Consider the following 237652-nt stretch of genomic DNA (forward strand, 5'->3'; position numbering starts at 1 on the left):
CAAATCAGTGTATTACCATTTGGTAAACTGTATATATAGCATAATTGATTTACTATGATACTCACTATAATAGGGTAAGTGGGGTTACTGTTGTGGCCACTAGATGGGGCACTATAGTGTTTGTAGTATAATTAGTAACATAGTGCAGGTAAATGGTTAACTGTAGGAGGTGCTGCTGTGTGGTTTCCCTTAGGTAGTCAGAAGGGCCCAGGCGCCCGAAACGTCCACATGGGCACTAAGCCCAGAACACCACAGCAGTCTCGTAACATTTGAAAGGAGAACCCTTCAAAATGTGGCAGATCATTGCATGAGCAGATGCTCTCAGATCTGGTGCGAAACGGACTGAAGAATCCCCAGAAATAGTGAGTCTGGACAAGGAGAACACTGTGGTACCGCCTAAGACATTATTACCCCATAATGTACTGAAGGACATAGGAAGATGCAGGATGTCTACTGTATGGAGCTTGATGTTTATTCTGATTCTGACAAAAATGTGCTGCAAAGTGTAATGAGTAAAGTTATTCGTTTTGCATTTAAACCGGACTGTGTCTCAATTCTTGTAAAGTTGATTACAGAAAGTCCCCAGCACCGCAGAGGAGTCCCTGACGGTGTAGTGAGAGAAGACACAGGTATACTAACAGAAGAGTGTTATTTTTCTGTGAAGGGAGGCCAGGACACAAAGGCCCTGGTGTCCTCGGCCAGGACTATGGTACTAGCTGAACCGTAAACAGGAACCATGCATGCAAATACAATCTGTATAAATTAATAAAGAGATCTCTTGGACCTGACGAGGCTGGTGTACTTACTTTAAGATCTGTGTCAGAATGACTATATTTGTTTGTGAGTTCAAGTTCAAACCCAATCTCCACCCACCTAGCCTTATTGACAGTTCTTCCGTGTCCCACTTCCTACTGCTGCTGCTGAGATTTCCCACTACTTATTACAAGCTGCAGCTGTCAGTTAGGCAGGGTGAGAGGAGACTGAATACTCATGCAGGCCATGCAGCTGCTATGTGCCCATGAGCTGCTCAGTGCTTCAGAGCACTTGCTGAACAGTCTGGAGCAGCGGGGGAATGAGGAGAGGTGAATATTGTATCTTTTTTAATCTGTGAATGGCTATGGAGGGTGCATTATACTATATGGAGAACGATGGGAAGTGCATTATACTATATGGAGAACTATGGGAAGTGCATTATACTATGTGGAGGACTATGGGAAGTGCATTATATTATATGAAGGACTTTGGGGATGCATTATACTATATGGAGGACTATGGGAAGTGCATTATACTATATGGAGAACTGTTGGAAGTGCATTTATACTATGTGGAGGACTATGGAAAGTGCATTATATTATATGGAGGACTTTGGGGATGCATTATACTATATGGAGGATTATGGGAAGTGCATTATACTACATGGAGAACTGTGGGAACTGCATTATACTATATGGAGTATTGCTGGAAGTGCATTATACTATATGAAGGACTATGGGAAGTGCATTATATTATATGGAGGATTTTGTGGATTCATTATACTATATGAAGGACTATGTGAAGTGCATTATACTATATGGAGAACTGTGGGAAGTCCATTATACTATATGAAGAACTTTAGGAAGTGCATTAAATTATATGAGGATTGTGGGGATGCATTATACTATATGGAGGGCTATGGGAAGTGCATTATGCTATATGAAGGACTATGGGAAGTGCATAATAATATATGGAGGACTATGGGGGTGCATTATATTATATGGAGGACTATGTGGTATTTTATACTATGTGGAGTACTATAGGTGGTACATTATACTATATGGGGGACTATGAGGGATGAATTATTCTATATATAGGACTGTGGGGTGCATTATATTATATGGAGGACTATGGTATATATAGTGCTGATGAATATATATAATCCTGATGAAGGGGAAGGATCGTCCCTGAAATGGGTGTGGAAGAATCAAAGGGAAAACGGGGGCTAATGGATCGAGAAATTGAAGGAACTGTCAAGTTCAGTGCGGTATCTGATGCCATGGGGTTGTTTCACAGCCAAAGGCATTGAATACTTAACCAGGATCGATGGTGATCTCAATGCTGAGTTATATGTGAGTATCCTACAAGACGAGTTACTTTGTACACTTGAGTACTTTGGGTATGAAAAGGACAATATAGTGTTCCAACAGGACAATGACCAGAAGCATGTGTCAATATTGGCGAAGAAATAGTTTGACAGGGAAGTAGAGGTGCTGGATTGGCCCCCACAGTCCCCAGACCTCAACCCAATCAAACACTTGTGGGTATACTTGAAGAAAAAAATGTGCGCATACCCAAGTGTGTAGTAGACCAATATGCACCAACATTTGGAACGTGTAGAAGAGACCTGGGATCAGATTTTGGTTGAGACATTCTTGAATCTGATAGAAAGCATTCCCAAAAGGATTCAGACAATGTTGAAAGCCAAAAGTGGATTTACAAAATGCTGACAGAATAATGAAAATTTAAATTTAGATTTTTAGGAGCAAAACAGTAACAATGCAGTGACATGACAAGAATCTGCATAAATAATCTTATGCTAAATAGTTGCAAGTCAAATTTATGTATGAGATAGCAAGAGGATTATCTATAAAATGATGATATTCTGTTGTTCGAAGCAGTAGTGGATGGTTAAATATGGAGCCTGAAAGCCAAAACTTCAAAACATTATTACCCTTTTGCTTGTCACTGCATATGGAGGACTGTGGGGGGTGCATTATTTTATATGGACAATGGGGGTGAATTATATTATATGGAGGACTATGGGGGATGATTATACTATGTTGAGCAGTATGGGAGTCCGTAATACTATATGGAGGAGTATTGAGAGTGTATTATACTATGTGGAGGACTATGGTGTGCATTATACTATGAGGAAGGCAATGTGAGGCCCATTATACAATATGGAAGGCTATGTGGGTGCTATTATAATATTTGGAGGGCTATGTGGGGCACATTAAAATATTTGGAGAGCTATGTGGGAGCATTAATACTGTATGGAGGGCTATGTGGGAGACACCATGGATTACACCATATGCAAGAAACTATACAGTGTGAAGGTTTGTGTGCAGTCCATCATGCTGTGTAGGGGTCACTATACTGTTTGGAGGGCTAGTGGGGGCCATTATACAATGTGGAGAGCTATTGGGTCATTATAATGTATGTAGGCCCATTATACTGCATAGCTGGACTCCTAAAATGTTCATCTTATTATTATTACAGACACCAGTTTCAACAGGTCTAAGAGATCTATTTTATACGTATGCAGTTTAGATTGTAAGATCTGATGACAGATCTGCTTTAAGAACTGGTAACATTGCAAGACATCATGACATCACAATGGATGATGAGTCTGCCAACCTTACTAATGCATTAAATGGTAAATATCCAAACTGGATGAAAATAAATGTAAAATATTTCAATTTGGACCCGATTCTCTATGAATAAAATGGAGCATAAAGTCAGGACTTGTTGGGATATTCCCATGAAAAACATTCAAGCCATATCCCGGGGATCCTGTGAACAAAGGTTGCATTCAATCCTGGGAGTTACAGACCGAACAAAATTCCTTTTTGTTTCAGGTAACTTCTGCTTTATTTTTAACATGTTTCTTTTCTGCTGAGATATATTTAATATCTCAATACCTCTGTACCGTCAAACAAAAATCTATTTTGAATGGGTAGCCCTGCAGTCATTATATGCTGCTTAGAGAATTCACCGGATACCAGAGTATTTTTCAATATCATTGTTGTAGGCAGATGGCCTTAACCCCTTCACGACATCCACTGTATATGTATGACGCTAATTGGAAGCTGGTGCTTCCGGGGTGCGCCCACCCCATAACTGGCAGATCATGGCTGTGCTTTAGACCCCCTTCACACATCCGTATAAATCTGGTATCGATGTCATCAGTGTTTTCCACGAGTCATCCTTGTGTAATCAGTGTGCCATCCGTGTGCTATCAGTGTGCCTTCCGTGTGCTATCAGTGTGCCATCCGTGTGCTATCAGTGTGCCATCCATGTGCTATCAGTGTGCCATGAGTGTGCCTTTGTGTGCTATCAGTGTGCCATCCGTGTGCTATCAGTGTGCCATCCATCTGCTATCAGTGTGCCTTCCGTGTGCTATCAGTGTGCCATCCATGTGCTATCAGTGTGCCATCAGTGTGCCATCCATGTGCTATCAGTGTGCCATGAGTGTGCCATCCGTGTGCTATCAGTGTGCCATGAGTGTGCCTTCCGTGTGCTATCAGTGTGCTATCAGTGTGCCATCCGTGTGCTATCAGTGTGCCATCCGTGTGCTATGAGTGTGCTATCCGTGTGCTATTAGTGTGCCATCCACGTGCTATCGGTGTGTGATCCGTGTTTTTCCGGTATGGAGAAAAAAAGAATTAAATGATGAAGTTTCCCCTATAGTTCGCAATGTTAAATATGTACGGCACACAGATAGCACATTGATGACATCCGTGCGCTGTACGTGTTTTTTTCATGGACCCATCGACTTATCTTGGCCCTTGTCATCTGTGCTGCTGGAGAAAACAGACATGTGAAGATCATCATAGATTATAATGAGTACTTGTGGCGTCTGTAAAAAAAAATGGATGCCGCATGTACTAGAGACACCTACATGTGAAGGGAGTCTTACAGCCAGAACCTGCCTCTAACAATCGCAGATGAAGCAGTGCCACCATCAAATTCTTATAGTGACATTTAACATGCACCGTTATGGTAACACGTCATTCCATGTGACCATCAGCGTGCCCATGAAGTGATTGCGGGTCGCCCATGAGTTGCTATGAGAGCCAGGGGTCTACTGATGACCTCCATGCTTGCCATTGCTGTGGCATTGCTGTATATATCACAAATGATCAGATGATCGCAGCTTCAAGTCCTCTAAGGGGACTAACAAGTACTGTGAAGAGCAATAAAAAATAAATGTATATAAAAAAAAATAAAAGTTAAAATCATCCCCCTTTTGCGCCATCTACTATATAATTGTGCAGCGCCCCAGAGTCCTGGCCGTTGCAGTAATGTCGTTCTTCCACCAGGGGGAGCGATATTACGTTTGATGGCACCAAAGAAGCTCACCCTGCCAGGTATCACAGCCACACACACACTTCTGTTATGATACGGTGGTCTAGGAGCAACATGGAACGAGCCCTGAAGGAAGTGGTAACTGTACAGACCGCAGTCCCTAAGCTCAACACAACACTAGAAGTAGCCGTGGAATGCTCCTAACTCTCCCTAGGCATCTCGTCACAGCCTAAGAGCTAACTACCCCTAAAGATAGAAGCAGGAAAGCTATCTTGCCTCAGAGAAAATCCCCAAAGGATAGATTAGCCCCCCACAAATAATGACTGTGAGTGGAGAGGGAAAAGACATACACAGAATGAAACCAGGATGAGCACAGGAGGCCAGTCTAACTAAATAGATAGAACAGGATGGAATACTGTGCGGTCAGTATAAAACACTACAAAAATCCACACAGAGTTTACAAAAAATCTCCACACCTGACTAAAGGTGTGGAGGGCAAATCTGCCTCCCAGAGCTTCCAGCAAGACAGAATTAATTCACACTGATAAGCTGGACAAACATAGAAAGCACAGAATGGATAAGTCCACAATCTATGGACAGAAAAGGGCAAGCAAAAGCTTAGCTTAGCTGAACTGGTCAGGATAACAGGGAACTCCAAAGAGATGTGAATCCAACCAGGAACCATTTACAAGTGGCACTGGCTGAAGATAGAGCCAGACTTAAATAGCCGAGCAGAAGAGACGATAAGTGGAGGCAGCTGATGACAGCTAACTCCAAGGAGCAGCCATACCACTAGAAACCACAAGAGGGAGCCCAAGAGCAGAACTCGCAAAAGTGCCACTTACAACCACCGGAGGGAGCCCAATTGCGGAATTCACAACAGTACCCCCCCTTGAGGAGGGGTCACCGAACCCTCACCAGAGCCCCTAGGCCGATCAGGACGAGCCAAGTGAAAAGCACGAACCAAATCGGTGGCATGGACATCGGAGGCAACAACCCAAGAATTATCCTCCTGGCCATAACCCTTCCACTTGACAAGATACTGAAGCCTCCGCCTCGAAAAACGAGAATCCAAAATCTTCTCAACCTCATATTCCAACTCTCCCTCAACCAACACCGGGGCAGAAGGGTCAACCGAGGGAACAACGGGCACCACATATCTCTGCAACAAAGATCTATGGAAAACATTATGAATGGCAAAAGAGGCAGGAAGAGCCAAACGAAAAGACACCGGATTAATAATTTCAGAAATTTTATAAGGACCAATAAACCGAGGCTTAAACTTAGGAGAAGAAACCTTCATAGGAACATGACGAGAAGACAACCAAACCAAATCCCCCACACGAAGCCGGGGACCAACACACCGACGGCGGTTGGCAAAACGTTGAGCCCTTTCCTGAGACAACGTCAAATTGTCCACCACATGAGTCCAAATCTGCTGCAGCCTGTCCACCACAGAATCAACACCAGGACAATCAGAAGGCTCAACCTGCCCAGAAGAAAAACGAGGATGAAAACCAAAATTACAAAAGAAAGGTGAAACCAAAGTAGCCGAACTAGCCCGATTATTAAGGGCAAACTCAGCCAACGGCAAGAAAGACACCCAATCATCCTGATCAGCAGACACAAAGCATCTCAAATAGGTCTCCAAGGTCTGATTAGTTAGCTCAGTTTGGCCATTAGTCTGAGGATGAAACGCCGAAGAAAAATACAAATCAATGCCCATCCTAGCACAAAAGGCCCGCCAAAATCTAGAGACAAACTGAGAACCTCTGTCAGACACAATATTCTCCGGAATGCCATGCAAACGAACCACATGCTGAAAAAATAATGGAACCAGATCTGAGGAGGAAGGCAACTTAGGCAAAGGTACCAGATGGACCATTTTAGAGAACCGGTCACAAACAACCCAGATAACAGACATCTTCTGGGAAACAGGAAGATCCAAAATAAAATCCATGGAAATATGCGTCCAGGGCCTCTCAGGGACCGGCAAAGGCAAAAGCAACCCACTAGCGCGGGAACAGCAAGGCTTGGCCCGGGTACAAGTCCCACAGGACTGCACAAAAGCACGCACATCGCGCGACAAGGAAGGCCACCAAAAGGACCTAGCAACCAAATCTCTGGTACCAAAAATCCCAGGATGCCCAGCCAACACTGAACAATGAACCTCAGAAATTACCTTACTTGTCCATCTATCAGGAACAAACAGCTTCCCCACTGGACAGACTGGACAGCGGTCAGGCCTATCAGCCTGAAATTCCTGAAGCACCCGCCGCAAATCAGGGGAGATAGCAGAAAGAATCACCCCCTCCTTAAGAATGCCAACCGGCTCAAGGACTCCAGGAGAATCAGGCGAAAAACTCCTAGAGAGGGCATCAGCCTTAACATTCTTAGATCCCGGAAGATACGAGACCACAAAATCAAAACGGGAGAAAAACAGGGACCATCAAGCCTGTCTAGGATTCAGCCGCTTGGCCGACTCGAGGTAAATCAGATTCTTATGATCGGTCAGGACCACAACACGGTGTTTACCTCCCTCAAGCCAATGTCGCCACTCCTCAAACACCCACTTCATAGCCAACAACTCCCGATTGCCGACATCATAATTGCGTTCCGCAGGCGAAAACTTTCTGGAAAAAAAAGCACACGGTTTCATCAAAGAACCATCAGACTCCCTCTGAGACAAAACGGCCCCTGCCCCAATCTCAAAAGCGTCGACCTCAACCTGAAAAGGAAGAGAAACATCCGGTTGACGCAACACAGGGGCAGAAGTAAATCGGCGTTTAAGCTCCTGAAAGGCCTCAACAGCCTCAGAGGACCAATTCGTCACATCAGCGCCTTTCTTCGTCAAATCAGTAAGGGGCTTAACCACACTGGAAAAGTTGGCAATGAAACGGCGATAGAAATTAGCAAAACCCAAAAATTTTTGAAGACCCTTCACAGATGTGGGTTGGATCCAGTCATGAATAGCTTGGACCTTAACAGGATCCATTTCTATAGACGAGGGAGAAAAAATAAAACCCAAAAAAGAGACCTTCTGAACTCCGAATAGGCACTTAGACCCCTTCACAAATAAAGCATTATCACGAAGGATCTGGGACACCATCCTGACCTGCTTCACATGAGACTCCCAATCATCCGAAAAAATCAAAATATCATCCAAATATACGACCATGAATTTATCAAGATAATTGCGGAAAATATCATGCATGAAAGACTGGAACACAGATGGAGCATTAGAGAGCCCGAATGGCATCACAAGGTATTCAAAATGGCCTTCGGGCGTATTAAATGCAGTTTTCCATTCGTCACCCTGTTTAATACGAACAAGATTATATGCCCCTCGGAGGTCAATCTTAGTAAACCAACTAGCCCCCTTAATCTGAGCAAACAAATCAGTAAGCAAAGGCAAGGGGTATTGGAATTTGACCGTGATCTTATTAAGAAGACGATAATCAATACAGGGTCTCAAGGAGCCATCCTTCTTAGCAACAAAAAAGAAACCCGCTCCCAATGGTGACGAAGAGGGCTGAATATGCCCTTTCTCCAAAGATTCCTTAACATAGCTCCGCATGGCGGCATGCTCTGGCACAGACAGATTGAAAAGTCGGCCCTTAGGGAACTTACAACCAGGAATCAAGTTAATAGCACAATCACAGTCCCTGTGCGGAGGAAGGGAACTGGACTTGGGCTCATCAAATACATCCTGGATATCCGACAAAAACTCAGGGACCTCAGAAGAGGGGGAAGAGGAAATTGACATCAAAGGAACGTCACTATGTACTCCTCGACAACCCCAACTAGTCACCGACATAGTTTTCCAATCCAGCACCGGATTATGTTCCTGTAACCATTGAAATCTCAGTACAACAACATCATGCAGGTTATGCAACACCAGAAAACGGCAATCTTCCTGATGTGCAGGAGCCATGTACATAGTCATCTGTGTCCAGTACTGAGGTTTATCCTTGGCCAAGGGTGTAGCATCAATGCCCCTCAAAGGAATAGGGCTCTGCAAAGGCTGCAAGGAAAAACCACAGCGCCTGGGGAATTCTAAGTCCATTAAGTTCAGGGCAGCGCCTGAATCCACAAATGCCATGACAGAAAAGGACGACAATGAGCAAATCAGGGTCACAGATAAGAGAAATTTAGGCTGTATAGTACTAATGGTAACAGACCTAGCGACTCTCTTAGTACGCTTAGGGCAATCAGAGATAACATGAGCCGAATCACCACAGTAAAAACACAGCCTATTCTGACATCTGAATTCCTGCCGTTCTATTCTAGTCAAAATCCTATCACATTGCATAGGTTCAGGACTTTGCTCAGAGGATACTGCCATATGGTGCACAGCTTTGCGCTCGCGCAGACGCCGATCAATCTGAATGGCTAGAGACATAGATTCGCTCAAACCGGCAGGCGTAGGAAAGCCCACCATAACATCTTTAAGGATTTCAGAAAGACCTTTTCTGAAAATAGCAGCCAGAGCCTCTTCATTCCATTTAGTGAGCACAGACCATTTTCTAAATTTCTGCCAGTATAACTCTGCCGCTTCCTGACCTTGACACAAGGCCAACAGGGTTTTTTCCGTATGATCCACAGAATTAGGTTCGTCATACAATAATCCGAGTGTTTGAAAAAATGCATCTACATTCAATAATGCCGGATCCCCTGTTTCAAGAGAAAAAGCCCAGTCTTGAGGGTAACCACGCAGCAAGGATATGATGATTTTTACTTGCTGAATGGGATCACCAGAAGAAAGGGGTTTCAAAGCAAAAAACAATTTGCAGTTATTTTTAAAGTTCAAAAACTTGGATCTGTCCCCAAAAAACAAATCAGGAGTAGGAATTCTGGGCTCTAAAGCCGGAGCCTGGACAACATAGTCCTGGATACTCTGTACTCTTGCAGCAAGTTGATCCACACGAGAAATCAAACCCTGAACATCCATGCCAAAGCATATATCCTGAACCACCCAGATATCAAGAGGAAAAGAAAAAAAAAAGACAAACTAGAGCACAGAAAAAAAAATGGTTCAGAACTTTCTTTTCCTTCTTTTGAGATGCATTTAATTCATTTTTGGCCACTTGTACTGTTATGATACGGTGGTCTAGGAGCAACATGGAACGAGCTCTGAAGGAAGTGGTAACTGTACTGACCACAGTCCCTAAGCTCAACACAACACTAGAAGTAGCCGTGGAATGCTCCTAACTCTCCCTAGGCATCTCGTCACAGCCTAAGAGCTAACTACCCCTAAAGATAGAAGCAGGAAAGCTATCTTGCCTCAGAGAAAATCCCCAAAGGATAGATTAGCCCCCCACAAATAATGACTGTGAGTGGAGAGGGAAAAGACATACACAGAATGAAACCAGGATGAGCACAGGAGGCCAGTCTAACTAAATAGATAGGACAGGATGGAATACTGTGCGGTCAGTATAAAACACTACAAAAATCCACGCAGAGTTTACAAAAAATCTCCACACCTGACTAAAGGTGTGAAGGGCAAGTCTGCCTCCCAGAGCTTCCAGCAAGACAGAATTAATTCACACTGATAAGCTGGACAAACATAGAAAGCACAGAATGGATAAGTCCACAATCTATGGACAGAAAAGGGCAAGCAAAAACTTAGCTTAGCTGAACTGGTCAGGATAACAGGGAACTCCAAAGAGATGTGAATCCAACCAGGAACCATTTACAAGTGGCACTGGCTGAAGATAGAGCCAGACTTAAATTGCCGAGCAGAAGAGACGATAAGTGGAGGCAGCTGATGACAGCTAACTCCAAGGAGCAGCCATACCACTAGAAACCACAAGAGGGAGCCCAAGAGCAGAACTCGCAAAAGTGCCACTTACAACCACCGGAGGGAGCCCAAGAGCGGAATTCACAACACACTTCACACGCCGGCCACCAGGGGGAGCTAAGGGTTCTATCTATTAGGCCACTCCTCACACTTGGGTAAAACTGGGGGTTTGGTTAGGAAGAGAGGCAGATCTGACTGGAGGGAGAAGGAGATAGTCAGGAGGAGAGGAGAGGAGCAGACTGGGCTCAGCCCAGGAAGGAAAGAAGGACACGGAGCTGCGCCTGCAACCTATGCGGCAGCCTCCTAAGAAAGGACAAGAAAGGAAGTGTGTAGTAGTGAGTGAGCACAGAAGTCATAGCAACAGGAGTAAAACACCAGTGGGAGACCAGCTAGAAGCAGGCTGCCTCCCACTGAGCGCAGATCCGGTAGCCGGAACACAGAGGGAGTAATAGACTCTACGCTTTACTTCAGAGACCGGCAGGACAGTCGATTCCAAGTTGGCTGCCCGACCTAAGAACCTAAGCAGACAAGGTGGCAACGTGGATTAGGGGCGACGCTAGGGTCCCTATAAAATAGCCTCAGGCCACCACCGTCATACGGGTTGGTCCTATCCATCTGGGGGACCGAGAGAAGAGTAACAAGAGTGAGGACCCTATGGGAGCTAATGCACGTAGGGACCTACTACGTTACTGTGTGCAAGAGGAAGGCTACTGATTTCCACCTGGATAAGGGGACTCTGGAATTGCCATCAGACCGGCCGGACTCTGCCTACCCTGTCATCTGGCCCCTGGACTGTGGATGCTGAAGCCTTCAGTAAAGGTAAAGAGACTGCACCCCTTGTGTCCTCGTTATTCACCACGCCTTGCACCATCCACCATCAACATCTACACTTCTGGGAAGCCCTGGGGATATACTTCACCTGTGGGAAGGTATACCATCTAGCTGCCATTCCATCACCCCAGCGAACCCCTAAGCAGCGTCGGTCACCCTGACCGAATACCACAGGTGGCGTCACGAACACTACCATCATCTACAAACTATTTGAACTCTATTTAATTTGGACGCCCCTCATAGGGCCACGGTCCGGGTCGGGCCACCATGACATCCCAGCTGAGGGAACTGAAGGACCCGGTACCGAGTACCCCATTGCCCTTACATGGGGGCACGCAACAATTGTCTAAGGGTCACTTCCGTCTGTCTGTCTGTCATTCTGTCTGTCTTTCTGTCTGTCATTCTGATATTCATTGGTCGCGGCCTCTGTCTGTCATGGAAATCCAAGTCGCTGATTGGTCATGGCAAAACGCCCACGACCATTGCCACGTCCAATCAGCGACAGCCATAGTCTGGCAGCGAAATAGCCGCTGCTTTACTGCCCTGCAGTCAGCGCTGAGTGCTCGCACAGGGTTAATGCCAGCGTTACCGGAGCGTGGTGTAATGCACTCCGTTAACGCAGCTACTAACCCTGTGTGACCAACTTTTTACTATTGATGCTGCATATGCAGCATCAATAGTAAAACGATCTAATGTTAAAAATAATAATAATTAAAAAAAAGGTTATTCTCACCCTCCGACGTCCACAAAACTGTGAGAAAATAGAAATCATATTAATCTTAGACAATACAAAAAAAAGATAAAAAGCACAAACATTAAAAAGTGGGAAACCACAAGGTGGCGCCACAGTCCGAAAGATCATAATTGCAGGCATTGCAATATATGTAATGGAAAAGACTGCTAACACAGTATTAACTGGGACTAAAAACCCCCATGTGGTCCCATATGGAACAAATACTCAGGAAATAAACAATAAACTAGATGTCTAAAGTCATGTTATAACAAGGAACCATGAAATAGGGGATAAATAGATACCTGCTTAGGGGCATGAGGCACACCTAGGACCCGACGCACGTTTTGGCTGTGTAGCCTTCCGAGGGTCCCATTTGATATTGTGTTAGTGTTCTATTTTATTTTCTCTTCGTTTTTTGTGTATATTTTGGCTCTTATGTACAATTTTTTCTATATACTTAAATATGTGGTATGGCTGTGTTCAGAAAAGTCTGATCTATACATACAATATAGAAATAATTAACCCAATTGGTAAATGTCGTAAACAAAATCAAGAATGACAAAATTATGTTTATTTGGTGGCTGCAATCCCAGAAAAAAAGAGATCAAAACACAATTCATCTCAAAATGGTAACAAAAAAAGTCATCTTGTCCTGCAAAATAATAAGCCATCAAACAGCTCCATCAACTGAAAAATAAAAGCTGTGGGGTTTTTTTACCTCTAAAATATAACAAAAACTGGACATGTTTAGTATCACCGTAATCATAATGATTACCAAAATCATACTGAAAGGTCATTTTTCCACATAATGTGCACCATAAAAACAATTCCCCCAAAATATCGGAATTAGTACAACTCATCCTGCAAAAAATAAGACCTCATATGTCTATGTGGTGCTGCAGAGTTCAAGTCCTCTTCCTCTCTGAAGAGGCAATCTATATATGTGGACAGAACAAAAATGAGTTATGGCTCTAGAGAGAAAGGGAGGAAAAAACGAAAAGGTAAAGATGGAAATTGGACCCATCGTGAAGGAGTTAATCAGCCCCAAAATCTCAGCCTCCTGGATCCATGTGAGCCTGACATTGCATGGTGGGGAACTGTAGACAGCAGGGAGCAGAATAATATCCCATAGCTTTCCTTATGTCTCCGTCCATATACACCAGTAATTGTGAGCTATAAAGTCCATCACGTCAGCCTGTTTAAGAACTGTCACATACAGGAGTAAGCAGCTTTTGAGACAGTTGTGCTCCTCCATACTTTGTCCACCTTTATCTTGACTCCATTTTTTCACTGTACAAAATTTTGAGATGTCCAAGCAACATTCTAGATAGACATCACAACCACAGGAGGCCATAAATAGACACATATAGCAGATGCATATCCCAACAGATTATTGAGAAATTGAGTGTTTTTAAAAAGGAATCAGTCAGCAGTTTTTTGTCACGTAATCTCTTAGCAGCACGATGTAGGAGCAGAGAGCCTGATTCCATCAATGTGTCACATACTGTGCTGCCCGCTGCAGTTTTGATATAATCCCTGTTTTCTCTGCTGTATATGTAGCATTGGTCAGAACGCTGAGCTGTGTATAACCCCGCCCACACTCCTGATTGGCAACTTTCTGTGTACACTGTTTAAGAAAGCTACCAATCAGAAGTGGGGGCGGTGTTACACAGAATAGCTGGACTGCTGTACATGTGTGACCTAGTCAGGGAGTGATAATCCCCTGTTGATAAAACACTGATTGTATTGAAACTACAACACACAACCTAGTTGATACATCCCTGAAATCAGGGTCTCTTGTGTTATATTATGCTGCTCTTAGATTAAATAGCAAAAACCTGGCAACGCATTCCGTTTAAGGCTGTTCATCCTGAAAAACAGATTTTGGGATATGTTGAGCCAAGGGGAAATGTATACTTGACCTCAGGTCTTCACTGGGTACATGGGGCTTCCTGCAGTCACATTGCAGTCTCCGGTTTTGAACAGAATTAGTGTTCTGTCTCCGCCATCCAATTTGCTACCCCCATTATCTGTTTGCATAATTGCAGGTTTCTCAGTATGGATATATTTATACCTTTATTTGTTTGTGATGCTTTGGCTCCCTCTAGCGGTCAGAGTTATGTTGGCAGTTCCATTTTTCTGTTTTTGTATTATCCATGTCTGATTCTCCTCCTCCTTTGCAATGCATTATGGTAGCTCAGCCTCCATTTCCCTCCATTTTTCCTTTCACTTTCTTCAGTTTGCCTTCAAGGAATGACGCTTCACTTCATCCCCCTTGCGATTGCATTGCCGGTATGTCTTTATGCTTTCTGTAGATATTTCTGCTCCATATTAGCCTAGCCTAGCCAGTTGTACTCCCAGTTCAGTTATTAGCTTCTAAATGTTATGCATAATGTATATCATGTGTAGTATGTATCTGTTCTATACCATGCACTGATTCTATGTATATTATTGTTCACAGTTTCACCGCATCAATATATCACTACGTTTAATAAAGCACAGACTCAACCACAGTCTCCTTATTGGACCCCGGTATAGCGGTTTAGCTGACTGTATAGCTACTTATGAGCCTGCCCCAGCTAGTGAGGACAGAACAGTGAAACAGCAGCCATCCAACTAGTGGGATTCAAGTCACCGGCTACTCAGAGTCTAAATACATCTACAGCAATCTCTGCACAGCCAAGCACTTTCCCAAGAAACCATGTCTCACAAATCACATAGGACAAGATCTGTCACTTCCGTCTCCTCAAAGACAACATCTATCAGCAGCGCGGTCGCCATTGCCCACGCAAATGCTGAAGCCGCCAAAATGCGAGCGAGCTTTGCTGACCAAGAGATGCAACTTAAATTAGAGAAGGCGCACGTGGATGCCGCCTTAGAAAGCCTAGCAGCAAAAAGGAAGCTGCCGCAGCCCTCGCCGAAGCAGAATCGCTAGAAGCCGCGCAAAATCCCAAGCTGCATAGCCAAAGCAGTACGTCGAGTCTGGAGTTTCCACTGCAAGACTCACCACAACGCACATCTCAGTATGTTAATGAACTTCCTGATCCAAACTATAACCCTGAACCAGTACCAAAACCAGAATACGACACCTCCAGCGAAGTAACCAGCGTGGATCACCCTGCTGACACACCGTACATCAGGCCGAAGCAATACGACACCGGCTGGTGCCACCCTGAGGACACTAACAGGTACGAACGCACCTCACATCACTATCAGGGCGACCCATCACCAATATACTCTGCTGACAACCGGTTCACGACAGAATTTGCCAAGTTCTTCACACGACGTGAACTGGTTGCCAAGGGACTCATGAAATTCACTGACCGAGCTGAAGGTTACAGAGCTTGGAAAGCTTCCTTCCAAAATGTCATTAGAGACTTGGGACTACAACACAGGGAAGAGATAGACCTGTTAGTCAAATACCTGGGAGAAGAGTCAGTCAAACATGCAGTAAGGATCAGAGACATTAATATAAACCGCCCTGAGACTGGCCTCAAAGAGATCTGGAAGAGGCTGGATGAGTGTTACGGCTCAGCAGAAGTAATAGAAAGAGCCTTGTTCAAAAGAATCGATGACTTTCCTAAAATATCTAACAAAGGTCTCCAGAAACTTAGAGAGCTAAGCGACCTGCTAAAGGAAGTCCAAGTTGCCAAATACGAGGACGACCTACAGGGACTTGCATTCCTCGACACAGCCAGAGGTGTTAACCCTATAGTCCAGAAGTTGCCCTACAATCTACAGGAGAGGTGGGTCACACATGGTTCCACGTACAAATACAAACACACCGTTCCATTCCCTCCCTTCTCCGTTTTTGTAGACTTCATACACCAACAAGCGAGAATTAGAAACGATCCCAGCTTTGACTTTGCAATACCATATGCCACACCATCACCGCCTGCAAATCCACGCAGAACATCTATGGAAGTACACAAGACTTATGTTTCTTCTCCAGGTTCTAATTACAGGTCTGCTGGCTGCTCCCAATCAGAGACAAAGGTGCAGGACCCTGACAAGCAGTGCCCAATTCATCAGAAGCCTCATCCTCTCCTGAAATGCAGAGCCTTCAGAGGAAAATCTATGCCAGATCGCAGAAGCTTCCTGAAAGATAACGGTATCTGCTACAAGTGCTGCTCGTCCACAACTCATCTCGCCAAGGATTGCAAGGTCAGTGTAAAATGCACAGAATGTGGCACCACAGACCATAACACCGCTCTACACCCTGGCCCAGCTCCATGGAGTACACAAAACACGCCAGCTGACAGTGAGCATGGTGGGGAGGAAAGGAACACTGATACAGCTACGCCAGAGATCACTTCACAATGCACCGAGGTCTGCAAAGGGACAATAGACAGTAGGTCCTGTTCAAAAATATGCCTCGTCAAAGTATACCCGAAGGGCCATAGAGACCAAGCTGTAAGACTGTATGCTATCTTGGATGATCAAAGTAATCGATCCTTGGCTAGATCAACGTTCTTTGACCTATTCAACATCAAAGGGCCAAGCACTCCCTACTCCTTAAAGACGTGTGCAGGTACTGTGACAACAGCAGGCAGAAAAGCTACTGACTACCAGATCGAGTCTTTAGACGGACAATTCTGCCTACCGCTACCTACGATCATCGAATGTAACCAGATCCCAGACAACAGATCTGAAATCCCTACACCAGATGTAGCAATCCATCACGCTCGCTTAAAACGAATAGCACACCTTATACCGGAACTCGACCATCAGGCCCAGATAATTCTGATGTTGGGGAGAGATATCCTGCAGGTTCATAAAGTGAGACGTCATATCAATGGACTCCACAATGCTCCCTATGCCCAAAGGCTAGACCTAGGATGGGTCATAATTGGCAACGTATGCTTGGGACGCATGCACGCCCCATCTTCTGTGACAAGCATGCTGACAAATACATTGGAGAAAGGACGTCCATCTCTGTTTCAACCTTGTAACAATGAGTTCCATGTCAGGGAACTGCCACACAGCATCCAACTACCTGATCATTTAATAGACTTTACTCACGACAGCAATATAGTGTCAGGAAGCTATGAGGATCAATTAGGGTGCACAGTCTTCCAGAGAACTAAGCAGGACAACCAAGTGGCAATGTCGGTAGAGGACAAGTTGTTCTTAGAGGTAATGGACAAGGGACTCGTTAAAGATGAGACCAACAGCTGGGTCGCACCTCTTCCCTTCAAAACCCACAGACCACGTCTACCGAACAACAGAAATCAGGCATTACAACGTTTCTCCTCTCTCAAATGTAATCTGCAAAAGAGATAAAAGATCACTTTTTCTCCTTCATGTCAAAGATTTTTGAAAACTGTCACGCAGAACTAGCTCCCACTCTCAAAGACTCTGAAGAATTCTGGTTCCTACCCATGTTCGGAGTATACCACCCTAAAAAACCAGGCCAGATCAGAGTCGTGTTTGATTCCAGTGCTAAATTTAATGATGTCTCCCTGAATGACGTTCTACTGACAGGACCAGACCTCAATAACAAACTACTGGGTGTACTTATGCGCTTTCGTAAGGATTCCATTGCCTTCATCGCTGACATCCAGCAAATGTTCCATTGTTTCCTTGTGAGAGAGAGAGACAGGAACTTCCTAAGATTCTTCTGGTACAGAGACAATGATCCTACTAAAGAAGTCACAGAGTATCGCATGAGAGTGCACATCTTTGGCAACAGTCCTTCCCCTGCAGTCGCCATTTACGGACTCAAAAGGTCGGCTCAGGAAGGAGAAGCAGAATACGGAGCAGATGTCAGACAATTCATAGAAAAGGACTTTTATGTCGACGACTGTCTAAAAGCCATGCCTTCAAATGAGACTGCCATCAGTCTTCTCAGGAGAGCCCAGGACATGCTTGCCTGCTCGAACCTTAGGCTTCATAAAATAGCCTCAAACAGCCAAGAACTCATGGAAGCATTCCCTTCTCAGGACCTATGTAATGGTCTGAGAGACCTGGACCTGGGGTCAGACCCCGCACCAATGCAACGCAGCCTCGGGCTTCTCTGGAATCTACAGTCAGACACTTTCACCTCTCAGGTCAGCCAGGAAGAAAGGCCTTTCACACGTAGAGGCGTCCTGTCTACCATCAACAGTCTGTACGATCCCTTGGGTTTTGCAGCTCCTGTTACTATACAAGGCAAGGCCCTACTAAGAGACTTAACTAGGGAAACATCTGACTGGGATGCACCTCTGCAACCTGATAAGAGGATCCAGTGGGAAGAGTGGAAGAACTCGTTAGCGGCACTCTCCAACCTGAATGTGCCAAGACCATACACCCCTGTGCCATCTACTGAGATACAGAGCCAAAGACTGTACGTATTTGCAGATGCTTCTGTCAAAGCAATTGCCGCTGTTGCCTACCTCAAAACTGTAGACTCCAAATGTCAGTGCCACATTGGTTTCATTATGGGAAAGGCCAAACTCGCACCACAACCAGAGCACACTATACCCAGGTTAGAGCTTTGTGCCGCAGTCTTAGCCGTTGAGTTAGCGGAGTTCATCGCATCCGAAATGGATATCGACCTGACACAGGCCAAGTTCTACTCAGACAGCAAAGTAGTCCTGGGATATATCCACAACGAAACCAGGCGATTCTACGTTTATGTCAATAACAGAGTGCTACGAATCAGGAGATCAGTTCACCCACAGCAGTGGCATTACATACCCACAGACCAGAATCCCGCAGATCATGCAACTAGAGCAGTTGACGCAAGTTGACTAGGAAGCACAACGTGGCTCTCTGGACCAAAACTATTGTACATTGAGGAATGTTTTCCAGACACCTTCGAACTAGTAGGAGAGGATGCAGATGCTGAAATCCGCCCTCAGGTGTCTACACTACATACAATGACCTCTGTTATCCAGCTTGGATCTTGCAGGTTCGACAGATTCTCAAGTTGGAAGTCACTTACTCGAGCCATTACCTGCCTGACTCATATAGCTCGCTCATTCAGGACCACCAGAACTTGTGGCACAGAAAAATGTAAAGGTTGGCATCTTTGTAAAAATACTTACGTTACCTCCGACTAAAGGTACCGTCACACTTAGCGACGCTGCAGCGATACCGACAACGATCCGGATCGCTGCAGCGTCGCTGTTTGGTCGCTGGAGAGCTGTCACACAGACAGCTCTCCAGCGACCAACGATCCCGAGGTCCCCGGTAACCAGGGTAAACATCGGGTAACTAAGCGCAGGGCCGCGCTTAGTAACCCGATGTTTACCCTGGTTACCAGCGTAAAAAAACAAACTGTACATACTTACATTCAGCTGTCTGTCCCTTGCCGTCTGGTTCCTGCACTGACTGCTGGCCGTAAAGTGAAAGCACAGCACAGCGGTGAGTCACACAGCGGTGACTCACCGCTGTGGCTGTGCTCTGCTTTCACTTTACGGCCAGCAGTCAGTGCAGGAACCAGACGGCAAGGGACAGACAGCTGAATGTAAGTATGTACTGTTTGTTTTTTTACGCTGGTAACCAGGGTAAACATCGGGTTACTAAGCGCGGCCCTGCGCTTAGTTACCCGATGTTTACCCTGGTTACCAGTGAAGACATCGCTGAATCGGTGTCACACACGCCGATTCAGCGATGTCTACGGGGAGTCCAGCGACGAAATAAAGTTCTGGACTTTCTTCCCCGACCAGCGATCTCCCAGCAGGGGCCTGATCGCTGCTGCCTGTCACACTGGACGATATCGCTAGCGAGGACGCTGCAACGTCACGGATCGCTAGCGATATCGTCTAGTGTGACAGTACCTTTAGAGTTCTCTAGAAATCACATCATCCTCACTGTTCAAAGAGAAACCTACTTTGCAGAAATCCAATGTCTTATCAACAAAGCGCCAATACCAGCGAGCAGCGTAATGAGAAAACTTGACTCATTCATCGACAACAGCGGCCTACTGAGAGTAGGAGGCCGACTCAAAGAAGCTGAGATGGAGTTTGTGGAGAAATTCCCTCTTATATTTCCCGGAAAATGTCATGTTGCCTACCTAATCGTACAACATTACCACAATCTGGTCAAGCACCAAGGAAGACTATTTACAGAAGGAGCAGCGAGGCTCACCCACGAAAGTCTCATCACCTTCATGGCTGAAGCTGCAGCTATTATTAACGCAAGACCCCTGGTTCCAGTTCCTAACGACCCTGAGGAGCCTTTGTTATTGACTCCAGCTACTCTACTTACCCAGAAAACAGGACTGTCCAGTGCCCCTCCAGGAGGATTTGACGCGAAGGACCTCTACAAGCGCCAATGGAGACAGGTACAAAGTCTTGCAAATACTTTCTGGGACAGGTGGCGCAAACAATATTTGTCTACCCTGCAGCCACGTACAAAGTGGCAATCTACTAAATCTAATCTGAACATAGGTGACCTTGTTCTTGTGAAAGACTGTCAAATTCATCGGAACCAGTGGCCACTTGGTCTAGTTACCGCAACGTTCCCGAGCAAGGACGGCAACGTCCGCAAAGTTGAGCTAAGGATGACCAAAGGGAATGAACCTAAGACATTTTCCAGACCGGTATCTGAACTGGTCCTATTGTTGCCTTCGGAAGAAAGGAGTAGTGACATCCGTTGATGTCAGACGGGGAGTGTTCTGTCTCCGCCATCCAATTTGCTACCCCCATTATCTGTTTGCATAATTGCAGGTTTCTCAGTATGGATATATTTATACCTTTATTTGTTTGTGATGCTTTGGCTCCCTCTAGCGGTCAGAGTTATGTTGGCAGTTCCATTTTTCTGTTTTTGTATTATCCATGTCTGATTCTCCTCCTCCTTTGCAATGCATTATGGTAGCTCAGCCTCCATTTCCCTCCATTTTTCCTTTCACTTTCTTCAGTTTGCCTTCAAGGAATGACGCTTCACTTCATCCCCCTTGCGATTGCATTGCCGGTATGTCTTTATGCTTTCTGTAGATATTTCTGCTCCATATTAGCCTAGCCTAGCCAGTTGTACTCCCAGTTCAGTTATTAGCTTCTAAATGTTATGCATAATGTATATCATGTGTAGTATGTATCTGTTCTATACCATGCACTGATTCTATGTATATTATTGTTCACAGTTTCACCGCATCAATATACCACTACGTTTAATAAAGCACAGACTCAACCACAGTCTCCTCATTGGACCCCGGTATAGCGGTTTAGCTGACTGTATAGCTACGTATGAGCCTGCCTCAGCTAGTGAGGACAGAACAATTAGGCTTTGATTTCCTTTACAACAATTGCCAGTATGAGAGCTTACTCCACTGTGAAGGGCACAGCAGCCATTTATGAAATAAAGGCAGAGCCGATCAATGTGTTTCTATTGTTTATTCCACTAGGAAATATTGTCACACATAGGACGATACCATGGTTAAATGTAAAATAATGGCACATTTGATAGAAGAACACGGTGCACTGGTGACTGGTGAGGTCTATGAAGTCCTCATTATGGCATATATGAGAGAACAGTCACTAGTGAGGTCTATGAAGTCTTATAAGTTCATGACATGTAATGCAAACAGTTCTCTATTTCATTGTGGGATATTTTATCATGTTGTTTAGTTCATTCTTTGGCACTTTCTATGAACACTTAAAGGGACTCTGTCACCTGAATTTGGAGGGAACAATTTTCAGCCATGGAGGCGGGGTTTTCGGGTGTTTGATTCACCCTTTCCTTACCCGCTGGCTGCATACTGACTGCAATATTGGATTGAAGTTCTTTCTCTGTCCTCCGTAGTACATGCCTGCACAAGGCAAGATTGCATCTCGGCTTCAGGAAAATGGCTGCCGCGATCTCCATCTGCGCACGCGCGGCATCCCGCGGCCATTTTCCTGAAGCCCCGTGCAACAGAGCACTCCATCTGCGCACGCGCGGCCTCAGGAAGATGGCCGCCCCCACCGATGACAAGGGTAATAGCGCAGATTGCGCGCTTTTTCTTCACCTGCGCGCAGTGGATTCGGCACTTGGACATGCGCACACCACTACGCCACCAACGGAAAGCTGGGGAAGAAACAGCGATGTCACCACGCCCACCTGACCTGACCAGCCTGATTGACAGGCGAAAACGGCGACTTTGGTAATGTATTTCACAAATAGGTGGGGAATCAGGGTACACTACATACACTATTGTAAAGCACTTCGCAGGCCCTATTTAACAGTATTTTTATCTCAATCTGAAAAAACGGGGTGACAGGTTCCCTTTAAAGAGCCACCTTCAGCAGCACTACGGTTGCATTCTGTGAAGGTGGCTCTTATGTTTCTGATTCCTAGTAACACTGAAATATTGACTTTTGTAAATTGTGCCCCATACCTGTGTTGAGTCCCAGAGGTATGGTGTCTCCCCCTGTTTCAGCCGCCTCACAGCCCTCCATCATCTAGCTCTTGTGTCTGTGCGCCGCCTCCTGTGTTGCTGTTACATGCCCGGCGCCTGCCCCATCTCCCTCCTCTTTCTCTTTCCTCCCTCGGCAGCGTCTGATGAGCTGACCTGCCAGTGAACTGCTTGTGGGGAGCTCAGCTCATCAGCCCTCACTTGCAGGGGTGGCACTGCTCTCTGTAAGCCAAACCATGTATTCATTTTACAATGCGCTCTATTGCTGGCTTGTTACTACTGATCTGAGATGACGAGGAAGTGCGCTGTCATTGTGCACATCACACATTGCACAGCGCGCAGGACATATTCCAGCCCTTGAAACAAAATTCTCCAATGATGCTTTGTTCCAGAGAAGGCGCAGAGGCAACGGCAATGACCACAGCCTCTGTCCCCTCATGACACTTCATTTGACCATACCAGCATGCACTGGGATTCTCAAATTAATCATCATTAAAAAGAAAGTACGAAAAATAACCCAGCTGGAGAGTGTAGTTAGGGAAGGACAGGGAATTTTGAATTCAAGTATATTAGAAAAGAGTTTATATTAAAGTATTATGTAGAGAGACATTTAGGATGAAAATTAATTAGCATTTCAGACCACCTCTTTAAGGAATTTTTCATGTGAGTAATGTACTGAAATGTAGATGATTCCTGAGATGTTCTGGCAGTCTTGAAAATAGAGAAGAATGTTATTAAATGAGTCTCTCCAGTGGTGGTGGCTGAACCATGTTCCACATCTCTACCCGAGACCCTTCTTTCTCCTGTCTGCTTGGGCTGTAGGTTCCTTGACTCGACCTCATTCCAGCAACAGCAATGAAGATACAAAGCCCGGCACACACGGCAAAAAACAATGCCAGGACGGCAGAGGCCACAGCGGTGAATACTCCTGGAGGCAGAAAGTCGGAGAGCTGGAAACATGACAAATAATGTGACATATTAGTATTTATTATTCTATGAAAAAAGAGCAAATACATCAGGCAAATGTGCTAGAAAAAGAAAATAATTTAGGAAATAAAGAATCACAGGTAGTTTTACAACTCGACTTCTCTGTATGTCACCGAAGCGTGAAGCCAGCTTTCCCAATCCGTGTTACTGGTTATTCTGGTTTTATGATCATATTGATACCTGTTGGCAAGAATCTAGTAATACTCTGCCTGGTATATACTTCTTCCACATGCCTCATCCCTTTCCACTATGTTGCTCTTGACATTGCTCATTGAGCTGTATAGCTATATGCAGGGCCGCCATCAGGGCATTACAGCCGTGACTGGCGTATGGGGCCCGGTGAGCAGAGGAGGCCCGCATCGGGCCCCCTCTTACCTGCTCACCGGGCCCCTACCGGCAGCCGCAGGCTGAACCGGGCCCTTAGCGGCGGCCGGCGCTACAGCTGTACGATATTGACGTCAATAGTTAACAGCCGCAGCGTGCAGGTCGCCGGCGTCTGATGTCATTGTCAGTCGCCGGCGAGTGCACGGTGCAGCTGCGTGGAGAGAGGAGCGCGGCAGTAAAGCTGGACACAGGGAGGGGGGGGGGCAGTAAAGCTGGACACGGGGGGGCAGTAAAGCTGGACACAGGGAGGGGGCGCAGTAAAGCTGGACACGGGGGGGCAGTAAAACTGGACACAGGGTGGGGGGGCAGTAAAGCTGGACACGGGGGGGGGAGCAGTAAAGCTGGACACGGGGTCAGAAAGCTGGACACGGGGGGGTCAGAAAGCTGGACAGGGGGGGGGCAGTAAAGCTGGACACAGGGGGGCAGAAAGCTGGACACATGGGGGGCAGAAAGCTGGACACATGGGGGGTCAGAAAGCTGGACAGGGGGGGGGGCAGTAAAGCTGGACACAGGGGGGCAGAAAGCTGGACACATGGGGGGCAGAAAGCTGGACACATGGGGGCAGAGTGCTGGACAGAGATGGGGCAGAGTGCTGGAAAGAGATGGGGCAGAGTGCTGTACAGAGATGGGGCAGAGTGCTGAACAGAGATGGGGCAGAGTGCTGGACAGAGATGGGGCAGAGTGCTGAACAGAGATGGGGCAGAGTGCTGGACAGAGATGGGGCAGAGTGCTGGACAGAGATGGGGCAGAGTGCTGGACAGAGATGGGGCAGAGTGCTGGACAGAGATGGGGCAGAGTGCTGAACAGAGAAGGGGCAGAGTGCTGAACAGAGATGGGGCAGAGTGCTGGACAGAGATGGGGCAGAGAGCTGGACAGAGATGGGGCAGAGTGCTGGACAGAGATGGGGCAGAGTGCTGGACAGAGATGGAGCAGAGTGCTGGACAGAGATGGGGCAGAGTGCTGGACAGAGATGGGGCAGAGTGCTGGACAGAGATGGGGCAGAGTGCTGGACAGAGATGGGGCAGAGTGCTGGACACTGATGGGGCAGAGTGCTGGACAGAGATGGGGCAGCGTGCTGAACAGAGATGGGGCAGAGTGCTGGACAGAGATGGGGCAGAGTGCTGGACAGAGATGGGGCAGAGTGCTGGACAGAGATGGGGCAGAGTGCTGGACAGAGATGGGGCAGAGTGCTGGACAGAGATGGGGCAGCGTGCTGAACAGAGGTGGGGCAGAGTGCTGGACAGAGATGGGGCAGAGTGCTGGACAGAGATGGGGCAGAGTGCTGGACAGAGATGGGGCAGAGTGCTGGACAGATGGGGCAGAGTGCTGGACAGAGATGGGGCAGAGTGCTGGACAGAGATGGGGCAGAGTGCTGGACAGAGATGGGGCAGAGTGCTGGACAGAGATGGGGCAGGATTGGACACAGATGGGGCAGAGTGCTGGACACAGATGGGGTAGGATTGGACAGAGATGGGGCAAAGTGCTGGACAGAGATGGGGCAGAGTGCTGGACTGGACAGAGATGGGGCAGAGTGCTGGACAGAGATGGGGCAGAGTGCTGGACAGAGATGGGGCAGAGTGCTGGACAGAGATGGGGCAGAGTGCTGGACAGAGATGGGGCAGAGAGCTGGACAGAGATGGGGCAGAGTGCTGGACAGAGATGGGGCAGAGTGCTGGACAGAGATGGAGCAGAGTGCTGGACAGAGATGGGGCAGAGTGCTGGACAGAGATGGGGCAGAGTGCTGGACAGAGATGGGGCAGAGTGCTGGACAGAGATGGGGCAGAGTGCTGGACACTGATGGGGCAGAGTGCTGGACAGAGATGGGGCAGCGTGCTGAACAGAGATGGGGCAGAGTGCTGGACAGAGATGGGGCAGAGTGCTGGACAGAGATGGGGCAGAGTGCTGAACAGAGATGGGGCAGAGTGCTGGACAGAGATGGGGCAGAGTGCTGGACAGAGATGGGGCAGAGTGCTGACAGAGATGGGGCAGAGTGCTGGACAGAGATGGGGCAGAGTGCTGGACACTGATGGGGCAGAGTGCTGGACAGAGATGGGGCAGCGTGCTGAACAGAGGTGGGGCAGAGTGCTGGACAGAGATGGGGCAGAGTGCTGGACAGAGATGGGGCAGAGTGCTGGACAGAGATGGGGCAGAGTGCTGGACAGAGATGGGGCAGAGTGCTGGACAGAGATGGGGCAGAGTGCTGGACAGAGATGGGGCAGAGTGCTGGACAGAGATGGGGCAGAGTGCTAGACAGAGATGGGGCAGAGTGCTGGACACTGATGGGGCAGAGTGCTGGACACTGATGGGGCAGAGTGCTGGACAGAGATGGGGCAGAGTGCTGGAAAGAGATGGGGCAGAGTGCTGGACAGAGATGGGGCAGAGTGCTGGACAGAGATGGGGCAGAGTGCTGGACAGAGATGGGGCAGAGTGCTGGACAGAGATGGGGCAGAGTGCTGGACAGAGATGGGGCAGAGTGCTGGACAGAGATGGGGCAGAGTGCTGGACAGAGATGGGGCAGAGTGCTGGACAGAGATGGGGCATGATTGGACACAGATGGGGCAGAGTGCTGGACAGAGATGGGGCAGGATTGGACACAGATGGGGCAGAGTGCTGGACAGAGATGGGGCAGAGTGCTGGACAGAGATGGGGCAGAGTGCTGGATAGAGATGGGGCAGAGTGCTGGACAGAGATGGGGCAGAGTGCTGGACAGAGATGAGGCAGGATTGGAAACAGATGGGGCAGAGTGCTGGACACAGATGGGGCAGGATTGCACACAGACTGGGCAGAGTGCTGGACACATATGGGGCAGGAGTGGACACAGATGGGGCAGAGTGCTGGACACAGATGGGGCAGGATTGGACACAGATGGGGCAGAGTGCTGGACACAGATGGGGCAGGATTGGAAACAGATGGGGCAGAATGAAGACAGATGGGGCAGGATTGGAAACAGATGGGGCAGAATGGAGACAGATGGGGCAAGATTGGAGACAGATGGGGCAGGATGGATACGATGGAGACAGATGGGGCAGGATGGGGAGATCGTATGGGGCAGAATGGATACTCATGAGGGCAGGATGGGAGAACATATGGCTGGAGCCTGGAATGAGACACACGGGGGCTAGGATGGCGAATATTACCATAGGGGCTAATTAAGGGATATTATTATTGCAGTGATGTATTTATTTTATTTTTTGAGTATACTGTTTTAAATGGGGGGGCGGTCCTGTTACTGTGTAGAGTGATACTATGTTGCCTTCTTCATGTGGTGTAATGTAGAAGTTGGGAAAATTAAGTAATGTGTTCTACAAGCGGAACTCGAGATAACTGTTTTATTTCCTGCAGAGACGAGTCCTGGCTGGATGAAGTGATGGCGGTCTGTGCGAGATGAAAGATGAAGGACTTCACCTAGAGACGTCACTGGTGAGTCAGTGTTACCTATACACTGACACTATACGCTGTATACTATATACAGAGGTCCTGTGTACAATGTCACCAGTGATCACTGTATTACCTATACATTATATACAGAGCTCCTGTGTATAATGTCACCGGTGATCACTGTATTACCTGTACACAGACACTGCTTACTAATTACAGATCTCCTGTGCATAATGGCACTGCTGGTGATAGTATTGTGGGTTTTTTTTTATTACTGATCAGTATTGTAGTATTCAGTCATTTGTGGTTATATGCGGTCTGGTCATGGTGTAGTGGTATTTGTTCCTTGTATTTTATATTATTCGATCACTGTGGTGGTAATATGTCATCTGGTCATAGTGCGGTGGTATTTGTTCCTTGTATGTAGTATTATAGGTCATTTTAAAAATTGAAAAATAAATAAAAATATACCTAAATTGTATTGCATATTTTAACAAATATTTAGTAGGTTACAGTAGAGTAGGGCCCGGCCAAAAGTGTCTACCGTGTTATGGTGGCAGCTTAAAAAATCTTTTGGCCAAAACAAAAGCTGCCGGCTATATGTGTGATCTGGTGATGGGAACTGTTAATGTGTGATAGGTGAGAAGTGGAGATTTTCCAAGAGATAGCGGTGGGACTGTGGACAGTTCATGGGGTGGAGCCTGGAGGCGGGGCTCGGGTAGAGCCTGGGCGGAGTTTCAAGGGGGCCCCGAAAATTTTGTCAGTATGGGGCCCCAAAATTTCTAGTGGCAGCCCTGGCTATATGCACATAATATATTTATAATTTATTACTTTGCTATCATAGAAAAACATATTCATTTAAATCACACATGGAAACAGACTGTATTTATCACATACTTTTAAGTAACATCACATCAATCACTGATGCATTATTGTCACTGTCATTGCATATAACTGGACTGGATGAAAAAAGAACCAACTCCAAGTTGCCTAAATAGCGTAAATCATTTCTGTCCAATTCATTTTCATTCTGTTGTGCATCAGTTGTAATCTTCCTTCCTACCACTAGAGGTCAGTGAATGATCTCATAACTATTTTTCTCCATAAATGCTACCATGAAGCAGTGCGGCCTGCAGGTTTCCTCAGGTTTAGTGATATAATAATCTTCCATTACCAGAACACTGCTGCTATAAAGAAGGTGCATCAAAAAAATTCTATTCTGCTCCCCTGTCATTTTCATTGATTGTTATCCCTGCAGTAACTGAGTTTGGAGTGTGCAGGGCAGTCTAAGGATATGTGCACACAGAGGCCCCTATTAATCTCAGCTTTTTGGCCCAAAAAGTGTCGTAAAATGTCACAAAATTTGTGTGCAATTCAAAGTTGCGCCAAAATTTTGTGACTTTTGGCGTTTTTGTGACAGTTCCTCCCACCTCTGTAAAAATGGGTGTAGCAGGGGTGGGACAGGGTGCAATGGGGGTGTAACGTCACAGTTTGTCTAATTACTACCAGTAAGAAGTGCACGTCACTCGTCAGATGCTCCAGATTCATGAAGAGGCGTGCACCCCTTCATGATTCAGGTGCGTCTGACTCCACCATGCCCCTCATCAAGCCTGGTGAAAACACAGCCGGTCTTGATTAATCTGGGCCAAAGTCTTTTAGATACCGGCAAAACCTACATTCTTTCTGAAGCAGAAGTCATCTTCTCTTCTTTGTCGTTTTCTTCAGGCTCTTTAGCAGCGGCTTTGCTGCAGACGTCCTTTTTCACATTTTACATGTAAGATAGTGGAAAATAGGGGCAACTTGCAAACAGAAGCCAACAGAAGAATGGTCAGGTCAATTCTTTTAGCTGCTTTATGACTTTAGAATCCTGAAGCTGAGACAAAACAAAAGACAGAACATATACACAGCAAGTCGAGTTCACATTGCTGTGCGTATGCTCATTATTTTGAATATTTTTAAGTGCTTTTTTAGGTGGGTTCCTGGTGAAATCCACCTGAAAATGATGCTGTGTGAATATGCTCTCAGGTTATGGTCACACAGTTTTATAAAGTGAATTTTTTTTCAGCTAGAAAAATCAATATGTAAATATCACTTCTAAACAGCATGTGGTTTTTCGTGGGATTCTGTAAAGACACACTTTTTTTTACACATTTTTTATATACTATACATTTTCTTATTGCTTCTTTTTATGAGTTTTTACTTTCGATATGTGACACGGCAATGTAGAGCAGTCAGGGCCGCCATCAGGGCGTTACTATCCTTACTGGTATGAGGTCTGGTGAGCAGTAGCAAAGAGGGCCCCTCCTCCTCTTTTGCTTCTGCTCACTGGGACCCAAGGTGAGTGGGTTGCTGCGCACATCTTGTCAGCAAAGGGAGCTTTCCTGGAGCTCCATGGCCATCAACAGATCGGCAGAGTGTGGAACTCCTCCACCTGGTTTGTGACATGCTGGTGGCGGCGCCTTACAAAATGACGTCTTTGCTCCGGCACATAAAAGCATTGGACACCAGAAGTATAAGAGGTAAGTATGAAAACCTTGTACTGGAGGGTGGGGGACAGCAAATGATGAATTGAGACTGGGAAGGTGGGGAACAGCAAAAAATGATGAATAGAGACTGGGGTATAGGGAACAGCAAATGATGAATTGAGACTGGGGGATGGGGAACAGCAAATGATGAACTGAGACTGAGGGGTGGGGGGCAGAAAATGATGAATGGAGATTGGGGTGGGGACAGTAAATAATGATGAACTGAGACTGGGGGTGGGGTACAGCAAATGATTAGAAATTGAGACTTGGCATGTGGGGTACCTCAAAGGAAGATGAAATGAGACTGGGGTGGAAGGTGGAGTACAGCAAAAGATGAATTGAGACTTGCGGTGGGGAGAGCAAATGATTAGGAATTGAGACTGGGAGATGGGGTACAGCAAATGATTATGAATTGAGACTGGGGGTGGGGGACAACAAATGATGAATTGAGACTGGGGGGTGGAGTACAGCAAATGACTATGAATTGAGACTGGGGTGGGTAACAGCAAATGATGATGACTTGAGGGAGAGCAAATGATGAGTTGAGAGGTGGTGCAGTTACTGTATAGGGTGGCACTATGTAACTTTTTCTTCATCTGACAGTGTAGAAGTTGGGGAAAAAGTGGAGAATGTGCTCAGAAAGTGGCGGTCTAGATAACTGTTATTTTCTGCAAAGACAAGTCCTGGCTAGAAGAAGTGATGGTGGTCTATGCTGAATAAAGAAAAGTGAAGATGAAGGACTTCAACTAGAGATGTCACTGGTGAGTCAGTGTGTTACATGTACACTGACACTATGCACTATATACTATGTACAGAGCTCCTGTGTATAATGGCACTGGTGATCACTGTATTGGGCTGGTTTCACATTTGTGTCTGTGTGCGCAGCGTTTCATCTGCATAGATCCACATGCGTCATGCGTACATATATTTAACATGGTGTACACAAGGACATGCTTTTGCATACACATGTCATTTTGGGGTGTGCGGCGGGGCGCGGTGAACACAACGTTGCATTTTTGGAAGCGTCAAATATTGCGCAATCATCCACATGCAGACAATTGCGGATGATTGTGTCAAAAAAGCATTACTGTCTATGGGAACGCATTGGTATGCAAGGACATGCGTACGCATACGTTCGGGAAACAATGCGTACTTCACACTAATCATGTCTAGGAAACTATGTTACCTCCTGCAAAATCACTGATGTATAAAAGGTGGTGTGGGGACAGGTAGTCCATTACTCTCAAGACTCTGGATGGAATCAGAAGACTCAACAGAAGCACAAGACTCTGCACGGAAGCACAAGACTGGTTGTCTCATGGTGCTGCCATCTCTCCTGGTGCTGGTGTAAAACCCCAGGTAACCGGTTGTTACAGTGATGTTGCCTTCCTTTCGGGGAGGGTGATATCATGCGTGGAGGCAAAGGGGATTCTCTTTACCAGGTAAGCACACACATGCAACACATTCTGAACCCAGGCCAGGAGGGGGAGCTCAGGACCCGGATTTAGGGGAGCTTCCCTCAAATATGGATATATGCCCTGGTCTGGAGGGGAGTTAGCCAGTCTGGGAGAGACAGTGGACAGAGACAGTGAGTCTCCAGGAGGGAGAGATAGAGGAAGGACGTCTGGAACAGACAGAGTGGCCTAACAGCCACATGGGAGCTGCAGCCTCTGGAAAGAGTGATTAACCTGAAAGGTTGTTGTATGCAGTGGAGCACTGAGGAAAGGAGCGCAGGAATGGAACAGGGCTCAGAGGGGAACTGTGACCAGACACCCTAGAGCCAGAGCGCAGAAACCGGGTACCAGGAGCCCAAGGCTTTTGTGGGACTCTAAGACATGAAGCAGAACCGGAGGGCACTAGACTACATGTTAACTGCTCGCACCAAGCCTGAGATACAGCAGTACTCTAAGTGCCCGAGTAGTGGTAGAAACCCTATAAAAAGGCTTAAACTACCTACCGTGCAGACAACTGTCCCAGGACAGGAGAGGATTCCTGGCCAGCAAGCTACAAGCAGCAGGGACCTCGACATCTTAGCACAAGTAGGAAAGGCTTACGGACCTCACCTGAAAGAGGGATCACCTTTGCCTCCAAGCCGGCCGGACCACATCACCATCCATGTCTGGTACCCTGGACTGTGGACAACTACCACCAGTAAACCAGGTAAAGACTTTACAACTTGTGTCCTCTACTTATTCTTCCGCATACAACATACTTGCCACACAACTTGGGAGTCCTGGGGACCCCGCTTCACCTGTGGGAAGCATCACCCTCTAGCCGCCATACCATCACCCCAGAGGACCCCTTTAAGCGGCGGCGGTCACCACTGACCGAACACCACAGGTGGCGTCACGACAGACTTTATCACAATTCACTTTAAAGACCGTTCCCCTTTAATTGGGCATCCAGGGCCACGGACTGGGTCGCAGCCACCATGACCTCCCTTTTAAGACCAGACCTGGTACCGAGTACCCCACAGCCCTCGCGGGCGTCACACTGGCATCTCTCCTGGTGCTGCCATCTGTTTCTGGTGCTGGTGTCTCTCCTGGTGCTGCTGTCCTGGTGAGGACAACACTAGCTATGTAAGTATAGAGCCTTTGAAAATGTCTGTCTCTCTTAATTTTTCTTTCTGTTCCTTTAGACTGGTTGTCTCCTGGTGCTGCCGTCTCTCCTGGTGCTGCGTCTCTACTGGTGCTGCCATCTGTCTCTGGTGCTGGGGTCTCTCCTGGTGCTGCTGTCCTGGTAAGGACAAAACTGGCTATGTAAGTATAGAACCTTTGAAAATGTCTGTCTCTCTTAATTTTTCTTTCTGTTCCTTTAGACTGGTTGTCTACTGGTGCTACCATCTCTCTTGGCGCTGCCATCTGTCCCTGGTGCTGGCGCCTCTCCTGGGGCTACTGTCCTGGTGAGGACAACACTGGCTATGTAAGTATAGAACCTTTGAAAATGTCTCTCTCTCTTAATTTTTTTTTTCTGTTCCTTTAGACTGGTTGTCTCCTGGTGCTGCCGTCTCTCCTGGTGCTGCCATCTGTCCTGTTGCTGCTGTCTATCCCTGTCCTGTGCTGACTGCTGTGCTGTTGGACTACTGCCTGTAATGTAAATATTGGTGTCAATTTTTTAATTTTTTGGGGCTACATTTTGTTTGGCTCTTAACATGGTTACATTTTCTTTTTTTTTTTCCTGTAGTGTTTCACTTGACTGCTGCCTGCTCTTCAACCATGTCCTCAGGTGAAGAAGTGACTTATTCCCAGGGTGGACATGACACCGATTATGTAATCACATTTGCTATACTGATTGGTTATGTATTGACTGGCAATACTATACCTGTGTTAAATCATATAATTTTTTTACCGGTACCTTCCACTGATGAAGAGCAGGAGCAGTCGTGTGGAAATGAATCTTCCCTTCGTCAGGCTCATGTGTCTCAGGAGGAAAGATGTGGTGTAAGCATTCTTTTCATCAGAGTTGTAATTGATTTTTGTTTCATTTTTACTTAAAATTATTTAGTTTTATTGGATCTATAGGTTCCACAATGGGAAGAAGCCCAACAGGACATTAAAAATGAGCAACTAATTCACCTTGTGCAATAGCGAGTACCGTTGTGGGACACCCATGATCGTCAGCACTCCGGCGGTGACATTTGACGACTCTGGGAAGAAGTGGCCAGATCGCTGCTGCATGATTGGGACTGTGCCACGCCACATACCAGAAATGATTTTGGTAAGTTTTGCAATGTGATGTGATGCGACAGTGAAACTGTAAATGTAGGTGCATTGTTTTACAATTAGTTTTTCCCCCTTCACAGTGAAGAGAATAAGAGTGCGTTGGCGCTCGATGAAGGATCGCTTCAACAAGGACGAGAGACAGGAGAATCAGGTTAAAAGTTGTGCTGCTCAAAGGATACTCAGAAAATACAAATACCACCGGAACCTTGCTTTTCTGAGGCCTGCGCTTGCTACGCGAATGTGAGAATATTTTGTGTTGTCTTTCCATTATTTAACCTTTTTTTTGTGTTTCACTAATGTTTTTCTTTTATTTTCACCACAGAACCTGGTGCAGCACCACACAACCAGGATCATCCTCTGTTGGAGCAGACCCTCATCTACCAGCCAACGAACAGACGCAGTCCCAATCATCCACAAGCGAAGGAGCAACCTGGCAGGCCTCACAGGCTGAGGAACAGGCAGCCGCCTGTCCATCAGGTTATACCATCTCACAGCCCTCTGCTGCTGCTTTGGGTGGGTCTTCTCGTCAGCAGCAGAGTGCCTGGGAGAGTTTATGCACTTAAGCTCGGTCTTCCAGCAGGGGATTAAGGTGCTTGGTGATAGACTGAAGAGTGGGTTCACCCATGTGAACACACTTCTACATGATGTCAACAATCGCCCTGACAGCCTGGAAGCCGACCTTGAGAGACCGGCGCAATATTTTTTTTTCAATACAGCGGGAAGTGTCGGAAAACCTTACGCCTCAATTCTAGATCAACATCATGCAGGCCTGCAAGGCTGCTTACTGCCACGCATTGCAGCAGCAGCAGTCCCAAAGCTACAATCCACAGGCTGAAGAATATTACCAGCAGCCAAACATCTACTTTCAAACTCCCACAGCACCGAACTCTCCACTACCACCACCGCGTCCAGTTCACAGATCCACCTCGCTGCCGACTTCATCATCCCTGCAGCCAGCAACATCCACGACGCTCTCAAGCTCAGCACCCTTGCAGCCGGCAGCATCCACCACGCTCCCAAGTTCAACACCCTTGCAGCCAATAGCATCCACCAATACTTTCCCAAGCTCAGCAGCCCTGCAGCCAGCAGCATCCACCACTACTTTCCAAAGTTCAGCACCCCTGCAGCCAGCAGCATCCACCATGCTGCCCAGTCCAGCATCACGCCAGAAGACTGCTACAGAGGCCACCACTCCCACTCGCCCAAGAAAGCAAAGGTCCAAAACTAAAAACCTTCCCACCAGGACGAAGTCCTGGAGTCAAAAAACCCTGCTAAAATTGGACCCACCACCTCCACCCTCACCTACCAATGTGTTTCTGTTGTCAAATGTGTCACTACCTTCCCTTGTGTCTGTCCCTTCCAGTTTGTCTATCAATTCCCATGATTCCACTGTGTTGTCTACTCCCAATGTGTCCAGTCCCGTCCATGATCCAATCCTTCAACTTGTTGCCACTTCCCCTGTAACCCCTTCATCAACTACCACTCAATCCTCAGAGCTCCACACCCCCAAGGTCAACCACATCTCACCCTCAGATAGACCCCGATCCTAAACCCTGTTATTTTTTTTTAAAATAAATGTTGATTTTTTTTGCACAATATCTGTGTTTTCTTTGTGTCTTTAAGCGCCGCCACTGCAATCACACACACACGTGTGCATTGTATTGTTGAGGGAACTTGTAACGGGTGTTTTACTACAGGTATTTTACTTTAATTCAGCAAACATTACAGGTACATTTTAACATTACAGGTACATTTTTACATTACAGATACACACTAAGAGGCTTAAACCATTCCATCTTGCCATGCCACACGTCCATGATCAGAAATAAAGTATGCAGCAAACTTATCCCTCATCTGGGCAACTTCTACTGTAGTCCTCAGAGGGAGATCTTGGTAATCGTGCAATGTAACAGGTTCCTCAGGTTCTAAGTTGGGTTGCTCTTTTGCCAGGATATAATTGTGCATAACAACACATGCTTTCATAACCTCATCAATTGTCTCAATTTGTAGATTGATTGGTGTTCCCAAATTGCACCATTTAGATGCCAGCATACCAAAGGCACACTCCACAGTTCTTCGTGCCCTTGTCAGTCGGTAGTTGAAAATCCATTTGGTGTGACTCCAGTCCCTACTTGAGTAAGGTTTTAGGAGGTTGGCACACATTTGAAAGGCCTTATCCCCAGCCACAACAAACGGCATTGGCAGGCCTTCAGTGTTGGGAAGAGGTTGTAGCTGTGGAAAATTGAAATTATTATGATACAAACGTTGGCCCATGTCAGAGTTTTCGTCCAAGTAAGCCAACGTCCATGGCGACATTCAGCATCTGCAATCACCATGAGAACAATAGAAAATAATTTTTTGTAATTAAAAAACTCAGTTCCACTTCCAGCAGGTTTCATAATCCAAATGTGTTTGCCATCCACAGCCCCCACACAGTTAGGAAAATTAAAAATGTCCTGGAATTTTTCTGCATTTTCAAGCCAGAGTTCTGTTGTGGGTAGGGGAGGAATTCTGGTCACAGAACTTCACATAAAGCCCTGCAGGTGTCTCCAACAATCACAGAAAGGATGGACACTCCAATCTGGAACTGGAAATGGACAGATGATAAGGTCTCTCCGGTAGCCAGGAATCTGTCAAACAGAAAATGGAAATAAAAAAATTAATACATGGGTTTTCTAACAATAATACTATGAACATGCGTTTGTTTTTCACAATTACGTACCTCAGGGACACCAACAGACGTTCCTCAGCAGGAATTGCTTTACGTAGTTGTGTATCATGCCTGGTAATGGATCCTTGGACACGTTGCAGCAAGTCATCGAAACTACATTCAGACATCCTCGTGTAGTGAAAAAACTTCTGAGGGTTGCACGCAGCTCAGTGTATAAAGAGTGGTAGGCTCCACGGCTCCCTCGGAGCTCAAGGATGGGGTGTTGCCAGTAGCGACGGCGATGTCTTATCAGTCTTTGTCTTTTTTCTTCTTGACAAGCAAAAGCAAAGGCAACAGCCATTTTCAATTGTAAATCCAGATTAGCATAGAAGCTCTCCATGTAAAAATCCATCTTGCAGCAGGATACAGCTGCAAAAGATGAGGATTTCCTCAGTGCAGTGTATATACAGTATATAGAAATCCCATGAGACACGCCCATTGGGTATCTGAAGTCAAGGAAAAACTACTGCAAAACATTGGAAATATCGAATGCATGAGCATTCACATGCAGCTTTTTTGCTGTCATGTGTAAGATGATGCGGATAAAAAACACTGCATAAGCATGCGTTTGCATGCGTTTGGGCATGCAGAAGATACGCTGCGGACTCAAATGCTAATGTGAACCTAGCCTTACCTGTACACTGACACTTTACACTATATACTATGTACAGTGTTATGATGCGGTGGTTTAGGAGTAACATGGAACGAGCTCTGAAGGAAGTGGTAACTGTACTGACCGCAGTCCCTAAGCTCAACACAACACTAGAAGTAGCCGTGGAATGCTCCTAACTCTCCCTAGGCATCTCGTCACAGCCTAAGAGCTAACTACCCCTAAAGAAAGAAGCAGGAAAGCTATCTTGCCTCAGAGAAAATCCCCAAAGGATAGATTAGCCCCCCACAAATAATGACTGTGAGTGGAGAGGGAAAAGACATACACAGAATGAAACCAGGATGAGCACAGGAGGCCAGTCTAACTAAATAGATAGGACAGGATGGAATACTGTGCGGTCAGTATAAAACACTACAAAAATCCATGCAGAGTTTACTAAAAATCTCCACACCTGACTAAAGGTGTGGAGGGTAAATCTGCTTCCCAGAGCTTCCAGCAAGACAGAATTAATTCATACTGATAACGCTGGACAAACATAGAAGCACAGAACGGATAAGTCCACAAACTGTGAACAGAAAAGAGCAAGCAAAAACTTAGCTTTGCTGAACTGGTCAGGATAACAGGGAACTCCAAAGAGATGTGAATCCAACCAGGAACAATTTACAAGTGGCACTGGCTGAAGGACAGAGCCAGGCATAAATAGCCGATCAGAAAAGATGATCAGTGGAAAAAGCTGAAGACAGCTAACTCCAAGGAGCAGCCATCCCACTAGAAACCACAAGAGGGAGCCCAAGAGCAGAACTCACAAAAGTGCCACTTACAACCACCGGAGGGAGCCCAAGAGCGGAATTCACAACAGTACGCCCCCTTGAGGAGGGGTCACCGAACCCTCACCAGAGCCCCCAGGCCGATCAGGATGAGCCAAGTGAAAAGCACGAACCAAATTGGTGGCATGGACATCAAAGGCAACAACCCAAGAATTATCCTCCTGACCATAACCCTTCTGTTATAACCTGGTGGTTAAGAGGCCACACTGATATGACCTGGTGGCTAAAACGCAACATGGAGCGAGCTCTGAGAAGGTGGTATCTCTACTGACCGCAGTCCCTAATCCTAACAACAACACTAGAAATAGCCGTGGGATGTTCCTGACTCTCCCTAGACACCTCTTCACAGCCTAAGAAATAACTACCCCTAAAGAAGGAAATAGAAAGCTATCTTGCCTCAGAGAAAACCTCCAAAAGGAAAGATAGCCCCCCACAAATATTGACTGTGAATGGAGAGGGAAATGACGTACAAAGAAATGAAATCAGAATTCAGCAAAGGAGGCCAATACTAAACTAGATAGACAGAGAGAAAAGGATACTGTGCGGTCAGTATAAAAACTACAAAATCCACGCAAAGTTTACAAAAAAGAACTCCACACCGACTTACGGTGTGGAGGGGCAAATCTGCTTTCCCAGAGCTTCCAGCTAGCCTGAATAACACATAGTGACAAGCTGGACAAAAAGAGACATATTTGCAAAGCAATAGAGTCCAAACAAATGGACAAACAAAAACTAGCAAAAACTTATCTTTTGCAGACAAGGACTGGCCATATGAGAATTCCAAGGAAAGAACCAAATCCAACCAAGAACATTGACAGCAGGCATGGACTAAAGCCCAGAGCAGGTTTAAATAACAAACCCAGGCAAGGCGATTAGTGAAGGCAGCTGCTACAGCTACCTAAAGGAGCAGCAGTTCCACTCGAAACCACCAGAGGGAGCCCAAGGGCAGAACTCACAAAAATACCATTAGCAACCACAGGAGGGAGCTCCAGAACGGAATTCACAACACCATTCCACTTGACAAGATACTGAAGCCTCCGCCTCGAAAAACGAGAGTCCAAAATCTTCTCAACCTCATACTCCAACTCTCCCTCAACCAACACCGGGGCAGGAGGGTCAACCGAGGGAACAACGGGGACCACATATCTCCGCAACAAAGATCTATGGAAAACATTATGAATGGCAAAAGAGGCTGGAAGAGCCAAACGAAAAGACACCGGATTAATAATTTCAGAAATTTTATAAGGACCAATAAACTGAGGCTTAAACTTAGGGGACGAAACCTTCATAGGAACATGACGAGAAGACAACCAAACCAAATCCCCCACACGAAGTCGGGGACCAACACACCGACAGCGGTTAGCAAAACGTTGAGCCCTTTCCTGAGACAACGTCAAATTGTCCACCACATGAGTCCAAATCTGCTGCAGCCTGTCCACCACAGAATCCACACCAGGACAATCAGAAGGCTCAACCTGCCCAGAAGAAAAGCGAGGATGAAAACCAAAATTACAAAAGAAAGGTGAAACCAAAGTAGCCGAACTAGCCCGATTATTAAGGGCAAACTCAGCCAACGGCAAGAAAGACACCCAATCATCCCGATCAGCAGACACAAAGCATCTCAAATAGGTCTCCAAGGTCTGATTAGTTCGCTCAGTTTGGCCATTAGTCTGAGGATGAAACGCCGAAGAAAAAGACAAATCAATGCCCATCCTAGCACAAAAGGCCCGCTAAAATCTAGAGACAAACTGAGAACCTCTGTCAGACACAATATTCTCCGGAATGCCATGCAAACGAACCACATGCTGAAAAAACAATGGAACCAGATCTGAGGAGGAAGGCAACTTAGGCAAAGGTACCAGATGGACCATTTTAGAGAACCGGTCACAAACAACCCAGATAACAGACATCTTCTGGGAAACAGGAAGATCCAAAATAAAATCCATGGAAATATGCGTCCAGGGCCTCTCAGGGACCGGCAAAGGCAAAAGCAACCCACTAGCGCGGGAACAGCAAGGCTTGGCCCGGGCGCAAGTCCCACAGGACTGCACAAAAGCACGCACATCGCGCGACAAGGAAGGCCACCAAAAGGACCTAGCAACCAAATCTCTGGTACCAAAAATCCCAGGATGACCAGCCAACACTGAACAATGAACCTCAGAAATTACCTTACTTGTCCATCCATTAGGAACAAACAGCTTCCCCACTGGACAGGCCTATCAGCCTGAAATTCCTGAAGCACCCGCCGCAAATCAGGGGAGATGGCAGAAAGAATCACCCCTTCCTTAAGAAAGCCAACCGGCTCAAGGACTCCAGGAGAATCAGGCGAAAAACTCCTAGAGAGGGCATCAGCCTTAACATTCTTAGATCCCGGAAGATATGAGACCACAAAATCAAAACGGGAGAAAAACAGGGACCATCGAGCCTGTCTAGGATTCAGCCGCTTGGCCGACTCGAGGTAAATCAGATTCTTATGATCGGTCAGGACCACAACGCGGTGTTTAGCTCCCTCAAGCCAATGTCGCCACTCCTCAAACGCCCACTTCATAGCCAACAACTCCCGATTGCCGACATAATTGTGTTCCGCAGGCGAAAACTTTCTGGAAAAAAGGCACACGGTTTCATCAAAGAACCATCAGATTCCCTCTGAGACAAAACGGCCCCTGCCCCAATCTCAGAAGCGTCAACCTCAACCTGAAAAGGAAGAGAAACATCCGGCTGACGCAACACAGGGGCAGAAGTAAATCGGCGTTTAAGCTCCTGAAAGGCCTCAACAGCCGCAGAGGACCAATTCGTCACATCAGCGCCTTTCTTCGTCAAACCAGTAAGGGGCTTAACCACACTGGAAAAGTTGGCAATGAAACGGCGATAGAAATTAGCAAAGCCCAAAAATTTTTGAAGGCTCTTCACAGATGTGGGTTGAATCCAGTCATGAATAGCTTGAACCTTAACAGGATCCATTTCTATAGACGAGGGAGAAAAAATAAAACACAAAAACGAGACCTTGTGAACTCCGAATAGGCACTTAGACCCCTTCACAAAAAAAGTATTATCACGAAGGATCTGGAACACCATCCTGACCTGCTTCACATGAGACTCCCAATCATCGGAAAAAATCAAAATATCATCCAAATATACGACCATGAATTTATCAAGATAATTGCGGAAAATATCATGCATGAAAGACTGGAACACAGATGGAGCATTAGAGAGCCCAAATGGCATCACAAGGTATTCAAAATGGCCTTCGGGCGTATTAAATGCAGTTTTCCATTCGTCACCTTGTTTAATACGAACAAGATTATATGTCCCTCGGAGGTCAATCTTAGTAAACCAACTAGCCCCCTTAATCTGAGCAAACAAATCAGTAAGCAAAGGCAAGGGGTATTGGAATTTAACCGTGATCTTATTAAGATGACGATAATCAATACAGGGTCTCAAGGAGCCATCCTTAGCAACAAAAAAGAAACCCGCTCCCAATGGTAACAAAGAGGGCCGAATATGCCCCTTCTCCAAAGACTCCTTAACATAACTCCGCATGGCGGCATGCTCTGGCACAGACAGATTGAAAAGTCGGCCCTTTGGGAACTTGCAACCAGGAATCAAGTTAATAGCACAATCACAGTCCCTGTGCGGAGGAAGGGAACTGGACTTGGGCTCATCAAATACATCCTGGAAATCCGACAAAAACTCAGGGACCTCAGAAGAGGGGGAAGAGGAAATTGACATCAAAGGAACGTCACTATGTACTCCTCGACAACCCCAACTAGTCACCGACATAGTTTTCCAATCCAGCAATCTTCCTGATGTGCTGGGGCCGTGTACAGGGCCGCCATCAGGGCATTACAGCCGTCACTGGCGTATGGGGCCCGGTGAGCAGAGGGGGCAGAGGGGTGGGGCCCAGGGCAGTAAAGCTGGACACAGGGAGGGGGGGGGGCAGTAAAGCTGGACACAGGGAGGGGGGGGCAGTAAAGCTGGACACAGGGAGGGGGGGGGCAGTAAAGCTGGACACAGGGAGGGGGGGCAGTAAAGCTGGACACAGGGGGGGCAGTAAAGCTGGACACAGGGAGGGGGGGCAGTAAAGCTGGACACAGGGAGGGGGGGCAGTAAAGCTGGACACAGGGAGGGGGGGCAGTAAAGCTGGACACAGGGAGGGGGGGCAGTAAAGCTGGACACAGGGAGGGGGGGGCAGTAAAGCTGGACACAGGGAGGGGGGGCAGTAAAACTGGACACAGGGTGGGGGGGCAGTAAAGCTGGACACGGGGGGGAGCAGTAAAGCTGGACACGGGGGGGTCAGAAAGCTGGACACGGGGGGGTCAAAAAGCTGGACAGGGGGGGCAGTAAAGCTGGACACAGGGGGGCAGAAAGCTGGACACATGGGGGGCAGAAAGCTGGACACATGGGGGGCAGAGTGCTGGACAGAGATGGGGCAGAGTGCTGGAAAGAGATGGGGCAGAGTGCTGTACAGAGATGGGGCAGAGTGCTGGACAGAGATGGGGCAGAGTGCTAGACAGAGATGGGGCAGAGTGCTGGACAGAGATGGGGCAGAGTGCTGGACAGAGATGGGGCAGAGTGCTGGACAGAGATGGGGCAGAGTGCTGGACACTGATGGGGCAGAGTGCTGGACACTGATGGGGCAGAGTGCTGGACAGAGATGGGGCAGCGTGCTGAACAGAGATGGGGCAGAGTGCTGAACAGAGATGGGGCAGAGTGCTGGACAGAGATGGGGCAGAGTGCTGGACAGAGATGGGGCAGAGTGCTGGACAGAGATGGGGCAGAGTGGTGGACAGAGATGGGGCAGAGTGCTGGACAGAGATGGGGCAGAGTGCTGGACAGAGATGGGGCAGAGTGCTGGACAGAGATGGGGCAGAGTGCTGGACACTGATGGGGCAGAGTGCTGGACACTGATGGGGCAGAGTGCTGGACACTGATGGGGCAGAGTGCTGGACAGAGATGGGGCCGCGTGCTGAACAGAGGTGGGGCAGAGTGCTGGACAGAGATGGGGCAGAGTGCTGGACAGAGATGGGGCAGAGTGCTGGACAGAGATGGGGCAGAGTGCTGGACAGAGATGGGGCAGAGTGCTGGACAGAGATGGGGCAGAGTGCTGGACAGAGATGGGGCATGATTGGACACAGATGGGGCAGAGTGCTGGACAGAGATGGGGCAGGATTCGACACAGATGGGGCAGAGTGCTAGACAGAGATGGGGCAGGATTGGACACAGATGGGGCAGAGTGCTGGACAGAGATGGGGCAGGATTGGACACAGATGGGGCAGAGTGCTGGACACAGATGGGGCAGGATTGGACACAGATGGGGCAGAGATGGGGTAGGATTAGACACAGATGGGGCAGAGTGCTGGACACAGATGGGGTAGGATTGGACAGAGATGGGGCAAAGTGCTGGACAGAGATGGGGCAGAGTGCTGGACTGGACAGAGATGGGGCAGAGTGCTGGACAGAGATGGGGCAGAGTGCTGGACAGAGATGGGGCAGAGTGCTGGACAGAGATGGGGCATGATTGGACACAGATGGGGCAGAGTGCTGGACAGAGATGGGGCAGGATTGGACACAGATGGGGCAGAGTGCTGGACAGAGATGGGGCAGAGTGCTGGACAGAGATGGGGCAGAGTGCTGGACAGAGATGGGGCAGAGTGCTGGACAGAGATGGGGCAGAGTGCTGGACAGAGATGAGGCAGGATTGGAAACAGATGGGGCAGAGTGCTGGACACAGATGGGGCAGGATTGCACACAGACTGGGCAGAGTGCTGGACACAGATGGGGCAGGATTGGACACAGATGGGGCAGAGTGCTGGACACAGATGGGGCAGGATTGGACACAGATGGGGCAGAGTGCTGGACACAGATGGGGCAGAGTGCTGGACACAGATGGGGCAGGATTGGAAACAGATGGGGCAGAATGGAGACAGATGGGGCAGGATTGGAAACAGATGGGGCAGAATGGAGACAGATGGGGCAAGATTGGAGACAGATGGGGCAGGATGGATAAGATGGAGACAGATGGGGCAGGATGGGGAGATCGTATGGGGCAGAATGGATACTCATGAAGGCAGGATGGGAGAACATATGGCTGGAGCCTGGAATGAGACACACGGGGGCTAGGATGGCGAATATTACCATAGGGGCTAATTAAGGGATATTATTATTGCAGTGATGTATTTATTTTATTTTTTGAGTATACTGTTTTAAATGGGGGGGGCGGTCCTGTTACTGTGTAGAGTGATACTATGTTGCCTTCTTCATGTGGTGTAATGTAGAAGTTGGGAAAATTAAGTAATGTGTTCTACAAGCGGAACTCGAGATAACTGTTTTATTTCCTGCAGAGACGAGTCCTGGCTGGATGAAGTGATGGCGGTCTGTGCTGGATGAAAGATGAAGGACTTCACCTAGAGACGTCACTGGTGAGTCAGTGTTACCTATACACTGACACTATACGCTGTATACTATATACAGAGGTCCTGTGTACAATGTCACCAGTGATCACTGTATTACCTATACATTATATACAGAGCTCCTGTGTATAATGTCACCGGTGATCACTGTATTACCTGTACACAGACACTGCTTACTAATTACAGATCTCCTGTGCATAATGGCACTGCTGGTGATAGTATTGTGGGTTTTTTTTTATTACTGATCAGTATTGTAGTATTCAGTCATTTGTGGTTATATGCGGTCTGGTCATGGTGTAGTGGTATTTGTTCCTTGTATTTTATATTATTCGATCACTGTGGTGGTAATATGTCATCTGGTCATAGTGCGGTGGTATTTGTTCCTTGTATGTAGTATTATAGGTCATTTTAAAAATTGAAAAATAAATAAAAATATACCTAAATTGTATTGCATATTTTAACAAATATTTAGTAGGTTACAGTAGAGTAGGGCCCGGCCAAAAGTGTCTACCGTGTTATGGTGGCAGCTTAAAAAATCTTTTGGCCAAAACAAAAGCTGCCTATGTGTGATAGGTGAGAAGTGGAGATTATCCAAGAGAGAGCGGTGGGACTGTGGACAGTTCGTGGGGTGGAGCCTGGAGGCGGGGCTGGGGTAGAGCCTGGGCGGAGTTTCAAGGGGGCCCAGAAAATTTTGCCAGTATGGGGCCCCAAAATTTCTAGTGGCAGCCCTGGCCGTGTACATAGTCATCTGCGTCAAGTACTGAGGTTTATCCTTGGCCAAGGGTGTAGCATCAATACCCCTCAAAGGAATAGGGCTCTGCAAAGGCTGCAAGGAAAAACCACAGCGCCTGGCAAATTCTAAGTCCATTAAGTTCAGGGCAGCGCCTGAATCCACAAATGCCATGACAGAAAAGGACGACAATGAGAAAATCAGGGTCACAGATAAGAGAAATTTAGGCTGTATAGTACTAATGGTAACAGACCTAGCGACTCTCTTAAGGTACCGTCACACTGGACGATATCGCTAGCGATCCGTGACGTTGCAGCGTCCTGGCTAGCGATATCGTCCAGTGTGACAGGCAGCAGCGATCAGGCCCCTGCTGTGCTGTCGCTGGTCGGGGAAGAAAGTCCAGAACTTTGTTTCGTCGCTGGACTCCCCGCAGACATCGCTGAATCGGCGTGTGTGACACCGATTCAGCGATGTCTTCGCTGGTAACCAGGGTAAACATCGGGTTACTAAGCGCAGGGCCGCGCTTAGTAACCCGATGTTTACCCTGGTTACCATCGTTAAAGTAAAAAAACAAACGCTACATACTTACCTACCGCTGTCTGTCCTCGGCGCTCTGCTTCTCTGCTCTGGCTGTGAGCACAGCGGCCGGAAAGCAGAGCTGTGACGTCACCGCTCTGCTTTCCGGCTGCCCGGCGCTCACAGCCAGAGCGCCGAGGACAGACAGCGGTAGGTAAGTATGTAGCGTTTGTTTTTTTACTTTTAGGATGGTAACCAGGGTAAACATCGGGTTACTAAGCGTGGCCCTGCGCTTAGCAACCCGATGTTTACCCTGGTTACCGGCATTGTTGGTCGCTGGAGAGCGGTCTGTGTGACAGCTCTCCAGCGCCCAAACAGCGACGCTGCAGCGATCCGGATCATTGTCGGTATCGCTGCAGCGTCGCTTAGTGTGACGGTACCTTAAGTACGCTTAGGGCAATCAGAGATAATATGAGTAGAATCACCACAGTAAAAACACAGCCTATTCTGACGTCTGAATTCCTGCCGTTCTGTTCTAGTCAAAATCCTATCACATTGCATAGGTTCAGGACTTTGCTCAGAGGATACTGCCATATGGTGCACAGCTTTGCGCTCGCGCAGACGCCGATCAATCTGAATAGCTAGAGACATAGATTCGCTCAAACCGGCAGGCGTAGGAAAGCCCACCATAACATCTTTAAGGGCTTCAGAAAGACCTTTTCTGAAAATAGCAGCCAGAGCCTCCTCATTCCATTTAGTGAGCACAGACCATTTTCTAAATTTATGGCAGTATATTCTGCCACTTCCTGACCTTGACACAAGGCCAACAGGGTTTTTTCTGCATGATCCACAGAATTAGGTTCGTCATACAATAATCCGAGCGCTTGAAAAAATGCGTCTACATTCAATAATGCCGGATCCCCTGTTTCAAGAGAAAAGGCCCAGTCTTGAGGGTCACCACGCAGCAAGGATATGATGATTTTTACTTGCTGAATGGGATCACCTGAAGAACGGGGTTTCAAAGCAAAAAACAATTTGCAGTTATTTTTAAAGTTCAAAAACTTGGATCTGTCCCCAAAAAACAAATCAGGAGTAGGAATTCTAGGCTCTAAAGCCGGAGTCTGGACAACGTAGTCCTGGATACTCTGTACTCTTGGAGCAAGTTGATCCACACGAGAAAACAAACCCTGAACATCCATGCCAAAGCATATATCCTGAACCACCCAGATATCAAGAGGAAAAAAAGACAAACCAGAGCACAGATTCATTTTTTGCCACTTGTACTGTTATGATGCGGTGGTTTAGGAGTAACATGGAACGAGCTCTGAAGGAAGCGGTAACTGTACTGACCGGAGTCCCTAAGCTCAACACAACACTAGAAGTAGCTGTGGAATGCTCCTAACTCTCCCTAGGCATCTCGTCACAGCCTAAGAGCTAACTACCCCTAAAGAAAGAAGCAGGAAAGCTATCTTGCCTCAGAGAAAATCCCCAAAGGATAGATTAGCCCCCCACAAATAATGACTGTGAGTGGAGAGGGAAAAGACATACACAGAATGAAACCAGGATGAGCACAGGAGGCCAGTCTAACTTGATAGATAGGACAGGATGGAATACTGTGCAGTCAGTATAAAACACTTCAAAAATCCACGCAGAGTTTACTAAAAATCTCCACACCTGACTAAAGATGTGGAGGGTAAATCTGCTTCCCAGAGCTTCCAGCAAGACAGAATTAATTCATACTGATAACGCTGGACAAACATAGAAGCACAGAACGGATAAGTCCACAAACTGTGAACAGAAAAGAGCAAGCAAAAACTTAGCTTTGCTGAACTGGTCAGGATAACAGGGAACTCCAAAGAGATGTGAATCCAACCAGGAACCATTTACAAGTGGCACTGGCTGAAGGACAGAGCCAGGCATAAATAGCCGAGCAGAAAAGACGATCAGTGGAAACAGCTGAAGACAGCTAACTCCAAGGAGCAGCCATCCCACTAGAAACCACAAGAGGGAGCCCAAGAGCAGAACTCACAAAAGTGCCACTTACAACCACCGGAGGGAGCCCAAGAGCCGAATTCACAACAGTACAGTGCTCCTGTGTATAGTTGCACTGGTGATATCTGCATCTCCTGTACACACACTATATACAGAGCTCCTGTGTATAATGGCACTGGTGATCAGTGTATTACCTCTACACTGACACTGTATACAGAGCTCCTGTATACAATGTCACTGGTCATCACTGTATTACCTATACACTGACACTATACACTATATACTATGTGCAGAGCTTAAAGAAAAACAAATAAAAATATACCTAAAAAGAGTATTGGATCTTTTAAGGCATGTTTAATAGGTTAGAGTAAAGTAGGACCCAGCCAAAAGAGTCTACCTTGTTGTGGTGGTGGCGGCTTAAAAATCTTTTGTCCAAAACAAAAGCTGTTGGCTGTTGTGAATTCTGTGGCAGAGCTCCCTCCTGTGGTCACAAGTGGTACTTCGGCTGATTCTCTCTGTGAGCTTCTGTTGGTGGAGGGAAGTGGTACTGCGGCTTCTGAGTTTCCTCCCTCAGGTGATCTGGTGAGGTCGTTAGGTGCTTCTCTACTTAACTCCACCTAATGCTTTGATCCTGGCTTCCTGTCAATGTTCCAGTGTTGGACTTGCTTTTCCCTGGATCATTCCTGTGGCCTGCTGCTCTGCATAGCTAAGTTCTTCTTTGCTATTTGTTTGCTATTTTTTCTGTCCAGCTTGTCTAATTTGTTGCTGGAAGCTCTGGGACGCAAAGGGTGTACCTCCGTGCCGTTAGTTCGGTACGGAGGGTCTTTTTGCCCCCTTTGCGTGGTTTTCTTTAGGGTTTTGTGTAGACCGCAAAGTGACCTTTTCTATCCTCGCTCTGTTAAGAAAGTCGGGCCTCACTTTGCTGAATCTATTTCATCTCTACGTTTGTCTTTTCATCTTAACTCACAGTCATTATATGTGGGGGGCTGCCTTTTCCTTTGGGGTATTTCTCTGAGGCAAGGTAGGCTTATTTTCTATCTTCAGGCCAGTTAGTTTCTCAGGCTGTGCCGAGTTGCATAGGCAGTGTTAGGCGCAATCCACGGCTGCCTCTAGTGTTGTTTGGAGAGGATTAGGGATTGCGGTCTGCAGAGTTCCCACGTCTCAGAGCTCGTTCTATTATTTTGGGTTATTGTCAGATCACTGTATGTGCTCTGACCGCTATGTCCATTGTGGTTCTGAATTGCATTTCATAACAGTACAGGAAGCCCAAAGTACTAATGATTCTCAATAGAGGGAAAAAAGAAGTTCTGAGACCATTTTTTTTTTCTTTGCACTGTGTTTTGCCTTTTTTTTTTCCCCTAGACAATTGGGTGGTTCAGTACACAGGTGTAGCGATGGACATTAGAAGTCTGTCTTCATTTGTGGATCAGCTCTCGGCAAGTGTACAAAAGATTCAAGACACTATTGATCAGAAATCTATGTTAGAACCAAGAATTCCTATTCCTGATTTGTTTTTTGGAGATAGAACTAAGTTTCTGAGTTTCAAAAATAATTGTAAATTATTTCTGGCCTTGAAACCTCGCTCCTCTGGTGATCCAGTTCAACAGGTTTTGATTGTTATTTCTTTTTTGCGCGGCAACCCTCAGGACTGGGCGTTTTCTCTTGCGCCAGGAGATCCTGCATTGAGTAATATCGATGCGTTTTTCCTGGTGCTCGGATTGCTGTACGATGAACCTAATTCAGTGGATCAGGCAGAGAAAAATTTGCTGGCTCTTTGTCAGGGTCAGGATGAGATAGAGGTATATTGTCAGAAATTTAGAAAGTGGTCCGTGCTCACTCAATGGAATGAATCTGCGCTGGCAGCTATGTTCAGAAAGGGTCTCTCTGAAGCCCTTAAGGATGTCATGGTGGGATTTCCTATGCCTGCTGGTTTGAATGAGTCTATGTCTTTGGCCATTCAGATCGGTCGAGGCTTGCGTGAGCGTAAATCTGTGCACCATTTGGCGGTATTACCTGAGCTTAAACCTGAGCCTATGCAGTGCGATAGGACTTTGACCAGAGTTGAATGGCAAGAACACAGACGTCTGAATGGGCTGTGTTTCTACTGTGGTGATTCCACTCATGCCATCTCTGATTGTCCTAAGCGCACTAAGCGGTTCGCTAGGTCTGCCACCATTGGTACAGTACAGTCAAAATTCCTTCTGTCCGTTACCTTGATCTGTTCTTTGTCATCGTTGTCATGATTCCAATGGCAGGGAATCACAAAAGGACAAGCACCAACGAGCTCTAGGGTGATGGAACCTGAGCTGACCGCGACCCTAAACCTGAACACACAAATAACAATAGCTGGGGAACGTGCCTACGTTGATCCTAGACGTCTCGCACCAGCCGAAGATCTAACTTCCCCTATTAGAAGAAACACAGACCTCTCTTGCCTCCAGAGAAATCCCCCACAGAAATAGCAGCCCCCAACATATAATGACGGTGAAATGAGAGGAAGGCACATACACAGTATGAAAACAGATTCAGCAAAATGAGGCCCGCTAAAACTAGATAGCAGAGGATACAAAAGTAAACTGCGCGGTCAGCAAAAAACCCTTCAAAAAACCATCCTGTAATTACTTGAACTCATGTTCCAACTCATGGAACATGAGGAGCAATTACAGCCCACTAAAGCAACCAGCAGCAAAGAGACAATTATATGCAAGCTGGACAAGACAAAAATAAAGCAAAACGTGGAACAAGAAAATCAAAACTTAGCTTGTCCTGAAGGTTACTGAAGCCAGAAGCTGAGGTAACAAAACACTCTGATAACCTTGATAGCCGGCGGGGAAATGACAAGAAAGCCCGGTTAAATAGGAAACTCTCAAATCCTAATAGAACAGGTGGACACCAGAGACAGCAGAACACAAATCACCCAGTACCATCAGTAACCACCAGAGGGAGCCCAAAAATAGAACTCACAACAGTACCCCCCCCTTGAGGAGGGGTCACCGAACCCTCACGAGAACCACCAGGGCGACCAGGATGAGCCCTATGAAAAGCGCGGACCAAATCATCAGCATGAACATCAGAGGCAACCACCCAAGAATTATCCTCCTGACCATAACCCCTCCACTTGACCAAATATTGGAGTTTCCGTCTGGAAACACGAGAATCCAAGATCTTCTCCACAACATACTCCAATTCTCCCTCCACCAGCACCGGAGCAGGAGGCTCAAGCGAAGGAACAACAGGTACCTCATACCTCCGCAACAACGACCGATGGAACACATTATGAATAGCAAACAATGCCGGGAGATCCAAACGAAACGACACAGGATTAAGAATTTCCAAGATCCTATAAGGACCGATGAACCGAGGCGTGAACTTAGGAGAAGAGACCTTCATAGGAACAAAATGAGAAGACAACCACACCAAGTCCCCAACACGAAGTCGAGGACCCACGCGGCGACGGCGATTAGCAAACTGCTGAGCCTTCTCCTGGGACAACTTCAAATTGTCCACCACATGACTCCAAATCCGATGCAACCCATCCACCACCATGTCCACTCCAGGATAATCAGAAGGCTCCACCTGACCAGAGGAAAAACGAGGATGAAACCCCGAATTACAAAAGAAAGGAGAAACCAAGGTAGCAGAACTAGCCAGATTATTAAGGGCAAACTCGGCCAGCGGCAAAAAGGTAACCCAGTCATCCTGATCAGCAGAAACAAAACACCTCAAATAAGTTTCCAAGGTCTGATTAGTTCGCTCCGTCTGGCCATTCGTCTGAGGATGGAATGCAGACGAAAAGGACAAATCAATGCCTATCTTAGCACAGAACGTCCGCCAAAATCTAGACACAAACTGGGATCCCCTGTCAGAAACGATGTTCTCCGGAATCCCATGCAAACGAACCACGTTCTGGAAAAACAGAGGGACCAACTCAGAGGAGGAAGGTAACTTAGGCAAGGGGACCAGATGAACCATTTTAGAAAAGCGGTCACACACAACCCAGATGACAGACATTTTTTGAGAGACAGGGAGATCCGAAATAAAGTCCATGGAAATGTGCGTCCAAGGCCTCTTCGGGATAGGCAAAGGTGACAACAATCCACTGGCTCGAGAACAGCAAGGCTTAGCCCGAGCACAAACCTCACAAGACTGCACAAAAGAACGCACATCCCTCGACAAGGAAGGCCACCAAAAAGACCTGGCCACCAAGTCTCTAGTACCAAATATTCCAGGATGACCTGCCAACGCAGAAGAATGGACCTCGGAGATGACTCTACTGGTCCAACTATCCGGAACAAACAGTCTCTCAGGCGGACAACGATCAGGTTTACCCGCCTGAAACTCCTGCAAAGCACGTCGCAAGTCTGGGAAGACGGCCGACAAAATCACCCCATCCCTAAGGATACCAGTGGGCTCAGAATTTCCAGGGGAGTCAGGCACAAAACTCCTAGAAAGAGCATCCGCCTTCACATTCTTTGAACCTGGCAGGTATGAAACCACAAAATTGAAACGAGAGAAAAACAGTGACCAACGAGCCTGTCTAGGATTCAGACGCCTGGCAGACTCAAGGTAAATCAGATTTTTGTGATCAGTCAAGACCACCACACGATGTCTAGCACCCTCCAGCCAATGACGCCACTCCTCAAATGCCCACTTCATGGCCAAAATTTCCCGATTACCCACATCATAATTCCGCTCAGCGGGCGAAAATTTTCTAGAAAAGAACGCACATGGCTTCATCACCGAGCAATCGGAGCTTCTCTGTGACAAAACCGCCCCCGCTCCAATCTCGGAAGCATCAACCTCAACCTGGAAAGGAAGCGAAACATCAGGCTGACGCAACACAGGAGCAGAAGAAAACCGGCGTTTAAGTTCCCGAAAGGCCTCCACAGCCGCAGGAGACCAATCAGCAACATCAGCACCCTTCTTAGTCAAATCCGTCAAAGGCTTAACAACACTAGAAAAATTAGTTATAAAACGACGATAGAAATTAGCAAAGCCTAAGAACTTCTGCAGGCTCTTAAGAGATGCAGGCTGCGTCCAGTCACAAATAGCCCGAACCTTGACGGGATCCATCTCAATAGTAGAAGGGGAAAAAATATACCCCAAGAAAGAAATCCTCTGGACTCCAAAGAGACACTTTGAGCCCTTTACAAACAAGGAATTAGCCCGCAGGACCTGAAACACCTTCCTGACCTGCTGAACATGAGACTCCCAGTCATCAGAAAAAACCAAAATATCATCCAAATACACAATCATAAATTTATCCAGATATTCACGGAAAATATCGTGCATAAAGGACTGGAAGACTGAAGGAGCATTAGAAAGTCCGAAAGGCATTACCAAATACTCAAAATGGCCCTCAGGCGTATTAAATGTGGTTTTCCACTCATCACCTTGCTTTATTCGTATAAGATTATACGCACCCCGAAGATCAATCTTAGTGAACCATTTAGCCCCCTTAATGCGAGCAAACAAATCAGTCAACAAAGGCAAAGGATACTGATATTTTACGGTAATCTTATTCAAAAGACGATAATCTATACAAGGCCTCAAGGACCCATCTTTTTTGGCCACGAAAAAAAAACCTGCTCCCAAAGGGGACGAAGATGGACGGATATGTCCCTTTTCCAGGGACTCCTTAACATAATCCCGCATAGCAGTATGCTCTGGCACTGACAGATTGAACAAACGACCTTTAGGAAATTTACTACCAGGAATTAAATCTATAGCACAATCGCAATCCCTGTGAGGAGGAAGCGAACTGAGCTTAGGCTCCTCAAAAACATCCCGATAATCAGACAAAAATACAGGAACCTCAGAAGGAGTAGATGAAGCGATAGAAATCGGAGGTGCATCATCATGAACCCCCTGACATCCCCAGCTTAACACAGACATTGTTTTCCAGTCAAGGACTGGATTATGAGTTTGTAACCATGGCAGACCAAGTACTAGAACATCATGTAAATTATACAATACCAGGAAGCGAATCACCTCCTGATGAACGGGAGTCATACGCATGGTCACTTGTGTCCAGTACTGAGGTTTATTCATAGCCAAAGGTGTAGAGTCAATTCCCTTCAAAGGAATAGGGACTTCCAGAGGCTCAAGACTAAACCCACATCGCTTGGCAAATGACCAATCCATAAGACTCAGGGCAGCGCCTGAATCTACATAGGCATCGACGGAAATGGATGATAATGAGCAAATCAGAGTCACAGACAGAATGAACTTAGACTGTAACGTACTAATGGCAACAGACTTATCAACCTTTTTTGTGCGTTTAGAGCATGCTGATATAACATGAGCTGAATTACCACAATAAAAGCACAACCCATTTTTCCGCCTATAGTTTTGCCGTTCACTTCTAGACTGAACTCTATCACATTGCATTGTCTCAAGTGCCTGTTCAGAAGACACCGCCAAATGGTGCACAGGTTTGCGCTCCCGTAAACGCCGATCAATCTGAATAGCCATAGTCATAGACTCATTCAGACCCGTAGGCGCAGGGAACCCCACCATAACATCTTTAATGGCCTCAGAAAGGCCATCTCTGAACTTTGCAGCCAGGGCGCACTCATTCCACTGAGTAAGCACTGACCATTTCCGAAATTTTTGACAATATATTTCTGCTTCATCTTGCCCCAGAGAGAGAGCTAATAAAGCTTTTTCAGCCTGAATCTCCTGGTTAGGTTCCTCATAGAGCAAACCCAATGCCAGAAAAAACGCATCCACATTAAGCAACGCAGGATCCCCTGGTGCCAATGCAAATGCCCAATTTTGAGGGTCACCCCGCAGGAAAGATATAATAATCTTAACCTGCTGAGCAGGGTCTCCAGAAGAGCGAGATTTCAAAGAAAGGAACAGCTTGCAATTGTTCCTAAAATTCAGAAAACTAGATCTATCTCCAGCAAAGAACTTTGGAATAGGAATTCTAGGTTCAGACATAGGAGCATGTACAACAAAATCTTGTATATTTTGAACCTTAGCAGCAAGATAATTCAAGCTGGAAGCTAAACTCTGGACGTCCATGATAAACAGCTAAGGTCAGAGCCATTCAAGGATTAAGAGAAGGAGAAAAAAAAAAAAATCAGCCTGGCTGCAATTAAGGCTAGGCAGCAACCTCAGAGGAGAGGAAAAAAAAAAACTTCCTCAGACTACTTTTCCTCCTACTTCAGCCCAAACATTTTGGCCGGCTATACTGTCATGATTCCAATGGCAGGGAATCACAAAAGGACAAGCACCAACGAGCTCTAGGGTGATGGAACCTGAGCTGACCGCGACCCTAAACCTGAACACACAAATAACAATAGCCGGGGAACGTGCCTAGGTTGATCCTAGACGTCTCGCACCAGCCGAAGATCTAACTTCCCCTATTAGAAGAAACACAGACCTCTCTTGCCTCCAGAGAAATCCCCCACAGAAATAGCAGCCCCCCACATATAATGACGGTGAAATGAGAGGAAGGCACATACACAGTATGAAAACAGATTCAGCAAAATGAGGCCCGCTAAAACTAGATAGCAGAGGATACAAAAGTAAACTGCGCGGTCAGCAAAAAACCCTTCAAAAAACCATCCTGTAATTACTTGAACTCATGTTCCAACTCATGGAACATGAGGAGCAATTACAGCCCACTAAAGCAACCAGCAGCAAAGAGACAATTATATGCAAGCTGGACAAGACAAAAATAAAGCAAAACGTGGAACAAGAAAATCAAAACTTAGCTTGTCCTGAAGATTACTGAAGCCAGAAGCTGAGGTAACAAAACACTCTGATAACCTTGATAGCCGGCGGGGAAATGACAAGAAAGCCCGGTTAAATAGGAAACTCCCAAATCCTAATAGAACAGGTGGACACCAGAGACAGCAGAACACAAATCACCCAGTACCATCAGTAACCACCAGAGGGAGCCCAAAAACAGAACTCACAACACATCGTATTCTGTCATGGCATTTGTGGATTCAGGCGCTGCCCTGAATTTGATGGACTTGGAGTATGCTAAGCATTGTGGGTTTCTCTTAGAGCCCTTGCAGTGTCCTATTCCATTGAGAGGAATTGATGCCACGCCTTTGGCCAAGAATAAGCCTCAATACTGGACCCAGCTGACCATGTGCATGGCTCCTGCACATCAGGAGGTTATTCGCTTTCTGGTGTTGCATAATCTGCATGATGTGGTCGTGTTGGGGTTGCCATGGCTACAAGCCCATAATCCAGTATTAGATTGGAAATCCATGTCGGTGTCCAGCTGGGGTTGTCAGGGGGTACATGGTGATGTTCCATTTCTGTCAATTTTGTCATCCACCCCTTCTGAGGTTCCAGAGTTCTTGTCTGATTAGCGGGATGTATTTGATGAGCCCAAGTCCGATGCCCTACCTCCGCATAGGGATTGTGATTGTGCTATCAATTTGATTCCTGGTAGTAAATTCCCTAAAGGTAGACTGTTTAATTTATCCGTGCCTGAGCACGCCGCTATGCGCAGTTATGTGAAGGAATCCCTGGAGAAGGGGCATATTCGCCCGTCATCGTCACCATTAGGAGCAGGGTTTTTTTTTGTAGCCAAGAAGGATGGTTCGCTGAGACCTTGTATAGATTACCGCCTTCTAAATAAGATCACGGTTAAATTTCAGTACCCCTTGCCATTGTTATCTGACTTGTTTGCTCGGATTAAGGGGGCTAGTTGGTTCACCAAGATAGATCTTCGTGGTGCGTATAATCTGGTGCGTATCAGGCGAGGACAGTGGCGTAGGAAGGGGGGTGCGGGGGGGCGGTCCGCCCCGGGCGGCACAATGCGGGGGGCGGCCGGCGCTGCAAGAGAAGAAAAAAAAAAAAAAAAAAAAGACGCCCCTTTAAATCTTCGGGCGGCGCCGTCCAGCGCCACGACCAGCTCCCCCCACCCCCGCCCCCGCCCCCCGCTCCCGCTCCCGCCCCCCGCTCTCCGCTCTAAAATACTCACCTCTCCTGGTTCCTGCGGTTTCAGCATCCTCTGACTCTGCGACGTCTCAGAGCAGAGGGCGCGATGACGTCACTACTGTGCGCGCCGCTCTGCCTCTCTGTCCTGAGCGTCGCAGAGCCGGAGAGACGCTGACTGCACCGGACCTGCGCTAGGAACGGGAGAGGTGAGGATTTTACTTTTTTTTTTTCTTTATGTCTGACTGTCTGGGGGCAATGCTGGACACACTGGGGCAATACTGGAGAGCATGGGGCAGATTGCTGGACACACTGGGGCAATACTGGAGAGCATGGGGCAGATTGCTGGACACACTGGGGCAATACAGGAGACCATGGGGCAGATTGCTGGACACACTGGGGCAATACAGGAGACTATGGGGCAGATTGCTGGACACACTGGGGCAATACTGGAGACCATGGGGCAGAATGCTGGACACACTGGGGCAATACTGAAGACCATGGGGCAGATTGCTGGACACACAGGGGCAATACTGGAGAGCATGGGGCAGATTGCTGGACACACTGGGGCAATACTGGAGAGCATGGGGCAGATTGCTGGACACACTGGGGCAATACTGGAGACCATGGGGCAGAATGCTGGACACACTGGGGCAATACTGGAGAGCATGGGGCAGATTGCTGGACACACTGGGGCAATACTGGAGACCATGGGGCAGAATGCTGGACACACTGGGGCAATACTGGAGACCCTGGGGCAGAATGCTGGACACACTGGGGCAATACTGGAGACCATGGGGCAGAATGCTGGACACACTGGGGCAATACAGGAGACCATGGGGCAGAATGCTGGACACACTGGGGCAATACTGGAGACCATGGGGCAGAATGCTGGACACACTGGGGCAATACAGGAGACTATGGGGCAGATTGCTGGACACACTGGGGCAATACTGGAGACCATGGGGCAGATTGCTGGACACACTGGGGCAATACTGGAGACCATGGGGCAGAATGCTGGACACACTGGGGCAATACAGGAGACTATGGGGCAGATTGCTGGACACACTGGGGCAATACTGGAGACCATGGGGCAGATTGCTGGACACACTGGGGCAATACTGGAGACCATGGGGCAGAATGCTGGACACACTGGGGCAATACTGGAGACCCTGGGGCAGAATGCTGGACACACTGGGGCAATACTGGAGACCATGGGGCAGATTGCTGGACACACTGGGGCAATACTGGAGACCATGGGGCAGAATGCTGGACACACTGGGGCAATACTGGAGACCATGGGGCAGAATGCTGGACACACTGAATACTGGAGACCATGGGGCAGATTTCTGGACACATTGAGGCAATGCTGGAGACCCTGGGGCAGACTTCTGGACACACTGGGGCAATGCTGGACACTGGGGCAGATTGCTGGACACACTGGGGGTAATATGCTGGACATACAGGGGCAATGCTGGACACTGGGGGTAATATGCTGGACACACTGGGGCAGACTGCTGGACACACTGGGGAAAGGCTGGACACTGGGGCAGATTGCTGGACACACTGGGGGCAGTGCTGGACATACTGGGGCAGATTGCTGGACACACTGGGGGTAATATGCTGGACACACTGGGGCAGACTGCTGGACAACATGGGGTAATATGCTGGACACACTGTGGCAGATTGCTGGACAACATGGGGGTAATATGCTGGACACACTGGGGGCAGGACTTGAGGCATGGGCAGAATGTAGACACGGGGCATGATTGGAGACACGGGGCATGATTGGAGACACGGGGCAGGATTGGATCATGGGGCAGGATGGATACGATGGAGGCTGGTGGGGCAGGATGGGGAGATCATATGGGGTAGAATGGATACTCATGAGGGCAGGATGCGAGAACATATGGCTGGAGCCAGGAATGAGATAAACGGGGCCAGGGTGGGGAATAGTGTTACCATAGGGGATAATTAAGGGATATTATTACTGCAGTGATGTATTTATTTTATTTTTTGAGTATACTGTTTTAAATGGGGGGGGCGGTCCTGTTACTGTGCAGAGTGACACTATATCACCTTTTTTTCTTCATGTGATGTAATGTAGAAGTTGTGAAAAATTAAGTAATGTGTTCTGCAAGCGGAGCTCGAGATAACTGTGTTAGGCTACGTTCACATTAGCGTCGCGTCGCTGTTGCGTCGGCGACGCAGCGGCGACGCAGCGGCGACGCGCCCCTATGTTTAACATAGGGGACGCGTGCGTCTTTTTGCACGCGTTTTCCGACACGTGCGTCGTTTTAGACGCTAGCGTCGGACGCAAGAAAACGCTACAAGTTGCATTTTTCTTGCCTCCGATTTCGGCAAAAAACGACGCACGCGTCGCAAAACGCGCGCGTTTTTGCGCGCGTTTGCGCGCATTTTTCCGTGCGTCGCCGCTGCGTCGCCGACGCAACAGCGACGCGACGCTAATGTGAACGTAGCCTTATTTCCTGCAGAAACGAGTCCTGGCTGGAAGGAATGATGGCGGTCTGTGCTGGATGAAAGATGAAGGACTTCACCTAGAGACGTCACTGGTGAGTCAGTGTTACCTATACACTGACACTATACACTGTATACTATATAGAGGTCCTGTGTATAATGTCACCAGTGATCTCTGTATTACCTCTACACAGACACTGCATACTAAGTACAGATCTCCTGTGAATACTGGCACTTATGGTGATAGTATTGTGGGTTTTTTTTTATTACTGATCAGTATTGTAGTATTCAGTCACTATGTGGTGGTAATATGTGGTCTGGAAATGGTGTTGTGGTATTTGTCCCTTGTATGTAGTATTATTCGGTCACTATGTGGCCTGGTCATGGTGTGGTAGTATTAAGTCACAGGTGTGGCATGTGGGGGTGACACCATTAGGCCCAGTTTAAGTTCTACAAAACAGGAAAACCATTTTTGGTAACCTTTGTGTGTATTGAGCCGGGGGGGGGGGGGGGGCGCCAAACTCGGGAACAGCCCCGGGCGGCAAAAGCTCTAGCTACGCCTCTGGGCGAGGAGATGAATGGAAAACTGCATTTAATACGCCCGAGGGTCATTTTGAGTATCTAGTGATGCCATTCGGACTTGCCAATGCTCTATCAGTGTTTCAGTCCTTTATGCATGACATCTTCCGAGAGTACCTGGATAAATTCCTGATTGTGTACTTGGATGACATTTTGATCTTCTCGGATGATTGGGAGTCTCATGTGAAGCAGGTCAGAACAGTTTTTCAGGTCCTGCGTGCTAATTCTTTGTTTGTGAAGGGATCAAAGTGTCTCTTTGGTGTGCAGAAGGTTTCATTTTTGGGGTTCATCTTTTCCCCTTCTACTATCGAGATGGATCCTGTTAAGGTCCAAGCCATCCATGATTGGACTCAGCCGACATCTCTGAAAAGTCTGCAAAAGTTCCTGGGCTTTGCTAATTTTTATCGTCGCTTCATCTGCAATTTTTCTAGTATTGCCAAACCATTGACCGATTTGACCAAGAAGGGTGCTGATTTGGTCAATTGGTCTTCTGCTGCTGTGGAAGCTTTTCAAGAGTTGAAGCGTCGTTTTTCTTCTGCCCCTGTGTTGTGTCAACCAGATGTTTCTCTTCCGTTCCAGGTCGAGGTTGATGCTTCTGAGATTAGAGCAGGGGCTGTTTTGTCGCAGAGAGCTTCTGATTGCTCAGTGATGAAACCATGCGCTTTTTTTTCCAGGAAGTTTTCGCCTGCTGAGCGAAATTATGATGTGGGCAACCGAGAGTTGCTGGCCATGAAGTGGGCATTCGAGGAGTGGCGTCATTGGCTTGAAGGAGCTAAGCATCGCGTGGTGGCATTGACTGATCATAAGAACTTGACTTATCTTGAGTCTGCTAAGCGGTTGAATCCTAGACAGGCTCGTTGGTCGCTGTTTTTTGCCCGTTTCGTACCTTCCGGGCTCTAAAAATGTGAAGGCGGATGCTCTGTCTAGGAGTTTTGTGGCCGACTCTCCGGGTTTGTCTGAGCCGGCGGGTATCCTCAAGGAAGGAGTAATTGTGTCTGCCATCTCCCCTGATTTGCGGCAGGTGCTGCAAAAATTTCAGGCTAATAAACCTGATCGTTGTCCAGCGGAGAGACTGTTTGTCCCTGATAGGTGGACCAATAAAGTTATCTCTGAGGTTCATTGTTCGGTGTTGGCTGGTCATCCTGGAATCTTTGGTACCAGAGAGTTAGTGGCTAGATCCTTTTGGTGGCCGTCTCTGTCGCGGGATGTGCGTGCTTTTGTGCAGTCCTGTGGGATTTGTGCTCGGGCTAAGCCCTGCTGTTCTCGTGCCAGTGGGTTGCTTTTGCCCTTGCCGGTCCCGAAGAGGCCTTGGACACATATCTCTATGGATTTTATTTCTGATCTTCCCGTTTCTCAAAAGATGTCAGTCATTTGGGTGGTCTGTGATCGCTTTTCTAAGATGGTCCATCTGGTACCCTTGTCTAAATTGCCTTCCTCCTCTGATTTGGTGCCATTGTTCTTCCAGCATGTGGTTCGTTTACATGGCATTCCAGAGAATATCGTTTCTGACAGAGGTTCCCAGTTTGTTTCAAGGTTTTGGCGAGCCTTTTGTGGTAGGATGGGCATTGACTTGTCTTTTTCCTCGGCTTTCCATCCTCAGACTAATGGCCAGACCGAATGAACCAATCAGACCTTGGAAACATATCTGAGATGCTTTGTTTCTGCCGATCAGGATGCCTGGGTGTCCTTTTTGCCTTTGGCTGAGTTCGCCCTTAATAATCGGGCCAGCTCGGCTACCTTGGTTTCGCCATTTTTCTGCAATTCTGGGTTCCATCCTCGTTTCTCTTCAGGACAGGTTGAGTCTTCGGACTGTCCTGGTGTGGATACTGTGGTGGACAGGTTGCAGCAGATTTGGACTCATGTAGTGGACAATTTGACCTTGTCCCAGGAGAAGGCTCAACGTTTCGCTAATCGCAGACGCCGTGTGGGTCCCCGACTTCGTGTTGGGGATCTGGTTTGGTTATCTTCTCGTCATATTCCTATGAAGGTTTCCTCTCCTAAGTTTAAACCTCGTTTCATTGGTCCGTATAGGATTTCTGAGGTTCTTAATCCTGTGTCTTTTCGTCTGACCCTTCCAGATTCTTTTTCCATACATAACGTATTCCATAGGTCATTGTTGCGGAGATACGTGGTACCTATGGTTCCATCTGTTGATCCTCCTGCCCCGGTTTTGGTGGAGGGGGAATTGGAGTATATTGTGGAGAAGATTTTGGATTCTCGTGTTTCTAGACGGAAACTCCAGTATCTGGTTAAATGGAAGGGTTATGCTCAGGAAGATAATTCCTGGGTTTTTGCCTCTGATGTCCATGCTCCCGATCTTGTTCGTGCCTTTCATGTGGCTCATCCTGGTCGGCCTGGGGGCTCTGGTGAGGGTTCGGTGACCCTTCCTCAAGGGGGGGTACTGTTGTGAATTCTGTGGCAGAGCTCCCTCCTGTGGTCACAAGTGGTACTTCGGCTGATTCTCTCTGTGAGCTTCTGTTGGTGGAGGGAAGTGGTACTGCGGCTTCTGAGTTTCCTCCCTCAGGTGATCTGGTGAGGTCGTTAGGTGCTTCTCTACTTAACTCCACCTAATGCTTTGATCCTGGCTTCCTGTCAATGTTCCAGTGTTGGACTTGCTTTTCCCTGGATCATTCCTGTGGCCTGCTGCTCTGCATAGCTAAGTTCTTCTTTGCTATTTGTTTGCTATTTTTTCTGTCCAGCTTGTCTAATTTGTTGCTGGAAGCTCTGGGACGCAAAGGGTGTACCTCCGTGCCGTTAGTTCGGTACGGAGGGTCTTTTTGCCCCCTTTGCGTGGTTTTCTTTAGGGTTTTGTGTAGACCGCAAAGTGATCTTTTCTATCCTCGCTCTGTTAAGAAAGTCGGGCCTCACTTTGCTGAATCTATTTCATCTCTACGTTTGTCTTTTCATCTTAACTCACAGTCATTATATGTGGGGGGCTGCCTTTTCCTTTGGAGTATTTCTCTGAGGCAAGGTAGGCTTATTTTCTATCTTCAGGCTAGTTAGTTTCTCAGGCTGTGCCGAGTTGCATAGGCAGTGTTAGGCGCAATCCATGGCTGCCTCTAGTGTTGTTTGGAGAGGATTAGGGATTGCGGTCTGCAGAGTTCCCACGTCTCAGAGCTCGTTCTATTATTTTGGGTTATTGTCAGATCACTGTATGTGCTCTGACCGCTATGTCCATTGTGGTTCTGAATTGCCTTTCATAACAGTTGGCTATGTATGTGATATGGTGTTCAGTGGTAACTGTTAATGTGTGATTGGTGAGGACAGGGTACGGAAGTGGAATTTTTTCCCAGAGTGGGTGGTAGTACTGTGGAAGGTTTGAGGGGTAAAGGCGGAGCTGGGGTAGGGTCTGTACAGAGCGGAGAACCTCTTTTCTGACTGACCTACTAGCATGAGCACACATACATTGAAAGATGTCAATCTTTAAATCAGGGGTGTAGTTATAGGGGAAGCAAAGGCAGCAGTTACACTTAGCCACCCCTAAGACACCAGTAATATAAATGGCCCAAATAATGGAGGACTCTGATATAGATTTTGCAAAGGAGTCCAGGAGCACAAGTGAAGCGTCTGCATTAAACGGGTTGCCCCAAATTGAGTAAATGAGTAAAATTGCAAAGTGTTTGTGAAAACAAGCATCTTTGCAATTTATCCATTATTAAAAAACCTCTTCATTCTAAAGAATGGAAGTATTTTTAAGCTTATATTGTACAGTGTGTTGCCTAGCATGGTCGGTTATCTAAGGAGAGCACAGTGCTAAGTGCTGAACCCTCTCACAATGTTGTGACACTTGACTGATCTCTGTACCCAACAAGCCTCAGTTGCCCTATGCTTCTCCTATGCTAGCAATCTGGCAGAGTGCACGGTTCAGACTAACGGTGCAACTGTAGAGGATGTGATAGTTTTGTGCCTTGTTCCCCCAACCCCTTGTTCAGATGTCATATGGTACTGTTACACATTTAAAGTGTATTACCATGGTTGCGTACAGGTACTGCTACACCCTTGGTGTATTACCGAGTCTAAATGTATAATATGTTGTCATGCCATTGTTCACATATTTGCATAAGGTTGGTTTGGGAAAGTAAGTGCCTGGGCCAGTTAAGTGTTAGGGGAGTAATATCTCTAGTTAGCCACTGGATGGGGCATTATAGCAAATAGTTAGAATAGGAGGGGCAGGGGGGATAAGTTAGTAAGAGCTTCCTAGTTTAGTCAGTTAGGGCCTGGGCGCCCGCACAGCTCACAGAGGGCTAGATAGCCCAGAACACTTTGTACCCCGCAACGTTCTTCTAAGAAGAGTGGGCCCAGCAGTAGTATCCAGGGGGCCAGAATAAAGAACAGAGAGTACAGGAACAGCAGTGCAGTATAAGTGGGATTGCAGCTGCAGAACAGAAGAAGGCTAAGAAAAGTGGGAGAAAGTGCACCAAGATGTGGCAGGTTTTTGAGTGGGCCGCTATTCTGAGGACCGAGATAAAACGGCAGGGAATACTCCCACGAAAGGCAGAAATACTGGACATTGAGGACACTGAGGGACCATATAGTGCGGACCACCCCAAACGCAGGCTTAGTGACAGGCAGCCAGTAAAGTCCTCATCGTCCCGCAGAGAGATCGCGAGCAGAGCAGTCCTCTTCACGTTCACTGGAGCTGGAACATCTTGCAGAGCTAGCATTGCGGTGCTAGGATAAGGAACCTCTTTGCCCAGAACCAAAGTTGTTAACTCAGCGCGGGACTGGAACTAGCAACAACTCCAGAGGAGCCTGAACCGGAAGCAAGGCCGGAGCCAGAACTACCTCCAGAAAGATCAGTCTGCACTAGGGTTGAGCGAAACGGGTCGAACATTTTCAAAAGTCGCCGACTTTTGGCGAAGTCGAGTTTCATGAAACCCGATCCGACCCCTGTGCGTGGTCGGCCATGCGGTACGCGACTTTCGCGCCAAAGTCGCGTTTCAATGACGTGAAAAGCGCCATTTCTCAGCCAATGAAGGTAAACGCAGAGTGTGGGCAGCGTGATGACATAGGTCCTGGTCCCCACCATCTTAGAGAAGGGCATTGCAGTGATTGGCTTGCTGTCTGCGGCGTCACAGGGGCTATAAAGGGGCGTTCCCGCCGACCGCCATGTTACTGCTGCTGATCTGAGCCTAGGGAGAGGTTGCTGCCGCTTCGTCAGAAGCAGGGATAGCGTTAGGCAGGGTCCATTAACCACAAAACCGCTTGTGCTGTAGCGATTTCCACTGCCCAACACCACCTTCGGTGTGCAGGGACAGTGGAAGCTCCTTTTTTTTTTTTTTTCCTCAGCGCTGTAGCTCATTGGGCTGCCCTAGAAGGCTCCCTGATAGCTGCATTGCTGTGTGTACGCCGCTGTGCAAACCAACTGCTTTTTTCAAAGCACAAATCCTCTTGTTCCTTCCTTTCTGCACAGCTATCTTGTTTGTTTGTCCACACTTTTTATTTAATTTGTGCATCAGTCCACTCCTTATTGCTGCCTGCCATACCTGGCTGAGATTACTGCAGGGAGATAGTAATTGAAGGACAGTTCCTTTTTTTTTTTTTTTTTTTTTTTGTGGGAGATTAAGATTGACATTTCTGCTACAGTGCCATCTCTGTCTGTGCCATCTCTCACTCAGTGGGCCATAGAAAGCCTATTTATTTTTTTGCTTGATTTGGGTTCCAAAATCTACCAGAAAAAATCACAACATCAATCAGTGGGAGAAAAATATTGGCCTCAGGGCTTGTGTGCCACTCCTTACTCCTGTGTGTGCCATCTCTCACTCAGTGGGCCATAGAAAGCCTATTAATTTTTTTGCTTGATTTGGGTTCTAAATTCTACCTGAAAAAATCAATAAATCAATCAGTGGGAGATTAATATTGGCCTTTGGGCTTGTGTGCCAGTCCTAAGCGTGCCATCTCTCTCTCTCTCAGATAGTGGGCCATAGAAAGCCTATTTTTTTATTATTTTATTGGGTTTATAAATTTTCCCTGGAAAAAAAAAAAAGTGGGAGATTAATATTGGCCTCTGGGCTTGTGTGCCAGTCCTGAGCGTGCCATCTCTCTCACAAATAGTGGGCCATAGAAAGCCTATTAATTTTTTTGCTTGATTTGGGTTCCAAAATCTACCAAAAAAAATCACTAAATCAATCAGTGGGAGATTAATATTGGCCTCTGGGCTTGTGTGCCACTCCTGACTCCTGTGAGCGTCATCTGTCACTCAGTGGGCCCTAGAAAGCCTATTTTTTGTTTTATTTGTTTTCTAAATTCTCCCTGAAAAAATCATTTTATTTTCTTTGGTTTCTAAATTATTCCTGAAAAAAATCATTTTTTTTGTATTTTTTTTTCTCTAAAGTCTCCCTGAAAAAAAAAAAAAAAAATCTGTGGGAGATTCATATTGCCCCTTCTGCTTGTGTGCCAGTCTTGACTCCTGGGTGTGCCATCTCTCTCTCTCTCCCCAATTGTGGACCATAGAAAGCCTATAAATTTTTTTGCTTGATTTGGGTTCCAAAATCTACCAAAAATAATCACTAAATCAATCAGTGGGAGATTAATATTGGCCTCTGGGCTTGTCTGCCACTCCTGACTCCTGTGTGCGTCATCTGTCACTCAGTGGGCCCTAGAAAGCCTATTTTTTGTTTTATTTGTTTTCTAAATTCTCCCTGAAAAAATCATTTTATTTTCTTTGGTTTCTAAATTATTCCTGAAAAAAATCATTTTTTTTGTATTTTTTTTTCTCTAAAGTCTCCCTGAAAAAAAAAAAAAAAAAAAAATCTGTGGGAGATTCATATTGCCCCTTCTGCTTGTGTGCCAGTCTTGACTCCTGGGTGTGCCATCTCTCTCTCTCTCTCTCCCCAATTGTGGGCCATAGAAAGCCTATTAATTTTTTTGCTTGATTTGGGTTCCAAAATCTACCAAAAAAAATCACTAAATCAATCAGTGGGAGATTAATATTGGCCTCTGGGCTTGTGTGCCACTCCTGACTCCTGTGTGCGTCATCTGTCACTCAGTGGGCCCTAGAAAGCCTATTTTTTGTTTTATTTGTTTTCTAAATTCTCCCTGAAAAAATAATTTTATTTTCTTTGGTTTCTAAATTATTCCTGAAAAAAATCATTTTTTTTGTATTTTTTTTTTTCTCTAAAGTCTCCCTGAAAAAAAAAAAAAAAAAAAAAAAAATCTGTGGGAGATTCATATTGCCCCTTCTGCTTGTGTGCCAGTCTTGACTCCTGGGTGTGCCATCTCTCTCTCTCTCCCCAATTGTGGGCCATAGAAAGCCTATAAATTTTTTTGCTTGATTTGGGTTCCAAAATCTACCAAAAATAATCACTAAATCAATCAGTGGGAGATTAATATTGGCCTCTGGGCTTGTGTGCCACTCCTGACTCCTGTGTGCGTCATCTGTCACTCAGTGGGCCCTAGAAAGCCTATTTTTTGTTTTATTTGTTTTCTAAATTCTCCCTGAAACAATCATTTTATTTTCTTTGGTTTCTAAATTATTCCTGAAAAAAATCATTTTTTTTGTATTTTTTTTTCTCTCAAGTCTCCCTGAAAAAAAAAAAAAAAAAAAAAAAATCTGTGGGAGATTCATATTGCCCCTTCTGCTTGTGTGCCAGTCTTGACTCCTGGGTGTGCCATCTCTCTCTCTCTCCCCAATTGTGGGCCATAGAAAGCCTATTAATTTTTTTGCTTGATTTGGGTTCCAAAATCTACCAAAAAAAATAACTAAATCAATCGGTGGGAGATTAATATTGGCCTCTGGGCTTGTGTGCCACTCCTGACTCCTGTGTGCGTCCTCTCTCACTCAGTGGGCCCTACAAAGCCTTTTTTTTTTTTTTTTTTCCTAAATTCTCCCTGAAACAATCATTTCATTTTATTTGTTTTATAAATTCTTCTGTAAAAAATAATTTTTTTTAAATTTTTTTTTTTTTCTGAAGTCTCCCTTTTAAAAAAAACAAACACAAATCAGTGGGAGATAAATATTTACATTTGCGCTTCAGTGACAGTCCTGCGTGTGTGCCATCTCATTTGTTGCCAACAACAACAGAGTGTGTAACATTGTGGCTGATTTTCGTTGTGGTCTCACCCACCTGTAAAGGGGTAGCTAAATCATACTGAAGTTATAGCTCACCGTGTAAGTTGTGTGACAGCAACAAATACCGTTCGTTTGGTAACGTTTTTAAAACAATGAGGAAGTCTGGTGGAAGAGGTCGTGGCCGGGGGCGTTCATTGTCAGCTGGTAATGAGGGTAGTGGTAGTGGTGGAGCATCAGGTGGTCGTGGGAAAAAAAATATTGCACCTAAGTCTGGAGCTGTGGAGCCAGGTTCGTCGTCTGGCTACACAAGGCCTCGAACCCTCCCTTTTCTGGGAGTAGGAAAACCGCTTTTAAAGCCGGAGCATCAAGAGCAAGTTTTGGCTTATCTTGCTGACTCAGCCTCTAGCTCTTTTGCCTCCTCTCGTGAAACTGGTAAAAGTAAAAGCAGCGCGTCGTTAGTGGATGTTCACGGTCAGGGACAAGTCGCTTCCTTGTCCTCTTCAGCAAAAACAACAACAGAGAAGAATGCAGCAGGCGACACAACAGGTTACTCCATGGAGCTCTTTACACATACCGTCCCTGGCTTAGAAAGTGAAGCAGTTAACAGTCCATGCCCATTACAAGTTGAATCTGACATGGAGTGCACTGATGCACAGCCACAGCCAGACTACTATGCTGGTCCTTTGACTCAGACCACAACATTGCCCTCGCAGGGTGCTGATCAAGAATCAGACCCTGATGAGACTATGTTGCCCCATCACGAACGCTATACCACCGACCGACACGGTGACACAGACGAAGTTGCACACGAGCTACAAGAAGAGGTAATAGATGACCCAGTTCTTGACCCCGATTGGCAGCCATTGGGGGAACAGGGTGCAGGCGGCAGCAGTTCTGAAGCGGAGGAGGAGGGGCCGCAGCAGGCATCAACATCGCAACAGGTTCCATCTGCCGGGCCCGTATCTTGGCCAAAACGCGTGGCAAAGTCAAAACCTGTTGGAGGACAGCGTGGCCATCCGGTTAAAGCTCAGTCTGCAATGCCTGAAAAGGTATCCGATGCTAGAAAGAGTGCAGTCTGGCATTTTTTTAAACAACATCCAATTGATCAGCACAAAGTAATCTGTCAAAAATGTTCAACTACCTTAAGCAGAGGGCAGAATCTGAAAAGTCTCAATACAAGTTGCATGCATAGACATTTAACCACCATGCATTTGCAAGCTTGGACTAACTACCAAACGTCCCTTAAGGTTGTAGCACCCTCGGCCAATGAAGCTACTCATCAACGCAACATCCCTTCCGGCAGTGTAGGGCCACCATTTTCTGCACCACCTGCAGTATCTGTGCAGGTTTCTTTGCCAGGCCAAAGCAGTCAGGGTCAGGGAATCTCCAGTTTCGTAGTAGGAAACACTGCATCTAGGGCACCGGTGGCAACAATACCATCTCCCACCGTCTCTCAGTCTGCCATGTCCACCGGCACCCCCGCTAGTTCCACGATCTCCAGCTCTCCAGTCCAGCTCACCCTACATGAGACTATGGTTAGAAAAAGGAAGTACTTAGCCTCGCATCCGCGTACACAGGGTTTGAACGCCCACATAGCTAGACTAATCTCGTTAGAGATGATGCCCTACCGGTTAGTTGAAAGCGAAGCTTTCAAAGACCTGATGGACTACGCTGTACCACGCTATGAGCTACCCAGTCGACACTTTTTTTCCAGAAAAGCCATCCCAGCCCTCCACCAGCATGTTAAAGAGCACATCGTCCATGCACTCAGGCAATCTGTGAGCACAAAGGTGCACCTGACAACAGATGCATGGACCAGTAGGCATGGCCAGGGACGTTACGTGTCCATCACGGCACACTGGGTAAATGTGGTGGATTCAGGGTCCACAGGGGACAGCAAGTTTGGGACAGTTCTGCCTAGCCCACGGTCTAGGAAACAGTTGGCTGTAGCCGTTCGCACCCCCTCCTCCTCCTCCTCCTCCTCGTCCTCCTGCAGAAGCGAGAGCTCGTCCACAGACCGCAGTCGCACAACCACTCCATCCGCAGCTGCCACTGTTGCACACCAGGTCTCCCATTATGGGGCAGCTACTGGCAAACGTCAGCAGGCTGTATTGGCTATGAAGTGTTTGGGCGACAACAGACACACCGCGGAAGTTCTGTCCGAGTTCTTGCAGCAAGAAACGCAGTCGTTGCTGGGCACTGTAGATCTTGAGGCAGGCAAGGTAGTGAGTGATAACGGAAGGAATTTCATGGCTGCCATCTCCCTTTCCCAACTGAAACACATTCCTTGCCTGGCTCACACCTTAAACCTGGTGGTGCAGTGCTTCCTGAAAAGTTATCCGGGGTTATCCGACCTGCTCCTCAAAGTGCGTGGACTTTGCGCACATATCCGCCGTTCGCCTGTACACTCCAGCCGTATGCAGACCTATCAGCGTTCTTTGAACCTTCCCCAGCATCGCCTAATCATAGATGTTGCAACAAGGTGGAACTCAACACTGCACATGCTTCAGAGACTGTGCGAACAGAGGCGGGCTGTTATGTTTTTGTGGGAGGATACACATACACGGGCAGGCAGTAGGATGGCAGACATGGAGTTGTCAGGTGTGCAGTGGTCGAAGATTCAAGACATGTGTCAAGTCCTTCAGTGTTTTGAGGAATGCACACGGCTGGTTAGTGCAGACAACGCCATAATAAGCATGAGCATCCCCCTAATGTGTCTGCTGATGCAAAGTTTGACGCACATAAAGGATCAGGCGTCTGCACCAGAGGAAGAGGAAAGCCTTGATGACAGTCAGCCATTGTCTGGTCAGGGCAGTGTACAGGACGAGGTAGCGGGCGAAGAGGAGGTGGAGGATGAGGAGGATGATGGGGATGAGTATATTTTTAATGAGGAAGCTTTCCCGGGGTCATTGGAAATTGGTGGCGTGGCAAGGGCGGGTTCTGGTTTTTTGAGGGACACAAGTGACGTAGATTTGCCTGCAACTGCCCCTCAACCAAGCACAACCGCAGATTTGACAACTGGAACTTTGGCCCACATGGCGGATTATGCCTTGCGTATCCTCAAAAGGGACACACGCATTACAAAAATGATGAACGATGACGATTACTGGTTGGCCTGCCTCCTTGATCCTCGCTATAAAGGCAAATTGCAAAATATTATGCCACATGAGAACTTGGAACTAATATTAGCAACAAAACAATCAACTCTTGTTGACCGTTTGCTTCTGGCATTCCCTGCACACAGCGCCCGTGATCGTTCTCACACGAGCTCCAGGGACCAGCAGACCAGAGGTGTTAGAGGGGCAGAAATCAGAAGTGGCGTTGGCCAGAGGGGTTTTCTGACCAGGTTGTGGAGTGATTTTGCTATTACCGCAGACAGGACAGGTACTGCAGCATCAATTCAAAGTGACAGGAGACAACATTTGTCCAGTATGGTTACAAACTATTTTTCATCCCTTATCGACGTTCTCCCTCAACCATCATTCCCATTTGATTACTGGGCATCCAAATTAGACACCTGGCCAGAATTGGCAGAATATGCATTGCAGGAGCTTGCTTGCCCGGCAGCTAGTGTCCTATCAGAAAGAGTATTCAGTGCTGCAGGTTCAATACTAACTGAAAAAAGGACTCGTCTGGCTACCCAAAATGTAGATGATCTAACCTTCATTAAAATGAACCACAACTGGATTTCGAAATCTTTTGCCCCACCTTGCCCGGCTGACACCTAACTTTCCTATGAAAAGGTCTTGCCTGTGGACTCTTCTGAATGACTTTTCCAATCTCGTAATTTTCTGCACCTGATTGTCCAGCATACGACATGTTTACTCCTAACAAAATGGCCAAACTCCCCACACGGGGCCGTGGTATCGCCACTTTGCGCCAGCACCCGTGAGAGTGCTGTTTGTCTGAAGAGGTGGGTGTGCCCGCTTTTGGTCGACGGCACTGCCACTGGGTCCCTCATAGTACAATAAAGTGTCTCTGGCGGTGGTGGTGCGCACCCAACGTCAGACACACCATTGTAATATGAGGGGCCCTGGGCCTGTACCGCCGGCCACAAGACAGTTCCCCCCCCCAGCTCAAACAGTGCTCTACCACTAGCAAAATTATCTCTCACAGCTTCACCAATGTTTAGTCTATGCGCTGACATCCTTCAATGCCTGGCACTGACAATACCATTGTTTTGACATTTTTGTTATGTTAGGCCTTCGAAGCCTGTCTGCGGTCCGTTCTTTCTACAACTACTACACTGACCAGGCCACTGCTGGCCGTGTTCCCCTGGAACCAATTTAAACTTGCCTACAGCCAGCCCAATTTTGTTATGTTAGGCCTTCTTAGCCTGTCTGCCGTCACTCCTTCCACTAGACTTCCACTGACCAGACCACTGTTGCCCGTGTACCCCTGGAACCAATTTTAAATTGCCAACAGCCAAATGTTATTATGTTAGGCCTTTGATGCCTGTCTGCCGTCACTCCTTCCACTAGACTTCCACTGACCAGACCACTGTTGCCCGTGTACCCCTGGAACCAATTTTAAATTGCCAACAGCCCAATGTTATGATGTTAGGCCTTTGATGCCTGTCTGCTGTCACTCCTTCCACTAGGCCTCCACTGACCTGTCTACTGCTGCCCGTGTTCCCATGGAACCAATTGTAAATTGCCTACAGCCAGCCCATTTTATTACGTTAGGCCTTCGAAGCCTGTCTGCGGTCCCTCCTTCCACTAGGCCTCCACTTACCTGTCTACTGCTGCCCGTGTTCCCCTGGAACCAATTTTAAATTGCCTACAGGCAGCCCAATTTATTATGTTAGGCCTTCGAAGCCTGTCTGCGGTCCCTCCTTCCACTAGGCCTCCACTTACCTGTCTACTGCTGCCCGTGCTCCCCTGGAACCAATTTTAAATTGCCTACAGCCAGCCCATTTTATTATGTTAGGCCTTCGAAGCCTGTCTGCGGTCCCTCCTTCCACTAGGCCTCCACTGACCTGTCTACTGCTGCCCGTGTTCCCCTGGAACCAATTTTAAATTGCCTACAGCCAGCCCATTTTATTATGTTAGGCCTTGGAAGCCTGTCTGCGGTCCCTCCTTCCACTAGGCCTCCACTTACCTGTCTACTGCTGCCCGTGTTCCCCTGGAACCAATTTTAAATTGCCTACAGGCAGCCCAATTTATTATGTTAGGGCTTCGAAGCCTGTCTGCGGTCCCTCCTTCCACTAGGCCTCCACTGACCTGTCTACTGCTGCCCGTGTTCCCCTGGAACCAATTTTAAACTGCCTACAGGCAGCCCAATTTATTATGTTAGGGCTTCGAAGCCTGTCTGCGGTCCCTCCTTCCACTAGGCCTCCACTGACCTGTCTACTGCTGCCCGTGTACCCCTTGAACCAACATCATAAAATTAAAAAAAAAGTATTTTGCTTATAAAAAAGAAAATACTGGTGAGATATCAAATGCAGACATTTTAACATTAAAAACAAACACACAACTAAAATCTGGTACAGTACTAAAAATGGCCACCAGCTACAATTACTTTATCCTGCAAGTATTTAACTGAAAGGTTTTTTAAATTGAAAACACAGATATGGCATCCACCGAGTGTTGTCCTGTCGCGTCTTCTTTATATTATTGCCGAGAAGATGCAAAACAATGAAAATAATAAAATCATTAATTACCAAAATAATAGAGAAAGTCAACACCACATTGCAAATAAACATTCATTCCAAATAAAGAAGCAGGGCGCGTCCGAGGGTGAGTATATACCTAATAAGAATATAATCACCCTCGGACGCGCAATGCTTATTTCCAACAGCCTTCCTTCCTAAGAATCAGCCCTTCCGTGGTGTAGAGAGACGTTGTGTTACACTCCAAGGTGTTCCCCAGGTTGCCTTTCCTGAGCTTCGATCTTCCGGCTCTCGTTTAGTAGTTGTTGGAAACTACGCTGCATTAGGCCTTCAAATTGGGTATGGGGTGTAGAGAGATGGTGTGTTCCACTCCAAGGTGTTCCCCAGGTTGCCTTTCCTGAGCTTCGATCTTCCGGCTCTCGTTTAGTAGTTCTTGGAAACTACACTGCATTAGGCCTTCAAATTGGGTATGGGGTGTAGAGAGAGGGTGTGTTACACTCCAAGGTGTTCCCCAGGTTGCCTTTCCTGAGCTTCGATCTTCATGCTCTCGTTTAGTAGTTGTCGGAAACTACGCTGCATTAGGCCTACAAATTGGGTATGGGGTGTAGAGAGAGGGTTTGTTACACTCCAAGGTGTTCCCCAGGTTGCCTTTCCTGAGCTTCGATCTTCCGGCTCTCGTTTAGTAGTTGTTGGAAACTACGCTGCATTAGGCCTTCAAATTGGGTATGGGGTGTAGAGAGAGGGTGTGTTACACTCCAAGGTGTTCCCCAGGTTGCCTTTCCTGAGCTTCGATCTTCCGGCTCTCGTTTAGTAGTTCTTGGAAACTACACTGCATTAGGCCTTCAAATTGGGTATGGGGTGTAGAGAGAGGGTGTGTTACACTCCAAGGTGTTCCCCAGGTTGCCTTTCCCGAGCTTCGATCTTCCGGCTCTCGTTTAGTAGTTCTTGGAAACTACACTGCATTAGGCCTACAAATTGGGTATGGGGTGGAGAGAGATGGTGTGTTACACTCCAAGGTGTTCCCCAGGTTTCCTTGCCATTGCTTCGGTCTTCCGACTCTCGTTTAGTAGTTGTAGAAAAGTACACTGCATTAGGCCTACAAAATGGGTATGGGGTGGAGAGAGATGGTGTGTTACACTCCAAGGTGTTCCCCAGGTTGCCTTTCCTGAGCTTCTATCTTCAGGCTCTCATTAAATTGTGGTTAAATGGAACAACTGCATTTGGCGTACTAGTTGGTTTGGGGCCTACTATCGGTGTCTGCTACTCCTTGCTGTTCTCCTGGTTTCCTGTCCTGAAATTCCATTTTCAGGCTCTCGTTAAGTAGTTGTTAATGTTAGACTGCATTTGGCCTACTAGTTGGGTTGGGGCCTACTATCGGTGTCTGCCACTCCTTGCTGTTCTCCTCCACTGAACAAAGCTGTGCCGCCTGTTTACTATGGTTGCCAATTTTGAACTGCATTTCGACTACTTACTGATTTGGCCCTACTCTCTGTGTCAGCCTCTCATTCCAGTTGTCCTCCACTGCAATGCCCCCTGGATATTCCTGTGTTACCAATTTTGAACTGCATTTAGCCCACTTTATTCTTTGGGCCTATATCTGTGTTTCCACTTCATCGTGCCCATTGCCCAGCCAGTGATAGATGAGTCTGCTGGTACATTGACCCATAACGCAACATTCCCCGTGCATGCTACACAACAACATTGTGACCCTGCTGAAAGTCAGGTTGCTCTTCCCGCATACCATACCACCTTACACGGGGACAAAGAGGAAGGTGCAGATGAAAGTGCAGGTTCCTTCATCAGGTGGGGGGAGGAATACTAGTTGGCGACGTCACTGGCACAGGGCCTCTCATAGTACGCAAAAGTGTTGCTGCCGGTGGGAGGCGCCCCCGCCGTGCAAACACACCGCTGTACTTTGAGGGGCCCTGTGCCAGTGCCAATGCCAACAAGTGGGCCCCCCCTGCTTGCTCAGGATCACAGCACTTGCAAAGTTGAAATACTTACCTCTCCCTGCTCCACTGCCGTGACGTGGTCCAGATTTCCTGGGCCCACTAATTACTTGAACCAGCCCTACCCCACACAACTTTAGCCAAATGACCCCCAATTTCAAATGCCTTCCAATTATTATAAGGTAAATTACGCTTGACAAGCTTCATTAAGAAGAATGGATGGTTTTGACATTAAAATGGGCACTCTAGGTGTTTTCCTGGCCCCCACTCACTGCCGACTATGCTGCCCCATTGACTTGCATTGGGTTTCGTGTTTCGGTCAATCCCGACTTTTCGCCATAATCGGCCGATTTCACTCGACCCGACTTTTGAGATAGTCGGGTTTCGCGAAACCCGGCTCGACTCTAAAAAGGTCAAGGTCGCTCAACTCTAGTCTGCACCACCTCTGCGGAAGGATGCAGCGGACGCGAAGAGGACATGGACTCGAGGTGGTGAGTGAGCCTTGACCCATGCCCCAAGATAGCAAGACCCTGTCCCCAACGTCCGGTCCCGAAGTCCAACCCAAATCGTTCCCCCCTGCTGCAGGTTACCAACCTATGAGAGAGGAGTCGGAGGTCCTGGGGCGTATGAAAGCTCGCCGGGTGTTAGAGGAGAGGATCGTCACAAACACCCAGGCATCCCAGGGAGCCGCATGTCCTGCCCCTGTTACCAATGGCCTATTTTCTTCTCCAGACCAGCTGGCCTGGATAGCTGATGTGGTGAAACAGTATGCGGGATTGAGCATGGCCTAATCGGACTCCTGCAAAGTTTTTGTTTTTTCTTCAAGCCCCCTACCGCTTCATCGGGGCAATCTGTACTTTCTGCGGCTGCAGAGCCACCCTCATTCCAAAGTTGGGGTTGAAATAATAGAGAAGTAGAGACTGAAGTTATGTTGTGTCGTTGCACTAAAAAGAAAAGAGAGGACTGTTCCCCGTCCTTCTAGGCTTGAGTTCCGTGACCAGAAGCAGTCACAAGGACATTTGTGTTATTGTCTTTTATGTCTGATCCAGAGGACTGAGAACTGGATAACCATATTCGGAGCCTATGGACTCTTTTTGTTTGTTTTTGTTGCACCTGTTGTACCCTTTCTGCTGGAAAGCAGGACTTCTTCTAAAAGAACTGAGTCTTAGGGTACGGGAGTACCGCATTCCAAGAAGGGGGGGACGTATCTTCCTTTGCTGAAGAACATTTGTATGGCCTTGACTCATATTGAGTCCTCTTTATTATGTTTACATTTTATATATATTTTACTGTATATGTATTTCTATAAATGTTTGCAATGGTTGGGGACAACCATATTGAAAGAAAGGGGGAATGTAGAGGATATAATAGTTTTGTGCCTTGTTCCCCCAAACCCTTGTTCAGATGTCATATGGTACGGCTACACATTTAAAGTGTATTACCATGGTTGTGTACAGGTACTGCTACACCCTTGGTGTATTACCTTTAAGAGTTTAAATGTATAATATGTTGTCATGCCATTGTTCACATATTTGCACAAGGTTGGTTAGGGAAAGTAAGTGCCCTGGGCCAGTTAAGTGTTAGGGGAGTAATATCTCTAGTTGGCTACTAGATGGGGGCATTATAGCAAACTTGATGGTGGCCCGATTCTAACGCATTGGGTATTCTAGAATATGTATGTAGTTTATTTATGAAGTTTTCAGAATAATGCAATTTATACACAGGATTCGGCCAGCCAGGCGCGACCAATTAGCAAAGCGTGGTTCAAATCCCGCCCCAATTCGCGGCCGGACTGCACCTGTCGCTGATTGCTCGCGGCCGGCCGGGCGTGACAAATCAGTGAAGCCAGGGCCTGCTCCAGGTTTTTGAGGGGCCCGCGCGAGTCTCAGTGTACCCCCTTGTTAACACATACCATGATTCATGATGCACAGATACAGCAGAGAAATATAGCACAGCCAAGTAGCATATAACACAGCCCACGTAGCATATAGCACAGGCCACGTAGTATATAGCACAGCCATGTAGCATATAACACAGCTACATAGTATATAACAGCCCACGTAGCATATAACATAGCCCACGTAGTATATAGCACAGCCACATAGTATATAGCACAGCCACGTAGTATATCGCACAGCCCATGTAGTATATAGCAGTATTTAGTAGTGGGATTGCAGCTGCTGAACAGAAGAAGGCTGAGCAAAGTGGGAGAAAGTGCCCCAAGGTGTGGCAGGTTTTTGCTTGGACCGCTATTCTGAGGACAGGGACGAAACTGCAGGGAATACCCCCAAGAAAGGCAGAAATATTGGACATTGAGGGACCGTCCCAAACGCAGGCTTAGTGACAGGCAAGGGTCATAGATACCGGTGCCTAATGCTGTAACAGTGTGTGCCCTGGATGACAAGTTGCTGAGTAAACAAGTTGAAGTTAAAGCAAAGCCGGACTGTGACTCTTTATGTGTGAAACCGGCTGTGAGGAATACATCACCGTACTGGGCAAGTCCAGATGGCATTGAGGAACAGCACTGAGGTACTCAGATTGGTACATATCTTTGTATGGAGGGGAAGGCCAGAGAGTGATAAAGGGATTACTATCGGCCATATCTACAGCCCTGGCTCCCCCATACTACACAACCTTGCCACTGGTTTGAAATTTCAATCTTCAGGAGTACACCACCCCCTGCAAAGCAGAAAACCAGGATCCTGGAAGTGGTGCACTCCTAAAGCTACATCATGGGATAAATTTACTTGGTACAATTGTCTGTTCATGCAGTGCTTTTCCCTTTTCTTATTGAAATGAGCACATTGTAGATTCAGACTGAAGGCATAAAAACCACAAAGTAAAGAAAACATGAAAAAAACAAACGGATGTTTGTTAAATTTTACTCTTCCTTAGTAGTATCACAAGCAGCTTGATCAGGTCATCCCCTTGAAAAGCTTTCGGACAGTCTTGAAGGAGTTCCTTGAGGTGTGCAGTACTTGTTAGATGTCTCACCTTCTTAGATGTGGCAATACTTCTCCCAAACCATATTCGCTATGTGCCTGCTATTTGATGTCTGTTCATCATTTCTAAGGGATGTCAACATGTGATTTATGAGGCTGATAATTCTGATGAACTTATCCTCTGCAGTAAAGGTAATTCTTGGTCTTCCTTTCCTGGGGCAATCCTAATGAGAGTCAGTTTAATCATAATAACGTTTTTCATGACTGCTATTAAAAGTACCTTCAATGTTCTAGTAAATGACCTGATTTACTGACCTTCATGTCTTAAAGTAAAAATGTGTCTTTACTTTGGTCGAGTGAATCCTACAATATTCTGGCTTAGCACAGTTGTGGAATAAAGCTCAGGTTTGTATGGATCTGTGCACTGTATTGTACTGTACACTGCCTCTATAATAAACACTTGATGGTCACAAACATTTTCTGAAGACCGATGATTCTATAAATGGACTCTTGACAAGGTACACCTGTTCATTGCAAGCCATTCCAAGTGACTACATGAAGCTGCTTGAGAGAATGCCAAGGGAGTGCAAAGATGTCATTAGAGCAAAAGGTAGTATTTTGAAGAATCTAAGGTTTAACACATATTCTGGTTTGTTTCCCACATTTCTTTAAACCTTTTTTCTATATGTGTTCTTTCGTGGTTTTGCTTCTTTCAGACAGAATCTACAATCCTCACCTTAAAGGGTTTTGCACTAATACAAAAATGTTAATAACTAAAAGAAATGTCATTATTGCCACGTTAAAGAAAGGACTTCTGATTTGACCCTGAGAGAGATATACAGTATATGCTATGTATTGTCCTTCAGACTGATACGGTGGACAGCAGTGTTAGCGGCCACTTCTTACCTCAGCACTCCTGCTATCTCCAGTATTAGATTAGATAGACAGCGAGTGTAAGGGTACCGTCACACAGTGCAATTTTGATCGCTACGACGGCACGATTCGTGACGTTCGAGCGATATAGTTACGATATCGCAGTGTCTGACACGCTCCTGCGATCAGGGACCCCGCTGAGAATCGTACGTCATAGCAGATCGTTTGAAACTTTCTTTCGTCGTCTAGTGTCCCGCTGTGGCGGCATGATTGCATGGTGTAACATATATCGTATACGATGTGCGTATAGTAACCAACGGCTTCTACATCGCACATACGTCATGAAATTATCGCTCCAGCGTCGTAGATTGCAAAGTGTGACAGCAGTCTACGACGCTGGAGCGATATTGTTACGACGCTGGAGCGTCACGGATCGTACCGTCGTAGCGATGAAAATTGCACTGTGTGACGGTACCCTAAGCAGTCTCATCTTACCTCAGCTCCCCTTGCTTGTATCTCCAGTATTATATCAGAAAGACATAGTGGACAGGAATGAGAGCAGCCTTTTCTTACCTCAGCACCCCTGGTATCTCCATTATTACATCAGATAGATATGGTAGACAACACTGTGAGTGGCCTCTCCTTACCTGATAATTCTTGGTTTCTCCAGTATTAGATCAAATAGACAAGGTGAACAGCAATGTGAAAATCCACTTCTTTCCTGAGCACCCCTAGTATCTCCAGTATTAGATCAGAGAAATATGATGGACAGCAGTGTGAGCAGCCTCTTCTTACCTCAAAAATCCTGGTATCTCCAGTATTTGCTAAAAAAAACAAGATGAACAGAAATACGAGCAGCCTCTTCTTACTTTCTCACTCCTAGTATCTCCTGTATTCGATCAGATAGACAGGGTGGACAGCAGTGTGGACAGTATCTTTTTACCTCAGCACTCCAGGTATCCTTAGTTTTAGGTCAGATAGACAGGTTGAACAACAGTGTGAGCAGCCTCTTCTTACCTCAGTACTCCAGGTATCTTCAGTATTAGGTCAGATAGACAGGGTGGACAACAGTGTGAGCAGCCTCTTCTTACCTTCTCACTCCTGGTATCTCCTGTACTCGATCAGATAGACAGGGTGGACAACAGTGTGAGCAGCCACTTCTTATCTCAGCACTCCAGGTATCCTTAGTTTTAGGTCATATAGACAGGGTGGACAACAGTGTGAGCAGCCTCTTCTTATCTCAACACTCCAGGTATCTTCAATATTAGATCAGACTGATCGTGTGGACAGCAGTGTGAGCAGTCTCTTTTTACCTTGACACTACTAGTATCTCCAGTATTAGATCAGAATATCCAACGGAAGCACATATTACTACAAATGTTGGGGTGGAGCTTAATACTGCACATGCTAACACACAAATGTACTATTAATCCACAAAAAGAAAAAAAAAAGAAAAAGATAGAACGGCACTACGTAAGGCGAAAGTCAACAGATGGTGAACAAAATGCTACACAGACAAATGTCTCATGTGACCATAAAGCGGTGGTGGTTTCAACTCGCACTGTGGTGCTCGACCAAAAAGTAATTATCATGAGAAATGCAAAGAAAAAATAAATAGTGGCACCCACCAAGCAAAGTCCTTTTATTCATACAAATGCAGGTGCAAGGAGCAGACAGGACGACGGCCGTTTCGCACCAACTGCGCTTCAACGGGTCCAGGTGTGTGATTAGGAGTCATGTCAGTTTCTTTATAGGGAACTCTAAACCATCTGTGAAGCACAAGTCTTTAGTTAACAAATTGTGCATAAAAATATGCGATCTAAAAGCATAAAACATGCCACCCGTTGAAGCACAGTTGGCGCGAAACGGCCGTCGTCCTGTCTGCTCCTTGCACCTTCATTTATACCCGCCGCCCTGGAGGTGTGTCCTCACCCCGCTAAGTGGGAGAATAGAAGGACTTTTAAATACATTGCTTAGTGAGTGCCACTATTTCTTTTCTCTACGCATTTCTCAAAATGTACTATTAACATTTTAGGTTTCTGTCAATGTAACAAAATGTCAATTTTAATCCTATAGTATTCTCCTCTCTAGACAAATCTATTGTGATTTGCTAATTAAAAGTATTTAGAAATGTTATTTAAAATGACTTTTCATTTTCTGGAAGAACCCCTTTAATCATGATGATCTTTATGTGAACAGTACAACATTCAACATATAGATTATAAGTCCTGTCAGGTTCAAAAGTCAGACCCAGTGACCTATACTCCAAGCTATCTAAAGGTACCTTCACACATAACGATTTCGTTAACGATATCGTTGCTTTTTGTGACGTAGCAACAATATCGTTAACGAAATCGTTAAGCGTGACAGCGACCAACGATCAGGCCCCTGCTGGGAGATCGTTGGTCGCTGGGGAATGATCAGGACCTTTTTTTGGTCGCTGATCACCCGCTGTCATCGCTGAATCGGCATTTGTGACGCCGATCCAGCGATGTGTTCACTGGTAACCAGGGTAAATATCGGGTTACTAAGCGCAGGGCCACGCTTAGTAACCCGATATTTACCCTGGTTACCATTGTAAAAGTAAAAAAAAAACAAACAGTACATACTCACATTCCGATGTCTGTCACGTCCCCCGGCGTCCACGGGGTTAAAACTGTTTTCGGCAGGAGCGCTGCTAATGCATGCGCTGCTGCCGAGAGCTTTCCCTGCACTGTGTCAACGCTGGCCGGCCGTAAAGCAAAGCACAACGGTGACGTCACTGCTGCTTTACGGCCGCCGCTGACACAGTGCAGGGAAAGTGACGTCACCGCTGTGCTTTGCTTTACGGCCGGCCAGCGTTGACACAGTGCAGGGAAAGCTCTCGGCAGCAGCGCGTGCATTAGCAGCGCTCCTGCCGAAAGCAGTTTTAACCCTGTGGACGTCGGGGGACGTGACAGACATCAGAATGTGAGTATGTACTGTTTTTTTTTTTTTTAACTTTTACAATGGTAACCAGGGTAAATATTGGGTTACTAAGCGCGGCCCTGCGCTTAGTAACCCAATGTTTACCCTGGTTACCCGGGGACTTCGGCATCGTTGAAGACAGTTTCAACGATACCGAAGTTGTTCCCCGGATCGTTAGTCGCTGGAGAGAGCTGTCTGTGTCAACCTTAACTCTGGGGACGGTTGACGATGACGTGGAGATACAGCACATATGCTAAAAAGGTAGATATTTAGAGATAATATACGATAGATAGATAGATAGATAGATAACAAAAAATCGGTAGGTGGTTGCAAGATTTGTGGACTTATGTCATGCCAACAGACACTGCAAAGGGATATACACAGCCTCTATGGATAATCCTTTTGTATTTTCCACAATAAGCAATGCCTCTAGGGACGAATTCCTCTACTGTATATTAGAACATGAAATATATCAGGCCACATTTTATTTCTCTAAGATCAGATATAAATATATGTGAAGACACCTCTGCATACATCTATGGTAACTATTTTATCTTTATTTTAAAGTATAACGATTTTCATAAAAATATAATATGCCTCAGTATATATGTGCTACTGATTGGTGGGGATCCAGCAACTGAATCCTCCACCGACTGCTCAAGAAACAGCTGTATGTGTAGTATGTGCTCAACAGAAAGTCTATGGTTCCATACACAGCTCTGCACGAGCTCAAAGACTTGCTATTGTGCCCATAGACCGCTTTGTAATTGTGCAGAACCTGGTCTCCCAACAATGAGCAGAATAACATATTTTTAAAAATGATAGGTATACTATACTTTATTATATGTTTTGGTGACTACAGATGAGTGAATCAAATTTGTTACTAATTTCCCACCAAAACACCTCTCTCCTTACTCCAAAGCTTCTTCTCTGGTCCTCTGCACAGATCTCAGGGTTGGTATAATTGAAGCCCTCACAGAGGACCTGGGAAGCTATGGCATAAGGGATCAGGTGAGAGCCTAAGACAGGTGAGTAGATTGGGTTTTTTTTAGTTAGTAATCTCTTCCCTCTCCTCTATTTTTTATTGTTTGGGTTCTGGAGAGACCTCTGAGCATCTTAAACATCTTTTCACAGTTATGTGGGCACTTTTGATTCAGAGCAAATTAAATCTCCCAAATGATTTAAGTAATCAGAATTAATTAATGTGTGTATATTTTAAAACTTACTGTGGGGTCAGTAGTAGGACATCTCACAGAAACGCCTTTCCATTACTAACTGCTGGTCTTGATGTCAGCTGCCAATACAAAGCTGACATCAACCCCAAACCTCTTACCCACTGGCCACCGCCACAGTGGGAAAATCGAGGCTAAGCACCAGATTTGGTGCATCTTACGGATGTGCCATTTCTGGGGTGGCTAAGGGTTGATGTTGGTGGTCTGGGAGAGGGTACAATATTCCTGGCCCCTTCCCAGGCTAATAATAACTGACAGCTGTCTGTTTAGTCTTTGCTGGTTTGAATTTAAAAGAGAACCCTACGTCATTTTTTTTACTGGTGTCCCCCATAAAATCGTCATTAAAGGCTAAACAAACAGCTGTGAGCTGTTATTAATACTATGGGAACCTTTTGGGATATTGTCTCTTTTCCTCGATTGTTGACATCAGCCCCTAGCCATGAACTTTCCCTCTGCTGGTTATGAAAATTACGTGAGAACCCATGCCATTTTTTCAGATTTAATTCTTAATTTTACACAGGAGGTACACAGCAGGTGCTGAATACAACTCCCATTATTGTCGCCTGGTCGCATGCTAATCTCAGAGGGACCTGACGACAACGATGAGAGCCGTCTTCAGCAGCTGGTGCCTGGGATCAACGCAAACTGTACCGCTTCTTCCCAGGGGCCGGTATATGTCACACTGATGACACATTATCAGTGTGCACGTGTGTGGTACGCATTTTGTCCATGCTGCAGATTAAAAACTGACATGTCTGTGGATTTTTCACATGGACACAAGGTCAGTGTGAAAAAACTGGCATGTGTGTAGCACTATTGAATACAATGGGTGTGCGTGTATCCAAATTTGCAGTGCTTAAAAACTTACGTGTGAAGGAGGCCTAACTCTCTTTGTGTAGGCAAATATCCCACTTGTGCAGCTAAATATATTCTCAATCTTTAAGAGCATGGTCATCAAAAGATGTCTGACGGTGTCTTGTGGCATTAAACAGACTTGTTTTTCTATCTCATCCCACAAATGCTCAATCTGGTTGAGATTTGTGGAATTTGAAGACCAAATCAACACCTTGAAATTCTTTGTCATGTTCCTAAAGCCTTTCCTGAACAATTCTTAAAGTGTGGCAGGATGAAAAGGCCCTGGAGATATCATCGTCATAAAGCATGTGTATTTGGTTTGTACAATGTATAGATAAGTGATATTTGTCAAAGCAATATCTACACGAGTAGCGTGCCCCAAAGTTTCCAAGAAGAACATTACCCACAACATTGCACTGCCTCTGCTCGCTTCCTGTGTTCTCATAGTGCCGATTTGTCTTCTTCCTAGTATTAGTTCATCCTCAGGTAAGTGAAATATATGCAGCCAGCCACATAACATAAAACTAAGCATAATGTATCAGACCATGCCACCTTCTTCTACGGCTCCATTGTCTGGTTCTGCGGGGGTTATCATGGGCCCTGCGAGTTATCTTCTTCTCTTTGTCTCTTTTCTAACACGTCTGTATCATTACCGTTTTGTGCAATGTGTGGGATCGGACTAGATGGGGTAACCTTTGTTCCCCAGGTGTATGATTGTGTTTTCAGTGGTTTCATGTTCTAGCCCTCACCTTATGGAATACTGTGAGTCAAGATTGGACTATTTTTAGTTATTGTGTTGGTAAGAGAGTACTAATACTTCAACTAATAAAAGATATTCAAAACAAGTAGAATGAAACACACAACAAAAATACAGAATGTACATGTCTATACAATTTTCCAATATATGGTACTAATTCTTAAAGGGGTTGTCAGGGTCTTTTATATTGGTGCCATATTAGGATAGGATAGGATAGGTCATCTGTATCTGAACAAAGAGACTGCAAAACTCAGCACCCCCATAATTAATTGTTCCCGATCATTGTCCAACTGGGTTGACAAGGGCCCAACAGTAACATTGACTTTGGGGGGCACTTTCCACCTGCATGCAAATACAGCATTACTCTCATTCACAAAATTACCTAAATCTCTATATAATAATAAACTGGGTAGTTTGGTAAATTAATGATGAGATGCTGCTTTTTTCTGTACCTTGTGAATCAAATGAATTATGTCAAGTACTGCCCATACATGTCTGGACGGGGGCCCACCAGGGAATTCTCCTGTTCCCCTATGGGCCAGTCACATTTTCTGTTTTCTGATGACAGCCTCCCCCACCTCAATGGACTCTATTATAATTAATGGGGTCTGTTCAGTGCCATTTGTGTTTGTCATGTAATAGACCCATCCCTGTCAATATTTTCTATTCTTTTAGAAAAGCCTGAGACATGGCTCTAATAACTGCACTGTTCCAGTATTGAGCAGTAAAACAATGTGATCATCACTTGGCCAGGAAAGTAATTAAAGGTTCCTGTGTAATGACCAGAATCAGTGACCTTCACAATACATTAAAAAACTGTATATAAAATATAAACCTTTTTTTTTTGCTAAAACCAATAATAAAAAAAAAATAAAGATACAGCTTAATCTGGAAGAATGATGATGATGAGACGATGATGTTGAATATATTGGCAACAGAAAATTTTAAAAAAAAGAACAAACACATAATAAAAATAAAGAGTATAGATTTTAATATGCAGAGAGAACAGAAACATCACAAAAACAACACATAGTACAAAAGGTGATGAGAACACAATGAGATGAACACAGAAGATTTTGACAAGAAACATAATCAGTTAAGATATTCTTAAGATCTATCGACACAGGTAGACATCTGACGGGTAACATAGTAGCTAGCCATATCGCGTTGTTGAAGGGATTTTCAGTAAATCACAGCAAAACTATGGTGTTGTACAATGAGTATCTGTAAAACTGTTCAGACGGCACTCTTATATGTCTGGGCAAACAAAAGTGCACGAGCCATGTGCTGAAAAACACCCAAATCTATAGAAAAGTTTTCAGACTAAAAACTTCTTTCTGCAGTGCGCAGGTGCCGGGAAAGGTCAGACAGACCCAGCGCCTGCACACTGCAGAACTTTACTCTGCCCTCAACAGGACAGATAAGTACGCCTGCAGGAGCGCGATGTCGGGGAGCCATGAAGCAAGCAGGAGGGTGGCAATCATAAGAAGATGGGAGGTGCTGGGCCTGGACCTGCAACACCCATCAGACCAGACTGCCGCCCGGTCCGACAGAGTATAGAGAAAAGTATGCCTGTACAGGAGCGCAATGTTGGGAGACACTATGTGGAAAACATAAGATGCGTAATCCACATGAAGCAAGAAGGAGGAGGCGCCAGCCCAAGACAGCGACGTCCCTGAGGTGAATATTCTAAAAGGTCTTTTTCTTGTCTTGCAGGCTGGATTGGGGCAGATATTTAGCATTATAGAACGCTGTATATCAGGCCAGAAAGGTGATGGCCATAACTCATATGGGACAAACCTCGTGACAGGTTCCCATTAAAAAAGAATGTATAAACCAATTTCACTAGTGACATTTAACGTTGCATTATACACACGTGATCAAAATTGTTGGTACCCCTTGTTTAATGACACAAAAACCCACAATGGTCACAGAAATAACTTGAATCTGACAAAAGTAATAATAACTAAAAAAAAATCTATGATAATGAACAAAAGAAAGTCAGACATTGCTTTTCAACCATGCTTCCACAGAATTAAAAAAAAAAAAAATTCATGAAATAGGCCTGGACAGAAATGATGGTACCCCTGAAAATAATATGACAAAAGGTACATGTTATATCAAGGTGTGTCCACTAATTAGCATCACAGGTGTCTACAATCTTGGAATCAGTCAGTGGGCCTGTATATAGGGCTACAGATTCTCACTGTGCTGTTTGGTGACATGGTGTGTATCACACTCAACATGGAAGGGAAGGAAAAAGTCTCAGGAGATTAGAAAGAAAATTATAGACAAACATGTTAAAGGTAAGAGTTATAAGACTATCTCCAAGCAGCTTGATGTTCCTGTGACTACAGCTGCACATATTATTCAGAAATGTAAGATCCATGGGACTATAGCCAACTTCCCTGGACGTGGCCGCAGGAGGAAAATTGATGACAAATCAAAGAGATGGATAATACGAATGATAACATAGGAGCCCAGAAAAAATTCTAAACAGACTAAAGGTGAATTTCAAGCTCAAGGAACATCAGTGTCAGATCGCACCATCCGTCATTGTATGAGCCAAAGTGGACTTCATGGGAGACAACCAAGGAGGACACCATTGTTGAAAAAAATCATAAAAAGCAAGACTGGAATTTGCCAAACTACATGTTGACAAGCCACAAAGCTTCTGGGAGAATGTCCCAAGGACACATGACACAAAAATGAAACTTTTTGTCAAAGGCACATCAGCTCTATGTTCACAGACGGAAAAATTAAGCATATCAAGGAAAGAACACTGTCCCTACTGTGAAACATGGAGGAGGCTCTGTTATGATCTGAGGCTGCTTTGCTGCATCTGGCACAGGGTGTCTAGAATCTGTGCAGGTTACAACGAAATCTCAACATTATCAAGGGATTCTAGAGAGACTTGTGCTGCCCAGTGTCAGAAAGCTTGGTCTCAGTCGCAGGTCAAAGGTCTTGCAACAGGATAATGACCCAAACACACAGCTAAAAACACCCAAGAATGGCTAAGGAGGAAAACGTTGGACTATTCTGAAGTGGCCTTCTATGAGCCCTGACCTAAATATATGAGCATCTTTGGAAAGAGCTGAAACATGCCGTCTGGAAAAAGGCAGCCTTCAAACACGAGACAACTGGAGCAGTTTGCTCTTCAGGAGTGGGCCAAAATACCCGTCGAGAGGTGCAGAAGTCTCATTGACAGTTGCAGGAATAGTTTGATTGCAGTGATTGCCTCAAAAGGTTGTGCAACAAAATATTAAGTTAAGGGTACCATCATTTCTGTCAAGGCCTATTTCATGATTTTCAGGTTCTATTTTTTTTTTATTCCGTGGAAACATGGTTGAAAAGGAATGTCTGACTTTCAATTGTTCATTATCATAGATTATTTAGTTATTTATTTTGTCAGATTCAAGTTATTTCTGTGACCATTGTGTTTTTTTCTGTCATTAAAAAAGGGTACCAAAAATTTTGACCACGTGTGTATGCTTAAAAAGTACCATAACCATCTATTCAATTATATTCATAAATCAATAGTACATGTGAAAATAAGAAACTTTGTAATATATATTATTAAAGAAATCTGCTTCATTCTCCTCCTGGACAAATCTTTCTTTTTTCTTTCTCAAAATTCTTTGTTCACAGGTAAAATTGGTCTTTAGAGAATGCAGATTTTACATATGAATGTAAAAGATCAGTCCATATTACAGTCACTTATTTTCATGTGTAGCAGTGATTTATAAAATACATATTAAAACAGTGATTATTCTTTAAAGCTATGAGAAACATGCCCCTTAAAGCTTAATGCACCATATTAAAATAAGGAAATGGTTTCCATAAAGGATATATCTATTTGCTGTGTTAAAACTAGTTCATTAGTTGAGGTCCAACTGCTAGAACATTTATTGATTCGAAGACGCTGTGGCACCCAATCCCACTCGCTGCAGTGGAAACTGGGTTGTGTGGCCACTCTCCACCACCACCTTCATGTCTAAAGAAGATATGGAAAAGGTATATTTGTGTGCCAGAGACAAAGCATAGGATTGCGTTGTGGCCCTGACGTCCGTTCTTCCATAGGTGCTGCTCCTTGGGGAGTAATGAATAGCATATTCCAGTTTAGGTCCTGACTGTACTGAAGGTCTTGGTAGACATCTAACTGTGCTTGAATAATAAAATCTACTTGCTATTCCTCATAATCCTGCTCTCCCCACTCCACTGCCGGATCATCCTCCATGCGCAGGATCAAGTAGGACAATAATTGGAAAAGATTTTGCCACAACAGCATAGACACATAAAATGACAGGTCGCTTACATCAATCTCGCAGATCTCCCCAGCATAGTTCATATCACAAATACAATGGAAGTGATTGGGCAGGTTCTGGCAGATGCCCCCATTCAGACAGGGGTTTGAAGCACATTCGTCAATGTCAATCTCACACCTGAAATGCCAATAAGATGTATTACAAATTCATCACATCACTGCCTCCTTATAAAAACCAATGTTATTCATGGTATGAAGCTAAAAAGTATCATTATCTTCATTGGTGGACACTGGAGCCTCTGTGCAAGAACAATATATGGGACCTTTGCTGCCCAAGAGCTCCTAAAAATGAAAAATTGCACCTGATTTGGAGGTAGAAATGGGCCCCCTTATCTCTTAGGCCCCTGTACGACTGCACCAATGATATGTCCGCCCCTGATTATCTTAGTCTGCATGCATCCATAAGACCTCTACAAAGATAATGATACTTTATAGTTCTATTAACCCATTTAAGACCAGGAAATATTCAGTTTTTGAGCTTTAATTGTTTTTACTCCCCTTTTCCAAAAGCCTTAACTTTTTAATTTTTCCATCCACATAGCCATATGAGGGCTTGTTTTAGGGCAGGGTAAGGGCACCATGTAAGGTGCTGTAAAACGGGAGGGTGGTAAAATGGTGAAAAAAATCACTATTATCTCTTGGGTTTTGCTTTTACAGCATTCATTATTTGGTAAAATGACCTGGCAGCATGATCCTAAAGGTCATTATAAGTACAGTGATATCAAACATACAAGTTGTATTTTACATTTTAGTTGTCAAAAATCCTCTAAGCTTTGAAAAAAAAAAGTGGTCAGTGTGACTCGCCAGGGTCCTGGTCGTCACAGTGGCATTGCTTTCCCCTTGAGGAGAGTGATGTAACGCTTGGAAGCGATGAAGGGTATCTTTCACCAGGTAATCACATACACACAACATGTTCATACTCCAGGCAAGAAGGGGGAGCGCTAAACCTGGTTTAAGGTGAACTCCCCTATAAATACATTTTGGTCTGGAGGGAAAGGGAGATTTGAGTCAGACTGTCAGAGGACAGTGAAGAGAGCAGACAGACATAGAGTGTTAGAAGGTCTGGAGGGGCCATGTAGTCTGAGGTACTAAAACTCCTGGAGAAAAGAGAACTTAGAAAGAACGATCAACTTGTGGAAAGTGTGCAGAAGAGAAAAGGCACAGGAGAGTGATACCAGTGGAGCAGAGCAGTGAATTAGCTACCTCCCTGGCTGGCACAGATACCGGTAGCCAGAAGACCGTGGCCGTGCTAAACTCTAAGTGGCATAGCTGAAACCGGTAGGACAGCTGAACTTCAAGTTACCTGTCCACCTTTACACCCAGGAGACACAGTGATACTTATAGGGCCCGAGTCGTGATGGAGACCCTATAAAAAGGCCTGCTTCACCTGTCATACAGGTTGTGTCCTAACCTTTATGGGGGACAGAGAGGAACTGTGAGGACCTTATCAGAAGCCATAGGCAGTAAGGGACTACAACACCACTGCGCTTTGAGGAAGGCTTTCATCTCCACCTGGTGAAGGGGACTCTGGATTCGTTTCCAAGCCGGCCGAACCCTGCCTGCCCTGTGATCTGGTGCCCTGGACTGCGGTTGCCTGAAGCTTCAGTAAACAGGTAAAGAGACTGCAAACTTGTGTCCTCATTCTTTACTGCGCCATTCACCATCTTCACTTACTCACCGGGAGCCCTGGGGATACACTTCACCTGTAGGAAGTTATACCATCTAGCTGTCATACCATCACCCCAGAGGACCTCTTTAAGCAGCGTCGGTCCCTACTGACCAAATACCACAGGTGGCGTCATGAACATAAACTTTAATCAATATTCCTTTTACATACGCGCTTCGGGCCACGGACCGGGTCGCCACCGTGACACGTCCCCTTAAGTACTGGACCCGATACCGAGTGCCCCACGGCCCTGGTGGCCGTTTCATCTGCGTCCCCATTTTCTGAGAGCAGTAATATTTTATATTTCGGCCCTTGGAGCTGTGTCAGGACTTGTTCCTTGCTTAAACTGTATATACGGTGAGCTTACTTTTTTATTGATACCATTTTGTCTTACATCCAGTGTATTGATTGCTATTTATTGCATTTTTCTGTGGGGAGTGCAGCAATTGGAAAAGAAATATATTTTTTTCATGTTGACTCTATTTTTCTTTTCGTTATTTAACGTACGGTTAAAAATATTTTTTTCTTATTTCTTTTTAAATGAGAAGAGGTTGGTGATTTTTTTTAATATTTTTATATTTTCTCAAAAACTTTTTTAATATTTTTCCTTAGTTCTCTTAGCTGACTTGAATGACTGATCACATGATCACTTTTACTGTATACTGAAGCACTGTAGTATATTGTAGTATTGAGCTAAATTGTGGTTTCCCAATGAAGATGCACAGAAGGGGCTTCATATAGGGACCAAGATGGCAGCCATGGGGGACTTCAGCAGGCTCACGGCTGCCATCCTGTGATTACGTCATGGGGTGGCCGATGAGCACTGGTGAATTTAGCCATTTAAATGCCGCTCTCAGTGATTGACAGCGGTATTAAATGGTTAAACAGCAGCAATCAGAGATAGCTCCAGTCACTGCTGTTATAGGCAGTGTAATACAGCTGGCATTTCAGTGTCTGAGACCGCTCTAGACACTTGCTGTGACCACATGACATAATTTTACATGATGACGTTGCAAAGGGGTTAAAGGAACGTTCAGGGTGTTGCCACCACTTGTTCCATAGATACCCCATCAGTTTGCCTCTCACCAAGGACAGATCTCAAGTGATTGTATTAAAGGATTTCCTTTCAGATTCTGTTGGCCATACACATTAAATTATTTTTTGACTGAACCCATCCGTATAATACGGGGCCTGTTCTGACGCTATCACAACAGCAAAAAAGGATCAGGCTGTTGGATTTCAACATGCCCAGTCCTTTTGTTCTCTGGGTAAATTAGAAGCCCCCAAAGGTGTTTGGAATCAGCTTTCTCCCCTCTCCCCAGTCAGGACACATGCATTCTTGATCAACAGCAATCTAGGAGTGGTCAGATTTACTCTAAAAGGATGTTTAATATATCATATAAGTAAAATCCATAATGGGGGGCCATGGTGCAACTTACCGATCTCCTGCATATCCAGACTGGCAAGAACATCCTAGCACCCCTAGTTCCTGAGTGCAGTTACTGTGGTTATAGCAGGTTATGTTTTTCTTTTCATCGCCACAGAAAATGGAAGGCATTATATTATAGCTGTAATAATTAGATATAAAGGATATTGAGTTTGGAGGAACAGTTATACTGAACACATAAACAGTAGTAGAAAGAGGTAATGGCTACATGGTGACTTGGACCATAAAACCCTAGGTGCAGAAGTGAATTGAGCTACAGAACATTCACAAAATCAAGTTGCATAACCTTGTTCGCCAATGCAGATCTTTTAAACTTTATTACTTCCAACTACTTTTTATCTACAGTGTTCAGACACTGTGGAGCAATCACCAACAACAGGATGTTATATCTACTACAAGATGTGGACGACATGTATATGACACATGCATGGGAGCAGATTAATTCCAGTACATCTCTAAAAACATTGCCATCTCTGTGTGCGGTTCCACCATTACTCTCAAGCAACATGCCCGCTGCCTTGGGGTCATACTTGATTCCGAGCTTTCATTCACCCCCCACATCCGATCACTGGCTCACTCTTGTTATCTGCACCTCAAAAACATTTCTAGAATTAGACCCTTTCTTACTTTCAACTCTGCAAAAACTCTTACTGTTTCTCTTATTCATTCTCGTCTGGACTATTGTAACTCTCTACTAATCGGCCTCCCTCTTACCAAACTCTCCCCACTCCAATCTGTCCTGAATGCTGCGGCCAGGATCATATTCCTCACCAACCGTTACACCGATGCCTCTACCTTGTGCCAGTCATTACACTGGTTACCTATCCACTCCAGAATCCAGTACAAACTTATTACCCTCACCCACAAAGCTCTCCACGGCTCAGCAACACCCTACATCTCCTCCCTCATCTCAGTCTACCACCCTACCAACCTGTCCTCCGTTCTGCTAATGACCTGAGGTTAACATTCTCAACAATCAGAACCTCCCACTCCCATCTCTAAGACTTTTCACGTGCTGCGCCAATACAATGCACTACCCAGGTTAATACGATTAATCCCCAAATCCCCACAGTTTAAAGCGTGCCCTAAAAAGGCATTTCTTCAGACTGGCCTACCGCCTCAAAGCATTAACCTAACTATCCCTGTGTGGCCCATTCAAAAAAACTTAAACCATAATCCTTAATAATTCCTTGCATCATGTTCCCATATGCTTTATGCAGTTAATAGACCTCTGTGTCTGTACTGTTACATATTTAGGCTGATAACTGGTTCATACAGCATTACATGAACACCCGAGCCTTACACTATGGCTGGTCCGAACAACGAAAGCAATTATTACCATCCACCTCTCATGTCCCCCCTTTTTCCTCATAGTTTGCAAGCTTGTGAGCAGGGCCCTCATTCCTCTTGCAATCTGTTTTTATCTGTGTTTATTGTTATACTGTAATGTACAAGTCCCCTCTATAATGTAAAGCACTGCGGAATATGTTGACGCTATATAAAGAAAAATTATTATTATATTATTATTATAAAAACATATAAAATAACTTGCTTGAAGAGGACCTTCCATGATCTGTAGCATGTTAAACTGGTCACTGTATGGAATAGTGTATGCAGAGCTGAATAAAATAGTGTCTGCAGAGTTGTGAAGATAATAGCTTGTAACGTTTAGGGTATAGTTTTCACTCACCAGCAAAGTTTCTTCTCTGGGGTGTGTACATTTTCCCCTGCAGAACATTGACCAATCATTAGCACAATCCCCTGAATGTCAGCCTTGACTTTCTCCTTGTGAGACATGTAAAGACACATAGCCCTGCTCTCCTCGCAGATCTCACTGGTGAGGAAGTGAGGAAAAGAGTAGAGCAGTGATGTGTGTCATTACAAACTATCCTTACAGCTCTCATTTCATGGCACTGTCAGTGTGCAGGGAAGGGAGTAGAGCAGATATGTGCATCATTACATACAACTCTGCATCTGCCACTCTCATCCCATGGCATTGCTGGTGTGGCAGAGAGGGAGTAGAGCATAGCTGTGTATCATTACAAACACTTCTTGCATATGTAATCTCATAGCACTATCAGTATGGGGGGTAAAGAAAAGCTGTGTGTCATTACAAACACTTATTGCATATCTAATCTTACACCATTATCAGTGTGGGGGAGTAGAGAAAAGATGTGTTTCATCACAAACGTCTCGACATCTGACGCTCTTGTCCCAGAGCACTGTTATATTGGGGAGAGGGGAAGTAGAGCAGAGCTGTACAAACACTTCCTGCAAATCTAATCTCACACCATTATCAGTGTGGGGGGGGGGGGGGAGTAGAGAAAAGATGTGTGCCATTACAAACATCTCGGCATCTGTAGCTGGGAGGGGCTAAGTGGAAGGGACAGAGACAGTTTCCTGTTGGGACATCAGATAGGGCCTGGAGTGCCTAGAGAAGAGATCAAAGGCCTGGTGTGATTAGTGCCATATTTCTTGGGTGTCCCTAGAGGAACTAAGAACCCCTCCAATGAGGAAAAGTCAATTAATCACAAGTTTCATATCCGCATAATAAATAATCTGCAGGGTCTCAAATTTAATTTTGGGTCATATGGACCCGAACAGAACAGTAGGGTTAAAGGGAATCTGTCACCTTATTTTGGACCTATAAACTGCGGCCATCAACATCAGGGGCTTATCTACAGTATTCTGTAATGCTGTAGATAAGCCCCCAATGTAACCTGAAAGATAAGAAAAACAAGTTACATTATACTCACCCAGGGGCGATCCCGGTGAGGTCCGGACCGATGGGCGCCTCAGGTCCGATTCCGACGCCTCCCATCTTCATGTAATGATGTCCTCTTCTTTGCTTCCTGTTACGGCTCCTGCACAGGTGTACTGATTTGCCCCGTTGAGGGCAGCGCAAAGTACTACAGTGTGCAGGCGCTATGACCTTTATGACCTTTATGACCTCTATGACCTTTCCCGGCGCCTGCGCACTGCAGTACTTTGCTCTGCCCTCAACAGGGCAGATAAAGTACGCCTGTGCCTTAGCTGCGACAGAAAGCAAAAAAGAGAACGTCATTGCATGAAGATGGGAGGCGCCAGACTCGGACCTGCGACGTCCATCGGACCGGACCGCCCCTGGGTGAGTATAATCTAGCTTGCTAATCTTATCTTTCAGGTTACAGCATTACAGAATACTGTAGATAAGCCCCTGATGGCGGTGGCCGCAATTTATAGGGCCAAAATGAGGTGACAGATTCTCTTTAACTGGGTAGAAAGGTAAAATAAGCAATTGTAAGAACACACTGCTATATAATATGTTGACAGCTATATATTAAGAGGGCAAACATGTTGATGTTAGTGCGTTTTTAAAGCGGAACTGCTCCAAAAAGGTATTCAAAAACTATGTTTGCACATAACCGAAAGGTCCCCATAAACATGAGACTGATTCAGGTGACAACTACCTCACCTAACCCTGCAAGAAAACTGAAAATGGTGACTTCATCTGACTGTAATCTAATTTGTCTAGGCGCCATGTTTCACCGGTGAAGCAGCTAAGGGAGCTACATCACATACACACATCTGTTAGCGTTAGATGATACATACATTCTTACCAAACTCAGAGATGTTTTTGCAGATGATGAGGACAAACTGTGAAGGACATAAAAATGAAGGTGCAGTTATGGAATGACATGTAGATGGACAGACTTTAGATTCTACGACTACCCATTTCACAACACAGAATGGACAGCATATACTGTCCCTAAATGCAAGAACATACGTCATGATGAGATTGGCTTAGTTCTCACCTGCAATGCTTCCCTGTGACATTAGCTGGGCAGAGGCAAAAGAATCCATCCGATCTCATAACACAGGTGGCACCTCTAGGACAAGGACGACCGTGACAGCTAAAGAAGTCACAATTACGTCCAGTGTAGCCTGGTTTACACTCACATTTATAACCATCTGATTTGATAGTACAGTTGCCATGTGCACAGGGGTTAGGCAGGCACATGGTGGTTTTATTTTCACAGATATCTCCACTTCTTCCTTCCGGACAAATGCAGACTGGGTGGGTGAATACATCGCGACAGATGCCTCCAAACAAACATGGGTTAGAGGAACAGGGATCAGACACTAAACATCTGAGGTCAACAATCTCAAGAGACGTTTTTACAAATTGTTCTACTTGTGGTTTGACCACTGGATAATCCCTATCCGCAAAGTATGGCAAGTGTATTCCTTCAATGAGCACTGTGCCAAGACATCCCGTAAAGTTCCTGTTCATTCCATCAATGTCTACACCCAAGTAAATATCTGTGTCTTCCTTGAGAAAATTTAGGTTTCCTGTTGCGAGTGAACTGACGGTTTTCTCTGGCTTTCCATCTATTTCCATCTGCCATGTTGAGGAGTGGGATCCAGGAGCAGTCATTGATACGGTGACAGTGTGCCACTGGCTGTCACTCACTGATTCTTTACTCAATAGATTCACTGCATTGAGGTCGTTCCCACTTTGCAGATGAAAATGTAGAAATTTATTCTGGATGTTAACCCTAATGATTTCTGGTTCTCGTTGGGCATGCAGTAGCACAGATACAGAGTCTACCGTCCGGAAGCCAATGGTTAGGTTGGTGAGGTCCCTCATTATTTTCCCATTACTTCTGAAACTGATGGCTTGTCCATTACCACTGAACAGTGCATTGGAAATACCTGTAATACAAAACGAAAATATAAACAGAAATTATCATAGGTCAATGTCTTACTGCAGGGTGTAATAATTATCGGTTGGACGCAAAAGTAGCTTTAGTCAGTCAGTTTAGGATTTAACAGTTCAGCATCAATCAAGTCAGATCTGTTCATATACAGGTCCTTCTCAAAAAATTAGCATATGGTGTTAAATTTCATTATTTACCATAATGTAATGATTACAATTAAACTTTCATATATTATAGATTCATTATCCACCAACTGAAATTTGTCAGGTCTTTTATTGTTTTAATACTGATGATTTTGGCATACAACTCCTGATAACCCAAAAAACCTGTCTCAATAAATTAGCATATCAAGAAAAGGTTCTCTAAACGACCTATTACCCTAATCTTCTGAATCAACTAATTAACTCTAAACACATGCAAAAGATACCTGAGGCTTTTATAAACTCCCTGCCTGGTTCATTACTCAAAACCCCCATCATGGGTAAGGGTACCGTCACACTATGCCATTTCGATCGCTACGACGGTACGATTCGTGACGTTCCAGCGATATCGTTACGATATCGCTGTGTCTGACACGCAGCAGCGATCAGGGATCCTGCTGAGAATCGTACGTCGTAGCAGATCGTATGGAACTTTCTTTCATCGCTGGATCTCCCGCTGTCATCGCTAGATCGGTGTGTGTGACACCGATCTAGCGATCTAGCGATGCGATCCAGCGATGCGTTCGCTTGTAACCAGGGTAAACATCGGGTAACTAAGCGCAGGGCCGCGCTTAGTAACCCGATGTTTACCCTGGTTACAAGCGTAAAACTAAAAAAAAAACAAACAGCACATACTTACATTCTGGTGTCCGTCAGGTCCCTTGCCGTCTACTTCCCGCACTGTGACTGCCGGCCGTAAAGTGAAAGCAGAGCACAGCGGTGACGTGCTTTCACTTTCACTTTACGGCCGGCAGTCACAGAGCGGGAAGCAGACGGCAAGGGACGTGACGGACACCAGATGTAAGTATGTGCTGTTTGTTTTTTTTTAGTTTTACGCTTGTAACCAGGGTAAACATCGGGTTACTAAGCGCGGTCCTGTGCTTAGTTACCCGATGTTTACCCTGGTTACCCGGGTACCTCGGCATTGTTGGTAGCTGGAGAGCTGTCTGTGTGACAGCTCCCCAGCGACCACACTACGATTTACCTACGATCACGGCCAGGTCATATCGCTGGTCGTGATCGTAGGTAAATCGTATAGTGTGACGGTACCTTTAGACTAGCGACCTGACAGATGTCAAGAAGGCCATCATTGACACCCTCAAGCAAGAGGGTAAGACCCAGAAAGAAATTTCTCAACAAATAGGCTGTTCCCAGAGTGCTGTATCAAGGCACCTCAATGGTAAGTCTGTTGGAAGGAAACAATGTGGCAGAAAACGCTGTACAACGAGAAGAGGAGACCGGACCCTGAGGAAGATTGTGGAGAAGGACCGATTCCAGACCTTGGGGAACCTGAGGAAGCAGTGGACTGAGTCTGGTGTGGAAACATCCAGAGCCACCGTGCACAGGCGTGTGCAGGAAATGGGCTACAGGTGCCGCATTCCCCAGGTAAAGCCACTTTTGAACCATAAACAGCGGCAGAGGCGCCTGACCTGGGCTACAGAGAAGCAGCACTGGACTGTTGCTAAGTGGTCCCAAGTACTTTTTTCTGATGAAAGCAAATTTTGCATGTCATTCGGAAATCAAGGTGCCAGAGTCTGGAGGAAGACTGGGGAGAAGGAAATGCCAAAATGCCTGAAGTCCAGTGTCAAGTACCCACAGTCAGTGATGGTGTGGGGTGCCATGTCAGCTGCTGGTGTTGGTCCACTGTGTTTCATCAAGGGCAGGGTCAATGCAGCTAGCTATCAGGAGATTTTGGAGCACTTCATGCTTCCATCGGCTGAAATGCTTTATGGAGATGAAGATTTCATTTTTCAGCACGACCTGGCACCTGCTCACAGTGCCAAAACCACTGGTAAATGGTTTACTGACCATGGTATTACTGTGCTCAATTGGCCTGCCAACTCTCCTGACCTGAACCCCATAGAGAATCTGTGGGATATTGTGAAGAGAAAGTTGAGAGACGCAAGACCCAACACTCTGGATGAGCTTAAGGCCGCTATTGAAGCATCCTGGGCCTCCATAACATCTCAGCAGTGTCACAGGCTGATTGCCTCCATGCCACGCCGCATTGAAGCAGTCATTTCTGCCAAAGGATTCCCGACCAAGTATTGAGTGCATAACTGAACATTATTATTTGATGGTTTTTTTGTTTGTTATTAAAAAACACTTTTATTTGATTGGATGGGTGAAATATGCTAATTTATTGAGACAAGTTTTTTTGGTTATCAGGAGTTGTATGCCAAAATCATCAGTATTAAAACAATAAAAGACCTGACAAATTTCAGTTGGTGGATAATGAATCTATAATATATGAAAGTTTAATTGTAATCATTACATTATGGTAAATAATGAAATTTAACACTATATGCTAATTTTTTGAGAAGGACCTGTATTTGATTTATGTGAATAGACAGGAGAACAACCATAAGTGTTACTGACAGCAAGTAAATCAAAGAAAGCTAAACAGTGACAAACTATTTGGCTCTTCTACTCTCTCCTCGGACAGGTACACTTTGTATAGCGTCTTACTCTTCATGTGAAATACCAACTTTCATGACAGGTTACTTTCATATCCACATTAACTCGACATTCCTCAACTCACTAACTCTTCTGTAAGGAAGTGGACAAGAGGGAAGACTACAGTTTAAGTTGATGCCCAGCTGAGTAATTGCAAGTGAACACCACCATCTGCTGGTCAAATGCAAAAGTAAAAGTAAAGAAAGAATTACAGTTGTAGGAACCTATTTTCCAACAGCAACAGTTTAAAAGACGACACCAGGTCAGGACATACCTGTGTCGCAGTTACTAATTGTAAGAGGCCTGGCAGGGCTGAGAAGGGGAGATGGCGACAGTATCAGTACCAGGGCAGGTCGTGTGGCTCAAAGGTGGACACAGATAGAAAAGAGCCCCTGTGCAAGAACAATATATAGGCCGTTTGCAGCCCAAGAGCTCCTAAAAATGCAAAATTGCACCTGCTTTAGAGGTTGATATGGGCCCCCTTACCCCTTGTGCCCCTTGGGCTGCTGCACAGGTTGCACTAATGATATGTCTGCCCCTGGTGTGGCTGTTAGGCTGGCTTACAGCCACCATCACCACAGACTTGTCCGAGAGCAATCAGATGCCGAATAAGGTCTGAGCTATGAGGAAGATCTGTACCCACTGCCAATAGAAGATCTGCACCCCGCTCCAGTAGAAGATCCGTACCCAGCACCAGAAGAAAATCCATATCCAGCGCTAGTAGAAGATCCGTACCCAACCCAAGTGGAAGATCTGTAAGCAGCATCAGTAGGAGACCATGACCAGATCTGAACCAGGCTCGGGAGACAATCTGGCTGTAGCAGAGGACCATTCCTGTGGGCTGTTACTTCCATTGCAGATGTACGGTACGTGGTGTGGGGCTTGGGCTGTGCTTCAGGGAACAGAAACGGCCAGTACGACAAGCACACTGTATACCCAGTGACTCGCATATCTAGGACTTGCAGCCCAGCGGGAAATACCGGTGACCTCTGCTAGGGCTACTGTAACGATTACAGGTGTTTATAGAGACTACGAGTCCTGAGAGTGACATCCGTAAAGCTGAGACATAAAGGCATTAACAGTATTTTAACTGCCAGATACCTTTCATGTTATGTGTAATAGAGCGTTGTATAGATATTGTATTTATTCGTATTGCTGTGTCATAACCCTGTTACTGTTACCGCCCGGCAATATAGTGCCTAGGCTACGTTCACATTAGCATTGTGCGGGGCTGCGTCGGGCGCAGCCGCGGCGACGCATGTGTCATGCGCCCCTATATTTAACATGGGGGGGGCATGGACATGCTTTGCACTTGCGTTTTGTGACGCATGCGTTATTTTGACACGTGTCAGGGCGCAGAGGACGCAGCATGCTGCAGTTTTTTCTGCGCCAAAAAGCATGCAAAAATGAACGCATGCGTCACAAAATGCTGCGTTTTGCATGCGTTTTTGCATGCGTTGTGCGTTGCGTCGCCGACGCAGCCCTGCACAACGCTAATGTGAACGTAGCCTTACTTCTACATATACTTATCAATAGATTTTCTTTTTTATGTTAGCTAAATAAATAGTGTTGGCTAAGTACCACTGTCTCCTCATTGTCTGCACTGGTGCATCCGAGTAACCTGCTAACACGTCTACTCCACAATACAGATTTGACTTCATCTGGACTACTTTGGGTTATAACTTAATTAACTGCTCTCTGAAAACAACCTACTTTCAAACTTACCTAAGAAGATTCGCTCTCTTCAGAACACAACTGCTTTTTGCACATAGCAAAATCTCCAATCTTTTAGCAATCAGCAATATATAGACTCTACAATCAGACATGCCCGAATGACATTTCTCCCACCTATCAGTCGGCCGTCTCTCTCATACACATTAGACTGTTGGCCGAGCCTTTCAATATCAGTGAGTTCAGACGATATTAGTCTAAAGTGTATGGGGGACCTTTAGTCCTAAAATGCAGGCTCTTTATACCTTACAGAAATTGCTCTCTACACCTTCATATCTCATGACAGTTAAATGTAAAGGCAACTAAAAGTGTTTGACACTAGCCTATGCAAATTGCCTCTTCAGAGAGGAAGAGGACTAGGACTCTAGTGCCACCTATAGGAAATAGCAATCCTAACAGTCAATGTCAACCCTTTAACGAGCCTTTCCATATGATTTAATAATAATAATAATAATAATAATATTTTTTATTTCTACAATGGGTACGTAAAGTATTCAGATCCCTTTACATTTTTCACTCTTTGTTTCATTGTAGCCATTTGGCAAATTCAAAAAAGTTCATTTTTCACATTAATGTACACTCTGCACCCCATCTTGACTGAAAAAAACCTGAAATGTAGACATTTTTGCAAATTTAATAAAAGATAAAAAATAAAATATCACATAGTCATAAGTATTCAGACCCTATTCCTCAGATACTCATATTTAAGTCACATGCTGTCCATTTCCTTGTGATCCTCCTTGAGATGGTTCTACTCCTTCATTGGAGTCCAGCTGTGTTTAATTAAACTGATAGCGCTTGATTTGGAAAGGCACACACCTGTCTATATAAGACCTCACAGCTCACAGTGCATGTCAGACCAAATGAGAATCATGAGGTCAAAGGAACTGGCCAAGGAGCTCAGAGACAGAATTATGGCAAGGTACAGATCTGGCCAAGGTTACAACAGAACTTGTGCAGTACTCAAGGTTCCTAAGAGCACAGTGGCCTCCATAATCCTTAAATAGAAGAAGTATCGGACCACCAGAAGTCTTCCTAGACCTGGCCGTCCAGCCAAACTGAGCAATCGTGGGAGAAGAGCCTTGGTGAGAGAGGTAAAGAAGAACCCCAAGATCACTGTGGCTGAGCTCCAGAGATGCAGTAGGGAGATGGGAGAAAGTTTCACAAAATCAACTATCACTGCAGCCCTCCACCAGTTGGGCTTTTATGGCAGAGTGGCCCGACAGAAGCCTCTCCTCGGTGCAAGACATATGAAAGCCTGCATAGAGTTTGCTAAAAAACACATGAAGGACTCCCAGGCTATGAAAAATTAGATTATCTGGTCTGATTAGATGAAGATAGACCTTTTTGGTGATAATTCTAAGTGGTATGTGCGGAGAATACCAGGCACTGCTAATCACTTGCCCAATTTAATCCCAACAGTGAAACATGGTGGTGGCAGCATCATGCTATGGGGGTGTTTTTCAGGTGCAGGGACAGGACGACTAGTTGTCATTGAAGGAAACATGAATGCAGCCAAGTACAGAGATATCCTGTATGAAAATCTCTTCCAGAGTGCTGTGGACCTCAAACTTGGCCTAATGTTCACCTTCCAATAAGACAATGACCCTAAGCACACAGCTAAAATAACAAAAGAGTGGCTTCAGAACAACTCTGTGACTATTCTTGATTTGCCCACCCAGAGCCCTGACCTAAACCCAATTGAGCATCTCTGGAGACACCTGAAAATGGCTGTCCACCAACATACACAATCCAACCTGATGGAACTGGAGAGGATCTGCAAGGAAGAATGGCAGAGGATCCCCAAATCCAGGTGTGAAAAACTTGTTGCATCATTCCCAAGAAGACTCATGGCTGTATAAGCTCAAAAGGGTGTTTCTACTCAATACTGAGCAAAGGAGTCTGAATACTTAAGACCATGTGATATTTCTGGTTTTCTTTTTTAATAAATTTGCAAAGATTTCTACATTTCTGTTTTTTTTCAGTCAAAATGGGGTGCAGAGTGTACATTATTGTGAAAAAAGAACTTTTTTGAATTTACCAAATGGCTGCAATGAAACAAAAAGTGAAAAATGTAAAGGGGTCTGAATACTTTCCGGACATGGGCGAATATACCGCCTGTTCAACCTGTGCAACCGCACAGGGGCCCAGAGCGGGAGGGGGCCCCCGATGGGCATACAAGGCAATGAATATGAATGACAGCCGGCGGTAGTATTACTGCTAACAGGAGAAGCAGGGGGGCCCGCTCTGCTGCACGCATGTGATGTGACAGTTAAACGGGACCCCCTCCTCACCTGCTAGCATATATTATGCTGCTGTAACTGCTGCGGTCTGCGGTGAGGTGACGGGTAGCAGACGCTGGACCAGGAAGAGAGGAGAGAGGGGGAGGGCCTCTCAGTCACAGTGAGTCACTGAAGCTTGCTCAGGACCTGTGATGAGGTCACAGGAGGCGAGGAGTCAGGAGTCACATAATCAGGGGCCTCCGTGTATTGCAGGACTCTGCTGTGCTGTCATGGTGCTAGACGGTAGGCTTATGTGTGGGGTCATGAGTTGTTTACAGTGTGGATGTAGCAGAGCCGTGTGTGTACGAGGTGAACAGAGCGGAGCCGTGTGTGTATGAGGTGTACAGAGCGGAGCCGTGTGTGTATGAGGTGTACGGAGCAGAGCCGTGTGTGTGTATGAGGTGTGTGGAGCAGTGTGTGTGTGTATGAGGTGTACGGAGCTGAGCCGTGGTGTGTGTGTGTGTATGAGGTGTACGGAGCTGAGCCGTGGTGTGTGTATGATGTGTACGGAGTTGAGCCGTTTGTGTGTGTATGAGGTGTACAGAGCTGAGCCGTGTGTGTGTATGAGGTGTATGGAGCGGAGCCGTGTGTGTATGAGGTGTACAGAGCGGAGCCGTGTGTGTGTGTATGAGGTGTACGGAGCAGAGCAGTGTGTGTGTGTATGAGGTGTACGATGCTGAGCCGTGTGTGTATGAGGTGTACGGATCTGAGCCGTGTGTGTGTGTATGAGGTGTACGGAGCTGAGCCGTGTGTGTGTGTGTATGAGGTGTACGGAGCTGAGCCGTGTGTGTGTGTATGAGGTGTACGGAGCTGAGCCGTGTGTGTGTGTATGAGGTGTACGGAGCTGAGCCGTGTGTGTGTGTATGAGGTGTATGGAGCTGAGCCGTGTGTGTGTATGAGGTGTACGGAGCTGAGCCGTGTGTGTGTGTGTATGAGCTGTACGGAGCTGAGCCGTGTGTGTGTGTGTATGAGGTGTACGGAGCTGAGCCGTGTGTGTGTGTATGAGGTGTATGGAGCTGAGCCGTGTATGAGGTGTACGGAGCTGAGCCGTGTGTGTGTATGAGGTGTACGGAGCTGAGCCGTGTGTGTGTATGAGGTGTATGGAGCTGAACCATCTATGTGTGTATGAGGTGTACGGAGCGGAGCCGTGTGTGTATGAGGTGTACGGAGCGGAGCCGTGTGTGTGTATGAGGTGTACGGAGCGGAGCTGTGTGTGTATGTGTACGGAGCGGAGCCGCGTGTGTAGGAGTAACTATGTGTGGCCATTATACTGTACGCAGTATCATGTGTGGCCATTATACAGTTTGTAACATCATGTGTGGCCATTATACAGTATGTAGCATCATGTGAGGCCATTATACAGTATGGAGCATCATGTGTGGCCATTATACAGTATGGAGCATCATGTAGGTCCATTATACATTATGGAACATCATATGTGGCCATTATACAGTATGGAGCATCATGTGGGGCCATTATACAGTATGTAGCATCATATGGGGCCATTATAAAGTATGGAGCGTCATGTAGGGCCATTATACAGTATGGATCATCATGTGGGGCCATTATACAGTATGGATCATCATGTGGGGCCATTATACAGTATGGAGCATCATGTGGGGCCATTATACAGTATGGAGCACTGTGTGGCCATTATACAGTTTGGAGCACTGTGTGGCCATTATACAGTATGGAGCACTGTGTGGCCATTATACAGTATGGAGCATCATGTGGGGCCATTATACAGCATGGAGCATCATGTGTGGCCATTATACAGTATGGAGCACTGTGTGGTCATTATACAGTATTGAGCATCATGTGTGGCCATTATACAGTTTGGAGAACTGTGTGGCCATTATACAGTATGGAGCACTGTGTGGCCATTATACAGTATGGAGCACCATGTGGGGCCATTATACAGCATGGAGCATCATGTGTGGCCATTATACAGTATGGAGCACTGTGTGGTCATTATACAGTATTGAGCATCATGTGTGGCCATTATACAGTTTGGAGCACTGTGTGGCCATTATACAGTATGGAGCACTGTGTGGCCATTATACAGTATGGAGCATCATGTGGGGCCATTATACAGCATGGAGCATCATGTGTGGCCATTATACAGTATGGAGCACTGTGTGGTCATTATACAGTATTGAGCATCATGTGTGGCCATTATACAGTTTGGAGAACTGTGTGGCCATTATACAGTATGGAGCACTGTGTGGCCATTATACAGTATGGAGCACCATGTGGGGCCATTATACAGCATGGAGCATCATGTGTGGCCATTATACAGTATGGAGCACTGTGTGGTCATTATACAGTATTGAGCATCATGTGTGGCCATTATACAGTTTGGAGCACTGTGTGGCCATTATACAGTATGGAGCATCATGTGGGGCCATTATACAGCATGGAGCATCATGTGTGGCGATTATACAGTATGGAGCACTATGTGGCCATTATACAGTATTGAGCATCATGCGGGGCCATTATAAAGTATGGAGCACTGTGCGTCCATTATAAAGTGTGGAGCACTGTGTTGCCATTAAACAGTATGGAGCATCATGTGTGGCCATTATAAAGTATGGAGCATTGTGTGGCCATTATAAAGTATGGAGCACTGTGTGGCTATTATACAGTATGCAGCATCATGTGTGACCATTAAACAGTATGGAGCACTGTGTGGCCATTATACAGTATGGAGCATCATGTGTGGCCATTATACAGTATGGAGCACTGTGTGGCCATATTTTTTTGTTTATAATTTTTGTTTAAGAAAAAGTGTGATCAGCAGTGCTAAATGGCTGTAGTTGGGATGTGGATATGGGTGTGACTAGTTGTGAAATGGGTGTGGTCACAGGCGTGGCTTAAAATTTGCCATGGCGCGCTGCAAACTTTATCCCTCTTTCCCCTCTTCAAAAGTTGGGAGGTTTAACTGCGCCCCTACTTGTATATGTTTGAGGAAAAGGTGTGTGTAAATGGGTGTGGCTTAAAAATGGGTGTGGTTTTCCTACGCAAACACAGAACCTGTTGTTAAAAATTTGAATCCCACCCCTACCTACAGTTAGGGCCAGAAATATTTGGACAGTGACACAAGTTTTGTTATTTTAGCTGTTTACAAAAACATGTTCAGAAATACAATTATATATATAATATGGGCTGAAAGTGCACACTCCCAGCTGCAATATGATAGTTTCCACATCCAAATCGGAGAAAGGGTTTAGGAATCATAGCTCTGTAATGCATAGCGTCCTCTTTTTCAAGGGACCAAAAGTAATTGGACAATGGACTCTAAGGGCTGCAATTAACTCTGAAGGCGTCTCCCTCGTTAACCTGCAATCAATGAAGTAGTTAAAAGGTCAGGGGTGGATTCCAGGTGTGTGGTTTTGCATTTGGAAGCTGTTGCTGTGAGCAGACAACATGCGGTCAAAGGAACTCTCAATTGAGGTGAAGCAGAACATCCTGAGGCTGAAAAAAAAGAAAAAATCCATCAGAGAGATAGCAGACATGCTTGGAGTAGCAAAATCAACAGTTGGGTACATTCTGAGAAAAAAGGAATTGACTGGTGAGCCTGGGAACTCAAAAAGGCCTGGGCGTCCACGGATGACAACAGTGGTGGATGATCGCCGCATACTTAATTTGGTGAAGAAGAACCCGTTCACAACATCAACTGAAGTCCAGAACACTCTCAGTGAAGTAGGTGTATCTGTCTCTAAGTCAACAGTAAAGAGAAGACTCCATGACAGTAAATACAAAGGGTTCAGATCTAGATGCAAACCATTCATCAATACCAAAAATAGACAGGCCAGAGTTAAATTTGCAGAAAAACACCTCAAGAAGCCAGCTCAGTTCTGGAAAAGTATTCTATGGACAGATGAGACAAAGATCAACCTGTACGAGAATGATGGGAAGAAAAAAGTTTGGAGAAGAAAGGGAACGGCACATGATCCAAGGCACACCACATCCTCTGTAAAACATGGTGGAGGCAACGTGATGGCATGGGCATGCATGGCTTTCAATGGCACTGGGTCACTTGTGTTTATTGATGACATAAGAGCAGACAAGAGTAGCCGGATGAATTCTGAAGTGTACCGGGATATACTTTCAGCCCAGATTCAGCCAAATGCTGCAAAGTTGATTGGACGGCGCTTCATAGTACAGATGGACAATGACCCCAAGCATACATCCAAAGCTACCCAGGAGTTCATGAGTGCCAAAAAGTGGAACATTCTGCAATGGCCAAGTCAATCTCCAGATCTAAACCCAACTGAGCATGCATTTCACTTGCTGAAATCCAGACTTAAGACGGAAAGACCCACAAACAAGCAAGACCTGAAGGCTGTGGCTGTAAAGGCCTGGCAAAGCATTAAGAAGGAGGAAACCCAGCGTTTGGTGATGTCCATGGGTTCCAGACTTAAGGCAGTTATTGCCTCCAAAGGATTTGCAACAAAATATTGAAAATAAAAATATTTTGTTTGGGTTATGTTTATTTGTCCAATTACTTTTGACCTCCTAAAATGTGGAGTGTTTGTAAAGAAATGTGTACAATTCCTACATTTTCTATCAGATATTTTTGTTCAACCCTTCAAATTAAATGTTACAATCTGCACTTGAATTCTGTTGTAGAGGTTTCATTTCAAATCCAATGTGGTGGCATGCAGAGCCCAACTCTCGAAAATTGTGTCACTGTCCAAATATTTCTGGCCCTAACTGTATATGCTTGCATAACTTTGTTGCGCTATGGAGGGGGGGGGCCCGGGAAGATTTCTTGCACAGGGGCCCTCTGCAGTCTGTGTCCGCCCCTGTTTCCGGACCCACTATATATTTCCATTGTGCCAATATATTCCGCAGCACTTTACACTTCACAGGGGATTTGTACAGACAATAAAAGACATGACAGAGTAAACTCATAATTCAACAGATACCAAGAGGAGTGAGGTCCCTGGTCACAAGATTACAATCTATGAGGAAATAGAGAAGGCACGAAAGGTAAGTGGTAAAAAGTGCTTATATTATATGGTTCAGCTAGCGATATAATAAATAGGGTATTGAAATAACACTGCATATGTAATAGTATGCAGGTACTGAGTATGTCACCACGGAACAGACAGACCAACAGTTGAAGGGTTTAATAACAGTAATAAGGTTCTCCTCGCAGGGAGGAAGCAATGGAAAATAACTGGTATTAAAATAGAGCAAAAATATGGGAGTCAAACAGCGTAATAGAATTAAGCAGGATTTTCCTGAGAAAAGAACACTTATCAGTCTGATGAGGACTTGCTTGAAGGGTCGTCTTCTCCAACGTAGGCACCGAGAAACAGCGGCACTTGTCGTTCCTCTGTTGTCCGTGGGCTGAGTAGTCTCTAGGAGCCTGTTGCTTGGGGATTCGGGAGTTAACGTGATATGCACAAGTTCGGAGTCTTTAGCCTTTACAGCACAGCAGGAATCAGAGGCTCTGCACTGTTAAGTCTCTGTACCAGGAAATCAGGGGCTCTGCACTGTTAAGTCTCTGTACCAGGAAATCAGGGGGGTCGCAGTCTCTATATGGGCCGATGTCTCTACATGGGTCTCAAAGCGCCCCTCACCAGACACAGCAGAATCCGCTTTCAGGTGCTCACAAGATGCAGTCTGTCTGGGCAATCTCTCTGTATCTGTTCTCTGACCGGGTGATTTCTCCCTCTCCAGGAGCGCAGCTGCACTCTGCTCTGATCTCTGCTCACGCTGCTCTGTCCCTTGCCTGCGTGCCTTTCCTGCCCTCTGCCTGGCTTTCTTCCTGTACCAGTCTCTAAGTCTGTCCCCTGGGGACCCTGCAGCACAGCTCAATGGTTCCAGGCACAGAGCCGAGAAGGTAACCGCCCCCAGACTCTCATTGTGCTTCAGCCCCTTACACTCCCCCTCTCTTTCTGCTCGCCATTCCACGGGCGAGATTTTCAGGAGTTCTTGTTGGCAATCTTCCAGTCCTTGCACAATCTGCTGCCGGATGAACTCATCCTGATTGTAGCGAACAGGGGGTACACCAGCCGTCGAACGTTCAGAGCGTCTTAAATCTGCAGGGGCGGTGATGTCAACTTCTGTGGGAGGAGTCGAGGCTTCCTCCTATACGTTGGTAGTTTCAGGCACCATCCCTGTTTCTGGGTTCCCTGGTAGAGATTGGGAGTCTTCCTCATCTTCCACATCGACATTGATCATTGGTGCAGCTGGTGGGGGCGATGGAGCCAATTGGACTGATTCAGGATCTCGAGACAAACATGGACGCAACATATTCCTGTGCAGTGTGCGGGTGGGAGTCCCCTCTTCTGTTTCAGGCTGGACCTCATAAACGGGACCCCCATTGCCGAGCCGCCGCTTCACTCGGTACGGCCTTTTCTCCCATCGGTACTCTAGTTTGTTGTGTGGGCGCTTTTCCCTCACTAAGACTCGGTCTCCAGGCCGCAGGGCCGTCCCCTTTTGAGGAGCTACCTGAGGATGCTCCAATTCTTGCAGCCGGTTCTGCACTAGACGTTGAATTGTCCGCAGCCGCCGCCGATGTTCTTGAACCCAGGAGTACACCCCTGTCCGTGGGTAGTCCTCCTCGGGTTCCAGCTCCAGCTCTGCCAGCCCCTTCCCGGGTCGGCCAAAGAACAAAGAGTTGGGGGTGAATCCGGTGGTGCTGTGTTTCCGATTGTTATACGCCCACACCAATTCAGGGACGGACTCAGTCCACTTTGCGTTCTGGTCCTCTTCCAGGGTCCTCAGCATTTGAATCAGAGTGCGGTTAAATCTTTCACAAGCCCCATTCCCCTGTGGATGATAAGGGGTGGTCCGGGACTTATCGATTTTGTACAGCTGGTGTAGCTCCTCCATCACTCTTCCGAGGAAACAGGCCCCTTGATCAGAATGGATGCGCTTGGGGCACCCGTACACCTGTATGAAATGTTTGCAGATTGCATGAGCAGCAGACTCAGCAGTCTGGTCCCGCGTGGGCGTCACTACGGCAAATTTAGTAAAGTGGTCTATCATCACTAAACAATGCTCATAGCCTTGGTGTGCTGGTCCAATTGTCAAGTAATCTATTGCCAGTAGATCCATGGGGCCAGAAGACCTCACCGTCTCTGTGGGAGCTCGTTGTTCTGGTGGTTTAACCAGCTCACAACTTCTGCATTGCTGACATACTTTCTCCACAATGTTCCTTAAGTGGGGATGATAAAATAGGCGCTGTAACCACTGGAAAGTTTTTTCTGGCCCAAAGTGTGCTCCTTTCTCATGTGCTTCCTTAGCCACCTGGTCTATCAAGGACAAGGGAATCACCGTCTGCCAAACAAGACTGAGTTCTGTTTTCAGGAATACCTTCCGGTACAGGATACCATCCCACAACTGGAGCCTTTCCCACTGGCGTAGCATCTTCAGTAGTTTAGGTGACATTGACCTCCTCTCGTGCCGATTGGACATTTGTCCAGACACCACCCACTTTCTCAACTGAGCTAGCTCTGGATCCTCTTGCTGCACTCGGACCCACTCATCGCGGGGCTGCTCCAGCAAATTCACACAGGCCTCTTCCTGTTCAATTTCCCGCACCGCTGCCACCGTCCTGGCAGTCCCTCCAAAACCTGGAACCTCCACATCTTCCAGATCTTCATCTTGGCTGGGTGCTGGTTTGCAATAGTTTACTCGAGAGAGGGCATCCGCATGAACATTCTCAGCTCCTCTTTTATACGAAATTCTGTATCGGAACTTGGCCATTCGGGCTACCCAACGTTGTTCTAGGGCACCTAACTTGGCATTCTCGATATGGGCCAATGGATTGTTATCGGTGCGTACATGAACTTCTGAGCCAGCCAGATATTCTGCGAACTTCTCAGTCATTGCCCACACCAGCGCCAGCAACTCCAGCTTAAAGGAACTGTAGTTTTCTGGATTCCTTTCTGAGTCATGCAAAGACCGACTGGCGTATGCGATGACGCGCTCTTTTCCATCCTGCATCTGCGATAGTACGGCCCCGAGGCCCTGCAGGCTCCCATCAGTGTGCAAGATGAACGGTTGTGTGAAGTCAGCGTAGGCCAGCACAGGAGCCTCCGTCAAAGCCTTCTTCAAAGCCAAGAATGCCTCCTCCTGACGCTTCCCCCACTGTATGTTCCTGTTTTTGGCACAAGAGGACACTCCCCTCAACAACTCCTGGAGTGGATTAGCAAGGCGGGTAAAGTGTTTTACGAAGCATCTGAAGTATCCTGTGAGTCCCAGGAACGCATGCACATCTTTCACAGTTTTTGGAGTTGGCCACTCTTGTACCGCAGCGATCTTCTCCGGGGAAGGCCTCACCCCCTCAGCGGAGACAACGTGTCCCAAGTATTCAATCTCGGTACGGAAGAGGTGACATTTCTGGGGTTTCACTTTCAAGCCATACTTCTGTAGCCGACTCAGAACTTGCTCTAGTCTCTGCAGATGCTCCTCAAAGGTGGGGGCAAAGACGATGATATCATCCAAGTAGATCAAAGTGGCTTCAAAGTTCAGGTCTCCCAGACATCTCTCCATGAGTCGCTGAAATGTTCCTGGGGCGTTTGCTAGGCCGAAGGGCATCCGGTCGAACTCATATAGTCCCATTGGAAGGATGAAAGCAGTCTTGGCTCGGTCTTGTTCAGACATGGGCACCTGCCAGTAGCCGCTGGCCAAGTCTAACGTGGAGAAATATCTGGCATTCCCTAGCGTTGTCAGGGACTCCTCTATCCTGGGCAGTGGGTACGAGTCCCGCACTGTGCAAGCGTTGAGCCGGCGATAGTCCACACAGAACCGCAAGGACCCATCTTTCTTTCTCACCAAGACTATAGGGGCAGCCCACGGGCTCTGACTCTCGCGTATGACTCCCTTCTTCAGCATGTGTGACAGCATTACCTTCACCTCCTGGTACATCTGTGGGGGTATTTGGCGGTACCGTTCCCGGATTGGTGCCGCATCCCCGGTGGGTATCTCGTGGGTGATGGCCGTGGTACATCCAAAGTGATCTTCATCTTTGGTGAACGCCTCCTGAAATCTCCCCAATACGGCTTCCACCTGTGGTATCTGCTGCGGAGTAAGTTCTGAGAGCTCCGCCCTCATGCGCTCCAGTATCTGGCGCCCTTCTTGCAGTAATCTGGGGTCTGGAGCTGCCTCTGCTTTGACGGTCACCAGCCACGGATCTTCTGGCTTTGCGGTCAGCTGTACCGCCTCAGTGGGACCAGCTCATCTGGGAGGCCCAGGACTTGAGCGACTTCACTTCTAGGGGGCAAAGTTGTATCTGTCTCTCCCAAATTTATGCAGCGCACAAGGACAGTTCCATCCCGCACGGTAGCCAGGGACCGTGCGACCAATATTCCTGATGGCAGCTGGTCGGCTCTGCTGGGCTCAATTTGGACTTCGACCCCTTTCAGCGGGATGCCAGCTCGTATAAGCAGGGGAAGCACTGTCTTCCCAGGGGGCAACACTCGATTGACTGAGGCGGGGGCGATGACTTTGCCGAGTTCCTTTCCGTCGCTGTATGCTTCCCGGACCTGGGCGGTCCGTATCAGTTGTTGAAAGACATTTCTCTGGGGGGTTTGGTCGCTCCATTGTTGCAGGAACTGTTCCGGGGACTCGTTGAAAACCAGGCTTCCGAGGTCTTTTAACACATTCATGCCCAGGGTAATGGTATGGTCCTTAGCTACCTCTCCATCCACCAGTACCACTCCTCTTCTCCCGAGGTCTTTTACGCAGACCTCTATGTTCATCCATACCACCCCTGCGACCGGGATGTGCAAGTGATTGGCTGCCATAAGTTTGATCACAGGGCCCCATTCGGGCCGTAGCGCCTCTGGGAAATGACGGCAGAAATATCTCTCAGGCATGGTGGTCACTTGTGAGCCGGTGTCTATCAAGCACCGCACTGCTCTTCCATTGATTTCTGCCCAGACCAGAGGGCACATGGAAACAAGGCTGTGGGGATTTTCACTACTCCTCCTCTGTTCTTCATGCTCCGAGCGGTGCCCCTCGAGCTCAGAGCCACCTAGTTTAAAGGAGGGCGTGGGGACGGTCGGCTCCGCCGGGGACATCATCTAGCAATGTGGCCGGATTCTCCACAAGTGTAGCATGTAAGAGGGCTTCTCCTCCTGCTAGTTTCACCCTCCCTTTGGGGGGCAGCTTCTCTGTCTCACACCAGAGGACCGGGCCCTTCTGCCATACTTCTTCTGGAGGCCACTATTTCTTCACGGACCTGTCTAATCTCCATTCTCAGGTCCTCCACCCACTGGGGAACATTGTCTGTGGTGGTGTTACCTCCCCGCTCTGCACTCTTCCCACCAGCCCCATCACTCCCTGTTCTTGTTCTCGCACACGCGCCTCACTGCTAACCTCAGAGAAAGTCATGTCTGGCTTTACTCGCATGCGCTCTCGCAGTGCCTGTTTCATCATTGCATCACGCAGTCCTGTCACCAGCTCATCTCTGAGCACCACATCAACTGACCCAACCCCTACACCGTCCTTTCGTCTGATAGCAGTGTGAAGCTCTTGTAGGGCGTTCATGAATTGGGTCACGGTCTCCCCCTCCCGTTGTACCCGGTGAAACAGTCGCATGCGAAGTTCCCCTACGTCAGTGGGGTCCCCATGCGTCTCCTCAAGTATGCGCAGCACTTTATCTAGGGTATCTCTCTCTTGGGGTGACCTATGCATGACAGAATCCCGCGCCTCCCCCTCCAGGGCCATCAATGCAATTTCTGCCTCCAGGGCTGGTGTCATGGGATGCATCCGCAGCATTCCCCGGATACGCTCCGTCCAACTCCACATCATTACATTATTCCCAGTGAACCTCGGCAAATTATTCAACATGGCTCCCAGGGAAATGCTAGACCTGGGAACTTCCCCAGCTGCTTGGTCTACCCTGTCGCGCTACCGTGTGACATCCTGCCGACTACGCCAAATGTAATAGTATGCAAGTACTGAGTATGTCACCACGGAACAGACAGACCAACAGTTGAAGTGTTTAATAATAGTAATAAGGTTCTCCTTGGAGGGAGGAAGCAATGGAAAATAACTGGTATTAAAATAGTGCAAAAATATGGGAGTCAAACAGCGTAACAGAATTAAGAAGGATTTTCCTGAGAAAAGAACACTTATCAGTCTGATGAGGACTTGCTTGAAGGGTCGTCTTCTCCAATGTAGGCGCCGAGAAACAGCGGCACTTGTCGTTCCTCTGCTGTCCGTGGGCTGAATAGTCTCTAGGAGCCTGCTGCTTGGGGATTCGGGAGTTAACGTGATATGCACAAGTTCGGAGTCTTTAGCCTTTACAGCACAGCAGGAATCAGAGGCTCTGCACTGTTAAGTCTCTGTACCAGGAAATCAGGGGCTCTGCACTGTTAAGTCTCTGTACCAGGAAATCAGGGGGGTCGCAGTCTCTATATGGGCCGATGTCTCTACATGGGTCTCAAAACACCCCTCTCCAGTCACAGCAGAATCCGCTTTCAGGTGCTCACAAGATGCAGTCTGTCTGGGCAATCTCTCTGTATCTGTTCTCTGACCGGGTGATTTCTCCCTCTCCAGGAGCGCAGCTGCACCCTGCTCTGATCTCTGCTCACGCTGCTCTGTCCCTTGCCTGTGTGCCTTTCCCGCCCTCTGCCTGGCTTTCTTCCTGTACCAGTCTCTAAGTCTGTCCCCTGGGGACCCTGCAGCACAGCTCAATGGTTCCAGGCACAGAGCCGAGAAGGTAACCGCCCCCAGACTCTCATTGTGCTTCAGCCCCTTACACTTACACTGCATGAACTGGTCACAAGCCAGTATCTGAATAAGTACAGATACAATATGTTATTAAGTGCATGAAGGGTGTGTAAACAGATGCTATGAGGGTCCAGATTTTGAAGAAAATTTTGGTAGTGCAAAACTGGAATAGTTACATAAGTGAGGTAATAGGTCAGTCTAAAGAAGTGCGTTTTAGGGCACGCTTAAAACTGTTTTTTGGAAATTAATCCAATTGTTCTGGGTAGTGCATTCTAGAGAAGTGGCGCAGCTTGAAAGAAGTCTTGGAGACGGGAGTGGGAGGTTCAGATTATTGAGGATGTTAGTCTTAGGTCATTAGTGGAATGGAAGGCACAGGTAAGGTGATAGACAGAGATGTGGGAGGAGATGTAGAGTGATGCAGAACTGTGGAGAGCTTTGTGGGATAGAGTGATAAAGTTATATTGGACTCTGTAGCGGATGTGCAACCAGTGCACAGGATAAAGGCATCGATGTAGCCCTTGGAGAGAGGAATATGATCCTGGTTTCTGCATTCAGGACAGATTGGAGAGGGAAGAGCTTAGTAAGAGGGAGACCACTTAATAAAGAGTTGCAGTAGTCCAGTTTTTGCAGAGTAAAAGCTAAGAAAAGGTTGAATTCTAGCGATGTTTTGAGGTATAGATAGTATATAGGGAAAATATTAGTGGACCTAGACCTGAACCTTGAGGAACTCCAACAGGCCATGTACACACGTTCAGGTTTTTTTCCGCTTTTTTCACGCTAAAAACTCTATAAAAACTCATGAAAAACGCATACATTATGCATTCTATCATTTAGAATGCATTCTGCATGTTTTGTGCACATGGATGCGCTTTTTTCCGCGAAAAAAAAAGCATCGCGGTAAAAAAATGAGCATGTTCATTATTTTTGCGGATTTTCTGCGTTTATCCCGCAATTCTATGCATTTGGGGAAAAACGCACAAAAAAAGCACCAAAAACGCGTCAAAATCGCGGTAAAATCGCAGTAAAAACGCATGCGGATTTCTGGCAGAAATGTCCCGTTTTTGTCGGGAAAATTTCTGCAAGAAATCCTGACGTGTGCACATACCCTAAGGGGAAGAGGGGAGGAAGAGGAGCCAGTAAAAGATACAGTGAAGGAGCATTAACCCCTTCATGACCCAGCCTATTTTGACCTTAAAGACCTTGCCGTTTTTTGCAATTCTGACCAGTGTCCCTTCATGAGGTAATAACTCAGGAACGCTTCAATGGATCCTAGCGGTTCTGAGATTGTTTTTTCGTGACATATTGGGCTTCATGTTAGTGGTAAATTTAGGTCAATAAATTCTGTGTTTATTTGTGATAAAAACGGAAATTTGGCGAAAATTTTGAAAATTTCGCAATTTTCACATTTTGAATTTTTATTCTGTTAAACCAGAGAGTTATGTGACACAAAATAGTTAATAAATAACATTTCCCACACGTCTACTTTACATCAGCACAATTTTGGAAACAAAATTTTTTTTTGCTAGGAAGTTATAAGGGTTAAAATTTGACCAGCGATTTCTCATTTTTACAACGAAATTTACAAAACCATTTTTTTTAGGGACCACCTCACATTTGAAGTCAGTTTGAGGGGTCTATATGGCTGAAAATACCCAAAAGTGACACCATTCTAAAAACTGCACCCCTCAAGGTGCACAAAACCACATTCAAGAAGTTTATTAACCCTTCAGGTGCTTCACAGCAGCAGAAGCAACATGGAAGGAAAAAATGAACATTTAACTTTTTAGTCACAAAAATGATTTTTCAGCAACAATTTTTTTATTTTCCCAATGGTAAAAGGAGAAACTGAACCACGTACGTTGTTGTCCAATTTGTCCTGAGTACGCCGATACCTCATATGTGGGGGTAAACCACTGTTCGGGCGCACGGCAGGGCTTGGAAGGGAAGGAGCGCCATTTGACTTTTTGAATGAAAAATTGGCTGCACTCTTTAGCGGACACCATGTCACATTTGGAGAGCCCCCGTGTGCCTAAAAATTGGAGCTCCCCCACAAGTGACCCCATTTTGGAAACTAGACGCCCCAAGGAACTTATCTAGATGCATAGTGAGCCCTTTAAACCCCCAGGTGCTTCACAAATTGATCCGTAAAAATGAAAAAGTACTTTTTTTTCACAAAAAAATTCTTTTAGCCTCAATTTTTTCATTTTCACATGGACAACAGGATAAAATGGATCCTAAAATTTGTTTGGCAATTTCTCCTGAGTACACCGATACTTCACATGTGGGGGTAAACCACTGTTTGGGCACATGGTAAGGCTCGGAAGGGAAGGAGCGCCATTTGACTTTTTGAATGAAAAATTATCTCCATCGATAGCGGACACCATGTCGCGTTTGGAGAGACCCTGTGTGCTTAAACATTGGAGCTCCCCCACAAGTGACCCCATTTTGGAAACTGGACCCCCCAAGGAACTTATCTAGATGCCTAGTGAGCACTTTAAACCCTCAGGTGCTTCACAAATTGATCCGTAAAAATGAAAAAGTACTTTTTTTTCACAAAAAATTTATTTTCGCCTCAATTTTTTCATTTTCACATGGGCAATAGGATAAAATGGATCCTAAAATTTGTTGAGCAATTTCTCCCGAGTACGCCGATACCTCATATGTGGGGGTAAACCACTGTTTGGGCACACGGCAGGGCTCGGAAGGGAAGGCGCGCCTTTTAACTTTTTGAATGGAAAATTAGCTCCAATTGTTAGCGGACACCATGTCGCATTTGGAGAGCCCCTGTGTGCCTATGCAATGGAGCTCCCCCACAAGTGACCCCATTTTGGAAACTAGACCCCCCAAGGAACTTATCTAGATGCATACTGAGCACTTTAAACCCCCAGGTGCTTCACAGAAGTTTATAATGCAGAGCCATGAAAATAAAAAATAATTTTTCTTTTCTCAAAAATGATTTTTTAGCCTGGAATTTCCTATTTTGCCAATGGTAATAGGAGAAATTGGACCACAAATGTTGTTGTCCAGTTTGTCCTGAGTATGCAGATACCCCATATGTGGGGGTAAACCACTGTTTGGGCGCACGGCAGGGCTCAGAAGGGAAGGCACGCCATTTGGCTTTTTAAATGGAAAATTAGCTCCAATCATTAGCGGACACCATGTCGCGTTTGGAGAGCCCCTGTGTGCCTAAACATTGGAGATCCCCCACAAATTACCCCATTTTGGAAACTAGACCCCCAAAGGAACTAATCTAGATGTGTAGTGAGCACTTTGAACCCTCAAGTGCTTCACAGAAGTTTATAACGCAGAGCCATGAAAATAAAAAAAAAAAATTATTTTCTCAAAAATGAATTTTAGCCCGCAATTTTTTATTTTCCCAAGGGTAACAGGAGAAATTTGACCCCAAAAGTTGTTGTCCAGTTTCTCCTGAGTACGCTGATACCCCATATGTGGGGGTAAACCACTGTTTAGGCACATGCTGGGGCTCGGAAGTGAAGTAGTGACGTTTTGAAATGCAGACTTTGATGGAATGCTCTGCGGGCGTCACGTTGCGTTTGCAGAGCCCCTGATGTGGCTAAACAGTAGAAACCCCCCACAAGTGACCCCATTTTGGAAACTAGACCCCGAAAGGAACTTATCTAGATGTGAGGTGAGCACTTTGAACCCCCAAGTGCTTCACAGAAGTTCATAACACAGAGCAGTGAAAATAATAAATACGTTTTCTTTCCTCAAAAATAATTTTTTAGCCCAGAATTTTTTATTTTCCCAAGGGTTACAGGAGAAATTGGACCACAAAAGTTGTTGTCCAGTTTCTCCTGAGTACGCTGATACCCCATGTGTGGGGGTAAACCACTGTTTGGGCACACGTGGGGGCTCAGAAGGGAAGTAGTGACTTTTGAAATGCAGACTTTGATGGAATGGTCTGCGGGCGTCACATTGCGTTTGCAGAGCCCCTGGTGTGCCTAAACAGTAGAAACCCCCCACAAGTGACCCCATTTTGGAAACTAGACCCCCAAAGGAACTTATCTAGATGTGTGGTGAGCACTTTCAACCCCCAAGTGCTTTACAGAAGTTTATAACGCAGAGCCGTGAAAATAATAAATACGTTTTCTTTCCTCAAAAATAATTTTTTAGCCCAGAATTTTTTATTTTCCTAAGGGTTACAGGAGAAATTGGACCACAAAAGTTGTTGTCCAGTTTCTCCTGAGTACGCTGATGCCCCATGTGTGGGGGTAAACCACTGTTTGGGCACACGTGGGGGCTCAGAAGGGAAGTAGTGACTTTTGAAATGCAGACTTTGATGGAATGGTCTGCGGGCGTCATGTTGCGTTTGCAGAGCCCCTGGTGTGCCTAAACAGTAGAAACCCCCCACAAGTGACCCCATTTTGGAAACTAGACCCCCCAAGGAACTTATCTAGATATGTGGTGAGCACTTTGAACCCCCAAGTGCTTCACAGACGTTTACAACGCAGAGCCGTGAAAATAAAAAATCATTTTTCTTTCCTCAAAAATGATGTTTTAGCAAGCAATTTTTTATTTTCTCAAGGGTAACAGGAGAAGTTGGACCCCAGTAATTGTTGCGCAGTTTGTCCTGAGTATGCTGGTACCCCATATGTGGGGGTAAACCACTGTTTGGGCACATGTCGGGGTTCGGAAGTGAGGGAGCACCATTTGAATTTTTGAATACAAGATTGGCTGGAATCAATGGTGGCGCCATGTTGCGTTTGGAGACCCCCTGAAGTGCCTAAACAGTGGAAACCCCTCAATTCTACCTCCAACACACCCCTAACCCTTATCCCAACTGTAGCCGTAACCCTAATCACAACCCTAACCCCAACACACCCCTAACCACAACCCTAACCCCAACACACCCCTAACCCTAACCACAACCCTAATTCCAACCCAACTCTAAGGCTATGTGCCAACGTTGCGGATTCGTATGAGATTTTTCAGCATCATTTTTGAAAAATCCGCGGGTAAAAGGCACTGCGTTTTACCTGTGGATTTACCGTGGATTTCCAGTGTTTTTTGTGCGGATTTCACCTGTGGATTCCTATTGAGGAACAGGTGTAAAACGCTGCGGAATCCGCACAAAGAATTGGCATGCTGCGGAAAATACAACGCAGCGTTCCCGCGTGGTATTTTCCGCACCATGGGCACAGCGGATTTGGTTTTCCATATGTTTACATGGTACTGTAAACCTGATGGAACACTGCTGCGAATCCGCAGCGGCCAATCCGCACCGTGTGCACATGGCCTAATTCTAAAGGTATGTGCACACGCTGCGGAAAACGCTGCGGATCCGCAGCAGTTTCCCATGAGTGTACAGTTCAATGTGAACCTATGGGAACCAAAAATCGCTGTACACATGCTGCGGAAAAACTGCACGGAAACGCAGCGGTTTACATTCCGCAGCATGTCACTTCTTTCTGCGGATTCCGCAGCGGTTTTAGAACTGCTCCAATAGAAAATCGCAGTTGTAAAACCGCAGTGAAATGCGCAGAAAAACCGCGGTAAATCCACGATAAATCGGCAGCGGTTTAGCACTGTGGATTTTTCAAATCCGCTGCGGAAAAATCCGCATAGGACCAGAATACGTGTGCACATACCGAAACCCTAACCCTAGCCCTAACCCTACCCCTAACCCTAACCCTAACCCTAGCCCTAACCCTACCCCTACCCCTAACCCTAGCCCTAACCCTACCCCTACCCCTAACCCTACCCCTAACCCTACCCCTAACCCTACCCCTAACCCTACCCCTAACCCTAACCCTAGTTCTTACCCCAACCTTAGTGAAAAAAAAAAAAATTCTTTATTTTTTTTATTGTCCCTATCTATGGGGGTGACAAAGGGGGGGGTCATTTACTATTTTTTTTATTTTGATCACTGAGATAGGATATATCTCAGTGATCAAAATTCACTCTGGAACGAATCTGCCGGCCGGCAGATTCGGCGGGCGCACTGCACATGCGCCCGCCATTTTGGAAGATGGCGGCGCCCAGGAAAGAAGACGGACGGACCTCGGGCGGCCAGGTAAGTATAAGGGGGGGAGATCAGGGCACGGGGGGGGCGTCGGAGCACGGGGGGGTGGATCGGATCATGGGGGGGGGTGGATCGGAACACGGGAGGGAGGATTGGAGCACGGGGAAGGATTGGAGCACGGGGTGAGGGATCGCTGTGCGGGGGGGGTGGATCGGAGCACGGGGGGGGGGGGTCGCTGTGTGCGGGGGGGGGATCGGAGTGCGGGGGGGTTTGATTGCAGCACAGGGGGTGTGATTGGTGCACGGGGAAGCGGACAGGAGGACGGGGGAGCGGAGCACAGGACGGAGGGGAGCGGACCACAGATCGGGGGGGTGGGGGGGCGATCGGAGGGGTGGGGTGGGTGCACATAAGTGTTTCCAGCCATGGCCGATGATATTGCAGCATCGGCCATGGCTGGATTGTAATATTTCACCAGTTTTTTAGGTGAAATATTACAAATCGCTCTGATTGGCAGTTTCACTTTCAACAGCCAATCAGAGCGATCGTAGCCACGAGGGGGTGAAGCCACCCCCCCTGGGCTAAACTACCACTCCCCCTGTCCCTGCAGATCGGGTGAAATGGGAGTTAACCCTTTCACCCGGCCTGCAGGGACGCGATCTTTCCATGACGCATATGCTGCGTCATGGGTCGGAATGGCACCGACTTTCATGACGCAGCGTATGCGTCAAAGGTCGGGAAGGGGTTAAGAGAGGTAGGAGGATAACCAAGAGAGAGCAGTATTCTTGAGCCTGATAGAGCAAAGTATAGTGAGGAGGAGCTGGTGATCCACAATCCACAATGTTGAATGGTACAGAGAAATCCAGGGGAATCAACATGGAGTAGTGAATATTACATTTTGTAACATCCCTGCCGGCATCACCGCATGACTTTCCATCCCCCATCAGGCAGATACACATCTTACTTACCCCTCCAGGCCCATGCTGTGAGTTCTGCCCTCTGCCTGCTCCATGCTGTGAACCTCATGCCTCCTGCCTGCAGTTTCCATACTACCTGGCTGTGTGCTCAGGGGAGCGGCTCCGGCACTCCCTGATTCTTAGAGAGACAGTGTGCACCTTCCTAAGTTGTCCCTAGCCAATTGCCGAGAGGCATCAGGTACTTTAGGCATCTCCACCCGTAGGGAGAAGCCTGAGCAAACTGCAACGCTTGCGTCCTTACTGGGTGGCGCGAGCAAGGATTGTGGCCTCACTGTGAAACAAACCCGACTACCTTGGAGTGGCTTGACTAAGCAGCTACCTTGGTGTTCACTGGAGCTTCTAGTGGTGAGGTCAGGCTTGTGCGGCAGGTAGCTACCAGGTACCACTCTAGGGCGGTGTCTGGCTGTAGCAGCTGAGTTCACTGGAGGACATAACATTAGGGACAGGTGCAAGCAAATTCAGATGAGCACGACTGGTACTCTGGTGGGCATGGCTGGCACTCTGGCAGGCAGGTGGGTATGGCTGGTACTCTGGCAGGCAAGTGGGCACGGCTGGCACTCTGGCAGTCAGGTGGGTATGGCTGGTACTCTGGCAGACAAGTGGGCACGGCTGGCACTCTGGCAGGCATGTGGGCACGGCTGGCACTCTGGCAGGCATGTGGGCATGGTTGGCTCTCTGGTAGGCATGGCTGGCAGGCACAGCTGGCACTCTGGCAGGCAGGCGGGCACAGCTGGCACTCTGGCAGGCAGGCGGGCACAGCTGGCACTCTGGCAGGCAGCCGCGGCTGGCACTCTGGCAGGCAGGTGGGCACGGCTGGAACTTTGGCAGGCAGGCGGGCATGGAACAGACTGGAGAAGATAGGACTGTAACGGGCTGTAACGGGTAGGGCAGGATCACAGGCAGGTATGAGTAGGAAAAGGGAACAGATAGGAACCAGTTCAGACTGGAGGGGCAGGAACTGTTAGGGACCAGTTCAGACTGGAGAGACAGGAACTGCTTCAGGAGGAACGGGAACACAGGCAGATAGTGGGAAAAGGGAATGGGCAGTAACCAGTGCAGACTTGAGGGACAAAGAGCCACGGGGTGTGGAGCAAGAGCAGAGCAGAGCCACAGGATGTGGGAATCAGAGCAGGGCACAGAGAGGAGAGCAGAGACGTGGAGAGCAGAGCTGCAGGATGCGGACAGCAGAGCAGAACCGCAGGATGCGGAGAGCAGAGCCGAACCACAGGACACGGAGAGCAGAGCAGAACCGCAGGACGTAGAGAGCAGAGCCGAACCGCAGGACGTGGAGAGCAGAGCATAACAGCAGGACGCGGAGAGCAGAGCAGAGCCACAGGACTGTTGTGAATTCCGCTCTTGGGCTCCCTCCGGTGGTTGTAAGTGGCACTTTTGTGGGTTTTGCTCTTGGGCTCCCTCTTGTGGTTTCAAGTGGTATGGCTGCTCCTTGGATTTAGCTGTCAGCAGCTGCTTCTACTGATTGTCTTTTTTGCTCAGCTATTTATGCCTGGCTCTTTCCTTCAGCCAGTGCCACCTGTAAATGGTTCCTGGTTGGATTCACATCCCTTTGGATTTCCCTGTTATCCTGACCAGTTCAGCAAAGCTAAGTTCTTGCTTGCGCTTTTCTGTCCACAGATTGTGGACTTATCCGTTCTGTGCTTTCTATGTTTGTCCAGCTTATCAGTATGAATTAACTCTGTGTTGCTGGAAGCTCTGGGAAGCAGATTTACCCTCCACACCTTTAGTCAGGTGTGGAGATTTTTGTAATCTCTGCGTGGATTTTTGTAGTGTTTTATACTGACCGCACAGTATTCCATCCTGTCCTATCTATCTAGCTAGACTGGCCTCCTGTGCTCATCCTGGTTTCATTCTGTGTATGTCCTTTCCCTCTCCTCTCACAGTCATTATTTGTGGGGGGCTAATCTATCCTTTGGGGATTTTCTCTGAGGCAAGATAGTTTTCCTGTTTCTATCTTTAGGGGTAGTTAGATCTTAGGCTGTGACGAGGTGCCTAGGGAGAGTTAGGAGCATCCCACGGCTCCTTCTAGTGTTGTGTTGAGCTTAGGGACTGCGGTCAGTACAGATACCACTTCCTTCAGAGCTCGTTCCATGTTGCTCCTAAACCACCAGATCATAACACAGGACGCGGAGAGCAGAGCCGCAGCACGCAGAGAGCAGAGCCGCAGGACACGGAGAGAAGAGCAGAGCCAGAGGATGCAGGACAGGAGGAGACACAAGGATATACACAGCTGAGTAGGGAAGGCAACAGACAAAGATACAAACAGGTATAGGAAACGAACTTAGTACAGACTAGGATGGACATGGGAACAAGTTCAGGATAAAGGATTCAGGCCTGGGTATACAGCCCCCAGGATGGCAGGAACAGGACACACAGGAACAGGCCTGGGTATACAGCCCCCAGGGTGACAGGAGCAAAAGTAGTAATAGGACAGGACCTAGCAACTCAGTAGCGGAAAGCAGACTGAGAGAGTTTGTTGCTCAGGCCTCTCCCTATGGGATGAGATGCCTTAAGTACCTGATGCCTCTTGGCAATTGGCTGGGGACACCTCAGGAAGGTGCACACTGTCTCTATAAGAATCAGGGAGTGCTAGCGCGGCCAGGAAGCATGTAAACAGCAGGCAGGAGGCATGAGGTTCACAGCATGGAGCAGGCAGAGGGCAGAACTCACCGCATGGCCTGGAGAGGTAAGTAAGATGGTGTATCTGCCTGATGGGAGATGAAAAGCCATGCGGTGATGCTGGCAGAGATGTTACACATTTAGCTGTTAGTAGATCATTGGAGACTTTAGTAAGGGCAATTTCAGCTGAGTGTAAACAGCAAAAAATGGATTATAAAGAGTCAAGAAACAAGCTATCTGATTAATAGTGGAGTAGACAGGAGTAGACCAAACATTCCAGAAATTTAGAAATAAAGGCGATATCAGAGGCAGGTCTATAGCTAGCAGCACAGTTCTAGTCAAGGAGTGTTTTTTTAAGTAATGGGTGTATGCTGGCATGCTTAAATGAAGAGGGAAATGTACAAGATGAGAGCTAGAGGGTAAATATTTTAGTTTGGTGAGTGGTGACAACCAGGGAAAGGGACTTAAGGAGATGAGAGAGAATAGGGTCACTGGTGAAGGTAGTAGGGCGAGAAGATTTGAGCCGGGTAACCTCTTCTTCTGTGACTGGTTCAAAGACAAAAAATGAGCTAAATGAAGTGCAGGAGGGAAAAGAATGCATGATATTAGAGGATTAAGAGAAAATTTCCTGTTGGATATGGTCAATGTTTTCATTATTTGCCAGCACTGTCAGCCAGATTGTCAGTGCTGTCAGTAAACTGTCAAAGAGTTGTTTTAGAGAGAGTTTCCTTCAGATCTTTTCTTTACCCCCCATATGTACTCATTATCACCTCCATAATTTATCCTTTTCTCTTTATGGAAATTGCCAAAAACATATGGGACCTCATTCAACATTGCTTTTTCGCCAGTTTTGGCCTGAAAACTTCTCAATTAAAGAGTAAAATCAGTAAAAAGTTTCTGCCATTTCCCGACATTCTTTGTAGTACTACGTCACTTTATAGCACAGAAAATACGTATCTGCTCTGAGCAGCCTGGTCTCACTGCTGAGAGCCAATACCATGTTCAGTGTTCTGGAGTGAATGTGTGCGCTGATCCTGCAGCCCCCTGGTAGCCGGTTGCTGCAGTGATGTTGCCTTCCCTTTGGGGAGGGTGATGTCATGCTTGGAGGCAAGGGGGATTCTTTCTATCAGGTAAGGCCCTTACATTCAACACATCTGAATCTAGGCCAGGAGGGGGAGCTCAGGACCCGGATTCAGGGGAGCTTCCTTGGACTTTATGTTTCCTGGTCTGGAGGAGGAGTCAGCCAATTGAAGAGGAGTGAGAAGAGGAGAAGGACGTCTGGAGCAGACGTAGGGGCCGAGCAGCCATGACGGAGCTGCTACCCCTGGAAAGAGAAGCAGAAAGAGAGTTGAATAGTGAAGGAGCTTAGAGGGAAGAAGCACAGTGGAGGAAAGGGCTCAGGAAGGGAACAGTGGAAGGACATCGTCAGAGCCAGAGCGCAGAAGCCGGGTACCTGGAGCCCGAGTTTGTGTTGTTCTCCAGGACACGCAACAGACCCGGAGGGCATAGTACTGTATGTCAATTGCCTGTAACAAGTCTGAGGTGAAGCAGTAACCCTAAGAGTCAGGTCATCTAAGAGATCCCATAAACAGGCTCAAACTGCCTATCGTACAGACATCTGTCTTAGGACAGGAGAGAGGGGACCCTGTCAGCAAGCTTTAAGCCGCAGGGACCTCGCCATCTGATGCAAGTAGGAAAGGCTTACGGACCTCACCTGAAGTGGGGTCCCATATTGCCTCTAAGCCGGCCGAACTACAGCTGCCCTACACTTGGTACCCTGGTCTGAGGACTGTTACCATCAGTAAACCAGGTAAAAGACTGCAAACTCTGTGTCCTCCACTTATTTGTCGGCGTACACCATCTTTGCCACACACCTTGGGAGCCCAGGGGACCCCGCTTCACCTGTGGGAAGCGTTACCATTTTGCTCCAACAACATCACCCCAGAGGACCCCTTTAAGCAGCGTCAGTCCCAACTGACCGAACACCACAGGTGGCGTCACGAATATAGACATTACAAATTCCCTTAATATACCTTCCCCTTTAATTGGACTCCCAGGGCCACGGACCGTGGCATCCCCTTTAATACTGGACCCGGTACCGAATACCCCACTGCCCTGGTTGGGGTGCTCAAATCCCACAAACATACTGCTACTTTATTAGAATATTTTTCCCTGCTGCTATTCAACGTCATGATCTATCATTGTCATACTGATCTGTGCTCTGGTCAAAGTTAAAACCATTCAATTAGAGCAAAGAGCAGTGTGATATTGATGTAGTGAATCTGCAGATCAGCAGGGAGAACTGTAATAATATACTTAACGCTGGTGGAGTGACGGTGAGCCATCAAATCAATGTCCCCGGAGCCATGAGTATTACAACACTTCTTAGACCAGCTCCTCTGTGAAACAGTGAGGGAAACCATATGCGAGGGCCATTGTGTATCCCTCAGAATGTGCTTAGAAGCATATTAAACCCACTGTGGTGCATTGTAATTTCAGCTACAGCTGTGGCTACCATGCAAAATTAAAGCAAGTGTTGACTGGGTCAAGTGATTTGACCAAGTCAGTTTAGGAAGACCTGTCTTGAGCTTTAATTTTTGGATCTGTAGTATGGCAGTGGGACGGATCTCTCCCTCCAGTTTGGGTCTTACAAGTGGCCCATGTGTGTTAATATTGTGTGTGTTTGGATTTTCACAAGTAGCAGAGTTGAAGGCCCTATGGATGTATTCCTCACTGGGTGAAGCTAACACAGACCAGAGCCAGCGACATGGACAACCACGATAGCCAGTGACACTGAACTTTATTGCGTATTCCTGGTTGCGGTTCCTGGTGACCAATTTCACGCATGTAGTGTTTGGACAATATAGGATGTTTTATTAAACTTGCCTGGGTTACTGTCTCACTAAATTCACTGGCCCCACTGCCTTACACATCACAAAAAGCGTAATCTCGTGAGCTATCATGAGATCTCTGCTTGGTGAGGAGAAGAGAGGCTAGGAAGTGTTACCATGCATGTGGCTCCTAGGGACATCCCTCTACTATATTAGAAGACTGCTCATTGCGCTCCACCGCCCTTCACCAGCGGTAAGTATATTACAATTTTCCCTACCGCTCTGCCGTTTTCATATCAATCACCGTTACACTATTGCACTGTTCTGTCCTCTGATGAGAGTGTTTTCACTGTGATCAGTGCACAGACCAGTGTGACAATGATGGATAGCGACTAGTGATGAGCGAACGGACTCGGATAAGGTGTTACCCACGCACGCTCCTTAGTGTCGCTATTAGTAATGAGTGAGCATGCTCCGTTAAGGTGTTATCCGAGCACGCTTGTGTCCTAATCAAGTATTTTAGGCATGATTGTAAAAAATGCTCATGTCGTTGCGGATGTTCGACAGTCGCAACACACGCAAGGATTGCCTAACATTAAGCATTTTTTTTTAGCACACCGAAAATACTTGATTAGGACACAATTGTGCTCGGATAACACCTTAAAGGGACACTGTCACCTGAATTTGGAGGGAACAATCTTCAGCCATGGAGGCAGGGTTTTTGGGTTTTTGATTCACCCTTTCCCTACCCCCCGGCTGCATGCTGGCTGCAATATTGGATTGAAGTTCATTCTCTGTCCTCCGTAGTACATGCCTGCACAAGGTAATCTTGCCTTGCGCAGGCGTGTACTATGGAGGACAGAGAATGAACTTCAATCCAATATTGCAGCCAGCATGCAGCCAGCGGGTAAGGAAAGGGTGAATCAAAAACCCAAAAACCCCGCCTCCATGGCTGAAGATTGTTCCCTCCAAATTCAGGTGACAGTGTCCCTTTAACGGAGCATGCTCACTCATCACTAATAGCGACACTAAGGAGCAACAGGGAAAAAAAATCTAATAAAGCAGCACTGCCCCAAGGAGCAGTGCACATCTGTTCTCTCTTCCTGCGCATGTGAACTGAAAATATGCACCGTGCAGAGGGATCAGTGAAGAAGCCATGACATCCGTAAGATGGAGCGTGCTTCCATAGAAAAACAGACAAAACAAAGGTTTTCTCGAAAGATACGGACTAAAAGTTTATTACTATGTAAAGTCGGAGTTTGCTGTATATGAAACCTCTGAATTAGTGCTATGTAAAAAAAATATTACTACTATATTATTTTATTACATTATTTTGAGAGCTAAAAAGCAGATCATTTATTTAAAGTGTCTTTTAACTCCATATTTTCTAGCTGGGTCAAGTAACCTTGAATGTGCCTATGTGTAAAGACATTGTACTTACATTCATATCCTCCAGGTACGAGTTGGCAGACAGACCCAGGAGGACACTGAGTGAGCTGGCACCACTTATGGCTGTCACATGAAGAACACAAACAAGCATTGCCAGCGCTGCCATCACAAGTACTTCCATTCTGACAAAGGCTGGGCTACCAACAAGAGATAGGTTGTTAGGTATTTTTACACATTAGAAACAAGCACGTTGATCGCTACTGTACATTGATTTTCTAAAATGATGAGCATCCTGATTTGTTACACATTTGACACCCAGAGAATTTATTCTGCAATATCTAGCCCATATTTAAATGTATTATTTTCTGGGACTGGCTATGAACAGTTCATTTTAGTAAAATGTCTAGTTTAGTAAATAATTGTATTTTTCATGAAATAATTCTGGAACATCTTCTATGAGAACTCTACTTCTGCCAGTCCTCTCTAATTACTCCTAGATTATTATTATTTTTTACATGACAACTAGTGTCACCTGTTGGGAGCGTGTTCCTGCACACCATGACACTGTGCAACCAGTGCTCCCAGTGCTGACTCTGTAGGGATGTACCACTTAACATGAGGAATGGTACTACCCAGTTGTCAATTTATTCACAACTATTAAGGGGGAAGGACAGAGGAAGGTAAGAGCAGAGAGCTTTAATAAAAGATACTACAGAATTGTCATTTCATTGAGAGTCCCTGGATTCTGTAAAACAAAAATATCATTAGCAGAGACACGTTTTAAATTCACTTGCTCTGTATTTGCTCTATATTTAAAGGGGTTCAACAGGAATAAAAAAAACTAAAGGAAATGTAATATACATAATCTAATATATAATTGCCTAGAATACTACTTCCTGCAATTTGTGCCAACTTCCTGTCCGGAGCTAATGTCCGGAGCTAATGTCCGGAGCTAATGTCCGGAGCTAATGTCCGGAGATAATGTCCGGAGCTAATGTCCGGAGCTAATGTCCGGAGATAAGTGACGTCAACAGTGTCCAGTGTCTGATTGGTTGCCGCCTGCTGCGAGCGACCAATCAGAAACGTGCCGTACTGTGACACACTCCGCCCGCCATTTTGGTGTGATTTTTGAATTTTTACCTCACAGCAAGTTTCTACTGCGTGGAGGCGGGCCCAGCTCTTCAAGCTCCTGCCGAATTTCGTCAAAAAAATGATAATACCATTTACCAAAACTATATATATTTAGTTGTGAAGTGGTTCAGTGACATTTTCACACCAATTTTGAACTTTTGTTTGGTGTTTTCTCCATATACTGCCTATTATTTTTGTTCTTTCTTACTATTATTTATTAATTGTATTATTCTTACATTTGAATAAATAAAGTATATATGGATTCTAGACTCCCGATTCTTTAGAATCGGGCTGCCATCTAGTTTACTATAATTGCCTTTTATTTGCAAATTATTTATTTGTTTTTCCTAAGGAGGTAATCAGTCTAGAATAAAATGGCAGATGACTTGACACACTCACAGAAACCTGCCTATCTGATCTAATGCTAAACATACTAGGAATGCTGATGTAAGAAGAGGCTGCTCACACTGCTATCTACTACGTGTATCTGAGCTAATACCTGGAGCACTGAGGTGAGAATAAGCTGCTCACACTGCTGTTAATCTTATCTTTCTGATCTAATACTGGATATACCTGGAAAACTGAGATAAGGAGAGGCTGCTCACACTGCTGTCCACCCTGTTATTCTGATGTATTGCTTGGGAAACCAGGAGTAATGACGTAAGAAGAGGCTGCTCCCACTGCTGTCCACCCTGTTATTCTGATGTATTGCTTGGGAAACCATGTGTAATGACGTAAGATGAGGCTGCTCATACTGCTGTCTACTATGTCTATCTGATCTAATACTGGATATACCAGAGGTATTGAGATAAGAATAATCTGCTCACACTGCTGTCAATCTTATCTTTCTGATCTAGTACTGGAGATACCTGGAGCACTGAGATAAGAACAGGCTGCTCACACTGCTGTCCACCCTGTCTATCTAATCTACAATAATACTGGAGATAGCAGAGATGCTGAGGTAAGAAGAGGCTGCTCAGACTGCAGTCCACCCTGTCTGTCTGATCTAACACTGGAGATAACAGAGGTCCTGAGGTAAAATGATGCCACTAACACTGCTGTCTATCCTGTCTATCTGATCTAGTACTATAGATAAGGGGAGAGCTGAGGTAAGAAGAGGCTGCTCACTTCGCTGTCCATCCTGTCTATCTGATATAATGGAGATACCAAGACTGCTGAGTTAAGAAAGGACTGCTCACTCTGCCTGTGTAACCTGTCTTTCTGAATGCTACTTGCTGCTGTGAGTTGAAGATGACCTATGTCTGTGCTGCTGTAATGTTTTGTTTGCATGTTATGCAGCTTGCACTTATTCACACTTGTTTTACTCTGTTCAGTTTTACTCTGGTCAGTTATATTTATTGTAGTATACTATTGGACGTAATGACTGCCTCCATATTTGCTTTTTGTAAAGCTACTGTACCTCCAGGTCACAGCAGCATAGTTTCTTACTAAACATGCTCACAGGCACCTGTCCTCATACTACTCTAGGAAAGGTGTCAGTGTAACAAATGGCGTCCATTTTATTTCTATATTGACTATCTTCCTAAAATAAAAAGCATTACTTAATAATTAAAGGTATTTAGGAAATTATTTATAACTGCATTTCATTTAGTTATATTTTTCTATTCCTGAAGAACATCTTTTAATCGAACCATGCAATCCATCTTTGTGTTCTCCATTTTTTGCTTACCTTGCAGATTATGTCATTTAAGCAGCCTCTCGATAAATTAACCAAAGTTGAATTTTCTGAATGTTCTAAATCCGAACTTGGGAAGAACTCAAGAGCAGTGTCATCAATCCTTAGATCTTGGATACAACCATTAAAATACCCTCCTCCCTTAATAGTCTCCAAATGATCACCCAATCCTCCAACATAGAGAGAACCTATATGTTTCCTCTTGATATCCAAAGATATGACATCCAATGGTTGTGAAGAGGTGAACAGATCCAGTTTGTCTTGTGTCAGTTTTATAGTAACCAGATGAGCTTGGCCATCATTAATATTATGTCCTCCCTTAGTCGTAATGTCTTTTCCAGTTCTTGCTGTCAATTTACCAGATTCCAGGGATATTATAATATGATAGTGAGTTACGTTTCCCATAGCAAACAAAATCCCTGAACCATTCTTCGTTCTGACAAATGCAGACAAAGCCACGTCATCGTTGTGTTGAATCCTCGTTTGGAACACAGCATATGATGATACATGTCCATAACCAAACCCAGCAGCTTCATATTCTAATGGGAAGAAAAAAAATAAATCATTGACATCAGGGTTAAAATAATGGAACACTCAGGAGGAATATAGAGCATACATTTACATTAAGTTCATGAAAATGTTTTTTTAAATCTACAGGACTGGCAAAATAGAAAACACATGTTCATATACAGTTAGGGCCAGAAATATTTGGACAGTGACACAATTTTCGCGAGTTGGGCTCTGCATGCCACCACATTGGATTTGAAATGAAACCTCTACAACAGAATTCAAGTGCAGATTGTAACGTTTTATTTGAAGGGTTGAACAAAAATATCTGATAGAAAATGTAGGAATTGTACACATTTCTTTACAAACACTCCACATTTTAGGAGGTCAAAAGTAATTGGACAAATAAACATAACCCAAACAAAATATTTTTATTTTCAATATTTTGTTGCAAATCCTTTGGAGGCAATCACTGCCTTAAGTCTGGAACCCATGGACATCACCAAACGCTGGGTTTCCTCCTTCTTAATGCTTTGCCAGGCCTTTACAGCCGCAGCCTTCAGGTCTTGCTTGTTTGTGGGTCTTTCCGTCTTAAGTCTGGATTTCAGCAAGTGAAATGCATGCTCAATTGGGTTTAGATCTGGAGATTGACTTGGCCATTGCAGAATGTTCCACTTTTTGGCACTCATGAACTCCTGGGTAGCTTTGGCTGTATGCTTGGGGTCATTGTCCATCTGTACTATGAAGCGCCGTCCAATCAACTTTGCAGCATTTGGCTGAATCTGGGCTGAAAGTATATCCCGGTACACTTCAGAATTCATCCGGCTACTCTTGTCTGCTCTTATGTCATCAATAAACACAAGTGACCCAGTGCCATTGAAAGCCATGCATGCCCATGCCATCACGTTGCCTCCACCATGTTTTACAGAGGATGTGGTGTGCCTTGGATCATGTGCCGTTCCATTTCTTCTCCAAACTTTTTTCTTCCCATCATTCTGGTACAGGTTGATCTTTGTCTCATCTGTCCATAGAATACTTTTCCAGAACTGAGCTGGCTTCTTGAGGTGTTTTTCTGCAAATTTAACTCTGGCCTGTCTATTTTTGGTATTGATGAATGGTTTGCATCTAGATGTGAACCCTTTGTATTTACTGTCATGGAGTCTTCTCTTTACTGTTGACTTAGAGACAGATACACCTACTTCACTGAGAGTGTTCTGGACTTCAGTTGATGTTGTGAACGGGTTCTTCTTCACCAAATTAAGTATGCGGCGATCATCCACCACTGTTGTCATCCGTGGACGCCCAGGCCTTTTTGAGTTCCCAAGCTCACCAGTCAATTCCTTTTTTCTCAGAATGTACCCAACTGTTGATTTTGCTACTCCAAGCATGTCTGCTATCTCTCTGATGGATTTTTTCTTTTTTTTCAGCCTCAGGATGTTCTGCTTCACCTCAATTGAGAGTTCCTTTGACCGCATATTGTCTGCTCACAGCAACAGCTTCCAAATGCAAAACCACACACCTGGAATCCACCCCTGACCTTTTAACTACTCCATTGATTACAGGTTAACGAGGGAGACGCCTTCAGAGTTAATTGCAGCCCTTAGAGTCCATTGTCCAATTACTTTTGGTCCCTTGAAAAAGAGGACGCTATGCATTACAGAGCTATGATTCCTAAACCCTTTCTCCGATTTGGATGTGGAAACTATCATATTGCAGCTGGGAGTGTGCACTTTCAGCCCATATTATATATATAATTGTATTTCTGAACATGTTTTTGTAAACAGCTAAAATAACAAAACTTGTGTCACTGTCCAAATATTTCTGGCCCTAACTGTAGTTCTTAAGACAAGGCTGAACGGTTCAAATTTACCACTTACAATATTCCTCCTAGGAGTAAGAGGTATACAGATATATCCAAAACATTTATTCTCCACTATTTTTTGGCTCCTAACTGGTCTAGATGCAACTCAATGTGCAAATGGATCTCAATTCGTAATAGGTCAAAATTTGAAAAATTTGCTACAAAAAGTGTTTGTGTAGCCATGATTTTCTTGTGTAAATGTGCTCATAAGTTAGTCAATGGAAACCTTTACACGTACTACAATTTACATTTGCATACTATGGCATATATATTGTATGTTTATAAAGTAGCTCACATCCAACGGTGTAACGTTATCGTGTACTTACCTCAAGACGATAACTGATCTAATCAAAGTAAAATTAAAAAAATACAATGGATAAATAGAGAAATATGTATACTCTTAACGTCATAGGTGACTGCCATCAAAAAATTAGGAGTCAAGCATCAAAAGTGAAGTTTCTACCAGTTTTATCTATGAAGCTGCTGAATAAACACCAAAAATATAAAAATGTCATGGAACATACACTAAATGTGTGTAGTTATTTCCATCTTCTTTTTGATATCAGAGCATGCCTGCACAATGTTCTACTTCTGTAGACATGAATACTACTTAGCTCTTTTACAGCTGTCTGGTACCTTGGTATCTGACTTAGAAAAATTGGACAAATGTGATAACAAATCTGGACAACAAACCGTCTGCCATGTTTTTGGATGAATCTAAGAGGGATGTATGATTAAAAAAATAGCAATTCTACCATTCTTATTTGTGCTTTGTTTTTACAACATTCAGAAGATCCAGTAAAAATGATCTGGATGGTTTGGAAACATGATTGTCTAGGCACGTGCAATTATGGCAATTCCCAATGTGCATCTTTTTTTTATATCTAAGTGGTGAAAAAAAAATTATCATTTTGTAAAAACAAAGTTTTGCTCTCTGTCTCCATTGTCCAAAACATTTTTGTCTTTCCGTTGATGGACCTGAGCGAGGGCTTGTTTTTTGATTGGTAAGCTGACATTTCTATTGATACTAATTTGGGGTACATACGTCATTTTGATAGATTTTATTGCATTTTTTTCAGAAGATGAGGTGACCAAAAAAAAAAAATTCTGGCATTTAGATTTTTTTTCATCTCAGTCTTTACCATATGGGTTAACTAATTTTCTATTTTGGTAGATAGGGTATTTACAGATTTGAAAATACCAAATATGTTTATTTTTTGTACGTATTTATATATATTTTAAAACCCTTTTTTTTTTTACTTTTTACATAATTTTTTAGTCCCTTTTTGGGAATCTGAACCTTTAATTGTTTGATCAATTGTACAGTATATTACAATACCACAGTATATAAGAAAAATTATGTTTTTATGCTTCCTTTGGGTTTAGCCTGTGGTGGAGCTTAGTCTATGGTTGACCTATGGAGTGTCAAGATGACAGCAATGATAACCTATCAGTAACCTACGATCGCATTGCAGGGGGGCCAATGCCAGCCGTTGCGTGCACACACTAACAAATGCTCTATTTAAGTGCTGCTATTAGTGGTTAACAGCCAGGGTCGGAGCTCAGCTTCTGTAACATAACCGGCATCTATCACATGAGAAGATAGTTCAAATCCTGAGCTCCCTCCCCACTTTCGAACCCTTGCCCAGGACATTTATTCATACCCTTATGTGGAAAAGGGTTAAAAGGCTTCGGGAGGTGAAAAAAAATGATACTGGCCTCATAGAGTGGAGATGACCCTCTGTAATAAGAACTGCATCCCTGGCCTCAACTTCCAGTGAGGGAATCACGTAGACGCTCAATCAGTGGCTGCAATGATCACATCTCAGCCAGGCTGAGGAAACATTGATTTTTCCACTGGACCCATAATAAAGCCAGCAATATAACAACTTACAATTAGGGCAAAATTTGAAGCTGTAGACCATGATTTGTTTCTATTTCTATAATTATTTAGTTGTAATAGTATTACCTGTGGAGCAGTTGTGTCCTCTGTAAGGCCGATGACAATCACAGTAGTAGCTCAGCCATAAATTAACACATTCACCTTTGTTTCCACATGGCTGACTCTCACAGTGGTCGTATCTCTGACAACCAACTTCAACGTTAACTAATATCCCATCTTCCTCTGTAATAACAATGGAGCCCACTGTAATATCGCGTATACAGCCTACAAAGCCTGTCTGTAATTCAACTATTCCAGTGCTGGTTTCTTGCTTCCTCTGTGCTGATGGTTCACCTCCAATTAGTATGTTCTGGAATGCAATTTTTGGTGCATTTTCTAGGTGAGACTGGATCACACATGAACTTCCACAAGAGGGGTCAAGCAATTTGAAACGAATATCGTCTCGAATGATGATTTCAACTGTATGCCAAAGATCATCACTCACATTGTGAGGCAAATGTAAGACAGTGCTCAACTGACTGCTGTGGTATAAAGACAAGAACAAGAAGCCATTTTGAAGATATAGCCTCCAGGCTGCTGCTTGGTCTCCGAGGTGTAATACAGAAGCAGATGTCTGCACGGTTCGGAAGGTGAAAGATACATTGAGTGGTTCCCCTCTTTGAGGCTGTAATTTGAAAGGGAGGACAGTTCTACCGTTAAATGAGAATGTAGTCTGCTTCTCACAGTATTGGCCTGCATATCCTGCCAAACACAAGCAGGTATAGTAATGAGTACCGTTCAATAAATAAGGTATGCAGGAGCCACCATGTTTGCATATGTGCTCCTCACAGCCAGTAAGAACCTGCGTACAATCTGTACCCCCATAGTAGTGTCCTTCCAAATTGTATGTAGGACAGTGACAGATGTAACTTCCAAGAAGATTCTCACAAGTGCCTTCATTTTGACAAGGATTTGATTCGCACTCATTGATGTCTTGTTCACAGTGGACACCTAAGGTGAGGAGACAAAATAACACGTGTACATTTAAAGAGTAAATTGAATCCTTTACTAGAACAAAAGATGAGCAGTTGACAAATGAGATGAGAATAGTACAGAATGAGATGAGAATAAATGGATGACATCTTGGTAGATGTGCCGTCATTTAGGGAACCCAATACTTACTTGAATATTGAATTAAAGTGAATAGCTCAAAACGAGCCAATACAGATGAGAGAGACCTTACCCAAATGTACGAGGACTGATGAGACCGAGATCCATATTACTGAATGGAGCATTCTCAGAGATGTCCCTTGTACTGATCATTAGCTGCGCATCTTGATTCTGTCACTGGATTAAGTTTCTGCACAGACTGTTTTTTCAATCTCTTAAAACCAGCTTAGTCTAATTCTTCTTATTAGCGTTTATGCAATAAGTAGGGTGAGAAAACTCTATGGGAATCTACTGTTAACGTCATTATTAGCCCTAATAAAGAATGGCTAGGGATGTCAAGCTGCGGTATAGAAAAAATAATGATGAATAAGCTGAATAGTCATCAATTCTGATTTATTGGTATGTAATGCGAGCCTGCCAAATGATGACGCCTTCAAGATATAAGTTGTGAAGCAATTTATAAGGACCTGATGAGGATATTCACTACTATTGGAGAAGTACTTCTCAGTAGAAAGTCCTTGCTCACACATGTACTACATGATTTCTTCTACAAACACCCTATAGCAGAAGTAAAATCATTGCAGTTTGAAAATTTTTAGATTATTTTGCTGCCACTAACAGTTTAGCTATATGGCAACTTTTTTAAACACTGGAAAAAAAAGTTGTATGCCTCACTGACAGAGAAGGAAGTTGGTTAAGAAAATGCTAATATGTGAAAAGTTTTAATCAAGATAAGTGGACTGGTTACCATTTACTACTATACAGTATATCGTATTTCTAGTAGGCAGATGAAGGAAGGGGAAACGTTGAAAAATTTTTGTAATTAAATGCTGGATTTGTTTTGATGAGTATGGAGCAGACGGCTCACATTCTCTACCCTACCCTTTTAGTAAGAGGTATTTAGTAAAAAATGGAACAGTATGCGGGCATACATTACCAGGTTCTTATATTATCAATATAATCAGCATGTTATATACAGATGCAGTAAAAAACGGTTAACAAATCTTGAATCTGGCATTAATGGTATTAATAAAGCGTGTCAGATTATCAAATATTCTTAAAGCTCATTTGGCGAACCCTTACGTAAGTGTGCCCAAAATGAAATGATATTACAGAATTTGGCATTTTCTTTTTCAAAGGAAAAAAGTGTAGGTACTTTTGAATTTTAATTTTGATTTTCGTAAATTCAACTTTATCATATGGTTCTATGCTGTAAACAAGTGCTGATATATACACTCTGGGCACTTATTATTCAAGTGAATATTTTGACCATATCACCATTTTTATGCAGATTTTACAACTCGAAGCTGTGTAAACTTGAATGTGCATTGGCTGAAGCTGACCAGGTGATGTGTATTTGTGTAATGAGGGAGGGTGCAGCCTAAGGATGCAACAGAATTGTAAGGCTGCCGTCACACTAGCAGTATTTGGTCAGTATTTTACATCAGTATTTGTAAGCCAAAACCAGGAGTGGGTGATAAATGCAGAAGTGGTTCATATGTTTCTATTATACTTTTCCTCTAATTGTTCCACTCTGGTTTTTGGCTTACAAATACTGATCTATATATAATTGTCTAAGGGGTACTTCCATCTTTCTGTCCTCAACTTCCGTAATGGAAATCCCGCGTCGCTGATTGGTCTCGCCAGCTGCCTGTCATGGCTGCCGCGACCAATCAGCGACGGGCACAGTCCGTTTAGTCCCTCCCTACTCCCCTGCAGTGCCCGGCGCCAGCATACTCCCCTCCAGTCACCGCTAACAAGTGGCACGAATTGGCCCCTCCCTACTCCCCCCCGTCAGTACCCCCTGCGTGCGTCACTGCTGACACATGACCCGCACATGGTGCACCAGGTTATAATGGGGAGGAAGCAGCGAGTGCTCACAATGAGGGACATGGAAATACAATGGGGAGATCACAGAGGCCGTCATCATCTGACCTGTGCCCGGGGCTCCACACATTACCGGGAGCAACCACGATGTCCATCGCCAGCAACGGCCTCCGTGCCGGACTACAGGAAGGGCGGACTATCACCCCGCACGTGAACAGCTCTTCGGAGCCAGCCCATGTGCCGGCACTGTGGAGTCCTGCAGGACGCCCCGTGTGAGCCACACTCCCGGCCGGGCCCTCGGCCTCTCTGTCGTCTACACACGTGTCCTATTATTGTTATGCGCGGGACGTGTGCTGCTCCTGCACTGCCGAAGATGGCGCCTCCACCGCTCTCACCACCGCCCATACATCTGCTCCTCTCATGGACGGACGGGCCGGGGACGGTCTCCAGAAAGCTGCCATACTACGTGGGCTGTGTTACATACGTCTCTGTGTTATATACTACGTGGGCTCTGCTATATACTGCGTGGGCTCTGCTATATACTACGTGGGCTCTGCTATATACAACGTGGGCTCTGCTATATACTATGTGGGCTCTGCTATATACTACGTGGGCTCTACTATATACTACGTGGCCTGTGCTATATACTACATGGGCTCTGCTATATACTATGTGGGCTCTGCTATATGCTATGTGGGCTGTGCTATATATTACGTGGGCTCTGCTATATACTACGTGGGCTCTGCTACATACTACGTAGGCTCTGCTATATACTGTGTGGGCTCTGCTATATACTACATGGGCTCTGCTATATACTACGTGGGCTTTGCTATATACTACGTGGCCTGTGTTATATACTACGTGGGTTCTGCTATATACTACGTGGGCTCTGCTATATACTACGTGGGCAGTGCTATATACTACATGGACTCTGCTATATACTACGTGGGCTCTGCTATATAGTACGTGGACTCTGCTACATACTACGTGGGCTCTGCTATATAGTACGTGGGCTCTGTTATATACTACGTGGCCTGTGCTATATACTACATGGGCTGTGCTATATACTACATGGGATCTGCTATATACTACGTGGGCAATGCTATATACTACTATACATATTCTAGAATACCCGATGCGTTAGAATCGGGCCACCATCTAGTGTAAAATACTGACCAAATACTGCTAGTGTGATGGCAGCCTTAGGCAACTTGTATTCTTCAGGCAAAATGGCCCAAAAAAGGAGATTTAACTGACTCTGAAAAGTCAAAAATTGTTACAAGTCTTACAGAGGGAGGCAGCACTCTTGTAAATGCTAAGATATTATAGCACATTTGTCACAAAACCATCAAAAGTTTTGTTACAAATACTCAACAGGATTGGCAAAAACAGCGAAAAAAAGCAGCACATTAATTACCAAAGATTTGAGAAGAATCAATAGTGAAGCGATCAGGAAACCACTATCCTCCAGTGCGGTCATATTCCAGAATTCAGCCTTCCTTACATTGGCCGTGTCTCTAAGCACTGTACATCTTGTACTTCTGGACCCTCCAGGAAGGTTGCAGTTTGCAGTTCTGATATATGACAGCACCGGAGGATAATGGCTTCCTAGCCGCTTTCCATTTGATTCTTTTCAGACTTTTGGCAGTTAATGTCCAGCTTTTTGTCTCAACATGTTTTGTGCAACCTTGTTGACTATTTGCAATTCCATCAGGCAGGCATCTGATTGACTCCAATTTTATTTTGCGGCACGACAATGACCACAAACATACAGCCAATGTCATTAAGAACTATCCTTGGCGCAAAGAAGAACAAGGAGTTTTGAAGGGATGATATGCCCCCGCAGAGCTCTGATCTCAAAATCATCTATTGAGGACTACATGAGAAACCAGGATGTTTTTGCACAAGTCTACATTCACAAACGATCTGTGGTTAATTCTCCGAGATGTTTAGAACATATGGTACTCCCCACCAAGTCATTCAAAAACTGTGCAAAAACAAGTGTACCTAGAAGACTTCATTTGCATATTTGTTAGGAAACATAGAAGACTGTTAATAAAAAAAAAAAAGATTCCATGAGTCATTTAACCCCTTAACGTCTGCCAATATGCATAAAAACAGCAGACGCTTAAAGGCCTTATTCCCTCATCGCCGTTTTAAAACGATGATTGGGAATAAGGTAATAGACCTCCAAGAGTCAGAAAATCTCTTTGGCTTCAGTGAGACCTTGGAAGTATCAGAGACTGTCATGTCTTCGATCTTATCAAGAAAGTCACTTGTATCTCTGATAAAAGACCGTGCTGCAACAGCAAAGGGACGTAACACTCTATCTAGAAAAATAGCGGTGTTACTGAACAATGAACCCCTCCCCGAAACTATCGGTCTACCTGGAGGGTTAAATAAATCCTTGTGGATCTTTGGTAACACATACAGCACTGGTGTAACCGGTGCATCCACATTAAAAAATTCAGACAGCTTATGGTCAATGAGTCCCATGGCTAGGGAGTCACTGATCACAAGCTGTAGTTCCTTCTGAAACCGTAGGGTAGAATTACAAGGCAATTTCTCATAAACAAGGTAATCACTCAACTGTCTAAGTATCTCTGCTTTATATTTATGACTGTCCATGATAACCACTGCTCCGCCTTTATTGGCTCTTTTGATGATTATCGCAGTGTTATTTGCCAAATTACTAACAGCTTTCCTTTTAACTGCAGTCATATTTTGATATGTAACAGGTTTATAGGTATTTTTCAATTTTTCACCTTCCTTCTGTATCAATTCAATATATGATTCTATGAAGTGATTTTTAATAGGTGGCTGAAACATACTTCTATTATACAGACCTAGTTCTTTTAAAGAAAAACCTTGTGTGGGATCATTACCCTCTGTATTTACATTATTGGTTTTATCTGAAAAATAAGATGACAGTCTCAACCTCCTAAAGAAAGCCTGTAGGTCAATTTCTATTCCAAAGCAGTCTGGATTACTAGACGGACAGAAAGACTGTCCCTTCGATAATGCGCTCCTCTACTTCCTCCCGCAATAGAGTCATCTGTGGAGTAAGATTCGGCTGTAGTAAAACCAAAATTAGAGAACTTTTGTACCTGTGGTTTCCTCAGTCTTTTTGACGTCATGTTAATTCCTTTTTTATTATTGGAGAATTGGTTGGGTCTCATGTGCCAAGAAAATACACGGCCCCCCTTATAGTCCTCCATGTCTCTAAACCACTTTGTCCTCTTTGTGGTCTCAATATCAGTCCTGAATTTAGCCAAAGAACTAGGTCTGTATAATAGAAGTACGTTTCAGCCACCTATTAAAAATCACTTCATAGAATCATATATTGAATTGATACAGAAGGAAGTTGAAAAATTGAAAAATACCTATAAACCTGTTACATATCAAAATATGACTTGAAAAGAAAGCTGTTAGTAATTTGGCAAATAACACTGCGATAACCATCAAAAGAGCCGATAAAGGCGGGGCAGTGGTTATTATGGACAGTCATAAATATAAAGCAGAGATACTTAGACAGTTGAGTGATTACCTTGTTTATGAGAAATTGCCTTGTAATCCTGCCCTACGGTTTCAGAAGGAACTACAGCTTGTGATCAGTGACTCCCTAGCCATGGGACTCATTGACCACAAGCTGTCTGAATTTTTGAATGTGGATGCACCGGTTACACCAGTGTTGTATGTGTTACCAAAGATCCACAAGGATTTATTTAACCCTCCAGGTAGACCGATAGTTTCGGGGAGGGGTTCATTGTTCATTAAGACCGCTATTTTTCTAGATAGAGTGTTACGTCCCTTTGCTGTGGGAGCACGGGCTTTTATCAGAGATACAAGTGACTTTCTTGATAAGATCGAAGACATGACAGTCTCTGATACTTCCATTTTGGTATCTTTCGATGTGACATCGTTAGACACATCATTCGAACATGACAAAGGTCTTGAGGCCGTTCATTGTGCGTTATCGGGCTCTGACGTGGCCCCAGAGTGTGCACAGCTTGTCCTCACACTGTTGGAGCTCATCCTCAGGAAAATTATTTCCTCTTTGGGGATGAGTATTTCCTTCAGTTGAGAGGTACCGCCATGGGGTCCAATGTGGCCCCCACCTATGCTAACATCTATATGGTGGTATTTGAGGACAGGTTTGTGTACCAATCCATCCTCTGGCGCCACGTCAGAGCCTGGTGGTGCTACATTGATGATATTTTTGTGTTATGGGATGGTAGTCTTATGGAGCTAGAGAACTTTCACAATGGCCTTAATGAAGTCTATTCGGAATTACAGTTTACATTAGTGTATTCGGCTGTCCAGATTCAATTTTTAGATACTTTGGTTTACAAAGACGGAGGTAGACTGAAGACTGACATTTTCATCAAAGAGACGGATAGAAATAGTTTGCTGTCTTTTGACAGTAATCATCCGAGAAGGATGGTCGAGTCACTCCCCTGGAGTCAATGACTAAGAGTACGCAGGATAGTGTCCGATGAGAATTTGGTGGACCAACGGCTAGATGACATGTGCTCTAGATTTGTGGCAAGAGGGTACCCTAAAAGAGGAGTGGAGGTCTTCAAGACTAAAGCCCATAACTCTTCAAGGGAAAGTGTCCGTAAGAAAACCTCCTCAAAACGTGTATGTGATCGTATTCCGTTTGTTTCTACTTACAGTTCGGTGAGTAACCGTATCAGTGGGATAATAAAAAAACATTGGGCCCTCCTACAGCGAGGGTTACCCCAAGTGACAGGTTTTAAATCACTTCCAGTGATGTCATATAGGAGGGGTTGAAACCTGGGTGACAAATTGGTGAAATCTGATTTTGGCACGTCTAAGGTATCATGTCAAAAAACACTAAGCGCGCCGAGATTTGGGAATTTCCCATGCCTCGGCTGCGCTTGCTGTAACAATATGTTAAAAGGAGAATTCTTTTGTCATCCCCATACTGGAAAGAAGTTCTACCTAAGGGAAAGGTACACTTGTACATCAAGCTATGTCATCTATATGATTACCTGTCCCTGTGGACTTGCTTACATAGGGGAGACCACTATGGAAGTGAAGGCCCGCATCACCAAACATAAAAGTACAATTAGAATGGGGCTCACTGAACTGCCGGTGCCCAAACACTTTACAGAAAGAAAACACTCAGTGAATCAATTAAGATTTAGAGTCATTGATAGTGTTCCTACTTTGAGAAGGGGAGGGGATAGATTACAGATGCTTAAAACTAAAGAAATGAGATGGATCTATACCCTAGGTTCATTACAACCCGGGGGTTTGAATATAGATTTTAATCTACATATGTGTACCCCTTAAAATGGTTACCCCCTCATGGTATGGTTGTTGCCGTCATTGTTTTTATATTGTTTTAGACACGGTTGTTGGTATAATATTTTAACTACACATTTTTTGTTTCTGTTTTATTAGATGGACCACATATGGGACAGTCGGTAGACAGAGACGTAGGAAGAGGCAAAGCCTGGATTGCTTGGTAGCATATATATAAGTAAACAGTGGATTCCCCCCTCTCTCTGTGATCCTTCGCCTGTACTCCGACTGCACTTATATGGTTGGCCTGTATATGTGTTTGTTACATTGGTGTTATTTGTTATTTTGTATTCAAGTAGTAGGTTCTTCTTTACTTTGAAGATTCCATATATATGAACTTGTCTGGGTATTGCTTATTTGTATCGCCGGAAGAAAGGTACAAGTGATGTACGGAGGGATGCGTCTCCTTGGTGATGTGTCCCGTCTCCGAATAAGATGGAATGCTGCTCCGGTAGGAGGCGCCTGGATGACGAGCCTGAGTCCTAGATATGGCACAAGGCTAACACCTACAGTATGCGGCTGTGCCTAATGATCGCTCCGGATAAGTTACCAGAGAAACACAGCATCGTTTACCAGCGTTCCCCAGGTAACCTGTCTGGTTGGCAGACGCACGGGATGGTTGCTGTGTGACGCGGGGGCGCGTCACGTCTGGGCGTGACTCCAACCAGATCATGTGATGGGGCGCGGCTACGGCGTGGTGCGCCTGCGCTCGCACTCCACGGTCCGTGTGTCTGTCACCCAGTGGTGATGCCGGTGGAGACGACCAGGAATGATGCAAGAGCGTTCAGTATAAAAGAACATAGCTGATTGGGGTAAGCTAGATGGCCGCAATATAAGAATAAATTTGATAGGCTGTCTGTTCCTTTTGGCGCCGTTCGATTGTATGGTATTGTAATATACAGGAAGCCCGACAAGGGGAGCGTATCATTGGTAGAAGATTACTATGGAAACGAAGACGCATCTGGTGAACCTACGGATGAGAGATAAAAACAAAGTTCTGCTATATGTTTATACACTGAATAATATAACGAATAAGGTGGTGGTGATATGTATATATAATATTTGTTTATACACAAGTGTCTGATGTCTGTTTATACTCTATAGTAAAGTATGATATTTTATTGTGGGTTAGTACTTGATAGTGATTGGCTCCCTGTGTGGTGTCCACACTATTTAAGACTGCCCAGGACACCATGTTTGTATGCTTGAAAAAGACCAGTGTATGGTCGAAACGTTGCTGCTGTTATATGGCTGAATAAAGATTCTTTATTGGATTACTACACCCGGTTGGAGCGCTGTTCTTCTAAGTTGAAGTTTACGTATTACCCAGGAGGGTTCCCTGGATATGGAACAAGCGCCCTGAGAAGTGAGTGCTGTCAGCCACCTTTATATCTTACATGCTGGATTTCCTCACACAGTCTCACCCCACAACTCCAGTGTTTTATATCTTACCAAAGATCCATAAGAGCCTAGATAAACCACCAGGGCGTCCAATAGTGGCAATGATTCGATCTTGTCCCCCCTCTCAATTTTTCTCGAGAGAAACCTTACCCCCTTGGTTAAAACAATACCGTCTTTACTACTTCACACGGGTGATTTTCTACAAACAATTAACAGCCTGGGCTCTTTACCGGAAGGGGCCATTTTGGTGTCCTTCAATGTAAAGGACCTGTATACTTCCACCCCACATGAAAAAGGCATGACTTGAGTTCATCAACTTCTCAGCCAAGCTAATCTACACCAGGATGCTTTGGACTTGATATCACAATTGCTTAGGGTGGTCCTGACATGGAACTATTTCATGTTCAAGGACAATTACTACCTCCAAATTAGGGGCAACAGTCATGGGGACCAAGGTGGCACCCCCTTATGCCATCTGCTATAGGGCTGTTTTTGAACAGGAGGTAGTCTACACTGACCCCCTTTATGAGAGACATTGTCTGATATGTAAAAGGTATATAGATAATGTGTTCTGTATCTGGACAGCCCCCCAGGATACTTTGGACACCTCAATTCAGAATGGCCGGGTCTCCAATTCACCATTACAAGTAGTCAGCATAACGTCAGCTTCCTGGATACGATGGTTCACAAAGACAATGCAGGTACACTCAGCACTGATCTTTGCACCAAACCCACGGACCACAATAACCTCCTCCACTTCTTCAGTTAACATCCACCTACATCAAAAAATCAATTCCCAAATCCCAATTCAAACTGGTCAATAGAATTGTGTCTGATGCTAAACAGCGCCAACATCGTCTGGATCAGATGCACCTGAAATTTTCAGAACGGGGCTACCCGTCTGCAATCTCAACTGAGGCTAGGATATCACAGGGGACAACACGTGTGCAAGTTACCAAACGAGTCCCATTTGTCCATACCTACCACCCGTTTGTGGGTATCATACATAAGACGATAAGTAAACATTGGGGACTTCTTAATTTGGCTCACCCAGAGGTCCCAGAGTTTCAAAACTAATTTCTCCCTTGCTACAAATGTTCCAATAACCTACGTGACTCTCTTGTCAAAGCAGACATAGGCACTACAAATAGGGGCCCCTTACAGAGATTTCTACAAAAACCTAAAACAGGTACTTTTCCCTGCTTGCAATGCCAGCAATGTAATAACGTACAAAAGGGTGAATACATCCATCAACCTCATTCTAGGAAAAGATACCATTTTAAACACATGTGACACAGGTTACGTGATTTACCTTATCAAATGCCCTTGTGGCCTTCTCTATATAGGGGAGACATCACAGCCCATCAAAGATAGAACCAGCAATCACAAATCTACCATCAGATGTCGTAACATGCTTCTCCCTCTACCATATCATTTCCACAATCTTGGTCATAACATCTCACAGTTGAAATTTCAGGTCATAGAACAGGTACCATTACCTAGACGTGGAGGAAACCGGATCCAAATCATGAAAAAACTTGAATCTTACTTGATCCATGAATTACATACCTTATTCCCTAATGGTCTTAACAGAGACTATGACTTAATGTCTATCACTTAATCTCTGGCATATACTGTCATGTGATGCTGTATGTACACTGTCGGATTAACACTATTGTGCCGCATACTATATAACTCTCTTTCCCCACAGTCATTTCATCAATTGATCACCTATATAGTATGATGTGGATGGGCTATGATATAATCTTTTATATATTTATTTCTGTATACTAATACGCTGTATTCTCTTTACAGAGTCATCTGTATTGACCCAACCTGGCTTTCTCTATCCTTCTTGGACCCATCCATCATTCCCTACTCGACTGCAATTGTACTATACCTGGTAGCCTATTCCTTACCTACCTATATGTATATACATATAAACATAATAATTGATATGTTCCACAGCACTCCACCTACTCTGTGGAACGCAAACAATCTCTTCTTCCTACCCATGGAACACAGTTTATGATCATTTTCTGTCAATGGAACACATAGCACACCCACTTCCTGTTTGTGGAACACAATCTATGACCACTTTCTGTCAATGGACCACATAGCACACCCACTTCCTGCCTGTGGAACATGACCACTTCCTGTCAATGAAACACATATGTGGAGAAATGGGGTCAGTGGGTGCTCTCGTCCGCTGGCCCGGCTGTCTTTAGCAAGACTGCATCGACCAGGGCTCATTCCTATCAATGGAACACATAGCACACCAACTTCCTGCCTGTGTAACACAATCTATGACCACTTCCTGTCAATGGAATGCATAGCGCACCCACTTCCTGCCTGTGGAACACAATCTATGACCACTTTCTGTCAATGGACCACATAGCACACCCACTTCCTGCCTGTGGAACATGACCACTTCCTGTCAATGAAACACATATGTGGAGAAATGGGGTCAGTGGGTGCTCTCGTCCGCTGGCCCGGCTGTCTTTAGCAAGACTGCATCGACCAGGGCTCATTCCTATCAATGGAACACATAGCACACCAACTTCCTGCCTGTGTAACACAATCTATGACCACTTCCTGTCAATGGAATGCATAGCGCACCCACTTCCTGCCTGTGGAACACAATCTATGACCACTTTCTGTCAATGGACCACATAGCACACCCACTTCCTGCCTGTGGAACATGACCCCTTTCTGTCAATGAAACACATATGTGGAGAAATGGAGTCAGTGGGTGCTCTCGTCCGCTGGCCCGGCTGTCTTTAGCAAGACTGCATCGACCAGGGCTCATACCACTGAACACCTGCTCTATCTCCCATTGGGCAATAAACTACACAGACAACACAGGGTTAAGGTAAAACAGCGTGGCAATATTTTATTGAACCACAACACACCATAGCAATCAGAACAATCTCACCAATTACCCCAACCTAGTGCACATGACAGGGTCTTACTCTTCCGTTGCCTTGCCGGGATAATGGTAGATGTTATATCAGAGCTCCCAGGGTCGCTATTCCACCTGTGATATACACACAGTGAAGAGGTAACGACAAGCATAGGGAGATGACAGAACAGTCCATAGAGTCCGTACAAGGTCAAAAGCCAGTTGACATAATGTCAGAGCTCCAGGGTCGCTATTCCACCTGTGATACACACACAGAGAAGAGGTAACAACAAGCGTAGGGAGATGACCAAGAACTGTCCATAGAGTCCATACAAGGTCCAAAGCCAGTTGACACGAGAGTCACCACCTGGCTTATCTGACCATCTCCATGGAACCAGGCTACCAACGGGTCCCAAACCTGGCTTCTCCAAACATATCCATTGTTCAGAGATGGTCACTGGATCAGATCTGTGTCCTTCCAACCGCAGCTGAGAACCCCTAGGTTGTTTTCTATAGAATCATAGATCAGTGTCCCTTGTGATGGTGCCATGATGAATTGGCTGCAGTCATTTATCTTGTCTGTTGGGTGGTTTGCAGAATGTCTGGCTGGTAGCTCTGTCTTACTTCAGTCTCCTATGATGTGATATCTGAGTCTTTTTATACCCAAGGCATGTAAGCTTTTTTAGAATTACCCAGGGTCCTTCAGTCCAGCATCAAGATAAGGTAAACAATGGTGATGGGATCAAGTAGCACTATTAGCATATAAGCACACATCAATAAACAAAGCTTAACACACCCTATGTACAGTCACTCTTAAGGTACCTTCACACATAACGATATCGTTAAGGATATCATTGCAACGTCACGCTTTTTGTGACGTAGCAACGATCCCGCTAACGATATCTTTATGTGTGACAGCGACCAACGATCAGGCCCCTGCTGGGAGATCGTTGGTCGTGGGGAATGATCAGGACCTTTTTTTGGTCGCTGATCACCCCGCTGTCATCGCTAGATCGGCGTGTGTGACGCCGATCTAGCGATGTGTTCACCTGTAACCAGGGTAAGCATCGGGTTAATAAGTGCAGGGCCGCGCTTAGTAACCCGATATTTACCCTGGTTACCATTGTAAAAGTAAAAAAACAAAACTACATACTCACATTCCGATGTCTGTCACGTCCCCCGGCGTCAGCTTCCCTGCACTGACTGTCAGCGCCGGCCGTAAAGCAGAGCACAGCGGTGACGTCACCGCTCTGCTTTACGGCCGGCACTTACACAGTGCAGGGAAGCTGACGCCGGGGGACGTGACAGACATCAGAATGTGAGTATGTAGTGTTTTTTTTTTTTTTTACTTTTACAATGGTAACCAGGGTAAATATCGGGTTACTAAGCGCGGCCCTGCACTTAGTAACCCGATGTTTACCCTGATTACCCGGGGACTTCGGCATCGTTGAAGACAGTTTCAACGATGCCGAAGTTGTTCCCCTGATCGTTGGTCGCTGGAGAGAGCTGTCTGTGTGACAGCTTCCCAGCGACCACACAACGACTTACCAACAATCACGGCCAGGTCGTTTTGCTGGTCGTGATCGTTGCATTGGTAAATCGTTTAGTGTAACGGTACCTTTACAGACTTACACAGTATGTTAGATAGTATATCAGTTGGCAAGTCTGTCTTCTTGATCCACCAGACAAAAACACTTAAATTCACAAGCCAATATACAGATAAAAAGCCAGTTCTTTTGGTTTGCAAAAACATGGTTGTCTGGGAAATTAAGATACAATCTGGTTTCTTCACAGCATAGCACACCCACTTCCTGCCTGTGGAACACAATCTATGACCAGTTCCTGTCAATGGAACACACAGCACACCCACTTCCTGCCTGTGTAACATATAAATAACATACCAGCCTTGCCATGTGATCAGACAAGCAGCGGATACCATGTCTCTTTGGCACACATTAACTGCTGACCACCACTGGTAAGTCCTTCTGACTCCGCGCTCTCTCTATCGTCCACAATTGTACATACCGTATATACTCGAGTATAAGCCGAGATTTTCAGCCCAATAAAAGTAAATCAAACCCCCTTCATCACCCCCTTAGTTAGGGAAAAATAATAAAATAAAAAAATGTATTTATTTCCATTTTCCCATTGGGGTTAGAGTTATGGCTAGGGTTGGGGCAAGGGTTAGGGCTAGGGTTAGGGCTAGTGTTGGGGCTAGGGTTAGGGTTAGGGTTGGGGCTAGGGTTAGGGCTAGGGTTAGGGCTAGGATTGGGGCTAGGGTTAGGGTTGGGGCTAGGGTTACGGTTGGGGCTAGGGTTAGCATTGGTGCTAGGGTTAGGGTTGGGGATAGGGTTAGGGTTGGGGATAGGGTTAGGGATAGGGTTGGGGCTAGGGTTAGGACTAGGATTAGGATTGGGGCCAGGGTTAGGGTTGGGGTTAGGGCTAGGGTTGTGGTTAGTGTTGGGGTTGGGGCTAGGGTTGGGGTTAGGGCAACAGTGAGGGTTGGGGCTAAAGTTAGGGTTAGCGTTGGGGCTAAAGTTAGGGTTGGGGCTAAAGTTAGGGTTGGGGCTAAAGTTAGGGTTAGGGTTTGGATTACATTTACGGTTAGGATTAGGGTTAGGGGTGTGTCAGGGTTAGGGGTGTAGTTAGGGTTATGGTTGAGATTAGTGTTAGGGGTGTGTTGGATTTAGGGGTGTGGTTAGGGTTGGGATTAGGGTTAGGGGTGTGTTGGGGTTAGGGGTGTGGTTGGGATTAGGATTAGGGGCATGTTTGGATTAGGGGTGTGGTTAGGGTTATGGTTAGAGTTGGGATTAGGGTTAGGGGTGTGTTTGGGTTAGGGGTGTGTTTGGGTTAGGGTTTCAGTTAGAATTGGGGGTTTCCACTGTTTAAGCACATCAAGGGCTCTCCAAACGTGACATGGCGTCCGATCTCAATTTCAGCCAATTCTGCGTTGAAAAAGTAAAACAGTGCTCCTTCCCTTCCGAGCTCTCCCGTGCTCTCAAACAGGGGTTTAACCCAACATATGGGGTATCAGCGTACTCAGGACGAAATGGACAACAACTTTTGGGGTCGAAATTCTCTTGCTACCCTTGGGAAAAAAAAAAAGTTGGGGGGCTAAAAAACCCTTTTTGTGGGAAAAAAATTTTTTTATTTTCACGGCTCTGTGTGTTAGGCCTCGAGTTCCCGCTTCTGCACAGGGGGAATCTCGAGCCACCTCCGCTGCGGTCTCCCATTCTTGTCCAGCCGCAGTGGAGTCTGCTCAGCAAAGACATCGGTCCCAGCGTCTTGCTCATTCTCACTCTGTTCTGAGAGTTACTGCTGCTTCTCCAGTCTCTGCCATTAAAGTCAGTGCTGGTCAGCAGCGAGCGGACTTCTCTGGGACTAAGTCCTTGTCTGCACGTACTGAGCATGCCCAGGGTAAGATCTCCCGTTGGAGATCGAGGGTCATGTGCTCAGGCTCTGCAGCACATTCCATTGGTCCTCTTGGCAGGTCTTGGAAGGGCAAAGGTGCTGTGGCCACTTCCTGTGCTGCTGCTATATAAACTGCGCATGACCGCACGGCCATGCGCTAGTATTGTCTTTCAATCGCTAATGTGTGTATGTTGTGAGTGCAAGTCGTCCTTGGATACCCCTACCATATTGAATGACTGTTCGCGGAAGGTGTATGGCTGCTACCTAGCGCCCGACTTATCCTACAGCACTAGTCACACATTATAGCGTCCAGTTGCTGTGACCGCCAGTACGGCGCCGTGCACTTCCTCTGTGCTTTCCTTACCCAAGTCTGGGTGGTTAGTGGCGTTCGTCAGTGCGGCACTGCATGCACTCTTGTGCCTTAAGTATTGCTCTTCAGTTTCCTTACACACCCCGTTGCGGTGTTGTGCCAGCAAGGGTCTAATCGGACTTTAATCCTAGTTGGGGTTGAGTTCGCTGACTACTTGCTCGCGCTTTAGGTGCGGTACCGCGGTCCTGTGCCTTAACAGGATTGCTTCTTTCACGCTGGGTGAGGTTAACCCACGCGTGTATACTTTAGTGTACCGCTATATAGTCTGCTAATTGCTAGCTGCAGGTTTTCACCTGCACGGTGGACCCCGGACTGCGAACGCATCTATACCATCTGTCTTGGTGCGTTCCGCCAGTCCTAACAGAATACTAGCGCCAGGGTCTGGCTAGTAAAATGGCGGACGACCAGCTTTAACAGCGGTACATCCAGCAGCTGGAGGGAAGGTTGGCGGCTCTTGAGCGTTCAACCTCAGCTGTGGATGTTACTGCTGTCGCTGTTCAGGCTGCAAGTGTGGCTGCAGCTACCTTGTCCACTGCTGCCCCTGTACCGACGCTATCTCGCCTCCCGCTACCAGAGAAATTTTCTGGTGACAGTAAGTCCTGTAGGGGTTTCGTGAGTCAGTGCTCAATACATCTCGAGCTTCTGGCCTCTCGTTTCCCTACAGAGCGGGCTAAGGTGGGCTTTATAATTTCCTTATTGTCGGACAGGGCGTTGCAGTGGGCTACGCCGCTGTGGGAGCGTGGCGATCATGTGGTGCAGAGTGCTCCGTTATTCCTGAGCACTCTGAAACAGGTCTTTTTAGGACCTCGTGTTACCCATGACACGGCGCTCCAACTGTTGGCACTGACTCAGGGCTCGTCCTTGGTCAGCCTTTTTGCCGTCCATTTCCGCACTCTAGCATCTGAGCTGGAGTGGTCGGATAAAGCCCTTATCCCTATATTTTGGAGGGGGCTGGCTGACCACGTTAAGGATGCTCTGGCCACTAGGGAGATTCCCGCCACACTGGAAGAGTTAATAACAGTATCTACTCGCATCGACCTCCGTTTTCACGAGCGGAGGTTAGAGCGAGCCCAGTGTAGGCAGAGGTTTCGGCTGGCTCCCACCTTCGCCAAACCTTTGGAATCTCCAGTCCAGGCTCCTGAGTTCCAGGAACCTAAGGTGGTGTCACGAGCGGGATCTAAGTCCCAGACCGCTCGTGCACTCCAGGGTTGCCATATATGCCAACAGTCAGGACATCTTGCCACCAGATGTCATCAGCGGTTGAGGAAACGTCAGCGTCTAGTGGTAGTAGGTGGAGGTGCACTAGACACTGCGACGTTTGCCTCCAAATTGTCCTTTAAGGGGACAATTACCTTTGGCTCATCCTTCCACTCGGTAGACCTCTGCGTGGATTCTGGGGCAGAGGGCAATTTTATGTCTTCTGCCTTCGCCCAACGTCACGCAATACCCCTGGTTATGCTATCTCAACCAGTAACGGTACGAGTGGTGAATGGGTCGACACTCCCCGCACAGATAACACATCAGACCATCCCTGTTACTCTGTCCATGTCGCCATCCCATCAGGAGATTATTTCTCTGCTCATCATTCCTGAGGGTATTGATGAGGTCCTGTTGGGGATACCTTGGCTACGGTACCACTCTCCTCACATCGAGTGGTCCTCAGGCAGAATTCTGGGATGGGGTGAATCATGTGGGGGTAGGTGTCACCGAGAGTGCGTTCAGGTTGCTACTACTGAGGTACCCGCAGATCTATCCTCTCTCCCCAAGCAATATTGGTCTTACGCAGACGTGTTCTCCAAAAAGGCGGCGGAGACCCTTCTGCCCCATCGCCCCTATGACTGTCCTATCGATCTCTTGCCTGGTGCGGAGCCTCCCCGGGGTCGAGTTTATCCATTATCTCTCCCGGAGACGGAGGCCATGTCTCAGTACATTCAAGAGAATCTGGCAAGAGGGTTTATCAGGAAGTCAGTGTCACCTGCTGGGGCAGGGTTCTTCTTCGTGCAGAAGAAGAATGGGGAACTACGTCCATGCATAGACTACAGGGGTCTTAACGCTATCACCGTTAAGAACAAGTATCCTTTGCCCTTGATATCCGAGCTCTTCGATAGGCTTCGGGGAGCTAGAGTGTTTACTAAATTAGATCTGCGGGGTGCTTACAACCTGATTCGCATCCGTGAGGGGGACGAATGGAAAACGGCGTTTAACACCAGAGATGGGCACTATGAGTATCTGGTGATGCCCTACGGGCTCTGTAATGCCACAGCCGTTTTTCAAGACTTTGTCAACGACATCTTCCGGGATATGCTTTCCACCTCAGTTGTAGTCTATCTGGATGATACTCTCATCTTTTCTCCAGATATTGACTCCCACCGGAGAGATGTTGGCAGAGTCTTCGACCTCCTACGTGCAAACTCTCTTTACGCTAAGTTGGAGAAGTGTATGTTTGAGCAGGAGTCTTTGCCGTTCCTGGGCTATATCATCTCCGCCCAGGGATTGGCTATGGATCCTGCCAAACTACAGGCTGTGATGGACTGGCAAGAGCCCCATTCTCTTAAAGCGGTGCAGCGCTTTATGGGGTTCATTAACTATTACCGCCAGTTCATTCCCAACTTCTCAACTCTGGTAGCTCCCTTGGTAGCCCTCACCAAGAAGGGAGCGAATCCTAAATTGTGGTCGGAAGAGGTCTCCAAGGCCTTCACTTCTATTAAGTCCCACTTTGCTAGCGCTCCCATCTTACATCGTCCCGATGTGGATAAGCCATTCCTAATGGAGGTGGATGCCTCATCCGTTGGTGCTGGAGCAGTCCTCTATCAGAAGGATGCTCAAGGTCGGAAGCATCCATGCTTCTTCTTCTCTAAGACCTTCTCGCCAGCGGAGAGAAACTACTCCATCGGCGATAGGGAGCTGCTAGCAATGAAGTTGGCCTTTTCAGAGTGGAGACATCTTCTGGAAGGTGCGCGGTTTCCCTTCCAGGTTTACACTGACCACAAAAATTTGGTCTACTTACAAACAGCCCAGCGGCTAAATTCTCGCCAAGCCAGATGGTCCTTGTTCTTTTCCCGGTTCCACTTTTCTCTTCATTTTCTCGCCGGGGAGAAGAATATTCGTGCTGATGCTCTCTCTCGCTCCCTTATGTCAACTGAAGAGGAGGAAGAGGAGCCTCGGCTTATTGTTCCTTCTGAGAGCCTGAGAACCATGGCGCCGGTTTCGCTTGAGTCTGTGCCTCGGGCAAGACTTTTGCGCCCATTAATTTGCGACCGGAGGTTCTCTCTTGGGCTCATTAGTCCAGAGTGGGTGGACACTTTGGGACAAAGAGGACATCTGAGCTACTGGCGAGGACGTACTGGTGGCCGCATATGGTCCGGGAAGTCAGGGATTATATTCTGGCGTGTGTCTCCTGCGCCAAAAATAAATCTCCGCGTCAAAGGCCAGCTGGGTTGCTCTATCCCTTGCCGGTGGCAGATAGGCCCTGGGAGATGGTCGGGATGGACTTTGTCGTGGGTTTGCCCAAGTCTCGCGGCTGTACCATCATTTGGGTCATCACCGATCATTTCTCGAAAATGGTGCATTTGGTGCCGCTACCACGGTTACCTTCTGCACGGGCCTTGGCTGCGTTGTTCATTAAGCACATCTTCCACCTACATGGTATGCCTGACAAAATTGTCAGTGACCGGGGTCCCCAGTTTGCGTCTCGGTTCTGGAGAGAGCTATGTCGTCTTCTCAGTATTGAGTTGAATCTCTCTTCCGCTTATCATCCCGAGACGAATGGGTTGGTAGAGAGGGCCAACCAGACCTTGGTCACATACCTGCGACATTTTGTTTCAGCCAGGCAGGATGACTGGGCATCCTTGCTATCATGGGCAGAGTTTGCGCTGAACAACGCCGTAGCCGACTCCACTGGACAAACCCCATTGCTCCTCAACTATGGTCAGCATCCACGGGTACCTGTGCCTATGCCCGTGTCTTCCGCAGACTCCAGGGTGGCAGACTGGGCTGTGGAGGCACGGGATATTTGGGACCGCACTCAGGATGCCATTCGGGCCTCTAAGGAGAGAATGAGGTCCTCCGCCGATGCTCATCGGCGCCCCGCTCCGACCTTTGCTCCTGGCGACTTGGTGTGGCTCTCCGCCCGTAACATCAGGCTGCGAGTTGAGTCCACTAAATTTGCTCCTCGCTACTTGGGTCCCTTCAAGGTCCTCGAACAGGTTAATCCTGTGGTCTACCGTCTGGCCCTTCCTCCACGCCTTGGTATCACCCACACCTTTCATGTGTCCCTCCTTAAGCCCGTATTCATGTCCCAGTTTTCTGAGTCATCTGCCGGGACATCGGGTTCGTCTACGGACGATTTCGAGGTGAACGCTATCTTGGGGTGCAAGGTGGTACGTGGCAAAAAATTTTTTTGGGTGGACTGGAAGGGTTACGGCCCTGAGGATAGGTCCTGGGAGCCTGCTGAGCACATTCGGGCTCCGCAGCTCATTGCTGCCTTCGAACGTAGCGAGGCCCAAGGAGGGGGGGGCCCTAGGAGGGGGGGTAATGTTAGGTCTCGAGTTCCCGCTTCTGCACAGGGGGAATCTCGAGCCACCTCCGCTGCGGTCTCCCATTCTTGTCCAGCCGCAGTGGAGTCTGCTCAGCAAAGACGTCGGTCCCAGCGTCTTGCTCATTTTCACTCTGTTCTGAGAGTTACTGCTGCTTCTCCAGTCTCTGCCATTAAAGTCAGTGCTGGTCAGCAGCGAGCGGACTTCTCTGGGACTAAGTCCTTGTCTGCACGTACTGAGCATGCCCAGGGTAAGATCTCCCGTTGGAGATCGAGGGTCATGTGCTCAGGCTCTGCAGCACATTCCATTGGTCCTCTTGGCAGGTCTTGGAAGGGCAAAGGTACTGTGGCCACTTCCTGTGCTGCTGCTATATAAACTGCGCATGACCGCACGGCCATGCGCTAGTATTGTCTTTCAATCGCTAATGTGTGTATGTTGTGAGTGCAAGTCGTCCTTGGATACCCCTACCCTATTGAATGACTGTTCGCGGAAGGTGTATGGCTGCTACCTAGCGCCCGACTTATCCTACAGCACTAGTCACACATTATAGCGTCCAGTTGCTGTGACCGCCAGTACGGCGCCGTGCACTTCCTCTGTGCTTTCCTTACCCAAGTCTGGGTGGTTAGTGGCGTTCGTCAGTGCGGCACTGCATGCACTCTTGTGCCTTAAGTATTGCTCTTCAGTTTCCTTACACACCCCGTTGCGGTGTTGTGCCAGCAAGGGTCTAATCGGACTTTAATCCTAGTTGGGGTTGAGTTCGCTGACTACTTGCTCGCGCTTTAGGTGCGGTACCGCGGTCCTGTGCCTTAACAGGATTGCTTCTTTCACGCTGGGTGAGGTTAACCCACGCGTGTATACTTTAGTGTACCACCATATAGTCTGCTAATTGCTAGCAGCAGGTTTTCACCTGCACGGTGGACCCCGGACTGCGAACGCATCTATACCATCTGTCTTGGTGCGTTCCGCCAGTCCTAACAGAATACTAGCGCCAGGGTCTGGCTAGTAAAATGGCGGACGACCAGCTTTAACAGCGGTACATCCAGCAGCTGGAGGGAAGGTTGGCAGCTCTTGAACGTTCAACCTCAGCTGTGGATGTTACTGCTGTCGCTGTTCAGGCTGCAAGTGTGGCTGCAGCTACCTTGTCCACTGCTGCCCCTGTACCGACACTATCTCGCCTCCCGCTACCAGAGAAATTTTCTGGTGACAGTAAGTCCTGTAGGGGTTTCGTGAGTCAGTGCTCAATACATCTCGAGCTTCTGGCCTCTCGTTTCCCTACAGAGCGGGCTAAGGTGGGCTTTATAATTTCCTTATTGTCGGACAGGGCGTTGCAGTGGGCTACGCCGCTGTGGGAGCGTGGCGATCATGTGGTGCAGAGTGCTCCGTTATTCCTGAGCACTCTGAAACAGGTCTTTCTAGGACCTCGTGTCACCCATGACACGGCGCTCCAACTGTTGGCACTGACTCAGGGCTCGTCCTTGGTCAGCCTTTTTGCCGTCCATTTCCGCACTCTAGCATCTGAGCTGGAGTGGTCGGATAAAGCCCTTATCCCTATATTTTGGAGGGGGCTGGCTGACCACGTTAAGGATGCTCTGGCCACTAGGGAGATTCCCGCCACACTGGAAGAGTTAATAACAGTATCTACTCGCATCGACCTCCGTTTTCACAAGCGGAGGTTAGAGCGAGCCCAGTGTAGGCAGAGGTTTCGGCTGGCTCCCACCTTCGCCAAACCTTTGGAATCTCCAGTCCAGGCTCCTGAGTTCCAGGAACCTAAGGTGGTGTCACGAGCGGGATCTAAGTCCCAGACCGCTCGTGCACTCCAGGGTTGCCATATATGCCAACAGTCAGGACATCTTGCCACCAGATGTCATCAGCGGTTGAGGAAACGTCAGTGTCTAGTGGTAGTAGGTGGAGGTGCACTAGACACTGCGACGTTTGCCTCCAAATTGTCCTTTAAGGGGACAATTACCTTTGGCTCATCCTTCCACTCGGTAGACCTCTGCGTGGATTCTGGGGCAGGGGGCAATTTTATGTCTTCTGCCTTCGCCCAACGTCACGCAATACCCCTGGTTATGCTATCTCAACCAGTAACGGTACGAGTGGTGAATTGGTCGACACTCCCCGCACAGATAACACATCAGACCATCCCTGTTACTCTGTCCATGTCGCCATCCCATCAGGAGATTATTTCTCTGCTCATCATTCCTGAGGGTATTGATGAGGTCCTGTTGGGGATACCTTGGCTACGGTACCACTCTCCTCACATCGAGTGGTCCTCAGGCAGAATTCTGGGATGGGGTGAATCATGTGGGGGTAGGTGTCACCGAGAGTGCGTTCAGGTTGCTACTACTGAGGTACCCGCAGATCTATCCTCTCTCCCCAAGCAATATTGGTCTTACGCAGACGTGTTCTCCAAAAAGGCGGCGGAGACCCTTCCGCCCCATCGCCCCTATGACTGTCCTATCGATCTCTTGCCTGGTGCGGAGCCTCCCCGGGGTCGAGTTTATCCATTATCTCTCCCGGAGACGGAGGCCATGTCTCAGTACATTCAAGAGAATCTGGCAAGAGGGTTTATCAGGAAGTCAGTGTCACCTGCTGGGGCAGGGTTCTTCTTCGTGCAGAAGAAGAATGGGGAACTACGTCCATGCATAGACTACAGGGGTCTTAACGCTATCACCGTTAAGAACAAGTATCCTTTGCCCTTGATATCCGAGCTCTTCGATAGGCTTCGGGGAGCTAGAGTGTTTACTAAATTAGATCTGCGGGGTGCTTACAACCTGATTCGCATCCGTGAGGGGGACAAATGGAAAACGGCGTTTAACACCAGAGATGGGCACTATGAGTATCTGGTGATGCCCTTCGGGCTCTGTAATGCCCCAGCCGTTTTTCAAGACTTTGTCAACGACATCTTCCGGGATATGCTTTCCACCTCAGTTGCAGTCTATCTGGATGATATTCTCATCTTTTCTCCAGATATTGACTCCCACCGGAGAGATGTTGGCAGAGTCTTCGACCTCCTACGGGCAAACTCTCTTTACGCTAAGTTGGAGAAGTGTATGTTTGAGCAGGAGTCTTTGCCGTTCCTGGGCTATATCATCTCCGCCCAGGGATTGGCTATGGATCCTGCCAAACTACAGGCTGTGATGGACTGGCAAGAGCCCCATTCTCTTAAAGCGGTGCAGCGCTTTATGGGGTTCATTAACTATTACCGCCAGTTCATTCCCCACTTCTCAACTCTGGTAGCTCCCTTGGTAGCCCTCACCAAGAAGGGAGCGAATCCTAAATTGTGGTCGGAAGAGGTCTCCAAGGCCTTCACTTCTATTAAGTCCCACTTTGCTAGCGCTCCCATCTTACATCGTCCCGATGTGGATAAGCCATTCCTAATGGAGGTGGATGCCTCATCCGTTGGTGCTGGAGCAGTCCTTTATCAGAAGGATGCTCAAGGTCGGAAGCATCCATGCTTCTTCTTCTCTAAGACCTTCTCGCCAGCGGAGAGAAACTACTCTATCGGGGATAGGGAGCTGCTAGCAATGAAGTTGGCCTTTTCAGAGTGGAGACATCTTCTGGAAGGTGCGCGGTTTCCCTTCCAGGTTTAAACTGACCACAAAAATTTGGTCTACTTACAAACAGCCCAGCGGCTAAATTCTCGCCAAGCCAGATGGTCCTTGTTCTTTTCCGGGTTCCACTTTTCTCTTCATTTTCTCGCCGGGGAGAAGAATATTCGTGCTGATGCTCTCTCTCGCTCCCTTATGTCAACTGAAGAGGAGGAAGAGGAGCCTCGGCTTATTGTTCCTTCTGAGAGCCTGAGAACCATAGCGCCGGTTTCGCTTGAGTCTGTGCCTCCGGGCAAGACTTTTGTGCCCATTAATTTGCGACCGGAGGTTCTCTCTTGGGCTCATTCGTCCAGAGTGGGTGGACACTTTGGGACAAAGAGGACATCTGAGCTACTGGCGAGGACGTACTGGTCGCCGCATATGGTCCGGGAAGTCAGGGATTATATTCTGTCGTGTGTCTCCTGCGCCAAAAATAAATCTCCGCGTCAAAGGCCAGCTGGGTTGCTCTATCCCTTGCCGGTGGCAGATAGGCCCTGGGACATGGTCGGGATGGACTTTGTCGTGGGTTTGCCCAAGTCTCGCGGCTGTACCATCATTTGGGTCATCACCGATCATTTCTCGAAAATGGTGCATTTGGTGCCGCTACCACAGTTACCTTCTGCACGGGCCTTGGCTGCGTTGTTCATTAAGCACATCTTCCGCCTACATGGTATGCCTGACAAAATTGTTAGTGACCGGGGTCCCCAGTTTGCGTCTCGGTTCTGGAGAGCTATGTCATCTTCTCAGTATTGAGTTGAATCTCTCTTCCGCTTATCATCCCGAGACAAATGGGTTGGTAGAGAGGGCCAACCAGACCTTGGTCACATACCTGCGACATTTTGTTTCAGCCAGGCAGGATGACTGGGCATCCTTGCTATCATGGGCAGAGTTTGCGCTGAACAACGCCGTAGCCGACTCCACTGGACAAACCCCATTGCTCCTCAACTATGGTCAACATCCACGGGTACCTGTGCCTATGCCCGTGTCTTCCGCAGACTCCAGGGTGGCAGACTGGGCTGTGGAGGCACGGGATATTTGGGACCGCACTCAGGATGCCATTCGGGCCTCTAAGGAGAGAATGAGGTCCTCCGCCGATGCTCATCGGCGCCCCGCTCCGACCTTTGCTCCTGGCGACTTGGTGTGGCTCTCCGCCCGTAACATCAGGCTGCGAGTTGAGTCCACTAAATTTGCTCCTCGCTACTTGGGTCCCTTCAAGGTCCTCGAACAGGTTAATCCTGTGGTCTACCGTCTGGCCCTTCCTTCACGCCTTGGTATCACCGACACCTTTCATGTGTCCCTCCTTAAGCCCGTATTCATGTCCCAGTTTTCTGAGTCATCTGCCGGGACATCGGGTTCGTCTACGGACGATTTCGAGGTGAACGCTATCTTGGGGTGCAAGGTGGTACGTGGCAAAACATTTTTTGGGGTGGACTGGAAGGGTTACGGCCCTGAGGATAGGTCCTGGGAGCCTGCTGAGCACATTCGGGCTCCGCAGCTTATTGCTGCCTTCGAACGTAGCGAGGCCCAAGGAGGGGGGGGCCCTAGGAGGGGGGGTAATGTTAGGTCTCGAGTTCCCGCTTCTGCACAGGGGGAATCTCGAGCCACCTCCGCTGCGGTCTCCCATTCTTGTCCAGCCGCAGTGGAGTCTGCTCAGCAAAGACGTCGGTCCCAGTGTCTTGCTCATTTCCACTCTGTTCTGAGAGTTACTGCTGCTTCTCCAGTCTCTGCCATTAAAGTCAGTGCTGGTCAGCAGCGAGCGGACTTCTCTGGGACTAAGTCCTTGTCTGCACGTACTGAGCATGCCCAGGGTAAGATCTCCCGTTGGAGATCGAGGGTCATGTGCTCAGGCTCTGCAGCACATTCCATTGGTCCTCTTGGCAGGTCTTGGAAGGGCAAAGGTGCTGTGGCCACTTCCTGTGCTGCTGCTATATAAACTGCGCATGACCGCACGGCCATGCGCTAGTATTGTCTTTCAATCGCTAATGTGTGTATGTTGTGAGTGCAAGTCATCCTTGGATACCCCTACCCTATTGAATGACTGTTCGCGAAAGGTGTATGGCTGCTACCTAGCGCCCGACTTATCCTACAGCACTAGTCACACATTATAGCGTCCAGTTGCTGTGACCGCCAGTACGGCGCTGTGCACTTCCTCTGTGCTTTCCTTACCCAAGCCTGGGTGGTTAGTGGCGTTCGTCAGTGCGGCACTGCATGCACTCTTGTGCCTTAAGTATTGCTCTTCAGTTTCCTTACACACCCCGTTGCGGTGTTGTGCCAGCAAGGGTCTAATCGGACTTTAATCCTAGTTGGGGTTGAGTTCGCTGACTACTTGCTCGCGCTTTAGGTGCGGTACCGCGGTCCTGTGCCTTAACAGGATTGCTTCTTTCACGCTGGGTGAGGTTAACCCACGCGTGTATACTTTAGTGTACCGCCATATAGTCTGCCAATTGCTAGCAGCAGGTTTTCACCTGCACGGTGGACCCCGGACTGCGAACGCATCTATACCATCTGTCTTGGTGCGTTCCGCCAGTCCTAACACTGTGTTATAAACTGTAGTGAAATACTTGGGGGTTCAAAGTTCTCACAACACATCTAGATAAGTTCCTTGGGGGGTCTAGTTTCCAATATGGGGTCACTTGTGGGGGGTTTCTACTGTTTAGGTTCATCAGGGGCTCTGCAAATGCAATGTGACACCTGCAGACCAATCCATGTAAGTCTGCATTCCAAACGGCACTCCTTCCCTTCTGAGCTCTGCCATGCACCCAAACGGTGGTTTCTCCCCACATATGGGGTATCAGCATACTCAGGAAAAATTGGACAACAACTTTTGGTGTCCAATTTCTCTTGTTAACCTTGGGAAAATACAAAATTGAGGGCTAAAAAATAATTTTTGTGGAAAAAAAATGATTTTTTATTTTCACGGCTCTGAGTCATAAACTGTAGTGAAACACTTAGGGGTTCAAAGTTCTCACAACACATCTAGATAAGTTCCTTCGGGGGTCTAGTGTCCAATATGGGGTCACTTGTGGCGGGTATCTACTGTTTAGGTACATTAGGGGCTCTACAAATGCAATGTGACGCCAAAAGACCAATCCATCTAAGTCTGCATTCCAAACGTCGCTCCTTCCCTTCCGAGCTCTGCCATGCGCCCAAACGGTGGTTTCCCCCCACATATCGGTATCAGTGTACTCAAGACAAATTGGACAACAACTTTTGGGATCCAATTTCTCCTGTTACCCTTGGGAAAATACAAAACTTGGGGCTAAAAAAATAATTTTGGTGAAAAAAAAAGAATTTTTATTTTCACGGCTGTGCGTTATAAACTGTAGTGAAACGCTTGGTGGTTCAAAGCTCTCACATCACATCTAGATAAGTTCCTTGGGGGTCTACTTCCCAAAATGGTGTCACTTGTGGAGGGATTCAATGCTTAGGCACATGAGGGGCTCTCCAAACGCAACAAGGTGTCCCATCTCAATTCCAGTCAATTTTGCATTGAAAAGTCAAACGGCGCTCCATCCCTTCCGAGCTCTGCCATGCGCCCAAACAGTGGTTTACCCCCACATATGGGGTAACGGCATACTCAGGACAAATTGCACAACAACTTGTGTGTCCAATTTCTTCTCTAACCCTTGGGAAAATAAAAAATTGGGGGCAAAAAGATCATTTTTGTGAAAAAATATGATTTTTTATTTTTACGGCTCTGCATTATAAACTTCTGTGAAGCACTTGGTGGGTCAAAGTGCTCACCTCACACCTAGATAAGCTCCTTTGGGGGTCTACTTTCCAAAATGTTGTCACTTGTGGGGGGTTTCAATGTTTAGGCACATCAGGGGCTCTCCAAACGCAACATGGCGTCCTATCTCACTTCCAGTCAATTTTGCATTGAAAAGTCAAACGGCGCTCCATCCCTTCCGAGCTCTGCCATGTGCCCAAACAGTGGTTTACACTCACATATCGGGTTTCGGCGTACTCAGGACAAATTGTACAACAACTTTTGGGGTCCATTTTATCCTGTTACCCTTGGTAAAATAAAACAAATTGGAGCTGAAGTACATTTTTTGTAAAAAAAAAGTTAAATGTTCATTTTTTTTAAACATTCCAAAAATTCCTGTGAAACACCTGAAGGGTTAATAAACTTCTTGAATGTGGTTTTGAGCACCTTGAGGGGTGCAGTTTTTAGAATGGCATCACACTTAGTTATTTTCTATCATATAGACTCCTCAAAATGACTTCAAATGTGATGTGGTCCCTAAAAAAGTTGGTGTTGTAAAAATGAGAAATTGCTGGTCAACTTTTAACCCTTAAAACTCCCTAACAAAATTTCTCCCTAACCAAAATTTTTGGTTCCAAAATTGTGATGATGTAAAGTAGACATGTGGGAAATGTTACTTATTAAGTATTTGTGTGATATATCTCTGTGATTTAAGGGTATAAAAATTTAAAGTTGGAAAATTGCAAAATTTTCAAAATTTTCACCAAATTTCAGTTTTTTTCACAAATAAACGCAGGTAATATCAAATAAATTTTACCAACAACATGAATTACAATATGTCACGAGAAAACATTGTCAGAATTGTCAGGATCCATTGAAGCGTTCCAGAGTTATAACCTCATAAATGGACAGTGGTCAGAATTGTAAAAATTGGCCGGTCAGTAACGTGCAAACCATCCTTGGGGCTTAAGGGGTTAAGGATATAAAGATTAAGGGTTTAAAAATTGCATTTTTTGTTTCTTTTCAAAACATTTTGCCCAAATTGCAATATTTTCACAAATACACACAAGTCATATTAATCAAATTACCACTATGATGAAGTCCAATATGTCATGAAATAACAGTCCCAGAATCACCGTGATCCATTGAAACATTCCAGAGTTATTTCCCTATAAAGGGACACTGGTCGGAGTTCTAAAATCAAAATTAGCTTGTCACTACGGGGTTAATCTGCTCTGTATTATCTTTTTATTTTTATATTAGGAGTATGTTTTACATTTGTTTAGTGCAATTTTTCCAACCACATCTGCATATGTTACTCGTTCATTAAAATTACATTTTTTGTCATCATTAAATAGGCTTAAATACATGCTAATTAATACATACCAATGAGTCCACTCCGACATTTACAGATGTAACTTTTAGATTTATCTTGAGTGTTACCTTCTCCTTGAGACATATTGAACCACGTCAGTTCTATGCACTCGGCACCATACATACAAGGCTGGCTCTTGCACATTGGGACATGGATCTCACATAAAGCGCCAGTGTAGCCTGTAATAGAAGTAACGTTATTTCAGAATCTCATAAAGAAAATGCTTAGGGTCTGAGGACGAGGACCCCTGCCTATTATTAGACAGAATAGCCACAAAGCCCGTCTAAAGGATTTCTGGGCCCTCTGCGCGCATCAGTAGGTTTGTTCATGATACAACATGCAAAGGAGATGTACAGTACAGACCAAAAGTTTGGACACACCTTGTCATTTAAAGTTTTTTTTGTATTCTCATGACTATGAAAATTGTACATTCACACTGAAGGCATCAAAACTATGAATTAACACATGTGACAGCTTTGCACACTCTTGGCATTCTCCTGATGAGCTTCAAGAGGTAGTCACCGGGAATGGTTTTCACTTCACAGGTGTGCCCTGTCAGGTTTAATAAGTGGGATTTCTTGCCTTATAAATGGGGTTGGGACCATCAGTTGTGTTGTGCAGAAGTCTGGTGGACACACAGCTGATAGTCCTACTGAATAGACTGTTAGAATTTGTATTATGGCAAGAAAAAAGCAGCTAAGTAAAGAAAACGAGTGGCCATCATTACTTTAAGAAATGAATGTCAGTCAGTCCGAAATATTGGGAAAACTTTGAAAGTGTCCCCAAGTGCAGTGGCAATAACCATCAAGCGCTACAAAGAAACTGGCTCACATGAGGACTGCCCCAGGAAAGGAAGACCAAGAGTCACCTCTGCTTCTGAGGATAAGTTTATCCGAGTCACCAGCCTCAGAAATCGCAGGTTAACAGCAGCTCAGATTAGAGACCAGATCAATGCCACACAGAGTTCTAGCAGCGGACACATTTCTACAACAACTGTTAAGAGGAGACTTTGTGCAGCAGGCCTTCATGGTAAAATAGCTGCTAATAAACCTAATAAACCACTGCTAAGGACAGGCAACAAGCAGAATAGACTTGTTTGGGCTAAAGAACACAAGGAATGGACATTAGACCAGTGGAAATCTGTGCTTTTGTCTGATGAGTCCAAATTTGAGATCTTTGGTTCCAACCACTGTGTTTTTGTGCGACGCAGAATAGGTGAACGGATGGACTCTACATGCCTGGTTCCCACCGTGAAGCATTGAGGAGGAGGTGTGATGGTGTGGGGGTGCTTTGCTGGTGACACTGTTGGGGATTTATTCAAAATTGAAGGCATACTGAACCAGCATGGCTACCACAGCGTCTTGCAGCAGCATGCTATTCCATCCGGTTTGCGTTTAGTTGGACCATCATTTATTTTTCAACAGGACAATGACCCCAAACACACCTCCAGGCTGTGTAAGGGCTATTAGACCAAGAAAGAGAACGATGGGGTGCTACGCCAGATGACCTGCCCTCCACAGTCACCAGTCCTGAACCCAATCAAGATGGTTTGGGGTGAGCTGGACCGCAGAGTGAAGGCAAAAGGGCCAACAAGTGCTAAGCATCTCTGGGAACTCCTTCAAGATTATTGGAAGACCATTCCCGGTGACTACCTCTTGAAGCTCATCAAGAGAATGCCAAGAGTGTGCAAAGCAGTCATCAAAGCAAAAGGTGTCTACTTTGAAGAACCTAGAATATAAGACATATTTTCAGTTGTTTCACACTTTTTTGTTAAGTATATAATTCCACATATGTTAATTGATAATTTTGATGCCTTCAGTGTGAATGTACAATTTTCATAGTCATGAAAATACAGAAAAATCTTTAAATGAGAAGGTGTGTCCAAACCTTTGTCTGTACTGTATCAACTAATCAACTAGAAATCAGGAGGACACATAAGTATGAACTCATAGCGGGTTATAGACCTTATCATAGAGTCTCATTATATCCATGTACATATCTGTCCTCCTTTTATATTTTTTTAAATTGCATTAAGTCATACAATTTTGTTAAACCAATTCTGGGCCATTTCTTGGCATTCAGTAAAAACATTTTCATTAGGCAATGACCTATAAGTGACAGACATCTCTTGCCATACATACATCTATGGATATGTCCGGTTTATAGGCTAGCTGAGCAATGATACAATTGTACAAGTATTGGGGAATTTACCGCAATGGGTAGGCCAAAAAGAGGCAGCAACAAAGAGAAGATTTAAGAAAGCCACATTGTAACATGTAGAATAGTTTTATATTTTGCCATGTATACTGTTGGGCAATAGTTATGATAAGTATTAAGCCCCTATGAAAATGAAGAACATGCCATTTGTGACTACCGAAATTTACAGAATAGAGTCAAATGGTTTAGTATTCAGTTTACTGATGCACTATGCCTTAAAATTTCATTTTAGAAAATTCCAAAAGTGCATTTAATAAAAAAAAAGTGATCCCACACAATTCTAAGTCACTGCTTTAGTTTGCAGCTGCTTCCAAATAAAAAGGTACCTGGCCAGCAGAGACATCGGAAGCCCTCAGAATCCTCCGAGCAGCTGGCACTGTTCTGGCATGGCTGTGATGAGCACAGGGGGGCAGGGGTCTCACAGTTCAGACCAGTAAATCGCACCATACTGCAGTCACAGATATACCTGCAAAGCGGCAAAACAAAAACATAAAACTCTGATGACATCAAATTATAAAGAATGGTCATGTATTGTGAGCCATTACTCACCGACCAATCTCATCTTCACAATGCCCACCATTAAGGCAGGGAGCGCTGGCACATTCATCTATGGTCACATCACAAAGCTCCCCAAAGAATCCTTCAGCACATTCACAAGAGAACGATCCCGAAGTGTTGAGGCATGTGGCACCGTTCAGACAAGGCTCCGATGTGCACCCATTATACTCCATCTCACAATCTCTGCCTAGAAGAAAACTTAGTTTAAAACATTTGTAGGGGAATCTTTATAATTGCAGATTATCAGTCTTAAAGGGGTTGTCAGGGACTTTAGCATTTAGGATAGGTCATAAATGTTTGATTGGTGGATCATACACTCCCTTTGATCATATGCTTCTGGTGGCGGTGGTGGCCGTACCTGCTCAGTTACAAAGCTGCACAGCACAGGAGTGGCCGAGGTCGGGTACTTCACTTCCACTCCCTATTGATTTGAATATGGACCAGATTTACTTTGCCCGGCCGTGGCCACTATACAGTCGACAGAGCTCGGCAGCTCCACAAATGAGCAGTTCCGGCCGCCGACACCGGGAACACCTGATCAGGATGGAGGATGGACTGTTGCACCCCCACCGATCAGACTTTGAGACTTTGATGACCTATCCTAAGGATAGGCTATCAGTGTTAAGGTCCTACACAACCCCTTTAGCAATGACTGCCATTGTAAGCATACAAACAATTAACTCTTTCTGTATTTTCAGACAAATTGACAAAATTCGACATATAGCAGATCTGCAAATCTCTTTAATAAAAAATTCTATTGTTAGAACTCCAAAAAAACACTCCTAAGGGTATGTTACCACGGTCAGTAAACGCTGCGGGTTTGATGCTGCATACATCCGCAGGGTCAAACCCGAAAGCGGCCAGATGTTACAGCATAGTGGATGGGATTTCACGAAATCCCTTCTCCACTATGCGTGTAACAGCGCCCGCGGCTTCCCTGCGGAGACGGACATGCGGCACGTCTTTCGAGACCGCAGCATGCCTATTTATCTTGCAGAGACGCTCAGTCTCCGCAAGATAAATTTCACCCATACAATGTATTGGACGCGGTGATTCTGAACGGTTCAGTGAACTCATGCGGAATCACCCGCGTTAAAAAACCGGCAGCGCTTTGGATGGAGCGGACATGTGCTGCATCCAAAGCGCTGCCAATTACTGACCGTGGGGACGTAGCCTAAGTGGCAACCACTGGGTGTCTCCTGTAATCTGTTTCTAGCAGCAAGAATGGGAGATAGGTTACAAAAAGTAAGTGCAAGTAACAACAGAGAGGTGGACTTTCAGTTTGGAGCAGATAAGCTATTGGACAATGGCAAGTCCAGTGGATGAAGAGAAGTGCAGGAAAAGGCGTTACAGCACCTTTAGTGCTGATAGTATATTGATGAAGCAATGCCCAATTAAAAAGAGATGTTGCCAAGTTACAGAGCATGAGAATTGGGACAGGTCCTGGATTTATTAGACTAGAATGGTCATCAAAAACATCTTTATTTGTTGTAGGGTTACAATAGGGGATGAGGCTATAAATTCACGCATTTCCATAGGTTTTAAGTGAAAGGACAGGCATGTTTATTAATCTGCTAGAATAGTGTCACCTTTTTCTTGTGGCATGTGTGTAATTTTCCAACAGATCCTCATTTACTGGAGTAGTGCTGTTTCCAGAAAAATGCAAACATGTTTTTTTTATGTCATATCTCATATAAAGTCTATAAAGAGAACCTTTAACAAAATGTGTCAGGCTGAACTGGACACAGGAATAGTGACTGCAGAGTGAAATAAAACATTAGCAATGAAAGTATTGGCACATAATGACTTATGAGGTGTTACTAGTTACTTTTCACTGGGGGCATGTACTTCTTCTCCCTGTATGATGCTGACCAATCAGAAGCAGGCAGCAACAGAACACAATAAGAAGATGCCCACACAATAGCTTAGGTTTCTCAATATGTGAAATGTGAGGCTACAGAGCAGTTTCTGCCTTCTCATGATTGGGCAACTGATACAGGCAGAAGTACACACCTCTAGTGAATAGTAACTAATAATGCCTACTAGAACTTTGAAAAAGGTACTTTATTATGTCTTAATACTTTGATTTCTAATTTCTCCACAACAGAGAGGTGAAAAAAAAGCCAATGTTACATCATAAAAAGACCAAAAATTTGATTTTCCTGAGGGGCAAGTTGCAAGACTGCAACGTGATAAACCCAACAAAGGAATAAAGAAAAACAACAAAGGGGCAAGAAAAACAATAAATGAGCTATATAAAATTTATTAATAAATTATACTACTAGAAAAATATACAGAAAAAATATAGAGGGGGGGGGGGGGTAAGGCTAAAAACCATATGTAGGGAATAAGACGAAAAAAGATCCATAATAAGGATCAAATAATCCCCATGAGAGAAGGCTAGGAAAAGTCCCCTATAAGGCCGGCATCACACTAGCGTGTTTTACGGACGTATGAGAGGCGCAGAAAATACGAATTGCACACGGACCAATGATTTTCTATGGGACAGCTCCTATCTGCCGCATCCGTATTATACGGTAGTGTACGGACGTAGAAAATTGCAGCATGCTGCATTTGCCAGCGTATTGCGCAAAAAATCCGCCAATGAAAGTCAATGGGGGCGAGAAAAATACGGATTACACACAGACCATCAGTGTGACTTGTGAGAAATACGCAGCGGTGTTCTATAGAAAAGACGGCAATTCAGTGCGGTGTACAGTAAAATCACACCGACAGGTTTTATTAGAATAGATAGAATAAATGTCTACACATAGTATAGATATATATATATATATATATATATATATATATATATGTCAGTGAGACATATATACACTTATTTTTCATACAGCGCTAGATAGCAGAAAAGCCGGTAATTCAATTGCCGGCTTTTGCTTTCTCCTTCTCAAACCCGACATGATATGAGACATGGTTTACATACAGTAAACCATCTCATATCCCTTATTTTTTTACATATTCCTCATTAGTAATGTTACAAGTGTATGTGTGTAAAATTTGGGGGCTCTAGCTGTTAAAATAAAGGGTTAAATCACGGAAAAAATTGGCATGGGCTCCCGCGCAATTTTCTCCGGCAGAATGGGAAAGCCAGTGACTGAGGGCAGATATTAACCCCTTAAGCCCCAAGGGTGGTTTGCACGTTAATGACCGGGCCAATTTTTACAATTCTGACCACTGCCCCTTTATGAGGTTATAACTCTGGAACGCTTCAACCGATCTTGGCGATTCTGACATTGTTTTCTCATGACATACTGTACTTCATGATAGTGGTAAAATTTCTTCGATATAACTTGCGTTTATTTGTGAAAAAAATGGAAATTTGTCAAAAATTTAGAAAATTTTGCAATTTTCCAACTTTGAATTTTTATGCCCTTAAATCACAGAGATATGTCATGTAAAATAATTAATAAGTAACATTCCCCACATGTCTACTTTACATCAGCACAATTTTGGAACCAAAAATTTTTTTTTTTAGGGAGTTATAAGGGTTAAAAGTTGTCCAGCAATTTCTCATTTTTACAACACCAATATTTTTTAGGGACCACATCACATTTGAAGTCATTTTGAGGGGTCTATGTGATAGAAAATAACCAAGTGTGACACCATTCTAAAAACTGCACCCCTCACCGTGCTCAAAACCACATTCAAGAAGTTTATTAACCCTTCAGGTGTTTTACAGGAATTTTTGGAATGTTTAAAAAAAATTAACATTTAACTTTTTTTCACAAAAAAATTACTTCAGCTCCAATTTGTTTTATTTTACCAAGGGTAAGAGAAGAAATTGGACCCTAAAAGTTGTTGTGCCATTTGTTCTGAGTACGTCGATACCCCACATGTGGGGTAAACCACTGTTTGGGCGCACGGCAGAGCCCGGAAGGGAAGGAGCGCCGTTTGACTTTTCAATGCAAAATTGACTAGAATTGAGATGGGACGCCATGTTGCGTTTGGAGAGCCCCTGATGTGCCTAAACATTGAAACCCCCCACAAGTGACACCATTTTGGAAAGTAGACCCCCTAAGGAACTTATCTAGATGTGTGGTGAGCACTTTAACCCACCAAGTGCTTCACAGAAGTTTATAATGCAGAGCCATAAAAATAAAAAATCATATTTTTTCACAAATATGATCTTTTCGCCCCCAATTTTTTATTTTCCCAAGGGTAAGAGAAGAAATTGGACCCCAAAAGTTGTTGGACCATTTGCTCTGAGTACGGCGATACCCCACATGTGGGGGTAAACCACTGTTTGGGCGCACGGCAGAGCTCGGAAGGGAAGGAGCGCCATTTGACTTTTCAATGCAAAATTGACTGGAATTGAGATGGGACACCATGTTGCGTTTGGAGAGCTCCTGATGTCCCTAAACATTGAAACCCCCCACAATTGACACCATTTTGGAAAGTAGACCTCCTAAGGAACTTATCTAGATGTGTGGTGAGCACTTTACCCAACCAAGTGCTTCACAGAAGTTTATATTGCAGAGCCGTAAAAATAAAAAATCATATTTTTTCACAAATATGATCTTTTCGCCTTTCGCCTCTTTTAGCTTAGTTTTGACAGCTTTGAACCCCCAAGTGCTTCACTACAGTTTATAATGCAGAGCTGTGAAAATAAAAAAAAAATTCGACCCCAAACGTTGTTATCCAATTTGTCCTGAGTACGCTGATACCCCATATGTGGGGGGGAACCACCGTTTGGGCGCATGAGCTCGGAAGGGAAGGAGCGCCATTTGGAATGCAGACTTAGATGGATTGGTCTGCAGGCATCCTTGATGCATTTGCAGAGCCCCTGATGCACCTAAACAGTAGAAACCCCCCACAAGTGACACCATTTTGGAAACTAGACCTCCTAAGGAATTTATCTAGATGTGTTTTGACAGCTTTGAACCCCCAAGTGTTTCACTACAGTTTATAACGCAGAGACGTGAAAATAAAAATTATTTTTTTTCCCACAAAAATGTTTTTTTGACCCCCCACATTTTTATTTTCCCAAGGGTAACAAGAGAAATTGGACCCCAATAGTTGTTGTCCAACTTGTCCTGAGTATGCTGATGCCCCATATGTTGGGTAAACCCCTGTTTGGGTGCACGGGAGAGTTCGGAAGGGAAGGACCACTGTTTTACTTTTTCAACGCAGAATTGGCTGGAATTCAGATCGGATGCCATGTCGCGTTTGGAGAACCCTGATGTGCCTAAACAGTGGCAACTCCCAATTCTAACTGAAACCCTAACCCCAACACACCCCTAACCCTAATCCCAACCATAACCCTAACCACACCCCTAACCCTGACACACCCCTAACCCTAATCCCAACCATAAATGTAACCCTAACCCTAACTTTAGCCCCAACCCTAACTTTTGCCCCAACCCTAACTTTAGCCTCAACCCTAACCTTAACTTTTGCCCCAACCCTAACTTTTGCCCCAACCCTAACTCTAACTTTAGCCCCAACCCTAACTTTAGCCTCAACCCTAACTCTAACTTTAGCCCCAACCCTAACTTTAGTACCAACCCTAACTCTACCTTTAGCCCCAACTTTAACTTTAGCCCAAACCCTAACCCTAGCCCCAAACCTAACCCAACCCTAGCCCCAACCCTAGCCCCAACCCTAACCCCAACCATAACCCCAACCCTAACCCTAGCCCTAACCCTAGCCCTAACCCTAGCCCTAACCCTAGCCCTAACCCTAGCCCTAACCCTAGCCCCAACCCTAACCCCAACCCTAACCCCAACCCTAGCCCCAATCCTAACCCCAACCCTAACCCTAGCCCTACCCCTAGCCCTAACCCTAGCCCTAACCCTAGCCATAACCCTAGCCCTAACCCTAATGGGAAAATGGAAATAAATACATTTTTTAAAAATGTTTTATGTTTCCCTAACTCAGGGGGTGATGAAGGGGGGTTTGATTTACTTTTATAGCGGGTTTTCTAGCGGATTTTTATGATTGGCAGCCGTCACACACTGAAAGACGCTTTTTATTGCAAAAAACATTTTTTGCATTACCACATTTTGAGACCTATAATTTTTCCATATTTTGGTCCACAGAGTCATGTGAGGTCTTGTTTTTTGCGGGACGAGTTGATGTTTTTATTGGTAACATTTTCGGGCACGTGACATTTTTTGATCGCTTTTTATTCCGATTTTTCTGAGGCAGAATGACCAAAAACCAGCTATTCATGAATTTCTTTTGTGGGGGAGGGGGAGGGAAGCCAGTGACTGAGGGCAGATATTAAAAGCCTAGAGAGGGACCATGGATATTGCCCCCCCCCCGGCTAAAAACATCTGCCCCCAGCCACCCCAGAAAAGGCACATCTGTAAGATGCGCCTATTCTGGCACTTAGCCTCTCTCTTACCATTCCCGTGTAGCGGTGCGATATGGGGTAATAAAGGGTTAATGTCACCTTGCTATTGTAAGGTGACATTAAGCCAGGTTAATAATGGAGAGGAGTCAATAAGACACCTATCCATTATTAATCCAATAGTAGTAAATGGTTAATAAAACACACACATATTAGGAAAAAAGTATTTTAATGAAATAAAGACACAGGGTGTTGTAATATTTTATTATACTCTCAATCCAATTGAAGACCCTTGTCACCTGAAACAAAGTTAAAATAAAAAAACAACAATATCCCATACCTTTTGTCGTTCAGTCTTGTCCCACTCTGTAAATCCATCTGAAGGGGTTAACTAATTTTACAAGCAGGAGCCTGCTAATGCAGCCGCCCCTGACTGTAAAAACCAGGGGGAATGAATAGAAAGCAGGGGAACGTAGCTACCTAGACTTGCAGTGCTGCGCCCCCTGCTGCATAACCTCAGATGAACTCGAGCGTGAGAAAATATTCTGAAACACTTCATTGTACTATGATGGACCCTGTGCCAGTGTCGTCACCCAAGAGTGGGCACACCCACCTGTCCAGGCAAACGGCACTCGCACGGGTGCTTGCACCGGGTGGTGACCACGGCCCTGTGGGGGGAGTCAGCCCATTTAGAGAGGTATAAAAATGGCCTATGGTGGACATTCAGCAGCTGCAAATGGAGGAATTGGAGAAGTCAGTAAGAGGACGCCAAAAGCAAGACATTTTTCAGGCAAGCTACGTGTCAGCAGGGGAAGGTGGGGCAAAATAATTTGAAATCCATGATTGGTTCATTTTAATGAAGGTTAGATCATCAACATTCTGGGTAGCCAGACATGTCCTTTTTTCGGTCAGTATTGAACCAGCAGCATTGAAGCACACTAGCAGCAGGGCAAGCGAGCTCCTGTAATGCCACACAATGTAAGTGGCAGAAAGTGGCTGGCTGACATACGACAAACTAAGGCTTCTTTCACACTAGCGTTGTTTGGCCTCCGTCGCAATGCATCGTTTTGGAGAAAAACGCATCCTGCAAAGTTGCCCGCAGGATGCGTTTTTTCTCCATAGACTTTCATTAGCGACGCATTGCGACGGATTGCCACACGTCGTATTCGTCGTGCGACAGATGCGCCGTGTTTTTGCAGTCCGTCGGGACAAAAAAACGTTGCATGCAACGTTTTTTTGTCCGTCAGTTCCGCTTTTCCGACCACGCATGCGTGGCCGGAACTCCGCCCCCTCCTCCCCGGACCTTAAAATGGGGCAGTGGATTCGTTGAAAAACTGCATCCGCTGCCCCCGTTGTGATTTTATTTCACAGTATGCGTCGGTACGTCGGCCCGACGCACTGCGACGGGCCCGTACCGACGCTAGTGTGAAAGTAGCCTAACAGGACTGCAGTATATCCACTTTGTGAAAATTTGAATCTCACTTTTTTTGGCGAGACTGAACCAAAACTCAGGCCCAGTGCATAAAACAACCCAATGTAAGTGGCAGAAAGTGGCTGGAAGATATATGAAAAAATACAAGGACTGTAGTACAATTTCAATCTCCCTACAATGATCTCAGGAAAAGTATGGCAGCAATAAAAAGGACTGCTGCACACAAAAGTGTGGACAAATAAACAAGATAACTGTGCAGAAAGGAGCAACAGAATTTTGCTTTTAAAAAAGCAGTTGGTTTGCACAGCAGCGTGCAAACAGCAATGCAGCTATCAGGGAGCCTTGTAAGGCAGCCTAATAAGCTACAGAGCTGATGCACAAAAATATAAACTCCACTGTCCCTGCAAACAAATGGTGGTGTTGGACAGTGGAAATCGCTACAGCACAAGCAGTTTGGGGGTAATCTTCCCTCCCTAACTATATCCCTTCTACTGATGAAGCTGCAGCAACCTCTCCCTATGCTAAGATCGGCGGAAGTAAGATGGCGGTCGTCGTGCACGCCCCTTTATAGCCCCTGTGACGTTGCAGAAAGCAAGCCAATCACTGTCATGCTCTTCTCTAACATGGTGGGGACCGAGACCTATGTCATCACGCTGCCCACACTCTGCGTCCTCCTTCATTGGCTGAAAAATGGCACTGAAAGCGTCATACGACTTTTGTGCGCAGATCGCCGACCTCATGGCCGATCCCACACTAGGATCGGGTCGGGTTTCATGAAGCCCGACTTTGCCGAAAGTCGGCGATTTTTGAACTTGTCCGATCCATTTCGCTCAACCCTAGTCATCTGGCCTAAACCTTTGTACATAAATTTGATCAGGTTGGTTGGTTAGTGAAGTCGATTATTGATTTGAGTACAACATTTAACACAAGAGTACTAGAAGCAAGAGTTAATACCTGTATACTCGGGTGGACACACACAGCTGTAACTCCCAATCTGGTTTAGACAAGTACTTCCGTGTTGGCAAGGCTCAGAAATACATTCATTGACTTCAATATCACATAAAGCACCCTGAAACCCAGGAACACAGTAACATGCTTGTCCATTCCCCCTTTCCCTACAGACAGCACCATTTTGGCATGGGTTCCAAAGGCACTCATCTTCCGAAGTCTCGCAAAATTTCCCCTTGTAGCCTACAGCACAAAAGCACGTGGATCCTCTATCAGTTACGTAACACTGTCCTCCATGTCTACACAGGTTTCTGAAGCATCTTTTCATTGGTATTTCACAGCTTCTTCCCTTGAATCCTGCAGGACAGCGGCACTCGTAAGTTTCTGTATCGAGGGTAACCTGGCACGTGGCATTCAGAGGGCATGGATTTGACAAACATGGATCAGATAAGCTCCCACAACCTTTTGAGTCAAAACATGGTTCATTTTCCTTGCAAAGATGAGGGGAACAATGTGTTGTGTTCCTGGAGCAAATAGTACCTGGAAAACACAACACAAGTTAAATAGTATACTACACAAATTCACATAGTAATCAAATATTATAGTTCTTAATAGTACACAGTACACACCATGATTGGGTCTCAGTTAATTGTGTAGTACCACAGGGGTCAGTATTGGGCCATCTTCTTTTTAATATATTAATGACCTTTGTGGTGGGCATACAGAGTAACATTTCAATATTTGCAGATAATACTAAACTCTCATAGAAAGATTCTAAACACAAAGGAAGATAGTTTATTACTACAGAGGGACTTGTGAAAACAGGAGGATTTAGCCGGGAAATAACAATTCAGTATTAAAGGGAACCTGTCACCCCCAAAATCGAAGATGAGCTAAGCCGACCAGCATCTGGGGCTTATCTACAGCATTCTGTAATGCTGTAGATAAGCCCCCGATGTATCCTGAAAGATGAGAAAAAGAGATTAGATTATACTCACCTGGGGGGCGGTCCGATCCGATGGGCGTCGCGGTCCGGGGCCTCCCATCTTCATAGGATGATGTCCTCTTCTTGTCTTCACGCTGCGTCTCCGGCGCAGGCGTACTTTATCTGCCTTGTTGAGGGCAGAGAAAAGTACTTCAGTGCGCAGGCACCAGGCCTCTCTGACCTTTCCCGGCACCTGCGCACTGCAGTACGTTGCTCTGCCCTCAACAGGGCAGACAAAGTACACCTGCACCGGAGCCGCAGCATGAAAACAAGAAGACGACGTCATTGTAAGAAGATGAGAGGCCCCGGACCGCGACGCCCATCGAACCAGACCGCAGCGGGACCGCCCTTGGGTGAGTATAATCTAACCTCTTTTTCTCATCTTTCAGGATACATCGGGGGCTTATCTACAGCATTATAGAATGCTGTAGATAAGCCTCTGATGCCGGTGGGCTTAGCTCATCTTCGATTTTGGGGGTGACAGGTTCCCTTTAAGGATGATAAATGTAAAATCATGCATTTAGGCCATGAAACAAAATGTATAATCATCTTCTAAATAGTAATATAGTGGTCAAAACTGTTTATAAAAAAGACTCGGGTATATTGGTGGATAGCAAACTCAACTTTAGTGACCAGTGTCAGACAACTGCTGCCAAAGTAAATATGGTAATAAAATTATTCTTATGATAGAAGCATTATTCCCCTTTCCTCCCACCACCATTTTAGACTTAGCGCAAAGTACATATTACATTAGGTTTGAAAAATAATTCTATTGTATCTCTTATATACAGTACTTTAAATCTGTAAATATTAGCAATATGACAAAATTGTATACAGTAATTCACAAGATGAAACAAGATGTAATATTGGATGCTTTCTTTATCAAAAAAAAATTACCTGAGACTAGATTTTAGGTGATTAAGCCACCAAAATGTTGTTATATTATTATTTTGAGTAAAATCACACAGGTTGTATAATAAGATGTGCACTGTACGACAGTGGCTTGCAAAATAATTATTCACCCCTTTGAGTTTTGTGGGTTTTTAGCCTATTTTGTTATATTACAACCTGTGTTTAAATATTTTTGGAATCTCATTTGTTAGTGATGCATCAGCTCTAAATAGTCTAAGTTGCTGAAATAAAGTTTGAAAATATAGGCATAAATTAAATTTATGGGATCAAATAACTAAAAATTGGCATGTGCATATTTATTCATCACTTTTCAATAAAGCTCCTAAAATTTTTGGTGCAAGCAACTACCTCCATAAGTCCTATGCTTAGTGAAAGGAAGTCCACCTGTGTGCAGTCTAAGTGTTACGTGGTCTGTCGGTATATACACACACATTTTCTGAAAGGCCACAGAGACTGCAACACCATTAAGTAAAAGGCATCACTAACCAAACACCATGAAGACCAAAGAGATCTCCAGACATGTCAGGGACAAAGTTGTTGAGAAGTACAAGTCAGAGATGGGTTATAAAAAAAATCCCAATCTCTGAGGATCCCTCTGAGCACCATCAAATCCATTATCATCAAATGGAAAGAACATGGTACCACAACAAACCTGCCAAGAGAGGGCCATACACCAAAACTCTCAGCCCGGGCAAGGAAGGCATTAATCAGAGAGTCATCACAGAGAGGAAAGGTAACCCTGAAGGAGCTACAGAGTTCCCACGCAGAGACTGGAGTATCTGTCCATATGACCACAATAACCCATATACTCCATAGATGTGCCCTTTATGGAAGAGTGGACAGAAAAGAAACCCTATACTTACACACTAAAAATGTAAAGCTCACTTTGAGTTTGCCAAAAGACATGTAGGAGACTCCCAAATTTTTGCCACCATGGTAAATTCTGCGTCTGGTGCCTAACCAACGCAGCTCATCGCCCCAAAAACACAATCCCCACAGTGAAACATGGTGGTGGCAGCATCATGCTGTGGCGGATGTTTTTCAGGAGCAGGGGCAGGGAAAATGAGTTGAGAGGAAGATGGATAGTGCAAAATACTGGCATATACTTATGCAAAACCTGTTTCAGTCTGTCAGTGATTTGAGACTTGGATAGAGGCTCAGTCACCTTCCAACAAGACAATGACCTAAAGCATACTGCTAAGGCAATACCTGAGTGGTTTAAGTGGAAATATGTAAATGTTTTGGAGTGGCCTAGTCAAAGCCCAGACCTTAATCCAATTGAGAATCTATGGTCAGACTTGAAGATTGCTGTTCACCATCTAACTGGAAGGCGCTTAAGCAGTTTTTACTTGAGGAATGGGTAAAGATCCCAGGGAATTATGCAAAGAAACATTCAGCTGTAATTGCCGCAAAATGAGGCTCTACAAAGTACTGACTTTAGGGGGGTGAATAGCTATGCACACTGAAGTTTTCAGTTATTTTGTCCCTTTTGTTGTTTGCTTCACAGTAAAAAGAAAACCAAAAGTTCACAGTTGTAGGCATGCTCTTTACATGAACTGATGCAATCTCTAAAAACCCAGTGAAATTCCCGGTTTTGAGGTAGCAAAATACGAAAAATGGCAATGGGTGTTGAATACTTTTGCAAGCCACAGGAAAAAGAGTCCAGAGACATTCTGCCCATGCTCAGTGAAGCAAGTTCACTATATATGCACCACATGCTGCTGGACTCCTCACTGATAATGTACATTCATTGCATGCTGTGTTATAATTTATTTTTAGTGTTGGTGGGTTAGTACATTTGCAGAATGGGAGCCCTGTAAATTGCCGACATCTCTGGCTCCTCTTTTGAATAGCCAACATAATGTGACAAAACGTGTGTTAAGGTACCTTCACACATAACGATATCGTTAACGATATCGTTGCTTTTTGTGACGTAGCAACGATATCGTTAAAGAAATCGTTATGTGTGACAGCGACCAACGATCAGGCCCCTACTGGGAGATCGTTGGTCGCTGAACAAAGTCCAGAACTTTATTTCGTCGCTGAATCTCCCGTGGACATCGCTGGATCGGCATATGTCTTCACTGGTAACCAGGGTAAACATCGGGTAACTAAGGGCAGGGCCGCGCTTAGTAACCCGATGTTTACCCTGGTTAGCAGCGTAAAAGTAAAAAAAAACAAACACTACATACTTACCTACCGCTGTCTGTCCCCGGCGCTGTGCTCTGCACTCCTCCTGTACTGGCTGTGAGCGTCGGTCAGCCGGAAAGCAGAGCGGTGACGTCACCGCTCTGCTTTCCGGCCGCTGTGCTCACAGCCAGTACAGGAGGAGTGCAGAGAAGCAGAGCGCCGGGGACAGACAGCGGTAGGTAAGTATGTACTGTTTGGTTTTTTTTACTTTTACGCTGGTAACCAGGGTAAACATCGGGTTACTAAGCGCGGCCCTGCGCTTAGTAACCCGATGTTTACCCTGGTTACCCGGGGACTTCGGGATCGTTGGTCGCTGGAGAGCTGTCTGTGTGACAGCTCTCCAGCGACCAAACAGCGATGCTGCAGCGATCCGGATCGTTGTCGGTATCGCTGCAGCGTCGCTTAATGTGAAGGGGCCTTTAGTGAGAGATCGCCGGACTCCCTTTGGCGGTCACGGATTACTGATGTGGCTGCTGTTCAAGGGTCCTGCAAATTCATTTGCAGAACTCTTCTTTTTTAGGCTGCCGTCACACTATCAGTATTTGATCAGTATTTTACATCAGTATTTGTAGCCAAAACCAGGTGTGGGTGATAAATACAGAAGTGGTGCATATGTTTCTATTATACTTTTCCTCTAATTGTTCCACTCCTGGTTTTGGCTTAAAAATACTGATGTAAAATACTGACCAAATACTGCTAGTGTGACGGCAGCCTTAGGGTACCGTTACACTATACGATTTACCTACGATCACGACCAGCGATATGACCTGGCCGTGATCGTAGGTAAATAGTAGTGTGGTCGCTGGGGAGCTGTCACACAGACAGCTCTCCAGCGACCAACGATGTCGAGGTCCCTGGGTAACCAGGGTAAACATCGGGTAACTAAGCGCAGGACCGCGCTTAGTTACCCGATGTTTACCCTGGTTACAAGCGTTAAACTAAAAAAAAAAAAACAGCACATACTTACATTCTGGTGTCCGTCAGGTCCCTTGCAGTCTGGTTCCCGCACTCAGTGACTGCCAGCCGTAAAGTGAAAGTGAAAGCACAGCCGCTGTGCTCTGCTTTCACTTTACGGCCGGCAGTCACAGTGCGGGAAGCAGACGGCAAGGGACCTGACGGACACCAGAATGTAAGTATGTGCTGTTTGTTTTTTTTTAGTTTAACGCTTGTAACCAGGGTAAACATCGGGTAACTAAGCGCGGTCCTGCGCTTAGTTACCCGATGTTTACCCTGGTTACAAGCGAACGCATCGCTGGATCGCATCGCTAGATCGCTAGATCGGTGTCACACACACCGATCTAGCGATGACAGCGGGAGATCCAGCAATGAAAGAAAGTTCTAAACGATCTGCTACGACGTATGATTCTCAGCAGGATCCCTGATCGCTGCTGCGTGTCAGACACAGCGATATCGTAACGATATCGCTGGAACGTCACGAATCGTACCGTCGTAGCGATCGAAATGTTATAGTGTGACGGTACCCTTAGACTAAATGCTATAACAGCTTTAAGAGGAACACGTGTAAACCCTAGCAGAATAACAAGATACTGGTGGTTTACGGTCTTAAAATCCAGTAATAAGTTCACTTGAAAGATTAAACTTTTACTAAAGCCAATCCACTGCATATACAGTATGATACCCTGTACTTTTATAGACACCTTCTAATAAAATAAAAAATATTCCTTGGTGTTCGAAATTTAGCCTTGGCACTCGTTGTAGGAGAAAACTTTTTTTGCATAGTGTGGAGATCAGACTGAACTAAAGGAATCCATCTTGTCTTCTTCCTGAGAAATCTCGCTTACAACAAGATACATTTCTGCTGACTTGACATTTCCTTTTATGGAAGTAATCATGTGTGCATTCCTTCTTTCAATAGCAGCCTTTCATTCACCTTCCAGATGATGTAACTTTCTACTGATAAAGACTGGTATAGATTGTTTATGTAAGAGATAGTGAAATATGAGCGCTTGTGCGCATGTCTGTAAAAGAATAATTCTTTTCTATATAAAGGGAGGGCAAAGCCCAGAGAGAGAGATGTGCTCCTGGGCTTCCCCTGTATATGATCACACAATACCTTGTTTGCGTGTCATTTACTCAGGATCCCTACCTCTAGTAAGCCAGGGACTGAGAAGGACTTAACATTTCTTTGGCGCACCGAACAGGGACCCGAGATGAGAGTATTTGCTCGAGATTCACCTGCAGATACGGACAATGGAGATCTGGGATAATGGACGGCAAATGAACTGAAAAACCTAGCCAGGTAAGAGACATTATTAGTTCTCTTTTATCTGCCTTGTATTATCCGAAAGATCTCTATGAGCCGTGTCACGCTGGGTTAGTCTAGTAGTGAGTAGATACCTATAAAACTCGGGTTACTATATTGTATAGATTTATGAGTCCTGTCCCTGGCAGTGTGTGAACAGTGTGAAGGTTGTGGTATGTTGTGAAAGAAGAGCAAAAGTGCGTAGAAAAATAAGCCGAAATAGTTGGGGTATAAGCCTTATACACGGAAGTCAGCCTAACTGGGTCATGTGGTTGCGTCCTTTCGGGGAGACCTCCGCCCATGCTTGACTCTCATTTAAGTGCTTAACCTCCTTCATTTCTGGATAAGGTTTGATAGAATGAGCCCAGGACGCGGGTCCATGAGCCTGGGACAAGTATGCTAACTGACACAGAAAGTTTTGTGATCTGTATGGTGTTGCTGGGTCTGTTTGCGTGCATAATAGCACTTAAGTACATTCTGCACATTAGAAAGAATGGAGCAGATCAGCCCTTCAATATTTTAGCTCCCTAGGAGAGAAGGCAACGAGACATCACCTAGGATAAGTGATTGTCCAAACGTCACCTGGGGTAGAAATAGCTAATATTGAAAAAAAAATAAAAAAGAAAAATGGGAAATAAACAGACAAAAACCGTCTTAGGACAAGTGGAAGCAGCAGATATCATACAGGAAAGATGTGGGAAGACAGTCAGAAGTCAGATTAGAAGGGTAAGAGAAAAATTGGGAATTTCAGAAGCACTTATGTTCAGTACAGAATGGGAAAAACTGAGTAAAGAACGAGGTGGAATTATCAAAGACAATGGGTGGGAAGAAATCATACACTGTATGATAGAGGTCTCAAAAACAGCTAAAGAGGAGAATTGGAAGTATGATCCAGACACTTCCAAATGGATTATGGGGAAGGGAAAAAGTTGTGACATAATCCCACCACCTTACCTAGATCCAAAAGCCCAATCATTTGTACCATCTGGAGGAGCAGAAGGAGGAAAACAATTTCCAGCCTTGTATCCCAATCTTGGTGGGGTAGGAGGATGGGTATGTTCACACTGTGGACAACAAAATCCAGATTGGAGAAATGATTGCCTAGTCTGTGGTACACCTAGACATGGCGCTGTACTTGCCCCTGTTAGGGTAGTACCAAGACCCTTTAGGGAACCTGGTGCTGACGGGGTAATGGGAACTAGATATCACCAGACCCGACAGTATTTTCCTTGGTCCCCTGCTGAAGGTATGTCCCTCCTGCATAATGCGCCTGATCCCACTCAATATCCCATCCGATTTGCACAATACATACAACAAATCATGCAGACTCATGCTGGGGTCTGGGCGGACGGGGAAGAATTATGTAGAATGAAAATGTCCCCCGGACTTTTTTCAGGAATTATTGACACACCTACAGCCCAATAGACCAGTGGCAGAAGGGGGTGCCTTACAGACAGAAGCATCAGGTACCCAGTTCACAGAGGCATTAATAATTTTCATGAGAGAAAAACAGAGGGAAAGGGGATCTACGGGTGTGATTATGCAGAAATTTGGGCAAAGTATTGAAGAATATAGTCAAGAATTAGAAAATAGCTTTAGGGATGAAGGATTGGATTTGACTGATGCTTCAGTAAGGAGACTTTTTGCAAAACAATTAATAGAGGGGCTAGATCCGAAAATCAGAGAAAAATTTAAATCCTCTACTCCAGATTGGAGAACAATTGAACAACCAAATATTGTGAAACAACGATGTTTAGGAATAGTCATGGATATGAGAGAGAATCGTAAGCCTGTTAGAATAGCACAAGCTAATACAGGAGGAAGAGTGAGACACAACTTTCCTTGCCACTACTGTAAAAAGCCAGGTCATTTCCAAAGAGAGTGCAGGAAGAAGTTGGCAGATATAAAGTCAGGCAAATTTGTTCCCAGAAATAACCCTCCCCAAACGGACAACCAGCAGAAATCTACCATCATAGATGGTCCCATACCAGATTCAGATTGACTCGATGTGTTACAAACTTCCCTACCAGCTAGAAGACCTATGATACAGGTGAATGTGGGGGGGAGAGAGATTCCATTTTTGATAGATACAGGTGCAACTTCCTCAATTTTGAATCAAGATTTTCTTCCGAATCCGGAAGACATTTCAGAACAAACAACTTTTGCTGAGGGTTATGATGGGGTAATTCGAACACTGCCATATACTGTGCCCCTAGAGGTCTCATTAGGACCTAAATGTTTTGCATCCAGATTTTTGTATGCCAGAGGTGCCCCAACATGTTTGTTAGGAACTGATGTCCTAAAGAAATTAGAAGCTAACATCAATTTTAGGGAAGATGGCACAGTTATACTGACTATCCCTGATGATGCAGAAACATTAGAACAATATGTTAGAATTCAGGCTTTTGAGGATTATGCTGAAGAAAAAGAGTACACCACAGATCTAGACCTCTCAATGGTCCCAGAAACACTGTGGGCACAGGGTGACACCGATGTGGGACTATTGCATATCTCTCCTGTAAAACTATCTGTGCAACCAGGAACTGTTCTCCCACAGCTCAGACAATACCCTGTGAGTGCCCAGCAGGAACTAGCGATTACAAAACAGATAGAGGGATATAAAGAGAAAGGAGTTTTGGTAGAGATACAATCACCTGCTAACACTCCTCTGTATCCAGTCAAAAAGAGAACTCTTGATAAGAGTTCTATGCCCAAATATCGTATGGTACATGATTTAAGAGAAATAAACAAAGTTCTAGATCCAATCACCCCAGTTGTACCCAATCCTCATACGTTACTATCACAGATACCAGCCAGTTCTCAAGTATTTACTGTAATAGATCTTTCAAATGCATTTTTCTCGGTTCCTTTACACCAAGATAGTTGGCATTTGTTTGCATTTACATTTAAGGGCAAACAGTTGGCGTGGACACGCCTTCCACAGGGAATGATACACTCCCCTACTCTTTATTCAAATGCCCTACAAACAGTCCTTCAGAGGTTTGAACCCGAACCACAGGTAGTAATTTTGCAGTATGTGGATGACCTACTACTTTGCTGCCCAGATCTAGAAACTGCAGAAAGGTCCACTGTGAGTTTACTATGTTTTTTAGAAAAAGAAGGGTGTAAAGTGAATAGACAAAAGCTACAAGTTTGTCAGACCAAAGTGGTCTTTCTAGGTCATTGCATTTCTCAAGGTAAAAAGCATCTTACACCACAAAGAACTGAAGCAATAAGACAGATGAATGAGCCTAGAAATCATAAACAGCTACGAGCATTTTTAGGAATAGTGTCTCATTGTAGACAATGGATTATACATGCCAGTCAACTAATGCAACCACTGTATGACTGTGTAAAAAGTGAACCTTATTTGTTGACAAAAGAAGGTCAGATTTCGTTCCAACAATTAAAAGATGCCCTTGTTTCAGCTCCAGCGTTAGGGCTACCAGACTACCCCAAACCGTTTCAGCTTATGGCTGCAGAAGTTGATTCCCATGCTACAGGAGTTCTTACCCAGAAGCATGCAGGGAAACAAAGACCAATTGCATATCTTTCAGCAAGGTTAGATCCCGTAGCTAGAGCAGCGCCAACCTGTGTACGTGTAGTTGTTGCTGTCTCACTATTGTTGGACAAAGCATCAGAAATTGTTCTAGAGTATCCACTCACAGTTCAAACTACACATGATGTTTATGGGATATTAAACCAGGTCCAACCAAAACACATTTCCATGGCCAGACATTTGCGGCTACAGTGTTCTTTGTTGCTCCCCTCTACTATCACATTTGCTAGGCTTCAGACTCTCAATATAGCTACACTGCTACCTCTCGAGTCTGAAGGGGGGAATAAGGACACTGATCCACACGCAAATTTTTTCCCTACAGACACACATGATTGTACAGAGCTCATTTTACAAGAAACGGTAGGCTTACCCAATGTATCCGAAACACCACTTCAAAATCCAGATTTAGAGCTGTTTATAGATGGTAGTAGGTTTGCAGATGACACAGGTAACTTCCATACAGGGTATGCAGTTGTGTCAGAATCTGAAACTCTCAAAGCAGAACCACTTCCACCGAAACAGTCTGCACAAGAAGCAGAACTAACAGCATTGATTGAAGCTCTTAAAATAGCTGAGAACCAGACAGCTAATATATACACTGATTCTAGGTATGCACATGGTATTGTGTTTGATTTTGGAGTAATCTGGAGAGCTAGAGGTTACATGACAGCGTCAGGACAACCTGTAAAACATGCTCCTCTGATCAAACAGATCTTAGAGGCTGCACAAGAAACAAAAGAAGTAGCAGTAATCAAGGTAGCTGCACATGTGAGACTCGACACTAGGGAATCTAGGGGAAATGATAGGGCTGATAAAGCAGCCAAAGCAGCAGCTGTCAAACCCTTACAACAGGTTCATACTGTAAACCCCACAGAAAATACTGAAGATAGACTGAGACAAGCACAGGAAGATGCAGGAGAAAAGGAGAGGGACAGGTGGAAAAAGGAAGGGGCAGAAGAACAAGCGGGAATTTGGAAGAAAGATGGACTAATATGTCTACCTAGAGCCTGGTATCCGATTGTAGTTGGTGGACTGCACCACCCTACTCATGTGTCTGCAAATGCAATGACACTACTGGCAAAGCAAGTCTGGTTGGCTCCAGGTTTTGGCAACTATGCAAGAGACTATTGTGCTGCATGCGCTATATGCCTGGCACATAATCCCGGACAGACAACAAAGACCCCTATGAAGCACCACGTCCGACCTCTCTACCCGTTTCAGCGATTACAAATAGACTTTATCCAGCTGCCAAAAAGTAATGGGTATGAGTATGTGTTGGTATGTGTGGACATGTTCTCGGGGTGGCCAGAGGCCTATCCAGTTCGGAAGGCTTCAGCTAAAAACACTGCTGTAAAGCTAGTTGCCGAACTGATACCCCGTTACGGTCTCCCTGAAGTGATCGAGTCAGATAGGGGTACTCATTTCACTGGAGAAATATTTCAAAATGTACTGAAAATGTTGGGTGTTGAAAGTCAGTTACACACTCCGTACCATCCTCAAAGTTCTGGTAAGGTGGAACGCATGAATGGAACTTTAAAATTAAAAATACAGAAAGCCATGGCTGAAACAGGAAAGCCTTGGACAGAATGCCTTCCACTGGCCCTTTACTCAATACGCAATACCCCAAGGGGTAAGACTAAACTGTCTCCATATGAAATTTTGTTTGGCAGGACTGCCAATTTAGGATGTTATTTTCCACAGCAACTTGTGTTAAATATTGAGTCATTGACTTCTTATGTGCAAAATCTTCAGAAACAATTAACTAAGGTGCATGCACAAGTTTTTGCTTCCCTTCCAGATCCTGACAACACAGAAGGAAGTCACAAGTTGGAACCAGGTGATCAAGTCTATGTAAAAAGACACACCAGAAAGGCTCTAGAACCAAGGTTTGACGGACCCTTCCAAGTCCTGTTGACAACACCTACATCAGTCAAGCTTGAAGGAAAGGCATCATGGATACATGCAAGCCATTGCAAGAAAAGCAGTATAAACTCATGATATTGATGTTAATAATGATAACCTCAACAGAGGCGTGGGATAGACTGAATTCTCTAGCCCCTTTGAACAATAGATTCGTACAACATCATAGAAAATTAGTGCATGACTTGTTAAACAATACACAAACCCTGACAGATTGTTGGATCTGTACCCATTCGCCGGTATCAGCCACAAGTATACCTTTTCTAGCAGTTCCCGTATTAGCAGAAGAAATATTCGCTTGGCCTAATTGTTCAGACAACCTGGCCAACAACCAAATTGGTAATGCTAGGCTGTGGAATACTACAATCGCCATACCAATTGTGGGATGGGTAGAATTTCCTTGGTGGCAGGGTAATCTCTCAGGGAGTAACACACATCTACAATATTTAGCATTTAGGGGAGGAAAATGGGTACCTAGAAATAAGACTGGATTAACTAATTTAGGACAGGTCCCCACAGAAAATCTACAGCTTAGTTTCAGTACAACCGTCCCCCCCTCTGATGCTTTCAAACCTGTAGTATTGGAAAGATACATACATAATAGAAAATGGAAACATTCTAAATTGTTCCCCCAAGGTGATGCAAACAGTTGTACAAGTAAGCTGGGGAACCTGGTTTGTAATGAATCCAATGAGTATATCAAAGGAATGCCTGTATGTGGGAATCCCGCAGCCGGGTACTGTAGCCCCTTGGGACAAAAACCCTCTTGGTGTATGCTTCAGAATGTATCTAGATTTGTGGACTTGGCTCACAGATTGGTATTGCAGCACTCAGCTCTATGGGATCTGCCTGAAGGTACATTTTGGATATGCGGAGAAGGAGCATATAAATGGCTTCCCGTAGGTATAAAGGGTACTTGTACATTAGGACGCCTAACCCCGGCTACATTCATAATTTCAAATAAACAAGTGAATATGCAAGCCGTGCCCAAGCACACACTGTATAAAAGAGCTGCAGATAACTCACCACGTCCCTCGGGGAGGCCACATATAGTACAAATGGGAATTCCTAACAAAATTGCTAGTACCATTTTTATTTATCCTATGTTAACACAGATGTGGGATAAATTAGTTAGAGCCACGGATTATCTAGATGATCAGATCTGGGATATATTGGATATACTAAACACTAGTATAGCTGTACAGAATCAGCTTATAATAGTCACTAACCAACATACCCTGGTATTGGATTACCTAACTGCCTCACAAGGGGGTATGTGTCAAATCATCGGACCCACCTGCTGTCATTATATAGACCCGAATAGTACTATGAGTATGACATTTAAATTAAAGGACGTACAACGACTCAGAGATCAGTATGACAAAGACAATGACCAGAATAAGGATAGCTGGTGGTCAGATACCTTTTCTTTTCTTAACCCAGCCAACTGGTTCAGAGGAATCGGTGGGTGGGTTGCTGGGATTATGCAGAGCATAATACATATAGTTATGATTATTGTAGTCATATACGTACTATTCCAGATTGTGCTCAAGAGTATCTCAGTATGCACAGATAAACTTTGTGTAATAGATGCAAGAGTATAAAGTTTTTTTTCCTTCTTCTCTTATGTTATCCTTTGCTAATACTGATTATTGCGCTTATTTTGCTATCCCTTTGTAATATCTGTACTTATTGCAAAACAAAGAAAAGGTTGCGAGAGTTAAACGGAAGAATTAATACTAGATTTGATTCTCTTATTGAATACAAGCATGTACATGTGTAATACCAAATAAAGGCTTTGTCTTTGGCCCTGTGGTAATAAAATAAATAAAAGAAAATGTCAAAGGGGGGAATTGTGGAGATCAGACTGAACTAAAGGAATCCATCTTGTCTTCTTCCTGAGAAATCTCGCTTACAACAAGATACATTTCTGCTGACTTGACATTTCCTTTTATGGAAGTAATCATGTGTGCATTCCTTCTTTCAATAGCAGCCTTTCATTCACCTTCCAGATGATGTAACTTTCTACTGATAAAGACTGGTATAGATTGTTTATGTAAGAGATAGTGAAATATGAGCGCTTGTGCGCATGTCTGTAAAAGAATAATTCTTTTCTATATAAAGGGAGGGCAAAGCCCAGAGAGAGAGATGTGCTCCTGGGCTTCCCCTGTATATGATCACACAATACCTTGTTTGCGTGTCATTTACTCAGGATCCCTACCTCTAGTAAGCCAGGGACTGAGAAGGACTTAACACATAGCAAAGTAAATAAGAAATGTTAATTCAGAAATTACCTACTGTAGTTTTGAAATCGTGTTTTTTATGTTTAATGTATTGATTTTTTTTTTCAATTTCCTATAACATTATATTAAAAAAAAAACAAAAACAGAAATCATGGAAATTTCACACTGGCCATTAGACCTCATACTAGATTCACACTTCTTGTTCTGTGCAGAAGACTTTTCAGCAATCTCATCACCATCACAGACAAGATTACAATCTAGCATAACACCATTCACAAGAGTCAATGTCACAGTTCACTTTCTCCCATTCTCTTTAAAGCATGCTGAGAAAAGGCTTCTTTGTGAACAATTAGGGTTTGAGCCAGTCTACTGCAGCTAATGACCATGTGCCCAACATTAAGTAGGAGTCTAATATAAGCCTAGTGGCCAGTGTGAAACTTACTAGATTGTTTATTTAACCAATTCAGAATCAGGACATTTACCCCCATTCCTGATCAGGTTTTTTTCATACGTATGGATTGAAGAGCTATAAAGTTTTTCTCATTTGGATATTCGAATAATTTTTGCATCTCTGTTTGGGATACATGTGGCTTAAATTTATGTTATTTTAATACTTTCATATTCTATTTTCTTTTTGTTGCTGATATTAGGTGATATCAGTAGGGAAACGTGTTTGCTTTTCTCATTTTTTATTTATTTATTTATTTTTTTTAAACCCACAAAGGACCAAGAGAATAGAATTTCAATTTTGTTGACAATCATTTTTATACGCTGGACATGGGCATTTTTTGTTTCATGGGGACTATTAACAACGATTTGGATTGGCAGTGGCATTTTTTATTTTTCACTCACTTTTTTTTTCTTTTTATCATATTGTGCCCACCATGCGAGCATAAAAGGCCTTTGAGAGGTATTTTAACATTTAAATACTTTTTATCTGATTTCCCCTGTAACTGGGGCTGGTATATTAGTCCAAGTTACAGTAGAAATTCAGGCTCCTGGTACTGTAGCTTCTGCTCCCTCCTTACATCTAATGATCACATAAATGTTGGATCCAGATAAGGAAGTGCAGTTAGCGCTTCCTATATACTGTATACACACCATTTCTTTTGCGTTGTGTATATAGTGATAGAGAAGGGAGACATGGTAGTATACCATCTGTGCCTTCTCTACACTCCCTGACAGAAGTTATGTCGCTTATCCATGGTATGTAAATAAAAGCTTATAACCTGACGTTAAATTCATCCATTGGTTGTATAAATTATTCTTTTGAAAGCTGAAACCCTCCGAAATGTGATTTAGGTTAAGAAGATGAATTGGCATCAATGCAGAAATATTGATCAGTTAATGGACACAGAATGGTCAGATTTTGGCAACACAAAAGTTTTGTCGCCCACAGAAAGTAATGTGATATTCAAACAAATAATTAACTTAAAATACAAATATATGTTGCATAACATTGGTGAATGAAGTTGTGGTGCTATTAGAATCATATTTAATATTTTGTGTGACTTCCATTAGCTTGAAGGACTGCATCCATGCGGTTCAACAATGATTCATACAATTTATTAATGAAGTCATCAGGAATAGCCAAGAATGCAGTCTTACATGCCTCCCAGAGTTCATCTAGATTCTTTGGTTTTGTCTTCCAAGGTTCCTCTTTCATCCTACCCCAAACATGCTCAATAATGTTCATGTCTGGTGACTGGGCTGGCCAGTCCTTGAGCACCTTGATCTTTTTTGCCTGGAGGAACTTTGCTGTAGAGATGGATGTATGAGATGGAGCACTATCCTGCTGCAGAATTTGACCCCTTTTATGATTTGGAATATAAGAGGTAGCTAATATTTCTTGATATTTTAGGCTATCAATATTGCCTTCCACCTTGCAAATGTTTCGCACACCCCCATACTGAATGTAACCCCAGACCATGATCTTTCCACCACCAAATTCAACTGTTTTCTGGGTGTATTTTGGATCCATACGGGCTCCATTAGGTCTTGTGCAGTATTTGCGGCAGCTGTGGTGTAATTCTACTGAAGATTCATCAGAGAAATTCACCTTCTGCCACTTTTCCAGCATCCATCTTTTTAGCAGGCTTTGGGACTTTGCAATACCACATGGTTTTTTATTTGCCTTTTGTTTAGTGCTGGCTTCTGGGCACTGATTCGACCATGGAGGCCATTTCGAGACAAAATCCTACAAATTGTTCTAGTTGACACAGGACTTGAGGTGTCCAGGCCTGTTGGAGCTCTGCTGCAGTGGAAGAGGGGTTTGCTTTGGATTTTCTAACCAACAAACGTTCCTCCTGAGCAGTTGTCTTGCGGGGTCTGCCAGACCTGGGCTTGTCAAACACATCTCCAGTCTCTACACTGAAAGAGAACACCTCATATACAAATCAAAACACCCAAGATAAAGAAGGGAAATAGAATCCTCCACATACGCATATCTACCAATAGAGAAACAATCGGAGGTGAGGTTTCCAATATAAACATCATTAATTAGTTAAAATAACAGTACAAAATTCATTAAATATAATAATCCACATGAGAAAGAGTACATGTCAGACGGAAAAAACCATCTGTAAATTGATGTCGGCAGAGAAAGAGACAAAACGGGAACAGGACACCGTGGCAAAGGTAGACCTAAGAAATCACACAGGATACTACATATAAATCTCAGCTCTAATCATAGTGCCCAGGCAGTCAAATATAATAAGTACCAATAGATGGCGCCAAAGCGCCTACCAACGCAAGGTACTGTCGCTATTATTGCACTAAACGCCCAAGCCAGTATTACCATAAAAATTCATTCTGTGGCATTAGAGCAACAATATGTGTATATTACCTGCGGTCATGTTGGCCCAAGTGTCCGACCCGTAATAGATCACCTCGACGAGTGTTTCACCACGCCTGTGGCTTCGTCAGGAGGGGTCTGCCAGACCTGGGCTTGTCAAACACATCTCCAGTCTCTCCATATCTTTTTTAAATTCTTTATACTTGACGCTGAGACACATTAAAGGTGCCAGCCACCTCTGCAGTGGATCTGGTCTTCAGCCTCTTGATAATCCAGGCTTTGGTAGCAGGGTGGATTTTTGGCATGTTGTCAGAGCTCAAGTTGCAGTTCAAGTGAAGGTCTGGGGTGCTGGGTTTCTTTTTACACACACACACTAATTAACCGATCATTTACTAAGCACAGGTGAGGATGTAAACTGGGATTGGGTGCATTATATGACCAGGCGACAAAACTTTTGTCTTGCCAAAATCTGACCATTCTGTGTCCATTAACTGATCAATATTTCTGCATTGATGCCAATTTATTTTCTAAACCTAAACCACATTTTGGAGGGTTTCAGCTTTCAAAAGAATAATTTATACAATCAATGGATGAGTTTAACGTCAGGTTATAAGCTTTTATTTAAATAACATGGATAAGCAACACAACTTCTGTCAAGGAGTGTATGGGAACCTTGGCTATGTTTAACGATCATGTGTAGCTTTTCTACTATGCAGTGATGTTTTAGAACGTCACTGCAAAGTAGAACGTGGACCGCCTGTACGTTTAAAGTCTATGGGTGGTCTGGAAGTATTTAACATGGTCAGTGATAAGGAAAAACATATACAAAAATGGAAAAAAAAATCAAAATACACACCTGTTTAAACAATAGATCGTTTTATTTTGACAAATTCCCATTAAAAGCCACAAAAATATATAACATCTGTTATTTTGTGCTTCCAAAACATAAACATGTTACAAAAACCTGTAATGTTCCAGCATCAAAGATATAACGTTGTTAGTGAAGTCTGCATTCAATTAGTTGCCATAGGAACCTGTTGATACCCATCAAAACATTGTCATGACAACTAAAGACACAAAAGAAGGACATCAGCCTGTTTTATCTTTGGGTACCAAATTCTGCGTCTCTTTCATCTAAACACCCAAAGAGAACAAAGCTTTGCCGCTTCTATATATGAGGGATTCAGGTCACACACGAGACACAAGACAGACAATAAATAACACAGCGGCTCCCGGAGGGGAAAATGTAAGGATGAAGTGCAGCTCATAGAATAAAACGCACAACACCGAGCATTATTCAGCCTACTTACTACAGTACTAGAAGGCTGATAATATTGTAAAATCAGTGTTGTGCCCAGAGCTGCACCTTGTGCCAGACATGCGGGGGAACGCCAGGGATTAATCCTCGGCATCCTGTGAATCTCCTCCCAGCGGGCGCTGACAACATTTAAAGAAAAGAAATCACAATTTGAACTGATGTGGCAGAAAATCCAGTTGCTCAAGCAGAAGATAAGAAGCCGAACAAATTAGTGGAAATTATAGTGAATGCAGTCATTAATTTGAAGCATTAAGCATAAATCTAGCACATATTCAGCTTCTGGAATCAGACGATCAGACAGAATATATTTTATTTCCAACAGAAAATAACAATAAATGTACAACATTCAAAAAGTGGCAACTTCCATCCTCAGCAAACAAGTCTCAAAGTACAAACATCAGGCATGACTTAGGGTACCGTCACACTATACGATTTACCTACGATCACGACCAGCGATATGACCTGGCCGTGATCGTAGGTAAATCGTAGTGTGGTCGCTGGGGAGCTGTCACACAGACAGCTCTCCAGCGACCGAGGATGCCGAGGTCCCTGGGTAACCAGGGTAAACATCGGGTAACTAAGCGCAGGACCGCGCTTAGTTACCCGATGTTTACCCTGGTTACAAGCGTTAAACTAAAAAAAAACAAACAGCACATACTTACATCTGGTGTCCGTCACGTCCCTTGCCGTCTGCTTCCCGCACTCAGTGACTGCTGGCCGTAAAGTGAAAGTGAAAGCACAGCCGCTGTGCTCTGCTTTCACTTTACGGCCGGCAGTCACAGTGCGGGAAGCAGAGACGGCAAGGGACCTGACGGACACCAGAATGTAAGTATGTGCTGTTTGTTTTTTTTTAGTTTAACGCTTGTAACCAGGGTAAACATCGGGTAACTAAGCGGGGTCCTGCGCTTAGTTACCCGATGTTTACCCTGGTTACAAGCGAACGCATCGCTGGATCGCATCGCTAGATCGCTAGATCGGTGTCACACACACCGATCTAGCGATGACAGCGGGAGATCCAGCGATGTAAGAAAGTTCCATACGATCTGCTACGACGTACGATTCTCAGCAGGATCCCTGATCGCTGCTGCGTGTCAGACACAGCGATATCGTAACGATATCGCTGGAACGTCACGAATCGTACCGTCGTAGCGATCGAAATGTTATAGTGTGACGGTACCCTTAGTTCCCTCAGGTTTGGACTCTCCCACATCACTGTGTCCTTTTTGCTGTATTATCACATCAGTATGTACAGTAAAGACCAAAAGTTTGGACACACCTTCTCATTTAAAGATTTTTCTGTATTTTCATAACTATGAAAATTGTAAATTCACACTGAAGGCATCAAAACTATGAATTAACACATGTGGAATTATATACTTAGCAAAAAAGTGTGAAACAACTGAAAATATGTCTTATATTCTAGGTTCTTCAAAGTAGCCACCTTTTGCTTTGATGACTGCTTTGCACACTCTTGGCATTCTCTTGATGAGCTTCAAGAGGTAGTCACCGGAAATGGTTTTCACTTCACAGGTGTGCCCTGTCAGGTTTAGTAAGTGGGATTTCTTGCCTTATAAATGGGGTTGGGACCATCAGTTGTGTTGAGCAGAAATCTACTGAATAGACTGTTAGAATTTGTATTATGACAAGAACAAAGCAGCTAAGTAAAGAAAAACGAGTGGCCATCATTACTTTATGAAATGAAGGTCAGTCAGCCTGAAAAATTGGGAAAACTTTGAAAGTGTCCCCAAGTGCACTTGCAAAAACCATCAAGCGCTACAAAGAAAGTGACTCACATGAGGATCACCCCAGGAAAGGAAGACCAGGAGTCACCTCTGCTTCTGAGGATAAGTTTATCCGAGTCACCAGCCTCTGAAATCGCAGGTTAACAGCAGCTCAGATTAGAGACCAGGTCAATGCCACACAGAGTTCTAGCAGCAGACACATCTCTACAACAACTGTTAAGAGGAGACTTTGTGCAGCAGGCCTTCATGGTAAAATAGCTACTAGGAAACCACTGCTAAGGACAGGCAGCAAGCAGAAGAGACTTGTTTGGGCTAAAGAACACAAGGAATGGACATTAGACCAGTGGAAATCTGTGCTTTGGTCTAATTATTCCAAATTTGAGATCTTTGGTTCCAACCACCGTGTCTTTGTGCGACGCAAAAAAAGGTGAATGGATGGACTCTATATGCCTGGTTCCCACCGAGAAGCATGGAGGAGGAGTGATGGTGTGGGGGTGCTTTGCTAGTGACACTGTTGGGGATTTATTCAAAATTGAAGGCATGCTAAACCAGCATGGCTACCACAGCATCTTGCAGCAGCATGCTATTCCCTCCGGTTTGCGTTTAGATGGACCATCATTTATTTTTCAACAAAACAATGACCCCAAACACACCTCCAGGCTGTGTAAGGGCTATTTGACCAAGAAGGAGAGTGATGGGGTGCTACACCAGATGACCTGGCCTCCACAGTCACCAGACCTGGGGTGAGCTGGACCGCAGAGTGAAGGCAAAAGGGCCAACAAGTGCTAAGCATCTCTGGGAACTCCTTCAAGATTGTTGGAAGACCATTCCAGGTGACTACCTCTTGAAGCTCATCAAGAGAATGCCAAGACTGTGCAAAGCAGTCATCAAAGCAAAAGGTGGCTACTTTGAAGAACCTAGAATATAAGACATATTTTCAGTTGTTTCACACTTTTTTGTTAAGTATATAATCCTACATGTGCTTATTCATAGTTTTGATGCCTTCAGTGTGAATGTACAATTTTCATAGTCATGAAAATACAGAAAAATCTTTAAATGAGAAGGTGTGTCCAAACTTTTGGTCTGTACTGTATATTATTCCTGTACTATGACATCACTGGGCCTCTTATTTCTGTACTGTGACATCACTGTGTCAATTATTCCTGCACTGTGACATCACTGTGACCATTACTCCTGTACTGTGACATCACTGGATCCATTATTACTGTACTGTGACATCACTGTGTACAGTATTCCTATACTGTGACATCACTGTGTCCATTATTCCTGTACTGTGACATCATTGTGTCTATTATTCCTGTACTGTGACATCACTGGATCCATTATTCCTGTACTGTGACATCACTCTGTCCATTATTCATGTACTGTGACATCACTGGGTCTGTTATTCCTGTACTGTGACATCACTGGGTCTGTTATTCCAGTACAGTGACATCGCTAGGCCTGTTATTCCTGTACTGTGACATCCCTGAGCCTGCTATTCCTGTACTGTGACAACGATGGGCCTTTTATTCCTGTACTGTGACATCACTGTGTCCATTATCCCTGTACTGTGACATCACTGGGTCTCTTATTCCTGTACTGTGTCATCACTGGGCCTGTTATTTCTGTACTGTGACATCACTGTGCCCATTATTCCTGTACTGTGACATTTCTGTGTCCATTATTCCTGTACTGTGACATCACTGGATCCATTATTCCTGTACTGTGACATCACTGGATCCATTATTTCTGTACTGTGACATCACTAGATCCATTATTCCAGTACTGTGACATCACTGTGTCCATTATTCCTCTACTGTGACATTTCTGTGTCCATTATTCCTGTACTGTGACATCACTGGATCCATTATTCCTGTACTGTGACATTTCTGTGTCCATTATGCCTGTACTGTGACATCACTGGATCCATTATTCCTGTACTGTGACATCACTGGATTCATTATTCCTGTACTGTGACATCACTGGATCCGCTATTCCTGTACTGTGACATCACTGGGTCTGCTTTTCCTGTACTGCGACATCACTGGGCCTGTTATTAATGTACTGTGACATCACTGGGTCCATTACTTCTGTACTGTGACATCACTGTGTCCATTATTTCTGTACTGTGACATCACTGGATCCATTATTCCTGTACTGTGACATCACTGGATTCATTATTCCTGTACTGTGACATCACTGGATCCATTATTCCTGTACTGTGACATTTCTGTGTCCATTATTCCTGTACTGTGACATCACTGGATCCATTATTCCTGTACTGTGACATCACTGGATTCATTATTCCTGTACTGTGACATCACTGGGTCTGCTATTCCTGTACTGCGACATCACTGGGCCTGTTATTAATGTACTGTGACATCACTGGGTCCATTACTTCTGTACTGTGACATCACTGTGTCCATTATTTCTGTACTGTGACATCACTGGGCCTGTTATTCCTGTACTGTGACATCACTGTGTCCATTATTCCTGTACTGTGATATCACTGTGTTCATTATTCCTGTACTGTGACATCATTGTGTCTGTTATTCCGTACTGTGACATCACTGTGTCCATTATTCCTGTACTGTGACATTAATGGGTCTGTTATTCTTGTTCTGTGACATCACTGGGCCTGTTATTCCTGTACTGTGACATCACTGTGTACAGTATTCCTATACTGTGACATAACTGGGTCCATTATTCCTGTACTGTGACATCACTGTGTCCATTATTCCTGTACTGTGACATCACTGGATCCGTTATTCCTGTACTGTGACATCACTGGACCTGCTCTTCCTGTACTGTGACATCAATGGGTCTGTTATTCCTGTACTATCACATCACTGTGTCCATTATTCCTGTACTGTGATATCACTGGGCCTGCTATTTCTGTACTGTGACATCACTGGGCCTGTTATTCCTGTACTGTGACATCACTGTGTCTGTTATTCCTGTACTGTGACATCACTGGGTCTGTTATTCCTGTACTATGACATCACTGTGTTTGTTATTCCTGTACTGTGACATCACTGGGTCTGTTATTCCTGTACTGTGACATCACTGTGTCTGTTATTCCTGTACTGTGACATCACTGGGCCTGCTATTCCTGTACTGTGACATCACTGGGTCTGTTATTCCTGTACTGTGACATCACTGTGTCCATTATTCCTACACTGTGACATCACTGTGTCCATTATTCCTGTACTGTGACATCACTGGATCCATTATTCCTATACTGTGACATCACTGGATCCATTATTCCTGTACTGTGACATCACTGTGCCTGCTGTTCCTGCACTGTGACATCTCTGTGTCCATTATTGCTGTACATGGACATCACTGGATCCATTATTCCTGTACTGTGACATCACTGGATCCATTATTCCAGTACTATGACATCACTGTGTTTGTTATTGCTGTACTGTGACATCATTGGATCCATTATTCCTGTAGTATCACATCACTGGGCCTGTTATTCCTGTACTGTGACATCACTGGGTCTGTTATTCCTGTACTGTGACATCACTGTGTCTGTTATTCCTGTACTGTGAGATCACTGTGTCCTTTATTCCTGTACTGTTACGTCACTGGGTCCATTATTCTTGTACTGTGACATCACTGTGTTCATTATTCCTGTACTGTGACATCACTGTGTCCTTTATTCCTGTACTGTTACGTCACTGGGTCTGTTATTCCTGTACTATAAACATAAGGATGAATGACCTCGGGGAGATCAAAACATCCAACACCGTGGAGACACATGTTTCTCAATGCAGTGATCCAGAACACTACTCCCATCCCTTATGGGAAATATGCAAATGCATGTAGAAAAGCCGCGGAGACACCATCACGTGTTTCTCAATGTAAGCAATAAATAGCCAGGTCTTTCACCGGGAAGAAACAACCACAGGAAGGGCAGCATCCAAAAGGAAAACCACCTATGCCAAAACATGGTATCCATCCACAGACAGCTGTTTCGGGGTATTTGCCCCTCATCAGTGTGGAGTAGGAAACTGGCTATTAGGAGCAGTGCCTAGTAAAAGGACTATAAACATAAGGATGAATGACCTCGGGTAGATCAAAACATCCAACACCGCGGAGACACCATCACGTGTTTCTCAACGCAGTGATCCAGAACACTGCCCCCATCCTTTATGGGAAATATGCAAATGCATGTAGAATAGCTGCGGAGACACCATCACGTGTTTCTCAACGCAGTGATCCAGAACACTGCCCCCATCCCTTATGGGAAATATGCAAATGCATGTAGAAAAGCCGCGGAGACACCATCACGTGTTTCTCAACGCAAGCAATAAATAGCCTGGTCTTTCACCGGGAAGGAACAACCACGGGAAGGGCAGCATCCAAAAAGGAAAACCACCTATGCCAAAACATGGTATCCATCCACAGATAGCTGTTTCGGGGTATTTGCCCCTCATCATTGTGGAGTAGGAAGCTGGCTATTAGGAGCAGTGCCTAGTAAAAGGACTATAAACTGTGACATCACTGTGTCCATTATTCCTGTACTGTGACATCACTGTGTCCATTATTCCTGTACTGTTACATCACTGTGTCCATTATTCATGTACTGTGACATCACTGGATCCGTTATTCCTGTACTGTGACATCACTGGATCCATTATTCCTGTACTGTGACATCACTGGATCCATTATTCCTGTACTGTGACATCACTGGATCCATTATAACTGTACTGTGACATCACTGTGTCTGTTATTCCTGTACTGTGACATCACTGTGTCCATTATTCCAGTACTGTGACATCACTTTGTTTGTTATTCCTGTACTGTGACATCACTGTGTCTGTTATTCCTGTACTGTGACAACACTGGGTCTGTTATTCCTGCACTGTGACATCACTGGGTCTGTTATTCCTGTTCTGTGACATCACTGGACCTGGGATCTGTGACATCACTGTGTCCATTATTCCTGTACTGTGACATCACTGTGTCTGTTATTCCTGTGCTGTGACATCACTGTGTCCATTATTCCTGTACTGTGACATCTCTGGGTCTGTTATCTCTGTTCTGTGACATTACCTTGTCTGTTCTTGTACTGTGACATCACATTATCCACTATCTCTGAATAGTGAGATTACTTTGTCTGTTCTTGTGCTGTAACATCACAGTGTCCAATATCTCTGTACTGTGACATCACCTTGTCTGTTCCTTTACTGTGACATCACAGTGTCCACTATCTCTGTACTTTGATATCAATTTGTCTGTTCTTGTACTGTGACATCACAGTGTCCACTATCTCTGTACTGTGACATCACCTTGTCTGTTCCTTTACTGTGACATCACAGTGTCCACTATCTCTGTACTGTGACATCACCTTGTCTGTTCTTGTACTGTGACATCACAGTGTCTACGATCTCTGTTCTGTGACATCACCTTGTCTGTTCTTGTACTGTGACATCACAGTGTCCACTATCTCTGTACTTTGATATCAACTTGTCTGTTTTTGTACTGTGACATCACAGTGTCCACTATCTCTGTACTGTGACATCATCTTGTCTGTTCTTGCACTGTGACATCACAGTGTCCAATATCTCTGTACTGTGACATCACCTTGTTTGTTCTTGTACTGTGACATCACAGTGTCCACTATCTCTGTTCTGTGACATCACCTTGTCTGTTCTTGTACTGTGACATCACATTATCCACTATCTCTGAATAGTGAGATTACTTTGTCTGTTCTTGTGCTGTAACATCACAGTGTCCAATATCTCTGTACTGTGACATCACCTTGTCTGTTCCTTTACTGTGACATCACAGTGTCCACTATCTCTGTACTGTGACATCACCTTGTCTGTTCTTGTACTGTGACATCAGAGTGTCCATTATCTCTGTACTGTGACATCACCTTGTCTGTTCTTGTACTGTGACATCACAGTGTCTACGATCTCTGTTCTGTGACATCACCTTGTCTGTTTTTGTACTGCGACATCACAGTGTCCACTATCTCTGTTCTGTGACATCACCTTGTCTGTTCTTGTATTGTGACATCACAGTGTCCACTATCTCTGTACTGTGACATCACCTTGTCTGTTCTTGTACTGTGACATCACAGTGTCTACGATCTCTGTTCTGTGACATTACCTTGTCTGTTCTTGTACTGTGACATCACAGTGTCCACTATCTCTGTACTTTGATATCAACTTGTCTGTTCTTGTACTGTGACATCACAGTGTCCACTATCTCTGTACTGTGACATCATCTTGTCTGTTCTTGTACTATGACATCACAGTGTCCAATATCTCTGTACTGTGACATCACCTTGTCTGTTCCTTTACTGTGACATCACAGTGTCCACTATCTCTGTTCTGTGACATCACCTTGTCTGTTCTTGTACTGTGACATCACATTATCCACTATCTATGTACTGTGACATCACCTTGTCTGTTCTTGTACTGTGACATCACAGTATCTACGATCTCTGTTCTGTGACATCACCTTGTCTGTTCTTGTACTGCGACATCACAGTGTCCACTATCTCTGTACTGTGACATCACCTTGTCTGTTCTTGTATTGTAACATCAGTGTCTACGATCTCTGTTTTGTGCCATCACCTTGTCTGTTCTTGTACTGCGACATAACAGTGTCCACTATCTCTGTACTATGACATCACCTTGTCTGTTCTTGTACTGTGACATCACATTGTCCAGTATCTGTGCTGTGAGATTACTTTGTCTGTTCTTGTACTGTGACATCACAGTGTCCAATATCTCTGTACTGTGACATCACCTTGTGTGTTCCTTTACAGTGATATCAGTGTCCACTATCTCTGTACTGTGACATCACCTTGTCTGTTCTTGTATTGTGACATCACAGTGTCCACTATCTCTGTACTGTGTCATCACCTTGTCTGTTCTTGTACTGTGACATCACAGTGTCTACGATCTCTGTTCTGTGACATCACCTTGTCTGTTCTTGTACTGTGACATCACAGTGTCCACTATCTCTGTTCTGTGACATCACCTTGTCTGTTCTTGTATTGTGACATCACAGTGTCCACTATCTCTGTACTGTGACATCACCTTGTCTGTTCTTGTATTGTGACATCACAGTGTCCACTATCTCTGTACTGTGACATCACCTTGTCTGTTCTTGTACTGTGACATCACAGTGTCTACGATCTCTGTTCTGTGACATCACCTTGTCTGCTCTTGCATTGCGACATCACAGTGTCCACTATCTCTGTTCTGTGACATCCCCTTGTCTGTTCTTGTACTGTGACATCACAGTGTCCACTATCTCTGTACTGTGACATCACCTTGTCTGTTCTTGTATTGTGATATCACAGTGTCCACTATCTCTGTACTGTGTCATCACCTTGTCTGTTCTTGTACTGTGACATAACAGTGTCTACGATCTCTGTTCTGTGACATCACCTTGTCTGTTCTTGTACTGTGACATCACAGTGTCCACTATCTCTGTACTGTGACATCACCTTGTCTGTTCTTGTATTGTGACATCACAGTGTCCACTATCTCTGTACTGTGACATCACCTTGTCTGTTCTTGCACTGTGACATCACAGTGTCTACGATCTCTGTTCTGTGACATCACCTTGTCTGTTCTTGTACTGCGACATCAGTGTCCACTATCTCTGTACTGTGACATCACCTTGTCCGTTCTTGTACTGTGACATCACAGTGTCCACTATCTCTGTACTGTGACATCACCTTGTCTGTTCTTGTACTGTGACATCACAGTGTCCACTATTTCTGTTCTGTGACATCACCTTGTCTGTTCTTGTACTGTGACATCACAGTGTCCACTATCTCTGTACTGTGACATCACCTTGTCTGTTCTTGTACTGTGACATCACATTGTCCACTATCTCTGTACTGTGACATCACCTTGTCTGTTCTTGTACTGTTCTTGTTCATTATTTGTATGCTGGGAAATTTCTAAGTCAATTATTGCTGAATGGAGACATTTTCATCTTTATATAACACCATATTTTTGCCTGTAAGAGATTCTTAGGTTCTAGCCGTCTGTATTATACAGCCATCATCATGACATGTATGATTATTATCAATACAAAAGATAAACAGGCTGCAGCACTGTAGTTAATCATCTCAGATACAGTATTACAATACTAAGCTATAATGAGACACACAAACAGGCAAATCTCTGTAAAATGGAATGGCAGTAAAAAGGGATTTACATCTGAAATCACTGAAGGATTACTATATACTCTGCTACTGCTCCTTCTTCTCTGTTGTCTCAATCAACCCTGCATCTGGAGACTACAGAGCGCTACTTGGTTATAATATGTTTCCGCAAAGCAAATTTTTTGTTAATAAATTATTGTGTTTTGTAAGAATATTTGGTAAATAATGTATCAATTCTAACAGGTAAAAAATGTGAAATGATTGTAGCTTAAGTAACAGTGACAGACGTGACCTAGATTATATGAGCCCCTTTAGAGTTTCTTTGTCCTGGATTTAACTCTATGATTGCCTGGGAATAATGCAATAAGGCTCATGTCTGATTTCATGCAGTCAGAAGACTTTTATGCTGAAGGTTATGAAGTGTGTGAGATCTTTTGTTTTCTTTGATGAATTTGTCATTGTAAGTGATGGAGAAACTTATAGATCATTATTAGTGATGAGCGAATATACTCGTTACTCAAGATTTCTCGAGCACGCTCGGGTGTCCTCCGAGTATTTTTTAGTGCTCGGAGATTTAGTTTTCTTCGCCGCAGCTGAATGATTTATATCTGTTAGTCAGCATAAGTACATGTGGGGGTTGCCTGGTTGCTAGGGAAGCCCCACATGTATTTATGCTGGCTAACAGATCTAAATCATTCAGCTGCGGTGAAGAAAACTAAATCTCCGAGCATGAAAAAATACTCGGAGGACACCCGAGCCTGCTTGGGAAATCTTGAGTAATAAGTATATTCGCTCATTACTAATCATTATATTGACAAGATGTTCACAACAGTACAAAGTTGTTTTTAAGAAGTCTATCATATTTTGGGATCACAAATAGAAGATGAACCACAGTAGAAAGGTTAGGATCTCCCCAAAAAGACCAACCCAGTAGGGTTACGCAGGTTCTGGAACATTATTGTTGGGTAAAGTGATTACAATATTAGCAGTGATTGTGACGTATTGATACATATTTTAGAAGCCTTGTTTTTTTAACATAATTTAAAGATGATTCTGTTTAAAACAATCTTTAGGCTATATTCAGATGCAGTGAATTGAATGCAAGTGAATATGGAGCATACACAAGGTCTTCAAATCTGGTTAAATTCACCAGAAGGCTTCAAACGCCGAAACGTACGTCGGGGCCTGACACCACACTCTACAGGAGGTAATTTAAATATACCGTACTTTCTCCCTTTCATTTTTCCCTTTTGTTGCTTCCATATGTGAATTGCATTATTTGTGGCAGCCATTCTATAACAATTTATAAAAAAATAAAGATTATTATTATATGTATATACACGTATAATAAGGAACAGACCAATGTTTTGTCTTTATGGCGGGGATGTACGCTGTGATTACCCCTGTCATATAATTAGAGTGTGGTGCCAATTGCTGGTTTTCTCACTTTTTAAGTATTACATTTTTTAATGCTTGATTTTTTTGTATATTTAATAAAATGTCATGTTTTATATTACTATGGTTCATTGTTTCCAAATTCCTCTCCCTGGATTCATTCATCTGTCGTACTGAACATTGATCCCTCCATGTGTTACTTTGGGCACATAAACTTTAAGCTCACATTGATATTGGTGCTCACTGTGTCTGCGCCATTTGATTTTCAGATGAAGAATTGACTAGAGAATCATAGTGAGTAGCTTTATAACCATGAGTCTCTCACTCTGAAAAAATAAGTTTTTTGCTGAATTTCCACGATGAGTTTTTGGTGAGTTTTTGACTCTGCATAAAAAATCATAGAGTCCAGCAATGTGTATGAGATTTTTTAGAAATCTCATGCCCACTGTGCTTTTCTCACGCTGCATAAACTGACCTGCAGTTCGATTCTGCAACATGTCAATTTCTCTTGTAAGGACTCTGAGTTTTATATTAGGATTTTCCTTTTAGAATTGCACTAGATGCGTAAAATCCACAAGTTAAAAAAAAAGTGTTTTTAGTGCATTTCCACTGCAGAAACGCACTAAAAACCTATGTACTGTATGCCACACATGACTGTATCAATAAAGTTTTGTCAAAGCTGAATACCAGGAAGTATCAAAAATAGTGATGAGCGAGTGTACTCGTTGCTCGGGTTTTCCCGAGCACGCTCGGGTGACCTCCGAGTATTTGTTATTGCTCGGAGATATAGTTTTCATTGCCTCAGTTGCATGTTTTACAGCTTCCAGATACGTTGAATACATGTGGGAATTCCCTAACAAACAGACATTCCTCACATGTATTCTGGAAGCCATAAATTATGCAGCTGAGGCGATGAAAACTATATCTCCAAGCAATAACAAATACTTGGAGGTCACCCGAGTGTGCTCAGGAAAACCTGAGCAACGAGTATACTCGCTCATCACTAATCAAAAACAAAGCTGCAAACCAAAAAGAGACAAAAAGCGAAGCATCAAACATGATAACAATACATGTAAAGAAAAACACCCTAAAACCACAATTAAAAATCCAGAAAGTAACCTAATTAACATGAGGTGCAGAAATGCTGGCTAAAATATGTAACATAAAAAACTCACCAAAAACTCATCATGGAAAAAAGCGTTAAAGAGCAAAGTGCCCACACACTATGCAGAGAAGCCTGGCAGCTAACTCTCTATGGCTTTGTTTTTGCTTTTTAAACAATGGAAGAAAGTAGCATTGGACACAAAGAATATTGGTGCAAGACCTAGGATCCGGTCCTCTGGTCCAAATGACAAATAAAGATAATGGCTATTGATGTAGCATTTCAAGAAAGATCAAACCGTTGTTTATTATCCATGCAATATTCCAACTGTATTAGGCTTTTCAAGATTGATAAAAGATCATGCAGCTGAAAAGATGCATGGGTAATAAATGAAGGTTTGGTCTTTTCGGAAGAACTGCATACCTCTTCATTTTTTGTTTTGCTTTTATTTTTTTATTTTAGTTACGTAAACAGAACAACCATATCCTCACTAATTTATTCCAAGTCTAACAGGGTGCAAAGCAGAAGATGGAGATAGTTAACGTTCCACAGCACTCTCAACCAAATGCTGCCTTCTGCTGGTTGAACCGAACAGACGGGAACTAAAAGATGGGGAGAGTATACCCGGAGGGAAGAGCTTGAAGGGGACGCCAGATCACGTGACAACTGTAGTGCAGTTGCTAAATATAAAAAGGTCAAAATGGTGAAATGGGAAGTTGGCGAGAAGGGGAGGACGCGTGAGCAGTGCAAAAAGCTTTTTGGTCATCCCCGGAGTGAAGCTACCTGTGGGTGACTGCAGCATACCAGAGGAGGCGAGATGTCGTTGGTCAAGTATCGAAGTCCAGACTTCGCCGGTCAAGATCCAATGTCCAGACATCGCTGGTCAAGATCCAATGTCTATACTCCGCCAGTGGTCGGACACTAATCTTTGGATGAGACAGAACGTATGCCATGCTGAGGAGAAGTCTGGGGTGAAGTGAGCCTTTACTTCCAGTCCTGACATATGGTACAAGGTGTGGGCCAGGGTCATGCTTCATGGAAGAAAGACGACCAGTGCGACAAACATACTGGGTACCAAGTGACTCCAATATTGGGGACTTAAGGCTTAGCGGGAAATACTGGTGACTCTCGATAGGGCCAGTGTAATAATCAGAGGCCCTATAAAAGTGTACGAGGGGAACAGGTCTAATACTGAGATTGACGCCTGTTAAGCTGAGATATACAGGTCCTATTAGTTGTTCCGCTGCCAGATAGTAAGGATACATAAATAGAGTGTTGAATAAAGGTATCACATTGAATGTAGTAAGTGTCATAACATACTGTATTACTCTTATTATCGCCCATTATATATTGTGTACGTGTGTGTGCATATATCAAGATTTCTGTGTTAGACACATAAATGGTGCTGTTGACTAGCACTGCATTCTTATGGTCTGGCTAGATGGAACAGATCTTGGTACTGGAACATAATTGCAGACTTGCCCATATTTGATAATATAAATGAGTGAAACCATTGAATGATAGTAGTTGTAGTAGTGGAAATGATCAGCTCTGTACTACATAGTAAGCAATTAATCATCTTAAATGTAGAAACAGTCCTTTAATGTTGCACTAATATCTTATCTCCATCAATTACTGCTTTTTGCGCCTCCGTCAGGTCAGCATCTTGGAACCTTGAGCCTAACGGGTTGTGCAAAAATCCATTTCTAGAGGATGATAATCAGACACAACACTAAGTCAGATGTTTGATTTATGCAGCGCTTGTTCATTTCATTGGAGATTGGCCAAGACTCATCTATGTACATTCACTACCAAATGGAAATCAGGATGGGAATGGGGACAGTTTTGTATGTAATGGAAAGTACTAGCTGCTAAACCCTACCAGGCTTTTAATGTTGTATCTGTCTGATATGTCATGAAGGTTAGCTTCAGGGTAGGTTTATGCTGAGTTTTTTCATGAGAATTTCTCTAGCAGAAAAACCTGCCACAGAAAACTGAAGAGTTTTTATTTTGATGGATTTTTTTCTGCTATTTTTGTTTTTTTTTCTCGGGTGTTTTCTGCATTTAATTAATACATTTGACAAATTTAGCACTTATTTATGCAAAAATAATTGAAATGTTGCTTTTTTAAAGGCTGAGGAAAAAAAATGTAAAAATCAATAACCATTAAAATCAATAACACAAATATTTTAAGCCTTTTGTAATATGCCCCTTTTGCCCCAGAAGTCATGCAGTCCTGGCATTACTGTCCAGCTCCAGTAGCTTCGGGCATAGGCACAATGTATAGGCGAATCCCATGTCATTAGGTTCCCTGCACATATTGTACACCAGAGGCCACTGGAGCTTCATTGTTATGCCAGGACTCCATGACTCCAGACCGGGACCACACTTTTGACTCCATTTTACAGGAAGTACACACTATATACCAAATTCTTTCATCTATTATCAGTCATTTTTCCGAGACCTGCATCTTTAGACAAAGCTGTTACCGTGCGGTATGAGGCTACGATTGTGATTTAGGCAATGTATACTTTAATGACACAATCCCTTTAATTGGGTCTGGGTTCAAATCCTTCCAAGGAAACATAAAATAATTGTTGGTATACAGTATATTCTTAAAGGTAATCCGGCACCAGAATTTTGATATCCATCTGAGTACAATAAGATTTATGGGCAGAGGCCTGATTCCAGTTATGTATTATTTCTTTACTTGCTGCCATTTTGATAAAATCCCTGTTTTCTCTGCTGCAGATCTCCCTGCTCTCTGAATGCTGAGCTCTGTATAACCCCGCCCGTCAACACCACTGATTGGCAGCCTTCACTGTACACTGTGCATAGGCAGAAAGCTGCCAATCGGTGGTGGAGGCGGGGTTACACAGAGCTCATGACTATGGAGGACTAAATGACAGCAGGTTTACTAGACTAGTAATAATCTCCTGCAGATAAACTGTGATTTTATCAAAACTGCAGCAAACAGCCTAGTAAACGAATCAGAGTCTCTGTCTCTGCATTCTGCTGCTCTCAGGTTAGATTACATTATACTGCTTTTAGTTGGCAAAACCTGGTGACTAATTCCTTTTAATAAGTGTGAATAAATAATGGATATGTTTGTCTTATATCATATAAAATGTAGTTCAGTATGACAACCGATCCCTTCTATGCCTCTAACTAATGACCAGAGTATTATTTAGTAACTTTTCTAACACTGCCATGTACAGACTATGAGGGGAGAATGGACCCTGGACTTGATTGCATGGTAGCAGACGATATTTGCACCTAATTCTTCAGTCTGCTGCCAGAAAATTATTCATGCAGAGAGAAAATTGTCCTAAAAAAGGCCTTTCATATCTAATGACGCATACAAAATAAGTCCGGAATTGTCATTATTGTACAGTTATAAAATAACAATAAAGAAAAACAACAGAAAAAAAAGTATAAGATAACTTCTGCACGTCTGCGTAGAAATACAGTATGTCACAAATCCGTTCGTCGGAGGTAATATATAAAGCAATTATGGGAACATTTATTGTTAATAGAGCATGATGAGGAATAAATATAACTCACATGTGACTCGTAGATACATCAGTACAGCTAACCAGAGACTGTGACAGCACCAGGACCCCCGTGGCTGATCCATCATCCGGCTCGGCTCTATGGCTCTGTCCACATCACTCCATTCAGAGGCAGGATGCTCGGAGCCATGCCTCGTCCATAAGCACCAAGCATCAGCCCTGTATCATGTAGGCAGCAGAGTCTGCTCTCACTGACAGCCAAGATGCTGAACAAGTGGCATGGGCGATGGGGAAAGCCTGGTGCAGATCATTGCACAATCATGGAGTGGATGGAGGGAGGGAGTCCTGCAGCCTGCACACACCAGGATCTCTGTAGCCACCTGGATTATCGGCTTCGAAATCTGAAATGTAGTCTGCAGTCCAATATTGTCACTGACGGTGATATCTGAAGAGCATAAAAAAAGAAATGTTTCCAAGCCATCTCTGACATATCCGATTTTCCAATGCAGAAACGATGAGATCACACATAGTTATACCCACGTGGCACATGGACGGGTCTTCTGCCCCATGATTTCTGTGCTGGTTGACGTACATTTCAGACGTTGTTTCGTTTTTGTGCCAATAGTACAGAAGTATAAGCCATGGGCAATATATGGCCGCGCTCAGTGATTCCCCTCGCTACTTCTGAGATCTCAGCTTTCTGTCATGAACTAGGACATTCTTGTTTCCAATCAGCAGTTAAAGGTCCAAATTTTGAGAGATAGACAACCGGGTGACGCATTTCTAAGGAGAGATGGGGTATTGCTCATCTGCAATAGCTAGTACTTAGCAAAACAGTCAAGCAGCACCCAAGACTCTATTGATTAAAATGAATTTTAGTTCTTGGGAAACCCCCTTATTACAGTATTAAGTGCCCAGTGACTGGTCCTGGGTGATTGGCAGCTACCTCTGCACCACTGGCGGACACAGGCAACAGAAGGCCCCTGTGCACAGAGAGTATATGGGCCCTTTGCAATCCAATAGCTCATCATAATGCACAATTCCACCTGTTTTAGAAGTAGAATTGGTCCAATTACCTCTTGGGCCCTTGTGTGGCTGCACATGTTGCACCAATGGTAAGTCCGCTCCTGCTCTGCACATATTCATACATGGAAGACTGTCAATCATTGAGTTATTGCTGACCAGTGAAGTCTATCAATTCATTAATCACTTGGTTTTCCCAGCAGTGTCATGTTCCTTACAGCGGACTGCAATTGGAAGTATTGAACAGATCGATCCAGCCAATTAATCAGCCTGCTTTCAAGCCTACTGCTGTTATTTAAAGGCCCATTGATTTTGAGTTAAACACATAAGTGACGAGTGAATATAAAATATTAAAGGGATTATAAGGTCAAATACCGATGAGCAGAGGTGGATCTAGGTTTTTCGCCACCCGGTGCAAGAATTCAGTTTGGTGCCCACCCCCACAGCGACATCTCTGCAGACTTCCATCTTCTCCGGTTTTCTGCAGCACATCCCCACATGATTCTCTTAAAAGTACCGGTGTAATTATAATGCTCCAGAATAAAAATATCTGCCCTAAACTGAGTCTCTGAATAAATAATTGCCCTTCACTATATTCCCTGCACTAAATATGACCCACACACTGGCAATCTTATGGTACATGCCCCCCACACTGTCCCATCCTTTCCATACTTGGCCACTTCTTCACACTGTCCATTCACACTGTGTCCCCCTATAGGGCCCAGTCCCTATACTAAGCCTCCTCATCACACTCACCCTCCTTGCTATGCTGTGCCGTTACACTGCTGCCCCATGCTAACCTCCCCACTACTCAGTCTTTATTCTTTGCCTACTCACACTTTTTTCCTACAAACTGTCTCCTTGCACTATTCTCAATAGTCTCCTCACACATTTCCCCATCCTCATATGGTTTCCTCTCACATTCCCCTGCTAACCATACTGTCTCCTTATATATTTACCCTCTCAACCTCCATTCTGCCTCCTCACAACTCCCCATACTGTGTCTGCATCCATCCCATCACCCTCGCTCTCCATACCGTGCCTGCATACATTTTTCCCTCACTAGTCATACTGTGTCCGCACCCATTTCTCCACTCACCAAACTATGTCTGCACCCAGTACGGTAATTACTACCGTAATTAGGACTCAATTTAACATTTGCTTCTTTTAAGTCACTTTTATTTTTTATCTGGTGGTATTTGTTGACCTTTTTTCTGCCAGATTATTCAAAATGGGTCCAATGTTTCACCGATTCGTAAATGCTCTTTGTTTTTGTGTTTAACATTTTTGTGACTTTTTAGCGCAAATAATGAAATACTCAAATTGCAAAATTTGGGCAAAAATTTCAGACTTACAAAAATTCACTCCTCCAGTCAGAGCTGGAATACATTTATTAAAAAAATGAGCAATCAGCAGAAAATATCTGGAAATCCCAGACCCCACTCACAATGACAAACATTAAAAAAGCTGGTGAACACAAACTAAACTTTAAAACATAAGCAAATTAAAAATAAGAATAAGATACAAATGAAAAACAGGTGAAAAACACCAAAAACTAGACAAGAAGAACAGCACAAAGGCAATAATGAATCAGGCCCTTAGTGTTAATGTTTTCTATATATTCTAGTGGCACAACACAGGGTTAAAAAAATTAAACTGGCTTGGGCATTGTTGGTGCTGACAACAGAATTGGGACATACGAGATTAACATGTTAACGCTATTAAATACATCCTGCTTTGTCTGGCAATGAATGGATTAATATATTACTCGGCAGTGTAACCATAGAGATGTCCCTCTTTCTGTGATTGCGCTTCTGCCACTTGAATTTTGAATTATCTCAAGATCTGATGAGAAATGGTCTTCAGATGCTTTGTGCTCGCAAGACAAAATCCTATTTGGTGCTATAGGTGAATAGGCAAGCTATGGAGAAGGAAATATTTGTATTTTTTATACATTAGGTTTTGTTTAATACAGAATTACTTTTTAAACCAACATACCATGTGTATTTTTACATGTTATCAGTATTTTTTTAATATTAGTACCTAAACCTAAATAGCAGTAGCAGCTTGAAAGTACTATACTTTTAAGTGCATATATTTCTATAAAATCTGCAAGTAGAGGAGGCTAGCATTGAAGCTTCAAATTCACTGCAGTTTCAGGCTTTAAAAGAAAAAAGGAGAGGATGGAAAAACTAAGATAAGGACATATAATATATGCATTTCCCTCTGCTTGCTCCCGTGGGCAGCACGGCGGATCAGTGGTTAGCACTGCAGCCTTGCAGCTCTGTGGTGCTGGGTTCCAATCCCATGGCTGCCAATCCCATGGCACTTGCAGGGCCCTATACTGGCAACATTTTCAGGCCCCCTTGAGACTCCGCCAAGGCTCCACCCCTTGAACCTTCCACGGTCCTACCACCGCCTACTCTTGGAAAAACTCCACTTATGCACCATGTCCTCACCAATCACACATTAACAGTTCCCATAACCATATGACATACATAACTAACAGCTTTTGTTCTGGCCAAAAGATTTTTTTAAGCCGCCACCACGACAAGGAAACTCCACCAAGGCTTGAGACTCTGCAAAGGCTCCACACCTCAAACCTTCCACAGTCCCACCACCCACTCTTGGAAAAACTCCACTTATGCACCACATCCTCACCAATCACACATTAACAGTTCCCATCACCATATCACATACACAGTCAAGAGCTTTTGTTTTGGCCAAAAGATTTTTTAAGCCGCCACCATGACAAGGAAACTCTTTTTGCTGGGCCCTACCCTACTCTAAACTATTAAACATTTCTTAAATTACCCAATACTCTTTTTAGGTATATTTGTATTTATTTTTCTTTAAGGAAATGTGCCACATACATTTTTAAAAATGACCATCAATAATAACACTGATAATAACAACATAATAATAACATAATAACAATAGTGAGGGAAGCAATGTAGCGTTGCTGACTACCTTCATTCTGAGCAGGTGCACCAACGGTACGGGACGTTTGGTAGTTAGTCCAGGCTTGCAAGTGCATGCTGGTTAAATGTCTAAGCATGCACGTTGTATTTAAATTTTGAAGATTCTTCCCTCTGCTAAAGGTCTTTGAGCATTTCTTACAGATAACTTTTGACTGATCATTCAGATCTTGGTTAAAAAATTGCCACACTGCACTCTTCCTACTATGGAATACCTTTTCAGGATTGCACGCTGTGCTACTTTCACCGGATGGCCACGCTGTCCTAAAACTGTTTTTGTTTTTAACAAACGTTTTTGGCCTGATACGGGCCTGCCAGATGACAGCTGTTGCGGTGTAGACGGCTGCTGCGGATCATCCTCCTCCGCTTCTGAGCTACTGGCAGCAGCACCCTCTTCCCCCAATGGCTGCCAATCTGGGTCAACAACTGGATCATCTATCACCTCCTCTTCAATGTCATGTGCACCTTCCTCTGTGTCACCGTGTAAGGTGCTATAGCGTTCGGGACGGGGCACCATAGTCTCATCAGGGTCAGATTCTGTCTCAGTACACTGCGAGGGCAATGTAGTGATCTGAGTCAATGGAACAGCATAATAATCTAGCTGTGGCTGTGCCTCAGTGCATTCCATGTCCGATTTATCTTGTAATGGGCAGTTAACAATTTCCCTTTCTAACCCAGGTACGGTATGTGTAAAGAGCTCCATGGAGTAACCTGTAGTGGTGTCACCTGACGCATCCTTCACTTTTGGTTTGGGTGAAGGACACAAGGAAGCGACTTGTTCCTGACCGGAAGCATCCACTGATGACTCACTGCTTTTATATTTGGAACTTTCTGAAGAGGAGGCGAAAGAGCTAGAGGCTGAGTCAGCAAGGAAAGCCAAAACTTTTTCCTGCTGCTCCGGCTTTAAAAGCTGTTTTCCTACTCCCAGATAAGGGAGCCTTCGAGGCCTTGTGTAGCCAGACGATGATGCTGGCTCAACACCTCCAGCCTTAAGGTACCGTCACACTTAGCGACGCTGCAGCGATACCGACAACGATCCGGATCGCTGCAGCGTCGCTGTTTGGTCGCTGGAGAGCTGTCACACAGACCGCTCTCCAGCGACCAACAATGCCGGTAACCAGGGTAAACATCGGGTAACTAAGCGCAGGGCCGCGCTTAGTAACCCGATGTTTACCCTGGTTACCATCCTAAAAGTAAAAAAAACAAACACTACATACTTACCTACAGCCGTCTGTCCTCCAGCGCTGTGCTCTGCTCTCCTCCTGTACTGTCTGTGAGCACAGCGGCCGGAAAGCAGAGCGGTGACGTCACCGCTCTGCTTTCCGGCTGACCGACGCTCACAGCCAGAGCAGGAGGAGAGCAGAGCACAGCGCTGGAGGACAGACGGCTGTAGGTAAGTATGTAGTGTTTGTTTTTTTTACTTTTAGGATGGTAACCAGGGTAAACATCGGGTTACTAAGCGCGGCCCTGCGCTTAGTTACCCGATGTTTACCCTGGTTACCAGTGAAGACATCGCTGAATCGGTGTCACACACGCCGATTCAGCGATGTCTACGGGGAGTCCAGCGACCAAATAAAGTTCTGGACTTTCTTCCCCGACCAGCGACAGCACAGCAGGGGCCTGATCGCTGCTGCCTGTCACACTGGACGATATCGCTAGCGAGGACGCTGCAACGTCACGGATCGCTAGCGATATCGTCTAGTGTGACGGTACCTTTAGGTGCTATTGTGCTTTTGCCACTACCACCAGATGCACCACCACCACCATCAGTACCAGCTGGCAACCACCGCCCATGGGCTCTTCTACCAGACTTATTCATTTTTTGGAAAAATAACAAGCGTTATATGGTACTGCAAAACAAGGTAGAAGGTGTATATAAACGTGTTGAGAATTTAAATCTCACTTTTTGGGGGGAAGACTGAACCAAAACTCAGGCCCTGTGCTTAAAACAACACATTGTAAGTGGCAGAAAGTGGCTGGCTGACATACGACAAACTAACAGGACTGAAATATATCCACTTTGTGATAATTTGAATATCACTTTTTTTTTTTTGGGGGGGGGGGGAGACTAAACCAAACCTCAGGCCCTGTGCATAAAACAACACAATGTAAGTGGCAGAAAGTGGCTGGAAGATATATGAAAAAATACAAGGACTGTAGTACCTTTTCAATCTCCCTAAAATGATCTCAGGACAAGTATGGCAGCATTAAAAAGGACTGCTGCACACAAAAGTGTGGACAAATAAACAAGATATCTGTGCAGAAAGGAGCAACAGTATTTTTGCTTTTAAAAAAGCAATTGGTTTGCACAGCAGTGTGCAAACAGCAATGCAGCGATCAGGGAGCCTTATAAGGCAGCCTAATAAGCTACAGAGCTGATGCACAAAAATATAGCCTCCACTGTGCCTGCAAAAATGGTGGTGTTGGACAGTGGAAATCGCTACAGCAGTTTGGGGGTTAATCTTCCCTCCCTAACTATATCCATTCTTCTGATGAAGCTGCAGCAACCTCTCTCTATGCTAAGATCGGCAGAAGCAAGATGGCGGCCGGCGTGCATGCCCCTTTATAGCCCCTGTGACGCCGAAGAAAGCTAGCCAATCATTTTCATGCCCTTCTCTAAGATGGTGGGGACCGAGACCTATGTCATCATGCTGCCCACACTCTGCTTCCTCCTTCATTGGCTGAAATATGGCGCTGAAAGCGTCATACAAAACGCGACTTTGGCACGAAGATTGCTGACCTCATGGCCGATCCCACACTAGGGCGATTTTTGAATTTGTCCGATCCGTTTCGCTCAACCCTAGTAAACAGTATGCTTGTCACTAGTCCCATGATGTAAGTAAGAACCGGAGGTGTAAGGTGTTCCCTGGTAATTACCTGTGGTGTCTGCATGTAAAGCGGCACTCCCGCGCCTCGCTAGAGAGCGGCGTGTGCAGAATCTTTTCTGGGGTCCGGTATAAATGAGATTAATGGCCGCCGCACCGGAAGTGGGTGGTGCGGACCGGAAGTGACGCATCGCTACTGTGTTAAGCCCAGTGCGCATGCGCAGCCTATGTTATGGCAACCGGTAACCATACAAGATATGCAGCTAGTATTTATCTTAGGTAGAAACAGTGTTCTGTAATGGATGAAGCTGGAATGGGGATTAAATGGCACAGGGACTAAGCAATAAAGGGAATGTTTTAATAAAATCTATGGTGTGTCCGGACAATATAAAGTAAAACGAGAAATGAGGGGGAGGAATAAGAACCCGATATTGATATATAGCTAGGGGGCTCAGGGGGAACTCACCTAGTGTCACAATGAGTAGCTGGTCTAGTGAAATCGCATATTAGCGGGTCTGTAAAGTAATAGAGGAAAAGTTGATTAATAAACAAATCTACAATGCTCACAGTAACCAATCAATCTCCCTGTTAAGTCCCTTAGGAGTTAGGGTGTCTAGTTTGTGTATCCAATAGGTCTCACGAGACCTGAGAAGTTTGATATGATCTCCCCCTCTCCTGGGGCAGGGGACATGCTTATTAACTTGAAACTTCAGCTGGGCCACAGTGTGTCTTGATTTTGTGAAGTGGTCCGGTAGAGGTAACCAATTTTTCCCACACCTAATGGTGGACTTATGGCTGGCAATACGGTCCTTGATGTGCTGCGTGGTTTCTCCCACGTAAAGGAGTCCACATGGGCATTTTATCAAATATACAACAAAGTTAGAATCACATGTGTGAAATCCACGTATGGGATAAGACTTGCCAGTTCTGGGGTGGGTTATGCTGTCGGATTTAAGAACATTAGAGCAGGCTGCAAAGTTTATGCAAGGGAAGGTGCCGTTACGTCGGGTACTAAGAAACTTCTGTGTAGTGATGGGACGTGCACTGCCAATGTCAGCTCTTACAAGCTTATCCTTGATGTTAGAGGGTCTCTTACTGCACATTAAGGCTGGTTCCCTAAAGGGGGGAATATCGGGGTATGCTTTAGCTAAGAGAGGCCAGTGTCTCCTAATGACAGAATAAATTTTAGGCATTAGGGGATGGAAAACATGTACAAATGGAATCCTTTCTTGTGAATTTCTCGGGGGCCGAGGAGATGGAGGCGAAAGAGTATGTGCTCTCTCCTCAGTAAGAAGTTTTGAAGGATAACATCTTGCCTGGAATTTGTGTGCCATGGTATCTAATCTATCATTAAGAGTCCTGGGGTCAGAGACAATGCGGGCCACCCTATTGAATTGGGAACGTGGCAGGCTATTTTTCATTCTGCGAGGATGGCAGCTGGTATAGTGTAGGAGATTGTTGCAGTCCGTGGGTTTGCAGTAGATATCAGTGGAAAGGCATCCATCAGTGTCTTTAAGGACCCTGGTGTCCAGAAACGGTACTGAATCAGTGTTATAATGGATGGTAAATTGAAGCTTGGGGAAGATGGAATTCAAATAGTAGTGAAAGGACAATAATGTATCAGAGGTACAAGTCCAAATAAGGAAGATATCATCGATATAACAATGATATCCCAGGGCATGTTGTAAGAACAGGTCGTTAGTGAATACATGGGTAGTCTCAAAATGGTTCATATATGCATTAGCATAAGCAGGTGCGACGTTCGAGCCCATTGCTGTGCCACACTTCTGGATGTAGAAAGTATCCTCATATAGGAAGTAATTTTCATAGAGCACTAGAGTAAGTATGTCTAGGCAAAATTGGATAGCATCTCCTGACATGGAAGATTGACATAATAGATATCTCGTGGCCTCAATACCCTTTGTGTGTTGGATTGACGTGTAGAGGCTATTAACATCAAGGGTAACAAGGGTACTGCTTGGTGGTACTGTGTCAAGTTGTTTGATTACCCTAAGGAAGTGTCCGGTATCCAGAAGAAAGGATCGGGTTAGTTTAATCAGTGGTGTCAGAACCCTCTCTAGAAAGATAGAGGAGACAGGATAGAATCTGTCGAGGCCACAATTGGTCTGCCAGGGGGGTTTTGGAGTGATTTATGGATCTTTGGTAATACGTAAAAAACCGGTGTCACGGGATGAGGGTTGATAAGAAAGGTTGCTGTTTTCTGATCAATAATACAGTACGTCGTGCAATATATGTATCAATTACACTATGAATCTTACAACTAATAGTTGCAACCGGGTCCCTTGGTATAATACCATAGGTATTAGTGTCAGACAATTGGCGGTTTATTTCACTCATGTATTGTGTACGGTTCAATCGATCCCCCTTTATCTGCTGGTTTCACAATAATAGAATTGTTAGTGTGAAGAGAGGACAGGGCTTGTTTCTCAGTGGAAGAAAGATTGGAGTGTGGCGGAAAAAAGCCGAGACGTTGCTAATGTGTGAGAGAACTAACCTCCTGATCCACTAGAGAGATAAAGGTTTCAGTGGCATGATAAGTCCGAGGGGGACAGAAATTGCTCCGGTTACGGAGACCGAGAGTGGTGATAGACAACGCAGGCAACGTGTTATCCCCTGTAGGGGGTGCTGGACTTCAAGTGTTGTCTGTGCTCAGGCCGAAGTGAGTTTTTAATCTGACTGTCCGATAGAATCACTCCAGGTCCTTTTTCAGTTGAAAAGCGTCCCAACTTGGTGTAGGACAGAAGGAGAGTCCCTTCTGTAGTACTGAGAATTCTGTAGGGGAGAGAAGATGGTCCAATATATTGATCACTAGGTTCAAAGTCTCACCTGTGATCGTGTTGTCATTCTTTCGCTTGGATCGCCTTGTGGGTCTCCTTGATAGTGTCCTCCCTTGCGTCCTTTGGATAAAAAATGTTGACGGCTGGAATTGGTAGATGAGTCGCTTTCCGAGCTGTAAGATCCATTTCTGCATGGATATCGTGATCAGCGCCAGGTGGAGGTAGAGGAATCGGTCCATTTGTAAACCTTATTGTTAGCATAGTCCTCGGAATCCCTTTGAAATTTCAGTCGCTTGCGTTCCTGTAGGACCTTCTGGTGTTCAGCTAAAGCCTTGTCCGTCTTGGTCTTCAGAGAAGACCACTCCGTTGAAGAGAGAGTGGTTGAGAGTTGTGCCTCTATGGTCTGAATATTCTGTTTTGTCCCAGTTATAGCTTTCTGGAGGAATTCTATAGTTAGTATAATAATATCAAGAGAGCATTTGTTAAGAATCCTCTTGTACTTTTCACAGTATTCCGAATTATCGGAGAAGAGGGTGGGATGCAAGTTACACCTAAGTCCCCTAGGTATTTTGTTTTGTCTATGGTATTCCGCTAGGGTTGTGCAATGAAGATCGTAGGAAATAAGCCTACGTCTTTCTTTCTCAAAATCTCTGGTCCTTAGTTAACGTGCTGGGGTCCTAAGGAATTCACTAAAACCTGTCACATGAGACAGTATATTTGAACTAGTGGCCACATCATATGCAAATGTGTCATTAGACATGGAGAAATTGCAATGAAGTTCAGGAACGGCCGGTGCAAACACCAATAAATATAGTATAAGAAAGGGTTTCTTGGTGTGCACTCAGCCTAAACAAGGCGATGTGCTGGTGCAATGGACCAACGGCCCTGAATAACAGTAAAAGCTACAATTCACCGCACTCTCTATAGATTTTCTGCACACGCTGATCTCTAGCGAGGTGCGGGAGCCCCACTTTACATGCAGACACCACATCATGGGACTAGTGACAAGCATACTGTTTACCCTAACAGGTCCACGCTACTGGACAGAAATTTCTACAGGCGGACAGTTAAATTGCAATAGGTACCTTATCTTTTCCTAGGGGCACGCTTTCTTTTGCTTCACATATACTAATCTATTTTCACCATTTCCTGCAGAGCCTATATCTCACCACGGGGATTTTCCCTTCTCTGCACACTATTAATTTATCTGGAAGAAGGTAATTACTGGGCTATTGTCCATGATTTATGTGGGGATTACTCTGATTGTCATGTTGTTTCTATTATGTGATATTATACTGTATGTTATGTTATTATATACTACTCGACTTTGCATACCTTACTTTCTCTTGCAAGCTTTAAATAATTATTGCATTATTCATTGATGTGTTACTCACAGTACTATCCCTACCCACAGGGTACTCAGGATCATTGCGTTTTATCCCGATTCTCGATCTCCGATTCATCATTCCCACTGATGTTTGTATACATTACAGTTGGTAGACGGAGTTTTTTCTTGTTTGAGACTAGGATGATCCACTGATTTTGACACCTTTGACATGTATTTCTTTTTTATTCTGCATATTTCTTTTTCTTTTACAGTGACAAAGGCTCTAGTTGAGCCGAAACGTTGTGTATAAAAATCGCATATGCTGTAATATTCTGTTACGCTCCCAGTTTATGTGTAATAAATTTATACCAAATTTTGCATAAGAAATCTATAGAGAGTGCGGTGAATTGTAGCTCACACAGGGTTAATGGCAGCGCTAACGGACCGCGTTATGCCGCGGTGTAACGCACTCCATTAACGCTGCTATTAACCTTGTGTGACCAAATTTTTACTATTGATGCTGTCTATGCAGCATCAATAGTAAAAAGAGCTAATGTTAAAATTAATTTAAAAAAAAAATCATTATATACTCACCTTCCGCCGCCTTTCCCGCTCCTCGCGACGCTCCGGTGACCGCTCCATGCAAGCGGCAGGTTCTGGTGGCAAGGATAGTATGCGAAAAGGACCTGCCATGACGTCACGGTCATGTGACCGCGACGTCATCACAGGTCCTGCGCCCATACCAACCCTGGGACCGGAAGCTGCCGCGTGCACCGCACACAGGGCCAGGACTTCAACAGGCTTTCTGAGGCTGAGTATATGTTTATTTTTTATTTTAAGTTTGTATACTACGTGGCTCTGTGCTGTATACTACGTGGCTGGGCAATATACTACGTGGTTGGGCAATATACTACGTGGCTGTGCAATATACTATGTGGCTGGGCAATATACTACGTGACTGGGCAATATACTACGTGGCTGGGCAATATACTACGTGGACATGCATATTCTAGAACACCTGATGCGTTAGAATCGAGCTACCATCGAGTATATATATATATATATATATATGTACATATATATATATATATATATACATAGTGCTATCAGTGTAGAGTGACTGTAGAGCGGCCATGTCTGCAGAGGAGCGCTGCGCTCTGTACCCTAAAGCCAGCACACAATGCATGTGTGTATTTTTATGAATTATCACCCTCAAAGAGTCTTATCTTTACTAACACTCCTCATCTATAATGCATGAGTAGATGTCCTATACCTGTATACTGTATCTACATATATAAAATCGTCTAAGAGGCACTTCCGTCTGTCTGGCTGTTTGTCTGTCTGTCACAGAAATCCCGCGTTGCTGAATCAGTGACGGGCACAGTCCGGCAGCGAATTCGCCCCTTCCTACTCTCTCTCAGTGCCCCCTCCAGTCAGCGCTCACACAGGGTTAATGGCTGCGTTACACCGTGTTATGCCGCGGTGTAACGCAGTCCGTTAACGCTGATATTAACCCTGTGTGACCAACTTTTTACTATTGATGCTGCCAAATACAGCATCAATAGTAAAAAGATCTAATGTTAAAAATAATTTAAAAAATAAAAAATCATTATATACTCACCTTCCGGCGCCTTTCCCACTCCTCGCGATGTTCCGGGCCATGCATTGCGGTTTCACCAGATAATGACGTAGCGGTCTCGCGAGACCGCTACATCATCATCTTGCGAGACCGCAATGCATTCTTGGGACCGGAGCGTCACGAGGAGCATCGCTAAACGCCTCGCCTGGATCCGGGGGGCCGACAGAAGGTGACTATATAACTATTTTTTATTTTAATTATTTTTTTAACAGGGATATGGTGCCCACATTGCTATATACTATGTGGGCTGTGTTATATACTACGTGGGCTGTGTTATATACTGTGTGGGCTGTGTTATATATACTATGTCTCTGCTATATACTACGTGGCCTGTGCTATATACTACATCGCTGTGTTATATACTACGTGGGCAGTTATATACTGTGTGGGCTGTGTTATATACTATGTCTCTGCTATATACTACGTGGGCTGTGTTATATACTGCGTGAGCTGTGCCATATACTACGGGGCTGTGTTATATACTACGTGGGCTGTGCTATATACTACGTAGCTGTGCAATATACATGGCTGAGCAATATACTACATGGCTGTGCTATATACTATGTGGCTGTGCTATATACTACGTGGCCTGTTATATACTACATGAGCTGTGTTATATACTACGTGGGCTGTGCTATATACTACATGGGCTGTGTTATACACTGCATGGGCTGTGCTATATACTGCATGGGCTGTGTTATACACTGCGTGGGCTGTTATATACTACGTGGGCTGTGTTATACCCTGCGTGGGCTGTGCTATATACTACGTGGGCTGTGTTATACACTGCGTGAGCTGTGCTATATACTACGTGGCTGTGTTATATACTACATGGGCTGTGCTGTATACTACGTAGCTGTGTTATATACTGCATGGGCTGTTATATACTATATGGCCTGTGTTATATACTACGTGGGCTGTGTTAAATACTACATGGGCTGTGCTATATACTGCGTGGGCTGTGTTATATTGTCATGCAGTCAAAAATTTGTCATGCAGTCAAAAGAGATCAAAATGTCAAATGTACCCCAAATTGGTTTAAATAAAAAAGTCAGTTCACCACAAAAAAGTAAGCCCTCCCACAGCTCCATGGATGGAACAATAAAAATGTAATATATCTTAAGAAAAGGCAACACAAATCAAACACTTTTTTTTTCACACAAAGAAAAACCTTTGAAAGTTTGGTGTCGCTGCAATTGCACTGACCTAGAAAATCATATTCACAGGTCACTTTTACAAGACAACAACTTAAAAGCAAAACCCCAAAAATGATGACAGAATTGTGTTTAGTCATTGCAGGTCTACATTATACTGTGTGGAGAGGCACCATTTCAGTGATCACCTGAGGCAGCAAAAAACTAGAATTGGCCTGGACTCGACATACATGAACAAATATATATATTAATATTTTAACAGAATTTTTTTCTGTATATTAGTTTATTATTTGGAATCCTTAAGTTAATTGTTTTCTGTAAATCATGCTCAAAAATTCTGCAAACCAGATTTGGTCCTGCAGCTTTTACAATTTTAGGCTTAGTGGAGGAACCAGTGGTTAGAACATCATTTTATAACGTGTGAGAACGCCTGTAAGACCCTATTTCAGGTATTTGTTTGTTCCTGTGATGTTAACATTTGTGAAACAGGCACCAGCTCTAGGCCAGCCATCTTTCACTGCGCTTGTATTCTAACTCATTTACCGAATAATTCATGTACAAGTCATAGCTGGGATCTTCATGGCTTTATAAAGGGTAAAGACAAGCTGTGCTGGACTGTACAAGATATTGTGTTGTCTCAGCATGTAATGAGGAACAGCATGGGTACTTCTAATAACGACATGCTGGGCTCATTTTAAGTATCAAAATGACATCACATGCTCCTGGTGAGAAGCAAAACACATGATTTCCCCTATTACAGTGAATTGATGTCACAAAGAATAAAATATATTTTAGCAAAACTAACATCTTATCAATCAAGGTTGCTGTTCAATGACCTAGGTCTGCTGTATTTTTTTTTAAGGAAAAATGTTAACCCCTTAAGCCCCAAGGGTGGTTTGCGCGTTAATGACCGGGCCAATTTTTACAATTCTGACCACTGTCCCTTTATGAGGTTATAACTCTGGAATGCTTCAACGGATCCTGATGATTCTGACATTGTTTTCTCGTGACATATTGTACTTCATGATAGTGGTAAAATTTCTTTGATATCACCTGCGTTTCTTTGGGAAAAAAAACGGAAATTTGGTTAAAATTTTGAAAATTTCGCAATTTTCCAACTTTGTATTTTTATGCCCTTAAATCACAGAGATATGTCACACAAAATACTTAATAAGCAACATTTCCCTACTTTACATCAGCATAATTTTGGAACCAAAATTTTTTTTTGTTAGGGAGCTATAAGGGTTAAAAATTGACCAGCAATTTCTCATTTTTACAACACCATTTTTTTTTTTTAGGGACCACATCACATTTGAAGTCATTTTGAGGGGATAGGGTATGTGTCCACGTTCAGGATTGCATCAGGATTTGGTCAGGATTTTTCATCAGTATTTGTAAGCCAAAACCAGGAGTGGAACAATTAGAGGAAAAGTATAATAGAAACATATGCTCCACTTGTGCATTTATCACCCACTCCTGGTTTTGGCTTACAAATACTGATGAAAAATCCTGACCAAATCCTGATGCAATCCTGAACGTGGACACATACCCTTAGATACAAAATAACCAAGTGTGACACCATTCTAAAAATTGGCGAGTTTTCCATGAGGTGAGTTTTGCACGTGTGGCTAGTTTTGCGTGAGCCTATTTTTGCATGTGGCGAATTTTGCGTGTGGTGAGCTTTGAGCGGCGACTTTTGTGTTTTGACTTTTATGTGGCGAGGTTGGTGCATGTGTGGTGAAATTTGTGCTGAGGGTGGTATATGTGTTCAAGCACGTGGTAGTGTGTGGCGCATTTTGTGTGTGTGTTCATATCCCCGTGTGTGGTGAGTATCCCATGTCGGGGCCCCACCTTAGCAACTGTATGGTATATAATCTTTGGCGCCATCGCTCTCATTCTTTAAGTCCCCCTTGTTCACATCTGGCAGCTGTCAATTTGCCTCCAACACTTTTCCTTTCAGTTGTCCCCCATTATGTAGATAGGGGCAAAATTGTTTGGTGAATTGGAAAGCGCGGGGTTGAAATTTCGTCTCACAACATAGCCTATGACGCTTTCGGGGTCCAGAAGCGTGACTGTGCAAAATTTTGTGGCTGTAGCGGCAACGGTGCAGATGCCAATCCCGGACATACACACATACATACACAGACGCCTTCAGCTTTATATATTAGAATACCACAAGGGGGAGCATTTTCCGTTTTAGACCTCAAGCAGCTATAGTAAGACTTCATATGTCTCTCATACCCAGATTACATGTATCTCTCACCCCCTCCACAACGCCTGGCCATTCACTGCAGACTCTTATCTTAGTGAGGGATTATTGGTAGCTCCTGCTCTGACACTGCTAATGGTACACTCTTGCTCCTTGATGTCTTTGCAGTCTCTGATACTCTGCCCGGGCTTTTCTCCTGCAATTAAGGCTAGGTTCACATTGCGTTAGTGCAATCCGTTTAGTGCATACGCTAACGGAATGCGCTAACGCAATGTACAAAAAGGGATTGCGTTTAGCGATCCTGCTAGCGCAGATGCCCGATCTGCGCGAGAACGTACTGAAAAACGCTGCAAGCAGCGTTCGAGGTCTGTCAGAAAATAACGGGAGATCGCTAACGCATGCCAAAAATGGCATACGTTAGCGATGCATCAGATACATTGCGGTCAATGGCTGCGCTAACGGATCCGTTACATTGCGTTAGTGGCGCTATGTAACAGATTCCGTTAGCGGATACCCACTAACGCAATGTGAACCCAGCCTTACTCCTATCAATCTAGGATCTGTTCTGCTGGAAGCTGTACTGCTTATGCAACGCCCACCAGGGCCCTGGGGTACTTGGAACCGGGTCGGGCAGTCCTTTGGGGAAGTCACGGGGCTGTGACCCAGCTCCATGGCCCTGGGCGTGCAATAAAAATGCAAGGGGGAAAGTTATGCAGCGCCCCAGAGACCTGGTCGTTGCAGGAACGTTGCTCTGCCATTAAGGGGAGTGATGGTACGTCTGATGGCACTAAAGGAGTTCTTCTGACCAGGTATCACCAGCACACATTACACTTCACACTCCGGCCACTAGGGGGAGCAAAAGGTTTTATTAGGCCACTCCTCACACTGGTAAAACTGGGGGTTGGATAGGAAGTTAGTCAGAAGCTGACTGGGTTTGATTCAGGCAACATCCCGTGGCAGGGGGTTTTGCAGGGGGAAGATTCAGGGGGGTCCCTGTCAGGCGTGGGAACCTGGCAGGTACCTAGCGACAAGAACAGAACGTTACGGAACCGTGCCTGCACTACCCGTGGCGGTATCCTAAGAAAGAGACACAAAGCGAAGGATATTGTGGACAGTGAGAAACAAGATCAAGCACAAACATCCTACTGAGGCGCGTAGCCGGTGCCTGGAACACCGAGGAAGTGACTGACTTTATGCCTTACTTCAAATACCGCAGGACAGTTAATTATAGGTTGGCTGTCTACCTTACATCACCTAAGCAGACATAGGGGGCAACGCGTGGAGAGGGGCGTCTCTAGGGTCCCGGAAGAGCTCCGAGCCTACCCGTCAAACGGGTGCGTCCTAGCCATAACATACTGGGGGACGGAGAACTAGAAAGAACTGGAACGAATTAGAACGAACGAGAATAGAAGTTGTGAGGACTATCCCGAATGCTCAGCAGGCAAGCACTACAACACACAGGCGCTAGTGGTAGGCAACGATTTCCACCTGCAAAGGGAACTCTGGATGTGCCTTCGGACCAGCCGGTCTCAGACAGCCCTGTTAACTGTGCTCTGGATTGCGGATCCCGAAGTCTTCAGTAAAGAGGTAAAGAGACTGCAACCCTGTGTCCTCGTTATTCTCTGCACCTCACACCATCACCATCCACCTTACTGGGAAGCCCTGGGGACATACTTCACCTGTGGGAAGGTATACCATCTAGCTGCCATCACATCACCCCAGTGGACCCCAAGCAGCGTCAGTCACCCTTACCGAACACCACAGGTGGCGTCACAAACCCTTGACAGACTCGTATCACCTTTCATCGGGCGCCCCTTAGCAGGGTCACCGTGACATCCCCAGAACTGAGCCAGCAGAGGACCGGTACCGAGTAACCTGTGGCCCTGTGTCTGGGGGCGCTCCAATTTGGCGTCACGAACAGGATCTACTTAAGCCTGAGAAGCAGGTCATGTGTGCCTTGGAACTGTGATTGAATTGTACTTGAACCGTGATTTATTGCAAGGACTGTGTATTGCTGATTGCTGCAAGATTCCCGCCAAAGCCGCCGCCATTACAGCGCCACGAGGAGCGCAGGAGAAGAAGAAGGGCGTGGAAGTGGGCGTGAACAAGCTGAAGAGCGCGAACGACAATGACCGCCCAGTCTAAATATTTCTGTACCTTGACGACGTGTCCGTCAGCGGCCGAGATCCGCCTCCTGATTCTCAATGGAGGGCAGAGACAAAGAAAACGGAACTGCCCACAAAGGAGAGAGCGGGAAAGAGACCAGGAAGCGACCCATGTGGAGGACGCCATGGCCAGTCGCTCAGACCCAGAATGTGGGGTTGAAGCAGAGGGCTCCCCCAGCTACCCGGACGAGCACAGCACCCAGATCTCCACGGCGGGGACCGGTCTCCTGCAGGGTGAGATGGAGGACTTAAGGGAGCAGCTCCTCCAGTTGCGGCTGGAGACCAAGGCCTCGTGCCAGGAGGCACCAGCGGAGGACCCCCTGACATTGGTTCCTTTGCCGCCACCGGAGCCGGCTGCGATGGAGGAAGCCGTATCGGCCGGTGAGTCCGCCGACCCCGTCCCGCAGGCGGAGGACCTGTTAATAGGCCTCGTTGCAGTGCTTCCTCTCCCTGGGACCCATACGCTCCAGCGTCTCCCGCACTGGGATCGGGCCACAGGCATGGAGCACTTTCTAAAAGCCCCGATCTCGCCGATTGTTATGCCAGACGAGGTCTATGCAGAGCACACAGTGTGTCGCTGGGTGAATCCGGGATCTGACTTCATGGGGTTCCCCGGGGTGAAGACACAGGAAGGGGAGATGGTGGAGGCCCTCAGCTGGGAAGAATACCAGGCCCAGCTGGACCGGCAGTGGGAGCAGGAGAGGAAGTATCAGGCCGGGCGAGAGGCCCACTACCGGCGGGACCTCGCGGTGAAGGACCGGGCCCGCAAAGACCGTACCACCCACCAGGCCCCGCGCAGGCAGGGCACTGTTGTGGATTTTAAGCTCCATGGGGGATGGGGCTTCATCAAGGAGCCGGACCTGTATGCAGAGGTCTTTGTGAACTGGAGGGATGTGGAGTCCCATTTCAGAGAGGGACACCCGGACCGGGATCTCTACCCAGGGGACGAGGTCATCTACACCCAGCACTTTGGGGAAAGGGGGTGGTTCGCCCTGAACGTCCACAAGCGGCGAGGCCCCGTGACATACCCGACTAAAGTGTCGGAGAAGCCGTCCCCCGTGGCAAAGGCGCCCCCTTGCGACCGGACAACCACTGTCACCAAGACTACGGTGGTTACTCTAACATGCACCATTGTCAAGACCACCACCTGCACCATGGATACCACTACCACAGTGGTAGCTGAGGGATTGGCTTCAGGAGTGGTTAATACCCAGGCTGTGTCGGGGTCCAGAACAGTAGCCACCCAAACCCCTGCCTGGAGCGAAGGAGCTCCTGGGACCACACCTGGTGGCCGCAGGTATCCGGGTGGATGGCCCTGCCCACTGCTGCCTGCGGAGCTACAACCTTCGCAGAAATAAACCTCGAAGACCTGAACTTGTACATAGTTATCTAACTGTTTGTTCTTCTTGTTGCTGCTGCTAAAACCCGCTCAGGGTTAACTCTTAGGGATCCCTTCGTTTACCCGGGATCCCTATTGTTTTATGTTTTCTTTTGCACAAGTTCATCACTGTTTAAAGGACTGCCGGATCATGGACGGTGAATGATTCAAAAACTGTTTTTGTTTTTGTTGTTCGCACCTTATTAAAGGTGCCCTCTACTGGTTTTACAACGAAAGAAGGCTTTGTGAAGAGACTGCTTTGAACACAGCACAGAAGGTCTTGCTTTCAAACGGACTTGCAGACAGAGAGAATCTGCACTACCTCAAAGAGACTTGGTTCCCTCTTAAAGGGAATGTTCACATGTTGCATTTAAGTATAATGTTGCCTTAGGAAAGTTAAAGAGTTGTAATAATGTTGAGATTTAGAAACTGTTGATAATGTTACTAGAGATTGAGGACAGGAAAAGTTGAAAACCGAATTTCAACATAGTGAACCCGTAGGGGTTAGAGAGTCCTCCTGAGAACCATTGGAAGATGGTTGGTTGCTGATAGAAAGACAATGACAGTAGGCCCAGCCAAGGAGCTAGGCGGTCCTGCATTGGCGAAGTTAGAAAATAAAGAAAAAGTTGAGTTTGCCTTATAGTACTTTATAGTAAGCCTTTAGTGGGTTCAGCCTATACGCCCTTAAAGGAGAAGTTAAATTATTGTTCAGAATTTGCACTTAGTAGAATACCCGGCAGGGTACTAGAAGCTATTTATAGTCAGAATGTTATTTAAAATATTTAACCTTGTTTTTGTTTGTAACGTTCAAGTGTCCTCACCTCCCATAAAGCGAAGCATTGTTATATTTACTTGTTTCAAGCATTCCAAAATTTAGTATATCTTTTACTAACATGTATTGTTGCTCTTCTTCCCAGTCCAGGAGTACTGGATTTAACCGGGGGGGGGGGGGGGGGTTTGGGGAGAACAGCACCCCAGAGACCTGGTCGTTGCAGTAACGTTGCTCTGCCACTAAGGGGAGTGATGGTACGTCTGATGGCACTAAAGTTCTTCTGACCAGGTATCACCAGCACACATTACTCTTCACACTCCGGCCACTAGGGGGAGCAAAAGGTTTTATTTATTAGGCCACTCCTCACACTGGTAAAACTGGGGGTTGGATAGGAAGTTAGTCAGAAGCTGACTGGGTTTGATTCAGGCAACATCCCGTGGCAGGGGGTGTTGCAGGGGGAAGATTCAGGGGGGTCCCTGTCAGGCGTGGGAACCTGGCAGGTACTTAGCGACAAGAACAGAACGTTACGGAACCGCGCCTGCACTACCCGCGGTGGTATCCTAAGAAAGAGACACGAAGCGAAGCATATTGTGGACAGTGAGAAACGAGATCAAGCACAAAGGAGAGCCAGTAGGAGTCGTGCCCGGAGAACGGCAACATCCTACTGAGGCGCGTACCCGGTGCCCGGAACACCGAGGAAGTGACTGACTTTATGCCTTACTTCAAATACCGCAGGACAGTTAATTATAGGTTTGCTGTCTACCTTACATCACCTAAGCAGACATAGGGGGCAACGCGTGGAGAGGGGCGTCTCTAGGGTCCCGGAAGAGCTCCAAGCCTACCCGTCAAACGGGTGCATCCTAGCCATAACATACTGGGGAACGGAAAACTAGAAAGAACTGGAACGAACGAGAATAGAAGTTGTGAGGACTATCCCGAATGCTCAGCAGGCAAGCACTACAACACACAGGCGCTAGTGGTAGGCAACGATTTCCACCTGCAAAGGGAACTCTGGATGTGCCTTCGGACCGGCCGGTCTCAGACAGCCCTGTTAACTGTGCTCTGGATTGCGGATCCCGAAGTCTTCAGTAAAGAGGTAAAGAGACTGCAACCCTGTGTCCTCGTTATTGTCTGCACCTCACACCATCACCATCCACTTTACTGGGAAGCCCTGGGGACATACTTCACCTGTGGGAAGGTATACCATCTAGCTGCCATCACATGACCCCAGTGGAACCCAAGCAGCGTCGGTCACCCTGACCGAACACCACAGGTGGCGTCACAAACCCTTGACAGACTCGTATCACCTTTCACCCGTGGTGTTCGGCCAGGGTTGGCCGACGCTGCAGTTCAGGTCCACTGGGGCCGATGGTGACACAGCGAGGATGTTTCAGCTCTCCACGGGTAGAGCGGGCCCCAGGGCAGATTTAGAGTAAATTAAATAATGGGTTACTGGGCAGGTGATGCAGTAAATAATTCTGAGAACATGGCAGGATGCAGTCTTCACATCTTACTCACAGTTTCTTAGGTGATAATCACCAGCCGGGTGCTGTGTCCTCCGGGTCGGTGATCCAACCAGCTCTCAGGTAGTTTTGGGAGCGGTGCACTTTTCCGGGACCCCCTTCATATGTACCTTTCCGGGTCATCTCTCCCTGTGCTGGCCCACGCTCTCCTGCCTTGCGCCTCACACACAGTGTCCAAAGCCAGTAGCGTCAGGTCCTGTCAGGCGACGTCCTCCTGGTCCCCTTGACCCTATGTGGCTGCCTTTTTAGTGAATGTGTGTAGATTTGGATGTGGCACACAGAGACACCACAGCCTCCGGTTTGCTAGCTGAGTCCTACAGTCTCTCCACTAGTCTGGGGCCGGTCCCCACTGCAACCTGGTCCCTCCACCCGACTACAGTTGACGTGGATTCGGATGCCACGGGTGGATTCTTCACTTCCCTGGCCCCTAGGACACCTTCTTTCTCGAGCTTCTCTTCCACCAACTCCTCCTCCCTCCTGTTTCCATAACACCTCACTCCCAAATGTCACTCTAACTTTACTTCCTCCACCCACACCCTCTACCTAGTTCCCCCTCAAGCCTGAGATGGGGCCCTCCCTAAATAGGGTCCGTCCAGATCCCCTGGCCTGGAGTGGTGTTGGATGCTACTGTGCGGGTTCTTAGGAATGAGCGCGTTAATGACATTCGATGATGTCGCGGCTTGTGATTGGTCGCGTGAGCGGTCACATGACCGCTCAGCGACCAATCACAAGCCGCGACGTCATCGAAGGCCCTTTGCGCGCTCATTCTTCGGAAAGAAAGCAAGGCGGTTGCAGCGGTGACGACCAGGGCGCGTCAGAGGATAAGTATATCAATATTTTTTATTTTTATTCTTTATTTTACACATTAATCTTAATCCCGATACCGATTCCCGATATCACAAAAATATCGGAACTCGGTATCGGAATTCCGATACCGCAAATATCGGCCGATACCCGTTACTTGCGGTATCGGAATGCTCAACACTACTCCCTTCCTTACCCAAGAGTGGGGTACCACACCTCTGGCTGAGGTGCAGTACCTCTGTGGCGACTGGACCCTCAGGGACGCCACACTTATGTCAGCAGACTCAAGGGCTCCATGAAAATGGCAGCAAAACAATTCCACTACTGTGAATTGTGCAGCCCACAGAGGCATGCCCAATTCACAGCAGTGACAGCTCCGTTATAATAGACTAGCTATTGAACCCGTTCTACGCCCGGGTGGCGAGCATTTATATTGATATATGGTCTCCATCCTGGTATGTGCTGCTCCATCCTGCGTCCCCATCCTGTCATGTGCTGCTCCATCCTGCGTCCCCATCCTGTCATGCGCTGCTCCATCCTGCGTCCCCATCCTGTCATGTGCTGCTCCCATCCTGCGTCCCCATCCTGTCATGCGCTGCTCCATCCTGCGTCCCCATCCTGTCATGTGCTGCTCCATCCTGCGTCCCCATCCTGTCATGCGCTGCTCCCATCCTGCGTCCCCATCCTGTCATGCACTGCTCCCATCCTGCGTCCCCATCCTGTGATGCGCTGCTCCCATCCTGTGATGCGCTGCTCCCATCCTGCGTCCCCATCCTGTCATGTGCTGCTCCATCCTGCGTCCCCATCCTGTCATGTGCTGCTCCATCCTGCGTCCCCATCCTGTCATGCGCTGCTCCATCCTGCGCCTCCATTCTGTCATGCGCTGCTCCCATCCTGCATCCCCATCCTGTCATGCGCTGCTCCCATCCTGCGTCCCCATCCTGTCATGTGCTGCTCCATCCTACGTCCCCATCCTGTCATGTGCTGCTCCCATCCTGCGTCCCCATCCTGTCATGCGCTGCTCCATCCTGCGTCCCCATCCTGTCATGCGCTGCTCCCATCCTGCGTCCCCATCCTGTGATGCGCTGCTCCCATCCTGCGTCCCCATCCTGTCATGTGCTGCTCCATCCTGCGTCCCCATCCTGTCATGTGCTGCTCCATCCTGCGTCCCCATCCTGTCATGTGCTGCTCCCATCCTGCGTCCCCATCCTGTCATGCGCTGCTCCATCCTGCGTCCCCATCCTGTCATGCACTGCTCCCATCCTGCGTCCCCATCCTGTGATGCGCTGCTCCCATCCTGCGTCCCCATCCTGTCATGTGCTGCTCCATCCTGCGTCCCCATCCTGTCATGTGCTGCTCCATCCTGCGTCCCCATCCTGTCATGTGCTGCTCCTATCCTGCGTCCCCATCCTGTCATGCGCTGCTCCCATCCTGCGTCCCCATCCTGTGATGTGCTGCTCCCATCCTGTGATGCGCTGCTCCCATCCTGCGTCCCCATCCTGTCATGCGCTGCTCCATCCTGCGTCCCCATCCTGTCATGCGCTGCTCCCATCCTGCGTCCCCATCCTGTGATGCGCTGCTCCCATCCTGCGTCCCCATCCTGTCATGTGCTGCTCCATCCTGCGCCCCATCCTGTCATGTGCTGCTCCATCCTGCGTCCCCATCCTGTCATGTGCTGCTCCTATCCTGCGTCCCCATCCTGTCATGCGCTGCTCCCATCCTGCGTCCCCATCCTGTGATGTGCTGCTCCCATCCTGTGATGCGCTGCTCCCATCCTGCGTCCCCATCCTGTCATGTGCTGCTCCATCCTACGTCCCCATCCTGTCATGTGCTGCTCCCATCCTGCGTCCCCATCCTGTCATGCGCTGCTCCATCCTGCGTCCCCATCCTGTCATGCGCTGCTCCCATCCTGTGATGCGCTGCTCCCATCCTGCGTCCCCATCCTGTCATGTGCTGCTCCATCCTGCGTCCCCATCCTGTCATGTGCTGCTCCATCCTGCGTCCCCATCCTGTCATGTGCTGCTCCCATCCTGCCATGCGCTGCTCCATCCTGCGTCCCCATCCTGTCATGCACTGCTCCCATCCTGCGTCCCCATCCTGTGATGCGCTGCTCCCATCCTGCGTCCCCATCCTGTCATGTGCTGCTCCATCCTGCGTCCCCATCCTGTCATGTGCTGCTCCATCCTGCGTCCCCATCCTGTCATGTGCTGCTCCTATCCTGCGTCCCCATCCTGTCATGCGCTGCTCCCATCCTGCGTCCCCATCCTGTGATGTGCTGCTCCCATCCTGTGATGCGCTGCTCCCATCCTGCGTCCCCATCCTGTCATGTGCTGCTCCATCCTGCGTCCCCATCCTGTCATGTGCTGCTCCATCCTGCGTCCCTATCCTGTCATGTGCTGCTCCATCCTGCGTCCCCATCCTGTCATGTGCTGCTCCATCCTGCGTCCCCATCCTGTCATGCGCTGCTCCATCCTGCGTCCCCATCCTGTCATGCACTGCTCCCATCCTGCGTCCCCATCCTGTGATGCGCTGCTCCCATCCTGCGTCCCCATCCTGTCATGTGCTGCTCCATCCTGCGTCCCCATCCTGTCATGTGCTGCTCCATCCTGCGTCCCCATCCTGTCATGTGCTGCTCCTATCCTGCGTCCCCATCCTGTCATGCGCTGCTCCCATCCTGCGTCCCCATCCTGTGATGTGCTGCTCCCATCCTGTGATGCGCTGCTCCCATCCTGCGTCCCCATCCTGTCATGTGCTGCTCCATCCTGCGTCCCCATCCTGTCATGTGCTGCTCCATCCTGCGTCCCCATCCTGTCATGTGCTGCTCCATCCTGCGTCCCCATCCTGTCATGTGCTGCTCCATCCTGCGTCCCCATCCTGTCATGTGCTGCTCCATCCTGCGTCCCCATCCTGTCATGCGCTGCTCCCATCCTGCGTCCCCATCCTGTCATGCGCTGCTCCCATCCTGCGTCCCCATCCTGTCATGCGCTGCTCCCATCCTGCATCCCCATCCTGTCATGCGCTGCACCCATCCTGCGTTCCCATCCTGTCATGCGCTACACCCATCCTGCGTCCCCATCCTTATGTGCTGCTCCATCCTGCGTCCCCATCCTGTCATGTGCTGCTCCCATCCTGCGTCTCCATCCTGTCATGCGCTGCTCCCATCCTGCGTCCCCATCCTGTCATGCGCTGCACCCATCCTGCGTCCCAATCCTTATGTGCTGCTGCATCCTGCGTCCCCATCCTGTCATGCGCTGCTCCCATCCTGCGCCTCCATTCTGTCATGCGCTGCTCCCATCCTGCATCCCCATCCTGTCATGCGCTGCTCCCATCCTGCGTCCCCATCCTGTCATGTGCTGCTCCATCCTACGTCCCCATCCTGTCATGTGCTGCTCCCATCCTGCGTCCCCATCCTGTCATGCGCTGCTCCATCCTGCGTCCCCATCCTGTCATGCGCTGCACCCATCCTGCGTCCCCATCCTTATGTGCTGCTCCATCCTGCGTCCCCATCCTGTCATGTGCTGCTCCCATCCTGCGTCTCCATCCTGTCATGCGCTGCTCCCATCCTGCGTCCCCATCCTGTCATGCGCTGCACCCATCCTGCGTCCCAATCCTTATGTGCTGCTGCATCCTGCATCCCCATCCTGTCATGCGCTGCTCCCATCCTGCGCCTCCATTCTGTCATGCGCTGCTCCCATCCTGCATCCCCATCCTGTCATGCGCTGCTCCCATCCTGCGTCCCCATCCTGTCATGTGCTGCTCCCATCCTGCGTCCCCATCCTGTCATGCGCTGCTCCATCCTGCGTCCCCATCCTGTC

At 45.6% G+C, this 237652-nt stretch overlaps 1 protein-coding gene across 2 annotated transcripts; it reads right to left on the minus strand.

The window, feature by feature from the left end:
• Positions 1-21730: 21730 nt before the first annotated feature.
• On the minus strand, positions 21731-211616 carry CRB1 (crumbs cell polarity complex component 1). Of its 2 annotated transcripts, XM_069737362.1 has the most exons (13): positions 211295-211492; positions 177165-177698; positions 168460-168655; positions 168237-168376; positions 165705-165872; positions 136160-137083; positions 131817-132361; positions 129048-129192; positions 95909-96809; positions 95706-95750; positions 92107-92235; positions 88993-89119; positions 21731-23696 (listed from the first exon to the last, which is right to left on the minus strand). In XM_069737362.1, the coding sequence occupies exons 1-13, from the start codon at positions 211368-211370 to the stop codon at positions 23481-23483; spliced, it is 4146 nt and encodes a 1381-aa protein (XP_069593463.1). In that variant the 5' UTR covers positions 211371-211492; the 3' UTR covers positions 21731-23480. The 2 variants fall into 2 exon arrangements, with proteins under 2 accessions (XP_069593463.1, XP_069593465.1); XM_069737364.1 differs by lacking the exon at positions 95706-95750 and having other exon boundaries at positions 211295-211616.
• Between the last annotated feature and the right edge of the window lie 26036 nt (positions 211617-237652).

Source organism: Ranitomeya imitator, chromosome 8 (genome assembly GCF_032444005.1).
Source record: "Ranitomeya imitator isolate aRanImi1 chromosome 8, aRanImi1.pri, whole genome shotgun sequence".
Taxonomy (NCBI): Eukaryota; Metazoa; Chordata; class Amphibia; order Anura; family Dendrobatidae; genus Ranitomeya; species Ranitomeya imitator.

Bases quoted from the DNA above. Each gene is read 5' to 3' on its own strand.
- CRB1 (XM_069737362.1), bottom strand. From the start codon at position 211,370: ATGATGGATCAGCCACGGGGGTCCTGGTGCTGTCACAGTCTCTGGTTA. The intron at 168,377-168,459 runs GTGAGTAATGGC...GCCGCTTTGCAG, and splicing joins TGTGAAGATGAGATTGGTCG to GTATATCTGTGACTGCAGTA. The intron at 137,084-165,704 runs GTATGTATTAAT...TCCTCACCTTAG, and splicing joins ATGTCGGAGTGGACTCATTG to GTGTCCACTGTGAACAAGAC.